Genomic DNA, 241,833 nt, shown 5'->3' with positions numbered 1-241,833 from the left:
GTGTTGAATCTAAACATGTATTTAGATTTTTGATTATGGGCCCATTTTTCAAGTTGGTCCAAATTGGGGTCCACAAAATTTATCTTTGTTTAATTGCAACAATCATTTAATGTATGGGGTTCTTTGGTATGCTACATCTAACCATGTATTTAGATTTTTGATTTTTGGGCCCTGTTATCACATTGGTCCACATCGAGGTCATAAGGGTCCAAAATTGAATTTTGTTCGATTTCATCAAAAATTGAATCCTTGTGAATTTCTGATATGCTGACTCAATCCATGGCCATGTATTTAGATTTTGGATATTGGCCCTTAATAGGTAAATTAAAAACTTTTAAGTCCATAAGACCACATTCATTATGCATCAGAAACCTATGCTGTGTCAACTATTTAATCACAATCCAAATTCAGAGCTGTATCATGCTTGAATGGTGTGTCCATACTTGCCCCAAATGTTCAGGGCTGGACATCTGCGGTCGTATAAAGCTGCGCCCTGGCTGGCTTATATCCCGTAAACCAAAGGATTGCGAGCAAATCTAAACTGTGGTAAACAATGTTGATAATGTTGAAATCTATTTGCACTGAAATATTCAGATAAATCAGATAACCTGTTGTTGGGTTGCTGCCCCTGCGTTTCCCATAATTGCTTACATCCACTTCATTTGAACTTTAGTTGATAGTTTTCTCATTGGAAATCTCCTTAGTGTTATACAGAGTGCCATCCGCTATTGATTGCATTTGTTATCTTGTTTAAATTGTGATATAAATGCTCCGCAAATGATATCGATTGCAATTTTCCCTTTCTGATGCCAATTTATTGTCTATACATCTATCTAGCGATTTAGGAAGCTTTTGCAAAGAAAAAAAAACAACACTGGACGATGTTTATAGCTAGCAAAGATTTTACACAGATGACCACAACTATTTCGTGTCTTCAGTTTCCATTTAATTTTACCATATTTACTATATAAAATAATAACCAGGAAGCACTGCAAGACAAGGAAGGACATGACACTTTAATTGATTATTCATTGTTTTTTCCCATACAATACAGACTCAATAATCATTTGACTTTGATTTGGCAATAAGGAAATTGTGATACATTTTCAATAATTCATATTACTTGACACAAAAACAAGCATACAAATGTATGTTATGCACAGATAATTTTAAATTGGTTAATGATGCAGTGGTAAATTTTGGACAGTGGAAATGAGGAGTGGTTTGCTGGCTTTTGCTAATTTTTTGTTTTTCTTCAAAGGTAAGATACATTAAACATTCTAATGCAAGATCACAGAAATGTACAAAATGTATTGTGTCAGAAAAATGTTCAAACAATTTTTGTTAGTAACTATTAGCGATTCGGGTAAAAAAAAAACACGTAAATAAGTCAAATAATGGGAACAGACCAAAGAATATAGTATTATCAATACTTTTTTTCAAAGTTTACAATGTTATGCTTAGAAAAGAGTTTAAACAGGAAGGATGTTCATAAATGTATAACAAAACAGGAAATGTAAAGGTTAATATTTGAAGAACAGAAGATAGGCCCCATGTTTTGAAAAGAAAGACGGCATAAGCCTGCAAATTCATGTTCACCTATCAAATTAACTCAAATTCTCATATTTCATTGTGTGACAAAATGAAGCATATATTTGAATTACAAAAATGCCAAAAGGAACTTATATTTAACGAAACTTGCCGATTGGCATACAAAAGTAACATCACAAAAATACTGAACTCTGGGGAAAATTTTAATACGGAAAGTTCTGTTGAGAATACCATACGTTTTACTGATTTATCTAGATTTGACGTCAATGCGATACGTAGCCTTCGCAGCTCTAAATATACATGAAGAAAACGTTAAACTGTATGGTTGCGCTATTTCTGTAAAATGATAGTATAATTAACCCTGAGTCTCTCATCAAATGATAAATCAAAAGAGCAAACATATCAGACGAATGGATAGCTACTGTCAAACTTCTGACTTGATACGGGCATTTTCAAATGTAGAAATTGTGACTTTAACCTGGTTTTCACGCTAGATTTACCTCACTTGTCTGATAGTCGTATAAAATTCCATCAAGTGACACCTTTATGAATATAGATATAAATATAATAACATTATATGTATGGTTCATTGTAATACGTTATTTTGATTGACGAACAGCAATCTTGCGTCATTCTGAAATAAACATTTGTTTCAATCATGATGACACGAACTTCCACAAGAAAGTGTACAATTTTACCACTTCAATATTAACCAATTTGAAATTATCTGTGCATAACATACATTTAAATGCTTGTTTTTGTGTCAAGTGATATGAATTATTGAAAATATATCAAAATTTCCTTATTGCCAAATTAAAGTCAAATGATAATTAGTCTGTATTGTATTGGAAAAGCAACGAATAATCAATTCAAGTTTCATGTCCTAAGATGTTAGGTGTTGTGACGTCCATTAGCTCACAACATTCGTCGTTTTTCATGAATGAGAAAAGTGCCAAATTTGTGCTGTTTCCCACCACTATTGTAATTGTAGAAACATTGTGAGCAGCCAAAAAACAACAAAATTATTTATGAGAAGCTTTACTATAAATACTGACAGAATCCTACAAAATATAAAGATGGTTTATATATAGATGCGAACATACTCATTTATGATAATGGAATATAAAAAAAATTAGTTTTCTAAATAATGTTTTGTGTATTTGGTTGTGTTTTGTTGTTTTTCGTTTTTTTTTTATGGCGTTGCCAGCGTTTTTTCTCGGTAATGAGAAATATAACTTAAGGTTTATGTTCCCTTCTGTAGCCATTTTTGAACAATTTTTTCAAACCTCAGTTGTATCAACACTACAGATATAATGTATAATAGAGATAGGCCATTTAGTACATATTCCACGGGGAAACTTGATACAAAGCATTATTTTTTACTGTTTCATGGCATTTGATAGAAAAAGAGGACTTTGAGGCAAATGAATCAAGATTTTTATAGAAAATCCACAGCCTTTAATACAGAGATTTTTGTCATAAAATTTGAAACGTAAGTTACTCACTTGATTTTCTATGAAGTGCTAGCGTTTACAAAAAGTTCTAAGCAACCTGTAAATTCCAAAACACCTCGTGCTGAGTCACGAGAGTCAAGAGCACCCTTAAAAGAGGGACGAAAGACACCAAAGGGACAGTCAAACCCGTAAATCTAAAACAAACTGACAACGCCATGGCTAAAAATGAAAAATTACAAACAGAAAAACAATAGTACACATGACACAACATAGAAAACTAAAGAATAAACAACACGAACCCCACCAAAAACTAGGGGTGATCTCAGGTGCTCCGGAAGGGTAAGCAGATCCTGCTCCACATGCGGCACCCGTCGTGTTGCTTATGTGATTACAAATCCGGTAAATAGTCTAATTCGGTAGGTCAAATTCATGAAAGGGAAGGGGATTGTAGTTACGACGTAAGGAACATATCCGATATCATTTGAGAAACGGTTATTCCATAACGGTCAACCAACTCGTGATGGCGTCCGTAAAATTTACGAAGGGATGATTTCAACTTTACCATTTGGAACTCTTGGTTTAATAGCTTCCTTGTGAGCAGTAACCCTCTATCAAGAAAATCATGATAGGAAATGCAAGCACGGGAATAGCGTATCAATTGGGAGATATATACCCCGTATGCAGGTGCTGCTGGAATGTTGCTACTTAGAAATGGAAAGTTCACAATTGGAAAGCTGAAATCATCTCTTTTGTCGTAAAGTTTTGTCTTCAACCGACCCTCATTGTCAATTTCTAGATGTAAGTCAAGATATGAAGCCGACTTAACTGTATCTGTAGTATCCTGTATCTCCAATTCGATGGGATAGATGCGATCCACATAGTCACCAAATTTTAAATTGTTTAGTGAAAGAACGTCATCTATATAGCGGAAAGTAGAGTTAAAGGATATTGCTAACTTCTTATCTTTCTTCCTAAGAAGTTCCTGCATGAAGTCAGCCTCATAATAATAAAGAAACAAGTCAGCAAGTAGAGGGGCACAGTTTGTTCCCATTGGGATGCCGACAGTTTGTTGAAAAACTCGTCCTCCGAACGTAACACATATGTTGTCAATCAAGAAATCCAGCATCTTGATAATATCGGTTTCAGAGAATTTTTTGTTTGAATCAGAATGGTTCTTTACAAAGTATGATTTATCCCTCCCTAAGACAAGATACTTGTATCTACGTTGGCCGTACTTGATTTTGGCCATATTTATATTTGTTTTAACCAATAACTACATTTATAAACTTGTTTTAAGGAAATCAATGTTAGCACTGCATGCAACAATCCTATATGTACTAGTCTTTAAATTGTCAAATATGAGAGTACAAGGATAAAGGCTGAGGTATTCTATAAAAATCATGATTTATTTGCAACAAAGTCCTCTTTTTATATCAAATGCAATGGAACAGTAAAAAATAATGCTTTGCTTCAGATTTCCCCTTAGAATATGTACAAAATAGCCTATCTCTATTAATTATTATATATGAAGTTTTGATACAATTGAAGTTTGAAAAGTTCGGACAAAAATGGCTACAGAAGAGTACATAAACCTTAACAAATGTGGAACATTGGCGAATTGGTGAAAGGTAAATTTAATCGTTTTACAAAAATTGTAAGTTTTCCTTTAATCTTCTATTCAGCTACCTTCAATAGTTGTTTTCTAAGTTATTGCACTCTCCAATCCAACCGTTGATGGCTTCTTGCTGGAATAGCAAAGGATGAGAGGAGCTTAATCCAGTGCATTAACATCCATCTCTAAAGCTGTTAATGCACAGTCTGGTTCCGCTTCCTTGGAGTAGTAATTAATGAAAGATTAAATCAAAATGAAGTACAAATTAGTATATATTTCCCTACAAGTATTTTCTTTGAATACCTGTTATATCGCGTCGAAATTAATTATAGTCTAAATCATATATACTTGGCACATAATGTTAAGTAATTTAGTTAATTTATAAAGGACTATGTCCGTGTTTTGATCATGCTTCAAACAGTTGTCTTCTAGACCTAACAAGAGTTCAACACATCAATATTAACCGATCTTCTCCCAGTTCTCGGGAATGAAAGTGGATTATTAATAACCTTCATAATTGGTTTAAGAAAATGTTTCCTTTTTATTACAACTTCCTTTGAAACTACATTTTTTCTTCGGATTTTGAGTTCAAACAAACATGTATTTTAACATCACCACCTCGTTCTCTTCAAACTACACCTTCTTTTTCAAGAATTTTCGGGAAGAAAAAGTATTCAATAACACATAATTGACTATCGATTATAAATCCCGATGTTCAATTCTTTTAGTATTAAACATACCACTATCGAACATACAAATCCAACATGTATGTGTCCAGTAAGACCCCTTTTTGGCCCCAAAACATAGCGGTTTAACAAAATTGTTAAAATGTAAACTTTTAGTTATCTATTGGATAGTAAATTGCTTCTGCTACATAAATATGGACTGTTTTTGACAATACAATGCACATATATCGGGTACTAGCACCATTAAGTCATGCCAAATTACTGCAATCTTCATAATTATAGCATTTAAGTTAAATTATAGACATTTTCCGTGTTTGACGAAAGTGGCCGCATTCATGTTTATCCTTAATATTGAAATGCAAGTTGTATTTGATGGTAATATATAACATAAATAAAGGTTGAGGATGAACACGGATGCGGCCACTTTCATTTTTGACAAAAACGATCTGAAAAGTGACATTTTTCAGCATATTTGGTATATTTGTCATATTTGAGCTTAACTCGGATCGTTTTTAATGACTGAAGTAGTTAAAATCTTCCACATTAACTAATTGAATCAAATGAAATAGACGCTTAAGTGTTTAAAAAGTGGTCAAAATCTTTCTTCAGATGAACCTGAAATGTGAGGCCAAAATCGATCCTTACCGGACCTACTCCTTTTTTGAAATTGGATATAGTATCACGCCACTTTTTGATTAACTTATTGAAAAGCTCAGAAAAGTTTTATTGGTCCGGACTTTGGCATTTGTCATAGCCAATTAATGTTTCACTTCATATATAGCCACGTCGCACTCATTAAAATATATATATAACGTATGTAACAATTTTTCATAAATTTATGTAATATCGTTTATCGATTCCATACGATGTTATTTATACTTTTGGTGTAAAACTGAATTTTCCACTGGAAGATTTAAATCAAAAGTAATATACCGGCTTAAAAAAGAGGGGAAAGATATCAGAGTGAAAATCAAACTCACAGATTAATAATAAACTGACAGCGCCATGAATACAAAATAAGAATACAAACAGACAAACAATTGCACTGAAGCTACAACATAGAAAACCAAAGACTAAGCAACATGAATTCCAACAAAAACTGGGGTGATCCCAGGTGCTCCGGAAGGGTTAGCAGATCGTGCTCCACGTGTTGAACTCGTCGTGTTGCTTATTTTATTACAAATCCTGTAAACAGTCTAATTCGGTAGGTCACATTTGGGAAAGGTATTGGTGTTACGACATAAGGAACATACCCAATTTCATCTGTGAAACAGTTAGTTCATAACGGTCAACCAACTCGTGATGGCGTCCGTAAAAGTAATAGGTCCGGTAAGGGCCGATTTTGGCCTCAAATTTCAGGGTCATCTAACGTAAGATTTTAAACACTTTTTAAACACTTAAGTGTCTATTTCAATTCATTCGATTAGTTTATGTGACATATTTCAACTGATTTAGTCATTAAACACGCTCCGATTCAAGTTAAAATATGAAAAATCTATCAAATATGCAAAAACACGTCACTTTTCAGATGTTTTTGTCAAAAATGAATGTGGCCGCATACGTGTTCATCCTCAACCTTTATATTTGTTATGTATTATCATCGAATACAACTGATATTTCAATATTATGAATGAACACGAACGCGGCCACTTTCATTTCAGACGGAAACCATCTAAAATCTAACTAAAATGCTAAAAGTAAAAGTTGTGAAGATGTCAGTATTTTAACATGACTTCATGATGCTAGTACCCGATATATGTGCATTGTATTGTCAAAAACAGTCCATATTTACGTAGCAAACGCATTCTGCTTTCCAATAAATAACTAAATGATTACATTTTCACAATTTTGTAAAACTGCTATATTTTGGGGCCAAAAAGAGGTCTTACTGAACCTACTCTTTTACGACGGGATGACTTTAACTTCACCATTTGGAACTCTTGGTTAAATAGTTTCCTTGTGTGCAGCAATACTCTGTCAAGGAAATCACGATAGGAAACACAAGCTCTGGTATATCGTATCAATTGGGAGATATATACTCCGTATGTAGGCGTCGCCGGAATGTTGCTACATAGAAATGAAAAGTTCACAATTGGGAAGCTGATATCATCTCTTTTGTCGTAAAGTGTATTTCAACCGTCCCTGATTGTTAATGTTTAGGTGCAAGTCAAGATATGAGACAGACTTAACTGTATCTTTAGTATGAGTATTTTTCAAACGTGATCACATGATGTTTCTATAATTGAGGTACGCTTATCAGGTGAAAATTATAAGTTGGTTGTTTATTTTCTAAGAAATCACGCATCAATACATTTTTAAATTCTAAAATGAAGCTTCCTTTAGTTACAGACAGTTAGATGATATTTTACGCTGCTTAGCAATCAATAAATGTCATCGATTTAAAATATATGTATTATAATTCTCAACTTGAATCTACCAGCTGCTTAGGGTAAAAGTCTGTAAGTATGACACCAAACCTGAACAATAAAGACGGATTGCCATTTAATTAGGGACAATCCTTTTCGCTTTCAAACAGAAAGCCTTTGCTAGAACAAGAAACGTATTTCAAAGCTGAATTTTATTTCATTATAATACAATAAATCCCATAAGTAGTCGTTCTTTTTGTATACATGCTTGTATTTTCGATGTTGCGGCTGTGCTCTAGTGCATTAAATGTCTGAAGTTCTTTCAATTCCCCTGTCCGTTTTATTATTAATGATTTGTTTTAATAAAAACACTTAAATCTATATAACAATGCAATAGCAATGAGGAAATATCAATTTAATATTTCCGTTATTATTACTATGACAATTGGGACAGGTCAAGGAGCACTGACTACATGAAAATATTTAGACAGATTATAATAGGTGACACATTGATATTTTTTATGGGATTATGAGTGTTTTTTTAACCCGTGATATTCTGACATTATAACATTTGATACATATGCGCTTGGTTAGTTTTATGTGTAAGAGAGGCCGAATATACCAAAAGTATATACAAATTCATAGTCCAATTATGTGTCGTCATCCTTCGGTTAAAAAAAAGAAAAACATAATGATAAATGAATCAATTTTGAACAAAGCTATTCCAAAAATGTGTATCGGACGCGATCCAACAGTAATAAAGCCCATCTGGTCTGATGGACCATAACAGTTACCTTATCAATTCGGATACTCCGTAAGAATAAAGTTAATAGTTTCCGATCTAAACACGTTGGGAACAAAATATCCGCCCATTACATGTCATATAATTTGTTTGAGTTTAAATAAATATGTATGTAACTCTGATGTACCATGGAGGCTTAGTCCCCGCAGATGACATCAAATTTACAACCCAAAACTTCAGTAAACACAAACGTCAACTAACTTTTCCTGATGAAATTGATCAACAACATATATGACAAATTTGTTGACACAGTCGTCATTGAACAGTTTTCCGTCATTGATTTCAGTGGTTCAACAGAAGACCTCCCACCACCCTATACACAGAGTAGACCAAAACAAATACAATTGAGAAGTGCCCTTTAAAAATGTGTATTGCCCATCACTCATCCGGTAAATCTTTCAATTTCCGACTGAACCACTGTTGAAATCAAATCATGAATTAAGAAGTTACATTTTTAAAGGTCATTGCAACATTTGTGATATATCCAAAAATATCAGCTTGGCCATTTTTACCTTCTCTAGTAAAAGCTTCATTTCTTTTTGTTAAGTTTAAACTGAACATCAACCCGAAAAGTGGAAAGGGATTAATACAAGTTGCCAAACTTGTTTTCAAATCCACTGTAAATAAATATGTTTAAACTAATCTCATCAGGAATGCCAGGTCATAAAGGGGTTGCTGATTATTTACCTAACGGAGAAACTCTTTAATTTCATTTAAGTTCCATTATATGTTATGAATACAACTTCGCGAAAGATATTTTTTTTATGTTGAATTGCAGAAATTATATAAATAGTGTAATATTCATTTTTTTAAATATATAAATATGTCACACTTTCCGGCTAAACACAATTAATCGTAACCTTTATCTACAATAACTAGTTAAAAATGGCAAACCAATTAGCTTGGTACCATTCCAATCATGATTACAAAACCAAAACAGGAATCAACTTACGGTGGATATGATATGTGTCTACGATAACAAATTTATATAAAAAAATAAATATGTAATATCAATATCACTCTTTTCATTACAGAATCACATTCTATATACTCAAAAATACTTTATATAAAAAGTGGTGGAATCATACTCCTTAACTGTTCAGAAAACAGTGGCCAATCTGTGACATGGCGTCATAATAACGATATCTACTCTGTTGGATCAAAAGTGAACAAGAACTTTGTCCAAAATGGAAAGATATCTCTAACAGGGAATCACGACGATGGCGAGTATAATCTTAAAGTTTTAAATTTAAGCAAAACTGACGAGGGATCATATTGGTGTATTTCTAGCAACGAAGATCTGTTAATTGATGTGCAAATAATGAGTAAGTATACGAGCTGTTTTAACAAAATCTTTTAAAAATATTACTGAACAGAAACAAAAAATCATGTAAACAGGATAACATTACCTGATACGATTTTGGAGTGAACATCTTTTTTTCTTTTGGTCACGTTTTGTACTCATTATTGCCTAAAATGAACAAGTAAAATAAATTTTACACAACAAAACTTGCAGGACTAGCATACTGTAGAAGTTGTAGCCCGACATATTAGAGAATTGCCACTGACAATTTGAGATGCAATAAATAAAACCATTGCTTGAATTCATTTTAAGGTTTTGCAAGTTGAAAAATTAAAGTTAACTGTCAAAACATTTCCGGTCAAAAGTTCGTTATATTTTCACAATTCAGCAGAGCGAAACCAACTGTAAACTCAACCTATAACTCGTCATAGTGGACTCACGTACTACAAATGAGCTCAATATGTGGAGGCGTTTAGAAAGAAGTTCTTTAAACTGATATTTTCACGAAGTCATGACCCTGAAAAGAATTAGCGAAACGGTTCCAAACGTAAACTCGAACTGAAACTTATTATAGCTCACATAATAAAAATCAGCTCAATATGTGTTTAAAAGAATTATAACTGTTCTTGCGGAACATGCGGAATGACTGATACGAGTACATTTTAAACACTATATCTCCTTACCACATTGTACCATTAAATCGGCTATGTCTTGCAATAGATAATGTCTATCAGATTATGTATCTTTCGTGGTTATAATAGCGATTTTGATATTTCCAAACAATAGCATACATATATACATATAGGTACGACGTGTCAGTATTATTTTGTATGCTGTTATTTTCTGAAATATGAAATTGTGTGAATCTTGTAATCACTTTCAATTTACCTACTAAATTCAATGAAATCGATAAATAAACATCTGCTTCCCCAGAACACTTAGTGGGCAATTGAAATAAATCTCGATTGGGTCTACGATTTTGTTGGTAGATAACACGACACAGTCGTAAATAGCCAGTTGTGTATTATTAACTTCTGTAGCTATCACATTAATCAATGAACGCAATGTTATATTGTTTATCCAGTCCGTATATTTATGTTTCTTTTACACTTACATCGGTGTTCCGTACACAAGTAGCTTGAAAGCCATGGCTAAAAAAAAGACAAACAGACAAATAGTACTCAAAACACAGAAAGAAAAAAACCGAGGGTGAACAGCACGAAACATCACATGTGTCATGTGCTTCGGAAGTGTTAAATTCGTGGTAACCCTGTGACCACAACATACACGAAAATTGGTATGCAACGAATAATAATGACTCCAAAGTAAAAAGAACTGTAGTATATTTTGCTCAATTTTTATTTTTTCATCATAACTTTGAATTGCGAAGTGATAAATACTATCCATCAATATTTTTGTCCGCATTTTTTAAAATTTAGATTTGATTTACTTTGTAACATAATGTGTCTTACCTGAGAGTCGTAAATACTGTCCGATACAGTTTTGATATATTTTGTAATATTATCAATTAATCTTAGTTTCAATAAAATATGTTCAATTATCTGATACATAATATTTTAGCACCACCATCAGACATACTGATTGTAAATCACACACACAACATAATTCATACTGAGGAAGGAAGACTAACCACACTCACATGTACAGTGAAAACAGGAATTCCCCCAGAATCACTTTCTTTTTATAGAGACGGGGAAATAGTTACGAATGGATCAGGAAAAGTTACTTTCAGTTTTATACCAGAATCATCAGATCATCTGAACATATATGTATGCAGAGCCAAACATGAGGCACTTGATAATCCATTAGAAGTATCTATTCAACTTATTTTGGCACGTTAGTATTCACAATACTAACTAAGTATTATAGTAAAGCGTCCTTCGAGCGAGATAATAGTATTGGAACATGTTTTTTTTAATTTTTATTCGCGCGTCACTTATAACTCATTTGTAGATGAAACACTCGTACATAATTTTAATACTGGTATAAATGATTAGTGTATGTATATTATGGTTTTAGCCCTGTATAACCATAGGTTATCCGATCGAAAATATGTCACAAAGGTGTCAGTCAAATAGAAATTTATAATTATATGATAGTGATGTAACTAAATGGTTATAGTATTCCAATCTTTTACGGCTGGTATGCAAGATATCTTATAAGTGACACACGAATAAAACAGTAAAACAAAAAGAAAAAAAGGTACGAAGCAAGTCATACTAGTATGTACATGTACATTAGTTGTCGTTCATTTATGTAATGTATACGTGTTTCTCGTTTCTCCCCCTGTTTTAAATTTAGATTAGTCCGTTGGTTTTTACGTTTTCACGTTTGAATGGTTTTACACTAGTAAGTTTGGGGTCCTTGATAGCTTGTTGTCCGGTGTGAGCCCAGGCTCCGTGTTGAAAGCCGTACATTGACCCATAATGGTTTACTTTTATAACTTGTTATTTGGATGGAGAGTTGTCTCATTGGCACTCACACCACATCTACCTATATCTACATACCAGTCCTGATAATATTAGGAGAGCAAAATAAAAAGAAATATATAAAAATACGAGGAGAAAAAAATAGAAATATTTCGCTTTATTGAAAATGATTTTCGAAATTCATCTAACAGGTTGCGCTCTTCGTGGTAAATACCTATAGTGTAATATAGCATTACACATTGGAGTTACTCGTTGCTGACACATGCTGTCATTTTAATGTCATTTCGATATAGAAAGGGATCAAACAGAAAATTCTACTTCAAAACTCTCACCATTGTTCATTAATTGTTGTTCATTTTGTTTTCTTGTAGGTAAACCAGTTGTCAATGTCGTTGCTATACCTACATCTAGTTTAGCTATTGGAGATAATGTTTCATTGCTGTGTCAAATAGATAATCCCATTGATCTGACGAATATTATATGGACTAAAAACAACAAAACATTGCACAACAGATTGACTGAAGTTTTCTTTTTTAATGCTGCGCCAGAATTAACAGGAACATATGGTTGCACAGTTGAAAATAAATATGGAAGAGGATCAAGCTATCTTTTTATCCAAGTAAAAGGTACAAAATATATAAGAAATATATGCCAGTCTATCAAGATAAAAATTCTTGATATACGAATCCAATAATGATAAGCATTGACTACATGCGAAAATAGATTTCAAGGTTAAGGACATAATTCACAGTATCTTAAATCAACCGAGGGTGCAATTTGATAGTAAGTATAGTTTATGTTAAATACAACATTATGCTCTAGGACTTAGGATAATCATTGGTCTTATGTCGATTTTGTTCCTTTCACTATTCTAAATTTCTGAAATTCTACCCACCACACCCACGATTGATTGTTGCGTTGTTAGTTATAATGTTTTAAAAACTTTTGTGATAGAAAAAATCTAGGGCACCACAGTGCTTTGTTCGTAATGTAGGATGGTTACTGTTGAGACTTTAACCGAAGGCTATTACTTTGCATCATTTTGGACTGAAATCAGTGTAACACCCTTATTATGACAGGTTTCGTTGGTTGATATAGTCAAGCATTTGATTTTGACATTGTTTAAAATTGAGAATGGAAACTGGGAATATACCGAAGAGCAACAACAAGTGTTTTAACACTCTTTTTATAGTACAAAGAGTTTTTGTTCAAATTATCTGGTTAGTGCTCCTGCTATATAAGGTTTCTTACCTTGTCATGATATGTTTATTTTATACTTATCGAATAATTCAGAAATCACCATTGAAATGCAATGGTTAAACATTTTAGCAAATCAAATAGACAGGAACTATTGAAACTGCTCTTATTTATCCATTGTATTTCAAATGAGTATGGTGTTAGCGAATATAGATTAGACATTCGTTTAATGTTAGTTATTTGGTATCAAATGCAAACTCAGCATCACACACTTAATTCATAATGTTTTCGTTTACTAGAGATTTCCAATAAAATGACATACATACGCAACTCGACGAACGGACCTAATATAACGGGTCATTGCAAATCGTCGAATTTTATTAAAGACGTCGCTTAAGTTTAAACAAAATATCTAAAGTATTCAAATACAATGATATTTCCAGGTAATATATTGGATATCACTTGAAGTGAATTAAAGTAAATTAACTGAGAGTATATTATCCATTTCATAATTTTTTATTGATCAACAACTAAAAGGGGGTTATCGAGTTAATTTTAGTGTGTAAATCATTAACGAAAGTGTGTGAGGTACGTAACATTGAACAACATAATATATTAAAATTACTGATCCAAACAAGTGGTCATCACTGTTAAACTAATATCATGCTTGGTCTTTTTTTTTGGAAAACGAAGCTTTTAACAGACACTTGCATTCCAATATTTTATGGAGTGGTCTTCTAATTTGTTTAATATAAGCATGACTAAATAGTTTCCAATTTATTATCATCCATACATGTTGAATAAAGATAAACAGATAAAGATAAGAGACATAGTGGATCTTATATTTTACAAATCTGTACAAAAACATCTTAGAGGAGGTCATACATTTTATTCTGTAATTTCTTTTTTTCAGGACCTATCTGAATTCTAATATACCTAATTGAATAATGAGAGTTAAGCCTTTAAACCAGAAGTTTAATTGAAAAATATTGATTGAATGCGCACTGGAAATATCATTTCATTATAGAATTCCACAAATCTCTGGATTTTTTTACATGATATTTTCATATAGACCATGTATTTTTTCCATTGTGTGACCCGTCAGAAGTAAAATCACCAACACCCATTTTGGGATTGCTATTTTCAATTAATATGAAAGTAATGAAAAATCAGGAAGATTAAATTATCATGTTTGATCTATAAGTTATACGATTTAATATGAAGTTTCAAACATGCCGGAATGTTAAAGGTGTACACGTCTTACTTTTAGCAGCATAATTCAAGATACTTTTACACAGCTACTTTTGAATAGGTACAATTTTTGGACAACTTCAGAGATGACAAAGTCAGCGTTTGTTCCAATTTTTTGTATACAAGGATTTTCTATTTATCATAAAACGTATAGAGAAAATGTTGTATTTTAAATAGTGTACTCGAAGATTGTACTGTGTCGAATAACGAAAAAAATAAATAAGTGTGTAAAATATAAAGTAATATGGAAAATATGTTTTAGATACCGTTTGTTTTATTTTCAATTTTAAGATGAGACGAACTGGACGGTTCGGACAGTTATAGTCACAACGGCATTATCCCTAGATGAAAAACACAACATGATATTATCAAGAGGTAAGTAAAACATGTTCTGGAAATAGTTAAAAGCACCAATTAGTATTTTCGGCACATGCATCACTGAGTAGACATTATTTATTGACACGTGCAGCTTGTACAGTAATATTAGCACCAACAACATAGTCTGTTTTTTTTCTGTACTTGCATGAGCATACAGATATAGTAAGATTGTAATTTGCAGCTATTAAGTTGAGTAAATAATTTTAAATTAAGGAAGATATCTCACTCAGGCTATACGTTTTGGTCTGATCAGTTCTTTAACATTTTTATATTTTTATTTGAGATAAAAATTTAGAAATAATTATTGATTTTAGAATATGACTTTCTCGTACAAACCTCGGATAATTTGGTTAAATTAGTACTTGTCATTTAAAATTGGGTTTGTATTTACAAATAGAATTTTGGAAATAATTTAAAAAAAGAAAGAATATAACATCCCCATGTAAAGCTTTACTTACTTTACCCTAATCGGCTATACCATATGAACTTTTTGGTTTGATAAGTTCTCCATTTTGTTTTGGTTTTGGAAATAAATAAAAAATGGCTTCCACATGAAAAGCTCTGATACCTTTTTCAGATTTGGCTATAAAATAGTCTGATTGGCACTTCATCATTCTATTTGGTTTCGGGTTTTTAAATATGTTTGCATCGGTATCACTGAAGAGGCATTGCATGTTAGTATGCGCATCTGGTGTAGTAAAATTGGTACTGTCGATATTATCCTTAACTCAATAACAAATTTTGGAGTCGCCTGCCATGCATGCTTTAACCGTAATGCGAATCCACACTCAGTTAAAATATCACAGTCGGGAATGGGATACAATCGGTCAACCAATAACTGTATGACCATTCTGGTGTTAAAAAATTCTATGACTTTGACTACTTGCGAATAATGAGTTGAAACACAAACATACAGTCACACTATCTTTTCGGGACTATAAAACTAATGCAGTGTATATATCATTCGCTGTTCTTGTTGATGATGATGATGATGATGATGATGATGATGATGATGATGATGATGATGATGATGATGATGATGATGATGATGATGATGATGATGATGATGATGATGATGATGATGATGATGATGATGATGATGATGATGATGATGATGTTGATGACGCTAAGGTTATTAATTGCTAATGGAACCAATTAATCCTCTTCTTCCGATATCGTCGATACTATGGATTATATGTAAGACGCAAATTATAGTGTTCGCAAAATGTCTTGTGCTTCTTTTCGACCGATTAACGAATTTCATTCTTATTTACAAGTTATTTACAAGTAAATCATGCTGCAGTTAAATGTATCATCTTATATATAAATACTCGTCGTTTTGTTTATCTGAACTATGTTAATTAATTGTTTTCAGGCTTTGAAAAGAATGTATTCCTATTAGGACTGTTGGTTCCAATTTCATTTGTTTTACTGACAGTTGTAACATCAGTGGCAGTTGTTTTTAAAATACAAGAAGCAAAACGAAGTTTACCTATAGCTTTAAACTCTGATACGCCTGGTATGGAACCAAGCAATGATGTGGAAGATGATTACGAAGAAATAGACGAAGAAGGACTCAGTTTCAATGACAATACATTATCAAGAAACGTTGAAGATGTCAATACCACTGGAATGTCATCCAGCAGTGAAAATTCATCAAATACCACAGCACCAACAATGGACATAGATGGTTATCTTAATCCCTACCATTCAGTAGGGGACATTTGTGTTGAGAAAGAACATTCTTATTTGTCATATGACTCCGAGACAACTAAAGATGAAACAAAACTTAAGAACACACCGTTGTAGATCATTTCTTGGATAAAAATATTAAAGAAAATTCACAAATAATGATTTCGTTCTTAAAAGAGCAATGTGTTAAAATAAAATAGAAATAGTGTCATTATCTCAATTTTTTTAGATGCAGTTTCACTTTAAAGATGTTTCGTAGTTATTGATTTGGAATGAATTCTTAATGCGTCGATCTTTCTGTCATCATATTGATACCTTATCGCTACTGGTCTATGACAGTATGACTCCATGTACTATCTTGTCCTTTTTCTGGCTTAATTGCCTGATCTAAACGTTTTGTCATTAAATGATAACGCTTCTTTGTACATATTAAATCAGTCAATAATTATAAAGTCATGTACTTTTGGGAATAAACTTGTTAATAGACACAGGGTTATTCAATCAATGGAATTTACCACAGGTACATTGTCATTCTGTCCATTATTCTCCTATCTTTAAACACCCCATCCCTACCTAAAGTATAGTGAAAAAGATAAATATGACCTAAATTTATACGAGCGGACAAACGTATAGGAAAAAATGATTGGTTTTCCTGTTATTGAATCGAATGTGTAACAATTGTCAAAAATCTCCTTTTCATAATATACGGCTCTCCTACAAGTTAGAGGTTTAGCTAGCTATACAACTAGATTAAATCCACCATGTTCAAACATATCTGTACCAAGTCCGGAATATGACAGTTGTTATCAATTCGTTTGATGCACTTGAGCTTTTGATTTTGCCAATTGATAATAGACTTTCCTTTTTGAATTTTCCTCGGAGTTCACTTTTTTGGTGATTTTACTTTTTTCTATTGATATTAGGTATTATTTCAACAGATAAAAAAAATTAAGAGCTTTTTTTGCTTACGGTGCCAGTAAAGAAAAGTAAAATTTCCGCAGCTGCTATGTATATCTATTCAATATTTGACACTGGACGTTACACTCCAATTTATTATATGCATTAGCATTACCATCTATTGTTGAATCTTTTCTTTAACATACTATATAGTAAAATATCATTTCTGTAGATCACCGAAAGGGGAAGTGGTCTAGAACACAGTATTATTTTATTTAGGGGGTTCACTATACACGTTATTAGTCTTCACTTCAAGGTTAATCGAGCAAATTTTATTAAAAAAGGCTTTTTACATTTTTTTTTAATTTACTATGGGCTCATAAGGATCTTAAATCTGATTTTATTGCTGTGTCCACAATAGACACAGCAATATTATTCTACGTATTTCACCTGTATCGGTTTGGAGAATTCCATGGACTATTCCAGTACACACACCATTAGGTCCGAGACCACAATTGTCGTCCCTTGAGTCCCTAGTGTTAACAGTGGGTTACTTGCCAATAATTTGTATACCCCTTCCAAATTTATTTCTCCATGTTCAATGCCTCAAATTGCAAGTAGGGGGATGAAATTACACTGTAAAAAAATTTGGGTCCAGAATTTTAAAGGAAAGTAGTGATTCGGTCCAGCTGAAAAAGGTTAAAAATTAGCACTTCGGAAGCTGTCAAAAGATTTCAAGACACCCTAAACACAAAATTGTCCATATTTTGAGTTTGAGGCGATGAAGTTTTCTATAATTTTGATATAATTTGTCCCAAAAGTAGTACAACACACTGTAAGAATTTCATTGAGAAAGCGCAGGTGGGATTTTTTTAATTTTCATTAATGTTCTAAAAGAAATGCACTACGAATTAATTGTGTTCTCGGACCATTATGCTTAAGGGGTTTTCATATGTCATGTCAAGATGATATAGGCTATTTACCGTTGTTTGCCACAAAAAAAATCTGGTAAAGTAATTTTTCTGATAAACCAATATAAATATAGTTAACATATTTATATATTTAATCTAACTGTGTTCATTGACCCGAATGTTTTAATGACAACACACACCTAAAATTCGTTTTGGTCTATCCCATGACATTTGCGCGGGAAATATTCATCAGATACTTAATTTTAATGGACGTTCAATTGGAAAATTTTACTATCTATTTTATGTGAACAGTTGTCATATGTGTTTCTGTTTCGTAAATTTAAAGGATCAACGTTATTTAAATTCCGTATATCTTTATTTGACATCAGGTTTGTACGCATGTAGTCTCTTCTCTAGTCTATAATCTAAACTGAAGGTCGCGAAGGGACACATGTCATGATGACACGTGCTGCACAATCCCACACATTTCAACGAACAAAAAAGTTACTATTGAATAGACTTTATCAGCTGTTTATAGACATCTATATGCATTTCATCCCCTAATGTCAGTCATGATAACACTGGCATTAACAGCGGAAATCGTGTATTCGCGAATTCTGTCTTTCGCCTGCTATGAACGATTCCATACAACATTGTAAATTAGGGGTTTACATTATGGACGATTCCAAATAACATTGTAGTTCAGGGGTTGTTTACATGTTTAGTCGTATCTGGTATCTTAATGAAAACGATGTACATTATTTCTACATATTTGTATATGTTGAAGGAAACAGCTCAATTTCATGATAATTTGGTATACAGAACATGACATAAGTTGTTTGTACAATTTTGGTGTGTATAAATGACCTACATTACAGCCCTGAAATTCTTGGTGCATTTAATGAGGGGGATAGGAGGGTTTTACTCTTTAACGGATTTACTGTGCGCATGTAAATACTGGTGGAGGATATTCAGTGTATTTTTATACACCGTACTCAGCTGGGTAACTAATTGCCTTAGTCCAAATAATTATGACGTCTTGAAAGGCTATTATATTTTTTTTTACATCGTCGATGTAAGGCGTCAAAGGCTAGCTATTATAATTTTTTTTTACATCGTCGATGTAAGGCGTCAAAGAAAAAAATTATAATAGCCTTCCAAGACGTCATAATTATTTGGACTAGGTTTGCCTTGACTGGAAGAATATATTTACAGATAGCTATAGTATAGATGAAGCAGCTGTATTTAGACATGGCATTTACCTGGGAATTCCCAAAATACAATGCTGACATGGAATTTACCATCAATTTGGAATAAGCATGATAGTCATACTGTCATACACATCAATATTTCTTTTTTTAAACCAATATTTATTTATATTAAATGCATAGAGTATGAAATGTATATAGTTTAGCAATGATTGTGTATATATCCCTCCTGTAAATGTGCTTTAAATTTTGGTGTATCTATTTGGTATTATTCATTTATTTAAAAACATGATTTTATCATATTTTACAGAAACGTATCCTACAATTGTCATTTTTTTTGTTTATCTGTCTGTTTTGGTGTGATAAAATGGCAGCTCATAAATTGCCATGTTCAGTCATGCAGGGGACTTACTGAAATAAGTGATTTTTAAATCACTTTTTTAGTAGAAAATTCAATTTGCAAGGTTTAGTCACAAATTGGGATTTTGTAGTTTTTCAAAACTTAAAACAAATAGATTTAAATGATATCTTTTATTTAGTACATGTACATTTAAAAAAAAAAAAAAAAAAAACTTTTTGCTACTATTAAGAAGCAAGGTGTATGCCTTTGATGCTATCATTTAGCTGCATGAAAATTCTATTTTAGTTGAATCTATCGTTTCCACAGGCGCTTGGGTATATGATAAAAACAAATGTTTTGTTGATTAAAATATTTCCGTTGAATTTATTCCCCATTTTCATTTAATTTGTGACGATTAAGACTTTCACAAACTGTGTACTTTCGGTGTATGAATAAAAAAAAACATAACTGCAACTGAGTTTAAATCAGAATAATTGCTTTTGAATTTCTCAATGATATGCTTAGAGAGAAAAAGAAACGAGGAAGATATTATATTACCTAAATTTAAAATGTATAATAAACAGAAAATACGTTTCTCTTTCAAAACCTTTTACTCCCCCCAACCCCGCCCCCCCCCCCCCCCCCCAATCTCTTTTTATCTTCTGTATTGCTTTTTAAGACACGTCAGTCTAAATGAAGTCTGATTGATCTCCAGCTAATCCCCCTGTTTTAAAACAAACTGAAATATGGTCCTCGTTAAATTCGATCCAAAAATAGTTCCTTTATATTCGGATATTCAAAAAGTCGTTATAAATTCCATTGAGTCTGAAACTAATCTAAATCAGATTGATTTATTTATATTCGGATATTCTTAGATACAATTCTTTTTGGGCAGAAATTAACAAGTTTTAACTTTCTTTTTTACTTTAAAACACTGATATAGATTTACGTTGTACACAAAATATAATAAAATAGTTTATGTCCCAGCTTTAAGATAAAAAAAAATTGAAGGAATGAGAAACATTTCTTTTGCCTATTTTGAAACTACGATGTTTGCACGAAGTTTATCTTTGTCGTAATTTCAAGGCAGATGGCAGACTCGTGGGTGAGGGTAAACAGGTCGTTAACCCTTGGATTTGACAAAGTATCGTGTTTTAGCTTCAAAACGTCAATATTGTCTTTAGTCTCGCTACACTCGGGGATTTTTTTTTAATTTGATAGAATAACGCCCCTTTCAAAATCCAAGAACCGCCCCTAAAGGTAAAAATAGATTTGAACTGTGCAGTTATCTGAGGTAGTTAATGCACACCTTAGCTGTGCATTATCCAGATTATACCACAGTAAGAACAAAGAGATTTTACTCTTGCCATGTGTTAAGCCATTTTATTGCCGTCGTAAGAAATAATCCAATCATTATAATTAAGGGAACTCTCGCCCCATGGACAACTCGGACCATGCAAGACGGACCACACAATTCAAAATCATGGCGCAAAAAATAAAATGGACAAAATAATAAAAAGAATATACGACCCTACATATTTTGATGATGTAACCTTAAAAAGACATGTTAGTTTTCTCGTTTGAATTGTTTTACATTGTCTTATCAGGGCCTTTTATAGCTGACTGCCGTATGGGCTTTGCTCATTGTAACATGTACAACAATCAAACATCAACCCACACTAAACTGAATGTAATTGTAACATGTACAACAATCAAACATCAACCCACACTAAACTGAATGTAAATGAAAGACATCTAAAGGTTGATATCAGAGGTGGATTTAGGGGGGGGGGGGGGGGGGGGGGCGGGCCCCTGCTTTTTGAGAAAAAAATTGGTTGCTTATATAGGGAATCACTGAATCGTGACTGGAGCGAGCCCCCTCTTAGGTCAGTCAGTGGGCCCCCACTTTAGAAAATTTCTGGATCCGCCACTGGATATACAGTATCGAGCAGAAGATAAAAAAGGGAACAATATGGTGAATTTTAGAGATTAATATTTTATTTCATGTACATGTACATGCATTTGAAATATTTAAGATATATTGTTTCGATTTTTTTAGTTCTAGGTTCCACGGTGACCTAGCTTCCATTTTCGAAAACTGTGATTTAAATGCTTGTATAACTATAAAAAAAAAATCAAATTACGAAACGTATCACAGGATCTGTAAATTGACGACTTAAAAGTCTACGCCCCTTTTTTTGTTGTTTTACACCTGTGCTAGTTCCCGATTTATATATAATCTTGATGGCCACGTTATTACTAGTCACAGAAATATTTTCAATAAAACTTCTCTTCGAAATTAGTTATTCAAAGGCTCTAAATATCGTGAGCCTTAATCCAACAATTGGAAACACAACGTCAAACTACTGTTGGATTCAATCTCCAAAGCAATTTATTAAAAGCGAGAAAAAAGACGTGGATTAAAGCTGTAAGGTCGTTGATGCAAATCGGAATGAATGGACCTCATGCTGCACCTCTCTTTAAAGATCCAAAATATGGCAAAACATCTATCCTCAATCTACCTCCATGACACAATGTTATTGTTCCCGCAGATGAAGCCCTATTAACATTAGTTTTATGATTGCTTGGTACTAAACCCATTACGGGAGGGATTAAGCGTGATATGCATATGATGAAGACATAATCTTTCAGTCAGTTTAAACAAGTTTTGGAGCTAGTATTTCTTTCTTAATGTATGCATCATTTTCCTTTTGTTTATTTTCTTTGGATACCTTTTCTGATATCGGACTTTTTTAAAACTGAGTTTTACTGTGCGTATTGATGTGTGTGTTTTTTTTTCTATATTGGCTAGAGGTATATGGGGAGGGTTGGGATCTGGGAACATGTTTAACCCCGCTGCATTTATGCGCCTGTCCCAAGTCCATAACCTCTAGCCTTTGTTAGTTTGTATGATTTTTAATGTTAGTTTCTTTCATATATTCACCCAAACGGGAAAACTATAAACTTATGAACCACCTCAACAAAGGACAGCTACTGAACATCATATGTATGTTTGTTGTTTTGTCTATGTTTATATTTTAGTTTATGTTCCACCTAGTAGTCGTTTATGCAAATTGAATTAAAGAAAACACTCTTGTGAGTTGTAATTAATGCTGAAAGTATGACATATCTCGCTGCAATTGTTTGCACCTGTCCTAAGTCAGGAATCAGATATTCAGTGGTTGTCGTTTGTTTTTGTAATTCATAAGTGTTTCTCGTTTCTCGTTTTTTATATAGACTAGACCGGTGGTTTTCCCGTTTGAATGGGTGTACAATAGTATTTTTAGAGCCCATTATAACTTGCTGTTCGGGGTAAGTCTAGGCTCCTTGTTGAAAACCGGACCTTGACCTATATTGGTATACTTTTATAAATTGTGACTTGGATGGACAGCTGTCTCATTGGCACTCACACATCATCTTTCTATATCTATATATCGGTTTTTTCTGTGATTTTTGTTGTTTTTTTTTTTGTTTGGTTTTGCTGTTGCTTAGATTCCAAATATTTGATTTATTTTTTTGTTTTGTTACGGGGCTGGTGATACCCTGGGAGGTGGAACTGTAAAATATTGTCCTCTGAAACAAAATATTGCTTTGCAATATAAAATGTTGTCCGTAACTATGAAATAATGTCAACAGAAGGACAAATTTATAAATGCATTTTTTGTCCATATACGGACAACATTTCAAATGTTATTCTGTGTTTTTATGGAAAGGTGTACATGAAAGGACAATAAATAAATTTGGTGTAAATGTTTCAAGTTGCTTAACATTGACCACCAGCAAGTTCTTTATATATATGATCATCATTCGACCAGTCAGCGGATACTGTTTGATAAGACCTGTTCTCATCGTCTTGTGTTAGATGATCTGTCTGTATGTTTGGAGATGGTTCGTGCTGTTGGACAATCTCATACACCTCGTTGTTGATTGTACGTCTTCCTATTCGTGTGACTGACCTTGCATGTGTGTTGTCCCGAACGTGTTCGCGTGTTTCATAAATTTCAATATTGTCATTTTCAATGTTGTTTGTTTGTTCTTCTCTGTATTCTATCGACATTGTATGCCCCTGATTGGCTTTCTTCAAAATAGCATTCAATTTCTTTAAGTAGATATAAGAAAGAAATACTGTAAAAAAGACCACGATGCCACTTCCAGTCATACCGGCAACCCAATATATTCCATTACTCAGAAAATCTGAAAGATTTACAATTGAGATTTTTTTGTATTTGAAAATAATTTCAAAATATATGTTTACTGTTGTTTTAGTAGAATGAAATTTCGCCTAGGCAAGAAATTAGCGTTTTTAATCTATTTGTTTGTCAGTTCCTGTCCGTAAGTGTGTTATTACTTTCTAATCGCATACTAGTATTCCAGCACACTACATATTGATATGAATAAAAAAACTATCAAAAGACACCGTGAAGCTCTTATTTTATATTACTAGTTTTGTTGGGTTCGTTTTGGTCAATCTCATGTTTTCTATGCAGTGTTGGTAGACCATTGTTGTTTTTTCGTCGAATTCGGTTTTTGTTTCATGATTTTGTCGTCTCCTTTTAACTTAAGTGTTTTGATTGTCCCTTTTGGATATTCCGCCTCTTCTATACTCAAGTAAAGCAATCGTTTACTGTTTTAAAGGACGAAAACAGCAGCACTAATATGTATATTCAAGAATGAATTTCTTCTTAATCGAAAGTTTCCTAATAATGAATATACAATTATATATATATTGCATATGAGAAGATTGGACTACATAGGAAAAACTGAAAATGTAATTTAAAAAATGTTTAAATTTCCAACTAACAGCGTGTGGACAGAATGAATGCAAAAATGTCTCTTGACTGCTGCTGAGAGAAGTAGTTTCTCCTATCATGCTTCTGTTAAGCTTTGACTACATAGATAAAGGGAGATGTGGTATGAGTGCCAATTAGACAACTCTCCATCCTAGTCACATTTTATAGAAGTAAACCATTATAGGTCAAGGTACGGTCTTCAACACCGAACAGCAAGATATTAAGGACTTCAAAAATATGATTTGCGGATTAAGTTAAATTCATTGTATTAAAGGAGCTCCTGAAATCGATTTAAAGAGGTCCTGAAATCGAAAATATAGATATCCTGAAATATATCAATTTCTTTTGCGATGGCCAAAACCCTATTAAAAAAGGTCAACAGTATTTGGTGTCGACTTCATTTAATAAACCAAAAGTGCTTATCTGGATTTACCTTAAGTAATCAGCAACGCTCAAAGCCATATGATTGAAACGAACAATGTAGACACATCGCCGATCACAAGAAATGAACAGCTTTGAGTTCAAAAGTAATCTCAAAATTATCAAAATTAATACAAGGTCAACTTTGTTGAATGGACCCTGAAGAGGCGGTATCTCAAATAGATGGAGAAGTTATTATCCTACAATCTCATTACAGATCATGTGTCTATGCTTCGCTTTCAATGTTCTGAGTCAGGCAACACTCTGTTGTACTTTCTCTTTAAAGGACCTTTCAGGATTGTCTAGTTTTGACATAATGATACACACCTTCAACAGTTTGTAGGCAAGAATTTCATTTTCTTATCAGTAATAATTATCAGAACAGAAAGCGAAACTGTACCACCATCATATTCGAATACGGTAATACTCACCTGAGTCAGATTTGGTTTCATTCAAATGTGTGATGCTTTCGGTTGTATTCTTGTGAAAATCAATGAAAACAGTTGTTTTATCTAAAAAAAATCAGTCCAAATAATCTTTAAAATTCATACAATACAAAACAGCTGCTCGAGAGTAACTGTAAGTTAGTCAACAAGATAATTCAATTAAAAAAAAAATGTTAATAGGTCTTTGAATTAAAGAATAAGAAAAATTAATTGAGAATATACCCCCCCCCCCCCCCCCCTAAAAAAATCAAGATGATAACGACCTTTTAAAGTGAAGATAACTATTTTTCAGATTCCCTTGGTGATAGTAGTTCAGTCATTCGTACACTGAAAACACCAAGTTGTTATATTCTAAATCATTGAAATGTTGAAGAGTGTTTTGCAGATTTTAGCAAACCCCTGCCTTTTAATTCCTGTTTTCTTAGATACTAATCCTACTGCCAAACCATTTCGACAGAAAGTCTTAATTTCCATAAAATAATTCTTTTAATTCAATAAATAAGATGATTTATTGACCTTGCATGTGTCTTCTCGATAAAATTCCTTTACAACCAGATACCAGATTTTACACGGTTCTATCGAAAATCGAAATACTTGACCACCGTAAATTTTTCTTTCACAATAATTGTTCTAGATATAACGAACGAGAGCTGTGGTATTATATACCAGTTTTAAAAACCTTTTGATGTTGAACTTCTTGTCCATGTGACTACAAATGTGTGTTTTATCTGCAAGTGTATTCATCTGCTTGTCTTAAACTTTGAAAAGAACATTAAGAACGTTTAATTCACCTTTTGTTCGTTTTCTTGTAAACTTAAACCTTCTTAGTATATATTATAAACAGCTGCTCTATGATACGACCTTGAGTCATTTTTCATAGTGAAATGATTAATTAATAATTATGGAACGTTTCCACTGAATCAATCCAATCAAAATACGAGTTTTGGTACAATGCTATATTCGTACAATCAAAAATACATAGTTATGGAAAAACTGATTGAAAACAAAATTAAAAATGAGATTCCTTTAAACATTCCCTACCCGAAAGTAAAGTCTGGAGGAAATAATTCCAGGAAAACTACAGAAAGTTGGCGATTTGTGAAAATAGCAATCAATCTAAGGTCAAAGTTTCGTTACTGGAAGGATGAAGCCAAATATAATAAAAATAAAGTTAGCTTTTTTTTCGTAAATCCTTTTCTTGTGTTATGGTTATATGAGAATTGGTGAAAGAGAATTTCAGTTATCGTGCAAAATATTAACGCATGGACCGACATTTGTATACCTGTCCTTGAAGCAAGTATGAAAATTAAAGAAACATCACCACTTTTACTTACCAAAATATTGCTCTCCATTTTCGGTTCTCGGATGTTTGCTTTTTGTTTCGGTTTCGTATTGATTGGGTAAAGTGCTACCTGGTGGTATCCGCTCTTCTGCATATAAAAAAACTTTATTATTATATGATATATGACTTACATGCCAGTTAATACAATACGGTCATCAAACGGCTTTCATCAGACTCGTAGCAAACAAAATTTATTTCTTGAAAATACATGTATGCATACATATAATTTTATATGTATATGATTTTTAAAGTTTGTTCTTCTATTGTAATGTGATACCACTGTTTAAAGTTATGAGGAGAGTCCGTGCCTTTAGTCTTCTTTAGCCCCACTGCATTCTTTGTGTGCCTGTCCCAGGTCAGGAGTCTGAACTATAGGACACCGTGCGTACAATGAGCAAATCCAATCATAATTTCTACTGTTCACGACTCATGTTTATACATGTACTAGGAAAATCTGGTTAAATCAGCGTCATCTTCATAGGAAGTCCCAACCAGTTGAGCCCTCCCAGCTAATCGTTCGCCTCTTGTTTACATATAATCATCATCTACCCCATTCCCCAAAAACAATTGTATCAAATGAAGAAATATTTTAATTATATTTTTTCATGCTAAATACCTTATAATGTTGCTGAAATATGCGGTTACCAGAAGTATTCTGGAAACACATGAATAATAAAAAGGAGTTTGACATACTTCAATGAAACAGCAATCCATCAAATACCTGTCATATTGAGAAAACAAATATCATAAAGGTACTCGAAAACTGCACCTACTGGTTATTTGGTTGAAATTTACACTTTATTATACTTTTAAAAGTACCTTGAACATTAAGCTTGACATCGAATGATATCGCCATGTTTCCAGAAAATGTGATACATCGGTATTCTCCTGAATCATTATTTGTCACATTTACTATTTTTAGATCATACGTGGTGCTATTAGGAAAACTACTTATGTTCAATCTATGGTGATGTGGTATATCTAAATTTACTGCCCATCCGTCCGTGTATATTTGTTCTGTCACTTTCTTACTTGGATTCAAGCGCAGCCATTGCAGAAAAGAGTTCCCTGGTGTGTTATTGCAATAAAGTATAACGCTATCCCCAACAGTTGTATTAATATGCGCAGAGTCCATTATTATTTCTGCAAAGACATAAATAAGTTTCATATTGAAGTTTAATTTAATTCATATGTAAGGTCACAAACAATTAAAATATTTGTATATTGTTTCAGAAAGAATTAAAACATATCATTAACCTGTTTGAACAACATTTTGATTATCTTGGGGTGGGGATGGGGAGGTATCTGTAAACTTGCATGGAAAAGAGCAATATATAAGACACGATGAAAATATGAATCGCTCGTGTGCAAAAGTGCAAATAATTGTTGCGTTGAAACGAAAAATCAGCATGCATAGCAACAGTTGACGTTAGTCAATCCGTAAAAATAAATACTTCTCATCCAAGAATATCAAATGATTATCCCTTGAATACAATACATTCCCTCCTGAAGATTTTCGGTCCCCAAATCTTGAAACACCATCAATGTATAGTACCATTTGACTTGATCAATATTTCCTCAACATGTACATGCAAATGTACAAATAAGATTAAGTGGATTCCGACCGTTCGAAAGTCAACTTCTTGTACTTAAACTAACTTCTAGTTTACTGAAAATAAGTATACTTTTGAAAAAAATCAAATCACAAAAATGCTGAACTCCGAGGACAATTCAAAAAGGAAAGTCTCTAATCAATTTGTAAAATAAAAAACTCAAACTCTTCAAACGAATGGATAACAACTGTAATATTCCTGATTTGGTACAAGCATTTTCTTGTGTAGAAAACGGAAGATTAAACCTGGTTTTAAAGCTAGCTCATCCTCTCAAATGTATGACGGCTATTTTTAAAGATAGCTACATCTCTTACTTGAATGGAGCGCATTCAATTTTTTTTTGGTCAGGGAAGGGCTGCACTGAGTAACATGTTCTAGATTGATGTGGGCGAATGGGTGGTTAAAAACCTAAAACATTTATAAATCGTTGATTGTCCGATTAATGTCTGGTATAATGTGATAGTGCATAGTTCAAGTCAATCATTTATCCTGTCACAAGGAATGCATAGGTGTTTAAAGAGGTCGAATTATTCACTTACAAATGAATAATTCATTAGCGGATTTCTTCGCTTATTTTAACAAATTTGATCCAAACTGGCTGTTAAAAGCAAATTATTAGTTCACTATCATTAATAAATGAACCCAAAATATATTAATATATACTTTTTTTCATATCTCTTGGCTAATGCCCTTATAAACTCCGTCAATTCGTCACTAGCTCAATTGAAAAGTATTAAAACACATATCGAAATCATGGTACTGAACTGTACTGAAGATCGGATGTCTGCAAGTTCTTGTCAATGTGGACGGTCACAAGCACTTAATTTGTCTCAGAAAAAAATTAACTTCTCTATTCTCGAATGTGAGGTTAGTGTATAGATATAAAAAAATAATCTGAGACATGTTCGAGCGTGGATGATAAATAAATTTCAGGGAATTCAACCTCAACGTAATAACTATTATATAATTGTAGTAATACAAATGAGTATTCATTGCAGAAATTAATTTATTACAAGCGATACGGAATGTTATTTTGCACTCGATAGTGTCTGCGTATTTATAGATTATAGATCGGTTACCAGTCAAACATGAAAGTTACGAAATGGAAATATCTCTCGCAACAATACACCGGAATACCCTCACGGTTATCCACTGTAAAAAACATGTAGTATTTACAGGTAAGCGTTATAAAAAAATCACTTTTATCATGACGATATGTTTTCGTTGAATATACTTTTGATATTTAAACAAGATATTTACAGGAAATAAATCAAATAAAAACAACTGTTCCTAGAATTATAGATTTCAATTTAACATGATAATTCTGCACAAAAAAATATGAAAAAGGGACCCTTTTTCTTTCCCTGTTGTCAATTTTCCTTTTTGCTGGGATGTTCTTTTAAAAGGTGCTTTCTCACGGTGTTTATATTATTCTAACTCGTTCTCCATGTCCTTGTCTATAGTACATTTTAGAATTAAAAAAAACCCGTGTCGATCCTATAAATACACGAATTGTAAAAGGTTAAAAAATCAATGCTTTAATAAAATCTTTTTGAATATTATTTTTTATCGGCATAAACATTGATTTTGATTTCAGTTTATTCAAATAAAATTGAGAATGGAATCCAAGCTTTATTATTATACACAAAAGTACATTCAGGATGCTACAATATGTCGATTCTTATATTTTGGCATTATTTGATGTAAGTTGTCTGCTGACTGCAATTGATCAGTCTTAAGCCTCGGTCACACCTTACCGGATAGCTCGAACGGGCGCCTAACGGATAACTGTTTTTCAATCCGTTCATATCCGTAAGACGTCCGTCCATATTCGTTGCATGTCCGTTAGGCATACGTTTTATCCGTCGACGTCCGTTCTGTCCGGTGGAAAATTTTAAGCATGTATAACCGGGAGTTTTCCGTGTTTTTGTAATTCAAAGACGGAATACCAATACTTTAAACTTTATAAGCAAGGTCCGGACAGTACCAGACCTAAGACCTAAACTGACTACAAAATAACATCCAAAAGCATATATAAAAAACAGTTACTATAGAAAAGGATTAGTGTCCAACGGATTAACTTGTAATGATCAGAGTGATTTCCAGGTAGCAGTTCTTTTGCGCCAATTACTGTTTTTCGGGGGTATCATTAATTTTGTTCTCCAAATGCATCAATTGCGCCAATATTCGAAGTTCATTTGCGCAAATTTACATGTACACATCATGAACATATCTATCAAAAATATATATTTATTCTTATTTTTGGCTTAAAAAGTATCATATCTTTGGAGATATTTCACCATGTAGATGAGCAACTGGACAGAAATGACTTAAATCGCATTAGACAGTCCATGTACAGAGGGAGAAGAAAACTTATTGCTTTGCTAAATATTTAATACAAGATATGCCAAAAGAGAAGAACAACGAGGCATTTGCTGATTATGTTTTAGTCACATATGTTGATGACACCATGCGTATGGGCTGAAACTATCTACCACAAGACGTATCATTAATGGGGCAGAAGCATTCCACAAGAATTACATTGAACAATTTTATGCATTTCACTCGTCTATTTTTGTGTTTTTTTGGACAATAAAGTGAAGTTACTACTGAACATACAATAACTTGGTAAGTATACCCAAGCAGCAGCAGTAAGAAGAAGATATGTTTCAGAAAAGGAAACATTTGCCATGTAAACTGCCGGTTGAAGGTCAGAATTAAGGTGGAGGGAAGTCATTTTTCTTCTAATTGGCGCAATCGTATGTTTTATTTTTGGCGCAAATGATACATTTTGTACCATGTAATTTTAAAACAAAGGGCGCAAACGTAGCATTGGAGAAAAATAGTTGTGGCGCAAAAGGACGCAATTTTAGGCGCAAACGGATTTCTCCCGATTTCCATTACGACAAACATATATTTAACAATAGAATTAATTAAACACAAAGAAATATAAAAGGTTAGATAGATAGATTAACAAATTGTCACTTTAGCACTTAAAACATATTGTCCGATCATAATTTATTTCTAATCGCAAATAGTCCAAATCTTCCTGGTACGTCTATCTAACCTTTTATATTTCTTTGTGTTTAATTAATTTTATTCGCAAATAGTCCAAATCTTCCTGGTTATACATGTTCAAAACTTTTAACGGACGTTCAACGGATAAAATGTCCGTTTCGTTTCCGTTTTGATCCGTTACATGTCCGTTATACATCCGTTGGAGGTCTGGTAGATAAATTCACCAACTGACTTTTACCGGACGTTTAACGGAAAAAACGGATGTTGAACGAATGAGAAACGGACTTATACCGGACATATAACGGATAAAACGGAAAATGAACTGATCTGAAACGGATTAAATGCCAATTGAAAATTTCGCGTCAGAAATGCCAATTATTGGTATTTCAGATTTCTTTAGGTTCATGAATTCTTATAATTCATAATCGATCTTAGAGTAAAGGCACGTCTTCACAATCAAGCAGCTCTTATTCAGGCCAGACACTGCCCTTTGGCGGCATTTTGAAGATCACACAAAACCAGTTACACAGAAACATTTTGAATATTTGTGCGATTTACATGTACTGTTATTGTCGCCTTTAATTTTTCCGAATATCTTGTTAGTCCGTTTTATCCGGTACGCTTCCGTAAGGTTTCCGTTTTATGCGGTACTCGTCCGTTCCCGTTGGATGTACGTTCGACATCCGTTATGTCCGGTACGTATCCGTTTCTCGTACGTTGCATATCTGGTGTGTGTCCATATGCATTTGTTACACCTCCGTTTTATCCGGTCAGTACATCAACGGACTCCCAACGGATAACAATTTTGTCAACGAACAAATTTTATTTTCATCCGTAAGGCGTCCGTTCATGCTATCCGGTAAGATGTGAAAGAGGCTTAAGATACGCGCTTTCCAGTTTGTTAGTTGTTTTTGGCTTTGAACTAGCATTCAGTAACTTCAAGCACTATCAGATCTGTACTTTTTCTTATGTGATTTTGTGTGATTTTCATTTATCTGATGACTCGTGACCGTTACCAACTGCTTTTTATGGTATGTTCTCATATCGTACTGTAACACCAATTTCCCATGTTAAGGGAAGGTTTAGCGCCAGCAAACGTATTTATCCCCGCCACATTCTGTATCTGCCTGTATCCATTCAGGAGTCTATAACTTAGTAGTTTTCATTTGTACATGTTGTACCTGTAAATCAGATTTGTTTTTCGTTTATTATTGAACATTCTTCAGGCTGTTAATTTTCTCTTTTGTTTAAAATTTATCATTTCTGGATCCTTTACATATAAACATGTACTATTGGTGTTTGCTCATTGTTGATGACCTATAAACATGTATAGTTGTTAACTGTAAAGTAATTTATTTCTCTGGTGAATAGTTGTCTCATTGGTAAATTAATCATTCCACAACTTCTCATTCTTACATATAAATTGTTTTAAGATTAGTGATATTTCCAATTGTTTAATATAGCACAATAAAATGCATATATCACACTTGTTTTTACATATCCAATATTATCAGATTATTACATGGCCTTGTTTTTTTATATCGCATGTATTCTCAGCCTTAGGTTCAATATCAGCCCAAGAGCCGCATGGCTCGAGGGCTGATACTACATGCGATATGAAAAATGACATGCTATGATCTTTTTATCATATGCTTCAATGATGGAGAAAATAACAGATTCATATATTAATCCTTTTACGTGGTTCCCTACTAGAAGTTCAAAGAGTGAAAAGTTCACGGACGTCGTACCCCAAATTTATTACATTCGATATGAAATCTTTTTATCATATGCCTCAACAGAGAAGAAAAATATTTTGATATGGAAGAATTGACAAAAATATACATAATGAACACTGTTTGGAAAAGTTAACTTTTTTAAAGTAACTTTCTAAATTATGTTTAAACTTTGAAAAATGCTTTTATTCAATAATTTGTTTCTTTTTTTTTTTATTATTATTATTTTACACAATGTACTTGACAGTATTCAAATTGTAGTTTTGTACACTACTTTGTAATATTTTTCACTGAAAAAGTAGCATTGAGGTGTATTTTCCGGAATTTGCCGAGTATCACCGGAACGCCATGCGATAACGTTACGGAAAGGCATGCGATAACAATCGAAGGCATTCGTCTCAACTCGGTCGATTCCGTACCCTCATCTAACGATAGAAGGAGAGTAGCGGATTCTACCGAGGATTGCCGATAGCAATCGAAGGATGTGATACTTTTCATATCAGCCCGCTAAGCACCAATTCGAAAAATATGGAATTTACGTTAATTTAATGCCATTATCGTACAGTAAAAATAAAATGTTATTTAGTCTAAGTATATGATAAACATGTATATATATCATATATAATATTCATTTTGACGGGAATTTGAATTCGAGTTGAGACCCACTTCAATCCCCCTCCATTGCAGACATTTCATTTATATATATGACTTTCCTGTAATTACATGTAACAACCACTCTCCCTTGTTTTCTCAAACTCTTCTCGTTCCTTGTTCCATCCATGCCACTCAAAGAAGAAAATATTAACTATACCTGTAATACTAAAAACAACTATAAACAGTTTAAAGATGTGTGACAAAAACATTCCCGATGTTACACATTAAATGTCGTATAAAATTAGCTAATTCATAAGCATCAAATCATAAGGAAATGTATGATAATGTTAAATGAATGATTTACTTTTATTTATTTCCGTGTCGTCGTCATTAAAAAAAATATTTCCTTTCTGTATTCACTAAAATAGATGATACGAAAGTGTGATATACCATTAATGTGGTCGAATTATTGGAAGGGTGTTAATACACATATTTTCAAACCGAATTTCAGTCTTCCATCGAGGTTTAGTACCGAACAAAATTATATTGCATATTGTGGTATAACTGTCATTCTACCGTACAAAAACGATTTTTTTTGTAGAAAAACACTTAAGAATTGAATGCTTCTTTTTGTAAATTTATTGGGGTGTAAAAGCGTTGACCGAAGTACATTTTGTATGAAGCGCAAAATTACACCCATGAGGGTCAAGCAATACAATCAAACAATAATTTTATACTATACAATGCAATACAATGAAATACAATGTAATACAATGAAATACAAAATAATACAATACAATATATGGAATAATAGAACATTATAGTTCAATTATAAATGTATGTAAAAAACTACTTCAGCGCGGTGTAAAAAAACACCATCATAACCTTGCCTGACACGGGTTTGACTCCCTCAGTTCTAAAGACTGTTTAATGAAGACTCCAATATGACAAACAAGTTCAGGGATGGGGTTTAGAATGTGTTTAAGTTTATTGAATGCATCAAGATGTTGAAATAATGGTACATAGTCTTTAAGATAAGCAAAAAGATTAGAACGCAAAGATATGTTAATGTCACAATACAAAAAGAAATGAAATTCATCATCTAGGACTTCACATTTTTTACATAATCTTTGTCCTCTTGGAATGTTTCTGTACCTTCCTAATTCAATGCCTAGGGAATGATCACTTAGTCTAAATTTTGAGAGTAACTGCCTATGTATAAAATTATTGCAATTTAAATATTCCTCAGACTGACAATTATCTTTTAATTTTTCATAAAGACAAAGTTTGGATGAGGAATCCATTTTTGAAAGTTTACTTAAAGTATTTTTCTCATATTCCTCTGAAACACACTTTTTTATATTACATTTTAACATGTTTCTTGATTGTTTAAAAGGTACATTATTATTAGAGTAATTTTCTGGGTTTATTTTCAATTCTTTAAAAATTTTATCTGCAAAGGAGTACCAAAAATAAATTCCTTCTGAATGTAAATTTATGTTTGTTTGTAGAGATTCTTTTTAACAAGGGGATTAATATCATTACAATTTATTCTATAAATATACATAAGTGTTTGAGTTTTTATATAGGAGTCCAAAGTAAATCTACCTAATTCTGATCTAGCACCTATGTTAGTGGCTGTCTTTTTCAGTCCTAATACTGCTTTACAAAATTTAGAATGAACCTTCTCAAAGGGATATTTTTCTGCTAATGCAAGAGTATCACAAAATGTATTATTTACTGCAGCTCTATTAGATGCCCTATAAGCTGACTGAAAATTATCCATAAACCAAATTTCAGAGTTGTATGTCAAAATAGGTCTTATAAGAGTATCAAATAATTTACATGACAAATTAGTGGGAACAAAATAATGAAAACACGATTTTTATCAATGTTTTATTTAATTCACCTGTGCACTTTATTGTGGGACCTTGTGTTATCATGAGTGATAAGTTTTATTGTGTAATGCAATTGCTTAGTACGGTATAACACGTGCTGTGCAGTTAGCCAATCAGAATAACGTATTACAATGAAAAAAAACATCTAATGTAATTATAAGACAATATAAAAAAATGAAAGCTTCATAGATGTTGTCATTCAGAAATTTTATAGCTTTCTGACCATACTTTTAATAATGATTTTGTTACCTTCATTTCCATAATCTCACTGTAAAATTCTGATTATTGAAGGGAAAACAGTACTATTTATTCTGCCATAGGCGACACTGAATACGCAAAAGGCCAACCTAATGCTAGGAAAATGAAATACTACCGTTTTCCCTGAACATGTGACAACTCTACGGCATATCCGTTGGATCACCAGTAAATGTGATACACGGATGACAACACATTTGGTATTCATAACCAATCTATATATATCAACACAACTTTGTCACAGTAAATCTGCAAATTTGCGAAAATACATTTTTGTTCTTCCTTTAATGATTCCAACTCATGCAATTGCGATTATTGGGATATCGAGAAAACACTTCCTGTACACCGCCTTTAATGTGTCTATCGCTCTAGTACACTCAAACACCGATACTGAATAACTAAGTCAGCTTTTAGTATCCTAGCGTAACCTCTCCTGGTCAGTAGAATATAAGAGTTGTAGCACAGTACATGATCGGTATACAACGTATTTGGCATGAGATGGAATTGATCATGTGCAGATTAGCTAAATAAATCTATCGTAAAGGATCATATGATACAAAATAGATAAAACATTTTTGTGCAAATCTCTTGCCACACTCATTAAATTTGTTGAGTAAAATGGAAATTGCCAGAAGAAGAAGTGATCGTGCCAAAGGAAGGAAAGTAATGTTTACTCCCTGTAAAACTGTATCTAATACTGCAACAAAATACAAGAAGTCTAGTAGTAATAGTAGAATCTGTTGATTATGAATTGAATAAAAGAAAGGCTGTTAGTAAGAAGCTTGATGCTGCCGAACGGTTATATACAGTAAAAACTGAATCAAGTGCAGGTAATCTGGTCCTTATTTTCTCTGCTGCGGCATACGATGAATTTAAAGTAATAACACAGTCAGTTATTAATAACACTGGTCTGCTGATAAATAAAACTGAGACTAAGGATAAATTGGGAGCTGTTGTATCTAAACTATTGGCTATTCGTAAGGGAAGCACGAATGAATTGCCTTGAACTTCTTTAAAACCACAACTTACAAAAGTACTGTTGAATGGTAATCAAGCGTATATAAAGGAATTAATCACCTCTGCTCTTGGGGTCATACTGTATATTCTTGACCGTAACTCCAAATTTAGTCGTATTAACAATCAAATCAGAAAATATTGTAAAATGTTTCTAGCTAGATGACAGGCAAAGTAATCTGGACATAGCAAGTAAAGATGAGCAAGGGTTACAAAGTTTAAGTAAGAGTTCAGCGGTTAGCCCTTAACAACAGTGTTCAGTGGGATCTTTTCGAATGTTAAGCAAAAATCTATTCAAAGCGACATCTCATGTTCAACATGTAAGAAGCTTTGCGGGAATGACTCTTAGGAGGTAGATTGCGACATATGTAATTCATGGCTACATTATAGTTGTGAAAACTGGCTTTTAGTGATATTCATGTTATTGAAAATAATTTAACAGCAGATTATGTATGTAGAAGTTGCAAACATTTGAGAGTTTTGCAGTCTGATCGATTGTGTAGTAGGAGGGTTAAACTCTGAAATAAGTAAGGTCTCAAGTAAGGATGAGGAAACCTCTTTTAAAGCGCCAAGGTCGTTCAAGTGTTCCTGAAATGACAACAGATGAGATAATATAACAAATAATATTGTTACAAATGCGTAAATTAACCCCATGGCTTCAGGGGTTGGTTGTTTTTGGGTGTTCCGTTAAAACATATAATACCAAGAATAATGAGGATATAATTAGGGATAATTCAAGAAGTGATAGTCCAAATAGTTCGGTACAAATGGGTTCAAACATTTTAAAAGAAGAAATAATCTACTAGTACCTAAAATTACAAATTGCTCATAAAGATAAAGGAATTAAGCAAAAGGACAGTCAAATTTATAAGTTACAAACAGAAGTGTCCACACATAAAAAAAGCTTGAAGCAAGTAGAGCTAATGCTATAAAACTGGGAAATGAAATTAAGGGCTTAACGCACTTTGTTAATTCAAAACAAAGACAAAGTTCGAGCGTGAATTAAGACCTCAACAGGCAACGCCCTAGGTCTCAGTGATAAAAGTAATAAATCAGAATCAGAAAACTTACAAAGTTGGTTTCTTGAACAGAGGATAAGGCAAATGGATATTAGATTTTTTTAAGTTAATAAGTCCAATAGAAATGAAAGGGCTCATTTGACATATTGAAATGGGGGCATGTTGTCGGTGATTTAGAGACAGTTTAACTTACGCGTCAAACGTTAACACTTCTTTTAACGCCGTTTCCATTCACATTGTTAACGTCATCATCATCTTCTGTTAACGTTGTGCTATTGTTATGTATCATGTTGCTATATTGAGTTGAGATTATACGATCAAACGAACCAGACGTTGTTTTACTGCCTGTCTAGACTTTTAGTTAACCCATCCGTCACATTGGTGCCGTGACCAGGATATAATGACGAAAAAGAAAGCCATTCGAGTGGGCCATCGAGGAGCCGCGAGGAGATTAATTTCAAAGATTGAAGAGGAATTAGAGAAAGAAACAACACAACGCGACGAAATAGAAAGCCTATGTGAAACTTTGAAGAAGAAGAGGGATATTCTTTCGGAACTTGATAATGAAATATTAGAGGAGATTGCAGAGGAAAACATGGAAGCAGAGATAGAAGACTCAGATCGGTATGTTTTAGATATAGAACGAATTTTGACAAAAGTACGCAATTCATCAAGTTCAAAACAGAAAAATAAATCAAATGAAACTAGCTCTAATCAGAACTTAAATCCAAATGCAGCAGATTTTGTATTTATCAACTCCACATCTACATGTAATACTCCACATCCCATGCAGAATAATGATATGCAATACAGATCGTCAATGAGCGCAACAAATTCTAGCATTTACCACAAGCTACCAAAATTGAATCTACCATATTTTAATGGCAATTTGTTAAACTGGAAACCTTTCTGAATATATGCGTTCGTGATTTTGTGGTTCTGACCAAACCTCTCTCTCAGTATTGATACGGCTTGATAGTAATTTGCACTTGTGAGTGGTAAACCGGCGATACATTGCGCGGCTATTCCCTGAATCTGATTTTGCAAATACGTAAATTTCTGCACGTCTGTTAATGTTTGGTTATCGTGTATTGTTGATTGATACGCATCCCAGTCTAGTGTATGTACAACAATATCGAGAACGATGACAAAATTGAAACTATGGAGAATAATCAAAATTTACGTATTGGTATAGGAGAAATCATAGATATCGAACGGTACAATTCTTATAGAAAACTAACCCGCATTACCGCATATGTAATGAGATTCGCAACAAACTAAAGAGCAACAGAAACTGAACGAAAGAAAGATTTGTTACGTAGTGATGAAATTGAAAATGCAAAATTCCTATGGATAAGATATACACAAGGTAAAATATTTAGTGACGAAATAAATTGTATAGATAATTCTACAAAACGTAAAACACTTGTGCGACAATTAAAACTCTTTCTAGACGAAAAGCAATTATTACGATGTGGTGGCCGCCGAATAGACAATGCGACAGTAGGAGAAACAGTCAAGTTTCCATATCTGTTACCGGCAAAGGACCGTCTTACACATTTGATAGTGTTAGAAGCACATGAGAACACACTACATTCAGGAATAAATATCACTCTAGCATACATACAACAAACATTTTGGATTCCGAAATTAAGACAGTGCGTGAAATCTATATTGTCGAAATGTGTAACGTGCCGAAAAGTAATCGGAAAGTCTTATCCCGCACCAGAAATTCCACCATTACCAAAAGAGAGAGTTCAAGATGCCACACCCTTTAGCATCACCGGTGTAGACTTCACAGGTGCGTTAACGACAAGAAACAGACACAACGAAGAATCGAAGGTTTACATTTGCCTATTTACATCATCTTCGCAAGCCAAGGGTTACGATCCACTCCCGCTCTCTTCACCCTTGGCGGATTGACTTAAAATTTCGGAGACACAAGGTAAGGATTTTTATTGGTTGCAGTCAAAACTCGCTGCATCCAATCAAAAAGCGCCTATAACATGATCACGTGTAAATGTATAAAGTGTTTGTAAACAATTACCACGTGTTTATTGTGCCACAAGACTTTACATCCCTAAACATACGACTATATTTAGTGAGGTTTTTAATCAACCAACAGAAGTTCCTGTGTATGTTTCATGCACAAATGCATGAATGTTGACGTATATTTTCATTTCCAGCTTTACCAAGTGTGTAGAATCTAGACGCTACCGTGTTTTTACCTCCAAATTGAAGACTTCAAGTGCTACCATTGGTCAAGAATAATGTATTCGAAATGGGCGTGATTTTTATCTTCCGATAGATGGCGCATCAATGTTATCACAAATGTTGGCTCAATCCGCCAAGGGTGAAGAGAGCGGGAGTGGATCGTAACCCTTGGCTAGCGAAGATGATTTACATGTGCTATCACTCGAGCAGTACATTTGGAATTAGTTTACGATCTCAGCGAAGAATCTTTTTTATTGTTTTTCCGGAGATTTGTAAGTCGACGATCAGTGCCGAAAATGATGATGTCAGATAATGCGTTAACATTTAAAGCTGCTTCAATCGAAATTTCACGACTTTGCAATTCTAAAAAAGTTAAAGAAAATATTCAGAATTATGGCATTGAATGGAAATTCATCCCAAATAGAGCTCCATGGTTCGGGGGCATGTGGGAAAGAATGATTGGCTTAACAAAAACATCACTTAAGAAAGTATTAGGACGTGCACATGTTAACGACGAGACTCTAAGGACCGTATTAACAGAGATCGAAGCCACACTCAACGATCGACCAGTGACGTATATTTCAACAGATATCAGAGATCCGGAGCCGCTTACACCATCCCATCTTATACATGGACGAAGAATAACAACTTTACCGTATGTATCGTCAAATAGTGCTATTGACAATCTAAATGTTTGTGAATTAACACACACAAACTTGAACAATCAAACGATACGACAGAGACAATTGATTGAGAATTTCTGGACAAGATGGAAAGGAGAATACCTTACTTCATTGCGAGAATATCACCAAAGAGCTGGAGTCGACGTTCGAAAGATTAAAGAAGCCGATGTCGTTCAGATACACGACGAATCAAAGCGTGTGCATTGGAGACTTGGAGTTGTGCAGGACACTATTAAAGGCAAGGACGGCTTAGTACGCGTCGCTATGGTGCGTACCAAATCAGGAATTACAAATCGACCCGTGACGAAACTCTACCCATTAGAAGTCAACAGCATGGACTGTTATCTGAGACGAAGTGAACGAAGAAACTAACGTGTGCGAACAGACTTGTTAATTTTTCTTATTTGTGAAAAGACTGTAAATTCAAAGAGTTTTTTACGTAAATAATAATTTAATCCTTTTTTCATTATTTGTGAGTTCAATCTATTTTTGTGCTTTCCGCATGCCACTATATATCACAGCTAATGGACATTGCATCTGGTGGCCCCGAGTATGTCCGTGATTTAGAGACAGTTTAACTTACGCGTCAAACGTTAACACTTCTTTTAACGCCGTTTCCATTCACATTGTTAACGTCATCATTATCTTCTGTTAACGTTGTGCTACTGATTGTTATGTATCATGTTGCTATATTGAGTTGAGATTATACGATCAAACGAACCAGACGTTGTTTTACTGTCTGTCTAGACTTTTAGTTAACCCATCCGTCACACATGTCATTTCGGCATGACGAATCTCACCCCGATAGTTTTCAAATTGATACTAGTGGCAGTGAAAAAGAGGCTAATTCAGTGGTTAATGTATAGTGATATTTTTTTTAGGGAATAAAATTCTAAGGGGGAAACAAAATGTCAAACACAAGCAAGAAAAAGATTTCTCGAGAAATCGGATCAAATGTATAAACCTCCAAGAAAGCAAATGAAACAAGTACCGCCGCGATTCTAACGTCAGGAAAAGCTAGGGTACACACAGAGAGAAAATCTAATAATGCCCACAAAAGGTCAAACTACAAAAATGTACGAAAGGTTATACAAGAATCTCATGAAGATAAGAATAATGAAAACTGTATAGATATTGTGCTGAACATTTTATCTTTTAACATTGAAGTTTTTTCGTCTAATAATATGTATCTATCTATGTTAGAGAAAAGAGCTGATACAATTATTCTGCAGGAGCATTGGTTACACAATAGGGGAAACACATTTTTGAGGAATTGTTAACTGACTTTTTATGTCTAGTAAAATGTTTTGATGACGATAAGACAAATGACCCAATCGAAAGGAGGAGGAGGCACGCTGGTAAAAAATTACAAAACTTTGTTGAACTTTTACCGGATAGGTGTAGTAGAGTAATAGCTATCCGTTTTAACATAAAATAGCCGCTGGTGCTACTATGTGTCATGCCCACTAAAGGTGGAAATATCACTATTGGAGACTTTAAAACTGTACTAGATGAGCTAAGTGAGAGAAAAAATTTCGTCGTATATTGCTATCACGCTCGTCGTCCGAATACTTTTAGTTTACACACTCTAACTTTAGTAAAAGTGGATAGAAATCTATGAAATTTTAACACAGGGTTTGTGACCACAAAAGGAAGATTGGGATTGATTTTGGGAGTTTTGATCTAGAAATTAGGGGCCAAAAAGGGCCCAAATAAGCATTTTCTTGGTTTTTGCACAATTACTTTAGTTTAAGTTAATAGAAATGAATGAAATTTAAACACAAGGTTTATGACCACAAAAGAAAGGTTGGTATTGATTTTGGGAGTTTTGGTCCCAACAGTTCATGAATAAGGGGCCCAAAGGGTCCAAAATTAAACTTTGTTTGATTTCATCAAAAATTGAATAATTGGGATTCTTTGATATGCCGAATCTAACTGTGCATGTAGATTCTTAATTTTTGGTCCCGTTTTCTAATTGGTCTACATTAAAGTCCAAAGGGTCCAAATTGAACTTAGTTTGATTTTAACAAAAATTGAATTCTTTCGGTTCTTTGATATGCTGAATCCAAACATGTACTTAGAATTTTGATTAGGACCCAGTTTTCAAGTTGGTCCAAATCAGGATCCAAAATTATTATATTAAGTATTGTGCAATAGCAAGAAATTTTCAATAGCACAGTACTCAGCAGTAACAAGAAATCTTCAATTGCACAGTATTGTGCAATAGCAAGAAATTTTCATGCGCACAGTATTGCGCAATAGCAAGAAATCTTAAAATTGCACAGTATTGTGCAATAGCAAGTATTTTCAATTGCACGGTATTGCGCATTAGCAAAAAATATCTAATTGTACAATATTGTGCAATAGCAAGAAATATCAATTGGAGTTATCTTTCTTTGTCCAAAACAGTAGTTGAATCAATTTAAATCATTCTTTTATACAATATACAATGTATATTCACTTTTACTACCAACTGACCAACACTGATAAATTAAAACAATCTTTACCATTCAGTGATAACAAGCCCTTTTTTTACATTTTAATATTTTATGATGTATTTAAATGAGTAATTATTGTTGCAAACTCCATTTGAAATTTGAATTGAGATCGGTTTTGGAATAAAGGAAATGTGGATGTGAAAAACAAATAGGGGGGTGATAATTTTTACTCATTTGAAATTTATAAATAAAAAGAAAATTTCTTCAAACATTTTTTTGAGAGGATTAATATTCAACAGCATAGTGAATTGCTCAAAGGCGAAACAAAAATTTTAAGTTCATTAGACCACATTCATTCTGTGTCAGAAACCTATGCTGTGTCAACTATTGAATCACAATCCAAATTTAGAGCTGAATCCAGCTTAAATGTTTAGTCCATACTTGCCCAAACCATTCAGGGTTCAACCTCTGCGGTCGTATAAAGCTGCACCCTGCGGAGCATCTGGTTAGATATGTAGACATATAAAGACTAATAAGTAGATGTTGATAATAATATTGTCTTAACATGTTTGAAATTCTATCAGATTACTTTTGGAACAGTTATGAGTTTTTGAAGCATGCACACAAAGGTTCTTTTGGTGAAATCATTTTCATATTGGTCAAAATTTTCTTTGCTTTGACCAGCTTTGGAGAAGATATAATCTAAGAATTGATATAAATCAGCACATAAGTTTATTTTATAGATCATCTATCCCCAAGCATCATGTCAGGCATTGTCATTTCTAAAAACCAATAAATGTATTCTAATCTGAGAAACAATTTGACATTTTAACAATAAATTTAATTTTAACTAATGATACTGACGATCCACCACAAAGTAATATAAATAGAACCATACCAATAGTAAGCAAATACATATAAAAAAGAGGTGGTATGATTGCCTATGAGACAATTCTCCACAAGAGACCAAATCGACACAGACATTAACAATTACAGGTCACTGTACGGCCATAAACAATGAGCAAAGACAATACCGCATAATCATCTATAAAAGGCCCTGAAATGACAATGTAAAACAATTCCAGCGATAAAACTAATGGCATTATTTTTATGAAAAAAAAAAAAAACACAATATGAAACACATAACCAAACGACAACCACTGAATTACAGGTTCCTTATATCATGATGTTCTCAAAACTATATAGATATCATCTCCCATTTAGAAAAAAAAAACACATGAAAAAAGAACCTATTATGTGTTGCTCTCCTAGCTACAAAATGTATCCAAAATCAAAGATGTAGAACATATTCTATCATAATCGTTTGGTAACTAATGTAATTACTGTCTCCTCCATGCCCGTCTCTTGACATAAAAAAAAAAAACCAAGAATGTGTCCAAAGTACACAGATGCCCCACTCAATCATTTTCCATGTTCCATCTACCGTGAAATAGGGTAAAAATATAATATGGCATTAAAATAAGAAAGATTATACTTTAGGGAAAATGTGTACTATTAGTCTAAGTTTCAAGTTGATCTGACTTCAATTTCATCAAAAACTACCTTGACCAAAAACTTTAACCCGAAACTCCCACATTCATTTTCTATGTTCAATGGACCGTGAAATTGGGGTCAAAAGTCTAATTTGGCTTTGAAATTAGAAAGATCATATCACAAGCAACACGTGTACTAAGTTTCAAGTTGATTGGACTTCAGCTTCATCAAAAACTACCTTGACCAAAAACTTTAACCCAAGCGGGACAAACGAACGAACGGACCCACAGACCAGAAAACATAATGTTTCATGAGATAACAATAAAAGTATAAAACTTGTTACCTAGGAAAATAAGTCTGGGGACCATATATATCGGACTAAATATACTAGTAAATTCTGTAGCCATAGACTTTTTATACTAGTAATATTTGTTCGCCCAGACATATTTTACCAGGACAAATTTATCACTCCCCCCGATTTTGTTTTTTGTTTTTTGTCCATGGATTTATGAGTTTTGAACAGCAGTATACTACTGTTGCCTTTATTTACATATATAGCAACACACACGTTACACCGTATGGTGGTGCGCCTGACAGTGGCGGACGGAAAGTACAGATTAGGTAACAGGTAACAGGTAACAGGTAATTATTTCTGTGAGGTCAAAAATGTTGTTTTTTGTCCACTCTTTGTCATGTTTATGTATCTCAATGATACCCTTATGAAGTTTATACAAAATCACACACCAGTGGCGGATCAAGAACTTTTTCTAAAATGGACACACTAACCAGCCTAAAAAGCATCTACTAAAAAGGGGGAGACTCCAGTCATGCTTCAGTGATTCCCTAAATCTAATCAACCAACAATTGTCCTACCCCCTGGATCCGCTATGCACACATATGCATGTATATATAAATATTAAAAAAAATAAAGATAATATGAAATAATGTCGCCGAATCAACTGGGTCGAACTGGAAATATGGCCGAAACACCTTTGGCTGAATTTTGGTCCCGGGATGGTAATTAGCCATTACCCGGAAGCAAATGGATTACGAGGATTAGAAGCGATTTATTATCGTTTGCATTATCAGTGTTGTTCTGACCTAACCTGCAGATATCGAATAAAGTTTAAAGGCAAGTGTGCAGTTATTCAATAGCCAACATGTGTGTTTTTTTTTGCGGTGAGGCAGTATCTAAAAGTTGACAAACATGACCGCAATATAAATATATGATTTAATAGCAGCACGGAGACCACAAACATCAAACATGACCACATTGACCACAAATTGAAATTTCAATTGTGGATCCAGAACATTACTTTTAGGTGGTGGGGCAGTCATGCTTCAGAAATTCAATATAATTAATCAAGTTTTCCACACAGGCACACCAGCATCCCCAACCCCATCCCACCCCTTTGGACCAGCCTATGAATTTACCTTAACTGTGTATACGAAAAAGTTTAAGACAATTGAAGGTTAATTTGTTTTATGTTTCAGATCATTATCAGTGGCACAAACTGACAAAGGGCACTTGCCTCCCCCCCTAATTTCTGGTCACAAAAAAAAGTTCTAACACAATTTGATTGCTACATGTTCTGAATCTGCTTGTCTAGCAAGTCTAGAGCTGAAATTAATCATAGCTTGATTTGATTTCTTAAACAGTACGCTTATAACATGTATTACAATGTACCAGCATCCACAAAATCAAATCAAATATATTTTATTGCTAATTAAAGCGCCCACAATAGTACATGTAGTACTGCAACTGACATAAAAAAAGATGCCTAGTTAACCAGTTTAATGGTCAGGAATAACACACGGCTGCAAATTGTTTTAAATGATAGAATAATATCTATATTTTAATTTCCGTCTGGTCTTAAAAAGATTCTATGGTCAGGTCACATTTTTGTATTTTATCCCTTAAATGGTGGCCATGGTACCCCTCAATTTACGTTTTGGGTAGTCACCTTAAAATTTTTGGTAATTATTTCCCGATATTTTCTTTAATTTTTTTTATGCACATCATCGGACTAATAAAGACATAAATATAATACTATCTCCAAGTAAAACTTTCAATCTTAAAGTTGGCTGTTTTTTAGATAGAAATTTAACGTTTTTTTTCTTTGAAAACGAGAAAACATATGATACAAAAACAGTATTTGACATTTGAGAGGACAAAACATATAACTGCATGCAAATTTTGTCCCAAGTTTCAAACAATTCAAAAATAAAAATGTCATTTGTACCTTTTTTAATTAAGGAAATTTACTATCCGTCAATCAGCTTTACTATCTATTTTTTCCTGCACAATCAATTTAATAGTTTCGATGTGATTATGTAGATTTTTATGAGAAGTTAATTTATTTTTGAGTGATTTGAATATATGTCATTGATTCATGTCATGTATGTCAATGTATGTAGTAGTTCTTTCGTGTATTATACTTTAAATAAGTTATATTTTTGTTAATAAAATTTTTACTTTTCTTAAAAGTTAACCAAATCCTTCCGATAAGAGTTTTTTTCAGGATAATGACTTTAATTGATATTGTGTGAAAATACATTGTATGTCAATGTTCATACCCGTAGCAAGGGGGGTTCAGGGGGTTAGGAGGAACCCCCACTTGAAAACAAATAAGCACTAGTACTGTTAAAGTCAATGTTCTGTTTGAATTCTGACTGCACCAGTAGGCAAAATTGGTGCGTCTTTAAATTAGATTGATTGATTGATTGTTGGTTGCTTAACGTCCAGTGGCAAATGTTTAATGCATCTTCAGGACAAGAAAAAGTTTACAATAAAAACAATTGGTAGAAACTTTGTCATAATACTTAATAGAGGTCATTCGTGATGATGGTTGGGAAAATTTAGACTGCCACTGGAAAATGATGGTACATGGACATGTATATTGGATTGGGACAGAATTTGCCATTGCAACAGGCCACTTCTTCTTTTGCTATGTCTTAAATGGAAAAAAATCAGAAGGTTCCAAATCAACGCCATTTTGTAATGGCAGCTCTTCATTTCAGTAGTCAAATTTGTTGTTTTAACATGGCTTATAGCATATATGCTTATGATCAAATTGTTTTTGTAGCATTCTATTGAATCCTTTTTGTCCTTGTGGTTAAAATACTGATATTTTTAGGTCTGACCTTTGACCTCAATTTCACAAAAAATGTGACCACTCTGGATTTTTACCACCCAACTTTTCTTATTGTACACGTTTTCCTCTTTCCATCAACATATAATTTAGGTGTGTGTTCTTCCAGACCATTAATTATAAAGTTTAAAAAAATGACCTCTGGTTGCAGTACTTCAAGGAGCAGAACAATTAACATTAATTACATACAAATGATTACAAGTGATTCAATATGATAAAGACACAATGTTATAAAAAAATATTAGTTAAGACCAGCAGAAGTACATGTATACAAGCACAGTGTTTATTAATATAGATAGATTAAGAAAAAGGGGGTTCACTGGGCATTACTACATCTACACATGATCTATATATCATTTAAGGGAACTTTCAGTGGCGAATCCAAGACGAGGGTTCTGGGGGTTGGAACTCCCCTTTTTAGCTCACCTGGCCCGAAGGGCCAAGTGAGCTTATGCCATCACTTGGCGTCCGTCGTCGTCCGTCGTTCGTCGTCGTCTGTCGTCGTAAACTATTTCAAGAATCTTCTCCTCTGAAACTACTGGGCCAAATACTTCCAAACTTTAAATGAATGTTCCTTAGGGTATCTAGTTTATAAATTATATCCAAAGTAATGATCTATCAACAAACATGGTCGCCATTGCTAAAAATAGAACATAGGGGTCAAATGCAGTTTTTGGCTTATAACTCAAAACCCAAAGCATTTAGAGCAAAAATGACACGGGGTAATATTGTTTATCAGGTCAAGATCTATCTGCCCTGAAATTTTCAGATGAATCAGACAACCCGTTGTTGGGTTGCTGCCCCTGAATTGGTAATTTTAAGGAAATTTTGCTGTTTTTGGTTATTATCTTGAATATTATTATAGATAGAGATAAACTGTAAACAGCAATAAAGTTCAGCAAAGTAAGATTTACAAATAAGTCAACATGACCGAAATGGTCAGTTGACCCTTTTAGGAGTTATTGCCCTTTATAGTCAATTTTTAACCATTTTTCGTAAATCTTAGTTATCTTTTACAAAAATCTTCTCCTCTGAAACTACTTGGCCAAATACTTCCAAACTTTAACTGAATGTTGCTTAGGGTATCTAGTTTATAAATTGTATCCAAAGTTTTGATCTATCAACAAACATGGTCGCCATTACTAAAAATAGAACATAGGGGTCAAATGCAGTTTTTGGCTTATAACTCAAAAACAAAAGCATTTAGAGCAAATCTGACATGTGGTAATATTGTTTAACAGGTCAAGATCTATCTGCCCTGAAATTTTCAGATGAATCAGACAACCTGTTGTTGGGTTGCTGCCCCTGAATTGATAATTTTAAGGAAATTTTGCTGTTTTTGGTTATTATCTTGAATATTATTATAGATAGAGATAGTGTTGTTCCGATGATTGGAATAAGTCGGAAATCAGTTGGTTGGGCCTTGCGATGTCGATAATCGATTGGGATTTTGTTCTATCGAGTGTCGTTTAAGTTTCCGGACCTTTAGCTTGTCAACTTTCGGTCTGTTTAACGGTTTGCATTTTATATGGGCAGTCAAACAATTTTACCAGTTGATGGCAGTAACAATGTCAAACATCCAATAATTAAAGAATAAACCAATTTCCTTCTTTATAAACGTGACAAAAGCATTTGCAGACTGATGGAAGGTTATTTAACATTAATAACTTTGTATGAAATACTTTCTTTCATTACCGGTACTTGTTACTTGAGAGCGGTACAAATCTTTCTGATTTTAGACAAAATAATTTCGTTGCTTCATTAGAACATGTTGCAAATTGCCTTTAAGAAATGTTTATCCATGTGTTGCATCAAAAACGTCATATTCCTTTCCTAATTGTTTGCCAAACATCGTTTATTGTTGTAAATTTTCCGAAATTTGTCCGCCATTTATAAAAATATAAGAATCACGAATCGGATACGGTTCAACTATGTTATAATTCCGCATTCTTACAATTATAAGTTCAGACATACGAATGACACAATTGACAGAAATTAATGATCACAAAAGTGAAAAAAAACGTTCTTCACGAATTAACAGACAATGGCTTAATACCCTTTGCATACTGTATATCTTATAATGCAAATGCATTATTTTATTTTTTTGTGTTAATTTTAAATTTCTAAAAATTAAAAACTTTATATATCTTTTCCTAATTAGAAGCATTCAAATGTTCATACAGCTATGTTATTGAAATTGTTTTGTGAGTTACACCATTGAAATTTAGAAATGTTAGTGTCACTGTTGGTAATAAATGTTGTAATTATGAGATAAAATATGTTCAATATGAATCTTGATTCTTATCAAGACAATTCATTGTTTTAACTGCTGAATAGATAATTATCAAAGGTACCAGGATTATAATTTAGTACACAAGAATATGAAAAGGAAACAAAAGATCAAATATGAATATATATAAACTCTGCAATGATATGGAATGTACACATAAGACATGTACAATGAGACTAAATACATGATTTCCTTTTAAAAAAAAGGGCAACGTATTATAATCCGATTATAACCGATAGTCGGTTGGTTGCTGTCAACCGATTGTAATAGATAATCGGTTGGTAATTTCAACCGATTATCCAACACTAGATAGAGATAAACTTTAAAGTGAGCAATAATGTTCAGCAAAGTAAGTTCTACAAATAAGTCTATCTGACCAAAATTGTCAATTGACCCCTTAAGGAGTTATTGCCCTTTATAGACTTTTTTCACAATTTGTTCATCATGTTGACTTACTTTAAAAAATCTTCTCCTTTGAAACTGCAGTATCAATTTCAGCCAAACTTAGGCTAAATGAGTTTCATAGTATCTAGTATAAATTTTATATTTTATTTCCTTGTATGTCAAGAAACATAGCTTCTATGGCTAAAATAGAACATTGAAGAAAATAGGACGATTCAGAGAACATTTAAATAAATTGAAAAGCCAAAATAATCATTGATGAGAGATTCATACATGTCAACTCATCCGTTTTTTGCGGGTGACACCCGTTATTTTCACCTCTCACCCGGGAGTTTTTCTTTACCCGGCGGGTCCCGGGAATTTCTAACATTACCCGTTTCACCCGGATTTCTGACCGGAATTGTTTCCGGTATTTAGAAGTAATACGACCTTCGGTTTTATCGGTCTTTTTCAATATAACCAAAAGTCAAAATGTAGGACTGTTTACCTGAGCTATGTAACGATATGTTCAACAAGCTACAAGATGAGTTCAGTGACTATCAGTTGACCCCATTAGATGAACTTCCACTTTGCACTTCCCCTGTAACTGACATTGGTACATTTTGGAGAGAAATGTCCAAGTTGCATGACATTTTTCTTAACAAGCCAAGATTTTTTGTTTTGTCAAAACTAGTTAAAACATTACTGGTTTTGCCAAACAGCAATGCAGACAGTGAGAGGGCATTTTCTTTAGTAAAGAAAATAGCTACAGAGTTTAGGGCTGATCTTAATAAGGATACACTGTGTGCTCTTCTTTCTTGTAAAATGAATACACATTTGCATTGCTATGAACTGAAACCAAGTGCAGTTCTTTTAAAGAATGCCAAGTCTGCTACTATGGAATATAACAATAGTCTGAAATAAACTTGTATACATGTTCTAACTGTTTCATATATATATATTGACTATATAAATTATATGTAAACATATTTTTGTTCTTCAATTGAGCCCGCAAAATGTCGTACGCGTTATGACCTGAGATTTTTTTTCTCAATGCAGGTCATGACCTGACTTTTCATTTTCAGAGGTTGACAGGTATGGAGATTTAACCAAAAAAAATAAGGTGAGCGATTCAGGCTCTTGAGAGCCTCTTGTTTAGCTCACCTGGCCCAAATAGACAAGTGAGCTTTTCTCATCACTTGGCGTCTGTGGTTGGTCGTCCATTAACTTTTAGAAAAATCTTCTCCTCTGAAACTTAACTGGGCCAAAATTAATCAAACTTAGTTACAATCATCACTGGGGTATCTAGTTTAAAAATTGTGTCGGGTGACCTGGCATAACAACCAAGATGGCCTTCACAGCTAAAAATAGAACAAAGGGGTAAATTGTAGCTTTTGGCTTATGACTCAAGAACCAAAGCATTTAGAGCAAATCTGACATGGGCATGATGGGGTAAAATTGTTTATCAGGTCAAGATCTATCTGCCCTGAAATTTTGAGAAGAATTGGACAACTCTTTGATGGGTTGCTACCCTTAAATTATTAATTTTAAGGAAAATTTACTGTTTTTGGTTATTAACCATGTTAACTTGAATATTATTAGCTTTTCTCATCACTTACATGTAGCATCAGTCGTCGGATGTCTAATTTTTACAAAAATCTTCTCCTCTGAAACTACTGGGCCAGATCTAACCAAACCTGGCCACAATCATCATAGGGGTATCTTGTTTAAAAAATGTGTGGCGTGACCGGGCAAACCAACCAAGATGGCAACCATTGCTAAAAATAGAACATAAGGGTAAAATGCAGTTTTTGGCTTATAATTTTAAAACCAAAGCATTAAGAGCAAATCTGACAAGAGGTAAAATTGTTTATCTGTTGAAGATCTATCTGCCCTGAAAAATTCAGATGAATCCGACAACCTGTTGTTTGGTTGCTGCCTCTGAATTGGTTATTTTAGGGAAATTTTGCTGTTTTTGGTTATTATCTTGAATACTATTATAGATAGAGGTAACATGTAAACAGCAATAATGTTCAGCAAAGTAACATTTACTAATAAGTCAAATGACCATAACAGTCATTTGACCCCTTTAGGAGTTATTGCCCTTTATAGTAAATTTTTAACATTTTTTCGTAAATCTTAGTAAACTTTTACAAAAATCTTCTCTGAAACTACTTTGCCAAATTAAGCCAAACTTGGCAACAATCATCTTTGGGGTATTAAGTTTAAAATATTTGTGGCATGAACGGACCAACCAATCAAATTGGCTGCCACACCTAAAAATAGAACATAGGGGTAAAATGTAGTTTTGTTATCTTGAATATTATTATAGATAGAGATAAACTGTAAACAGCCATTATCTACAGCAAAGTAAGACCTAAAAATAAGTGAACATGACCAAAATGGTCAATTGAACCCCCAACGAGTTATTGTCCTATATAGTCAATTTTGTTAAATATTTCTTAAAATTTGTATATTTTTACTAACATTTTCCACTGAAAATACTGGGCCAAGTTCATTATAGATAGAAATAATTGTATAAAGCAGCAAGAATGTTCAGCAAAGTAAGCTGTACAAACACATCACCATCACCAAAACACAATTTTGTCATGAATCCATCTGTGTTCTTTGTTTAATATTCACATAGACCAAGGTGAGTGACACAGGCTCTTTAGAGCCTCTAATTGTAGATAGAGATAAACTGTAAACAGCAATAATGTTCAGTAAAGTAAGATTTACAAATAAGTCAACATGACGGAAATGGTCAGCTGACCCCTTTAGGATTTATTGCCCTTCATAGTCAATTTTTAACCATTTTTAGCTCACCTGGCCCAAAGGGCCAAGTGAGCTTTTCTCATCACTTTGCGTCTGTTGTCTGTCATCAACCTGTGTCTGTCGTCATTAACTTTTACTTAAATCTTCTCCTCTGAAACTACTGGGCCAAATTAAACAAAACTGGGGTATCTTGTTTAAAAAATGTGTCCAGTGACCCAGCCAACCAACCAAGATGGCCACCATTGCTAAAAATAGAACATAGGGGTAAAATGCAGTTTTTGGCTTATAACTCAAACCAAAGCATTTAGAGCAAATCTGACAAGTGGTCAATTTGTTAATCAGGTCAATATCTATTTGTCCTCAAATTTTCTAGAGAATCAGACAAACCATTGTTGGGTTGCTGCTGCTGAATTGGTAATTTTAAGGAAATTTGGCTGTTTTTATATCCCAGGAACGGGACGTATTATGGTATACTGTTGTCAGTCCGTCCATCTGTCTGTCTGTCCGTTGTCCACACTTCGGACAATAACTGAAAAAGGCTTTCACCAATGTCCATGAAACTTTGGTGAATTGTTTATATCTATTGAAGCAAGCTCCCTTTCGTTTTTTTTTAATTTCAGATTTTAAGTTTTGGATTTATGGAGCTGTATTCATAAAAAGGGGGGATTTTCAACACTTTGGACAATAACTCATAAAGGCTTTCACCAATGTCCATGAAACTTTGGTGAATTGTTTATATCAATTGATGTAAGCTCCCTTTCGCTTTTTTTTAATTTCAGATTTTAAGTTTTGGAATTATTGGGCTTTATTCATAAAAAAAGGGGGATTTTCAACACTTCGGACAATAACTCAAAAAGGCTTTCACCAATGTCCATGAAACTTTGGTGAAATGTTTATCATGTTTATATCTATTGATGTAAGCTCCCTTTCAATTTTTATAAATTTCAGATTTTAAGTTTTGGATTTATGGGGCTTTATTAATAAAAAAAGGGGGATTTTTAACACTTCGGACAATAACTCAAAAAGGCTTTCACCATTGTCCATGAAACTTTGGTGAATTGTTTATCATGTTTATATCTATTGATGTAAGCTCCCTTTCAATTTTTATAAATTTCAGATTTTAAGTTTTGGATTTATGGGGCTTTATTCATAAAAAAAGGGGGATTTTTAACACTTCGGACAATAACTCAAAAAGGCTTTCACCATTGTCCATGAAACTTTGATGAATTGTTTATATCTATTGATCTTAATAGTGCCATTTTTTTGTGCATTTTTATTTATTATTTGGGGGGGGGGTATTTGACAGATCTGATACTATTTTTAGTTGATCATATAAATTCATTTAAAGCACAAAAGACAAGTTAATAGAGCAACTGGCATATCATGCCCTAAAGCGCAGCCCTTTATTGGTTATTATCTTGAATATTATTATAGATAGAGATAAACTGTAAACAGATATAATATTCAGCAAATTAAGATTTACAAATAAGTCAACATGACTGAAATGGTCAGTTGACCCCTTTATAAGGAGTTATTGCCCTTCATAGTCAATTTTTAATCATTTTTCGCAAATCTTAGTAATATTTTACAAAAATCTTCTCCTCTGAAACTACTGTGCCAAATCAATCCAAACTTGGCCACATTCATATTTAGAAATTAGTGTATCTACATGTAGCTTAAAAAATGTGTCTAGTGACCTGACCATCCAACCAAGATGGCCGCCACTGCTTAAAATAGAACATAGGGGTAAAATGCAGTTTTTGGCTTATAACTCATAGAGATAAACTGTAAACAGAATGTACAACAAAGTAAGACCTATAAATAGGTCAACATGACCAAAATAGTTAATTGACCCCCTTAAGGACTAATTATCCTTTATAGTCAATTTTAAACAATTTTAATAAAATTTGTAAATTTTTACTAACATTTTCCACTGAAACTGGGCCAAGTTCATTATAGATACAGATAATTGTAAGCAGCAAGAATGTTCAGCAAAGTAAGATATACAAACACATCAACATCACCAAAACACAATTTTGTCATGAATCCATCTGCGTCCTTTGTTTAATATTCACATAGACCAAGGTGAGCAACACAGGCTCTTTAGAGCCTCTAGTTCTTAAATCTTAGTAATCTTTTACAAAAATCTTCTCCTCTGAAACTACTGTGCCAAAATGATCCAAACTTGGCCACAATCATCTTTGGGGTATCTAGTTTATCAAATGTGTCCGGTGAACCAGCCAACCAACCAAGATGGATGCCATGGCTAAAATAGAACATAGAGGTAAAATGCAGTTTTTTGCTCATAACTTAACACAAAAAAACCAAAGCATTTAGAGCAAAACTGACTGAGTTATTGAGTATTTTAAATTTGTAAAAAGGGGGAGGGGGGTTTTACATGTACATGTCGCGCCATATTTCAAAAACAATTCTTGATCATGGCTTAAAACTTTAAACAGTTCTTAGTCATATTAATCTTAATATCTGTATACTTTTTGGTGATGATTCAAAATTTCATTTTTGAGTTATTGAGTATTTTGTAAAAAAGGGGGAGTTTTTTTTTACATGTCATGCCATATCTCAAAAACTGTTTATGATTATTGTTTAACACTTTACAAACTTCTTTGTTATATTAATCTAAAGATCTGTATACTTTTTAGTTTTTTTAATTTTAGTGATATCGATATTTTTTTTTTTTTTTTTTTAAAACGGTTGGGGGTTCACATGTCCTGCCGTGTCTCAAAAACAATATATGGTTATTGCTTAAAACTTTCTCAGAAACTATTTATGAAAAATGCATAAAACTTCCACACAAGACGTCGGGCATATCATGCGCCATGGGCGCATCTGTTTTTTAAAGGCAGTGCTTTAAGGCCTGACTTTTAAGTCATGAGGTTCATCTTTTCATACGCAATCCATGCTGGGGGTCTTTTGGCCAGAAATAGATCCGGAAATGTTCGAATTTCTCCTCTTCTTTTTATGGTATGATATGGTTTTTGTTTCTTTCATTTACATTGGGGACTAAAGAAACGATCAGTGTGTATTGTTCGTTTTATAGAACTTGTTATAAGTGTGTATTTTGCATTATAAGCAGTCAACCTGACTACAAACTATCATTATTTGTATATTCCGTGTGGAAAGAGGTCGGGTCAATTTCAAGTGTTATCTGACATCTAAAGATTCTTTAATTAGTTCAGACGTTGATATAACAATGAAAAGTCGACTGAACATGATTAATATTGCATCTTCTATAATTCAAAGCGGAATTCGGTTTATGAACGAGAAACCGTAAAGCGTTTTCAATTTCGGTATTAGTTATGTATGTTATCTACGTATTATCCTGGTTCCCGGTACTACGTTCCGGGTATTAGCTATTTGATATATTTGATGTGTAACATTACAATCGGGTACCAGCCAATCTACGTGTGTATGTGTACATGATTTACCGCCAAAATGACCGACTTAAAAAATAGTCCATAAACGTTCCGTATAATGATATGCAAATTCATAATTAATCGTAACTTTTTTAGCTCACCTGGCCCGAAGGGCCAAGTGAGCTTTTCTCATCACTTGGCGTCCGGCGTCCGTCGTCGTCCGTCGTCCGTCGTCGTCGTCGTCCGTCGTCGTTAACTTTTACAAAAATCTTCTTCTCTGAAACTACTGGGCCAAATCAAACCAAACTTGGCCACAATCATCATTGGGGTATCTAGTTTAAAAAATGTGTGGCGTGACCCGGTCAACCAACCAAGATGGCCGCCACGGCTAAAAATAGAACATAGGGGTAAAATGCAGTTTTTGGCTTATAACTCAAAAACCAAAGCATTTAGAGCAAATCTGACATGGGGTAAAAATGTTTATCAGGTCAAGATATATCTGCCCTGAAATTTTCAGATGAATCGGTCAATCGGTTGTTGGGTTGCTGCCCCTGAATTTGTAATTTTGAAGAAATTTTGCTGTTTTTGGTTATTATCTTGAATATTATTATAGTTAGAGATAAACTGTAAACAGCAATAATGTTCAGCAAAGTAAGATCTACAAATAAGTCAACATGACCAAAATGGTCAGTTGACCCGTTTAGGAGTTATTGCCCTTTATAGTAAATTTTTAACCATTTTTCGTTAATTAAAGTAATCTTTTACAAAAATCTTCTCCTCTGAAACTACTGGGCCAAATTAATCCAAACTTTGCCACAATCATCTTTGGGGTATCTAGTTTAAAAAATGTGTGGCGTGACCTGGTCAACCAACCAAGATGGCCGCCACGGCTAAAAATAGATCAAAGGGGTAAAATGCAGTTTTTGGCTTATAACTCAAAAACCAAAGCATTTTGAGGAAATCTGACATGGGATAAAAATGTTTATCAGGTCAAGAACTATCTGCCCTAAAATTTTCAGATGAATCGGTCAATCGGTTGTTGGGTTGCTGCCCCTGAATTGGTAATTTTGAGGAAATTTTGCTGTTTTTGGTTATTATCTTGAATATTATTATAGATAGAGATAAATTGTAAACAGCAATAATGTTCAGCAAAGTAAGATCTACAAATAAGTTGACCCCTTTAGGAGTTATTGCCCTTTATAGTCAATCTTTAACCATTTTTTATAAATCTAAGTAATCTTTTACAAAATCTCCACTGAAACTACTAGTTCACAATCATCTTTGGGGTATCTAGTTTGAAAAATGTGTCCGATGACCTGGCCATTCAAACAAGATGGCCGCCACGGCTAAAAATAGAACATAGGGGTAAAATGCAGTTTTTTGCTTATAACTATGAAACCAAAGCATCTAGAGCAAATCTGACAAGAAGTTAAATTGTTAATCAAGTCAATATCTATCTGCCCTGAATTTTTCAGATGAATTGGACAACTGGTTGTTGGGTTGCTGCCCTCCAATTGGTAATTTTTAAAGAAATTTTGCCATTTTTGGTTATCTTGAATACTATTATAGATAGCAATAAACTGTAAACAGCAATAATGTTCAGCAAAGTAAGATCTACAAATAAGTCAACATGACCTAAATGGTCAATTGACCCCTTAAGGAGTTATTGCCCTTTATAGTCAATTTTTAACAATTTTCATTAATTTGGTAAATTTATGTAAATTTTTACCAAATATAGTTCTCTGTTACTAATGGGCAAAGTTCATGATAGATATAATTGTAAGAAGCAAAATCGTTCAGTAAAGTAAGAACTTCAAACACATCACCATCACCAAAATACAATTTTGTCATGAATCCATTTGTGTCCTTTGTTTAATATGCACATAGACCAAGGTGAGCGACACAGGCTCTTTAGAGCCTCTAGTTTTATCTTTGTATAATTAATATAACAAAATGGATTCCACAAAATTGAAAATAGCATTATTTTACGAGGATTTCTCATATTTTTTTCACTTCTGGGCACAGTAATACGTATGTTTTGAAGAAGCTTGAAGAATATGACTAAGTGAATTGAGAAGGAAACGGATAGATATACGTTCTTGCTATCAGGTAAAACAATTTAAATGTACAGAACAAACACATTTACTTCACACAAATAGTACAGGCTTAAGCTTTTTATTGTCTAGCTTATACACGACTGTAGTCAAGTGTTTAAACGACGGCGGTGACCTACAAGGTACGGGTCATACTGGGTCAAGTCTAAATATGTAAACATATCCACGTGCTATTAGGTAGAACGCATCGTAATGCAATATCTACAATTTTTCCTCCTTTATACATCGTTTAACCAGATATATTTCTCCTTTTTACATCGTTTAACCAGATTTATTTCTCTTTCAAATACACTTAAACACGGGTTGTATGTACGTATCTTTTCTAGTGTTTTCTTGTTGTTATTAAAGTTCATTTGTTGATGTTTAGAAATTTTTGAACGACTGAACACAGGAGTGAATGAATGCAACAATTATATATACTGAAGACTTGGGCTGTACAATGATAGTGTACGTTTATCATACTGATAATCATTCTAGCAGTAATTATGTTAATTTAGGATGTAATGTCTAATGACAGGAATTCATGAGCTATGCCTCAGGCTTTCTGAAAAAATATCAATGACAATGTAAACAGGAACAAAACATTGACACAAATGATGCTCTCTTCTATGTTATATAGTTATTTAGGTATATGTGTTGCACAAGTTTCAATTAAACTTAAGTTATAAAACTTTTTTTCAGGGCACAAACCCACTTTAAAGAGACTTGTCTACTGCCATACCCATCCTATTTTCATGCACCATTTGCAAGCAAGAGACTGAATGGTTTGCAAAATAAAAAATCAGGACGGTGTCCAATTAAAACAAAAGAACTAAACTGGATGAATATTGTAGGAGAAATCTAGACATGCTAGAGGAAAGTTTTGATTTGTGAAATTGGTTTTCCTGAAAAGTCATTCATCCTAGCCTGCAGAAAGGAACTATAACTGTCCACCACCAACTGACGAGCTAATGTTGAGCTTCACATATGGAATTACTCAAATACCATCAATGTCTATGTTTTCAGCACAAATTTCACAATTTATGACACAGCTGTGCTTTTTTTTATACGTTAAAGAGTTGAATACTAAATTTTATTTTTTTATCAATAAATATATATTATATTAATTGTGTCATCTAAGAACAAAGTCTTGTATTTTGCCAAAAGATGCATACTAGTGAATGAAAGTGGTGCAGTTCATTTTGCTTTGGTACATGTATATAGAATTGAATTACAATTGTTCATGTTATTGGAATGCATATAAAAATAAGGAGATGTGGTACAATGTATATGATATTTAGTGAGTTTATCAAGCAAAAGTGAATAAGAAATAGGTAAAAGCAGTTACAGGTACTACTGTACAATCTCAAACAAGGAGAAAAACTCATACCGTAAAGAGAATTTCATATTTACAAGTAAGTTTTGTTTTTGCGTTGAATAATTTTCTTCTATTGTTTTAATTGCAAATATGGGAAGTGGTTAAAATGCTAATGAGCAATGATGAGACAGCTGTTATGGCCACAGAGCCTTAATTGAAAACTTCTTTTTCATTCATACCGGTAGATTTTGCCTGGAGTAAGAAACATATCTGCCAACTTTTCAAAATGCACATGGGGGTTTTACGTGAAAGATGGTTCATATAGTCATACAAAACCTTCAAGGGGGCCTTCAAATGGAAGCAGGACAAGTCGCCCCACTGGCTAATCTGCCCACTTTTAAAAAAAACACTACAAACTGATTTATCAAATCACCCCACATGTGAAATTTGTTAAATCATGTTTAATATTACTCCTGCCAACTTGCCCCACATGTGAAATTGGTTAAATCATTTTAAATCAGGGTTCTCACTAAGGATTTTTGAAGGCGAGTCCAGGGACTTGTCATTTTTGGCCACGGTGAGTCATGGTAACTGTGTTCAGTTTATACAAAATATTTCAATATTGATGTATTTGTGGACTCACCAGTTTTGAAAATGGTGAGTCCAGACAGATTTTGTTGAGTCCAGGACTCATGGACTCGCCTTAGCGAGAACCCTGTTTACTATTACTCCTGCCAACTCGCCCTACTTATAAAAAAACGGTAATTTTTAGATTAATATATATATATATATAATTAAAAATAAAAACACGCACCACTTTAATGAAAACTAATCTACACAGAATACAAACAAACCGAAAATTAATTTAATTACTATTATTGATATATACTGAAGAATAAATGTAAGTTTTGAAGCTTAGTTATTTGCATAACAATTGAAAAGAAACCTGTGAATTGTATCATAATGCAATATAAGGAATTGAACTTATATTCAATGGGATAACATCTTTTTCCATACGTGGGGCGAGTTGGCATTACTAAATTCATCCTGGTTAATAATATATTTATCTAGATTTCACCGATTTCCATTAGGTGGGACCAGTTGGCAAGAGTTATATTAACAGAATTTAACTTATATACAATGGGATAACATCTTTTTACATAAGTGGGGCGAGTTGGCATTACTAAATTCTTCCTGGTTAAAAATATATTTATCTAGATATTATCGTTTTCTATTAGGTGGGGCGAGTTGGCAGGAGTTATATTAACGGGATTTAACACAGTTCACAAGTGGGGCGATTTGGTAATCCAGGTTGGGGCAGTTTTTTTTTTAAAGTGGGGCGAGTTAGTGAAAAAGTGGGGCTATTTGCTAATGGGGCGATTGTCATGGATTCCCTTCAAATATATTCTAATGTGGTTTTTGGCTTCTTCTTGCATTAACAAGCTTATAGCCATTGTTGAATTAATTGTTTTCTTTAAATAGTCGACAAAATTGCTCTTACAAAATTTCCATTTGGGAGCCTCGAGCTCGATGGGGGAAATAATCTGCAAATACTGACAGTTGGCAGGTATGGTCATCAAAAAAGTTGACATGTTACTATGTACATTTACCATTATGTTACTTGATGTTCTTGCTATACACACAGTACAGAGACTAGTCAATCTTTGTGAACTATTTTTTTATGGGAGTCATAGAATATGCGCATACAATCAATAATTAAAAATATTCTATTTATATTGAAAAGGAAAAGTTCTTATATGTCTAAAGAAGAGGGACGAAAGACACCAAAGGGACAGTCAAACTCATAAATTTAAAGCAAACTGACAAGGCCATGGCTAAAAATGCATTTCATGGCGAGGCACAGAAAATATACTGTAAACAGTAGACTATAGATACATGTATAGGTGAACTAAGGTACAAAAGAACTCTAAATCTTAAATTCTACAAACCACTTCTGTTCTATGGAAGATAATGATATAACTGGACTAGAAATACACACAACCTGTAATTAACTGCCTTTACAGCGCTTTCACGCTTTGATTGGTTATTGTCTTGGAATATTATTATCAGGGTCCAAAATTAAACTTTGTCAAGTTTTGTTTAATTTGATCAAAAATTGAATGATTGGGGTTCTTTGATATGCCAAATCTAATTGTGTTTGTAGATTCTTTATTTTTGGTCCCGTTTTCAAATTGCATGGTCTACATTAAAGTCCGAAGGGTCCAAAATTAAAATAAGTTTGATTTTAACAAAAATTAAATTCTTGGGCTTCTTTGATATGCTTAATCTAAACATGTACTTAGATTTTTGATTATGGGCCCAGTTTTCAAGTTGGTCGAAATCAGCCATCAGGATCCAAAATTATTACATTAAGTTTTGTGCAATAGCAAGAAATTTTCAATTGCTCATTATTCAGCGATAGCAAGAAATCTTCAATTGCTCATTATTCAGCGATAGCAAGAAATCTTCAATTGCACAGTTTGTGCAATAGTAAGAAATTTTCAATTGCACAGTATTGTGCAATAGCAACTATTTTCAATTGCACAGTATTGCGCAAAAGCAAGAAATAACTTATTGCACAATATTGTGCAATAGCAAGAAATATCTAATTGCACAATATTGTGCAATAGCAAGAGATTTTCAATTGGAGTTATCCTTCTTTGTCCAGAATAGTAGTTGAATCAACTAAAATCATTGTTTTATACGATATCCCATGTATATTCACCTTTACTACCAACTGATAAATTAAAACAATCTTTACCATTCAGTGATAACAAGCAATTTTTTTTACATTTTAATATTTTATGATGTATTTAAATGAGTAGTTATTGTTGCAAACTTCATTCGAAATTTGAATTGAGATCAATTTTTAAAAATGGGAAAGGGGGATGTGAAAGAAAAAAAATTGGGGGGGGGGGGGGGTCAATTTTTCTCATGTCAGATTTTATAAATTGAAAGAAAATTACTTCAAACATTTTTTTGGAAGGATTTATATTCAACAGCATAGTGAATTGAACAATGGCAAAACAAATTTTTTAAGTTCATTAGACAACATTCATTCTGTGTCAGAAACCTCATGAACCTATGCTTTGTCAACTATTTAATCACAATTCAAATTTAGAGCTGAATCTAGCTTGAATGTTGTGTCCATACTTGCCCCAACCGTTCAGGATTCAACCTCTGCAGTCGTATAAAACTGTGCCCTGCAGAGCATCTGGTTTATTGTTGTTTTCAAATAAGCTGTACATAAACTAAATAATTGTAGAGTTTAAGCGATTTCTGTAATTTAGTTCTTTTTCTATTTCTATATTAACGCTTTTTCTCCTATTAGTTCAACAGAAAAAAAGGACATTTTCAAAAATGTATGCTTCTTTCAAAAGCAGTTTGTGAGCGTATATGAACGGTGACCCCATTTTTTTATTTCATTTTTATACGACTGCAAATTTTGCAAATTTTGAAAAAATTTTGGTCGTATATTGCTATCACGTTGTCGTCGTCGTCCGAATACTTTTAGTTTTCGCACTCTAACTTTAGTAAAAGTGAATAGAAATCTATGAAATTTTAACACAAGGTTTATGACCATAAAAGGAAGGTTGGTGTTGGTTTTGGGAGTTTTGGTCCCAACATTTTAGGAATTAGGGGCCAAAAAGGGCCCAAATAAGCATTTTCTTGGTTTTCGCACTATAACTTTAGTTTAAGTTAATAGAAATCTATGAAATTTTGACACAAGGTTGATGACCACAAAAAAAAGGTTGGGATTGATTTTGGGAGTTTTGGTTTTAACAGTTTAGGAATTAGGGGCCAAAAAAGGGCCCAAATAAGCATTATTCTGGGTTTTCGCACAATAACTTTAGTTTAAGTAAATAGAAATCAATGAAACTTAAACATAATGTTTATGACCACAAAAGGAAGATTGGTATTGATTTTGGGAGTTTAGGTCCCAACAGTTTAGGAATTAGGGGCCAAAAAGGGAGCCAAATAAGCATTTTTCTTGGTTTTTGCACCATAACGTTAGTATAAGTAAATAGAAATCTATGAAATTTAAACACAAGGTTAATGACCATAAAAGGAAAGTTGGTATTGATTTTGGGAGTTTTGGTCCCAACAGTTTAGGAAAAAGGGGCCCAAAGGGTCCAAAATTAAACTTTGTTTGATTTCATCAAAATTGAATAATTGGGGTTCTTTGATATGCCGAAACTTACTGTGTATGTAGAATCTTAACTTTTGGTCCCGTTTTCAAATTGGTCTACATTAAGGTCCAAAGGGTCCAAAATTAAACTTAGTTTGATTTTAACAAAAATTGAATCCTTGGGGTTCTTTGATATGCTGAATCTAAAAATGAACTTAGATTTTTTATTATTGGCCCAGTTTTCAAGTTGGCCCAAATCGGGGTCCAAAATTAAACTTTTTTGATTTCATCAAAAATTGAATAAATGGGGTTCTTTGATATGCCAAATCTAACTGTGTATGTAGATTCTTCATTTTTGGTCCCGTTTTCAAATTGGCCTACATTAAGGTCCAAAGAGTCCAAAATTAAACTAAGTTTGATTTTAACAAAAATTAAATTCTTGGGCCTCTTTGATATGCTGAATCTAAACATGTACTTAGATTTTTGATTATGGGCCCAGTTTTCAAGTTGGTCCAAATCAGGATCTAAAATTATTATATTAAGTATTGTGGAATAGCAAGTCTTTTCAATTGCACAGTATTGTGCAATGGCAAGAAATATCTAATTTCACAATATTGTGAACTAGCAAATTTTTTTTTAATTAGAGTTATCTTTCTTTGTCCAAAATAGTAAGCAAGAAATATCTTATTGCAAGAAATTTTTTTTAATTGGAGTTATCTTTCTTTGTCCAGAATCAACTTAAATCTTTGTTATATACAATATACAATGTATATTCACTTTTTACTACCAACTGATAAATTTAAATAATCCTTACCATTCAGTGATAACAAGCAGTTTTTTTACATTTTATTCACATTTTATTTTATGATGTATTTAAATGAGTAGTTATTGTTGCAAACTATATTAGAATATTTTAATTGAGATTAGTTTTGGAATAATTAAGGGAAAGGGGGATGTGATTAAAAAATTGGGTTCAATTTTTCTCATTTGAAATTTCATAAATAAAAAGAAAATTTCTTCAAACATTATTTTGAGAGGATTAATATTGAACAGCATAGTGAATTGCTCTAAGAGAAAACAAAAATTTTAAGTTCATTAGAACACATTCATTCTGTGTCAGAAACCTATGCTGTGTCAACTATTTAATCACAATCCAAATTTAGAGCTGAATCCAGCTTGAATGTTGTGTCCATACTTGCCCCAACCGTTCAGGGTTCAACCTCTGCGGTCGTATAAAGCTACGCCCTGCGAAGCATCTGGTTCTAAATAGTTTAAGATAATGTTGATTTATAGAAAAATATAGAGAAATCCTATATTAAATAAAAAAAAATTATTTAGACCTGCTCCCCTAACAATTGTATAATTATAAACATGATATATATATATACAAAACAGCATGCAGCAAATATTCTTTGAAATATTTATTATAAGTATTTTTTTTTTTAGATTTATGTTAAAATGAATGGAGCAGTACAATTAGGACATGCTTGCATAGTGAATGATGTTGATTTAGGTAAAAATAAGACAAAACCTGTGTATGAAGAGACATATATGTCTATTTGTAATAGCAAGGATAGTTTTTCATCATGTCATCCAGAAGAAGAGATTATTCACTATTTAAAAGAAAAAGAAAATGACCAACAGTTAACTGATGATTTAGTTTTAAACATAAAAAACTCAACAATACCTCAGGTCAAAGGGTCATCCCTAATAAGTTTATTACTGGACAGGTTTAGAAAAAGTCCTGGCACAGTTATGAATCCTGTTGACATGGTTGATGAATGTTCTACAACTGATTTGAACAAAGTTGAGAATCAAGACATTATAGAACACCAAACAGTTACCAAGAACACATTGAATGATGCTGATATTACAATGGATAATACCAGTACCAGCATTCAACATGGCAAAGAATTAACCACTAATCATGTGGATTGTAGAAAAAAGTTTATTTTAGAACTGTCTGTCATTAAACATGTTAAAAGGAAATCGAGCAAAGATATGGACATTAGGAACCTGTCAGAGAGGACCAACATGGGATACCGGTATATTTCAAAAAAAGAGAAATAATGTTGATTTATAGAAAAATATAGAGAAATCCTATATTAAATAAAAAAAAATTATTTAGACCTGCTCCCCTAACAATTGTATAATTATAAACATGATATATATATATACAAAACATGCATGTATCAACAGCTACCAAAGAAATTTCTGCAAAAGAAAAGAAATCCTGCAAACAAACAAGAACCAGAAAAAAGTCTCCTTTGTCATATTTGTATACTGGCCCTTTGTCACAGATGGAATTCTTACAGAAGAACACTATAACTGGTAGCTGTAAAGAAACATCACTATCAAAGACAAGTTTTACAGATAGTGGTAGTCAAGCATTAATTGCATACAGACACTCTGGTAAAGAAGTCACAGAAGAAAACTACAGTACAAGTAAACCATGTAGAACTAGCAACAAAAAGTGTTGCAAATTAAGGTAATGATAATTTGAATAAGATACAAATAAAAAGAAAAATTAATCCTATTAAACTCAACAGCACAAGTTAACATGGTTAAATGGTTAAATTGGTCTGAAAGAAATCTAGCATGCAGCATACAGTTTTCTATTACATGTATTATTGACAATTATCTATAACAAATTTCAAAGTGTAAACTTTAAAAGTTGTCACTCAAGAAGGATGCATGCTTATACATGTACATATTGCCCTATTAGGCCACACCAATTAAATTTCTTGTTCTACTGATTTTTTTTACCGCAAACGACCGAATCTAAACATGTACTTAGATTTTTAACCGGATTTTTGTGACGACAATGTCAGTTATTGATTTTGGAATGTACAGCAGGCGGATGGTTAACTGGATTTTTGTGACAAAAATGTCGGTTATTGATTTTGGGATGTACGGCAGGCGGGGGGGCATGTGGCAATCAAATGTTGTTCGTGCATTAACTCATGAACCGTTCAACCAAAGCTTTTAAAATTTTAATATGTTGTTACTGACAACTAAATGAAGGTCAAGTTTAATAATGGGGATTTTGACTTTTACCGTTCAGGAGTTACGGTTCTTGAAAGATTGAAAAATGGAGTTTCCAGTCGTGTCCGTGCATTTACACATGAAGTGTTCTACCAAAGCTTCCCAAATTTTGATATATTGTTACTGATGACAAAATGGAGGTCAAGATCAATAATGACGATTTTGACTTTTACTGTTCAGGAGTTATGGTTCTTGAAAGATTGAAAAATGGAGTTTCCAGTCATGTCCGTGCATTTTCTCATGAACCATTTAACCAAGGCTTTTGAGATTTTTATATGTTGTTACTGATAACAAAATAGAGGTCAAGTTCAATGATGACGATTTTGACTTTTACGGTTCAGGAGTTATGGTTCTTGAAAGATCTTAAAATGGTGTTTCCATTCATGTTGTTGCATTTACTCATGAACCATTCAACCTAAGCTTTTCAAATTTTAAAATGTTGATACTCTGACTACAAAATGGAGGTCAAATTTGATATTGATAATTTTCACTTTTAATATTCATCAGTAATGGTTCTTGTGATATTGCCAAGACACAAATAAATGTTAATAAATCCGGTTTGCTGTCGTTGTGACAGCCTCTTGTTAACTTGATTATGGGCCCAGTTTATAAGTTGGTCCAAATCGAGGTCCAAATCATGCAAATAAAACTTTGCTTGATTTCAACAAAAAATAAATTCTTGGGGTTCTTTGATATGCTGAATCTAAACATGTACTTAGATTTTTGATTATGGGCCCAGTTTTCAAGTTGGTCCAAATCAAGATCCCAAATTATTAAGTATTCTGTAATAGCAAGAAATTTTCAATTGCACAGTATTGTGCAATAACAAGAAATATCTAATTGCACAATATTGTGCAATAGCAAGAAATTTTCAATTGCACAGTATTGTGCAATAACAAGAAATATCTAATTGCACAATATTGTGCAATAGCAAGAAATGTTCAATTGCACAGTTTTGCAAAATAGCAAGAAATATTCAATTGCACAGTATTGTCCCGTTTTCAAATAGGTCTACATTAATGTCCAAAGTGTCAAAAATTAAACTTTGTTTGATTTAAAAAAAAATTGAATATATGGCCATTGGGGTTACTATGCTGATTTTCAAATTGGTCTACATAAAGGTCCAAAGGGTAAAAAATTCAACTTTGTTTGATTTTAACAACAATTGAATATATGGGGTTCTTCAATCATGTCAATATGCTGAATCTCACGGTGTATATAGATTTTTAATATTTGGGCCCTGTTATCAAATTGGTCCACATTGAGGTCTAAATTTAAAGGGTCTTAAATTTAACATTATTTGATTTCATCAAAAAATCAATTCTTGGGGTTCTATGATATGCTGAATATAACCATGAATTTAAATTTTGAACAGTGGACCATAATAGGTAAATGTCCAATTTAAAATTTTTAAGTTTTTAAGATTAAGTTCTTAAGACCACATTCATTCTGTGTCAGAAACCTATGTTGTGTCAACTATTTAATCACAATCCAAATTCAGAGCTGTATCAAGCTTAAATTTGTGGACATACATGACCCAACTGTTCAGGGTTCAACCTCTGCGTTGTATAAAGCTGTGCCCTGCGGAGCATCTGGTTATAAATATGCGTGGGTCTTGAAGTTAACCAACTTATCGACTTGTATGAGTCGATATTTGCAACTTTTTGATTCTGGTCAAATATTTCTTGCTTAACAATATAGACTTATTAAACATGTTAAAGTTGTATTTTGTCTTGCATTAAAGGGAGACAAATCCTAAAACTTACAAGTTTAGACCTCTACATGTATGAGTCAAAAGCAGATTCAGACTTATATGTCTGAGCTCTGACTGATAGTAATTAGGATTAGTAGTCATATGCTTGCTGGTTTGCACTACTTTCATGACTTTGGCCTCTGCACTTCCTGTGCAAGGCATTGAAGGGAAACCAACCCCTCCAGAAAACCCACTTTCTTTCATTTAGTTTTCATCTGATTTGAATTTTCAAAATTTCGTAATCGAGCTCAATAAGCAATTTATACATGAGAAACATGAAAATAGATAGTCTCAGGTTGAGGGAATATTCATAAATTTCGAAACATGTACATGTATCAAGCAGGTGGCTATAAAAGTATGGAAAGCCATTGGAGCTAAATAACAGTGGTTTGGTTTATCCTGTCATATGACTGTCACAATATGGTAAGGGTTATAGATCAAGTTAGCATTTTGGTCCAGTACAATTAATTTTTAGCCCGTAAGGAACTAAGTCTTGCCATGCAATACTCAACTTCAAGATGCTTGTTTTTATATGTGATATTGACTCAGGTTTTTTGAAGGAAGAAGACTTCAAGTCTTCTGAAGGCCTATGGTGCCAACTTTAAAATCATTAAACCTCCATATGCTGCATTTGTTTCTGTGTATTACAATTTCATAACAACTTCTGACACCTACTTTTACACATAATTAAGCATCTGAATCATTTAATTTGTGAATTAAGAAAAACAATCACTATCGTAAATATGTACCCTTTTATTTATGTACATTATTAGATTTCATCTCATCTACATGAACGTTATTTGTTTATTTGTAACCAGATGTTTTTACTGTAGATATTTGTAGTAGGCATGCATGAATTTGGTATCGGGACAACTCACCCTGTTTACATGTTTGCCCTTGGTCTGTTCATTCTGAGTTCTTTCACCCTTATAGAAGGGTCACCCTGTGTTCATTGTTTTTACTCTTATCAAGGACCTTTTATGATACGTCCTGCATTTATCATGTTTATTAGAAAACATTAATACTAAGGGTATCGTAAAAACACTCTAAAACACGATTTTGTGAAAATCATCTGTTCCTTATTTTGTTCCCACAGTAAGACAATTGTGTTCAGCCAATCAAATTCTGTGTTTCTGTTGATCAATTAATAAGCCAATCAAAAAATTTTCTCCAAAGATATTCCAATGTATTCTAACATGCTAGATTTTGAACTTGTGTTAAGGATAAATCCTTAAGGATAACATCTTTAAAAGGATAAAAGCATGGCTGGTTAACAAAATTTAATCATGCAGTACTACCATAAAGATGATAAATAGTATTTTTTTCACTAATTTTTTGACATAATACTTGTTGTAACATATTAATTTTATTTTTATATTCAATTAAATCATTTAAAGGACAATTGTACTATTCTTTTTTCACAAAAACCAACAAACAGGTTGGGACCCACCCATTAAGACTGGTGTCCCTTAAATGAGGGACTGTCCCTAAAACAAGGGGTCATTAATACTGTTGAAAAAAAACCATTTTGAATTTTTTAACTCAAAAGTGGGAAAATTCTTTGGGCCATAATAAATAATAGGTATGTTTGCCCAAACGCTACCTACCCAGAAAAAATGAAGACTTATAAGCATCTGATACTTCAATTTCTTTTTTTGAAAGAAAAAAAAGAAAATGCCTACCTACCTACCCACTGTCTCAACCTTTGGGTAGGGTTTGAGCAAACCAAAATATTTTTAAGTGTGGCCTTATATTAATAATTTGGAACAACTTTTCTAAATGAGGGGTCAAATTAATAAAGAAGATATAAGTTTAGTAACATCACAAAATTCTTTTGACATGTTTTGACCATTTCATCATTGTGTTAATACATGATAGATGCATAGTTCTTGGGGGAAAATTTCATCAAATAATATGAATATAAAGGTGCTCATTTTTTACAGTGGGTTGTAATGTTCTTCCATTGAGGGTTACCCCTCATTTGGAGTGTTGTTCCCAACCTGTTAAAGGTCTGTCTTTGTGTAAAATTCAAAATTGGAAATTTCAACAAGCATCTAATATTCTTCATTGTTCTTACACATGAAAATAAACCATGGTCTGCTAGTTACATGTTTATCTTTTCTACTGATTTTATAACTAGAATCATGCAAACAGACTTAAGAAAAAGGCATGTAAGTTCATCATACAAATATGACACTTTTTCTAGACAATCCAGATCGTGCAAATACTTTTCTTAAAATTGTTACCTTTAAAATTGTTGTGGCGCACTAAAAAAACCCTTGGGAACTTTCAAAAGTTGGCAGGTATGTAACAAGTCTTATTATTTTTATGCCCCATTTATGGGTATTATGTTTTCTGGTCTGTCCGTCCCTCCTGCTTCAGGTTAAAGTTTATGGCAGAGGTAGTTTTTGATGTAGTTGAAATCCAATCAACTTGAAACTTAGTACACATGTGTTCCTTATGATATTATATGATCTTTCTTATTTTACTGCCAAATTAAAGATTTTAACCAATTTTCACTGTCCACTTAACATAGGAAATGATTGTACTGATGGGAAAATCCATGTACTTATGACATGTATGACACATTCATGTTTGAAGAAAAAAAACCCATGTCATAACGATAATGGAACAAAGCAAGCTGGGTTAGTGGGGCTGCTTTTATGGTAATTCAAGTTACCTTTTATTCACCTTCTTCCACCCCAGAGCTATCAGCTCTTTGACTATAAGATGGTGCAAAATTTGAGTTTAACATGTTTAAGACATACATGTATCATTGTGTATCAGTGTATATTATGACTCTCAGAGAATTGAGACATCATTTTTACCAATTTTTGACATGTTATTTGGGTTAAGATATTCACTTGCAAACATAGTTCCTTTGTAAATAAAAAAACATATAATACATATAAACTGTTCATGAATTACAGTGAAAAGGTAATCAAATTAAAGTAGTTGATAAGAATTATTAAAGTACATCAACAGTAGCTAATGCTTGTGTAAGTAATTGAAAAAAGAACAGAGTTCAAATTCAATAAGTCTTGAACTGAATTAGTCAATGCATGGATTCCCTTCAGATGTTACTGTCAATGGGAAGATTATTTTCATTACATTTTCAAGTTTATATGCCCTGCGGTCACCGTTAGTTTGCCTTCACAAAACATTTTGAAACATATATCATGCTTATAACCACCATACACAGATCAACGAAGTTTGCAGTTGGTTGGTATTGCTTTTTTTTAGTTTTGTCATTTTGTAAATGGAATAATATATTGCAGTTTCTGCAATCTAACTTTATTTTGCCTGAACTCAATGTTATGAAAAAAGGTATTATACCTTTCTTGTGTTCTTCTTTTACCTCATTTGTTGAAGCTAGTAACAACTTCAATTTTTGTTTAAGGAAAGAGATTTCTTCAACAGGCTGCTTTGTTTTTTGCTTGGGTATGTATAAAATAAAATCATGTAAAATACAAATGTTAGAGCATTTTAATATTTATTTTGCTTTCAATTAACTGTTATCATGGTTATCAAAATCAGTATTATTACCAATAAAACTTATATTCAAAGATCTGATTACAGTCATCATGGTCATGACAATGTTGTATTGGTAACCTTTTAAAATTAATATTGTTTAGTTTAACAAGATAGTTTCTAAGTTTCAGGGCACAGCATACAACATATCAGTAAAAATGAGGATTGCTATCCTGCTTTAAATAAGCTTTCTACGGTTTAAAATGGAGTTTAGAATTAAATTATAAGAAATTACTGTAATATTTTTTCTGTCTATTTGAAATAACATAAAAAATGTGGTGCACACTGTTAAATAACCCGCTACACGCTTTATTCAGTGTGCACCATATTTTTTTATGTTATTTCTTCATAGACAGAAAAAATATTACAGACTGTCATTCCTTAAATGAAAAATCATCCCTTTTGTGGTAAAATTTAGTGTGGAGTTTCCTGGCCTCTTCTAAACTGACACTCCATGAAAAACATAGCTAGCACCCCTCATGTGCCACAGTTGGGTGATATACAGTGTTTAATATTATGTGTTTATTTTACAATTGTAGATACCATCTTTATACAAGTTTTGATACTGTTCATCATGTTAGTACAATTAGTAAACTCTGCAAGTACTGGTGATACTGGTTGTAAAGGTATATATAATTAAACTGCTAATTTTTCTTGAATTGATACTGTATTAATTAAGGTGCTTTCCCTATTTTTCTACCACTTAATTACTTAGAAATTTAGTTCTATCCTTGTCTGGAATTCAATGCTTCACCATGTATATAAATAATCCAGTCAATCTAGCTAAAAAATAGCCCAACCTCAGACTAATTGCAACAAAAGGTTTCTTGGTAAAAATGAATATTGATATATATGTTTCAGACCATATCAGTATTTGGACCATACGCGTATGGTCGGACCATATGAGTAAAACACTCGTTTGGTTATTAACAGGCCGAACCATATGAGTATTTGAACCATATAGGTATTTTTTTTAAAATATTACATTACAAAAGTTTCAATAATGTAAAAACTTTATCTAAACAAACAATGATGGTGACATGACAATGTACTATTTTTATAATCAAATACTACACAAAAATTAAATATTGCTGCCATAGTTAGTTTTTATTGCATGCTTATTACATTCTTGCATGTATGCTTGGGGTGGCATTTACTTTAACATGGTATCATAGGTTTTTTAGCTCACCTGGCCAGGTGAGCTTTTCCCATCAATTTGTGTTGTTGCCCCTCATCATTAACTTTTACAAAATTCTTCTCCTCTGAAACTAGTGGCCAAAATTTAACCAAACTTGGCCACAATCATCATTGGAGCATTATTTAAAAAATGTGTCCGGCGACCCGGCCAACAAATTAAACCAAGATGGCCGCCATGGTTAAAAATAGAACATAGGGGTAAAATTCAGTTTTTGGCTTATAACTCAAAAACCAAACCATTTAGAGCAAATCTGACAGAGTTAAATTATTTAACAGGTCAAGATCTATCTGCCCTGAAATTGTCAGATGAATTGAACAACCTGTTGTTGGGTTGCTGCCCCTGAATTGGTAATTTTAAGGAAGTTTTGCTTTATTTGGTTATTATCTTGAATACTATTATAGATAGAGATAAACTCTAACCAGCAATAATGTTCAGCAAAGTAAGATTTACAAATAAGTCAACATGACAGAAATGGTCAATTGACCCCACACGAGTTATTGTCTTTTATAGGCAATTTTTAACAATTTTCATAAAATTTTCAAATTTTTACAAACATTTCGCACTGAAACTACTGGCCCAAGTTCATTATAGAAAGAGATAATTGTAAGCAGCAAGAAAGTTCAGTGAAGTAAGATCTAGAAACACATCACCATCACCAAAACACAATTTTGTCATTAATCCATCAGTGTCTTTTGTTTAATATGCACATGGACCAAGGTGAGCGACACAGTTTCTTTAGAGCCTCTTGTTCATGTTTGTACAGCAGTTTATATTCTTTTTCAATTTATTATATAAAAAACTAGATATTTTTTCTTTTTTTTATCATGTAGTGCAAATTACTTTCTGTTTTGTTTTTCTTCAGTAAAAAGAGTCTGACATTACAGCTGGCAAGGTGTTTGAATGTATCATATTTAGGAGCAAAATCAGTTTGAAATAAAGGAAAAGAAATTGATTTAATTCCTCCTCTATTTTAGGTAGCTTCACTCTTCAAATAAAAGCACCAGACATCTTATTGTCCTTGGATTTGTCTGAGCAATGTGAAATTAATGGTATGACAAGATGGGAAGGAGGACCTAAAGAAGTTTGGCTAACTGTAAACAACAGCACTATTAATGATGACCCTAAATATCAACCCATACCAAGGAATGGCATATTTGACCTCCTTATAAGAAATGCAACAGCAGAGGACTATAATGCCACATATGTTTTCCTCAACAGATTTATTAAAAGGAAAGCGTATCTTCCAGACTTGGAAGGTATGATTTATAATTGCTTTTTATATGCAAATTAATATACAGTGGAGTCCCCGGTGTCCGTGCGGGCGGTGAAACTGTGCATTAGCTGATTTCGTCATTTCAACACAGTAACACAAATTAAATTGTTCTTGTTATTGTTTAAGGATTCCAAAGGGATAAAAAGAGAATAAGATTGATAAATTCAAGAGTTAGATAAAAACTGCAATCTCGTGACTCACAATATTTGGCCAATTTCCATGAAAAAATAACATCATTAGATAAAAATTGATTTATTTAGGTTAAATTTTATATCAGATTGAAGTAATTTTTGCTCTGCATCCTTGGCAGTGTCCTTGGTTCAACCTCAGCTATATTATGTAGCAGAAAATCTTTCCTTCATTTAAAATTAGCTATATTCAGAAGGCATGCGCGAAACTCTCAGAATAGGGGTTTCCCTTATTTTGGACACACATTACACAAAGTCTTGAGAGTGAAACCCTACAAACTGATAATTTTATGAAATAAAAGTATGTTATGAATGTATTCACACAATATTATCCAATTACTCGTTTTATCAGTTAAATGAAGTGAAGTCATAATTCTTAGGTGCACAGATTCACCACACTGCATCGTTACATTATATTTACAAATATTATTACTCCACTAGATAATCTCATAAAATCTTATATTTTTATTCTGAATTATTGTGTAGTTTGTAAGCAAAATTATGTAATACACCCAAGATTATTGTTACCACGAGAAACATCACAGTTGCAACTAGTTTAGTTAGATTTCCATACCCTTCCAATATGTACCAAAGATGACACCAAGTTTTAATGGTGGAGCTAAGTGTTAAGTCATGAAGTTGGATTATTTGTCTTGCCATCTTTTCTTTTTTGCCATGATTCTGTCCAAGTTATTCTTGACTTCTGAGTTTTGAATGTAACCTTGGCATCTACCATGCAACTCCTATTTCATTTTATAATTTTGATAAAGAGTCATGATACTGCCACTGTATCAAAATTGCACCTATTTAGCAAGAATATGAGCAGAAATCTTGCAAATTTTCTTTGAGTGGAATTCTAAATACCTTTAATAATTCAGATAAGATAGAATTTGTAATTATAAGACTGCTAGTAGTCTGTTGTTATTTATGTCTTATTGTCATTTTGTTTATTTTCTTTGGTTACATCTTCTGACATCAGACTCAGACTTCTCTTGAATTGAATTTTAAATGTGTGTATATATTGTTATGCATTTACTTTTCTACATTGTCTAGAGGTATAGGGGGAGGGTTGAGATCTCTTAAACATGTTTAACCCTGCCACATTTTTGCGCCTGTCCCAAGTCAGGAGCGTCTGGCCTTTGTAAGTCTTGTATTTTTTTAATTTTAGTTTCTTGTGTACAATTTGGAAATAAGTATGGCGTTCATTATCACTGAACTAGTATATATTTGTTTAGGGGCCAGCTGAAGGACGCCTCCGGGTGCAGGAATTTCTCGCTACATTGAAGACCTGTTAGTGACCTTCTGCTGTTGTTTTTTCTATGGTCGGGTTGTAGTCTCTTTGACACATTCCCCATTTCCATTCTCAATTTTATCACTACCAAATCAGGCCCGGTCAAAAGGAACATTCTGGAATGTAATACATATGTAAGTACAGAATAGTTCCTACACATAGGCGAAAATATTTAAACTATGTAGAATATATTTTAGTAATTTTGGTATGAAATGACTCATGATCCTTATTGAAAACTTTTTGACTGATAATTTTGATTAAAGGAAAACTTCGCAAAAAATGTTGTTCATTCACCAAATATAATAAAATTATTCCACGGCGATCTATTTTTAGCTCACCTGGCCCGAAGGGCCAAGTGAGCTTTTCCCATCACTTGGCGTCCGGCGTCCGTTGTCGTCTGTCGTCCGCTGTTAACTTTTACAAAAATCTTCTCCTCTGAAACTGCTGAACCAATTCAAACCAAAATTCATCTGATTGATTCCTAGGGTATCTAGAATAAAGTTTGTGTTTAATTTCCCATTTCATTAAAAAACATGGCTGCCATGGCTAAAAATAGAACATAGGGGTAAAATGCAGTTTTTGGCTTTTAACTCAAAAACCAAAGCATTTAGAGCAAATCTGACATGGGGGGGGGGAATTGATTATCAGGTCAAGATCTGTCTGCCCTGAAATTTTCAGATGAATCAGACAACCCATTTTTGGGTTGCTGCCCCTAAATTGGTAATTTTAAGGAAATTTTACTGTTTTTGGTTATTATCTTGAATATTATTATAGATTGAGATAAACTGTAAACAGCAATAATGTTTAGCAAAGTAAGATTTACAAATAAGTCAAATGACCAAAATGGTCAATTGACCCCTTTAGGAGTTATTGCCCTTTATAGTCAATTTTTAACCATTTTTCGTAAATCTCCATGATCTTTTACAAAAATCTTCTTCTTTGAAACTACCAGGCCAAATTAATCCAAACTTGGCCACAATCATCATTGATGTATCTAGTTTAAAATTTGTGTTTTTTTACCCTGCCAACCAACCAAGATGGCTGCCACGGCTAAAAATAGAACATAGTGGTAAAATGCAGTTTTTGGCTTATAACTCAAAAACCAAAGCATATGGAGCAAATCTGACATGGGGTGAAATTGTTCATCTAGTCAAGATCTATCTGTCCTGACATTTTTAGATGAATCGAACAACTCGTTGTTAGGTTGCTGCCCCTAAATTGGTAATTTTAAGGAAATTTTGCTGTTTTGGGTTATTATCTTGAATATTATTATAGATAGAGATAAACTGTATACAGCAATAATGTACAGCAATTTAAGACTCAAAAATAAGTTAAAATGACCAAAATGGTCAATTGACCCCCTAAGAAGTTATTGTCCTTTATAATAAATTTTTAACAATTTTCATAAAATTTGTAAATTTTTACTTACATTTTCCGCTGAAACTACACGGACAAGTTCATTATAGATAGAGATAATTGTAAGCAGCAAGAATGTTCAGTAAAGTAAGATATACAAACACATCACAATCACCTAAAGACAATTTTGTCATGAACTGTCTGCTTCCTTTGTTTAATTCACATAATTATACCAAGGTGAGCGACACAGGCTCTTTAGAGCCTCTAGTTATTTGTCACCAACTTGAATATGTATTTGAAATGTGTGTATTTAATTCTACCTCTGGTTTTATAATCTACTGATCCAAATAGACAGTCACATTTGGCAAGGTGTGCCCTAGAGGCCTGGTTAGAATACTGAAGTGCAAATAACATTTTACCTTTTTAATAAGCCTTCCATGAGTATTGCCATAGAACCATGAATATGCACACAACGTATAAACCTATTCATAGCAGAGATGGTTAAAGGTCAATTAGAGTACACCAAAATATTGTCTTTACAGATTAATGTACTTTAATTTGTTCACCTAGCTACAATCTGAAAAAGCATTAATTCAATAATATAAATATTTGTGTTGTCTACAAAAATAAATCAAATATATATGTTTAACATAGAAAATTTATCTCATGAATGTGTACAACTGCATGTCTGTGTGTTTTAATTTTCTTATTATTGGATGGTTATTAGATATAGCATTAGTCATCAGTGCTCTTATGATTATGTTAAAACTTGATTAAAAACCAAGACTTGCAATGATTGTATTTCAAATCCTGGCATGCAAAAATCAGGAGAAAATGACAGGAAGTAGTTAATATTTTTTACATTAATTATTGAATTTCTTCTTTATTACAATACTGCACATATAGCGATAAAACTTTGAGAATATATATATACAGTCAGGGGTACTACTTGTACAAGTGTATTTTATTTACTTGAAGAAGTAAAAAAAAATATACACATATAAGTAAATTTGTAGGATACTTATACAAGTGAATTTTATTTACTTGTATAGGTAAAAAAAAATGGCTAAGTTATGTCCCGTAGGCATTCAGAATTTTCTTACTTGTATAAGTAAAAAAATCATCCTTTCTTCTTTTCTTGAATTCTTAAGATTTCTTTGCTCTAATAGAATTTTAAATTGTGTACCCTTTACAGATGTCTTTACTATTCATTTAAGTGTAATTTCATGGACAATGAAAGTCCCATTTGTTTGTTATCTTCTTAACACTGCTCATTTACAAGCCCCAAAGGAGCAATTTTTGAAGGCCTTGCGCAAATATACAAGATCTTTGCTCAATCAGTTTCTTTGATGAATTAATGAGATGAAACATTGAACTTTAATGAAAAAATTTGAGCAAACCTGGGAAAATTTTTTAAAGGCATGATTTTACATCTCAAAACTTGAGGATTTTTGTTGGATGGTAAGAAAAATTTACTATACAAGTAAATTTTCAAAAAATTAAGGGGAGGTTATTCAAACATTATTTATTTACTTATATGTGTATATTTTTTTTCACTTCTTTAAGTAAATAAAATACACTTGTACAAGTAGTACCCCTGACTGATATATATATATATATTATGTCATAATGAACATGTTTTAACCATAATATATATTATGTCATAATGAACATGTTTTAACCATAAGTAAAAATGAGGGTAGATATAACCTTTTCCTTAAATATGAATTACCTGGTAAGGTGTATCCATTTATTATTACATCTATGGTGTATCCAAAGTTCTGGTAACCATGTAGTCTGATTGAATGTGTAGATAACAGTATATCTATTCAGCTCCCCTAAATTATTGGAAAATTAACCTTGAAAGAAATTGAGGCCAAGAATAAGTGGTTTCTGAACACAACCTGGCCTTAAAGTTGAGAGAATAATGGGACGCACCTAACATGGTTAAGAGAAGTTATCTCAAGAATAAATACACCATAATTTGGAAAATGCAGAAGAGTATACATCTCTTTTAGAATAGCTATATATATATGTATTTAGATTTACACAAAACCTTCCTAGTATATAACATGTACAAGAGATGAAGTATTCACTGGAACAGCATAATCTACAGTAAAAAATGAACTATTAGAAATAAGCATTCAAAATATGTTTCATGCACTTATTTCTTTATAAATGAATAGTATGCATGGATTGTTGTCAAATTGTTTACTGATGTGAATTAAAGGATGTGTGTATTTTGGGTACTCCTGGTAAGAGAATCATGGATTGTTTGAGATCACTTCCAAGCCATTTTTTGTATTTTTCATATGGATTCAAAATTTAAATTTGTTAAACTATTTAGTACATGAGAATACATCAGCAAAAAAGACATCTGTTCAGTCTTGTTAGCCCTCTCACAGGTACAAATCTTGCCAGAATTTAAAAAACCTATTATACTATAGGTTAATATCAGCAATATCTCTGAAAAGTTATATAGTGGAATTTGGAAAGAGTTATGCCTCTTCGAAAAATGAATATGTACAACTTATGTGACATTTGAACTCTTTCCTTTTATTTGAAATTAGAAATAATTCTTTCATGCCATGTTCGTTTTCAGTTTGAGTAGATAATATATTTGTTAAAATCTTTGTGCCCAGCGTGTCCATAATCAGAAAAATTTTAGAAAGTGTAATTTTTTATGCCCCATCTACAATAGTAAATGGGCATTATGTTTTCTGGTCTGGTTCTTTCGTTAGTCTGTCCGTCCATTCTTTCGACTGTCACCCTTCAGGTTAAAGTTTTTTGGTCAAGAAAGTTTTTGATGAAGTTGAAGTCCAATCAACTTGAAACTTAATACACATGTTCCCTATGGTATGATCTTTCTTATTTTAATTTAGATATTTGACCCCAATTTTACTGTCTACTGAACATAGAAAATGATAGTGTTAGTTTCAGGCTTAAGTTTTTGGTCAAGGTAGTTTTTGGAGAAGTTAAATTCCAATAAACTTGAAACTTTATACAAATGTTTCCTATGATACGTTATAACTAATTTTAATGCCAAATTAGATTTTTTACCCCAATTTCATGGTTCACTAAACATAAAAAATGATAGTGTGAATGGGGCACCCGTTTACCTTGGACACATTCTTGTTTTAGTACGTATGTGGGTTGTATGGTGAGTTTGTTCACTTATGGATCTCCAATTGCTTAAAAAAGTTTTCAATCTTATAAAGGAATGTTTTTTTGTAATGGTTAAGAAGTAAGATTATTTCTTTTTTCTTTAGCTACACCTGGTAACCAGTCCTTCATACCTTCATACCATGTAATGGGGAAGAAGCTTGAGCTGCATTTGCTTGTGCAAATATTTCCTGAACCAAGTTTTCAAATTTTTTTTATGGTAAGTTTTATATCCTTTTTAAAAATTCCAATACTGCAATAGGGAACATCCATAATACTAAAATAACGAGGTCCAATTTGTCAGACTTCATCAGGTAAAAACCACATATCAAAGACTTCAATATATAGCTAATATAGGACAATGGTGTAGATTAAAAATTACACCACTCCAGACCCTTTTGTTTTCCACATAATTAATATTGCCAATAATTAACAAGTTCCTGGTCGAATCCGATACCGATACCAATAGTATAAGTACTGTAAATTTAGAAATTATTGCGTGCATTTATTATTGCAATTTTGTCATTTTACACTTGAATGCGATTTTAATTTTTACGATTTTGAGAAAAGTCATGCTTAATTCAGTTAAAATATTACAAAATGCGAGTTTAATTATTGCGTTTACAACTCAGTCGCATTATTCACAATAATAAAAACTTCGCAATAATTTCTGAATTTACAGTATTCACCTGTTAACTTTTACCTTATCTGTATGTTCTGCATCTGACAGGCGCACCACCAAACTGTATTTAGAATTTTGCCTATATACAAGGGTCATAATCAGAGGGTTGACAAAAATTGTTCCTTATTGTAGTATTTTAAGATAACAATACAATTACCAAAAATCTGGACTTAAAATAAGTCGTATAGGTACAGTTTTCAATTTGTTAGTTGATATGACATAAAACAGCGAATCAAAGAATTCAACTTTATTTACAACCAATGCTGTTGATTACTATTACTCCATTCCAGGACCTTTTGTTTTCTAAATAATTAATATAACAAAAAGTTGGATAAGATCAAGGTCGATGGATTCAAGCATAAAGGTTTGAAAGCAGAGAAAACTGTGTGTCTTATAATCGGCATGACTTCATCAGATGACAATACCAATACTAAAAGAAGGCTTAGGCATATATATATACATTTATTCAGGCACGGACACCAGATATCACTGGTGTGTTCTAGTAATTTATATAATTGTATCAATAAACTATTTTTTCTAGACGTTTTGGCCATTTGCACACACTGGCTTTCTTCAGTTCATTTTTTTTCCTCACATCTACATGGCTGACACTAAATTTGTATTTCCTTTTTATACGACCGCAAAATTTGAAAAAAATTTCGTGGTATATTGCTATCACGTTGGCGTCGTCGGCATCCTCTTTGTCGTCCGAATACTTTTAGTTTTCGCACTCTAACTTTAGAAAAAATGAATAGAAATCTATGACATTTTAACACAAGGTTTATGACCACAAAAGGAAGGTTGGGATTGATTTTGTGAGATTTAGATCCCAACATTTTAGGAATAAGGGGCCAAAAAGGGTCCAAATAAGCATTTTTTTGGTTTTCGCACAATAACTTTAGTTTAAGTAAATAGAAATCTATGAAATTTTGACATACAGTTTATGACCACAAAAGTAAGGTTGGGATTGATTTTGGGAGTTTGGGTTCCAACAGTTTATGAATTAGGGGCCAAAAAGGGCCCAAATAAGCATTATTCTTGGTTTTTGCACAATAACTTTAGTTTAAGTAAATAGAAATCAATGAAATTTAAACACATAGTTTATGACCACAAAAGGAAGGTTGGTATTGATTTTAGGAGTTGAGGTCCCAACAGTTTATGGATTAGGGGCCAAAAAGGGGCCCAAATAAGCATTTTTCTTTGTTTTTGCACCATAACTTTAGTATAGGCTTATAACTCAAAAACCAAAGCATTTAGAGCAAATCTGACAGTGATAAACTTGTTTATCAGGTCAAGATCTATCTGTCCTGAAATTTTCAGATGGATCAGACAACCTGTTGTTGGGTTGCTGCCCCTAAATTGGTAATTTCAAGGAAATTTTACTGTTTTTGGTTATTATCTCGAATATTATTAGCTCACCTGGCCCGAAGTTTTATGTAACAAATTGTTTTATGTAACAATTTTCATAAAATTTGTAAATTTTTACTAACAGTTTCCACTGAAACTACTGGGCCAAGTTCATTATAAATAGAGATAATTGTAAGCAACAAGAATGTTCAGTAAAGTAAGATGTACAAACACATCACCATCACCAAAACACAATTTTGTCATCAATCTATCTGCTTCTTTTGTTTAATATTCACATATACCAAGGTGAGCCACACAGGCTCTTTAGAGCCTCTAGTTGTAGTTTTCAAACAATAACTTTTGTGTTAGTTTTTGAATCTTTCTGAAATAAAACCACAAGTTTCCATACCATGAAGGGATAGTTTTTAATGATGATGGCTCAAAATGTTTTGGAATTAGGGTCAAAAAAGGGGAAAAACTAGGTATTTCTGGTCAATGGACAAAATTTAAGACAATTTAAAAGCAGTGTAAGGGAGGTAATTCTAAGACATTTAAAATACAATGTTGGGAATTCCGGTTTTAACTCCGTTATACTTCTTGTATATTGTGTATAAAGAAATGTATATAAAAAAGATCCATTGCAAAAAAATAGGGGTGGGGGAAGTTTTTTTTTTTTTTTTTTTCATATTTCCATAGATGCCAACCATTACGATTTTTCCATGCGTCAGTGGCATTGTTCCAATACCATTGACCAGAACCACAGATTGGAAATGTACAACTCAAATCGACACCTGGTTAAATCGGAATCTAGTCAAATCGGCACCTATTTGAAGTCAATTCGCCATCCAATAATATTTGTTATAATATTTTCTATTTATAACTTTTACCAAGTACATAGTTAATATGTTGTTGTGTTTAAAGAGGGTGGTAAAGGATGGGTGCTTGCACGAAAAAACGTGAAATAAGACAAAATTTCACATTGAACGTGAAATGATTTCTGTAATGAACGTTGCACGAAAAAAAGACTTTTATGTGAACCTTTTGTGACTGAGTCACTGTCTTCTTGTAAATATTATCTCTTTGTTTTACTTGATATCCCCGATTTAGTATACACATTTATGATATAATTGGTTTACGGCTTTTAAAAAAGTATTTCTTGACGATCCCTGCCAAGTGTTTAAATTTTATTTGAAAAATACCGAGCACAAAAAATAAGGCTTTGAAAATCATGATGCACGTAAAATTAAATAAGCAGAACAAGCTGAACGAGGCACCCGTCTTGCACGTCTGAAAGTCAAATAAAAAAGTAAAAACATGTTGAACGCGAAATAAAAAATGGCGTTCACGTTGCACGAAAATAACCCTTTACTACCCTCTATAAAGGCAAACAACGAAGCCCTTACCCAAGCTGTTGTTTTAACAATGAGACAATTAGAAAAATAAAATGGAAAACTACAAGTCCCTTTCAATATTCAAACTTTTATGCCAAATAATAGCAAATTTAAGGTGTTCTTTTTCAGGAAAGTTTAAACAGCATTAAACTAACAATCCTGTAAAATGCTCAACTAGTTAAGGTTCATGTGGACCCTATGGCTAAAATGGCAAAATTTTCACCTCAAAATTTTCTTTGAGTATTGGCAAACCTGTACATCTTGAAAAGTTTTAAGGCATAGCATGCCCTAGATAAATAGAATTCAAATGAATATTGTATGATTTAGAAAATTCACAAATTAACTGGATTTTGCCCTACACTTTTTTTCGTCCCTGCAGAAGAGGATAAAATTAGCAAACAGTTGAGTTTACCTTGATATTGTCCACTCAGGTACACAGTTTAATTAACCAATTATTGTCAGGTATCTATTGTCCATATAATGTCCATGTCAATTAAAATGCTCACTTTAACTTTTACCAGTGGGGAAGTTCTCAAACCTGTTTCCCAACTTAGTTTATTTTGGCATCTTCAAAAAAGTGCACAGCAAAATCCTGGTAAGTTTTTATTTTTCTAAAACATAAAACATACTTAAAATTCATTTATCTAGGGCATGCTAGGCCTGAATTTATTTACAGATGCGCAGGTTTGTCTGTACTCAGAGAAAATTTTGAGGTGAAAATACGGTCATTTTAGCCATAGGGTCCACATGAACCTTAAAAAATGCATAAAAAAATATCCAATACATTTTTGTACCTTTAATTCCTAAATATACCTCATATATATAATTAAAAATACATGTTCCAGACCATATAAGTATTTGGACGGTTTACGCATACTCGTACGGTCCCACCATACGCATACTGAAAACTTTTAAAAAATACAGCAAATTTGATAGTTTGTTACTGATTGTGTCAAAAGGGGTTGGCATCTATGTATTTCTAAAATTTTATAAATTTTTGAAAAGTTAAAAAAAGAAATCTTTAATTTCACAATATTGTGCAATAGATTTGTAAGATCTTGACATTTGTTTTGTGTCAGAAACTCATATTATGTCAAATATTTGATTGCAATCTAAATTCAGAGCTGTATCAAGCTTGAATGGTGTGTCTATACTTGCCCCAACTGTTTAGGGTTTGACTTCTGCAGTTATATAAAGTTGTGCCTTGCAGAGCACCTGGTTTTCAGTAAATTGTATGTATGATTATTTTCTAGTAATTTGATTGAATGATTATTTTTCAGTAAGGATGTTTTCAGTAAAAAAAACATTATAATTTCAGGGAAAAAACTTAACAGAATTCATGAAGATAGATCTGCAAAAAGATGGTTTATTCTATAAAGGGAATGCTGAACTGACATATGATCTCACAGAGATGACATGTAATGGACAACTTCTATTAAAATATTATCTTGCGAGTTCAAGTGGACTTATTTTCCAAACAACTGTAGCAGGAAACATGTGTTCTGATTCAGGTAATTAGTAAAATAAGATGATTTAAAAAAAAATCGTCTATATTACATATATGTATAAGAATTTTGTGTTCAACTTTCACTAGAAATAGAAAGAAATACAAAGAGCACTTAAATGACTTGAAGTGATGTCAAATAAAAAAATAAAGTTATAACATATTACAGATGCCAGCAGTGTCCATGCAATGAACATCAGTGGACACTCTCCATTATGGTAGACTTTAATATACCACATAGTTCATGACTAAAATTTATTTTTGCTGATATTGTATTGCTGATAATAATTCATTTACAATTTCTTTTCATCTTATCTTATAAAGTGTTCATTGTTGAAGATAAAATTGATAAAATTGAGAATGGAATTGAAGATGCATGTTTAGGTGTGTGCAGACAAACCATGTAAATGACAAAGAAAAGTTAGGCAGCATATACTCTTCTTCTTCTTCTTCTTCTTCTTCTTCTTCTTCTTCTTCTTCTTCTTCTTCTTCTTCTTCTTCTTCTTCTTCTTCTTCTTCTTCTTCGTAATTGACTCGGGCGCATCTCAAACAGACAGGAGGCCAAAAGTAAAAGTCCAGGAAATAATCTGGAAAGTTTTTACAATAAAATATGATATTAATTACATCTATGTACACTGGTTATCATGCTGTCTATTTCAGATGTGGCTGGGTCCAGGGGATGGTATTCACTTTGGCCCTGAAGTCCTCTAAGAGATTCAGACTCCACTACAGATTCGGGGAGTTAATTCCATTCTCTAGTTGTTCGTGGGAAGAATGAGTGGTAGTATACGTCCCTCTTCACTCTAGTTTGTCTAAGTTTGTGGTTGCCCCTAGTCCTACTGTCTCCTGTTGTGTAGTATTTGGCTGGATCAATGGCAATCAGCTGGTGTTGAGGTTTGTAATGTCAACACAGCAACAGACTCTTGTGCACTTTGTGTTAACACCACTTTTACTCTGCAGTAAACTTAAAAATCTTAAATGGCACAAAACACACATTTGCTTTCAAGTAAACCATTGCCTTAACCTGAAAACGGTGTGTATTCTAAATTTTGTTGAGTCTGTGACTTCTGTTGCAGAAAGCCAAACATAGGGATAGAGATCGGGCATTAGCTGACTTCTTAAAAAGGTAGAAGACCTGGATGTTTTATACTTTCTATATAAATGCCTTATGTTAACAAGTTACAATCTGTCATATGTCTATTGTGTTTGATTTCAATTTTATTTTCATGGTTCAGTGACTTTTTGAAAAAAAAGTGATAAGACTTTTTGTAATGTTGATTTCTCTTTTATGATTAGTAATTGGATTATATTTGGTATGTGCAAAACCTTGCAAGGTCATCATGTCTCTCCAGCAGTTTTAGCTTGACTTTAACCTCATTTCATGGATCAGTGAACAACAATTGGTTAAGTTTATGGTGGTCAAGTCATTATCTCAAATACCATTAGCAATAGGTCTACTCTATTAGTTTAAGCATATTTATTTATAGTGGATTGGGAAACAAGTTTTGCAACTTATATTAATCCTTTTCCACTCTGCGGGTGCGAGTGCTGCCTTGTAGCGGCATTAGCCTACTCTTTTTTGAAATCTACAAGGGTGTCTTTAACGTGCAAGAGATATGACTCTTTTTTAACACGGGTCAGCCATTTATCCTCCCCGTCCGACAGAGAATCATAATTTCCTCAAGACCATACTCGCAAATGGTGTCAAGGGAGAGCCGAAAATCAAGTTCCTAAAATTTTCATCCCGAACAGGAATCAAACCAGGAACCTTTGTGTTAGTAGTCTGATGCACTAATCACTACACAATGGCTCTCTATTTGGGGGTATGGAATGTTTTTAGGTGCAGATTTCCAACTGGCAGGTGTCATTTTCCTCCACCTTGACCTCATTTTCATGGTTCAGTGGTAAAAGTAAAGTTTTTATATTTGAAATTTTTTTGGTCGTATATTGGTATCACATTGGCATCGTCGTCGTTTATGAAGACATTTGGTTTTCCCACTATAATTTTAGTTTAAGTATTAAATAGAAATCTATGAAATTTTGACACAAGGTTTATGACCACAAAAGGAAGGTTGGGATTGGTTTGGGAGTTGAGGTCCGAACAGTTTAGGAATTAGGGGAAAAAAGGAGCCCAAATAAGTATTTTTCTTGGTTTTCGCTCCATAATCTTAGTATAAGTAAATCTATGAAATTTAAACACAAGGTTTATGACCACAAAAGGAAGGTTGGGATTGATTTTGGGAGTTTTTGTCCCAACAGTTCAGGAATAAGGGGTCCAAAATCAAACTTTGTTTGATTTCATCAAAAATTGAATAATTGGGGTTCTTTGATATGCCAAATTGAACTGAATATATAGATTCTTAATTTTTGGTCCCGTTCTCAAATTGGTCTACATTAAGGTCCAAAGGGTCCAAAATTAAACTAAGTTTGATTTTAATAAATTTAAATTCTTGGACTTTTTTGATATGCTGAATCTAAACATGAACTTAGATTTTTTATTATTGACCAGTTTCAAGTTGGTCAAAAATCGGGATCCAAAATTATTAAAAGTATTGTGCAATAGCAAGAAATTTTCAATTGCACAGTATTCATTAATAGCAAGAAATCTTCAATTACACAGTATTCAGCAATAGCGAGAAATTTTCAATTGCACAGTATTCAGCAATAGCAAGAAATTTTCAATTGCACAGTATTGTGCAATAGCAAGTATTTTCAATTGCACAGTATTGCGCAAATAGCAAGAAATATCAAATTGCACAATCAATAGCAAGAAATTTTCAATTTGAGTTATCTTTCTTTGTTCAGAATAGTAGTTGAATCAACTTAAATTATTGCTTTATACAATATACAATGTATATTCACTTTTACTACCAACTGATAAATAATAAAACAATCTTTACCATTCAGTAATAAAAAGCACTTTTTTTACATTTTAATATTTTATGATGTATTTAAATGAGTAGATACTGTTAGAAGTTAGAAGTTTGAATTGAGATCAGTTCTGGAATAAGGAAAAGTGGGATGTGAAAAAAATGGGAGGTGTGGGGGGATTAATTTTTCTCATTTCAGATTTCATAAATAAAAAGAAAATTTCTTCAAAATTTTTTTTGAGAGGATTAAAATTCAACAGCATAGTGTATTGCTCAAAGGCAAAACATTTTTTTAAAGTTCATTAGATAAAATTGAGAAAGGAAATGGTGAATATGTCAAAGCGACAACCACCCGACCATAGAGCAGACAACAGCCGAAGGCAACCAATGGGTCTTCAATGTAGCGAGAAATCCCACACCCGTAGGCGTCCTTCAGCTGGCCCCTAAAAATATGCATAATAGTACAGTGATAATAGACTTCATACTAAACTCCGAATTATACACAAGAAACTAAAATTTAAAATCATACAAGACTAACAAAGGCCAGAGGCTCCTGACTTGGGACAGGCGCAAAATTGCGGTGGGGTTAAACATCTTTATGAGATCTCAACCCTACCCTTATACCTATAGCCAATGTAGAAAAGTAAACGCATAACAATACGCACATTAAAATTGAGTTCAAGAGAAGTCCGAGTCGGATGTCAAAAGATGTAACAAAAGAAAATAAATAAAATGACAATAATACATAAATAACAACAGACTACTAGCAGTTAACTGACATGCCAGCTCCAGACCTCAATTAAACTGATAGAAAGATTATGTCTTCATCATATGAATATCAGGCACAAGACCACGTTCATTCTGTGTCAGAAACCTATGCAGTGTCAACTTTTTAATCACAATCCAAATTTAGAGCTAAATCCAGCTTTAATGTTGTGACCATACTTGCCCATCCATTCAGGGTTCAACCTCTGCAGTCATATAAAGCTGTGCCCTGTGGAGCATCTGGTTTTGGTTTGGTTTGTTTTTTAAATACTGTATACAATAGGTTAACTTTATTTGATGTATTGAATTACTGTGAGGTTTATATGTTTGCCTGGCAGGTAGCATCTGACTTGACCCTCATTTTCATGTCTTTTGCTCAATGTTAGGTTTTCCTGATTCAGTTTGTTTCCTAGAAGCTATATGCAATAGGTCAATTTATTATACCCCTGCTTTGAAAAAGTGGGTATACTGTTTTACCACTGTCAGTCTGTCTGTTCATCAGTCCATCAGTCCCTCAGTCTGTCTTGTCTGTCCAACTGTCCCATGAATATTTTTCTTCAAATTTCTCTCAGGAACAACAATACAAGGATTTTTAAAATTGGGTTTCAGGGTTTATACAAGTCTGCTATACCGTGTGATGCGTTTCTCTGATTTACCACTCAACAGCATCTTGTTTACTTTTCAGTATTAAAATTATCCACTTGCGGCAGGGGTATCATCAGTGAGCAGTAGCTCCCTGTTTCACTTGTTAATTTTATCGACACATTGTATTTGCTCTTTTGGGAGACTTTTGAACTTTGTCAATTTTTGGAGTATTTACTTGCATAAGAGGAGTGTTTCCAGATAACTTCTCCTACAGTTAAAATGCTAGGAAGTTTTGACTTTGCTGTCTGTTAGAAAATATATTGAAGGTGTACATGTGGTCAGGGTTTTTATTTTTTATTAATTTTTGCTCTTTTCGAAGACAATTTAACTTTGTCATTCTTGGGGTTAAATGTTATACTTTTTAAAAAAACTCTTTGAATCTGCAGGGGCATCAATTGTGTCTCTGAGAAACAATGATATCTCAAGGCCATAAGCTCCCTTCTTTTTTTTTTTTTTATAAATTTTATAGTTTAAATTTCCTAGTTTTGAGGATATTCATTAAAAAAAGGTTTTTTTCCAAATTTCTAATAATAACTCAAGAATGCTTTCAACAAATTGCAAGAATTTTTTTTTTATTGTTTATATTTTTATATTTACATGAGCTTCCTTTAGATTTATAAAATTTTAGATTTTATGTTTCTGAGTCACAAGGTTAAATTCATAAAAAGAGGGTATTTCCCATTTTTAAGACAATAACTCAAATATATGCTTTCAGCAGTTCTCATGAAACTTAGGTGAATTTTTTATATCTATCAATATTACAGCTCCCATATGAAATTTATTAATTTTACGTTTTACATTTCTTAGATATAGGTTTTTATTCATTAAAAAAGGAGGGATTTTCCAGTTTCCGGATGATAACTCAAAAATGCTTTTAGCAATTCTCATAAAACTTTGTAATATTGTTCATATCTATTGATGTAATTGTAAGCTCCCTCTTGATTTTCACAAATTTCTGATATATGACATTTATAAGTAATTGTAGTTTATTCTTTGAAAATGCTAATGACATCAACAAATTATTGATTAATCTATTAGAAGTTTCCTACCAATTACAGCTTAAACTGAATTAAAATACTAAGCTTATATCATGTATATTGTCCATTAATACATAAATAAATCAACTTCTAGTTGTACTTGGATATGCTGAACCTAACCAAGTATTTAGATATTGGATATTGAACCATAGCAGTATTTTTTAAGTTCTTTGACCACTTTCATTCTGTGTCAGAAACCTATGCTGTGTCAAATATTTATAATCACAATCCAAATTCAGAGCTCTATCAAATTTGAATGTAGTGTCCATACTTGGCTGCCCCAACTGTTCAGGGTTTGATCTTTGCAGTCTAATCATTAGCTGGCATGAGCCTTGCAGATCATTTTTTGCAATGCTATAAGAGTTCTGATACAATACTTGTATGATTGACAATTAACTGTCATGATTTACACTCAAATTGAAATTATATTTTGTCCATTGTACCTCTACTTTAATGCCAATCTTAATTGACCACAGTAAATAGTTTTGGTAATACTCAATATTGTAATGTGTCCATGATATCCTTGTAAATAAGGTACAACTTCTATACCCCTTATTGCTATTTGTCTGCCATTACTTAACATCACAAAAGTTCCTGTTATATAATACAAAATATCTGATGCCATAATGGGAAAGAGATTGTTGTACGACATCAATACATTTAGTTCAAGCGTGACAGATTCTCACGTCATCCAGGACAGATTTGCAAGTAGCAAGAAAGTGTGCTGTCCATTCATTTTATATGTTTTATCTTTTGCCATTTGATAAGGGACTTTCTGTTTTGAATTTTCATCGTAGTTCAATATTTTTGTGAGTGTACTTTTTGGTACAAAATTATATTGTTTCATATATATCAGATTTTAATGTCAATTGCAGGAAATCCAACAGTAATCATAGTTTCTGTGGTGGGGATTTTTGTTCTCCTAGTTTTGCTACTGCTAGCATGGAAGAAAAGGAAGAAATGGATAAGTAAGTTAAGCACCATAGTTAAGTTATATATGCACACTACAAAGCCTTAAAAGCCTTGTAAATTCTGAAACTTTTGTATTAATTATTGTGTTTATTGGATAACTTACAATTGTGATTAAAAATTGTGATTGCAGCAAATAGTGCTTAGGAAAGATGCTATCAAAATTTACAATGTGAGTTTTTTGTTGTTGTGAAACCTATCCTGTAAAAATTATAGCAATATCCATGATATCTAAAACATCTAAAAAATTCGACATTTAAACAATTAATAAGACATCTGTATTTAATGTTAAAAATAGGGGGAGCATTAAATGGGCTTTGCTATTCTTTTTTTTATTCCAAATGTTTCAGGTGCAATGTCATAAAATCAAAGTAAATCATACCCTATTGCATACCAAAAAGGTTTAATAAAAAAATTCCCTTGAATTTGACAGTTGTATGAAATAAATCCTACATTTCATTGAAAATTTCTGAATCATAAACATACTATCTTTGGTGTTTCAAAGCTCCATTCTTTCTATACCCTCACTACAAAAAAAGTGGGGGTACACTGTTTAACCTCTGTCATGTCTATCTGTCCGTCAGTCCATTCATCTGTCTCAGCAGTGATATTGTTGACTTTTAATGGCCCAGCAATGAAGTTGTCGGTGCCATATAATTTTACCCTTGTCCAAAATCCTTATTTCCAATATTCCATGTTTCCGAAATTCTGTTATTCCATAATTCCTAAATTCTGTCATTCGGCAACAAACCATTGTACAGAGTGTTTTTCTAAATGCCTTCAGATATTGGGCTGATTTTTGGTATGTGAGTTAACCATGATGAGTTAATCAAGTTTAAGTTTCATTCCACTTCACTAACTTTTGCTGAAATAACAGGCTTTGGACTTTGATAAATTATTATTATTAAAAGCCAAGTGAGCTTTTCCCATCACTTTGCTTCCTGTGTCTGGCCTCAGTCCTCGTCCTGCGTCTGTCCTCGTCCTGTGTCCGTCCTTGTCACTGGAATTTTCAGATGAATCGGATGATCGGTTGTTAGGTTGCTGCCCCTTGATTTGTAATTTTGAGGAAATTTTGCTGTTTTTTTGTTATTATCTTGAATATTATTATATATAGAGATAAACTGTAAACAGCAATATATTGTACAGCAAAGTAAGAACTAAAATAAGTCATCATGACCAAAATAGTCAATTGACCCCCTAAGGAGTTATTGCCCTTCAGTCAATTTTAAACAATTTTTATAAAATTTGTAGATTTTCACTAACTTTTTTCACAGAAACTACTGTAACAGTTATAGAAATAGATAATTGTAATCAGCAAGAATGTTCAGTAAAGTAAGATCTACAAACACATCACCATCACCAAAACACAATTTTGTCATGAATCCATCTGTGTCCATTGTTTAATATGCACATAGACCAAGGCGAGCGACACAGGCTCTTTAGAGTCTCTAGTTACTAAAAAACATAAACAATAAAAAATTAGAAACATGTAACATTGAAAAAAAACGTACATGTATGACTTGTAAATAAGGACTTAAATCCTTACATGTTCAAAAAGGGAGGAAATAAATAAATATAGTAGATAAAAGGGAACATTTTAATTATGAGAGTTTCATTTTATATGTCCATTTATGGGATGTTTTATAAATGATATACTGTTGTCTGTCTTTCCATCTGTCAGTCCTTCTGTTGTCAGATAATAACTGAAAATGTTAAAAGCAATTTTCATAAATCTTTGGTGAATTGTTCATATCTATTGACATATCTAAGCTCCCTTCAACTTTGATAATTTTAGATTTAATGTTTCCAAGGTAAGGGATTTTATTAAAAAAAAAAAGGGGGGATTTTCCAGTTTTCAAACGATAACTCACAAATGCTTTGAACAGTTTTCATGATACTTTGGTGACTGGGTTATATCTATTAAATTAATCTGCTTTTATTTTATTTTTTTATAAATTTCTGACAATTAGGAGTAAGGAACTTTATTTGTTGAAAAGGTGATAGCTGTATAATGTGCTCATGGTGCAGCTCTTTACTTGTTTACCTTTGTCCTTAGATAGGTGGGAATGTCTGTCTGTATATAAAAAATGAATTTGCTTAGTCCTCTCAATTTAGCTTGCCTCAACCAAATGATATGAAACTTATGCAAAATGCTTATTACCACACAACACAGATCAAGTTTGAATTTTGGTGGCTTCACTTTAAACTGTTCTAGATTTATGCTGAATTTTTCATTTCTGTTCTTTTACTCTAGTTTTTGTAACTAAATATTGTGAAACTTGTACACAATGCCTTTTACCATACAGCACAGATCAACTTTTAATTTTGGTTGTTTCACTTTAACCATTCACTATTTACTAATGGAACAATTGCGTTTTTTTTTGGTTTCTGTTCTCTAACTTAAGTTGGCCTCTACCAAATATTATGAAATGTTTACACAATGCTTATTTCCAAAAATAACTAGGATCAAGTTTAAATTTGGGTAGAGCCACTTTACCTTTCTTCAGTTATGCCCATTAATAACTTTCTATGATATGCAAGTTGGGGCATCATATGTATCCCATGGGCCCATTCATCTTTTTTTTTAGATAGCAATAATTAAACTTGCATTTTTGTCCTCTTATGAAAAACCACAATAAAAATTGCACACAACAATTTCTAAATTTACAGTATTCAAATTCAATTGTCAATAGACTTTTCTAAAGTTGATTGATATGACCAGTCTGTCCTCAGGTGTTAGTCATTTACATAAGAATGATACCTACATATGTCACGAAAACATTGAATTATTGGGTCAGCAATCTACTGTAGAACACTTCTGCACTTTGATTTATATTTTTGACTCACAGGAATCTTGAAGGAAATTTTCCCAGAAACATGTAGGGGTCATTTAAATTTTTGTATTAACAAATTGAATTATTTTCCTTGTAGGGTGCGATAAAAATACTGATACAGTAGTAGCTCATACTAAGACAGACGAATCGCAAATGTAAAGTATTAATGCTGAATCACAATGTGAATAATTTTTTCAATTAAGTATGATAGTAAGATAAAGGTTGATCAAGTGAAAAAGAATATAAAAAAATCAAAATATTATAAATATGTGTTAGGCAAACATAAGGATTTGTATAGTAAGAACTATACAAATCCTTTGTCAATATGAGTTTGTCTCATTATCTGTTGTTGAACATTTTTTTTTTAAATATTGAACTTATTGAATTGAAATTTTGTCAAAAAATTGTCATAAAAAAGAAATGAATTAATCTGTTAATTAAAAGTTCCTGGTGTTTTATGAGGTATAAATATATTTCTTATAAAGCAAGAATTTTGCAATCTGATTGGTTAGTTACCTTCAAATTGGTGTAAATAACACCACACTTCCAGTTCACAAGGGAATATTTTTTTTTCTCCAAAATTCAGCAAAAAGCAAAAAGTAATTGAATCATAATGATTGCATTTATAACAAAAATATTGCATTCATTTAAAAAAAGATTTATTTTTTATCTATCTATATATACTTCTTTTATTGTCAAAAAGCAAGACATACTGACATAGGTATGCTGTTTCCGGCGGCGGCAATGGCAGTGTCAACAATGAATGAGTTTTTGATTAGGTCTAGTTTACAGTGAACTACTAGTGGTAAGTCAATGATATTTGGTATGCATTTGTATAAGTACTGGCACATCTCATTGCCATGGAGATTATTTGACCCCATCCCCTCAGTTATGGTCTATTGACTTTGAAACTTTTGCTTAGTTTTCATGTATTAGTTTGTGGTTAGGTCAGTTTATGGGGAACCAGTAGTGGTAGGTCAATGATACTTGGTATGCAGTTGTATTATATATATTATATATATAACTCTTCTAAACATCAACCCAACAATGTTAGATCTGTAAATTTGCTTTTGCAAATATTTTGTATATATATATAACATTTGCACATCTCATTACCATGGATTTTTTTTTACCCTCCCCTCAGTTATGGTTTATTGACTTGGTTTAGTTTACATGATTAGTTTGTTTTTAGGTTTGTTTAAAGAGAACTATTTATGATAAGTCAATGGTATTTGGTATGCAGTTGAATTAGCATTGGCACATCTCATTTCCATGGAGATTGTTTAGCTATGTACCTTTAGTCATAGTTGATTGACTTTGAATATTTGCTAAACTTGCATTTTAAAGTGTTGCTATTTTTATTTTAACATTTGCATTATAGAAATTACAAAAAAGCGAGACATATCTCTGTGATAACAGTTTATTTATTTATATGCAGTCTTAAGAAAGTAACAGCATTTTAAAGGTTGGAGATTGGAAGTAAAAAAAAGTCTTGGTATTTTGCTACCTTAAATGATTTTTTTCCCCAAAATTCACCACCCCAAATTTTAAGTATTAAAAGTAATATTTTACATTTTTTTGAAAAATTGTTAAGATGAAGTTTTCAATTAAAAAATATTTTATTCCTTGGTATAAGAAATAGATTTGATATCTTGGTGTTAACAGTGACTTTTGTCGAGCCTGCAACTTTTGTTGCAAAAAGCTTGACATAGGAATAGTGATCATGCGGAGGCAGGGGCAGCGTTAGCTAACATCTTAAAAGCTTTATATTTTAGTAGGTAGAAGACCTGGATGCTTCATACTTTGTATACAGATGCCTCATGTTACAAACTTTCCATCAGTAACATGTCCAATGTCCTTTACCTCATTTTCATGGTTCAGTGACAACTTGAAAAAAAGTTAAGATTTTTTGTAATGTTTAATTCTCTCTTATTATAAATAATTGGATAACTAAACTTGGTATGTGCATACCTTGCAAGGTCCTCATGTCTTTCAGACAGTTTTCAATTGACCTCGACCTCATTTCATCAATCAGTGAACAAGGTTAAGTTTTGGTGGTCAAGTCCATATCTCAGATACTATAAGCAATAGGTCTAGTATATTCTGTGTAGGAAGGATTGTAAGGTGTACATGTCCAACTGGCAGGTGTCATCTGACCTTGACCTCATTTTCATGGTTCAGTGGTTATAGTTAAGTTTTTGTGTTTTGGTCTGTTTCTCTTATACTATATCCAATAGGTCTACTATATTTGGTTTATGGAATGATTGTAAGGTGTACATGTGTAGCTGACAGGTGTCATATGACCTTGACCTCATTTTCATGGTTCAGTGGTCAAAGTTAAGTTTTTGAGTTTTGGTCTATTTTTCTAATACTTTATGCATTTGATCAACTATATTTGGTGTATGGAAATATTTTATGATCTATATGTCTGTTAAGCAGATTTTATTTGACCTTGACTTCATTTTCACGGTTCATTGCTAAGTGTTAAGTGTTTGTGCTTTGGTCTGTTTTCTTTTTTATTTTATAAGCAATAAGTCAACTATATTTATTGTATTGAAGAATTGTTAGCTGTACATGTCTGCCTGGCATGGTTCATCTGATTTTGACCTTATTTTCATGGTTCTTTGATCAATGTTTTGTTTTCTTGGTTAATGTTAAGTTTATGTGACAGTTGTAATAAAGCTTTATATTTAGGTCTATCAACATTATATCAATGATTAGTAAAGAAGTCGAGACATTTCAGTGTGTGCATTCTTGTTAATACACAGGTATTGAAAGTTTATATACTTAAGGCACCTCTGATTACACAAAGAAAACTAATAATTCTTTTAGAATCTGAAAATCCATGAAAGGTCACTTATTCATATTTTTTTGCCAAAAATTGACATCCGTTTAGAATGATGACCCTAGCTTTAATGTTTGAGAACCAGTAAACGTCACCTTGCATTGTATGCAGTAACAGGAAAATTCTGTATATATGACTCGCTACTGTTTCTCCAAACAATAACATTCAGCTAGCTAATCTTGTTGTATTGCTTTAAATTGATGAGTGTTTATCAAATGAATGACACATTATGCACATTTAACACATTTTTTTTTATGTATACTTTGTAAATGTAAAACTTTCATACAATGTATTCATGCAGGATGTTTTAATAGGGGAAATACATAATATAATATAAAAGGATTACCACTAAAGAGGTTTATGACCTGATTTACTTCATTCAATGTTACAAACAGGAAGATTACTAAGGTTAAACATGTTAAACAGACAAAAATAAAGAGTTCATTTATAACATTATGATTTTCACTGTAATATATATCTACAATTATTAAAAGTACTTGAAGGTACCTTAACTTAATAGCTTGGAAATCTGGCGACTATCATATATTAAAAAAATTGTTGTCATAAAAGTAACAACTGTTTTTTTTTTTTTTAACTGTCCCTCATTTAATTGAGCACACAGATCTTAGCTGTTACTGACTATTTGTAATGTAGAAAAGACATAAACACACACAGCCTTAAGTCATATGAGTAAAATAACAATTTGAAGTCTGACTATGATTTGTTAAAATTAAGGTGATAACTATTAGTTTCTGTAAAACTATCATAACTTAGAATTTATTTGCCATTTTTGCAAAATTTTATATTATATTATTAGTAATTTTCAATAGTTGGTCACAAGCTGACAATAATAACAGAAATGCATGATGTAATTTTTTTTTTAAATTGAATTATATAACAAAAAAATATATTTTAGTCTCCAGAATGAAATAAAAAAATAGATATATTAATTATTGATATACTTTGAAATCTCTTGTAATTTTTTAATACAATTCAAGTGAATAAAGTTTTAGCAGTTTAAAAATGGAATGTATATTGTAAATAGTGTGATTTTTTTTTTACTGCTTACCAAACTGGATGAGATTCGGATCAGTTCATGCTCCACTCGCCCAACAGTTTGTGATTCATGTTTTTTTTATGGCCCCTCAACAAAGTTGTCGTTGCCATATAGTTTACCCTTGTCCATAATTCAGTCATTCCATTATTCTGCTGCAAACCATTACATTTGCATTATACAGAGTTTTTTTTATAAATGCCTCCACATATTGGGCTGATTTTTGGTATGTTAGGTAACCATGATGAGACGCAGGTCAAGTGTAAGTTTTATTCCACTTCACCAATTTTTGCTGAAATTACAGGCTTTGGACTTTGATAAATTGTTGAAAATAACAGTTATACAGACTTTTTTCTAAGCGCTTTCAGTTATTGGGCTGATTTTTGGTATGTGAGTTATTTATGATGAGTTACAGATCAAGTTTAAGTTTTGTTCCTCTCCATTAATTTTTGCCAAAATTGAGGGTTTACAACTATGAAAATTGTTGAAAATCACAGTTATACAGACATTTTTCTATTGGCCTCCACATTTTGATCTAAATTTTATTAACAGTTATACAAACTTTTTTTCTATAGGCCTCCACATTTTGATCTGAGTTTTGTTAACAGTTAATTTATAATTATGAACATATCAATGAGACACTATGATCATGTTTGTGTCCACATGTGTTTATATTGAAATTGCAGATTTTTCTACTTTTTGGGACGAGGCCATTTGTGTCACTTTCACATATATAGTTTTACTACTATGAAGTATAAGTCCTTGTTTTTTAACTAACTAAAAAAAAAATAATTTAAAACAAATAAGTTCCACTTGTAAAAGTATGCTTTTATCTTAAAATCCAAAATTCACACCCCTCTCATACATAATGTAAGCACATCAAACACTCACTGGCTCACTGTTCATTATATTCATTATCTGAACCATATTGTTAAAAAAATGTTAATTCATTATCCATTCAGATGTGGCACTAATTTTGTGATTGTTTTGTTTTGCCTTTAAATGTTGTGAAATAGAGTCTGATAGGTTAATTTTATTTAATATTCAAACAAGTCACTGTCAGGAACAATGTTGTTTGTAGGAAACTGTTCTTTTCTGAAAGCACTATAGCACAAAAACAATTTTAGGTAGCTGGGGTGTCTTTAGGTGTTTTGAAATTTGGAAAAGGCTTCTTCTTTGTTACTATTCTTTCAAATTTAAAGAAAAACAACACTTGGTGTCACTTCCTTGTTTTTAGTTGTTGTCAAAATGCATTGAAATTAATGAAATCAAGCTCATTTTATATTGGTTATAATGGGGAAACTTAATTTTTATGCCCCACCTACGATAGTTGAGGGCATTATGATTTCTGGTCTGTGGCTCCCTTAGTTCATCCGTCCGTTCATTCGTTTGTTTGTTCGTCGATCCGTCTGTTCGTCGATCCGTCTGTTCGTGCATCCGTCTGTTCGTTTGTTCGTTCGTCTGCAGGTTAAAGTTTTGGGTCAAGGTAGTTTTTGATGAAGCTGAAGTCCAATCAACTAGAAACTTAGTACACTTGTTGCTTATGATATGATCTTTCTAATTCTAAAGCCAATATAGACTTTTGTCCCCAATTTTACGGTCAACTGAACATAGAAAATGAAAATTGGAGTTTCAGGTTAAAGTTTTTGGTCAAGGTAGTTTTTGATGAAGCTGAAGTTCAATCAACTTGAAACTTAGTACACTTGCTGCTTATGATATGATCTTTTTAATTTTAAAGCCAAATTACACTTTTGACCCAATTTCATGGTCCATGGACCATGGAAAATGATAGTGCCAGTGGGGCATCCGTGTACTTTGGACACATTCTTGTTCCTTACTAAGTAGATAGAATTCAATGAGGAAATTGCTTTTTTGACATTTATGCTTCTGAAATATCTAATATGTATAGGGGCTTACAGGCCTTATTTTCTGAAAAATATCAAAGAATTTTTTTTTCTAGCAAAATCAATATATTTATCTACCCTTGCTTTTAAAGGATTTTTTCTGATAATTTTAAATTTTCTTATATTTAATCTTTAATTTCAAGTTCTAGATATTTTTTGTTGTATAATGAATGATATTTGGTAAAGTATTTTGCAACATACTCAGAAGGGATGCTCAGACAAAGACACCCAATCTACCTTAATAATGTGTAGATATTCTTGTCAGTTTGAATCAAATAAATGACTGCAATATGAAAAGAATATGAGAATCACCAACATATGCAAATACATTTTGTTTATCACTAGCCCAATATCACTTAAATAAGGGAGCAGTTGAGTGCCTTATTTGTATTTTGTGAAAATCTTTTGTTTTAAACTTATTGATAGTTACATGTACATGTATATTATTATTGTTTTTTTTTGTTTATTGATCTGTTTGTTAGGTTTATAGTTTTTTTTGGGGGGAATTGTATAAGTAGTTTTGGTAGTATTATACTTGTTTTGTGCAAAAAGAACCTTAAATAACACATTTACATATATGGTATAAGTAAGAAAATGATAAAGATAATGTTCAAATCACACATTTTTACCTTCATGATATGTAAATAATTTTATACCAGGTTTTATATTATGCAGACTAACAAATTTTACATAGTTTCTATTGGTTTAGCAATTTGAGTAGACTCAAGTAAATGTAATAAATTGAAGTCAAGTAAACAAATGATGATGATGATGTTGAATTCATACAATTGTACCTACATGACATGAAAATAAACATTTTGATATAGTAAAGGTAAAAAAAAAGCTAGTAAAATGATACTCTAGCCGATTGCAGAGTACATAAATTGGTAAGAGAAACTCCCAAAATAATTTTACTGCAGTGTGTTGAAAGATTTAGTCCATTTCATCATGTTCATGGTAATAAAAAAATAATTTGATAATGTATTGAAATAGAAGGTCCAACATTATATTGTATCCTTGGTTGTTCCATTCCTGGTTCCAAACATTATACAATCAATGGTATTGTTGTAATTATATATTATTATCATTCCACTACATAATCATTAGTGCAGATAAACTATCCTTTTATAATGAGCTTTTCATTAAGCTTTACCTGGGCAGATCTAGAAGAAAATTTGAATGTTTTCAATTTTTTGTGAATTGGCACCCAGGATGAAATGTACTCTGAAATGAAAAAAGAGTGAACTCTTAACCAATAAAACTGTGTGGCATTGTTTTCAGGATTTTGAGGTATACAATTTTTTATGAGTTTTTAATATATTAGGATTGCCAATATTTCATGGCACACAGTTTTCATGTTTAGTTTATATAAAAATTTACCCAAATAAATTTTACCTGCCCCTTTTACTTGCTTTTACAAATTAAGCTCACTGTTTAAGACATATATATGCATATATATGTAATCAGTATTTTTCATTGATTTGATTTCTACTAGTTAAAAAAGCTAAATATAACTTTTGTGATGTATTCATGGCAAAAATATTAATTTATTTGTTATAAAAATTGCAAAAAGAGGTGCAAAGATGTCACATACTTCCCAAAAATTGGGCCAAAAAGTCAAATTTCAATTCCTCGTATAGTAATACCTGTTTTTGGAACTATCCACATGAATCTTTCAAGAGATCAAATAGAATCATGTCTTTCATTTTATGTTTTTAAAAAATTGTGTCAAAAAGTAAGCATTAATATTAATTCTGGGCCTATTGCTAGTCCTTATACGAAAATACAGACTTTGAGACAGAAGGCCTATAAATCATGTAAGAAATAAACTTAATATTCATATAAATTCACTTTTAAATCTTAATTTGTCATCAGCAGTCTAAAATTTTATTTTATTGTCCAATAACCCTAGGGCTTCCAAAGTGTGAAACTACTCTCTATTAACTGTGTATACTACTAACTACCACTCTCTCTCTTAACTGTGTATACTGCTACCTAATTGCACATACAGATTCCAGAGATTTGGTGCACAAAAAAACTGGTACATCAGATCTTAGCAACAGGGCAAAGTTACCCTCCTATTTTTATTTCCTTTTTTGGGGGTTTCCCTCAGCAAATCATAAACTCAAAAAAAGGTAAAAAAAGGTAAAATTTCATGAAGTTTTATAAAGCTAACATTTCATTTAGTTTAATTTTATTCTGGAATCAAATAAATTTATTTATTTGCATGAAATGAACATCATCAGTGTCCTACCTAATCTCATTTCATTACATTCACCAGAATCTGCTCTAACTGCTATATAATCTTTATCTGCTTGTTTGATTTGTATGTTATGTTTTATGTATTTTTGTGTCTTATATTTTTAAATGTAAAGCTCTCAAAGAAATTGTCCTAAGAAATGGTTTTATCCAGAGATAATCTTAACTTGATAATTTTTCGTCCTACCGCGACACTTTGATACTACCAAATGTACAGTGGCAATGATACAAAGTGTTTTAGAATTAAATGCATGTAAAGTAAAGAAATTGGTGTTACACACTGTAGCTCCCTTCACAGATAAGATGAATTTCAAATGAGGAATTTAAGAATGTACACTTTTGCAAGATTTTTGGAATCCTCTTGTTTTATCCATGTTAATTTTGTCTACTTACCCCTACTTTTCTTTGCATAATTTTATTTCATTTTGTTTAAAAAGCCATATTTAAAAAAATCTTTTAAAATGCATTTTATTTTATCATAGATTTTAAAAAAGAAAAGCGAACAATGTTAAAAGATTAAAAATCTAGAAAGAATCATTTCCCACCAAATTTTTAATGGCTTATATCTCAAAAATAAGCACACTAACCCTTCATTTTTTCTGCTTTTTTGGTTCCTTTATTTATATAAACTATTAATTTATAACAGCCTGTTAAAAAGCTTGTTATTTTGAAACAGAGTAGCAAAAAATCATTAAAACCAGAGCTTATGGTCATAAGGGATAATGAATTATCATTGTATTTATGAATTTTAATGTATTTTAATAAAAAAAAAAAAAACGATCCAATTTCATGTGTGTTTTAATGTTAACATATATGTTTAAATAAAATGAATAATAATTTTAGAAATGATTTTTTGTAAAATTAGTGTTTTTCTTGCCGACAAAGAAAGTGGCAGAATGAGAGACATAGTGATTACAATCCACTGGCTGACACGGCAACAATGTAATCAATTTATGTTCAGGGTTAGACTATATTTGGGTTTGTATAAAGATGTGCCTCGTGTAGATTTATATTCTCTGAAAGTAGAATCACAAAAATACTGAACTCCGAGGAAAGATCAAAACCGAAAGTCACTAATCAAATGGCAAAATCAAATGATAGAACACTTCAAACCAAAGGAATATGACCTAGTACAGGCATTTTAAAATGTAGAAAATGGTGGATTGAACCCGGTTTTATAGCGCGTAACCTCTCACTTATATGACAGTCGCATCAAGGTCCATTATATTTACATGCGTGAACAAAACAAGACATAATAGGTAAATTTGTCAAAATAGGATTAAGCAGTCATCACTGTGTCACAACCTTAATTAGAACAAAAACAAACAAATATTTAACTAAGAACCACAAAAAGCATCTATCAAATGGAACAACCACATTCTTAGCTTACTTATATATGTATTTTAAATCAATCCATAAAGGATTGAAATATTTGAAGTCATGTGACTGCATTCACATAGAGTTGTGTGTTTGACATCAAAATGTAAACGTCATACAGGACAAATATTCACTTATGAGTTGTTGGATAATAAAATTGAGAATGAAAATCGAGAATATGTCAAAGAGACAATAACCCCACCATAGAAAATACAACAGCAGAAGGTCACTAACAGGTCTTCAATGTAGCGAGAAATTCCCACCCTTGGAAGGGTCCTAACTATTTTTGGTATATGATAACTTTATTTGATATATGGTTTCCTTATAATGGTCAGATGTGTCTCCGAAAGGGATCACCTGACTGTGTCCTCATTTTATGGATCAGTTATCAAAGGTATGTACCTTTATGTGGTCAAGTCTGCATCTCAGATACTTTTACGTTGAGTATATTCGGTACAAATGGTTGTAAAGGGAGCATGTTAAAATCGGGTTTCATCTAACCTTGTTTTCTTTTCATGGTCAGCGGAAATTGTTTTAGTTCTTGTGATTTGGTCTTTCTCAGATACTATAAGCAATAAGGGCACTATATGTTGTGTACAGAATGATTGTAAGTTGTCTGTCTGGCTGTTTTTATATCATCAAGATCACATTCTTTGGTCAATGTTAATTTTTGTCAAATTATCTAATACAATAAGCGAAATGTCAACTATTTCTAGGTTCCAGATGTAGCTACAGCGGGGGCTTAATTTTTACCCTTTTCCGTCTGTAGGTACATAAAGGTAAAGAACTGAAACCAATTTCGGTACGTTCGTCTTGAAATTGGTTTATAACATAATTTATTTGAAATTGGTTTCCGTTCTCTTACTTTAGTTTGCCTCGACCAATGTTATGAAACTTGTACACAATGCGTAACGCAACAAAACATGATGCGTTGGATAAGGAAGTGGAAGCTATTATAAGCTAACCACTGAATATGTTCTCCTTGTCCTGGCGAAGTATGTTATACTATCAAACCATGTTATTTCTTGTAAATAGATTGAGACATGTTGCAAGTATACTTACTTACATAATTTTTCATTTGGAAATTCTAGCAACTCACCAAAACAAAACTTTCACTACCTGAATAGTCAAAATATAAATACAATGTAATATTAAGCTGGTTGATTGATTGTTGATGTTGAACGAAATTTTCAGCATTTTTGCTTCTCAAGTATTTTGCGGTTATAATGTTTTAATGATTGAGGCCCATGAAGTGCCAAGGAACCACCGATCTTTAGCAGGAAAGATTACAATCCCCGTCAACAATTTTTTTTGTTATATTTATTAGTATCAAGGACGGAATTACTACAACAAGTAGAACACACCCGCAATTTATTTTAGCTCCCTCTTTTTTTCAAATCGTTTTTTTTCTATTAATTTTCCACTTACTGTGAACACACATAAAAAAATATATTATAATCTCTACATAATAGAAGAAAAAGAAGAAGAAGACGAAGAAGATATTTTATTTTCCAATTATTGGCCCCAAAGAACATAAACAATTTATATTACAACATCAATAATTTTTATTACAATACAAACAATGAGATAAAAAAGAAGTATTAATGAGAACTATTTAAGTTCTTAAAGAATCTATAATATATTTTTTTTATAAATATTTAATGCATTTTAATGCAAGTGTGGTTGTTAAGTACACAATAAGTTGGATCACATACACATGTATACTGGCTAAGTAGCCAAAAAGAAAGTAAAAGTTAATGTATGACCGCCGTTGACGTTTAATTTGGAATTGATAGTAAATAACAAATACAATGTACACTTTATGTATAGTCTTTGTATGTTCATAGTATACAGATAAAGCGGGGAATAAATATGTTCGGTCTCCCAAGATTATGAAAACTATGTATATTACTTAAAAGTCTAACCGATGATGGAAACAATTTCCGGACGCCTCAACTATCATTTTTCTCCCAAAATAACACAAACAGAATAATCATAAACGATGAAAATACTCGACTGTAGTCTGAACCCTAATTAACAGTCTGAACCTGTACTTGACCTTTCCTCGACCAGTACTTAACTATTTTATATGAGTCTGAACCATGCTCGACCTAGTCTGAACCATGCTCGACCTAGTCTGAACCATACTCGACCTAGTCTAAACCATACTCAACAAATATTTTAACCAATCTAGACCTAGACCTATATTTTGTATTGTCTACTGTATTTCGTCAACAGCTATTTCCCCTGGTTATAGAATCGATCAAGAATTTGAAATTAAAAATGTATTCCATATAGCATTAAAAACAGAATTTCACATTCAGCACACTATAAATTCAATACCATATGCATCAACACTTACATGTACATGTATATGTCAACTTTAAAAATAAAATAAGCTTAAACTGAATTGTGACTAATATTTTAAACTGATTAATTGTCTTTTTAATGTTTCAAATATATTTTACTTGACAATTTTCTTACACTTATATAATAAGTATAAATTTATAATGTTAGTTGAGATAAGTAAATAATGCAGTGATTAACTTTTTTTTTTATTAAAATATATATATAAAAATATAGTATACTTAAAGTAACTTAATAAATTTCAAAAATGACACCTTTGTTTCGTTAAACCATTTATTTATTACTACCATGATAATAAAACTTCCATTGCAATCCTTGATAACCTTTTAGAAAAGGAAATTTGTTCCAAAGGAACGGAAAGAATATATTTAATTTAAAATGAATATTTTTTGTTAGACATGGCATACAAGAAGCACTTTAATAAGGTGTAATTACCTCAGTACAAGTGTGTTCTACAGGTAAAAAGAAACTCCAGTATGTGCTATAACAAATATCTAGTGAATTCAAAAGGCCTTACGATTTAGATTAAACAGGATGTTGCAATTTTATATATTTTTAAATGATATTTAGAATTTAATACTTTCTGACCAGGTGTAATCTGCCTTATAAGTTGGCCTCAACCAGGGGGTATTATTTTAAACTTAACCACTTACCAGAAGAACAAATTTATTATGTTTTGTAATTGTTTAATCCCTTTTTGAGACATATTGTATATAATATATCCCAAATTTCAATATTTGATATATTTTTAATATAAGGTTAAACAATTTCAGTGATTTTGTTGGCTGTTGATACCTCATTTGTAAGATAATTATATAACTATTGTATGTAACCATGAAACCTATGTAGTTTTTATTAAGGAATTTAGGAAATTTAAGTTTTGAAGAAAAACAAATACTTGCCAAACAAGTACCGTAATAAAGTTTTATTACTCCCAGTAAAACTCTAAAACTTTAAAGGAGCACAAAGCTACGAGATATATAAAAATTCTGATAAATATTTTTTTTGTTCAATCATTAATCAAAGTGAAATAGTAAAATAAGGTCAACGCGATAATTAAATAAATGGCGTCTGGACTAAGATACACACGAAACGAAGCTACGTATTTTTAGTTCTGATAAATGTTTAACATTGTTATAAATTAAATATGAGTATTTAGTCAAATCGGTGAACATGAATATGACAGATAGTGCCCGATTAATACTAAATAAAAAATTCATATAAAATGAGTTGCTGCTGTTGTCTTGTCAGTTTAAAGTCATAAGAAACGAGTGACCGGTGAACAAATTATGTTCTTCCAATTCTTGAACCAATGCATACACACATCATAAACTTAGTCTTCTGTGCACGAATTTATCATTTTTTACGTGTAAATTTGGTATAATCGTCAATTTTTGTCGAGCCTTCGACTTTAGTCGAAAAAGCGAGACTAAGCGATCCTACTTTCCGTCGGCGTCGGCGTCGTCGTCGGCGGCGTCCACAAATATTCACTCTGTGGTTAAAGTTTTTGAAATTTTAATAACTTTCTTAAACTATACTGGATTTCTACCAAACTTGGTCAGAAGCTTGTTTATGATCATAAGATAGTATCCAGAAGTAAATTTTGTAAAAATAAAATTCTATTTTTTCTTTATTTTACTTATAAATGGACTTAGTTTTTTCTGCGGGGAAACATGACATTCACTCTGAGGTTAAAGTTTTTAGAATTTTAATAACTTTCTTAAACTATCCTTGGTTTGTTCCAAACTTGGACAGAAACTTGTTTATGATCATAAGATAGTATCCAGAAGTAAATTTTGTAAACAAATAAATCCATTTTTTCTGTATTTTACTTTTATATGGACTTAGTTTTTCTGCGGGAAACATAAAATTCACTCTGTGGTAAAAGTTTTTAAAATTTTAATAACTTTCTTAAACTATCCTGGGTTTGTACTAAACTTGGACAAAAGCTTATTTATGATCATTAGATAGTATCCAGAAGTAAATTTTGTAAAAAGACAACTCCATTTTTTCTGTATTTTACTTTTAAATGGACTTAGATTTTCTTCCAGTGAACATTACATACAGTCTGCAGTTAAAGTTTTCAAAACATTTATTAGATTCATTAATTATTCTAGATTTTTACCAAACTTGGACAGAAGCTTTTTACAATCATAAGATAGTATCAAGAGGAATATTTTTATTGATTTTTTTCCTCATTTTTGTTTAGCCTATGATTTACAGCAAAAGTAGGCGAGACACTAGGTTCCGCGGAACCCTTACAAATTTTTTTTTCAATCGGTCAGTGTTGTTGTGTAAATATGGCAGATAATTAAAGTTCGTGTTTTGAAGCCGAAGTTTAACGATGGTCACCTGTTTGTCAACAATCGACAAAAAATAAACAAAAAAGCATGGAAAGAGAGCACGTGTTTAACATGTGAATTCCGATAATAGTTTATTTTAAGGACATCCATGCGTATTGTGATCACCGGATTTTGACGAGATGGGTCACACTGAGGTCACTTTGCATACGGAAAATATGTCGGGGGAATTGGTTGCTGGAAGCAAGCAATTAAAATAAAGTAAACTTCTTCTAAATATGAATAAATTAAAGAATTTTCTTCAGAAAAAAGTATATGTACATAAGTTTTATAATGAAAACTATCCATTGAGTTATAAAAAACATATGCATTATTTTTTTTGATTTGAGGTTTCTTATGACTTTAAAAGAAAATTATTTTAACAGTTAAAATTTTAAAAAGGTGGAGATTATTTGGTCAGACTGGTGTATAATTGTTCAGATCTTTTGTCGAGTATGGTCTAGACTGAAAAAGAATAGGTAGAGTACAGGTCGAGAATATGTAAATGTTTCAGACAGGTCGATCAATAATTCTGACTATTTTCAATGACAAAGATAAGGGTCAAAAGTAAAAATCAGTACAGTCAAATATGATTAAGACTTGAGTCGAGTAATGTCGGGTAAAATTCAGACAAATTTAGACTAGTCGAGTAAAAAATCAGTACAGTCGAGTACAGATATAGTCCGTTTCAGAATTTTACTGGTTTGTAGTGATAGTCAAAGAAAAAAGATGACATCATGACTAAGGTGCGAAAAAAGAACAGAAAAACAACACTCCTCAAACCAATGCACCGAAATGTGGGAACACTTTCGGTGATCGCAGCTGCTCATGAAGGATATTCATTTTTGTCGAGCCTGCGACTTTTGTCGCAGAAAGCTCGACATAGGGATAGTGATCCGGCGGCGGCGGCTACGACGGCGGCGGCGGTGTTAGCTCACTTCTTAAAAGTTTTATATTTTAGAAGGTGGGAGACCTGGATGCTTCATACTTTGTATACGGATGCCTCATGTTACGAAGTTTCCGTCAGTCACATGTCCAATGTCCTTGACCTCATTTTCATGGTTCAGTGACTACTTGAAAAAAAAGTTGAGATTTTTTGTAATGTTAAATTCTCTCTTATTATAAGTAATAGGATAACTATATTTGGTATGTGCGTATCTTGCAAGGTCCTCTTACCTGTCAGACAGTTTTCACTTGACCTCGACCTCATTTCATGGATCAGTGAACAAGGTTAGGTTTTGGTGGTCAAGTCCATATCTGACATACTATAAGCAATAGGTCTAGTATATTCAGTGTATGGAAGCACTGTTAGGTGTATATGTCCAACTGGCAGGTGTCATCTGACCTTGACCTCATTTTCATGGTTCAGTGGTTATAGTTAAGTTTTTGTGTTTTGGTCTGTTTTTCTTATACTGTATGTAATAGGTCTTCTATATTTTGTGTATGGAATGGTTGTAAGGTGTACAGGTCTACCTGGTATGTGTCATATGACCTTGACCTCATTTTCATGGTTCAGTGGCCAAAGTTAAGTTTTTTCTAATACTATATGCAATAGGTCAACTGTATTTGGTGTATGGAAATATTTCATCATCTACATGTCAGTCGAGCAGGTTTCATTTGACCTTGACCTCATTTTTTACGGTTCATTGCTCAGTGTTGAGCTTTTGGGTTTTGGTCTGTTTTTCATACACTATAAGCAATAAGTCAATTTTATTTGTTGTATGGAAGAATTGTTAGCTGTACATGCCTACCTGGCATGGTTCATCTGACCTTGACCTCATTTTGATGGTTCAAAGGTCAATGTTTAGTTTTTATTGGTTTATGTTAAGTTTATGTGACAGTTTTAATAAAGCTTTATCATGTTTATTATTAGGACTATCAACATAATATCAATGATTAGTAAAGAAGGCGAGACATTTCATTGTGTGCACTCTTGTTCCATAATATTAATATTCAGTGATATTTGATAAAGCAGCTAATAAAGTATATTATATTGGGCTAACATTAAAAGGAATTCGCCAGATTTGTTATTATTCAAGTAGTATTCCTTCGAATTTTGAAAACAAAACAACTTCGTAACATGCCTTTGGACATCGTACAAGTTAATCTTACTAGATATACCTTGTTTAATTGTTCCTTAAGATAGTTCCATCATTCGTTTTCAAATATGGATAATAAGTTTTGCCAATTTTGCCAATATTATCTAGCCAAAAAAAATGCAGATGATGTTTTTAGGGCAAAAGCTTTATTAGAAGACTCCATCCTGACCTATTTTTTATGAGTTGGTGTTCGAATTGAGTTAAGAATTACCTTGGCCTATAAACGATAAATATATACTTTTTTTTTAGATAAAATCTTTCAAACCTCAGGAAACATTTAGCTTTTATTGCAGCTTTAGCATTTTTGAAATGTTTTTTTTTCAAGAAACGCAATTTTCTGTAACTATTGAGCAATCATCATTTTAAATTGCATTTGATTTAGTATTATAATATGTTGTTTTATAAGGTTCAGATGATATAAGAAAAAAAAACCAATATCTGATAAGTACCAGAAAAGAGTACTTGATTAATTCTAGTAGAATTTAGAATGATCAGTTTCGACCTTTATCTTGATTTAACGATAATTGCCGGGTAAAATAGAAAGTACGTTTAATAAGCTTTCAAATGATATATATTATAGCCGCATGTTAGGTGGCTGCATCGAAGTCGTTATTAGCGTCTTTTTGAAAACTGTCACTCGTCTATATGTATAAATTTATTTTCTGAATGCTATACGTATTTGTTTGGCTCGGCTACATAAACACAATACGAAAAACACAGATCAAGTTTCAATTTTGGTGGCATCAATTTACCGTTTTAGAGTTACGCCCCTAACAGATAAACAAACATCAGCCTTCCAACCTCTACCTTTAGTTTGCCTCAACTAAATATTATGAACTTTTCAAACAATGCTTACTACTCCAAAACACAGATCAAGTTGGATTCAATTTTACCGTTCTATAGTAATACCCCTTTCCAATTGATTTTTTTTTTATCGAGCCTGCGACTTTTGTCGCAGAAAGCTCGACATAAGGATAGTGATCCGGCAGCAGCAGCTACGACGGCTTTAGGTATCTTCTTAAAGCTTTATATTTTAGAAGATGGAAGACCTGGATGCTTCATTCTTTGTATAAAGATGCCTCATATAACGAAGTTTGCGTCAGTCACAAGTCGAATGTCCCTGACCTCATGTTTATCGTTCAGTGACTATTTTAAAGAGATAGTTAAGATTTTTTGTATTGTGAAATTCTCTCTTATTATAAGTAATAGGATAACTATATTTGGAATGTGCGTACCTTCACTGTGTATCATCGCCACCGGAAATTGGGTACTAACGAAGCGGAGAGAAATACAAAAAAAAAGTAAACAAGTTAAGAATTCAATCAATTTAAAGCATTTCCATTCATTTGATGAGGGTGCCGCTTAAGAAATGATTTTCTGATATATAATTCATTAAATTATTAGGCCGATAAGTACAAAATTAATACAAGATTTTGTGTTATACTCCAAAACTTGCCACTTAGTACCGGAAAATTTCGAGGTCTATCGTCCTCCGTCGCCCCATTCTCAAGATATTGAACTGTTTTTCATTATTTTTCCAGACACATTTTTAGATTATTATAGTGTGGCATCATATTTACTGAAACTTGTTGTCAAAAAGATGTATTTTAAAGAAAATAGACCATAAAAAATTAAGTCTAGGGTACGGCAACTTGCTCGTGTTGACAAATTTGCTGTATGGCAACTTGTTTTCAACTGTATGGCATCTTGCTAATTTTAGAATAGTTATTTACCGTACTTTCAAAGAAAATAAAGTATTAAGTTCAAATATTTAAGGGGGTACCTTTTTATGTTAAACTGTTTTTGTCCTTTTTATGGAAAGAGAACCGTCCATAGATTTGTTTTTCCAATAGTAATAATGGTGAAATATAATCTCTTTTTTTGTGTAACCATGGCAACAATCAGCATTCATTTGATACCAAATATTACTAAACAGGGGGTTGAACATGTCACAAAATCTCAAAAACTTGGTCCAAAGGAAAATTTCAATCAATAAGAGTGATACCTTTCCTGAAACCGAAACCATAGACATATATCTATCAAGAGGTAACAAAATCATATGCATTTCTGCTGGTTTTTTTTCCATAAAATTGAATTGAACAGATCGAGCGTCAAATCTTTGTTGAAAAACAATACAAAATGACATATAAAACATGTTAAAACAATCTAAATGTTCATATAAACCCATTAGGAAGGCTATTATATTATCATTCAACTATCTAAAAATCAGTTTAATTGTACAAAAACTTTCATATTTTGAAAATTTACCCTGGCTATAATGCGAAACTAAACTTGTAACTGTGTATTGGTATACCTGAAGCTGTCTCCTAAGTGAGCAATCATTTAACTACAAAAAGGGGTTAGAAGTTCAATGTTTGTTTCTTGAAACATATAAATGAACTAAAATTTAAAAAATGAAATAAATTCAAAGACTATATAGCAAAGGTTACGGACTCTAGTTGGGTCACGCAGGTGCAACAAATGCGGCAGTGTCAAGCACGTAGGGATATCTCATGCCCCTCTTTATATGTCTAACCAATGTAGTTATTTCTGACTTATATTTGTAATGTATCCAAAACGTTAAAAGGAAAAGCCACTTCTTATCCAGCTTAAACCTTGGTCAGTCCTATGATAAAAATAATTTAGATGTATATGGAATATTTGATAAGTTATATTGACCCAGAGTACCTGGACGGAATTGTGAAAAATAAAGTACCTTTTCAATATGCAATTCGTAAAACAACTGAACAGTCTGGCCTGGTAGAAGAGGCCGAAAAATGAGGACTTGGTTCTCATATTGATGTCAAATTTGCTAGTCTAAGACTTCAGAAATGTAAAGATGGGCCTAGGCTATTTATATATCAACTCATGGTTGTTAAGTAGGACTTGGAGATGAAAGAGTGCTTCAACTTGTGGCACCTTACATGTTACTCTCTGATTTATACACGGGTTTTGATGAGTTAAAATAAAAATCAGTAAACCTTCGTGATTCCTTTTAATAAAATTATGTAAGCAATGAGTCGTATGAATACCCTGACTGAGATGTAACCATGATCTATAAGAGCCCCCGCCATAAAAAAAAAATAATGTTCGCGCCCTATAGTATTCACTCATTCTATCTATTTGTTACACTTTCCTATGTCTTGGCGATAACCCAATTTCGCTACAAATGATTGACATAAAACATTTACTCAACAATATACATAACCAGAAGAAGCCTCCCTTTTGCTGTTTTGAGCATTTTCGATTATTCATAAAATACATGTAGTGTCCTTTTTCTTTGAGTCACTCACTCCGTCTGCTTTTCCATCCGTTCAATTGTCTGTCAATGTATCAATTAAAAAAAAATATGGTACTTGCGTGTGTATTCTGAAAATTAGTCAGCTTTATAAAAGATTCCTTATGGAGCTTGGCATTTCTGCGACTTTGTACAGTGGTTTTCAAACTTTTGAATACATTGAAGATATGCACTTCCCCTTTTCATTGCTTTTGTGTTCGTTTGGAAAAAGGGTAAATTAGTTGCTGTTAACTCTTATCATTTTTTAAATTTGTTTTTAACTGTTTTTGTCAAAATCAAGGTGTTGTTAACATATTAACGAACCCTCTTCCCCCTCCCCATCCTTTACCACCACCACCACCACCACCATTTAATTGTGCATTAGATAGAACTATCATTTGCTTGACAGCATTTAAGATTTTACAAATTATATATTTTCAAAAAGAAACTGACAAGAAAATTCTCGATCCTGTGGTTCAGTGGTTGTCGTTGCTTCATCTCTATCTTATTTGTTGTTTTCATAAATTGTTTTGTTATGAGTTAGGCCCTTAGTTTTTTTGTTGAATCCTTCCACATTTTTCGGTCGGTTCTTTTTATAGCCAACTATAACATGTATTAGGTACGAGTTTTCGTTGTTGAAAATCGAAAAGCGGTACGCAACGAGGACTTCTGAACTAAATTAACGACATATATTTAATAATTATATTTGATAAGTACGACATTTTGTATATTTGTAAGCCTGTAAAGCTTTGATATCAACAAAATATCGTCACTTGATATTATTTTAACAGTGATTAATTTCCTCTCAACATTATAATAAATTGCAAGACGCCGTACAGACAAAAGTTGTTATTTTGCAATTCGCCGTACAACAAACAATTTTTTTGTCCATATTCTTTAAAAAACATGTTTTTGAAAACAAATTTTAGTAAATATGATGCCACACTATTATTGTATAAAAACGTGTCTGAAAAATATATTATTATATATCAGAAAATCATTTCTTAAGCGGCACCTTCGTCAAATGAATGGAAATGCTTTTAATTGAATGAATTCTGAACTTGTTTACTTTTTTTCTACTTTTTGTCCGCTTCGTTAGTACCCAATTTCCGGTGGCGATGATACACAGTGACCTTGCAAGGTCTTCATGCCCGTCAGACAGTTTGCACATGACCTCGATCTCATTTTGTGGATCAGTGAACAAGGTTAAATTTTGGTTTTCAAGTCAATATCTCAGATGCTATATGCAATAGGTCTAGTATATTCGGTGTATGGAAGGATTGTAAGGTGTACACGTCCAACTAGCAGATGTCATTTGACCTTGAACTCATTTCAATGGTTTAGTGGTCAAAGTTAAGTTTTTGAGTTTTGGTCTTTTTTCTAATACTGCATGCAATTAATCAGCTATGTTTTATGAATTGAAATATTTAATGATCTATATGTCAGTCGCGCAGGTTTTATTTGACCTTCACCTCATTTTCACGGTTCATTGCTCAGTGTTTTTGTCGAGCCTGCAACTTTTGTTGCAGAAAGCTCGACATAGGGATAGTGATCCGGCGGCGGCGGCGTTAACTTTTTAAAAGCTTTATATTTTAGAAGGTGGAAGACCTAGATGCTTCATACTTTGTATATAGATGCCTCATGTTACGAAGTTTCCGTCAGTCACATGTCAAATGTCCTTGACCTCATTTTCATGGTTCAGTGAGCACTTGAAAAAAAAGTTCAGATTTTTTGTAATGTTGAATTCTTTTGTGTTATAAGTTATAAGATAATTATATTAGGTATTAGATATCTGCTTGTCAGACAGTTTTCACTTGACCTCGACCTCATTTCATGGATCAGTGAACAAGGTTGAGTTTTGGTGGTCAAGTCCATATCTGAGATACTATAAGCAATAGGTCTAGTATATTCGGTGTATGGAAGGACTGTAAGGTGTTCGTGTCCAACATGCAGATGTCATCTGACCTTGACCTCATTCTCATGGTTCAGTGATTATAGTTAAGTTTTTGTGTTTTGGTCTGTTTTTCTCACACTTTATGCAGAAGATCCACTATATTTGTTGTATGGAATGATTGTAAGGTGTACATGTCTAGTTGGTAGATGTCATCTGACCTTGACCTCATTTTCATGGTTGAATGGTCAAAGTTAAGTTGTTTTTTTTTAATCTTATACTATATGCTATAGGTCAACTATATTTGGTGTATGGAAATATTTTATTATCTATATGTCAGTTGCGCAGGTTTTATTTGACCTCTAACTCATGTTCACGATTCATTGCTCAGTGTTAAGTTTTTGTGTTTTGGTCTATTTTTCTTAAAGTATAAGTAATAGGTCAACTTTATTTGTTTTGTTTAAAGCATTATTAGCTGTACATGTGTGCTTGGCATGTTTTTATTTACATTGACCTCATTTTCATGGTTCATAGGTCTTTGTTTAGTTATCTTGGTTAATGTTAAGTTTATGTGACATTTTTTACTAAAGCTTTATACATGTTCTTATGACTATCAACATAATATCAATGAAAAGTAAAGAAGGCAAGACATTCCAGTGTGTGCACTCTTGTTGTGTTTTGGTCTGTTTTTCTTAAACCATTTATATGCAATAGGTCATCTACATGTATATTTGTTGTATGGAAGAACTGCTAGCTGTACATGCCTGACTGGCATGGTTTATCTGACCTTGACCTCATTTTCATGGTTCTTTGGTCAATATTTAGTTTTCTTGGTTAATGTTAAGTTTATGTGACCGTTTTGATAAAGCATAATAAATACATGATTTAGGAACTAACAAAATATCAATGATTAGAAAAGAAAGCAGGGTTCTCGATTTTTGAAGACGAGTCCATGGACTCGTCATTTTTAGCCATGATGAGTCCAACAGCAAAAAGAAAATATCTTATTGCAATGTAAAGCAATATTATAGTATCAATTTCCTAAAAAAGTAATGACATGACATTAAATTCAGATTACTTTTAAACTTTTGCCATAAAATGAAGATATTTGTGTTTAACTGTGTTCAGTTTATTCACAATATTTTAATCTTGATGCGTTTTGAAAATGGTGAGTCCAGACAAATTTTGATGGGTTCAGGACTCATGGTCTCGTCTTAGTGAGAACCCTGGAAGGCGAGACATTTCAACGTGTACACTCATGTTTCGTTTACTTTCTCTAACGAGTCTGCCTCAACTGAACGTTATGAAACTTATACACAATGCAAATTACCACAAAACTCAAATTAAGTAAGTATTTGGTAAGCGTCACGTTTACCGTACTTGAATGAGAGCCCTTCATAATATAATATGCAAGCGGGGCATCATCAATAACATATTGTTGCAATAGCTGTATTAATTTTTTTTAAAATAACACTATATAAATGTCATGACTCCAATACTGTGTATCTGAACAGTCAAAGCCGAATACCCCTGGTGTTTGAATTCCAAGGACGTATAAGAACAAGAGGATAACGAAACGTGTTTTAAAAGTCGAGGTTGATACACAACATCATCGTAATAATAAGGATATGATAACTTGTTTCAAGAAGAAAACATTGTACAGGAACAGCCAAACTTTGATTGGATGAAAGAATTTGGTGAACGCGTTGGATAATTTGACTTGAAATTTACCAGTTTTACGTCAAATAAGTTCATTGACATCTGAAACGCGAAAAATTGTGAAATGCCTACACCGTATGAAGAGGCCAAAGGCACATTATCATTCAAAAGGGGAAACTAACAATAGGGAACGAAAAATTGTCTGTTTTGTTGTTTTAAAATTATTGTAGATAGTTTCTTATGAAACTGAAAGATCTAATCTAGAAAAAAGGACTATTATTGATGTCTTTGTTAGATTTCCAATTAAAGTAAGTTCCTATCGGTAATTTCCGCAATGAAATTAGAAACCTCTTGATTGAACAAGGCTTCAGTCTTAAAATTTGATTTTGTTTGGTGCATATTTTGTGCTTAAATGAATATTTCAAGCGTGGAGAATGTACTAGTATACAGGACAGGTTGAATGATGTATATAAGTTTAGTCGTTGTCAAGCTATGAAGATGTTTTTTTTTCAATAGAAATGTTTAAATACAAGGTAATATAATCGATTTTATATTATGAAAATGCTTTTCTAAATCTATAACACCAGCTATAATAAATATTAAAAAATTAATTCACCTGTTGACTGCACTACCCAACTTGCCAGAATCAAAACTAAATAAATTGAAGACTTTATTCTTTCATTTCATATGGAATGGAAAACCTGATCGAATTAGACGAAGTCCTTAAATCGTAGATTCCCCACAAGGAGTTTTAAATAGGATTAATATACATTATTTTAATATATACCTTAAGATTGGCTGGATAAAGAGGTTTTCATCCAATTTATATGGTAGTTGGCAATCATTGTAATTAAAAAGCCTTAAACAGTATGATGGAGAAAGAGTATTGCATTTTCAAAAGGAGAATTTCAGAGAAATCTTTGATTGTTTTTGGCAATCTTTTCTGGAAGGATGTATTTTTAGCTTTCATGTAGCAAGTCCTGCTACCAATATTTCTGTTCAAGATATTTTGTCATTAGATATTATAAATTTTGCACCTCTAGTAGATTTTCCGTACTTTAATCAGTGGCATAGAAGGGGAGTGCAGAATTTGTTTTACCTGATTAACTTAGAGACTAAGGACTTTTGTAATTTTGATCAGATGGACCAAGACTTCAAACAAATAATCTTTTAAAGTACTATGGTTTCATTGCAAACATTCCAAAATATATGAGAGAACATATTAAAGAAAAAATTGCTCATGGAAATTTTAAAACTGTTAACTGTATTGATATTTTTTTTTTGGAAATATTATTGTGTAACAAAAAGGCAAAGTTTGTATACAAAGATATTGTTGACAGAAATGTGCAACTGCCAACAGAAAAGTTATAACACTGGGAGGAATCACTAGGTATTGAATTTGCAGATTGGTCAGAATACGGACAACCCTCGTATTATATTATTTGAAGAAAATCATGTAAAGACACTTAATTAAGAATTTTTCAATACAAATTTTTACATAGAATAATTCCAACTAATACTTGTATAAAATTAAATTATTATTTATTTTTAAAACTTTGTACTTTTTATAAGGTGTCTGATGAAACCATGGAACATTTGTTCTATGTATGTCCTATGACACATTTTATATGGCAATCTTTTTCACAAAAATTGAAAAGATATTTTGTGAACTTTACATTATCTAAGAAGCACATTTTTCTTGGTCTTCAAAATGAGAGTTTACTGTTGAATTTGATCATTATTATTGCAAAGAAATATATAAACAAATGTAAATTGTATTAAAAGAAAACCAAGCATTAAAGGGATAATAGCAAAAATAAAAAAATATCAGGAAAGTGAACATTCTATAGCAAAGAAAAATGGTACCACACCTTATTTTCAAAAATTCGGGGCCCCAGTAGATTACATTTTTACTGATTAGTCACCACTACTTTTGATTCAAATCATAGAAAATATCAAAACGAAAATAACAGTTCATAAAGAGCAGATCTTTACTGAGATAACATTTTTCTTTGCAATACACAAGTTGATATATGTTATGTCAATGCAAGTGCGAGAGTGTGTGTATGTGTGTGTGATTGTTTCTTTTCCACTTTTTATTATAATGTTGATATTTAAATAATATATATACATATTAGAAGAAAAAAAATGTAGTCATCTTTTGTTGTATATATATATACATATCAAACCCCTTTAACACCATAGTCAGGTGGTGAAGTATTGGGATTGTAAAAGCCTGACTACTGCATGAAAAAATAATAAAGAAAAATAATGAATATGTTCCCTTTGCCAATTGGCAATGGCGCAGATAATTGAAGTTAATAAAACAAATTTATGTAGGTTATTGTCACAACGGGTGTCATATGTGTAGTAGGATCTGCTTACCCTTCCGGAGCACCTGAGATCATCCCTACTTTTTGGTGGGGTTCGTGTTGTTTATTGTTTATTTTTCTATGTTGTGTCATCATGGTCATTGATACTATTGTTTGTCTGTTTGTCCTTTTCATTTTTAGCCATGGCGTTGTCAATTTATTCTAGATTTACGAGTTTGACTGTCCCTCTGGTATCTTTCATCTCTCTTTTACTAGTATTCATCGGTGACATCATTATACTTTGTAGCTTTGCATTTTGGATTGACTTTGCTTAGACTATTTGAAGAAATTATTTATTCTTCTTGGTTATAATATATAATCAGAAAAGCTTAGTGCATAATATTAAAAAAATTTGAACAATTTTGTTATTTTAACAAGACTGCAAACTTGACAGTCTTGTGACTCTTTAAATAATCGAAGTTGTTATTAAAAGAACGACGTTATAAACCAAGGCACTGGTCATGTTTGCACATAACTTACTTTTATCATTAAAACAAATCATTTTGCAATGCACATGACAATCAATTGACGAAATCTTGTTATAGCTTCAATGGAAAAAAACCCAACACATCAAGTAATATGCTCAAAGATAAAGCCCATCTGTTTTTATGCTTCTTCTTACAATTGTTTAAAATTTGTAATACTTTTTTTGTCTTGCTGAACTTTTCAATCGTGCTGCAAATAGATTTACCAAAATGTCACTGATATTCCACAAATGAACAATTACAATTCTATTTCAGTGTAGTGGTCGGTATTTGCGTCCTAAAATGGAAATTACGACGAACTCATTAAAATTGACATTTGTCTAATTTTGTTTTATAATTTTAACTGTAGATATAATTACACAAAACAACAATAGTATAAATAACACATTTTATTTTACATAAATACCTTGTTTTGATAAAATCTAAAATTGTCCGTTAATAAATTTTGAAATTTTAAGAACTAAGTACTGTTTCAATTTTTCCATAAGGTTGTATTTTCAAATACATTTTAAAGAAATGTAAATTTCAAGTTATGTAATGTGATTTAACAATTTCTTTTGTTGAAAATATAGGTACCACTCTTGTATTACAACTCCAGTTTCCGGTGCATGTCAAAACATGGAGGGAAACAAAATAGTGCACTTTTTCTGAATTTTTTTCTGAACTCAATTTTTTCTGTTTGATTATATGTTAATGCAGCATTGAAAAATATATATAGACTATTAGAAAATCTTATGGGGGATATCAATCCAGGAAAGTAGAAGGATAGCATGTTTACTGGAAGTGGTACGGCCTAGGAAAAACAGCAAACAAAAATTAGGAAAAAAATGTTTTGAGGATTACGTAACTTTTTATTCTTCTTGGCATGACCTCCTTTTTTTCTCGATTAAATAACAATTTCCCAATTAAGTTTATACATGATATGAACATGATTTGTTTTTCTATGTAGCATTTTTTATTTTTTTATTTTCAAAGATCAGCTGTTTTGCATGTAAGCATATGGAGCAGTCAATTACAAGACTGCAACCTATACGTTTATTCTACAAGCTGGAAGGGGGGGGGGGGGGGGCTAACAAATAAGTAGAATAAAAACAGAACTATTGAAAAAAATAGGATGAGACTGTATTATTTATTTTTCATGAATTTTGCATCTTTAATTTCTAAAGAATTAAAAGAAATGCATATTGGCTTTGTTTGAAGTATGAATGCACGTATAAAAGAATAAAGAATTACATCAATTGTAAATAAAATCAGCTGTGCTAAAATAACAATTAAAGAAGATCATTAATCGTTTTTAACATTATTATTAAATATTCGAAAGAAAAATTGTCATAATGAATTAACAATGTGAATTAACCGTGAGGAATTCTTACATTAAGAAACAAAACAGACAAAAATAACCTTAAAAGTTCTTTAAAGTAAAGTTTACGTGGATAACAATCAGATGTATTCATTTTAAACAAACTTTGAATGCATACTATCGTTGAAATTAAATTACTTGTAAAGTGTTCTGTTGGTTCAGATGCAAAGTATTCAAATTTTGCCTTCTTTTTTTAATACATCGTAGTTTCCCTGAAAAGATTAGCAAATAATATGTCGTTAGCCTCTACTAAATTCTGTCAAAAGTTTAATTTGAGTATCATAATGGTCGACGACTCTGTTAGTAATCTCTTTCACAGATGACCCCGAATATGTTTTATTTGTCAAAAACATTTGTTTTCTATATTGTGTCATCACCTTATGCAACTTTTCAGCATTTTTTGTAATACTTGCAATGTTCAACACAATGAGTACCACAAGTTGAATAGAAACTTTTTGTCCTTTTCAGTTTTGTTGGTGTACTTTGTGTTGCTTAATCTAGTTCATGCTGAAATTTTATTGTTTGCTATTTTTCTGTTCGTATTTTATTTCCTAAAACATTAATACTGTTTCTGTATTTGAAGTCTTTTGTTTTCACGCTTGCCATATTCTCTTTCTTTTTATTCTAAATTCTAGTAAATCACGATGATTCATATTGTACATTTTGTAACAGCTCTATTATAACTTTACCGCTTCTATTCATCAGAATGTATTGATTTTTGATTTTTTAGCGGTCTTTAGACCATAACTAACAACTCTAAAGGTGTTTTCATTTTTTTTTATCAAGCTATAATCTAGATTTCGTGATTCATTAGATGACCATTTATTGAAGTGTTCAACATGTCAAGGTAAAGAATCTCAAATTTGATAAAAATAATTAAGCATGTATTCTTCTTTTTGTCGTTTAAAGTTTCTTTAGATAAGTAAGTGGCTGAAAAAATATAATAGACAGATATTAACAATACCAAATTTTCACATTATTTTTTCAAAATGGTTACAAAGCTTCAAATTTGCAATTTCTTTAATGAAAATTGCACGAAAAAAATAAAACTACCCATAACACTTCGGTTTTGTGCATTTCATCAGCAGTAAATTATATTATTTTGTCAAATGCAAACTTATAACCCCATTAAAGTATCATCCTTTACATAACAACCAAAAACTGACCAAAAAAGACTTATTTTTGCAAGAGTTATCTCCCCTTCAAATGTTAATTTCCATAGGAAATTAAAAATGCTGATTTTGATTTTTCCTCAAGTTAGATTTTATTGGACTTTTTTCTGTGCATATAAAGGGCATATTGCTATAGATTAGAACTAAAACATTTTCTACAATTAGTTTGAGGTTAAATCTTAGTTTGACTGGACTAAAATACAAAGTAATGAAACAAGAAAACAAGTTATATTCATGCAATTCCCTTTTTCTTAGGATTTTTCGATACCTTTATATTTCAAGAAAGCAACAATATTCAACATATTGTCCAAATGTTTTGTGACTTTCCTCAACAAACAACCGTTTAAAGAAGCTAGACAGCGTTGCACGAGAAATCAGTTGCACGAATAACGGCCAACAAAGTTTGTTGCTCTGCTATTAGTTCAAAATAAATGAGTTAACATTTGAAAACGTTTAGACAAATAGATAATTTGTAATACTTTAAGTAGAAAAGCACCTGTTGTATTTAAAACAATATGATCTTGAAAAATTCTTGTTAAAGTATATAACACTTTCTAAAGGTGACATGCAAAACGTTGCAGTTTAACCAGGTAGTGCAGTACCTGTATTTACGCTTGGAAGTAGTAACGGACGGTTTACCGAGTCGACCTTGACAAGACTTTAACGGAGTTTGTTTGGATGTCTGCAATCTAACGTTCAATAGATTTTAAAGACATCAATATATTATATGCCGATAATTTGCTATCTTTGAGGCTCCGATATTTGTCCTAATTTGTACCATGTGCAGAGGGAATAAACAATGTATATCTCAAAACGCAGAACTCATTACTGCGGACATTAATTAAGATAACTAGTCTTACCTAATTTCAAACAAGTGTATAGTTTAGCCGTAGTGGTTATAATGACTACTGCAAAACAACATACAATCAGGTAAATAAGTATGGAAGGTAGATTGCTGATCTCAACGTTCACAAGTGTTTTTAGTGTGGTTGGAAATGAACCATATTCTAAAAAGGAGTTCAAAATAAGTGTAATAAACATATCAGTGATTCATAAAGCTTTTGCAACAGTCTTGTGATCACTAGCTTCTATGATAAAATCTTATTCTGAAAATTATCATGTGTATTAAAATGAGAATGTAGGTTCATATTAAACATCAATTATTTTAAAACCTAGCCTGGCAAACATAACGACAAAAATCCAACAATACCACTCCTCGTTTGAAACCAAAACCCAACAAACGACAATTCAGAGAAACATCACCATATTGACCAAATCGTTAGCAAATATTATTACACCACTGGAATTTATAAAGGGTTACGATTTTCATATCCACTAGTAAAACCCATTGGGTTGCTCATGATAATGTAAATTACCGTAATTTTATACATATTGTCTGATGTTATATACGAGGAAAATATGTTTGGGCTTTTGTAGAGAGTTGTCTTGTTGATAACGAACCACAGCTTCTTTTTTATGAGGATTGTGTCTATAGTAAAAAGTACATATAGTATGTCGTTTTCTTGTTGTCTTGTTTCTGCTTTTACATTGAGGTTATCGATTAAATTACGTATTTGATGGATTTATTTCCCATTATAGTCCGTAATATTTTCCATCATGCCTTTGAAATGGAGAAAAAACGTCAATAAACGCATTGTTTCATAGCTTTACGCTACACGAGAATACAAATTCGAACTATACAAGTAGTACAAACATTGGAAATAGGAAACATGAGTAATGCTCCTATAAATAAATATTTATGATAAATAACGACTGTTATTGAAACGACACCATCAACCAAACGAAAATGTTGACGTTTTAATGTTGGTGCATCAACTCACCCACAATTCATGTGAATTGGCATGGAGGTTGATATATGCATAGCCGAGACGCTTACCCTGTACACGCACCTTCCATCTGTATATTTTTGTAACCTTGATTTGAAATGCTTAGTAACAGTGTTAATAAATTAAGACGAGAGCAGTTTAACGTTTTTTATTTCTCTAAAATCTAAAATAAGTAAGAGACAATAAAATCTTTGTAAATGAACATGCAGGTGAACTGTTATTTCACGAGGAGATCAGCAAAAACGAAGGACAAGAATACGAGAATATCACAAACAATAATGACAGGACGAACAAGCATCACAAGCATCTTAATCACAACAAAAAACAAACAATTTTAACAAAGAAGCACGAAAATATATGTTGATCTGGATGTTGAGAACATACTTCTTTACTTGTAGAAACTGTTTGATTATTTAGGCTTTATTAGTATCAGGTTGGTGTGATTAAAAGCGTAAAATCGTTTTGGTCAGTTATCCAATAAAAGTGGTCAAAATATTGTATTGACCACTTTTATTTCGAAATTGTAAATTTCTTTCACCTTAACAGCAATTTACTTACTTCACTTGCATATGGGATAAACATTTCCAAAAAAAGAGTTGATGAACCAGCTTTATGTCAAAGAACGACTTTTTTCCGAAAAAAAAAGTCATCGGAAGATACCAGGACCTTGTTGATAAATATTCCGTATCAATTTTATAAACGATACAGCAGCGCCTCCATACGAAGCACATATCTCCCAATTGATACGATATTCCCGGGCTTGTATAACCTATCATGATTTTTCTTGATAGAGGATCATAAGGATTGCACTACAAAAGTCAAAAAGTCTGAAAGTTTTTTTTCTAAATTTGCTTGAATTTTTACTTGACATTCTTAATTGATCTGAATACTTTTTTTAAATTCTTGACATAGCACGAGTTTGTCTAATAAGGTTCTTGATTTTTTAACAAGTTTCTTGACAATATGAACATTGTCTTAAAAGTTCTCGATACTTCCTGTATCATCTGATAAGAGTCTTGATTAGTCTCTATCAATTCTTGACTGTCTTAAATTTGTCCGGATCTGTCTTGACAAATTCTTGACATTCTTAATAATGTCTGAATATGTCTTGACATATTCTTGACATTTCACTTATGTCTGAATATGTCTGGACACATTCTTGACAGTCTTAAATATATTGACACATGTCTTGACATTATCTCATCGGTGTAAATTTTGCCTGAAATATATACAGACTTATTCTGCACTGTTTACGACATTCTAATGCTGTTATATACTCCTTTTTAGCTCACCTGGCCTAATAGGCCAAGTGAGCTTTTCTCATCACTTGGCGTCCGTCGTCGTCCGTCGTCGTTAACTTTTACAAAAATCTTCTCCTCTGAAACTACTGGGCCAAATTAAACCAAACTTGGCAACAATCATCATTGATGTATCTAGTTTAAAAATTGTGTTTTTTGACCCGGCCAACCAATCAAGATGGCCGCCACGGCTAAAAATAGAACATGGAGGTTAAATGCAGTTTTTGGTTATTACTCAAAAACCAAAGCATTTAGAGCAAATCTGACAATGGGTAAAAATGTTTATCGGGTCAAGATCTATCTGCCCTGTAATTTTAAGATGAACTAGAACACACCCGTGATATCGCGGGTCCGTGACTGAATTAGAGTATATAACTATGCGCAAGCCTTATTTTAGTATTACATGTAGTATTGTCATCTGATAAAGTCATGCCGATTATAAGATACACAGTTTTCTCTGCTTTCAAATCTTTCTGTTTTAACCCGTCGAATCAATTATTGGTAATATTAATTATTTGGAAAACAAAAGGTCCTGGAATGGAGTATTTTTTAATCAACAACATTGTCCTAGCTAGTATTAGTTATAAATAAATTTGAAATCTTTGATTCGTTGTTTTACGTCATGCCCACTAACAAATTGAAAACTGTACCTATACGCCTTATTTTAGTCCAGAGTTTTAGTATTCGCATTGTTATCTTAGAGAGTCTTACTGATTAAAAAACTACAATAGGTTACAATTTGACAATTTAGTAGTGTCAACCCCGTGATTATGACTCGTGTATATATGATATTAATAATGAATACACCGTTTGGTGGTGTGCCTGTCATTTGCAGAACGTACAGATAAGGTAATATGTAACAGGTGAATATACTATTGATATCGATATCGGACTCGACCCGTAACTTCTTAATTATTGGCAATATTAATTACGTGGAAAACAAAAGGGCCTGGAGTGGTGTAATTTTTAATCTACACCTTTGTACAATATTAGTTATATATAAAGTTGAATTCGTTGATTCGTCGTTTTTTCGTGATGACGGCTGACAAATTGGACCTAGAACACACCCGTGATATCGCGGGTCCGTGACTGAATTGAAGTAAATAACTATGCGCAAGACTTATTTTTGTATTAGTATTGTCATCTGATAAAGTCATGCCGATAATAAGATAGTTATCACAGTTTTCTCTGCTTTCAAATCTTTCTGTTTGAACCCGTCTAACTGGAACTTATCAATTATTGGTAATATTAATTATTTGAAAAACAAAAGGGCCTGGGATGGAGTATTTTTTTAATCAACAGCATTGTCCTATATTAGTTATAAATAAAGTTGAATTCTTTGATTCGCTGTTTTACGCCATGCCCGCTAACAAATTGAAAACTGTACCTATACGCCTTATTTTTAGTATTCGTATTGTTATCTTATAAAGCCTTACTGATTAAAATACTACAATAGGTAAAAATTTGACAATTTAGTAGTGTCAACCCTGTGATTATGACCCGTGCATATAGCATATCCTGAATACACCGTTTGGTGGTGCGCCTGTCATTTGCAGAACATACAGATAAGGTAATAGGTTACCAGATGAATATACTATTGGTATCGGTATCGGACTCGACCCGGATTTTCTTAATTATTGGCAATATTAATTACGTGGAAAACAAAAGGGCCTGGAGTGGTGTAATTTTTAATCTACACTTTTGTACTATATGAGTAATATATAAAGTTGAATTCTTTGATTCGTCGTTTTTACGTGACGACGGCTGACAAATTGGACCTCGTAATTTTAGTATTATAGATAGGACAACCTGTTGTTGGGTTGCTGCCCCTGAATTGGTAATTTTAAGAAAATTTTGCTGTTTTTGGATATTATCTTACAAAAATCTTCTCCTCTGAAACTACTGGGCCAAATACTTCCAAACTTTACCTGAATATTCCTTAGGGTATCTAGTTTGTAAATTGTATCCGAAGTTGTGATCTATCAACAAAAATGGTCGCCATTGCTAAAAAAAGAACATAGGGGTCAAATGCAGTTTTTGGCTTATAACTCAAAAACCAAAGCATTTAGAGCAAATCTGACATGGGGTAATATTGTTTATCAGGTGAAGATCTATCTGCCCTGAAATTTTCAGATGAACCAGACAACCCGTTGTTGGGTATCTGCCCCTGAATTGGTAATTTTAAGGAAATTTTGCTGTTTTTGGATATTATCTTGAATATTATTATGGATAGAGATAAACTGTAAACAGCAAAAATGTTCAGCAAAGTAAGATTTACAAATAAGACAACAGGATCAAAATGGTCAGTTGACCCCTTTAGGAGTTATTGCCCTTTATAGTCAATTTTTAACAATTTTTCTTAAATCTTAATTAACTTTTACAAAAACTTCTCCTCGGAAACTACAGGGCCAAATTTTACCAAACATAGCCAGAATCGTTAATAGGGTATCTAGTTTAAAAATTGTGTTTTGTGACCGGGCAAACCAACCAAGATGGCCGCTACGGCTAAAGACAGAACACAGGGGGAAAATGCAGTTTTTGGCTTATAACTCAAAAACTTAAGCATTTAGATCAAATCTGACAAGGGGTAAAATTGTTTATCTGGTCAACATCTATCTGCCCTAATTTTTAGATTTTAGATTTTTAGATGAATCGGACAACTCGTTGTTAGGTTGCTGTCCCTAAATTGTTAATTCTAAGGAAATTTTGCTGTTTTGGGTTATTATCTTGAATATTATTATAGATAGAGATAAACTGTAAACAGCAATAATGTACATCAATTTAAGACTAAAAAATAAGTCAAAATGACCAAAATGGTCAATTGACGCCCTAAGAAGTTATTGTCCTTTATAATAAATCATTAACAATTTTCATAAAATTTGTAAATTTTAACTAACATTTTCCACTGAAACTACAAGGACAAGTTCATTATAGATAGAGTTAATTATAAGCAGCAAGAATGCTCAGTAAAGTAAGATGTACAAACACACCACAATCACCTAAACACAATTTTGTCATGAACTATCTGCTTCCTTTGTTTAATTCACATATACCAAAGTGAGCAACACAGGCTCTTTAGAGCCTCTAGTTACATGTATAATGGCTAGACCAAACCTTAGAGAATCAAGGATTAATTTGGTATAGTAAGATACCCTTGGTGCAACTAAGTTGGAATACCCTGAATAATCCCACATGTAGTTTACTTTTGATTTATTTTGATTTAACATTTAATTAATTGTTTTCACTTGGAATATACATTTTTTTTTATTCAAATTTGAGTGTTGAACTTTGTAATTTTTTTTTTATAATTTTTAATATTTTAGATAGCTCCTTCCTGAAAAAAAAAATGTTTAGATTTATATTATGCATGTCTGTTTTAGATCCATTTCATAAAACCAACCAATGATATCTATAGAAATCATTAATGGGACCCATTATTAATATATTTTTTATTATTATTCCCGGAGTAGGTAATAACTATATTTCAATTTTTGGGAATTATTCAATTTGTTTTTCATTAACTTCATTGATTTTCATAATTTTCATCTATCAACAAACTTTTTAAATTGTATTGGCATGGTCGGTCAACCGATAAGTTGTATGGCTGATTACAGGTAAATCAGTAATTTTATTTGACAGTTGCGTGTACTATGGGGTGTGGAATACCTTAATTTTATGGGGAACCTCCTGTCCATGTGTAATACTTATATATTCCAACAGATGACATTACACAAATGTTTCTTCTGTTAAATGAATGATTTATATATCATCAAAATTTGGTATTTAGATAAACCACATTTTTTTACAATAAATATTTACCTTCTTAAAATTGAATGAAATGAATGAAATATGTCTACAGTATGATTGGTTTTAATCTGACATTTAATGTATATGATTAAGGAATAAAACTTGTATTTTTTTAAAAACCCACATTTTTTTTTTTTATATCAACACACCCACATTTATATTATTTTATACATTAAATCTAAAAGCCATATTTGCATTTGTAAACATATTAAGATACCGAAATTTTCAATTATTTCCCATGCACAACTTTAATTTTTTGTTGTGAGAAGTGTAATATATTATATAAAGAGAAATAAAGATTGAAGTTATATCATGAATATTGGTCATGATTTGTAAAATCTAAGAACCGTCAGGTAAATTTAAGACACAATTCAAAATGTTGAGAATATGTCAAGCCATACTGAGAAAAAATAAGAATGTCCATAAAACCATATTCAGAATGTCGAGTAAATTTCATACAAATCTAATATAAATGAGAATTTGTTAAGAAAAATTAAGACACACGTCATGCTTTTTGAGAATGTCGAGTAAAAGTTCATGCAAATCAAGACAAAAACTGGTCTTTTCAGAGTTTTAGACTTTTGTAGTGTTGCTTCGCACAAGGAAGCTATTAAACCAAGAGTTCCAATAATTGAGAAAAAGTTGAAATAATCCCTTCGTAAATCTTACGGACGCCATCACGAGTTGGTTGAGTGTAATTGAATAACCGTTTCACAGATGATATCGGATATGTTCCTTATGCTGTATTGTTATGCCTTAGGGTAGGAGTTGAGGAGCATAGGTTTATATGTATCATGTTTCATTCTTTTCTTGTGTTGCTCAGATACTTTCACTTTCATTTTCGTATTCCGCTACTCTGAGCTGCACTGTTATATTATGAACGGAAGGACTATGCATATGAACACTTTATATTTCGGGTATCTCGGCCGTATTGTGTTGTATTGTATGTATTATATTATTGTTTATGGGTAATACTGATAGGACAAATTTCGTTCTCACTGTTTGGCCAGGGGGTACTTTGACGTACATGATCTCAGCTTTAGTTTGACCTGTAATGGTTATTTATCGCTTGTTCCTTTTCCTCACCTTTTTTTATTCGATCACGTTAAGGGTATATCTTAAAACCAGGGTACGTTCCCACTAAGGGTTATTCTTGATAAGCCCATATCTTCCCTTTGCCCTCGACAGTTGTGTATTCATATTTGTTTTTGCGCCATCTTCTATATTATTGCCGTGGGAACTTCCGGTTTCACAAGGAAGCTATTGAACCAAGAGTTCCAATAATTGAGAAAAAGTTGAAATAATCCCTTCGTAAATCTTACGGACGCTATCACGAGTTGGTTGAGTGTAATTGTATAACCGTTTCACAGATGATATCGGATATGTTCCTTATGTCGTATTGTTATACCTAAGGGTAGGAGTTAAGGAGCATAGGTTTATATGTATCATATTATTGCCGTGGGAACTTCCGGTTTTAAGGACCAATCGGAATGGACTTTCCATTAAAGTATATATTAAACTTTCCATTTAACTCATAATTAATCATGTGGTTAAGGTGTGATTGAGCTCCTGTATATAGCAACACCCAAGTTACACCGTATGGTGGTGCGCCTGACAGAGGCGGAAATTACAGATTAGGTAACAGGTAACAAAGGTAACAGGTAACGGACAGAGATAACATAGTTTCCAGAACCCGGTTTTATGTATATTTAGAATTACAACCAATCGCTACGTTAATTTTACGGACACACTTTTCGTTATAGTAACGGAAACACTTTCTGTGTCCGTAGACTTCCGGACTATATAAACTGTTGTAGCAGACGATTCTGACAGCTCACAAGCTCTGACCATTTTGATAGATATACCATTATTACCAGAACCTATACCACTTGTGAACCATTACCAGGTTAATGATAACCCCGATTTTATGATATTTACGACCTGACAAGTGACCTATATTATTTACTATAATACTATAAATAGTAAAACCAACTTCCCAATGATTACGCACGGCGATTAACGTCCAAGGGGTCCTTTGAACCTTTTTTGTTTTGGAATATTTATTTATAATAATATATATTAATTTATGACTTATTAAATAGTCATTGTTAAACTTATAACTGTTTTTGTTATATTTTTCCTTGGAATGAATAAAAAACAGTGTCTTAGGCTACTCAGTCCAGCTACCAAGGTTTGCAAGTTACCATTGCATGTATCACGATTACCAGTGAAAGGCATTACAAGGCCTGCTACCAAAGTTGATTTGTATCTAGTGTTATAAACAAGTAAATACACACACATTTATAAACATGAGCTTCATAATTTGTTCTCATATGAATGTCTTAAATTTTCTTGTAATTATATGTTGTAATGATTTTAATTATTACTTTTTTATCTTTGTTTTTTGAAAAAAAATAAGTGGTGCTCTATATAACACAATAAAAAAAAAGAGACGAACAACAATAATAAAAAAAATTTGAAATCATTTAGAAAAATAACAATTAATACCAAGATAATACTAAATGGTCTGTGTATTAAGTATTGAAAAGTGTATATATATATAATCAAATATTTTTACCCAACGCAATCATAGGTTTGAACGTAGTTTTCAATTTAGACTCGTTTATATTTTTCGTTTGGGCTTGTATCATATTTTCCCTCCGGTTTATATGAACCGTTCATCCTATATTCACTCTTAAAATTCAAGAGTCTATCTAAAAATGAGGGTACATTTTACATGGCCTTCCAAATCCCGTTTCGACCCCTAACATAACTGAAGAGACATTTATTGTCGAAATCCGGAGCCGTTGTACAAAAAAAAAGATTGACACCTTATGTTTGTGGCATAACATCGTAGCCACAAGTTAATTGTTTTCTGTTTAGTATTAAATTGATATTAAGATCCATTTTGTTCCATCTTGTGATCAATTTTATTTGGCAATCACCAATGGCAGTCAGCAGGGTTAAAGAACATCAGTTGTTCCACCTGTTAGTCAAATACGTTTTGCTTAAATACAATCTAATTAAAAGCCGATCTCTCATCTGCAGGAAAATTACCAGGTATACGCTAACGTGAGACAAAACAAAATGATTAAGAAGGATAACACATGATAGGAAACTACCATAAAAAAAGCAAATACCTGTAATATCGATTGAAATGTTTCCTATTGCTGTCCCGATGTCGTTCGTTACCTCACAAACAAAAAGTCCAGAATCATTTATTGACGCATTATAAATAGTATGATTGCTGTTCTTTGTTAGAAAACCATCATCTCGTTTCCATGTTATATTTGTTGTTATTGGGTTACTGTTGCTTACACAGTAAAGGGTAACAGTTTCATCCAGAAAAACTACCCCTTTTGGCCGTCTTGTAACCGTAATAACGGGTTTATCTAAAACAAAATATTACGTGTATAGATGTGAAAAGATATGTTTGACAGTCAAATTGTTTTATATTGCAAGCTTAAAACAATTCAGCCAACTACTACACAAAACATTTCTGTATTTGACAAATTTGAAAAAAAAAACATATTTAGTATGGATGCGATTGACTTTATTGTTAACAAACTCAAACGTAGCATGTAATTTCTGATTTCCTTAACTTTTTAAAATAAAATATTATGGGAGTGACTTTCTTTAAACATTGTTAAATGCTTCCTTTTCAACTATAGTGTTTTGTATACGTTTTAAATACTTCGTTTACACCCTTACTGATCTACATTCGTTTCATATTTAAGAGATGTTCACGAAATTTATCATTTCAATAAGCTAAAATAACAAAATGGAAAACAAAATGTTTAGAATTGTTTTAAAATACTTACAGAGAACATTTAAAATAACTGTTTCGTTTAGTGATATAGGTACCATATCATATACAGCTTTACAAATGAAAACTTGCTCATTGTAGTGACGGGTAGGTGTAAATGTGATGTTGCTCCAACCAATATCATTGCTTTCCGTTACGAAAATATCAGGATGGTAAATCCAGGAGACATTAGGCCTAGGTACACCATCAACAGAAGAACATGAGATTGTTATCTCTAGATTTTCCACCAAATCAATAGTATTATTCAATACTGGATCCGCAAGTAATAATTGTGACGGTCTCTCTGTGTGAAAGGAAGTTTATTTGGAAATATATGTTTATATATTTGCAGTTAAAATGGCGATATCAAACTCAAGAGAAAAATGCAACGTTTCTATACTATTCATGACAACTATACTTTAATGGTCACATATGTGAAACTGGTTTTGTAAAAAAAAACAGTATACAAAAAGGAGAGTTCAAAATAGGTCGATGTTAGCAATTATAAGAAATTATAATGAATTTGATAGTGTTAGGACATTTATCTTACATTTGATTGCAATCTGAGTACTAGAAATAAATCTTGGGTGTTTCAAAACACCATTATTATTTTATTTTGTGTTTCTATAGAATAGTTTGAAAACTTGAGAGTTGTTAAGCTTAAACACAGGAAGAAAAAGGGTGAACATTTATTGTTTCACTTCAAGTGATGGTTATTTTCTTATATGCAATGACAAATAATGTGAAAATTTTCTATAGTACTGGACAGAATACACTTTAATAATGTCAAGTAATTATTTATTTTAAACAAAGATAAATTCTGCTCTTTTTGGCGAAGTGCAAATCTAACAAAGACTAAGAGGAGAAATCAATGGTGGTATCATACCTATAGAAGGCCCCGATATGATATGTTTGTGAGCGGTCAATCCTCCCTTGTTCATATTACAGTAGTGTAACATAACCAAGTCGATGCTAATCAGAAAAAAAGTCTTACAAAAACACAGACGGGACGTGACTGGGTAGGTATCAATACAACTCATACAACTTAAAAGACATTAATGCAGAATTGACTATAACTGATAGCTCGTAGCCGAAAAATATAATTTAAAAAATCATGTATCTAAATATCAATGAGAACACATCCACCATCCAATGCATTTTATTTGAAGATGGGATTTACTAGTCAGAGAAATACATGACCTTGAGATATGTCAAAATATATAAATCGAAACATTGTAATACCGAAAATAGCATATATGTATATCCAGTAATATATTGTATGGATTGAATTTATTAATAACAAAATCATTTTTTTATACAAAGAAAAAACAATATTAAACAAGATGCTCTAAAGAGCCTTTGTCGCTCACCTTGGTCTATGTGAATATTAAACAAAGGAAGCAGATGGATTCATGAAAAAATTGTGTTTTGGTGATGGTGATGTGTTTGTACATCTTACTTTACTGAACATTCTTGCTGCTTACAATTATCTCTATCTATAATGAACTTGGCCCAGTAGTTTCAGTGGAAAATGTTAGTAAACATTTACTAATTTTATGAAAATTGTTAAAAATTGACTATAAAGGACAATAACTCCTTAGGGGGTCAATTGACCAACTGGGTCATGTTGACTTATTTTAAGGTCTTACTTTGTTGTACATTATTGCTGTTTAAAGTTTATCTCTATCTATAATAATATTCAAAATAATAACAAAAAACGGCAAAATATCCTTAAAATTACCAATTCAGGGGCAGCAACCAAACAACGGGTTGTCCGTTCCGTCTGAACATTTTAGAGCAGATAGACCTGATAACAATTTTTACCCCTGTCAGATTTGCTCTCAATGCTTTGGTTTTTGAGTTATAAGCCAAAATCTGCATTTTACCTCAATGTTCTATTTTTAGCCGTGGCGGCCATCTTGGTTGGATGGCCGGGTCATCGGACACATTTTTCAAACTAGATTCCCTCACAGATGATTGTGGCCAAGTTTGGTTTTATTTGGCCCAGTTGTTCCAGAGGAGAAGATTTTTGTAAAAGATTACTCAGATTTACGATAAATGGTTAAAAAATTACTTTAAAGGGCAATAACTCCTAAAGGGGTCATGGTCAGTTGTTTTATTTGTAAATCTTTCTTTGCTGAACATTATTGCTGTTTACAGTTTATCTCTATCTATAAAAATATTCAAGATAATAACCAAAAACCAAAATTCCTTAAAATTACCAATTCAGGGGCAGCAACCCAACAACGGGTTGTCTGATTCATCTGAAAATTTCAGGGCAGATAGATCTTTACCTGATTTACAATTTTACCAATGTCAGATTTGCTCTAATTGCTTTGGTTTCGGAGTTATAAGCCAAAATCTACATTTTACCCCTATGTTCCATTTTTAGCCATGGCGGCCATCTTTGTTGATAGACCGGGTCAAGCAACACATTTTTAAAACTAGATACCCCAAGGATGATTGTGTCCAAGTTTGGTTAAATTTGGCCCAATAGTTTCAGAGGAGAAGATTTTTGTAAAAGCTAACGCCGGACGACGACGGACTCCAAGTGATGAGAAAAGCTCACTTGGCCCATTGGGCCAGGTGAGCTTAAAATCCTATTATAGCGCTGAATCGATTACCTTTTTTATAAGATTATTTGAAGGGTTAAGAAGTTTATCAGGGTCGTACAGCCAAACTTGCAAACCAATATATTGTATATTCGGAAGAATATAGTAAAAGTTTTTACGTAAAATGTGGTATGTTAATCCATGACATAATAATTTACCAGAAGTACATAGATAACGTTTATTGAAAATCAAAACGACATAACAAAGATGGAAAGTTTTACCGGTATATGTAACCCTGATTTTGAAACTCTAGCTTTGCAGTTTTAGTCTGCCAGCATAAATGTCAACACATATACTTACATTTTATTCTGATGGCATTTAGCGCAATTACGCTTTAGTACGTCAAATTTCTTATTACAAAAATTCGTTTCACATAGTCTTATCGAGTTGTGGGGTTTGATAATCTTGTGGTAGGTTGAGCAGCTGAAACAACCAATGCCACATCCTCTTTTCATAACAACAAAGTTAATTAATCTATTGTACATTTCTGTTACAAAAAATACATCTGTAGCTTTCGTGCTTACGCAATTTATGTATAAAAAAAATCTTATTTGACCTATATCTGATATTCTTTTCAATTGCTACTGTGAACATATTGATATCTGGTAAGGTTAAGATACTTATGATTTAACAAACAACCTTGTAAAATGGTGCATCTTAATTTTCGACCATAACATTCATCATGCAAGTGAAATTAGTGACATTTAAACGGACCCACCCCTATCACTTATTACAAAGCAAGTCCAATTTCTACGATTAACCGCCACATCCTACTACCTCTAAACGAATAAAATGTTTTTTTTTAAGTAACAGAAGTATTGATTCGATTGAAATCTTCTCTTATTTAATTTTCTGTAGTTCTAAATTTACACTTAATAAGGAATTTGCAACCTTTGTCTTTTTATGTTTTTCGGATTTCAGCTGAAAACTTACAAAATGTACGTAAAGCACAAATACTAAACTACTGTAAAGAGGTAACGTTATTTTAGTCATGTTATGATATCTTATACACACCAGGAAATACACAAAACTAAATACATTTGAGAATGGAAATGGGGAATGTGTCAAAGAGTAACCAACCCCACCAAAGAGAATACACCAGTCGAAGGCCATCAAAGGGTTTCCCATAGCGCAAAAATCCCGCATTAGACGGGCTTCAGCTGGCTTCTAAACAAAAATATGTACTAGTTTAGCGTTACAATTGGACGTCATACTAAATTTCCAAAATAATTTCATATTAAAAATCATAAGACTAACAAATGCCGGATTCTCCTGGCTTGGGACAGGCGCAAAATGCGGCGGGGTTTAACATGTTTAGTGAGATAACATCCCTCCTTTTATACCTTTAGCTTATATAAAAACACAAACACACAGCAATATATGTAAGCACAATAAATCAGTTTAAAAATGTCCTAGTCCGGTGTCAGAATAGGTAACAATAGAAACTAAGCTAAAAGGAAGGAAGTTGTTAGATACAACTTCTCTTCTAAAACATACATACGTTTCAAATACAGTGTGAATTTAATCTTTTCTACACTACTATTTGCAGTTGTACTAGTTGTGTTGACTATACTTTGAGTCCAGCAAATGTATGTTTTTTCATCAGATTTTGATACATTCGTTATTGACAATTCATACACTTCATCCAATATATTTTCAACTACCATAAATTTGCTCTTTTCTTCCAATTCAGGGTTAGTTTCATTATTATCTGATATAACTACTTTACCACTCTTATTAATGTATGACCATTGCATTTTATTTACATTCTTAGTGATCGGACATTTCAATACTGTCACCGCTCCAGATTCTGCATAAATGCATGTATCTGTTCCGCCTGAAAAAACACAACAACATGAAAAGTTTTAATTATGGGTTATATATCCATCATAAGTCATTTTGATTTTATATATATTAAGATCTTATAGCGAATGCTATGTGAGGGTCATGTTTTATGCTGTGTCATTCCAATACAGGTTATACAAGGATCACTTTGAATAGTACTTTTGTCGAAATGATATACTTCATATATCTATACTGAAAGGCCATAAAAGGAATGATTTGTTTTTGTATCTCTTTAATTCTTCTTTTAAAACCATGAGATCTCGAAAGATCTATATCCACGTTAACCTACAAGTGGAGCAGGACCTGCTTACTCTTCCGATTACCCTGGACGTTGGGGTGGGGTAGTGGTGGATCATGCTCAGTCTTTAATTTGTATGGTTTGCTTTGTATACTGTTGTCTGTTTTTAGGACCTGTTTCGTTTTCTGCAATATCATAACCAGATCAATTGTTTTCGATTGATGACTTTGATGATAACTTTTTAATTTTTCGTCTTTCATTTGTTACTCTCTGAATTTTTTTTCATTATTTTCCCTTAAAATGTGTTCTAAACAATACAACATTATAGTCATTCTTTAATTAATGAAATAGTAGATTTGAATAAGAATGGCAATTTCTCTCAAATGGGCGATACAATTATCGTCCGTTCGTCCATTATGTTACGTGATTTAACCAAAAGTTTTAGGTTTTATATATCTGGACCATTTCCCATTTCTAGATAGTATTTACAATTAAGTTATTGACAATTAACTCAATTCAATAGATGCATAGAAATATTTCCATAGCCAAATATTTTAACAAAAGATATTGGGGTCCAGTATAATTGAATAGGGATTAAGTCAAGGTAGACAGAACGTTAGGATGATATTTCAATCTATATGCAAATTCTTTAAGGTGGCACGGTAGAGCTTACATTCCTGAATACTGGTTTCTATTTTGTGCATCCATAATAGGTCAACATGGTCAATTTGTCTAAACACTGAGATTTGAAAAAAAGGACAGCATCTACTGAATATACTTTCCCAAGCTGGTAGATGATTCAGGCGTAGAAAATAAGATCTTGACAGTATCACGTCACCATCATGCTTCAGATGTATGAGAATACCGTTCAAATATAATCATTGAAACATGATATTAAAAAATGTGTCACCGACCAGAAGGACTGGGACCGATGGATTGAATGTCATGCAAATCTACTCCGCCCCAAACCACTAAATATTTGCTGTTAAGGGTGATATTTGTAGAAGGAATGCAAATGCAATAAGCTGATTTTAGCGGAGAAACTAAGTGAGCATAGCGGTGAACTCATTAGTGAACATTATCATGTTATGAAACTTCGAGAGTATTGATAAACAGTTCACAAAATGGCAAGAGAAAAGTTGGTGTAGAACAAAATGCGTCAGAGCAGTACAAATATTCCGTGAATGGCTTATATCGAAGGTGATAAAGTAAGAGGATACAATCCTAAAACCGCAAATTGTATGATCAAATATTGTAAACATTCTGGACAGGCCCTTTTCTAATTTAAAATTAAAATAAACGTTCGCAAAATTCGACACCATTTTTATTACATGCTGACATTTTAAAACTGTGCAAAAGTGAAGTAGTAGTACCTAAATGGTTCCAAACAAAGACAATAGTGTTTGAAACAGAATTTCAAATTGAAGTCTAAATGATGTAAATATCTAAACGATACTGCCCAGGATAATTTTGCAGAAACTTCAAATTCAAAGGAAGCAATGCAATGAGTTCCGCCTGGTACTTTGCCGCATTTATTTTCCTAATCGCTACCGTTGTATCACAGCATGAATACTAGCAAAAAAAACTGTGGATTTTGTGCGTTGACATTCACAAAAAAGGTAGAATAATTAAAAGTGACATAAAAAAGACATCACGGTCATTGGAAGATGAATACTCATTGTAAATTGTGGAATTAATTCGGAGAGGAGGATTGGCCATCAAAATATAAGAATAAATTTTGCAGTAAAGAGGATTATAGTTGACTAGAAAAATCCAGCACTAGCACCGCTTGAAGAGTACTGTTTATGTTTTTCTCCCTGTAGTGTAATGAGTTACAATTAATGACTAAAATCAGCAAAGAGCTGTCGAAAAAGCATCTGATACAACAATTTAATAGCACTTGTAGATATTTAGATGATATATTTGATCTCAATAATGAGGACTTCAGTATGTACATGAGATAATAAAGCTAATACCAACAACGAAGACACTTCCCTTTCCTGAACCTATCTTTAACGGGACACTTTTTACCAAAATGTATAATAAAAGAGATGATATTTCATTTCATATCGTTAATTATCTGTTTCTAGATTTTAATTTCCATGTCACCTTCTAATTGTGTTTATATATCTCTTTTGTTTGATTCTTTCGTGTATAAAACAACATATCTATTTTATAATTTCAATGTAATAAATTATTCTATTTAAATTTTACATTTGTTACAGAGACATAAATAAAGTACCAATAACTTATAACGGGCTTGTTAACATAAGTATATAGCATATTGGCCAGTCCATGCGAAAAGGTACAAAAACGATAAAATTACTAAATTCTAAAAAGTGTGCATAATTATTGGTAGTAGACTTGTGATTAATAAAAGACATTAACTTTTCCTCATATCATCAAGCTGTGAGCTACAAACACTTGCAAGTTTTGAGACCCCCTCCTATAGTTTTATCAAGATTTTAAGTGAATTATTTCATATATTTCAATCATTTTCAAAGTACAGTTTATATGGCTTGATTTGCCAATTGATAATGTTAACCCCGGTAGCAATAGGGATAAGGCTTTCGCTTACGATGCTGATTTCAATGCAATTAAACCGAGCAACGGTTCGAATCCCGTGCACATAAGGTCGATTTAAATAATATTAAATAACTTAAATAATATTAAATAACTTAAATAATATTAAATAACTTAAATAATATTAAATAACTTAAATAATATTAAATAACTTAACTTAACTTTAATTTCTATTTCTAAATCACAAAATTTCATATTTTTTGTATTTTCCCTCATGTTTTAATGTTGTCTTACTTTCACTAAACCTGTAGAACTGACGGAAATTATTGACTTTTGTCTCTGTAGTGTCGTAAATATTTAAGTTTCTAGTCGGTATATCATTAGTCAGGGGAACAAATGATTTTACACGTGCTCAAATACCAAAAATTCAGATAGTTCTACGTTTTTTTTCTGTTTTAATTGAAAAATTCGGGATAGAATTGACAATCTTATGAATGTTTACCATGTTTACATTAATGTAATTTTTTTTCGGATAAAATCGTTTTTCAAAAATACTATAAAAACTTTGATAACGTGTTCTGTAACGTGTACCAACAGGACTTTTTGTACCTTTTCGCATGGACTGGCTCATAAATATCTTTAAATTAAATTCGGAGTCAGTAGCAACTTTTGATTTAATTGATTCTTCATTAGTTAGCTCTTGTAACTACAGTTTTGGTATTGCTTTCATCAATTTAGACTATTCTGAAAACCAATAAAAATGACAGGATGGTTTATCTAAAATCATATTTTGATTAAAAGTTCCTCCATTACCAATTATTCAATTTTAAACAAATAAAATTTTACTATTCATCAAGATTTTGAAAATGATATACTTACCATTTAATTTGATACTTTTATTGCCCCGTATTAGTTGCTTTCTAATCTGTTTATATAAATATGATAGATGGTCTGATTTTTTGTTTTACAGATTTTGAATTGATCCATGATATAATTATTAAAATTGTGGAATTATTTCTTCCAGTTATTAATCAAATGAAAATTGTTGAAGTTCATTTTGAATATAAGGAATTCTTGTTCAAATTGATCAAAATAAAATTTGGTAAGACTTTCCACTTGGGTGATAAGTCTTCGTTATCAATGAGTTGTTTTTACCTAATTAATATATCTATCGCTTCTAGATATTATATATGTCTACATTTTCAGTCCGCCAGCATGGTAATTTTTACTTATCATAACTCTTTTTACTTTTCCTGGTTTATTATTTTAAAGTTTTGTTTTTTTATGGCACTTCAGTGGTTCTGTTGTTGTTTTCCTCTTATATAGTTGATGTGTTTACTTCAGTTTTCGTTTTTAAAACAGACATGTTTTCTCTCAATCGATTTATGACTTTCGAATAGCGGTATAATACTGTTGCCTTTATTAATTGTTCTATACATTTGTATAAAACTATGGTTTTCTTTGTTAATTTCGGTTACTGATTCAACATATTAAGTTATATTCGGTAAGATTAATGATTTAACAAGAGTTATCTTCCCTAGCATAGTTGAATTTCTTTTATTCCAGTCTTTAAATGATTTGTTTTCAGCTTTGCCGTATTGTCGTTGCAAGTTTAATCTTTTACACTAATTTTTATTAAGTCCAAAGTAAAATTCCATCAACTTTCATCGGTACTTAGCGTAAACAATATATAATTATGAAAAATTCAAGTATAAATTATAAACACATTCACAATAAGGATCCAGAAACAAGCAACAATTGTCGGTAAATGTGAAAACTTAATGTTTTCAACATTCTCTTAGCACTTTAAATTGACGAGAATTTTCCCACTGTTTTATTTCGATTACGTTGTATGCCTACAAGTGACCCATTATGCCATATGCTGAAGGGTATTGAAATCCAGCCATTATTTTGTATGCAACCTTTTATATCAAATATAAAGTATTTATACGCCTCAATAGAGATTTCCGAAAGTCAAATTTCTTTCAAAAACAATGCAAATTCCCTCTCTAGCGAGTGAATCTAAAAAAATGATTGCTCCATCTACATTTATTTTTTCTGAATAATCTATAATATCTACATGTATGATTTGTCTAATATTAGATCCAATATATCTGTTATTACATACCCGTTTTGTACGATATAAGTAATTTAATGCAATATTGGTTTTATTCTTTGTGTAAGACAATTTGCAATATTCTATAACTTTAATAAAGTAATTGGTCTATAATTATCTAAATTTTATGTGTCCTTTTTTCTTGTAATTACGCGTAATTAATCCTAGTTGCTGTGAACTTGTCAATTCTTTTTTTCTCATAGCAATGATTAAAGTCTTGTTTGTTTATTGTTAAATATCAATTCGGAAACCATCTTTACCGGTGTTTTATTAAGTTTTATTTTACAGACAGATTCTCTACATTCCTTTGTTTCCTCAGGTTTCTGTCAATTTAATTGCTTTCATGTGTAGTGAGTTTGTTATAAATTTTTGATTTTTTAATATTATTTTCAATTTCTCTTAATTCAGGCTAGAGTAGGTGACTTATATAAATTTAAATGCTAATTTTTCACATTTTCTAATAATTTGCCTTGATCTTCGGTTATTTCCCTTTAACTGTCCCTGATAGAAGTAATGTGTTTCTTTGTTTATCTAGATTTTTCTGATACAAAGAAATATATTGTATTTTTTTCGCCCTCTTCTATCCATTTATCTCGCGATCTTATGTATGTTCCTTTAATTTTATCTGAATAAAGAGTTTGTACGGCCGTTTCTTCGGTTTTCTTTAATGAATCTATCATGTTTGGCAAACTATCATTTTTTCATAAAGCTTTTTATCATGAATTTCATTCAAAAGTATTAGTTCTTGTTCAATTTTTTCAATTTCATCTCCTTTATGTTTAGCTTTTAAATTTACAATGTAAAAAAGTGAATAATGAATGATGAATGGTATAATGCACTTTTTAATGACCGTGGACACCAAAACGTTATTAAACAAACAATTATAGACAATTTAAACAGGAAATAAAATTAACCTGTATGTTGCAATGTTAATATCTAGACAACATAAAATTGTTTTGGCTCTATTCTGCGCCGGATCGGTACCGCTAGCCATCGAAGCCGGAAGATATGCCAGACCGCAAATTCCAGTTGATATCAGATAGCTTTGTGTGCTTTGTACGAACAATTGTGTTTAATATGAAAAACGCATTCGTTTACAATGTTCTCTTTATGATAACTTGATATTCTGGATGTTCAAATTATATTGAAAATTTTGCTTTTTTTGACGATGATCTGAATTTAGTTCAAAGGATGAATTGTCATGAATTTCAAGCATTTTTAAGAAAGAGTATTTTTTAACTTACTTATGAGACGATTAAAAGTTATTTTAAGTTTGAGATACTATTTTTTACATCACGATGACCTTGAGGTCATTTCGATGTATTGCTATAGACTAAATTTTCAAGGCTTATTATGTATTTTTCAATACCAAGAGACTTTATTAATTTTATTACTATTTTTAGAAAGTCATTATTATATGAGCAATTGACAAAAAATGTTTTATAATCTTCCTTTTTTTACAATGCTTACATTAATTGTCCTCAGTAATTTCAGTAAAGTTCAGAAGTGAATAAATTTCCATCTAAATATTTTCCATTTAGTATCAGTGAGATATTGAAAAAAAATCAATATATAATTTAAATGTTTCTCAAATATTATTTCCGCACATAAGAAAACCATTTGGTTTATCACAACTACCTTTCAGTGTAAATATTTTTTTTATTTTTTTATTTTATTCTTTTTTTTTTTTACAATTGCTATAATATTTTATTTGAATTTTAACTTAGTTAGAGATACATGAAGTACCGGTACCTTATCCCGGCCTCGTTAACGTTAGTATATAGCATTTTATTGATAAGTTAGCACTTGTTAGTGCACAATTTGTATATAAAGTAATAATGACATGTATGTAACTGAATAGAAATATGATAACATGATGTATAATTAATTAAATTTTTGCTGCAACCAGATTATGGAATTTTTCATATTCTTAATTTATCAATATTTCATGATATTGAAGAAATTCTTTTTTGAAAATTTCAAAAATATTAATTTCTTTTGTTTTTTGTTCGGATATATAGTATCCTTTGTATACAGTAAAAAGAATAATTGTTATTAGATCATTAATACTGTAGTAACTTGTATCGTTTATTTTGTATCCGTACAAAAGTGATTTAATTGATATGATATGATGTCTTATTTTAAGTTTATCAAGTAATAGTTTTATTTGATCCCAAAATGATTTCAGAAATTTGCATGTTAAAAAGTAGTGCTCATGATCTTCGATGAGAGCACAAATATTACATAGCGGAGTTTTAGTTATTTTCCAAGAGAAAAGTAATTGTTTGGTTGGTAAAATATAGTGCAGAAATTTCCATCTTAACATTTTGAATTTATCATCTTGTATATAATAAAAGATATAATTTAGCATTTGTTGTCTTTTGTTTGTGTTGTTTTCCAAGATAAATATGTTGTCCCATTTTTGAAATCCTATTGGTTTTTCCTAATATCTATTTAAAAGGGAGATGTAAATGTCTTTGGAGGAAATGTTTTTAAGTGATACCATTTTTCCATTTTTATCTTTAAATTTATATTCGGAGTCAATGGCAACTTTTGTTTTTATTGATTCTTCTTTTGTTAGGTCTTGTAACCACTGTTTTGGTATTGCTTTCATTAAATTATAATATTCTGAAAACCAGTTAGCATGACAGGAAAGTTTATCTAAGATCATGTTTTGATTAAATTTTCCTTTATTATCAATAATGGCGTTTAAAAAAAGAATTTTACTGTTTATCCAGTTTTTGAAAATGAGACATTTACCGTTTAATTTGATATTTCTATTGCCCCATAAAAGCTGCTGTCTAATTTGTTTATATGATAGATCATCTGATTCTTTTTCAGATTTTGAATTTATTCATCATTTGATTATTCTTAAGTAAAATTGTGGAATTAGTTCTTTCAGTTTATCATGTTTGTAGACCAAATTAATATTGTTGAAATTCATTTTAAATATAAGGAATTCTTGTACAAATTTATCAAAATAAATAATTTGGTGAGACTTTCCAATTGGGTGACAGATCTTCGTTGTCGATGAGTTTTTTTACCCAACTAATATTTATCGCTTCTAGATATTTATCTATGTTTATCATTTTAAGCCCACCAGCATGGTAATTTTTACTTATTATATCCCTTTTAACATTTTCTGATTTATTATTCCATATAAAACTGTATATTAATTTTTTTAAATTTTGCTAGGTATTCGTTATCAATTTCGGTTACAGATGCAACATAAGTTATATTCGGTAAGATTAATGATTTAACAAGAGTTTTCTTACCTAAAATAGTTAAATTTCTTTTACTCCAATCTTTAATTATTTTTTCAGATTTTTCGTATTGTCGTTGCAAGTTTAATTTTTCACACTCATTTTTATTAAGTCCAAAGTTTATTCCCAAAACTTTTATAGGTTTTTGTGTAAAATTAATGTTCTCAACGTTATCTTTGCAGGACTTTAAATTACCGAGCCATATTCCTTTTGTTTTATTTCGGTTAAGTTTTATGCTTGAAAGTGATCCAAAAATTTCTATAATATTCAGAGTTAATTACACTTCTTGTTTTGAATTTAAAAATAAAGTGGTGTCGTCTGCAAGCTGGCTTAATTTTAAGGTATGGGTTTTATTATCTAGTTTAATTTGAAAACCTTTAAAAATTTTATTTTTATTTTGCCGAGCCATACTCCTTTTGTTTTATTTCGGTTAAGTTTTAGGCTTGAAAGTGATCCAAAAATTTCTATAATATTCAGAGTTAATTACACTTCTTGTTTTGAATTTAAAAATAAAGTGGTGTCGTCTGCAAGCTGGCTTAATTTTAAGGTATGGGTTTTATTATCTAGTTTAATTTGAAAACCTTTAAATTTTTTATTTTGTCTTAATCTACTAGCTAAAATTTCAACAGCAATTACGAAAATTATAGAACTCGCGGGACACCCTTGACGGATTCCGCGCTCAATGTTGAAGGGTCTTGAAATACAGCCATTATTTAATATGCAACCCTTTATATCTGTGTATAAAGTATTTATTCACCTCAAAAGAGATTCCTGGAAGCCAAATTTCTTTAAAGAACAATACATAAATTCCCATTCTAGCGAGTCGAATGCCTTTGTGAAGTCTAAAAATAGGATAGCTCCATCTATATTGAATTTTTCCGAATAATCTATAATATCTTGGATTTGTCTAATATTAAATCCAATATATCTGTTTTTTACATAACCGTTTTGATCACTATGAATGATTTTATGCAATATTGGTTTCAGTCTTTGTGCAAGAGAGTATGCTATAATTTTGGTATCTACATTTAGTAAGGTAATTGGTCTATAATTATCTAAATTTAATGGGTCGTTTTTCTTGTATATAAGGGTAATCAATCCAAGTTTCTGAGACTTTGTCAATTCTTTTTTTCATAGCAATTATTAAAAACATCTACAGCAAAGTTTTGTAAGTTGGACCAGAAAGCTCTATAAAATTCAATTGAGAGACCATCGATACCTTGTGTTTTATTAAGTTTCATTTTAAAAACAGATTGTGTACATTCCTCTATTGTCAGGTTGCCGTCAATTTCATTACCTTCTTGTGTATTTAATTTGTAATTTATTTTAGTTTTTTTCAATATAATTTTCAATTTCTGTTAAATCAGGGTTAGTTGACTTATATAAATTGACATAATAATTTCTCCCCGTTTCTAATATTTTGCCTTGATCTTCTGTTATGTCTCCTTTACTGTCCCTTATAGCAGTAATGTTTTTCCTTGTTTGTCTTGATTTTTATAATCCCAAGAAATATTTTGTATTTACGCCCTCTTCTATCCATTTAACTCGTGATCTTATTTGTGCCCCTTTTATTTTATCTGAATATAGAGTTTGTAGCGTTTCTTCTGTTTTATTTATTGAATCTATTATATTTGGCAAATTATTATTTTTTCCATCCAGGTTGTTATCATGAATTTCATTCAAAAGTTTAAGTTTTTGTTCTAGTTTTGTAAGTTCATCTCTTTTATGTTTAGCTTTTAATTTACAATGTTCTATAGTTTTCTCTCTTACTTCTATTTTAAGGAGATCCCACACGATTGCTAGACTTTTTTATTTCTTAATTTTTCATTTTTATCTATTAAAGTATTTATTTTTATTTTGTATGATTCGTCATTAAGAATATTGTTGTTTAATTTGAAGTATCCCTTTCCTCTGTACCCTTGACAATGAATAATTTTAAGTGAAATCGCTAAGTGATCTGTATATTGAATTGTTGCAGGTCGTATATCAGTGCTGAGTTCTCTTGGTCTCACATCTTCACTTACTAGAAAATAATCAATTCTACTAGTTACTTCATTATTTTTCCTTTTCCAGGTATATTGCGTTTTATTTGGATTTATAGCTCTCCATATATCTATAACTTTTAGTTTTTTTTATCAGAGTCTTTAGCCCATTTGTCTTTTTTTTATTTTTTGTTGATCTTTTCTATTACTTTTTCTATCTTTTATATTAAGCGTTTCATTTATATCACCGCCTATGATAATTATACCAAGACTATATTTTTCAATGACACTTAACGCTTTTTTAAAGAATATATTTCTATCTTTACATGTGTTTGGGGCATAAAGGTTTACAAAGGTAAATATATTTTTATCCATTTCTGTTTTGATTAAAACAATTCTTCCGTCTTGATCTACATATTTATCTGTGATTTCATACTTAAGTTTTTGGTTGATATAAATCGAAACCCCTCTTGATTGTGTGCTTCAAAACTATGATATAAATCGCCCGTAAATTCTTTATCCATCGAAAAATGTGTTTTTTGTAAAAATATTATGTTGCTTTTTTGTTGTTTTATCCAATCTTTTTTCATATTTTCTTAACCCCTGACATATATGCAATGGATTAAGTGACATCTTGATTTTGTTTTAAAAAAAAGTATTTAATACATGTATTTCAAATATAAAAAGCAGAATATACATACAAATATATACAGAATTTAGAGATAAAAATACAATCATATGTGCATCTCGATTGACAGTTTTAGCTTTGACTGTGTGAGTTGCTAGACTTAATATAATTACATGTACACACATACATTTAATTTCATATTGACCGACTTTAATAGGTTTCCACCTATTTCTATATTTAGAATTGTTAGCTGGTAAAATATATTGACCTTCACATGTAAAACGATTAATTCGCACGAGGATTAACTTTAATAAACTAATATACCGTACATAGAAATATATAAATGTGATGGATGTAATATATATCTTTCTAAATTGGTGAGTAATGAATATATTTTTCGTTAATTGTATATATTTAAAACGCTTTTTAGAAATAAAAACATTAATAAACAACTAGCAAAAATAACGGGAGATTACTATCAAATACTTTCGTATGCTTATGATAATGGATAACAGTTCAGATATTACAACTATTTTGCTTACGGGGCTTGACTTTACTTATACAGATGTTTAACAGAACATGGAGATACTGATGCAAATAATTATAAAAATGAAGACAATACATGAATGGAAACTTTTGAGGCTACAACTAAAAAAGGATAATTATCTGTTTATAAAACAGGTATAAATAGGTCAAACTGATTTGTTTACATTTGTATACAGGTGTGTGGAAAGGGCTATGTAATTTTTTTGCATAATTATATAAATATAGTAGAGTGCTAATGCTTTTCTGTTTACATGATTATATGACATAGCGCACATATTGATATTGTGGTACATTGAAACACAAATTATTACATATGTATATATAACTATACTAGTTATTTCATATGAAAAAAGGAGTAGTTTCATTGATCTATACATATTATACAATGACAACAATCTATATAGAGTTTATTGTTCTATTTTGTTTTGTGCAGAGTATATACAAACTAATGTTATTATATCATACACTGCCACATATTTTTTTAATATTTTTTTTTATAAATATATATAAAATAGGAGTATATACAGATATTTGTACAAGTACAAATTATTGTGTCCATTGACTTAGGCATTGTTGTATGGATAATATATTTTGAAAGGAAATGGTATATGGTGACTGTTATTGTATCTATGTCTTTAAAGATTTACTTGAATCAGTTTGTCTGTTGTGGTATTCATCTGTAGGGGTTGTTGTTGGTCTTTTCACCTGTTTTTGTGCTGGTGTTGTTGATTCAGGGTTTACAGTGTGATTATTTTTTAGAGTTCTTTTGTGCTCATTAAGGGAGTAGTTGTCCTGTGATTAATGTTTAAGTCATTTATTACTTAAACTTTAGTTTTGAATGAATCGTCAGTGCAAATTATTGTTTTCCAATCAGTTGGTACTGCTTTTTCTAACATATATATTTGCCTTATCCAATTTTGTTTATTTAAGTTTAGGTAAGATGATAGTTTCAGAGATATTGCCCTGTCTATAAGTTACATCATTTATACTAATGATGTCATTTTTTATCCAATCTTCAAAGATTAAACATTATCCAGCAAACCGGATATGATCGCTTCCCCACAAAATTCGTTTTATAATTTCAAGAAAAATTTTGGGATATTTTGTGTTACCTTTACACTTTTCCAATTCTTGATTAATTGTTTATATAAGTCAAGTAAATATTGTAACTTACTTTTATCAATGTCATTTATATTCTTCAAATTCATTTTAAATACAAGAAGATTTTTTCCTAATTTGTTGAAGTTAAATTTGGGAATAATTGTCCAGTTATCATCTTTATTTTCCCTTTATTGAAGAATCCAGTTGATATGCAGTGATTTTATATAAGCATCAATATCTGTCATCTTAAGTCCACCTTCCAAACAATCATTTGATAGTGTTGATCTTGTGATTTTAGCTCTTTTGCCTTTCCAAATAAAATTGTATATTAAAGTTTTTAAGTCTTGCAACATTTCATTAGGAATAATAGTGTTTGATGCAACATATGTTAGGTTTGGCCGAACCAAGGATTTGTATAGTAAGATTACTATAAAAATCCTTGGCAGAACTAATTATTTGATGACTACTATTTTTCCTATGATAGTAATGTTTCTTTTACTCCAATCAGATATTATTTTTTTACTTTTTAATAGTTGTATTTCAAAGTTAAGTTTTTGATAAATTGTTGAAAATCACAGTTATACAAACTTTTTTTTCTAAACGCTTTCACATATTGGGCAGCATCAAACCATTATTCAGAGTTTATTTCTAAACGCCTTCAAATATTGGGCTGAATTTGGGTATGTAAGTTAACCATGATAAGTTACAGATCAAGTTTAAGTTTCGGTCAGCTCGACAAAATTTTACCGAAATTACATGTACGGGCTTTGGATTTTGATAAATTGTTGAAAAGCACAGTTATACGATTTTTTTCTCTTAACGCTTTCAGATATTGTGATGATTTTTGTCATGTGCGTTAACCAAAATGAGTTACAGATCAAGTTTAAGTTTTGTTCTGCTTGGCTAATTTTTGCCGATTAAAAAACGGGCTATGGACTTTGATGTATTGTTGAAAATCACAGTTATACGGACTTTTTTTCTAAACCCTATCACATATTGGGCTGATTTTTGGTATATGATTTAGCCATGATGAGTTACTTGATAAAGTTTAAGGTTTGTTCAGCTGAGCTAATTTTGAATGACAGTTCTAATTTAATTATTTCATTTTTATTTTCAGCTTGTTTTTGCCTACAGTATGTAATGGTTATGTCTCTTACTTCAGCTTTAAAAACATCCCACTTAACTCGAGGATCTACAGCCGTATTAGGTATTTTTTGTTTGTAAGTTTGAATTAAATCATTAATGATATTTTGATAGTGTATGTCATTCAATATACTGTTATTAATTTTAAAGAAACCTCGGCCTCTGCTTTGAGCTTTGTGTATATGCTTTAACAAAATTTCCTGATGATCAATGTAAGAAATAGCAGCGGGTCTAATATCTGCTGATGTAATATGTGGTCTTATATCGGAGCTAATAAGACATTAACATATTCTGCTTGCTATGTTAAAGTTATATTTCCTTCTCCGGGTAAATTGTCTTTTGTTTGAGTTAATTTCTCTCCATATATCAACTAACTTGTGTTTCTTTATTAATTGTTTCAAACTATTTACAGGTTTATTAAATTTTTGCGTACTCGTACTCTGTCTGTCGTTTTCAGGCAGACTTTCATTTATATCCCCTCCAAGTATTAAAGTGCCAAATCTATTTTTTTTAATTAAATTGTTTATATTTTTGAAGAAGGAATTTCTATTTCTTTGTATATTTGAAGCATATACATTTACTAAAGTGTAGATGTTATCCTTGAGTTCTACATTAATTAGAATAAACCTACCCTCCTCATCTTTAATTTCATTTATTATTTTGTGATTTATGTTTTCTTTAATTAAAATTGAAACACTATTGGATAGGGAATTGCCAAGCTATGGTATATCTTACATTTAATAATGAACTATACATGTATTAGCAAAGATTACTACAGAGATATACATCATAATTAACTGTTCTAAGTTGTTGTATACAATACAACTAAGGCTAAAAGTATAATAGTAGTCATGCATGAGTATATATAATATATATGTATCATTATGATATTTGTTTTTACAATAATACAGTTTTGCAGCTCTCTTTGACTTTACTTTGTGCTGTAAAATTAATAGATTTAAGTATGTTTCAAACAATTTTTAAAGTCTCAAACATAAAGTCCCATTCTAATGAGTCGAATGCCTTTGTAAAATTAAGAAATAAAACTGCCCCATCAATTTTGAAAGTTTTAGAATAGTCTAAGACAACTTGTATTTGTCGAATGTTGAAACCAATATACCTATTTTTGACATATACTTTTTGGTCAGCATGTAGAAGTGTTGGTAGCAGGTGTTTCAATCTTTGTGCTAAGGCAAAAGCAAGTAATTTAGCATGATCGTTTAAAAGAGTAATAGTTCTATAATTGTCTAGTGAAAAGGGATCATTTTTTTTTTATGAATTAGAGATATCAAACCAACTTTCTGAGTGTAAGATAGCTTCCTTTTTTCAAAGCAGTAATTAAAGTGGAGACTTTAAAAGATTTAAGTTCATCTCAACATGTTCTGTAAAATTCCATATTAAGTCCGTCAAGCCCGGGCGCTTTATCAATTTTCATTTTAAAAATTGTATCAGTACATTCATCAAAAAATATTTCGCCTTCACAAGATTTACTTTCAGAGTCATTTAATTTCTTATATTCCTTGGGAGAATCTAAATACTTTTTAGTTACTTCTATTTCAGATTTTTTTGTAGAATATAACTTTTTATTATAATTTGCTTCTAATTTTTAAAATTTTGTCTTGATCTCTTGTAACTTGACCTTTATCATCATACAATTGGTTTATTGTTTTTCTACTCTGTCTAGATTTTTCCAACCCTAGAATATATGTTGATTTTTGTCTCCTTCTTCAACATGTTCAACCCATTTAATCCATGCTCTTATTTGATTCCCTTTTATTTATTGTTATATAGTTTTCCTATTTCATTTTCTATATTATCTATTTCTTTTAATATGTTTATTTTTGATTTTATTATTGCATGTGTCTATAATATTATTTAATTCTGTTAAATGTTTCTCCAACTTGCTGATTAGATCTTTTTTATGCTTAACTTTTGTTTTGCAATAGCTTATTGTCTGGTCCCTAACTTCTATTTTGAAATTGTCCCACAGTATGTCAAGATCTGTTCTAGTTTTTGCTTTGTTTTTAAATTTTTAAATTATTTTCCTAATTATTTCAGCATAGTCTTCATTTTGAAGTACACTGCTGTTTAATTTCCAGTATCCTCTTCCTTTTTGGCCTATGTTTAGATTTATTGTTTTAAGAAACACAGTTGTAGTCTGTGTATTGTAATACTATAGGTCTAATGTCACATGACACACAGTTTTTGAATACTTCTGGAGCTTGAATTTTATTTGGATGTTTGATTCTTCACACATCATTGAGTTTTACGGACTTGATAAGTTTATTCAAGTTGTGAACTTTTTTCCTATTTTTTTATGCTTAGTTTTAGTCTTTGAATCAATTTGAGATAAAATTTCCTTATGATCTCCTGCTATAATAAGACCCAAACTTTTTTCTTCTATTATTATGTGGACAGTTTTGAAAAAAGTATTTCTGCTTTTTGGATTGTTTAGTTCCTAAATATTATCTATTGTTATTATTATAGTATCATTTAATTCAATATTAACAAGTGAAAGTCTTCCTTCCTTATCTTTATAGTCATCAATTATTTTATAATTTAGATTTTTTTCAGCCATATGTCAATACCTCTTGAATTGCTAAAACCAGTACTCAGTAAAAGTTTACCTTCAAATTCAGTATTTACATTGTTTATTAAATTATCTGTAAAGTGTGTTTCTGGCATAAGAAGAATGTCACTTTTTTGGGATTTTGACCATTCAATCAATATTTTTCTTTTATAAGGTTGTTGTAGACCTTTACAATTAACTTTACAGATATGAAGTTGTGTGTTAAATGTCATGGTTGCTTATAATTATAAATATGATCCTTTTTATTTTCTGACGAGGTGAAAAGCAAGATAAAACTTTCTTGAAAGTTTACTTTCTATTCAAACCAAATTAAAATCGAAAAAAATGTGCATTTGTGTTTAATCCATCAGGTATTGAAAGAAACTTTAGGAAAAGTATGACCAAATAAACAATAAAAGTTCAGATATTTCTACATCTTATTGTCTCTTTTTTATATATAAAAATTGCTCGTTACGTTACTGGGTAATATTTTTTGGAAACACATCGATTTGATATGAAGTAAAAGGACATTTCTTTTGGTGGAACTCATTTTTCCTTTGCCAAGAAATACTGCAACTGGACGTTATATGTGAAACGTTGAAGTCATTCGAATAATGACGTCACGTTAGTTAAAGTGAGAGGGTTAGCGCTATAGAACCAGGTTTAATCCACCATTTTCTACATTTGAAAATGCCTGTACCAAGTCAGGAATATGACAGTTCTTGTCCATTCGTTTTTGATGCGTTTTGTTTTTTGATTTTGCCATGTGATTATGGACTTTCCAAATTGATTTTCCTCTGAGTTCAGTATTTTTGTGATTTTACTTTTTAGGTATGCGAAACAGGTTTTGCTATACGATACGGGGTATGCGATAAGTGATATGCGATACAGGGTAGGTGATACAGGCTGGAAAAAAGAACCCTTGTTATATTTACAAAAGTGCTGTATTTTGTACTAAATATATCATAAACAGAAATATATAACTGTGTTGAATGTAATATAGATATTTTCAAATTGGGTAAGTATTAATATTCCATGATTTTTATCTTTTTAAAACACTTGTCAGTGATAAAGACCGGAAGAAACAAAGGGAGATTATCCCATCTAATGACCTTTGACAAAAGGTTGGTAGACATATGACCTTGAAAAATTACAACCGGAAAAGACCTCGAGAAAACCGAAAGTGGCCGTTTTTGCACCTTCTTTTATCACGGAAAAGTACTCAGAATCAATATAATTTGCAATTTAAATATATTGACTAATGACTAAAGACTAAAAGTGACTTTCCATAAACCGGAAGTGGCCAATTCTATCTTGTTACAGGCAAAGGTAAATAGAAAATATATATTTTTTGGGAATCATTCTAAAAGAAGCTATCATATGAGACCGAAAATGACATTTACTTCACTATAAATAGCAAATTATCTCTTATTTCAGACAACAGTCTATAAAATTACTTATTTATCGCATTAGTATAAAGAACTTATGATATGATGCCAATTCTAACTTTCATTAAACAGGATCTACACTGGCGGATCTAGAAATGTTCATAAGTGGGGGCCCACTGACTGCCTAAGAATGGGTCCGCTTCAGTGTTTCCCTATTTAAGCAACTATTTTTTTTCCCAAAAAGGGGAACGTTTCACATATAATCCGCCTCTGATCTAGCTTCTTTTCAATCATTTTGAAAATTGATGATAAAAGAGTTTCAATTGTTGGTTTTAAATACTATTTTGTGATTATTCCATCAATATTATGTATCGTATGCCTAACCTAACCTCACATCGATTAATATAAATTATGTAAAACATCAAGTTCCAGCTGCTACCAACATCGATTTTCTGAAGAGCTGCAGCATAATGGCTGGATCCAGGTAGGATATTATCTTGTTTTAGATTAAATGAAAACTAAAATTTATAATCACAATCTTTGATCATAATAGTGATAAAAACTGACACTATTATTTTTTGAAATATTGTTTGCTTTAGAGGGAATCTCACCCAATAATACTTTGTCATTGATAAATAAAGCTGACAGTAGTGTAGCTCTGTTCAATAGTCACAAATCGATAAAGAAAATACACAACCGGGGACAGACCCAGTGGAGTGAATCTATAAGAGGAAAACAACGGAACAATTTGATAATAGCTTTAAGAAGCAACGTAAATAATGAACTGTACATTACCTTCGAATATTATCATACAAAATAAGCAACAAAAGATCAGCATTTTTCCGTTACTGAAAATAAAAAGAAAGAAAATAGAAAAACTGTTTACTGAGTGTCTGATATTTTCAAGAATTTACTTTTTTGAAAATTTGCCTTCCGTTAATCAATGCAAAAACTTGCATATATTTTCAATATTTTGGAAAATTATTGAACGATAATATTTAATTGATTCAAATATGTGTATGTGTTGTTAAATTAATTAAGCAAGTAATAAGTGTATATAACATAATTTTGTTGAATGCAATTAGTATAGGCGATAACTAATAAAAACGTACTTTTTATATGCATTGAAAATATTTGTTGTAAATATATAGCCTCTGGTCTTTGTTAGTCTTGTATTATTTTTTTTTTAGTTTCTTGTGTATAATTCGGAGTTTAGTATGAAAACCATTATCACTGAACTGGTATACATATTTTTAAAGGGCCCAGCTGAAGGACGCCTCCGGGTGCGGGAGTTTCACGCTACATTGAAAACCCGTTGGTGGCCTTCGGCTGTTCTGCTCTATGGTCGGGTTGTTGTCGCTTTGACACAATCCCAATTTTATTGAAAATCTATTGGATGTTTTAATTTTTTTGGACCCTAATGTAATCATTGAACAGTGTTGTAAACTAAATATGCAGAAGATTTATTTAGTACGTTAACAATAATTAGGAAATTATTGTTTGTGAATCATGTTATGGGATCATGAACTTAACAAACTTTACAATCTATTATAAACTAAATTATGACTACAATCAGCGAAGACCTATCGATAGGACGGGAAGGTCTCGATGAGTTTTCTTAAAGCGTCAATATATTTTGAATAATTAATATATATAATTTACATGTATGCAAGGTGATAGATATTATACAATTACAGACTTTTGATGATTTGTCAACTCCAGACAAATGCAAATGTTGCTACTAGACATTTGCGGAAACTATGTCTATACCTAGGATTACACTCTAGACTTACGATTACAGGGTGACAAAAACAAGGGGTCATCTCAAAAAACATAAACAAGCCCACATTACAGATAAAAAATAACAAATGGTGTTTTCTATATAAAAAAAGAAAATGTAAGCAATACGTTATAGTTTCATGTGTTCGAAGCGCTTTTCTGGATTAACCATCAGGACCGCAAAAACCCGAATATTTGAATACAAGGATTTATGGTGTAGATAGATGTATGATATATATATCATCAACAGGAGCAAAAGACTTTCCCCGCGAGACAGAGTCCTTTTAAGGCAATGATTAGTTTACGAAAGTGAAAATTTTACCATTAGAGATTCATTTTTTGCGAACCCGTCTTCAGCGTATAATGTGGGATTTTGATATTACTACGCGGGCCGCCCTCATAGGATTACAAATCGAAAATAAATGCTAAATATGTTAGTTTGTGTGTCTTTCAAAACATAAACATTATACAGAACAAATTGCAGGATAAAAACAATAACTGCTTAGTGTCTTTAAATATCAGCTGTATTTGTACTCGGCTCGAAACAGGTGAAGTAGCTAGCTAAAAGCTCGCATACACCTTGTTTCCTGACCTCGTACAAATACAGCTGATATTTAAAGACACTAAACAGTTATTGTCTATTTCAACCTAGATAACACCGTATACAACAATTAATGTTAACACATTGCTACAAATATATTAGAAAAAAATCGTTGTTCAACTACAGAAAGACATCACTATCGTTACATAGTTTTGGATCGTCTGTTTATTTTTACACTTTATGAAAGCCCTAGATTTAGATGCTACCTGTAGTGTACAAATGTAATTGTAATCCTAATCGTGGGTGTGTGACAGCTTCCGCAAATGTCTAGTTTCATGTCAAAACACTGTTATATTATACTTCATTACTCCTAAATATCTGTATAAGAACACGGAATCTCTCGGACGTTATTCCACATGCATTATAGAATTCAAAGACATAAGGTCATCCAAAAGAAAATGTATGCATAAGGTTGAAATAAACTTTTCTCTATTTAATTATTTTAGATATTCATTTTTCATGAAGGCAATAATTGTATAATGACGTGTGCACATCATTTAATAAAGTTGTCATATCATATTAATAAAGTATTCATACCTTGTAAAAGTGTTTTGATCTGATGCGAGCATCATTTTCTTTTTTTTAAGGCATTGATGGCGTTCCCTAATATTATATATTTGTATGTATTATCATAACACTATGGAAAAATCTAATCGGGTTGTTAGTTGTTTTTTGTCAACTTGTATATTGCAACACGATGTATTCTATGTCGACAGCTCAACTTCATTTTGTATACTTGTTAAATTAAAACTACATCTTTCTGACATAATTTTTTTTTTACCTGATGTGTAATTAAGAAATTACATACCCATGATACCGAAGTAGCGTTATAATTGTTTTCTCACTTTCTTCTTACTTTTTTATATCTCTTGTTCTGTTCTGAAAAAGGATGATACCTCCAACTAAGTATATGCAAGTTAATTAAGCAAAATAAGGATGCGACAGAGGTGTTGAATGCATTCTAAAATTATTAAAACAGTTATACAACAAATACAACTTGTAACGTGAAGGATCTAAGACTTTAAGGAGGCCGGGAAAATATTGTTTCTTCTCTTTACACTCTTCGATTGGCAAGATGTCATGCATCTGACAATTCATATGTGTATTTCAAGCATTTAAAAAAGGAATCATTGTCCCTAAACGTTTGCATCAAATACACAGATTTGTTACTAACTCGAGGTCCACAGTTTTGAACCCACCCGGTGCCACACCTCATTACAACCCGGCAACCTTACCAAATCTAATATTGTGTCGATCGGATCGTTAATTAACCGAAATAATTCACGATGTTAATCAATAAAGCTGTTTTTTTTTAAATTTGCATGTCATATAAAATAAACAGTATAATCACAATATCCAATTCACAAACTATGTTGTATTCCGCCTGTCTCTTCTGTCGAGCAGTCAGTCAGGATCCCAGGCTACCATTTTACTCTAAAAAGGACCCAATACATACCCCTTGGCCAAACCAAAAATTATGTGCAAATATTTTCATGGAAAAAATAAAATTAATGTAAGCATATTGCCTCTGTCATATAAATGGCGAGATGGCGAATTTTTTTCTCTGACAAGTCAAAGGGATAGAGCGTCACTTTGGTTAGAAGTAGTTGTATTAGAAGGGTTGAGATCTAAAAATTGTTTTTTGTAACCCCGCCGCTTTTTTGTGCCTGTCCCAAGTCAGGAACCTCTGGCTTGTCTTGTATGATTTTTATTCTAGTGTATTGTGCATAATTCGGAGTTTAGTATGACGTTCATTTTCACTGAACTTGTAAATACATATTTTTTTAGCGGCCTGTTGAGGGACTCCTACGGGTGCGGGAGTTTATCGCTGCATTGACGGGGGCCTTCGGCTGTTGTCTGCTCTATGGTCGGGTTGTTGTCTCATTCCCCATTTCCATTCTCAATTGTATGTAGATGACGCGTGTAGTAAAAACTAAACAGTTTCATAGTTTTACGATCATGGTCATTAACAAAATATCCAGAGTGGAGACCTCCTTGTATATTTCGACCATTATCATTCTAGATCTGTATCTGTGTCTGTATGAAAACGTTGTAGATACAAGTACTGTCTTTAATACAACGATAAAGAAAGCGCCGTCTATGTATTGACGATGCACGACAGCAGTTTCTGAACGGCTGTCAACGCTCGGTGTTTGCACTACAGTTTCTTCCAGGTGGTTCCATTCAAATACTGTTTTTACGAAAAATTAGTGAGAAAATTGTGTTTTTTTTTTTGCTCGTTGAGATCTCAAAACACTTGGTGTAGTTTTTGATCTGCATGTTTCATCACAACATGTCTTGACTGAAAATTGTTTAACCGTCCCTTGGCAGCATTTCAATGTTTTTTTTGGACGAACTTTTAAAAAGTTCTATAGCACTGAGAAACCATCCCCTCGGCCACCAACTACAGAAATATTAGCCTTTGGCTTGAGCGTTTTAATTGTCTGTATGTCTTGTAGTTTCAGTTTGGTGAGCGTATTTGAGACGCAACCAACTTCTTGGTTGTCGCTGTATTCATTCAAGCGTATATAGATGTTTGTAGATGTGTACTGGTCTCATACTATTGACCATATGATATTTCATTATTGACCTGACCATTGAAATATACATGCTATATGCGGTTTTCTTGCATTCCGATGGACTATATCTCAAATTTCTTATCAGAAATCCTAGTGTTATTTTGTCTTCTTGGCTACGTTGGAAATTGTGATAGTCTAGTTTAAGTCCTCGTTTAGTTTTCATACTCCTTTAGATTTTATTACAAAATACTGCATATTCAATACTGTTTTAATATACAGTATACATCAACCAACTAAGTGACTTATTTAAAATATTTTTTATTCAGATTGTTTTGCAAAGTACAAATATGATATAATAAAACATTTTTATCTTCATTACTCAGGAACCAAATAAATAAAGATTGTTCTTCCATTTGCTTCTTGTATTAAACATCATTAGATAATTACAATATGTTCTGAAATATTCATATTGAGGTTATTATATTAAGGAATAATGGGTGTCAAACCATTTCTCACATTATACATTTAGTCCAAAATTTGTGACCCAGGACGGTATTAGTATAAGTTTTCAAGCACCGTCTTATATTTCATGTATTTAGTCTTATTTTGATTCGGTTAACCAGTAAGTAGAAATTTCCTGCCAAGTGACAGTAATATAGCGGCGAAATTGATAAGGAAGCCCTGCGACACATCTATATATACCTTAATACAGGAAGTGACACACCCCATCCCAGGTTTTAGTGACCAGTTCAGTAAACAAACATGTTTATTTGAGGTCACCTCTTTATAAAACCGAGTCCCTGGTAAACATGCCATATAAAACAAACAAATGTATTTATCTATTTGTTTTCTTTTATATGTATGTAGTGTACATAACTGTTTTAAATTACTTTGGTATATATTCCATATGGCGGTGCACATACTTACAGGAGGCTTATACACCGGAGAAGAAACCGAGCGTCATAATGATCGTTAGCATAATACCACGATGTCATTTCTCGCATTCACATTTAACACATTGACATTTAAAGAAATCGACAAGTTACAAAACATCAATATACATATTGACAATTTACGCATCGACATGTTACAAAACATCAGTATACAAATACACAATTTACAAATCGACATTTAACGAATCGACATTTAAAGAATCGCGAATCATGGCGACAAGTTACAAAACATCAATATACAAATTGACAAATCACACAGTTATGAATTACAAATTGACAAGTTACGAATTAAGAATGTTGACCCCGTTGGCTTTCCATAAAAACATGTGCGCGCTTAGCCGTTTGCATCGTTTGTGTTACAAAGAAATGCACTCCTTGTCAATTTGTTTAAACATCACGTGACAAGTAAACTCTTCCTTACAAAACAAATCAACTTTTTACTAAAACATCTTCCGCATTTGGATTATGATTAAGGTGGAAATATAGCTATATTAAGGTTTGTGAAAGATATCATACAAAGTCTTATGATGATATGTCATATATCTGTAATTTTATAATGAATTCAGATTACTTCTTATAAAATTGATAAAGAAAATGGGGAATGTGTCAAAGCGACAACAGCCCGATCTTAGAGCAAACAACAGCCGAAGGCCACCAATGGGTCTTCAATGTAGCGAGAATTCCTGCACCCGTAGGTGTCCTGCAGCTGGCCCCTAAAAAATATGTATACTAGTACAGTGATAATGGACGTCATACTAAACTCCGAATTATACACAAGAAACTAAAATTAAAAATCATACAAGACTAACGAAGACCAGAGGCTCCTGACTTAGGACAGGCGCAAAATTGCGGCGGGGTTAAACATGTTGATGAGATCTAAACCCTCCCCTTATACCTCTCGCAAATGTAGAAAAGTAAACGCATAACAACACGCACATTAAATTTCAGTTCAAGAGATTTCCGAGTCCGATGTTAAAAGATGTAACAAAAGAAAATAAATAAAATGACAATAATACATAAATAATAACAGACTACTAGCAGTTAACAGACAGGCCAGCTCCAGACCTCAATTAAACTGATTGAAAGATTATGTCTTATTCATATGAATATCAGGCACACTTTCTCCTGTTAGGGGTTTAGTATCATACTATCATAGAATATACGAGAAGAACACAACCTGTGTCATGCCAACCACTGCTATGTTTTTAATAAATGTGTTTAGTTCCGATGCAAAGACCCTATAAGTGAATCAATATTAAAGCAAAATATGCAATCTTTAATGACCTGACAACAGTACACTATCGTAACTATATCCCTTCTTAATCAGTCTGTTTAAAGGTTTTGTAAGCTTTTTAGGTGAATACTGACATTTTTGTGCTTTGTGCTTTGAAAAGAATATTACCATAAAAAATTGGATGCGAAATACCTGAACGTATACGATGTCTGCATGTTGAGTTATATTTACGAATTATTTCCTTATACCGGTGATATATTAATTTAGTAAATATTTTGACCAGTCTGTTGTATCGAAAACCCTGGTGTAATAATTTTTCAGTAATACATAAACTTCTTTCGCTAAAATCTAATACGTTGTTACATAAACGAGCGGATCGTACAAGTTGAGGTATATAAACACCATAAGATGGTGAAAAGGGAACGTCACCATCTAAAAATGGATAATTAACGATAGGAAACGAAAAATCATCTCTTTTATCATAAATTTTTGCATTAAGGTTCCCGTTAACGATATTGATATCAAGATCGAGGAAAGGGCAGTGGTCATTGTTAGTATTAGCTTTATTTCAAGTAAGTTCAACAGGATAATTTTTTTAGTCTACATACTGAAATTGTCATTTTTGAGAGCCAATATATCATCCAAATATCTAAAAGTATTGTTTTTTTTTGTATCAAATATTGTTTCGATGGGTCTTTGCTAATTTTAGTCATAAATTTTAACTCATAACAATACAAAAACAGGTCCGCAATAAGTGGTGCACAGTTAGTCCCCATTGGTATTCCAATAACTTGACGATATACGGAATCTCCAAAGCGAACACAAATGTTATCAAGTAAAAATTCAAGCGCATATATCGTATCAAAGCATGTCCAATTGACATAGTTCTTCTGTTTATTGCTTCTAAAAAATGATATAAAAGAGTTTGAACATATGTTCTCGCATCCTGACTTTTTCAATGCCCAGTTAATTAGGGATGTGATTTTTTTCTTAATAAAAATATGAGGCAAAGTGGTATATAGGGTAGACAAATCAAAACTTTGAATAGATTCAAAATCACCAATATATGCATGCAATTTATCAAGTACTTCGAACGGGTTTTTGACAATCCAAAAGTAATTAATTCCATTATTTTCAATGGCCTTATTTGAACAATTTATTATCAGGTTTTTTATTGTACCAAGTGTACTAGTCAGTAAAACAGACACTTTAGTAGTGGAACAATGGCTTGAAGATGAAATAAATCTATAGTTGTAAGGTTTTTGTGTAGCATCGGAAGCCAGTACGTAGTTGGGACTTTCATAGTATTTGGTTCTGCTTGTAAAGAAGTAGCTAAAAGTTTGTGTTTGTTCATTTGTTACAGATGTCGTTTTTCTGAAAATGAAGTCAGTTGGCATGTTGGTGAATTTGTGATTTCCTTTTGCAGAACCTCTATATAAAATTTACGTCGAACAATAATGATATTATTAGCAGCTCTATCAGCCGGGACAAAAACAAATTCCTTGGCTAGTTCTTTTAGTTTATGTTTTGTCCATTCTTTAAATGGCTTTAACATTATGTATGATGTTTCGAAATTTGACGATTTTACATTACCTATAATATGTTTTAGTATTTGATTTGGTCTGTCATTCTTTGAAGTGGTTATCTCATTACTGGCATTACTTGAGGTAAAAAGAACACGTGACCATTATGTCGGAGAAAATATGTTCTATTTTTAGACCGATTTTCATATGTCGTTTGTGTTATGCCCTTTGGATGAGTATCGCTTTTCATTAAGTAAAAGTTCAAAGTAAAGTTCAAGTTGTTGTCAAGAGTAATTTGGTATGAAAAAGAAAAACAACAGACAAAAATCAGAAAAAAGTAACGGTCTAATTCAGAACAAAACAATCTATGAAAAACAAATACCACACATAAAATAACGACAACCATTGGACTACAGGCCCCTGACTCGGGGCAGGATTATAAAGAAAGTGCACGCGGCGGAGTCTGATATGTATTTAAGCGCTTTACCCCAACATAACCTCGGACTGTAGTGTAACCGCACAACATAAGACGAAAACATAAAGACAATTTTGATTGGGTTCACTCAACATGCTCAATAGATCAGCATGACTGGGTAATATAATATGAATAAATAAGATGTGGTATGATTGACAATAAAACAATTCTCCACAAGAGACCAACTGACACAGATATTAAAAATTATAGGTCACCATATGGCCTTCAACAGTGATCAAAGCCCATACCACATAGTGAGCTATGAAAGTCACAGAAATAATAAATCTAAAACTATTTTAACGAGAAAACTAAAGGCCTAATTTATGTACAAAAAGTGAACGAAAAACAAATACGTAACACATCAACAAACGACAGCCACAGAATTATTTTGGACATACACATACATACATACTGCGATGGGTATAAACATGGTAGCGGAATCCCCCACCCCACCCTAACTGGGGACAGTGGTATAACAGTACAGCATATGAACAAACTATGAAAATCACTTGAAAAGGGCTTAGATATAGGAAGATGTGGTGTGAGTGCCAATGAGACAACTCTCCATCCAAATAACAATTTAAAAAGTAAACCATTATAGGTTAAAGTACGGCCTTCAACACGGAGCCTTGGCTCACACCGAACAACAAGCTATACAGGGCCCCAAAATTACTAGACTATTGTAAAACCATTCAAACGGGAAAACCAACGGTCTAATCTATACAAACATCTTAACTCATTAGATGGATACAAATAGAAATATATCTATCAAACATAAAGAGTGAACATGGCCACGTACTTGTATATCCCATCAACTTAAAGACACTAAGTAATGATCTGAAAGTACTCGAAGTAGTTACCGATAGCTAGTTCAAAGCCACCAACAACTAATAAAAAAAATCAATCGGGGTAAAATTGTGTGCTTCGGATGGGTACGCAGATTCTGCTCAACGTGTGGCATCCGTCGTTTTATTCGTGAAAGTAAACACCCTGTGATTTTGGTGTTATTTAATAAATCACATTCGAAGATGACGAGATGGTGGTTACAAAATCTGGAACATATCATTAGTCACCCGTGAAAGTGATATTAAAAAAAACATTTTTTTTATGCACAAATGATCATTCATGCTAAAAGCATTCGGAGATTTTCTGATTTTATCCAAATAACTTTAAATATCTTAGTATTTTTTTCTTAATTTTGTCTGTCTTTCCCCTATTTCATACCAAATGATTCTGAACTAAAACTTAATTGAACTTTAATTTGAACTTCAAATTAATGGATAGCGGTACTCATCCAAAGTGCATTATACAAATGCACAAATGACATATGAAAATTGGTCTTAAAATAGAACATATTTTCTGAAATGGTCAAGTTGGTTTAACCTCACCAAGTAATTGGATAAACACTTCAAAGAATGACAGAACCTCATCGTATACTGACAGAACACATCATTTGGTGTAAAATCGTTAAATTCTGAAACATCATTACGTACAAAACATGTTAAGTTAAAGCGATGTTAAGAATTGGCAAATCATCATTTCGAAATAACAAAACCACATCATGTAATGAAACAACAACATTACGTCAAGTCACAAACACATCAAGTAATGGTAAAACCACATTACCTAATGACACAACCAAATTAAATAGTGGTGAAACCACATCGAATAATGACAAAACCACATTAATTCATGACAAAGCTATATTAAGTCAATACGAAACCATATCATGTAACATCAAATATCTCAATAAGTAATGACTATTCCATATTGAGTTATTATATCAAAACATCTTTACGTAATGTCAAAACCAAAATCAAAAACTCAAACACATCAAACGAATGGATAACAACGTTTATATTCCTGACTTGGTACAGACATTTTATTTTGTGGAAAATGGTCATTGAACCTAAGCAGATAGCAGTGAAGAATAAATAGCATTAACTTATGTTCGAGGCTAAAACAAAGTTCATTGCAACCACATGGATACAGTATATATTCATTAAAACCAAGGCGAAGAAATATAAACTCCGGTGGTCCTCATTTGCCTCCCATCAGTAGTAAACAATTTTGTTTCCTTCAACAAATTAATGTATGACCTGCATGCACGTTTCGCTTAGAACACGGCTATGATATTAATCCTCCATGTTATTTGCTCTTTAGGATGTTTTCCAATTTCAACGGAAGTAATTTGGCATGTTACCAATAGGTGTATTCACGCTTCATTATAATAATCATACCTGAACGTCATCATTGAACAGGGAACAACTTCTCAGCTTATAATCAGCTTGACTTGACCAAATGGCAATACAAATTATAATAATCCAGACTAAAAATAAGGCGTGTGTTCTATAATTTAGGTACGGACCCGCTATGTCGCGGGTATCGTCTAGTCTCGACGACGACCTGCATAACATTTATATTTTTAGCTTATATTTTTTCCTAACTTATCCTCTATCGACTAACGGTATCAACTTTAAATAGTTAATAAGTACATCCTCAAATAATTAGTTTGGATGTAACGTGTCTTTTGATTTGCTGACGTCGTTTGTTTATCCTATCATAGACTCAATGTTGTCATGTGACCATGACGTCATCAACGTTTTTTCATGATTTACGCCGGTTTTAAATGGTAATTAGAATTAAATTATAAGAAATAACTGTAATATTTCGTCAGTCTATTCGAAATAACATAAAATATATGGTGCGCACCAGAAATGGGTCCGATTACTTTCAATGTAATTGATTAAATTACAATTACTTTGTCATTTGTACGATTAAATTAAATTAATGATTACATCATTTCTGAAGTGTCTGATTAAATTAATGATTACATTGGCAAAGTAATCATGATTACATCTGATTACAATGAATTAAAAAAAAAAACATTTTGCATGATGTGAATGAGTCAACGTTTAATATATAACTTTATCATTTTTTAGAAAGTATTGTGTTTGCTATATTATAAAATGATAACTTCAAACTTCATCTATTTAATAAACCTCAAAAGTTCACTTCATACATACATGAACATTGTGTAACTGGTAACGACCCATTGCACTTTATCATTAATCTCTGAATTATTTTGACTTCAATTGAATATATCTTTATAAAAAGCATTTGCTGTTTGTCTTCTGACATATTCTAGACTTAAATTAACATTTGTTTCAAGGTGCAGTTTATTGGAGTTAAAATATGGATGAAATTGTACCAGTTTAATCAAATTGTAAACAAAATACAAGGGCTCAAAATCATTGCGTTTAACATGTCCAGTCCAAATACATACAAAAAATTGCTTATTTTAAACAAGATATATGTCCAACTTTTAATTAATTTTGTGCTAATTGAATAAATTATCACATGTCTGATTTATCTTTTACCATATATATTGTTTTACAGCTATACTCAGTTGGTAATTGCAATAAAAACAAACCTTAATTGGTTTTCTACATGTCAATTCAAAGATGACAAAAATCACAACATTAACAAAAGATTATAATTAAGGGTTAAAGAAAAGTATTACTTGAATATAACAGTTATTATCAAATATATATGTATGTACATCTTTAAATTGTGAATATACATACAATATCTTTTACTAAGGCCAGAAACATATAATTGCATTATATGTCTCACTTAGGCTATTGATGTCTTTTCAATATATACTGTAACAGTTTATTTTTACTGAAGTATACAAACCAATTGTCATGTTTTATAAAAAAAAAAAGTAAACCAGACTATCTTATTAAACATGTTCAATATAAATTAAATAAGAATAATGAAAAGTTTCCTTTATTGACCATAAACACAGTTTCAGATTTTTTCATTGTAATCAGAATGTAATCATAAAGTAATCAGGATTACAGGGTATTTTGAAAAGTAATTGATTAAATTAAATTACATGTAATCAGATTTTTGGCTGATTAATGATTACAATGATTACTTGAAAAATTGTTATCAATTACAGCTGATTAACGATTACAATTACAATTACCCCAACTCTGGTGCGCACTGTTCAATGACCCGCTACGAGCGTAATTCAGTGTGCACCTCAATTTCTTCATATACAAAAAAATATTACAGTCATTCCTTTAATAGTTTTAAAAAAGTTCTTTTTTCTATAGATGCAAATTAAAAAAAAAGTTATATATGTAAAAAACATTTTTTTAAAATCATTTATTTTGTAGTTAAAATGGTTTGATACATTTCGTGCTTTTGTATTCCATGGACCACGCGCGACATATAAACAACGAGGAGCAAATACGGAGATTTATTTTAATAAGATTGATATTAACGCACTGACGATTAGTATGTATAAGCAGTTTGGCTCAAATAAACTTTTTTACTGCACGACAAGCGGAAAAGAAAAACTGACCGCAAGAGTTGCCTCTCATTTTCTGATAACCGTAATGTTACGACTATCTGCTTTCCACCAGTGATGTGTGTGGCAATTTGGATTTTCGTCAAATTTTTCATAATCTTTACTTGAGGAAAGAAAATAAATTTTACGAATCGATGTATTTAGTAAGGACTTACCTATCAATCATACACTGTAAGATGTGCTTAATCGTCATTAAATATGGAAATAATCAATCTGAAAATGAAAATGTATACATGGATTTATAGGTGAAACGTCATACATCCTTTAAACAGGGAAGAGTTTTGTTGGAAATATCAATAGCGGTTTACAAAATTTAAGCGTACAGCGGAAATGAAAATACTAAATGGATTTCAATTGTACTCGTTCTAGCTATGAATAATAAATATTAGTTGTGTAAATATCGCAATGCTGAACTTATAAGTAGAAATACTGAATACACTTCAAGTCACCGCTATGACTTAGAATATATGTGCTGTCAAAATCAATTTGATATGCGAAATTTTTTTTCACATTTGAATTGAAAGCGATATACATCATATTGACGTTTTAGGTTTTAGCTATCGTTTATTCGAAAACCTTAAGTTATCCATCTGGAAAATTGTAAGAAAGTTCCTGATATTAATGACTCGTCTTTAAATGTCATGGATTACAAGACGAACTATTTCAATGAAGTTTCTGGAGGTATACCAGCTGAATAATCAATATTTTTTACACATAGATGCTCAATGGTTAGAAATATCCCTTTGGTATGTTTTCGTTGTACTTTATCTCCTTTTCATTGATCAGTAACAATTATGTTAAACATTAGATCTGTTTCCTTCCCCATTAGCTCAAGTCAATGTAGAAAAAAACAAACGCACAGCAATACGCACATTAAAACTCAGTTTAAAATAAGTCCGAGTTTTTATCATGATTCTTCCTGTAGATTGTTATATTGGGGCTACATATTTTATCATGTCGGTACTTCCTATGATTAAATCATTTTATTGAAATGCATATGCTAGATATACATGATATATTTCTCGCTGGACATTTACCACCTTTCACTAATCTTTAGTTATCTTCATCCTTTGAGAAGATGAAATCACATTTTAAATATCGTCAAATCACCATAATTCTAAGGGACAAATGTATTTATACAAAAAACTTTTACTTATTGTGGTAATTTAAAATTTTGTCTTTTGCGTCTTATTACTTCAGAATGATGTCGAAATCCGTTCAAACAAAAGTGTGTTTTCCTGTTTTCCATTTTGTCATTGTAGAGGGAGGACGGTTGCATTTCAATTAAGATTGTAATTTGACAAACCAGGACCGAAAGGTGCAAGTTCGAAGTTGACACTAACTCTTATACAAATATCGTTACCACAGACCGATAAATTTTGTATTAATAATGATAAGATTTGAGTAGAATATAGGAACCCAAAAAAATATATAGATGTATTATTCGCTCAGGATTTGAATATTATGGAAAACGTTTATATGATAGGTCGAGAGGACTTCCGGTATATTAGTGACTCTTGACATTTAATAACTCCTCTGAAAAGTGAGTTTTTTTGGTTTTTTTTTCAATTCTAGATGTTGTACATATGGGCAGATCATTTCATGTTAATAATTATCAAAGGTACAAGGATTATAATTTAGTACGCCAGATGGGCGTTTCGTCTGCATAAGACTCATCAGTGACGCTCATATCAAAACATTTATTAAGCCAAACATGTACAAATTTGAAGAGCATTGAGGATCAAAAATCCGAAAAAGTTGTGCCATACAGATTTAAGGTAATCTATGCCTGGGATAAGAAAATCCTTACTTTTTCGAAAAATTCAAAGTTTTGTAAACAGGAAATTTATAGAAATGACCATATTATTGATATTCACTACTGGGCTGGTGATACCCTCGGGGACGAAACGTCCATCCGCAGTGGCATCAACCGAGTAGTGTTAATAGTTATCAAAGGTACTAGGATTATAATTTAGTTAACAGATTTATGCAAAACGACTTAGTGTTCCATATAGAAGCAACCAAAAAATATTATTTATAGACGATCGTCATGTAAAGATAAAAAGAAAGACATGGCATGTTTGCCTATGAGATAACTGTCCACTCCACTAAGAATTGATTTAAATAATTAGTTGCATTTTGGAAAAGTTTACGTTATTGTTTCTATGTCTGCTGATTTTTTTCAACACAATTTACCTATATGAACCTTTATTATGAATCTAAACAAATAAGTGATGGCTGCCAATCTGCCTACCTATCAATGAACGTACAAGAGTTAATATATTTACAAGATTTCAATCTAGTGACGATAGCCGTCATGCTGTCCTTTTAGATACTTCTACTTCTACCAATAATTGACCACCGTCATACAGTTGACTATCCTGCCACTGTTTGGTGTGCGCTTGCAAACTAGACAAGTCCAAAAATAATTTAAACAAAAATGAAAAACATTGTGCTGTACATTTGATTTACAGTCAGGATTCTACTTCGTCAAAATTATCTCCCAATTACGCCAGTTAACTTTCACAATCGTAGAAATGGAAGCTGCCAATTTTGCCCTTGAAAACCGATAAATTTATCCGCATAGCACAATAAAGATCCTTATATGTCATTTGTATTTTAAAAGACAAATACATGTATATCTATAAGCTAATAAGCATCAGTTAATGATGATGTCTGCGTTGTTTCAACTTAAAACTATTGTCTTTTCGATTGTCAGGTAGAATTTTTGAAAATTCATAAACATTTAAAAAGATTCTAATTAAATATTTCGTGGGAGGGCAGACTAGATTTTTGTTAGTGGTTGAAGACTATAAACCTTAGTTATCACACACAACAAAATATTTTTTCGAAGGTATGCATTTTCATCATCTAACTTGAAAGACTGTCGTCAAGTTCTTTTAGTAAAAACAATAGCTATTCGAACACACCTACTCTGTTTTAATGATTCATTAACTAGGTATTTCACTTGACCCATATATTTTATCTTTTAGTACTGTGATTTTTTTATGTTATAAAGTCAACCTGTAGCTTTAATATATAACTAGAGGCTCTAAAGAGCATGTGTCGCTCACCTTGGTATATGTGAATATTAAACAAAAGAAGCAGATAGATTCATGACGAAATTGTGTTTTGGTGGTGGTGATGTGTTTGTACATCTTACTTTACTGAACATTCTTGCTGCTTACAATTATCTCTATCTAAAATAAACTAGGTCCAGTAGTTTTGGTGGAAAATGTTAGTAAAAATTTATGAAAATTGTAAAAAATTGACTATAAAGGACAATAACTCCTTAGGGGTCAATTGACCATTTCAGTCATGTTATCTTATTTGTAAATCTTACTTTTCTGAACATTATTGCTGTTTACAGGTTATCTCTAACTATAATAGTATTCAAGATAATAACCAAAAACAGCAAAATTTCCTGAAAATTACCAATTTAGGGGCAGCAACCCAACAACGGGTTGTCCGATTCATTTGAAAATTTAACAGCAGATAGAAATTGACCTGATGAACAATTTTATTATGTTAGATTTTCATAATTTTTTTATTACTTTCACTACCTGGAGTGATTATGTCTTTAAGGGCATACCATACAGTTTCGATCCAATATTGAAAATTTGCATGTAGGCTATTTTTGGCCTGAATAAATCAAATATGTAGTACAAAAATACATACCTTCATTATACCTTTTTGAGTAAAATGAGGTCTAAATTTTAAATAATTGCTCAAAAATCGGATTTGTGGACGTAATTTTCCTTCCGACAGAAATACTTTTTTTTTTGTTTTAAAAGATAAACACAAGCTGTTTAAATTATTTGTAAGCTCTGTTATATATAAATGTCATTAAAATTTGTGCATTCGTTTTATCAAATAACTAATTGTTATAAAATGTTCACGAATGAAGAAAAAAACTTCATTTTTTTGCTGTACATTAATCAAATTTAAAAAAAAAATTCCACTATTTACGTATTCATAAAAATTGGCACACGTAATCTTCCCACGAAATCAAACCAATAGGCATTCTAAAATAGAGGGGTCCATGAACTCATTTTCACGAAAAGAAGTTTGAATGATAAAGAAGTTATAGTTTGAAGTCGCAAAAAAAAACCAATTTACGTTAGCAACGTCATTATCTCCCCTGTTACTGTTTATCGTATGTCCTTAATATATCCCCAGTTTGACTTGCGTATTTGTGTCTGTATCTCACGTTTCAGTTCTTTGTAATTAGAGAGTTGGTATTTGTGTTATTTGATTTATTTTCCTTTTATATGTTCTGTCTTTCTTCCTTATAAGTCTATGGATATTTGTTGTTATCCATGCACAAATTTTTTTAGCTGTTTTGTGTGGAATATTTCTTTTTAAGCTATCGTCAGTTGTTTTACAGAGCATTTCTAATAAGACCTCAGCGTTGACATTTTTAAGAATTAATGAAGTAATATTTGCTTGTTAACTTTTAAGGTCATTTTTTTCATTTTCCCATTTTGCCTTCTTGAAGGGTGGGATCTCTCTTTTTTTTTAGTTGATTTTTGCTGGTATCTTATTGACCTATGTTTAGGCGATGTCATGATCAGATATCCCTGGCGAAAACTTAGTTCTCCAACAACTTTCAGGGTAGTTTGTAAGTATGAGGTCTAAGATGTTTGATCCTCTTGTTGGTTCTTCAACTTGTTGTGCTTGGCCATAATCGTCTAGTATATCGGTGATTTTATGATGTATATTGACATGTTGGGTGTAAGGCTTCAGCTGTTTTGTTTTCCAGTACCAGCGAGGTTAGTTGAAATCTCCTGCTGCTATAATAAATAAGTTATTTTATACTGGTAGCTTTGTCTTTTCTACGATCGAATTGCATATATCCTCCTCGCTAGATGTTTTAGGATTGTAATAAGTATGATGTCAGGTAGATAGCTTTGTGATCAACAAGTTCTTGTTTACACCATACTATTTCGCAATCAGTGTTTAATTCTGGAACAGGTGAGTTGATGAGATTGTCCCTAAATGCTATAAGGACCCCTCCACCATTTAAGTTTCGGTCATTTCTATAGATATTGTAACCAGGAGGAAAGATTTGGTTGCATAGCCAAGTTTCTGTTCCAAAGAAGATATCAGGTTTTGTACCGCCTAGCAAGTTGTGCAATAGGCCTTGTTTGGTTTTAATGGACTGAAAGTTTACATTTAGCATCCGTAAGGTGTTTTGCTCTTTTGATTTATGCTTTTTGGAATTATCTGGCGTTGATGAATGTACTGGTTTTAAATTTCTAGGTGGAACGGGGCTTTCAAATGTTACACTGGAATGTTGATTAATTTATATTCGTTGTAAACAACTTTCGTGAAATGAAGAAACACTTATATTTTGGTTGATAATTGTTTTCGTGGTTATGAGAAAGACTACACATAAAAGGCTGTTGAAAATTTATAATAAGTTTGATAATGTTTTTATGAATCATCTGCAACAACAAAATACACGAACATTGGTATTCCTTGAATATTCATAAATTCACAGTAATATTAGACATACAAAACTAACTAGTTTTTCCATGTGTTTTGTCGTATAAATATCTTAATTTTTATACCGGAAGTTTAAACTCCAATATCCTACGCGAGCTGTATATTGTGAAAATGTGTCCTCATTCTATAATACACAGGGAAAACAATTGTGTCCGTGTGTTTACAATATTTTCTCGCATGTTCGTGTAAGATATATACGGACGAATGTAATTAAAATAATCTCATTTGAACTTTTGTCTGTTTTATATACTAATTATAAAAGGCGGAGGCATGAAGCAAACACTTTTTTGTTATTTATATGATGACTTTGAATAATTATTTTAGGAATTATATTATCTCATTGATGTAGATGTTTACCTGTTCAAATATTTTTTATGTTTACTTTTGATGTAAACATCTATCATAGTGTTTTACTTTAACATGATTATTTTGATTTAAAGATATAGCAATGATTTCCAGCTAGTAAATAACATTAACATTATTATTTCGTGAAAAACAAAACCATCATCTATTCAAAATATTCATGATAAATGCCTTAGTACGTAAATTATAACTATTTATGTATTGACATATTTCTGTGTCAATTAGTGATCTATTAAACAAAATTTCGTCACAAGATGTCCTGCATTTCAAGACTAGCCACCTACACGAAAAACAAATGCTTTTACCTTAACCGTATTTGGCACAAATTTTTCGGAATTTTGGATCCTCAATGCTCTTCAACTTTGTACTTGTTTGGTTTTATAAATATTTTGATATGAGCGTCACTGATGAGTCTTAAGTAGACGAAACGCGCGTCTGGCGTACTAAATCATAATCCTGGTACCTTTGATAACTATTTACACTGCAAACTTGGCGAATAATTGTTTGTTGATTTAACTCTGTTTTTACATACAACATGAGTGTACCAAGTCAGGATTGCAATTGATGTTATACATTCATTCGATCTGTTGAGCTTTTGCTTTTGCAATTTGATTGCCTTTTTAATTTTCTCTGCGTTCAGTATTTTTATTATTTCACTTTTTACATCTTATTGTAATAAAAAGGATCATGTCCCCTCCGTCGATTTTCTTTAAATTATTTCAGAAGTCTATCTTTACTGGACAAAATATTAGAGTAAACTTATTGATATGACATAGGATTTTAATCACTTGCTGTTTCTAGAAGATTTGCCCATTTGAGTAGAACCATAACAAAACTTGAGGAGGTTTTATTAGATCATTGAAAATATGAAATAAAACATATCAATCAGGTTTACTGCACATGAGCCAATACCAATTATTTAATATACATGATTAGGGGCAGGGTTTTAAGCTAGCAGATAACTTGGTAGCTGTAACACCTTAATAATGGCCTGATACTCTTGACATTTAGAATGGTTGTATGTTGGTATTATGTGCATTAAAACCGTGATGGAATTATGTACAATAAATTGATTGCAACTCATTTGATTTAAAAATAGTTATCAAAGGTACTATGATTATAATTTAGTACGTCAGACGCGCATTTCGTCTACATAAGACTCATCAGTGACGCTCATATCAAAATATTTATAAAGCCAAACAAGTAAAAAGTTGAAAAGCATTGATGATCCAAAATTCCGAAACGTTGTGCCAAATACGTACTGAGATGACCGCTGAAGTCAAATTTGAGGTATAAGTCTAAAAATGAGGCAAAGGAAGTCGTGCCGGTTAATCATGTATTTCCAAGTTCTGGATGAGATCACCACCAGTTTTTGGTGGGGTTCGTGCTGCTCAGTTTTTGGTTTTCTATGTTGTGTCTTTTATACTATTATTTGTCTGTTTGCCTTTTTAATTTTTTGCCATGGTGTTGTCAGTTTATTTTAGATCTATGAGTTCGACTGTCCTTCTGGTATATTTTGACCTTCTGGTTGTTCTTATGTTTTAAGAGACCAAAAGAATAACCATAGAAGAAGGAAAGCATAGACTATCTTTTAAATCAGTGCTCATATTTTAGAGAGATTTGCACTCTTCCGTTATTTGGTAAGTTTGCTAGGATATAAATAGTAACTAATATATAAGTGTTCAATACCGTGAAAGTACATGTGTGTGTAAAATTAAGTATGTTTTAATTAACTGGTAACAAAATCAATATTTAAACCAATTTATACCAATAAAATCAATGTTCATAGATTTAATTAGATTACTGAATAGGTAAACTTTTATAGCAAGTTTACATGTATTTCAAGGATTTAAAGTCTATCCGTGCGTTTTTCAATTTCCAGTCATCTTATTTATTCCCAGATTCCATCAACGTACGTATTTCATAGAACTAAGATTTTTTTCGGTCCTGTAACTTAAAAGACAAGGAGGTAATAAACACATATAATTTTTAATTTCAAAATGACACCATAAAAACAAATGGAGGAGCTATGATCAGTGCCATTAACCGCAGTCACACTTGACCTCGAACGCAGAACGATTTGTGAAAGTTGCAAATTTTGACGATCGTAGACCGACCGTGTAGATCTAAATAAATTGGTAAAACATTCGTAATGACGCATTCAAGATAGTGACGAGCGTGGCAAACTTTGAACATGTTCAAAACAATCGTGGTACAGTCTTGTCGAAATCAGGTCGTAATAGAAGCGTAGTGATTGCACAGTAAGGCCGTGATAAGGTTGCAAAGGTCGCTGAACCATCGTAGCGAGAGCGTAGTGAAAGCACGATTCTAGTATGCAGCGACGTTACAACACAGCGACGTTACTACAGCCTCACTACGACCATCGCGTTCTCATCGCGACCAAAGCGACCAAGTTCGTGGCTTTGCCAAAGTCTACATACAAGCCTAAATACATTTTGTACAATTTGTCATTCGTTGAACATTTAATTTAGTATGAATAATGAATAATAGAAGGAATGACACAGTATTTACATGCTACACGATGTTGACGTTATTGCTGAGAGCGTACTAATGTCGCGGTATGAACGTAGTATAATTGTGTTAAGAACGTGCTAAAATATCAATAATAGCGTGGTAAAATCGTGTTGCAATCGGATAATTTGTGGTATGGTCGTAGTGAGAACGTGATGAACTTAGTAAGATCATGATAATCGTAGTGAGGTCGCAGAAAAGCGTAATGAGAACGTGGTAAACTCGTAGTGGGATCGTTTTAGAAGCGTCATGAGGACGTTGTATCATCGTGAAAAAGTTACATTTTCATGCCGTTGATATCGCGACCTCACCACGATCTGAATTTATTTATGATCGCGATGGGCGCGGTGCAATCGTGGTCTAGTATGACTGTGGCTTTTTCTGGCAACTCAAGAGCTTTAACTATAGAAATTCTTCGATCTATTGAAAATAATGTTACTTTTATCGATAAATGAAGCCATTATGATATGGACATTAAGCCATTAAGGAACAAACAGAATTATCTATAATGCCACTGTTGGGCCATAAACATGTTGAACTTGATATATTTGATCTAAGCATGGCAATTTTACATTTAATTTTGCTGGGAAGAGTATAGCCAGCACATTTTGTCACAGGCTGTTGACAAAATTATACGAGGAGCGACTAACCAAAAAGATGTATGACTAAATAAATATCACTGGATCAGTCATTGTGTAGCATTTTTATCTTTATGGGCTAAGCCTCGGTCCATTGAAAAGATTTTAATAAAGCTATTTAACAAATTTAATACATTTCGACAAAATAAAAAGGTATATTGATATATATTAGACTAATGTCTAAAATCCATGTTAAGTATTCATATATTAGAAATACTTTTTCATATTTGAATTTAAGACGTCCTCTTCTATCAAACTTGGAAATATAATTCCGTTCACACTCTAGTGGCTCAATAAAATCGAAATATCACTAGAGGTAAAACTCTTTGTGCAATTTTTAAACTTTCTTCTTTTTAGATAAAAAGTCAGAGTGGAATACACTATTTGAAGAGTGTCAAAGATTATAATAAGTAAAATGGTAAACTTTCAACAATAGTAAACATGGTATTGCAGAACTCGTACATCATTATAATGTATTTTTCAATAGGTATATTTTTTTAATCTATTCACGCCTTTCTTTTCAATAGTAAAGTTTAAGTATCATTACATTAAAAAAAAGATTACGCATACAACGGAACTATAGAAATTTTGTAATTGGATATTTTTGTAATTAAAGTTAGTTTTCCTGTTTATGTTAGAAAAAAAATACAACATTCAATAATGAGCAAAACAAATACCACATAGTCAGTTATAAAATGTCCCGAAATGTCAAAGTTTAAATATTTCAATCGAGAAATGTTACTGTATCGGCTACTTTCATATCCAAAAATCTAAGATCGTGAAAACTATTCGCTTTTTATTGTTTCGGTCAACAAATGCAAGTCTTTATGTTGACTGTATAACTAACACTTGTTTAGTGCCGATATGATAAATTCTTTCATAACAGTTCTTTTGTTAGGAACACACACCCTGTTAATGAAGTTCTTGCAGTGAAAACATGCTAATGCATGACGATTTTCTAAATTTTACGGACGCCATCACGAGTTGGTTGACCGTTATGGAATAACCGTTTCACAAATGATATCGGATATGTTCCTTACGTTGTAACTAAAATCCCCTCCATTTCATGAATGTGACCTACCGAATGAGACTATTTACCGGATTTATCATCACATAAGCAATACGACGGGTGGCACATGTGGAACAGGATCCAATTAACCTTCCGGAGCACCTGAGGTCACCCTTTGTTTTTGGTGGGATTTGGGTTTCTTATTCTGTAGTTTTCTATGTTGTGTCATGTATACTATTGTTTGTCTGTTTGTCTTTTTCATTTTTAGCCATAGCGTTGTCAGTTTATTTTCGATTTATGAGTTCGACTGTCACTCTGGTATCTTTCCGCACTCTTTTAATTGAGATATGTAAATGCCATACGATGGAAAAGAGAAATGAGAAGATAACAACTTGAAAAGTTTGAATAATTTTTTTTGTCATAGATTCTAGTTTTAGACCGTCCATCTGCGTTAATATCGAGGGAAAATTCAAAATATGTAGCAGACCTTTTATCTATAGTCTGTCTTTCTAAGTTGTTATGTTACACTATTGTTTCAGATAAGGGTGAAGGTTTGTATAAATGAAAATATTTAAACCCGCTGTATTGAAGCCACGAATTGATTTTCAATAGTTGTCGTTTGTTGATGGGGTTCATACGTGTTTCTCGTGACCAGTTTTTAAAAGATGATTAGACCGTTGGTTTTCCCGTTTGAATTTTTTTGCACTAGATATTTTGAGTCACTTATAACTTGCTGTTCGATGTAAGCCAATACCGTATTTTGACCTATAATGGTTTACTTTTACAAATTGTGACTTGGATGGAGAGTTGTCTCATTGGCAGTTACATCACATCTTCTTATATCTACCACCTTCTAATTTGGTAATATTCTATTTGCTATACACACCGGTTTTGTTGGAGCTAATGCGATTCTCATTGTTTAAACCATTACCGTGATTTCATGCCTATTCATTTACAGTCGATTCTTTTTTTTAGAATCAACGCTTCCTACATCTATCGTTGAAATGAACTCATCAAATTATATTCAAGTGTTTCCTTTGTATGCCTAATTTTATTAAGTTTCAATTGGCTAATTAAATGATTTCTGTTTACTCAAGGAATTAAATCAAACACTTATCTTCAACTTTTGGAATGTGTATTTGCCTTCACTTAGAATCAAAGTCCTCCTAGAAATCTTGAAACACAACGACGAAGCCTCTCGGCTACCAATGGTTTGCACTTTACATGTCTATTTTTAAATTTGTTATGTACAAGTTATCATTTTGTACAAATTATAATTTATACAAATAAAATTTTACAAATTATAATTTATATTTTGTCTATGTACGAATTGTAATTTGTACTAAATGTACAAAAATGCACTTACAACTTGTACAACAATTTATAGTATGGGTTTTGTTATAAAAAATTATACACATTATATAAAAAAAAATTATATACCCAACTTAAATATGATTTTCGACATATACCTTGTTAAAATTACTACAGCTGTTCCATCCAATGCAATACCAAAGTTCTCCAGATTGAATTATTTCACATAAGGTATGTCACTGTGGCCAATTTCTATCATACTATCAAAATTGCCATTGGGGCCAATTTTTATTATAATATCAAAATTGTCACTAGAGCCAATTTTTATTAACCTATCAGAATGTCATTTGAGGCAATTTCTATTTTATTATCAAAATTAACTGGCATGCATGTATTATTAACATTTCCTGTCTCCATCTGGGTGTTTAAGATTTTTGTAAATTAGGTTAACATGTATTGAGGATATTGAATATACATGCTATAATGTGCATCAATGCTTTTTTATAGCAAAATCAGTAATTTTAATTATTATACAAGTTATAAGTTAATTTTGGTCAAACTTTGTATAAATCATAATTTGTACAAGCCCTTTTTGTATAAAGTCAAAATACAAATTATAATGTGTACAATTTCTTTATACAAATTATAATTTGCACAAAATGATAACGTATACACCGCATATATATAAACGAACATATGATACACATCGGTACAACAGACACACATGGTTTATACCTTAGTATATACATAAAAGACAATTGTATAAGTTAGTAGCCGTGAGGCTCATAATAGAGTCAAGTTAGAAATAGAGACTTGTCGGTTAAGGTTTGAATGTCTATATTCTCTATCTTGTCCATATTCTTTAGTTATCATTTTTCTTATTTTGTATTTTATTTTAGATATTATTGTCATAAATGTTGGTTTTTCCTATTATTTCATTTTTGAGGAAAAAACATAAATTTTACCATTTATGTTTAATCGATTTATAATGATTTCGTTGTTTTACTACATGTCTTTATAAATGTTTATTCGCAAATAACCATTCGAGTGAATTGTGATGTGTCTAGAAATGTGTTTCTTGCTAGTAATTACATTAACATACTTATATACTTTAAAATAAGTTCAAATATGTCTCATTTAGTAAATTACGAATAATAATCAGATCCATAACTATTTAAAGACAGACGTCTTATGTTATATTTGTATTTTTAACGAATTAGTTGCGAACTTTTATTTATCAATGTATCGTTGAACATGATCACAGGATAAGTTTTACTCAATCACAATATCTGTTCATTCAGAAAAGGCTTCAATTATGAAAAGACATAAACACAAAATTGTAAGCAATAGATTCAATGAATAAGCGTTGATTCATGAAAAATAAACAATTGTCCTTATGGTTTCTTTTTCAAGAATCAACGCTTATTCATTGTATCTATAATACCTCTGTTTGTCACACTCATTTGATCTTTTCCTTGTAATTTTACGAGATTTGAACATTGATAAACTACTGTTGTCTTCATGTTTTCATTAAATATGTCCAGAGCTTGAACATGTTGTGTTATTCCATTGACGAAAAGAGCCTTTTTTGTATTGGTCAAGACCGAAAAGCTGTATTTAATTCTATATTTAAATGCGATCAGTATTACACATGTTGATTTTCATTATAAGGGCTGATTAATGATTTCATTTAAAAATTTTGTAAAAGATAGATCGTACGTTAATATTTAATGTTATATTTAAAACAAATTCGTTGACACTGAATATAACTAAGCTTTTCTTATATCATTGTGTTGTTGTGGATATGCCTGATAACGAGTGCATCTTTTGGTCTTTATAAAGTCCGGTTTACGATAAAAGAATGATAATTTTACTACAAATAGATCACAAGTTCTTGAGGGCAACATCCATCTGCAAAAGCATTCTTTCGATCTAACTATTAAATCAAATGCTAAATCAACCTCCATTTGATGTTCATAATAGGTAATTGAATAATTTCATACCTATAGGTTGTTTGACGACATTGCAAAAGCTAACAAGAACATCGTTTGTCGTGTTTACTGTTTTCATAGTTTCAAATTTAAATGCAGAAAAAGATTCATGTTCAGGTTAGTATAAGTCTATGTATTACATTAAACATTTATATTTATCCGAGTTTTCAATATGTTAACACAAGTGTTATAGATAATCTGTTTAAATTTTGTAGAACAACATGAACTACAAAGAATCTATAATCAGTTGTTTAAAACATAATTTGAAGTATGATTATATCCCTTTACTAAAAACATTGTTTATAAGATAGCATGACCAGACAAGTTTATCTAAGCGAGAAAAAAAAATCCGACGATCTGAGCTGAACAATCATAGTATAGAACTAGTCGTAACTTTTAGTAAAAAGAAGATAAAAAAAAAGAAATTCCTTTGCTTTGGATTTTGTCAAATGCTTGTGAGATTTTGTGCCATAAACAACTTTTAATATATATATTACATATATATATGACTTTTTCAACCTTTTTAATCTCAAAATGATTTTGTTTCTTAAGTATTTTGGCAGATTTTATCACCTCTAATTTTGGGGAATGACATCCAGCTGGTTTGCACAGCGACTGGCAAAAAGTGCACTGGAACTTTTCAGTGGGACGGTGGACCACAAAAAGAAACCGGTTTTATAACATTTGATAGTACTGTTAGTGACCTTTCAAAATATTCACTAGACCGTAAACAGAAAGGACACTATACTCTAACTATAAAGAATTTGACAGAAAGAGATTTAAATATTTCATACACATGTCATTGTGGATTTTATCACTTCGAGAATGTTCTACGCAATGGTGAGTATTGACTTACTTCTGAATTTAATGTGAACAATAACAGATATGAACGTTTGTTGTATTTTATTTTTCACAATAGAAGTGTATTTAAAAAAGATAACTTGTAATGAATAACTGCGAGTAATCATTAAATGACAACACAAAAATCACATTAGTTATGACGGTGTTCGATCTTATCAACTGTACTTATTTCCTCAAAAAAAGGTGTGACCAACTTCACAAATTACCCTCAGTTTTAGGTTGGGTTCGAGTCGCGTAGTCTTTAGTTTTCTATGTTGTGTCCTATTATTTGTCTGTTTGTCTTTTCTTTGTTAGCCATGGCGTTATCAGTTTGATTTTTTCGATCTATGAGTTTTACTTCCCTATGGTATCTTTTGCCCTTCTTTTATTATAACACCAAAAGATGTCATGACGCTGCATACAATTAATGCGTCTGTGTTTTCATATATGAATGTCATGTCAAAAACTGCTTAAAATGCTGCTACAATGGAGTAAGTTTAAGAAGAAGATAAAAAGAACCATTTTTAAGATTATAGCGCCATTAATATTTGCATTTGTCATGATAGTTTATAAAAAAATCCAAATAACAATGGAAATTAAAGACAGTTTACTGTTTAATACCAAATGTCTCATTCGTCTAGTGATTTTTCTTACCATGGAAACTGAGAATCCACATAAAGGTAGAAAATTATCAGTATACTGTTGCCTTATATGATGTTGAACGTAACGACTAGATCATAATTTTTAATTTCTTTTTCGTAATAAGAAATGAAAAGACAAGTTGAATAAATAAGTTTGTTTATTTATAAAACGTGCAAATGGTGTGTTTATTTAATATTTTAATTACAGAAGCATACAGTTTAATGATTGAGGGCCCATTGATATTGCACGAAGGTGCCAATTTGTTTGCTAATACATCCGTTTTATCTGGAGGTAGGCCTATCAATGGTACCTGGATTTTCAAACGTTTCAGCTCGACCAAAGACGAACAAATTAACATCGATGATAGGTTTTCGGAAACAAGAGACGATAATGGACACAGACTTCACATTAAGTCGTTGGAAAGAGAAGACTTGAACAAGACTTATAAATTTATATATCAGTCTCTTGTTTTTAGAAAAGATTTATCAGAAAGTATTGTTTTGGACGAACAACATAAACAAACGGGTAGGGAAAAAATTAAGACATAGCTGATTTTTATACATATATATATATATATGTATATAATCTAAAGGAAGCATTACCTTACTATTTGAAAATACGTTTATGCAGCAGAATACACGTAAACCCTTATTTGACTATTTTCCCTTTTTTTTAGCACCATTTGTATATAGATGCATAAGTTGTTGTTCCAGAGAAATTTGACAGTATGATTTTTTCTTGAAATAAACTGTTTTAATTCAACTATTATCATAGGAACCAAAAACGTCTTCACCAACAATTTTTCCCTAATAAAAAGCACAATCGTGCGTTGCAAAAAAGTATAAGTTAGACATAATGTAGAACAGTTACTACGCATAGTTGTACAGCAATACTATTTAGTAACAGTTTAAATTTATTAATAGGAAAATCAGGTTCAATACTGAAAAATAATATTTTCAAAGATTTGATAACAGTGATTAATAGATAACTTTTAACTATAAGAGTATTTAAAGATCTAGAATGGTATGCGAATTGTATCTAGATTGACAACATCACATCTGAACTTCAAAACCAATATGTTGTATTAAAGAAATGGTGAAGTAAAACACTTAATATTTTTGGCCACGAAATTCATGAGTGAATAGTTTACAAGTAAATAATATAATAAGAGGAATAAGACAATTCTGCACAAGAGACAAAAATAACACAGAAATGAACAACTACAAGTCATCGTACGGCCTTCAACAATTAGCAAAGCCCATACCGCATAGTCAGCTATAAAAGGCCCCGAAATTACAATGTAAAACAATTTTAAACGAAAAAACTAACGGCATAATTTTTATAGAATACTTTCATTGAAATATAAAAAAAAGTTACTACAATCACGGGCAAAACAAATGAATTGATATGTATAAAAACGTAAAATAAAACCAAAGAAACAATAACGTCTACAAAATTTGCCATAGGGAACAACCAATCGTCCCTTTGTTGTTATGTTTTGAACATAGTTTTTCGGCGTGAAACTAATATATAAAGAGAATAACTGTTGATATTTGATTTACCAAACTTTATCAACCGTGTAGTTTTGAAACTGTCATCACAGTAAAAGGGTTAACACTATAAAACCAGGTTTAATCCCCAATTTTCTACATTTGAAAATATCTGTACCAAGTCAGGAATATGACAGTTCTTGTCAATTTGTTTTAAATGCGTTTTGTTATTTGATTTTGCTATTTGATAATGGACTTTCCGAATTGATTTTCCTCTAAGTTCAGTATTTTTGTGATTTTACTTTTTATCCATCTTTAGCCATTCATACATTGGTGATATGTTAAGAACTATGCGGGAAATGTTAACTTGAAAAGACGTTAGCGTTAAAACACACAATTTTAGTACATAGAAATACTTTTCCAAATGGCCCTGGTGTGAAACAAATTTATTCCAAACTTGCCATACTTGTTCTTAATCGTAGACGGTATGCCTTTTACGAATCTTAAGTCGGGAGTACGGCGAAACTCTAATGACACAGTAACTGAACGACTGAAAAAAATACATTTATTAGTAATTGGTGAGGTCAAAGTTTAAAAGTGATAGACTGCTAACGAAACACCTATCAATGATAATATGAAGTAATTATACTATTTTCCTTGTAAAAGGGAGCACACGGCAAATTTTTATCCATTTCGAGACTCAAGAGTACAGGAGAAAAGTGATGAGCGGAAAGTTTCATATCAATATTAAAGATCTGTTTAACAAATTATATCGTTTAAAAACGATTATTTCTTATCTAAAAAGAAAATTGTATATGCTGTTCTGGGATGTACTGTCAAATAAATGCCTTTTTTATGTCTTGTCAAATATGTACATCTACAACGATATAGCCCTTTTCGAAAATAATGCTGATAATCATGGTTGACCAAAAGATTGGACGCTTGCGTTGCATATATAAATATAGATGTTTAGCACACATATATTGAATTGTTATTTTCCAGGTAAATTTTACACTCCAGTTATTGTTGGAATATCCATAGGCATAATGATTCTCCCCGTCGTTATGTTTATATTTTTAAGACGAAAGACAGAAAGAAAAAGACGCGCAGGTATACAACAAGAAACTTTTAGTATTAGTACACCGTCTGGACAGTAATAATTGCATGAATATAATTAACATCCTACAAACCATAAATTCTATAAGAATATCAATTGAAAAAAATGGGTCTTAACGTTGCAGCGCTCGGGATTAAAAAACAAAATGACTTAAAACGTCTAGAGTCCACTTTGACCCGATAAGATTTAAACTTTTGTTTTAGCACTTTCGTATACATGATTATGAACTGAAAACATTCAGAATATTGGTATGTACACTTTTTGACATAGCTCTGAATCTTTTACGTATTTTGTTATGTTTTATAGGCCTATATGACTAAAACACGCTTGAATGTATCACTCTTCATAACTGTTTCGCGATTAGATTATTAACATTTTTAGTTATGTCACAAAACTGAATATATATATTCACTGTATAAATAGATTTTGTTATTATCACTATGTAAAGAATGAAAACAATCCCATTTTTATGGATACACATATTATCGTATATATCTTTTTAAATTACTATTCAAAGGTGATTTGAGAATTCATTCTAGGTATATAAAAAAAACACAAAGAAAATGCCTGAAAAATGATTTTTTTCAAAATTGTTAATTAACGAAGGCCGCCAACACATATGTGCATGCTTAATTCGCCGTTTGCTTTCGATATATGCGCTTCAGTCTATCAACAGATAACAAATTGCAAATTTAAATAATGTGTTTCAGTCTTACAAAATGTTTTGTACAAGTTCTAAGAAATATTATTCTCCCTTGTAAACAATATTTGCACTCACTATATCATACAAAGTGGTATAATGCTCGGTACAATATTTTAAGATATTAATGCAACAACCATATAATATGAACATTTTTTTTTTAAATGCAACTTTTGACATGTCATAAATAAGGATAATTGTTTTAATTGTATTCATTTATTTGTTAATATTTGTTATAGGTACCTCTAAAGATGGCAGTGGCAACGACAACGCGAGGCGTAATCAGTACACACATGTCAAACCTGTCGCCTAAGAAACGATATGCAAAATGGACAGGAAAATATGACAATTTAAATATATTTCTTTGATATTTAAAATGCTTTCTTACAAGAACACTCATTTGTGTGTTCAAATAATAATTGCTTTGCTCTTAAATTTATTTATTTATTTGAAATAATTAATGAAAACAAAACTTTAAAAAATTGCTCTTCAATCACCAAAGGTGTTAATTATGAAACATGTAAGAACAAACAGTCCACAGATATTATATACGAGATGTTATATGAACCTTCAGCTAGTTGTCAATCATATATTCAAACAGAAATCGAAAGCAAATATTAAATCAATATTAATTACAAAGCAATAATATAGTGACTTTTTATTTTTGTTTTGTATCTTTGTATTTTGTTTCATTGTGATAAGTTGCATGTAGCAACTATGTGTTACCTGTGTTGATGTTGTCATTGTTGAGTATGTATGTTGATTCCTTATAATTTGATTGCATCTTTCTAAATATTAATAAATGGTTTTAATGTCTAATACTTCACCCACTATTTTTAGAAAACTATGTGTGTTTTAGTTTGATTTATTAAACTTCATCAATCACAGTTGCAATTGAAATATCCAAAATTCTTAACAAAATAATTCAATTCTACAAACACAACTAAGCTGGAAACAAATATCCTGTCTCATCGACGTATAGACAAATCTTATTTTATTCATAATGATAACGCCATTTATATAATAGATATTGGTCAACAATGGTGGACTAATACAGAAAATCACCTTTTTGAAATTTTGGATATATGAACGCTACAATAGCCAATCAAACAGATAAAAATCAACACCGCATGACATACCGTCACTTTTTGTAAGTGACGTCATGCACTTAAATATTATCATTTAAAGTTAAAGACGTAGTAAAATAACCAAGTCCACAAAACACAGCATATAAAAATAAAGATGGAGCAACAAGAAGTTCATGAAAACTAGGTGTGTTCTTTGGAACGGAAAGAAAATCATGTGCCGCAGGTAATCCCCACTCTGTTACTCCTATACCAAGTATATGATATATTGATAAGTGAAAACAGTGTTTACACTGACTTGTGTTGTCTATTATGCGATTTTATAATGACTAGTGCATGGGTTGATTCTGGAATGTCTGCAGCTTCAGATGACATTTAAAAATCTAAAATTATACTGTGTAGTCTGTAGTTGGCGATTGTAGATATTTTGTTACATTGACATAGTAAAACATTAAAATAAAAGCCTTTGTGTCGGAGTTCGATATTTTTGTGATTTTACTTTTTAACCATAAGGGACAAATCTCAATAGAATCATCAAAAAAACTACAATGAGTTTAAATGGTTTAAATAAAAGTAAAATTTAATGAAATCTTTGAAATTTGAACTAAATACAAGAAAGAAAAAAAAAAACAATACTTAAATTCTTCAGAAAATGAAAGAACTATTTTTGGTACCGTATATTTTGCCTTGTGAGTTTCGTCTGGTTAACCCTAGTTAGAAACGTGATCTTTAAAAACCAAAGAAATAAAAATGAAGTGGAAAGATAGCTTTACAAGATAAAAATAAATAGAAGTAACATATGTACAGTTTGCAAAGAAAGACCAGAGACCACAAAACATTTATTTTGGAGCTGTCTGATGATCGCCAGTCTCTGGCATGTACTAAACATCTGGATTTTTGAAATGGCAAATATTGAACTGCCTTTGAATAGTATGATTATTCTATTTGATATCTACAAAAATGTTAAATAGAATTTGTTAAAAATACGATTATTCTGCTTTCATTTTACTATATTTAACGAACAAAATTACAAGAAGTTTTGCCAAACTCAAATGCTTAAAAAAAACAATTTAAAGGAACGCTTGAACTAACTTAGAAACATACATTTCATTTAAAACCCTCTCTGAAGAGCAATGTAACAAATTCTGGAGTCCCTGGGCCCCTATCAAGAATAAATAATAAATGTCATTTTTTTATTGAAACACCACTAATTGATATTGCAAGCCCAAATATGATTCAAATGTTATAAGATAATGATTTATTTTCAACCTATTGTTGCACCATCATATATCAATTGTTGTTTTATTGTTTAATACTTCCTTTTTTATGAATATGCCATTCTGTATACCTTTGTTCATACATGTTGTGAAAGTCTATTTGTTACAATAAAGAAAATTCATTATGAAAAAAAGTTGTTAATGTCTGTGTGTTTAATCCCTTGTGGAGAGTTGTCTCATTGGCAATCATACCACATCTTCTTTTTAACATTATATTATATTCAAATAACACGTTTGGATTGTAGATTTCTTACTTTAATTTTTATTGATTGCAACAGTTAAATGTAACTGTCAGTTGAAAACCTCACATTGGCAGGATCGTTAGACTTTAGTCTTATGATTGCAAGTTTTTATGACAAAGATTGATGGTTCTTTTCTAGTTCGCAAGCTTTAGACATACACATGCCAACCTAGATAAAGCCAGGGGTTGAATGTGATGTCAATTATTGTTCATCTTCTAACAACATGTATTAATGTACATACGTCAGTGTTAATGCCATGGAATCAGGGAAATGAATTTTTCATGAACTGCAACCAACAGCAGAATGAACTGAATCAAAGAATGTAAATTCAAAATTTACATTTATCATTTTATTCTAGCAAAGACTCACAACTAGTGCTTAAGTTATAAATGCAACAGTAAAGTGTAGAAGGTCTTATTGGAATATTGTATTACTCCGAGATATTATGTTTGTTAAGTAGGTACGTAACATTTAACCAATGATGTACACGTGTCATAAATAAGCTAAGGAATACAATGTTAAGCTTACTCCCTTATAATTGACTGTATTCATATGTGACCCGCAATGACATGTATGGTGTATGGCAGTAGACGCCATAATAGACGTAATAAGAAAACGTTGATGTAAACTCATGTAACTTAATCGGGGCACCTGTTATTGGATTTCCAATTATATCATGCTATAAAATATCAATTAATTTTTTTCTTGACTTGAGGAAATTTTAATATGATATTAGGATATATTTAATACCAATACATTTGTTTTGGGCAAAATCAATAATTAAAGTAAAAAAATCCTGTTTACAATGAACTTTATAGGCATTTCATAAGAGAAAGAAACATATTTAAGATATTATCATTAAATCAATATTATTTTGTTTGCAGAATCCGGTACATCTTTAAAATGAAAATTCAATGTTTTCGATGTTGTTTTGTCAACACAAAAAGAAAACACAGAATAGAAACAATACGACAAATTTTACATAAAATATAATAGATGAAAAGACAAATGGACATAGAAAAAAATGAAGTATTTTAATAAAATCTAAAGAAACAAAAATTACCATAATTCTAGTATTTTGCAGACTCTAGCAAAATATATGTATAATACATAAAAATGCAAACAAAAGTCAATTTGATTTAGGTACCTCCATAAACCTTCTATTATTTAGACTGGTCGAAATGCGCGTCTGGCGTAAATACAAATTTAATCCTGGTATATATGATGAGTCTATTTGAGAGAGAAAAATTATTCTAAAACAAGTTTAAATCCGAAGAAACTTAATAGAACACACACGTGTTAATCCTGTTAGTGGTTGTCATTGGTTGATACCAGTTGTTTTTTTTTATTTCAAGATGTTAGTTTTGGGGGCTTTTCCTGTGCAACTGGCAGCTATACCACATCATTTTACTTTTACAATCCCGGCTTGTATTTCCTATTATCATATCCTTGATAGAGAATTGTTGATCACATGGAAGCTTCTTAACCAAGAGTTCCAAATGGTGAAGTTTAATTCATCCCTTTGTAAATTAACTCGCCATCAGAAGTTGGTTGACCGTTATTGGTTTCACAGATGATATGGGATATGTGCTGTAACTACAATATCCTCCCTTTTCCCGAATGTATCCTTCCAAATTAGACTATTTATCGGATTTGTAATAACATTAGCAATACAACGGGTGCCACATATGACACATGATCTGCTTACCCTTCCGGGCACCTGCGATCATCCTCCAAGCTTTTGGTGGGGTTCGTATTGTTTAGTCAATTGTTTCTATGTTGTGGCTTCTGTACCATTATTTGTCTGTTTGTCTTTTTTATTTTTATCCTTAACGTTGTCAGTTTATTTTCAACCTATGAGTTTGACTGTCCCTCTGGTATCTTTTGACCCTCTTTTATATTGATTCTTTTTAATGTTGACATTAAAACCTTATAGAGTCACTGATTAGTCGTTTGTAAACGGAAAGCGCATATGGTGTATCAATCATAAGCCTGGTATCTTTTGTATGTATTTTGTATATAATGCATTACAAGGAAACAAGGTTTTCTTATCTTTGGGTTATTCTGATTCCCTTAGAAGAAAAAAAATCATCAGAGGGAAAGAAAACAAAGTTTGTTTGAGAGTATTTGCATCATGTTACAAAATAAGTTTATTATTAAGTTATTAAAAAACTTCCATTTCGCGTGAAAATTAATTTGGTAGTGTGTGTGTGTGTGGATGTGTATGTGTTTTTGTTTTTTAGCTTTTGGTTGTCGGTAGAGTGTGTTCACTTGATACTTGATATGTGCGTTACATATATTGTTTTGTCTTTAAAAAGAGAGACCCATACAAACAGACATGAAAGTGAAATTATAGCTTTGTTGGCATGTATACATGTCTGCATCAAATCCCTTGTATAATAATTAATAAAAAGCTATTCTATTGTTCAAAATGGATACGGATTTCCTGTCTCTAGTTTTTATTCTGTACTTCCCATATGTTTATTTCCTTTTTGTATTATGTTTTTTTTTTTTGGAGAATTTAAAAATATTAAAAAATATATATGTCATTGAATGACGATAGAAAACTGTACTTTTTTCACCTCACTTTTCTAATGATGTAGACTAAAGTATATATCTCACAACTGGACTGAATTAAGTATTGCTATTTCTCAGAAGTAACATACCCTCCGTCGTATGGTGTAAACATATCAATTGATATGTTCTGGTCATGTATGTTCAACTATATTGACTTTATATACAAGAGTGTGATTAACGTAAAAGCATTTTGTAAAATGATTGTTTAAAAATTTATTTTTTTAATGTTTTTTCCTTTGTTATACTCATCATTGTTTTGTATTGTTTGTGTATATGTTAATATTGTATTCCCCTTGTTACACGTATTTATTGTGTCTGAGTGATCAAATAAAAGTTGAAAACTTAGGCAGAATCTGAATTTTGGTAATCTTTATGAACATCATCACGAATTGATTGATCTTTACGACGTGTCTGTGTCTAAACTAACTTATGACATTTATACCACGTCTAAAATTGTGGTTTATCATCGATGTCGTCTGTCTGCTAAGTACAGAACGTGACCTATTTAAGGAATAACAGTACTGTAGTTGAAGAGTTGCCACCGTCAATTGTAGATTTGACGGTCGCAAATGCAGTTTTACTGGCGACGCGTAGCGGAGACAGTAAAACGGAGATTTGCGACCGTCAAATCAAAATTGACGGTGTCAACTCTTCAACTACAGTACTGTTATTCCGATTCTAATGCATTACTAAAAGAAAAAATACGATAAAACTTGAAAAAATGTCTAAATTTGTCAAATAAAAAAAAAATCCGCAAAACTTCATGAATGATTTTGGCACAAAGACTTCGTGGCTAAACGTGACGTCATACAAATGAAAATTTACAAACTGGAGGTTATTACGTTACCTCTACGCTTCAAATTCGAATAAAATCACATTAAAACGGCAAATTCGAGGTAGGTGTTGTTTTATTTTTGATTATATAGTAGTAATCGAACATTTGTTGATTCATCAATTCAAAATGGCGGGTCTCTCCTTAGTTACGCCTGGTCAACTGTGGATTTGACGGCAACTTTTAGCCAATGAAAAAAATTGTTACATCCAAATTGCATTAGAATCCCCAATATACTGAGTGTGCATTTACATTGATGTACGACGTGTATCAGTATTTTGTACATCCAACATTCATATATTTATTTCATATGTTTCTGTTATAGTTTCGATTGTATACTGTTTTATGTCTTATCGTTTGTAGTCCAAATTGTTATAAAATTGCCTTTCAATACAATCATTGTCAAGAACATTGTTTTGGACGGGTATTTTAAATACTTGTCTAAAATTTAAGATTGAATGCTTGTTACATAAGTGCGTCATCGTTTGTTATGTCATGTGGTGTATGTTGTTGATGGAGTATGTTCGTTGTTGTTCTGCGGTTTGCATGTTGTGTCGGCTATTATTTTGTTTACATATTCATTTCTCTGTGATGAGTGTTCTTTGGTGTGTAATATCATTTCCATAAAAGCTGGACATATTTTGACAATTTTCAACTAACACTTCCTCTGAACTTGTCTTATATCATCATATTTGTCAGTAACTGGTTTGTAAAAATATAAATATGAAAAATATAAAAGTTTCTCCATTTAAAGATGTACTGGTAAAGCAAAATCCGTATACAGTATGCAAGATATAAAACTTCTTATTCGTTACATTCAACTGGATTTGCATTAATTAATGGTGCATTGGGCACATTTACGTAAACTCTATTTTCGTTTTTCAAAACTTCAGTTATTTCGTCATATTCCGTATGTTCCTTCTGATCGACGGTAGCGTATTCATGCACATCCATACTATTATGTACAAAACCATGATACGGATGTAAATAATCTTCTTCGTTTCGAGATCTGTTAGACAGCAAAGAATACGACTGACTAGTATTTGTTTTGATCAAATCACTTTGGCTGTTACCGAAAGTTGTATTCTGTAAGTCTTGTAGAATTTCGAGCAATAAAGGTAGATTTCTTGATTCTTCGTGTAACTCTTCTTCGGTATTAGATACTTCTTGCATTTCGATTTCTGATGGCGGGTTTCATTTACAACCACTGTGTCGATGACACTGCTGGTGGAGATTTATTTCCTCGAGAGTATCACCAGCCCAGTAGTGAGCACTTTTTTGTGCTGATATGAATTATCATTGATATGGTTATATTTATAAATAAACTGTTCACAAAATTTAGAATTTTTGAAATAGTAAGTCTTTTTTTTTTTTACCTCAGGCATAGATTACCTTAGCTGGAATTGGCTAAACTTTTAGCAATTTTGGTCCTCAATGCTCTTCAACTTCGTACTTTATTTGGCCTTTTTAACTTTTTGGGATTCGAGCGTAACTGATGAGTCTTTTGAAGACGAAACGCGCGTCTGGCGTATATACAAAATTTAGTCCTGTGTATCTATGATAAGGTTATTTACAACCACTGGGTCGATGACACTGCTGGTGGAGATTTATTTCCGAGGGTATCACCAGCCCAGTAGTCAGCACTTTTTTTGTGCTGATATGAATTATCATTGATATGGTTATATTTATAAATTAACTGTTCACAAAATTTAGAATTTTTGATATACTAAGGCTTTTCTACTTCAGGCATAGATAACCTAAGCTGGATTTGGCAAAACTTTTAGGAATTTTGGTCCTCAATGCTCTTCAACTTCGTACTTTATTTGGCCTTTTTAACTTTTTGGATTCGAGCGTCACTTATGAGTCTTTTGTAGACGAAACGTGCGTCTGGCGTATATACAAAATTTAGTCCTGGGTATCTATGAAGAGTTCATTTCTAACAACCTTTCTATTGGGAACTAAATAATTAGTTTGTTTGCATCTATTCGAGATATAAACATGGCCAATAAGAGAAACTATAATCAAAACTAGTGCAAGTAGCAAAACGAATAAACCATAGAATATTTGTTCTTTCGCTAAAAATCCTATAAAAGAATGATTGATCAGTTAATTTTCTTGCAACCATTAGTTAACGATTTGAATATAAAATATCCTTAAGATAAAGTATCTTCGTAATACTGCTAAATATTGTGTATTCGAGTATCGTCTGCAATACATTTATATGTGAATGTTTGAACTGTTGCAACATATATTTAAATAAAATACATCGTGCATCGTTATGATTTCATCATAAAAGCATAGTGTTTGAAAACAAATCGTACTAATGTAATAGCTGACTTTTCGGCCTCAAGGATATCTAAAATCAGTTTGCTAGAATTGAGGATATTAATTAATCAGGAACGTATAACACCCTGTAATAACAATATAATTTTTTTATCTTGTATATATTTATTCAACTTCATCTCATCATCTCATTTTTACAATATTTACATATGTAATAGAAAACATCAAGTCCTTATACTCTTTGGCTTCCTCATTCTTACTCTATCTTTCATTTTTTTTCTCTTTTTTTTATTTTTTTTCCTCCTTTTTCCCTTTTTTTTATATAAAATCTTACACACGGTTAAAATATGATCTCAAAGAATTGTCAGACAAATATATAGTTATTAAACATATTAAATCTAATATCTAAAGCAAATATTTTCCATAATTGTAAAAATGTCTCTTTTAAAAGTCAAAGATTCACATTACGCATATACGGCTGGCAATATCCATTCCAGTAACGCAAAATTATGAATGCTATGTATTTTTTATAAATATGACACGTTCCTTGGAAATATATTGCATTGTCTATATCTTATTTTTAAATCAATTAAAAGCACAACAATAAAAAAAAAAAAAAAACAACTCTGTCATACTAGGTTCACTCATCCCTATCTCACATTAGACAAAAAATGAAATAATACATTATAAATTATGTTTTTTTACATAGTTAATCATTTTCTCAATTCCATAATTGGCCGTATCATTCCAAAAAATGGTTTCGGTCACATCCTCGAATTCTTTTAAAACCAACTGTTCATAATGTTCATAGTTGTAATCGTCGTCATTCATTGTTTTTATCTGCATTCTGTCCGTTTCATATACTACCAACAATTCCCTGTTTTGAACCTTTCCTATTAATAAATCTCGGCCAGCTCGACTTTTTTTAAATACAATTTTGCCAAAACGTTCGTGTAATATTTGTGGCGGAGTAACACTATCTTTATCACTCTTTTCTTTATTAATAATCGTTCAGATATCTTTACACTATAACTGTTCTATTGTGTTTTATTTTTGGAACTATTGTCTTCTCTTCATGTGTATCTATTATTGGATCTACCTGGTTTATAGGTAAGTCAATAAACCGGTTAGGCAAGTCACTATTTATATCTTTAGTCGATCGTTCTATATTGTCACCACACTGTTTTAAAATATATTCAGAGGCACAAACGGGTTCATTTTCAAAATCCATGCTGGGTTCATCATTACTAATACTAGTTATTTCATTTTCGTTTTCTGCAGTTATATTGTCTAATGTATCTAAATGTGTAACTTGTATTTTACTATTGTTTTCGCTATATTCCCGTAAACGCTTATTGTCTCTTCTCAATGCTGCGCCCGATTTGCGTTTAATCTGTTTATTATGGTCAGATTTTGCAAACATGATGGATATTCTTGCTTTTTCATTGTCACCATGTACACTGTATGTTATTGTACTAAATTCATCACACGCAATTGCTATAGCACTCAATAAAAACTTCGGTAACTTATCCATATTCATCTACTTATTGTCAGAATTTAATTAATGATAAAAGTAACCTTATGGTGCCTCCAGCTTTGAAAGGTACACGATACATTTCAATTATAACTCGACTTTACAAATGTTTTGCTAAATAGTTCAAAATCACTTACTGTCAACAAAGTTCGAAAATTTATTCCACTTTCCCTGCTGGGATATCCAAGCTAAACCTTAATAACAGAAGTTTTTTCGCTACATAGAAAATACGTGTAACCACTTCAAAAACACTAACCGGAGTCCGAATAACAATATAATTATTTATTTTATCATTACGAATAACAATATAATTTTTTTTTTTTATCATTAACGAATAACAATATAATAAAGGTAATCTTCTAAACGTTAGTAGTAATACACATGATAAGTATAATATTCTTTCATTACATATAATGGTATTATACAAAACATTGCACTTCAAAAATACATTTAAGCTAAGAATATAATGAGATCAAATATTATGTTTAATCATCAAATCATAGTATTCATGTCTTTACATGTAATGTTCAGTCGTTCAGATTAACAACATTGATAAATTAAACAAATATTAAAAGCATCTAAAATCAAGGGAAATAACTCTTTATCAAAACTGTGTGCTTAACATACTCCATAGTTAATTCAACCTTTTAAACGAAATACATTATAATTCTAATAACATATTACTAATCCTTACCAACTTGTGGAGCAAGGTAGTTACTGTCGTGGCACAAACCAATTCAAACGTACATACTGTTATATCACACAGTGATATCTATATGACAGCTTACAAGTTCTGTAAACCAAAATTACAATGTTAAATAACGGATTTTAATGATACCGTATTTAAACATAGACCTAATTATAAAACATACGATATAAATAATGTTCTTGTATATAAAATAAAACATAACTCGGACAATACTTTAAACATGTGCAGAAACTTAGTTCGCTATCTAATAAAACTTTGTTTATGTTTATGTGATTTCCGAGTATTATCTCTTAATACTGATATTGGCAATACAATGCAATGCTCCTAATTGTACTAACTCACCGAATATTTTCTACTATAGCTCTGCTGAAATCGTAGTACATGCACTATATTCCCGCCAATACGCCAACTCTCGTTACCTGGTAACTATCCGAGATCTTATCCTGAGTTAGGTAGTTATCAATGGATCATCCCGGGAACCGGACTACGCGGTATATCTAACTTCCGTACTGTCTACATAGTAATGTCACGTCCATTATACTATATTACACACCACTCCCCCCAACTTTGAAAAGAGTGAGTACACTTCCTATTTGAATATTCACTATATTCCTTTAGTCCACCCCGTATGGTTGCACCACGGGGATAAAAAAAAATAATCTCCAAATATCATGAATAATGCATATTCCAATGTTGATCGACATATTAACAACACACCTGTATATATATATATATTTTCAAAATTCATAATTTCTCCGTTGTCGCCTTGCGGATTCACTTTATAACTAGCATATCATTCCTTGATATATGTAAACAATCTGCACTGATGATCAAATTTATTAAATTAAAATTTACAACTGATTTTCTATGTCCACACGAATCTGATCTATATACATCTTGTCTCATCTTTTAAATTATCTTGCGGTTCCAACATCCTGGCACCATGGACATCTAAACTTCACCATAGTGTCGACCAGCTGCGGTGTCAAATCTACACAAGCTCCATGGTACCATTCATGACAAAAATCACACTGTATCATAAACAGTCCATCATCTGGTTTTCTGCACAAACAGTACAAGTCTGGGTTAGTCGCCTTAGTCACATCTTCATCGTCCTGTAACCGGTGCTGACACTGTTTTAACCAGGGTGGTACTTCTCTGTCTTTACATGGCTTTAAACGGTCATGATTTATTGTCAGTACAGTTTTTTGTAATTTTATCTTGTAAACATACGAAGATAATTTTGCACATACAAGTCCGGGACCTTTCCACGGTGGGTCCAATTTCTTCGCTCTACCTTTAATGTTAGCTGTGTCTAAAACTAAATCTCCTATCTTGTATTCTCTCTCCAGAATGCGTACATCATAATCACGTTTCATTGTGTTCTGGGTAGTTTTTAGCGTGTTGCGCGCTATGTCGTGTGCAGATGTTATGGCATCTCGGAGTCTTCTCACATACTCATCTTGTGACTAGTCTGTTTTAGCATTAGGTACACTGTACAATAAATCAACAGGCTGGTTAACCTCTCTCCCAAGCATCAGCATGTTTGGTGTAAAACCAGTACTTCTGTTAACTGACGATCGAACAGCTCCTGCCAACTGTGCCAAATGTTCATCCTAATTGTCTTGTTGTTTAGACACGAAGCAACGGACTGCGTCCATTAAGGTTCTGTTGCAACGTTCTGCTTGTCCGTTTGGTGATGGTCTGTACGGAGTAGTTCTCGCTTTGTGCATTTGCAAGATTTCAGATGGATTTGAAAAGCTTGCTTTCAAAATTGCGTCCTTGGTCTGTAAAAACCTGAAATGGAAATCCAAAACGAGAGAAAAACTCGTTCACTGCAGCTCTTGCCGTATGTTCTGCGGTTTGTGCTGGCAACGGAATACATTCCATCCATTTGGAAAACTGGTCAACCATAACTAGTACATGGGCATTCCCAAATTTCGTCTCTGGCAGTGGTCCTAGAAAATCTAAGTGGACTCGCTCCATTGGTGCACCTGCATGAAACTGGGTAAGCGGACATTTAGCCTTTCTGTTTGGCTTCTTGTGTAAATTGCATGTACTGCATGTTTTGACAAAGTCTCTAATTTTTGGTGTCGTACCATACCATTGATATTTTGCCTAAATTATCAATGTGGTCCTATTCATACCTTGGTGACCTGCTGCCGGAATATCATGACATAATGGTATCACTTGTTCAACAAGATCTCTTGGTACAACAAGTCTTGGTGTTCTGTCTTTCTTGTCCAAATTTCTCAATATTCCATTTTCATCTAAATAGAACATATCTTTGTTTATCCAATATTTCTTTGCTATTGGACTGCATCTGAATATTGTAGCTTCTGATGATTCTGTTTTGTCCCTGAGCCATACCAGTAATAACTCCAAGTTTGGGTCTTCAGACTGATAATCCTGTAATTTTTCTGGTGAATAAGTACTAGCTTCTATACCTGTCTCAGTAATGGCATTTACATTTTGGAAGTCCAAATATGTCGCGTAAACTGACATACCAAGTGGTGTAGGGACTATTTCAACTGAACTGTGACAAAGATTTTGGTTCTGGCTTACTGTGTCTTGATTTGTTCTGTCAAATACTTGTTGCTGGAACTGAGATGTCCCCGAATTTTCAGTCACGTGACAAGTCACGTTCTGGTCCTCATCTTGTGGTATTGAACTGTCTGGTCTAACATTGTCCTCTATAACTACATGTATATGTTGGGTATTGTCCTGTTTCAGTAAATTGTCATCTGGAATCAAAGATCTCGGTAGTACTGTGTGTGGTCCTATAGTTTCAAAACTTTTTAAGGCTCGATGTGAAGCTAAAGGAATAACATTGTCTACGTTTTCTTGAAATCCAAGCCAACTTTGGTGAGCACGAGTACAGTAATCGCATGCTCCACAGGGTAGATTGTGTTTTAGCACGTTTCCAGCGGCTAATCTATTCTATAATATGGACAGGCTAAATCTGGCAGACGTGATGATGCGTCCTCATTTTGGTGTCTTTTACCTGGCCTGTGTTTTACCGTCATGTGATACTGGCTTAGCTCCTCTAGCCATCGAGCTAGTTGTCCTTGTGGCTCTTTAAAGTGCAATAACCATGTTAAACTGCTATGGTCTGTTCGGACTATAAACTCTCGTCCTAAAAGGTAATGTCTGTAATGTCTGGTGAATTTCACTACTGCAAGCAATTCTTTTCTCGTCGCCAATACCGCTTTTGCTCATGGGTCAACGAAAAACTTCCGTAGGCAACTGGACGTTCTACACCATCTTGAACTTGTATCAACTCTGCTCCAATTGCGAAATTGGAAGCATCTGTGTCCAAAATAAACGGGTCTTTATTGTTGGGTAATGCCAATAAAGGAGTTGTTGTCAATGCCTCTACAAGTGTGTCAAAAGCATCTTGCTCTGAGTTTTCCCATTTGTACGTTTTTTTACCGGTCAATTGATACAAAGGGTAGGACAGATCCGCAAAATTTTTAATAATAGTTCTGTGATAATTGGAAAAGCCTAGAAATTGGTCAACCTCTCTGGTTGTCGTAGGTACTTTCCATTTCTTCACCACTTCAACATATTCACTGCCAATGGACATACCATCTCTGTTGATTGTTCTGCCTAAAAAGTCTATTTCTTTTTGAAAGAAATCACATTTTTTGGGTTTCAATTTCAGCCCATACTCTCTGAAACGTTCAAAAACTGATCTTAAATTCTGTAAATGTCTTCAAAGGTCTTTCCCATAACTAGAATATCGTCTAGGAAGGCAAGTACAACATTCCATTTTAATCCTCGGAGAACGAGATTCATTACTCTTAAATATGTCCCTGGGGCATTGCAAAGTCCAAAACTCATTCGGACAAAGTGGAATAATCCGTATTTAGTGATGAAGGCGGTCTTTTCTTTGTCCGAGCCCTTTACTTTTACTTGGTAATACGCACTATTTGCGTCAAATTTTGAAAACCATTCATTTTCCGCCAAAGTGTCCAAACATTCGTCTATGAGAGGAAGCGGGTAGGCATCTTTTTTCGTCACGGAATTTAATTTCCGGTAATCTATACACCAGCGCACGGCGCAATCACGCTTGCGCACAAGTACTGGCGCAGATGCCCATTCTGATATAGATGGTTCTATTATACCTGCATCTAACATTTTCTTTAAATGGCTTTCTTCTTCGTGTGCGAAGCACATGGGTGTTCGTTTATTCGTTGTTTGATAGGGCGCGCATCACCTGTATCAATCTCATGTTCAATGTGGCCAAATGTTCCCAAGTCAAAATCGTCTAGTGCGAAAACATCAAAAAAATCATGAAGTAATTTCGCAACTTTTGACTGTTGGTCTTTAGTGATTTCACTGGATTTATCCAATATGTTCTGTAACTGTTCCGGTAGTGTATTGTTATCTCTGGCTATTCCAGCTGTTGCTACTGACGGGGCTGGCCCCGTTTCAACTACATCTGCTTCAATTGCTTCGCCTAGAAGAGTTCCCTTTTGTAAAACTATCTTGTTATTTGTTACATTCAGTAAACTGATACATGGTAAAACACTGGCGTTGTAATAACCACGTGGGATTAACAAATCTATCTCTTTTTTAGGTTCAATTATAAAGTCTGTTAACTCTGTTGACAAATCTGACTCTAATTGTACAACTGAATTAGGAGGTATGACTGTTCTATGTGGAACGGTAATTTTAGCAACTCTTGCTATTTTGTTCACAGGCGGTACCAGTCCAACATCTCCATGGATCATAGGCAATGCTTCTCCATTGATGAAAAATACCAATTTTCTGCAATCTAGAATCACTTTTGCTCTAACTAGAAAGTCAAGTCCTAATAGGATGTCATTATCAATTAGCGCAACATAAATATCTGTCCTATATGTTCTTTCACCAATTTTCATTTCGACTGGTCCCACTACAAATGCATCCATGTGCATACCACGTCCTGCTGCCTGCATTGTTGTTTTTCTTTTGATGGGTGGTTTCTTAATGAAAGATTCGAAAACTTTGTCAGAAATAATTGTCACTTCTGCTGCGGTATCTACTACCTGTACCTTTAAAGTGAATCAAAGCATTGATGCTGAACCTAAATGGCAAATAGTTCCTCCTAAATTTACAGGATCTGGCATCTGAAGGTCAATTACTTGCTGTAAATCGTTATCAGGCTGCATTTTGTGCAATGGTGAATTTGACAAAGTATCTGTAGATGTTGAATTGTCACATGTTTTTAACGGGGTATTCCCCGAAACAGGTGTCTTCTTTATATCATTTGATATAGTGTTCAATGTTAGGCGGTTAGGTTTGGACTGAGTCAGGGTTCCACCCTTTAGCCCGACTCTTTCTGGTTTAAAAGATCTGTGTAATTATTTCCTGTCGGCGACTGTAATTCAGGACAGTCCCGTTGTATGTGTCTAAACCGATGACAGAAATAGCAAGCCATATTTGCTAATTTCTCAGGTGGTATGGGCCCCAGCGCTTTCTAAACGGTGATTGACGCTGATTATCTTGTCTATTATCTCTGTTACGCCATTGTTGGCGATTACCTTGCTGGTTGGTTTGCTGGCTAAATGGTTGGGCTGCTGGTTGGACTTCATTTTGAGCAGGAGACTGTTTTGCCTGCTGTTGTTTTTGAACCTGCTGTTCAAGGTCTCCTATTTCCTGTTTATGAAATGCTTCCATAGCAGTCATTTTCTCTAGCAATGTTTCCATTTGTTTAGACAATTCGGACTTTGTGTCCGTCTTACCAATAGCATGAACAGCTAAGTCGCTATCATAATCATAACTAGGTTCATCCTGATTTGGTGTTGGGTCTCGTCTACCTGTTGGTTTACCAAATATTGCTGTGTGGTTATGTTGAAACCACTTTATCTGGTCAATTGCTGCTTCAACATATGTTGGTCTGGCTGTGGCTCCATGTTGACCAGCTTCTTTGTCTGAGCATCCCTGGTATATTTTCCAGATAGCTTGTGTGTACATATAATTGTCGGGAAGATTTCTAAACGCTTTGCAGGCTAACGAGAGAACTCGATCTGCCCAATCTTCCACTTTCCCATTTGCATTTTGACGTGCACTCATGAACTGCACTTGCAACGTCTCAGGCAAGTCTTGAAAGTTAAATCTTTTCTCAAGTTTGTGAATTACATCAAAATAATCCACGCCCTGGTCTCTATCGATTAAATTTGCATAGTAATCACCTGCTTTGCCATGTAAACACCAACACAATTGGTATTTTCGTTCCGTAGTAGTCCACGATAAACGATCAGCATACCTCTGAAACTTGGTGTAAAAGGTTTTCCAACTTGATGAACCATCATACTTCAGTCCTTTTGGTATTTTTAGGTTCTTTGATTTTGGTTTTGCTGGAGGCATTAATTGCGGTGACTCATGATAACTTACAAATGGTCTAGGTGTATACATATTTCTGTTCATTGTTGAAGTATATGCTGGGTTGGGTGTTCTCAGGGAATATTCTGGTTCCCTGAATATCTGTGGTGAAGGTATCCTGCGTCTGATTTCTGGTGAAGGTATCCTGCGTCTGATTTCTGGTGAAGGTATTCTGCGTTGAATTTCAGGTGAAGGTATTCTACGTCTGATTATAGTTGAAGGTGTATGTGATTCTAACCTTTGATGGCGTCTTGGGACTGGCACAGGCCTTTCTGTTCTAGGTTTGTGTTCATTGGGTCCTTGCTGCCATCCCACTTGTGATGTCTGCTGATGTGGATTATGGTTTCGTGAATAATCACGTTTTTCAATGTTTTCATTGGGACCTTGCTGCCATCCCATCTGCGATGTCTGCTTGTTTGAATCATGGTTACGTGAATAATCACGTTTTTCAATGTCTTCATTGGGACCTTGCTGCCATACCAATTGTGGTGTCTGATGCTGGGTAGTTTGGTGACGTGAATAATCACGATTGTCAATATTTTCCTCAACATTTAATCTCATACTTGGTTTCGTGTACCCTAATTCATCTGTTCTATGAATGTTTTCTGGCTTACATTGTCGATCACTTGCAAAATCTTGAACTTTATCTCGATTGTCACACTCAGATTGAAGCAACGACCTCTTTTCATCAGGTCTGGAGGTTTTAGATGAGTACCGATGGTCTCCATGCTGCATGGTATAATCTAAAATTTTGCTCATTGCTGAACTGGGACGTGATAAATCACGCTTGACTTCCTCACGCTCAGGTTTAAGCAAATATTCATCAGAAGGTGTGTCTGAATCTGAAAAGTCCTGCATTTCTGCATCTTGTTTAGCATGTCCTGAATGAAATGCAGTTGTTTTCCCCTCACCCATGTCCACATAATCCTGTAATGCATAACTGAATTCTGGCTGCGTATGGTATTACTGTTGATAGGTGACCGTTGAAAAATCTATCAAATCCATCAACGCCTCAGTTATTTTTAGTCTTGGTATTTCCATAAGATGATCAGGCTGAATGTTACCAAGTGTCTCTCTCATAGACATAATCTTGTCAGCTATGACATTTCCCACACCAGGCAATAATATTAATTCTTTATATGAACAGCTGTTGATTTTAATACATTGCTGCTGAAAAGCTAATGTTGTCATGATGTTATATTAACACAATAACGTTTGATTAAATCACTGGTTGCTGAACCAGAAGAAAAAAATCAATGTGTATGTGCTATGTGGCTAACCACACAAAAAAACGGCTATTTTTCGGAAACTTGCTTATTTGCCCATTATTAACCGTCGCCGGTCAATTTCGCCACTTTCCGGGCAACGTTGCCAATTTAATTCAAACGTGTAACAATTATTCAATAAAAATTTGTAAACACTGTAATTAACGCAAGTTTTTATGCTTATTGTATATCCGTGTTCAAACACTTCATAATATACCAAATATAGCAATACGAACTCCGCAATTACACGTGACGTACTCACTTCTGTTTCTCGCTCTAAATTCTCCTTTTTTCGCAGGAAACCCTGCTCGCCAAGCGCCAGTGATGTGATTTCCGAGTATTATCTCTTAATACTGATATTGGCAATACAATGCAATGCTCCTAATTGTACTAACTCACCGAATATCTTCTACTATAGCTCTGCTGAAATCGTAGTACATGCACTATATTCCCGCCAATACGCCAACTCTCGTTACCTGGTAACCATCCGAGATCTTATCCTGAGTTAGGTAGTTATCAATGGATCATCCCGGGAACCGGACTACGCGGTATATCTAACTACCGTACTGTCTACATAGTAATGTCACGTCCATTATACTATATTACACAACACTATTTATAATCAATCAACAATGTTATTGTGTACGGACTAGTTCACACAAGTAATACACGGTGGTATTTAAATCTACTCATAACAAAGTCTTATCGAATACACCTCAAAGTATCGATCGGAATGTGTGTACTTTCTAAAGTGATTTACATATAGCTCTAACGAATGACTACCAGTACTTTATATAATAAAATAAGTGTATAATATATGCATTTTATGTAGCGATAATACTTTTCGGGATCATAGAGAAAAATAACCTTTCATAACAAAAATCATTCAATCTAGGAAAATATATTAGAAATATTAATAAAGAAATAGATAAAGAAAACTCACGTCAAAATGTCAAGTCTGTCAATACAAATAGAATCATGACTATTCTTCTATAAATTCTCAAACACTTCAATGGCTACTGGACATATACATCTGACCATTTCGACTCCATTAGTCCTTCTAACTCTAAACAAAGAACCTCGGAACTGAGCGGTAAACTTCAAACTAACCAATCAAATCCAAGTAATCATGAATAATGTCTGGAAACGTTTCAATGTAATAAAAGTTTATATGATACAATATGTTTTGAGGTTTTATTTAATATTAACATAATTATACATCTTTATTTTATAATTACAATATATACAAAATAAAGAGGCTACCACACTAAGAAGGAAAACTAAATTACAATGAAAAAAAATATATATGCACTATATAGAGGTAAACGTCTAATCATCTGTAAATCGAGAAGAACACTTTTTAGTTTGAGGAATGTTTAAATACTATATGCATCCTTAAAGCTCAAACTATACCTTATATATGGAAGTGTTTAACGACCTTGACTGGCTTTTCAGCCCTCGCACGGTCGGCTCGGTGCCAGAAGACGATTGGTGAGCATTTGAATATGTTGTGCCGTGGGTCAGGAACGGGTAGCAAAGGACGCCCAAATGGAGGCCGTCATCTTGGTTTTGGTGAGTTGATTTTTCTTTTGTTGACTATTTTGTTGTTTTGTTACTTCACAACGGCTGCTTTCAGGGCCAGTTTGGTCAGCTTGGCAGCCCGCTAACCTCGATGATGGAGTACTGGTAGATGATCTCGGACGTAGTATTATAGATGACAGGAAGCGTTATCAGGACCAAAGCCGTTAGGCAGTGAAATGAAGGTCGTATCACCCAACACCTAGGATACAGCCCTCGGACGTTAATCGGCATAACACTCCCCATGATACAATGGTTTTGGAGTGCACGTTAACGCGGGTACGCCACTACTGCGTCTCTCTGTACGGCATGGATTGGTTTCTGTCATCTAAAGTAGTAAGTCGTTGAACATCTAACTGTAAACCCTCATCGAAGATAGCGGGTAAAGGAGAGCTGGCCCAGCACGTCCGTTCAGCTGTAATGACTGAGACGTGACTGAATATGATCTAACTATACCTTTAACAGAAGTTCCTGAATACGGTGGTATGGATTGTGAAATGGTCTCACTGCCGCTATCTGTAAATGTATATTATATGTTCAAAGTAACATGAAGATATCAGGGCAGTACAATTACACATCTACTTTATCATTAATCAAAATTCAAAATATATAATATTATAATTATTTTATCAATCTATATCTTCATTTGGCGCTGAATTATCGTAATCATATAACCAAAAATTCAATGTATCTTTATATTTTTTTAAATATTGTCTAAAAAAAACCCATCGTATAAAATACAATTCCCGTATATTTGTGTCTCATAAATTAGCAATTAGTAGAAATTTACTGTTAACGATTATGAAATCTTGTAGGTCACATCTTGAACAGTTATTGTTGCTTACCTGATCGATTCAGAGCACCTATATACATCTTGATTGAACTTTAGAACTGAACAAAAGTGAATAAAGATACAATAATATAAGTCGAAGAAAGGTGCTTTAGTCGTGAGTAAGAGGCCACTGGACCGACTTTTGTCCGTATAAACTTTATTTATTCGCCAATCTAAACTGATAGTATTTGTTCAAATTTAAAAGATACAACAGAGTTCAACAGAAACTGATGGACACATGACATTTTATTGCAATGAAGATGTTAATAATAAGGTCAGTTTTAAATCGCCGTTAAATGTCATGTTGACTAGCCTTTAGGTTTTTTCTCACCTGTTGGTAAGTTACAATCTAAATTACATAAATGGAAATCAATTACAAGCAATAAACATATTTTAGATACTTCTTAAGACAGAACTAAAACATGCAAAATCAGAATTAATGAAGAATAACAAATCTTCACTTGATAATCCAAAATTTGTAAAATGTGAAATAAAATAATAAATAGAGAAAAAAAATGTGTTTCAGAAGTAAAAGAAAGGCCTTTTTGTTGTAAACTTTCTCACAGTTGCTTACAATAAAAACACAGATACTAGTAGATTGGTTTAATATTGTCGACATTTGAACCCACATCTTTTCAAATTTAGATTTAAGTAGAAAGATACTGAAAACCGCACGAGACCTTAATTTTTAAAAAGGGTGATTTTCTATTTAGTTTTGATTTGAAATCAGCATATCACCATATTGAGATCACAGAAATACACAGAAATACACAGATCTTTTCTTTTTAAAAACACTCGACAGGACTTTTAATAGCTCATGAGAAACGTCATTGGTTACCTAGCCAGAGTTGGGATTGGTTAGATTACTTATGGGATACCAACATAGAGTTTTTATAAAGAAAAAAAGAATTGAGCAAGCCGAAAATAGCATTCGCAAATTATGCAAAGAAATTACAAACGTTAGATTATTATTTAGTGCTAGATTTTAACGAGTATTTTGGGTCAAATAATGTCCACTATGGTTGTTATCGATGACAAGGTGACACCGATACTTGTATGTTTGTATCATTGGACAAGCAAATTGTGATGCTCCTGTTACGATGAACCTTAATTGCTCTAACATAAATTTTATTCTAGGATAGCTCGCTCAGAAAATTAAAAGAGCACGGTGTTGACATTTGCAGATTTAATCATGATATTGTGTCAGATTTTGACATTTTTTGTGACGCCTCATATGTAGGCTTCGGTGGTTATTTATCCACCCATTGTAGCGTTGTTACTTGTGTCAGCAACAGGGAAATTTCAGGTAATTGGACAAGTGATGAAAAGTAAGAAAGTTCAACGTGGCACGAATTAAAATGCGCAAGACGAGTATTATGCACTTATGAAAGTAAATTTAGCTTACACAGTACTAAATATTAAAAGTCAATTTCCAGTACTGCATTTTTTTAGTACAGAAAAAGTACCTAAGCAAAATTAGCTGTTTGATAATAAGTCGTTTTACATCAACTCTGACAATAAAAACGTTCCACAAATACTAAAGGTCAGCAGTAAGAAAAGCATCCTACAAAACATAGTAGTAGATATCCAAAATATTTGTTCAGATACGAACATAACTTTAAATTCTAAATGGCTACCAATTAAGGGCAGGCAATCAATAAGCAGACAAATTGAGCTCAAACACTGATAACAATAATTGGATTATTCATGGCGAATTGTTTAATTATTTCAATGGTACATAGGGACCATATAGCTTTGACAGGTTAATAATACACAATGCACACGTTTCAACTCAAAACATTTGTATCCAGGTTTAGAAGGTATAGACGCATTCTCTCACAATTGGTGTAACGTCACCAACTGGTTATTCCCACCATTCTCTTGTTCTTATGGTTTTTTTTAATAAAATTCAGCAGGACAAGGCTACATATATCTTAGCTATTCCTACACTGCAGCTAAAGAAAACATTGTGAAGAGACGTAAAGTGGTAGCCCTAAGAATAAAGTGTGTACTTCATTCCTTACGATCGAATGGTGCTAATGTTAATGAAAGATGCATTAAGCGACACGGGAGGTAAAAGAAGTCTCCAGCCAAAACACCTATAATTGATCAGTGAACTATTAATAAGCATTTCATCATTTTTATCATGACGTTAAGTGATTATGTCAGCCCAGGATTTTATGTTTTTGTTAAATTTCACTGAAGTAACTGAATTGTTATAAGCAATTAATTTATCTACCAAACTTCAAATCAGCAGTGGGATAGGATTAAGATTAATTGCAATAGAAACTTTGCCAAAAACAAATATCTACCAAAGTTTTTTTTGCTGAAATTACAAAGAGGATGTGTACACAAGCGCATACCTCATTTTTAAGGATAATCGATGCAGACAAAAAGAAGATGCAAACATGCATTACATACATTTTATTTAAAAATGCATAGGATATGTAAAGGGATTTTTTGCCACTTGTGTGTTAAATATTTGTTTGTTGAGTGACTTTCCGTTTTGATTTTGTTGTGATTTTACTTTTTGCAGTACTTAAGTATTATTTCGTTGTAGTCAGTATTTAATGGTAGAGGAAGCCGAGGTGCCATGAGAGTACTAACGACCTTCATAAAACAAAACTGACGTTCCTAGTCGATTAAATTTAAAGTGGAGCGCAACAGGTACGTGCAAGATTCGAACTCGCATCACCAGCGTTTGGATAAACAAAAAATCAAAATTCGATTTCAAATTATAAAAAAAATTTATTTAAAAAAGTTTCTAACCAATTTAAGGAAAAAGAACAGTAACAAAAAAATAAAAAAAAATAAAATAGAACAGTTATATATTTGAAGAGGTGAAAATAGAAACAAACACAATTAAAAATTTATACCACATCTTCTTTTGTTATAAGACAAACAACGATATTTTTAAAAATTAGCATTTAACTCCATAAGTAAAAATCATTCAAATATTTTTCGGCGTTTAAAATACGAGCCTGTTTCAAAAAGCAAATTAATTTCAAGTTTTGATGCAATTTGCAACTACAGAATAATAAGTACTTCATGTACTTACCTTATTACCTATTAATTGTATGTAGGGTTTGCAACAAGTTTAACAGCAAAATCACCATAATGATGGCATTTCATCAGGCTCAGCAAATACTATAAATGTTCACAAACAATTTAAGTTGTGCCAAATACGGCTAAGGTAATAATTAAATACTCAATAAATACTCTGAATAATACTTAGTATTTCATAACTTATCAGAAAACTTACACGCATGATAAAGTTGTGAACAACTTTATTATATTCCGCATTCTGCAATTGGGTATTTTTTTCATTTTTCGAGGAAGACCAACGCATGGTTCACCTCTTTTGTTTTTATTTTATATTTAAAATACTCATTACAATACATTATGTAAAACTTGAACATTAGACACTTTGTTAAACCCTTGTTTTTGTTTGGAAATACATGTATACATCTTCCCCAGTTATGCACCGAGTACAACAAAGCTTATATTTTGATGACAATATTTTGTTTTTATACTGTAACTTAAATCAATGCATTGATAGCTATTTAAATCGTAACATAAATGTCAAACTTGTTTTAATCCCTCAATGGACCCCTGATTGTGGAGAAAGTGTTCCATGATGAAATTGGCATTATACCTTATTATATTTAGGAAATAAACACAACTAGTTGCAGTGTAAAAAAAAAAGTATGTGTGAAGATACATGTTATAAGGTAGTTGATTTCAATTATGACCCGAGTAAACCAGTTGATATAAAAAAAGAAGATGTGGTATGACTGCCAATGAGACAACTGTCCACAATAGACCAAAATGACACAAACATTAAGCAACTATAGGTCACCGTACGGTCTTCAACAATGAGCAAAGCCCATACCGCATAGTCAGCTATAAAAGGCCCCGATACGACGATGTTAAACAATTCAAACGAGAAAACTAACGAGCTTATTTAAATAAAAAAAATGACCGAAAAACAGATATGTAACACATAAACAAACGACAACCATTGAATTACAGGCTCCTGACTTGGGACAGGCACATACATAAATAATGGGGGGGGGGGGGGGGGGGTTAAACATGTTAGCGGGATCCCAACCCTCCCTTAACCTGGACAGTGGTATAATAGTACAACATAAGAACGAACTATAAAAATCAGTTGAAAAAGGCTTAACTCATCAGATGGACAAAAATACAAGTGGACATGGCCGGGAGTTGATCAACAATTGGTGCAATGGCTTACCTGGTTAAATAAATCCTGTCATTATTTCTTCGTTTATAAATTAATTCCCAAAATAATAAGAAACTAGGGTCGCTACTTGCTCTTGAAAATATCACCTTCACGAAAATAATTATTGGTGTGTTTTCCTTTTAGTTATATACGACTCCTGTTGTATTCAGGAATGAATACACATTTTTAAACTTGGGTCGACGCGTTCTTGCTGAAGGTAAATTCAGAAAAACGCTTCAAATAAGACACATATATCAAGTGATAGTCAAGTCTTATATTTAGCTACCACAGGATATATACCACTTGTTCTGAAATGAAAACGTCATGGCATTCAATTTCATAAGACATTATAAAAGAAATAAGACATACAAACGCCCCTCAAGCTATTTTAAGAGAGTTAGAAGCTCATTCATCGTGTGTCTCCTATGAATAAATGACATAGTAGTACACCACTGAAAAAAATATTTAACAAAACATTGATAATCTATAAAAAATGATATATGGTCAAACTATAACGGATAGGTAATGTACTCTTATCTTACCCAATAACATCACCAGATTTTCAACCCAAAAATATTGTAACCTTGACTGAATGTTATGTTTTAAAAACCACAGAAATTTGAAAAGGTAAAATGGGAAAAAATATAAGATTTACGGAAGCATTTTATACAAAAATATAGAATTATATAAGTCACTCCTCCTGGGAAAACTGATCCTGCCATATACGGTTTTGTTTGAGGTGATATTGTTTATGCCCGCGTCACACTGTCCCGATTTTTACGCAGATGACAACACGATTATGGAAATTTTCAAAATCGGGACTGATCGTATCCAGATCGGGCTATTCGAAGTGCCATCTTCAACAGTCGTAGAACCATTGGCCACTTTTCTAGCCTTCGGGGACAACTTCGGGAAGGGTTTTAAATTTTTAAACATGTTAAAAAATTCCCCGAAGGTGCGTCTGATGTTGAGGGTTCGTATTGAGTTCGTATAACCATCCTCACCATGGTAATGTCACCGGGAATGCATCTTTGAACATCGTATTGCATTCGTGTTTCCATCGTTTCCATAGAGCAGTTTTGACATTACGATGTCTACACGAATGAATAACGAAGCTATCCGAAGGTCTTATGATGGCAACACGACTTCGTGAAGACCTCGTTATTCCGTCGTATTTCCATCGAATAAAAGTACGAAGGCGACAAGATGGAACTACGACGGCAATAAATCCAGCTAAATGTAAGTTAATTTTTGCGCTAAAATACATTCAAAATGCCATGCGCGATATGCACTGGTCAGTATAGTACGACAATTAAAAAGACGTTCACAAAACATGGAGCTCATATCAAATGATTCTATGAGAACAAGAAAGGCGACAGCGTTGTTTCTGTTAATTCAAATGGAACAAGAAGAGCAGCTATTACAGGCTCAGGATTTACTTTTGCAAGTAAAATATTATTTTTTGTAAATTTTTCATATCGAGTAACATAATGAAAATCATAAACGCGCCTTGGACACCAACACTGCAAGTACACGTATATAGGGAAACCAACATTGTCTTATCGGGGCCTTTTATAGCTGACTATGATGTATGGGCTTTGCTCATTAATGACGACCGTACGGTGACCTATAGTTGTTAATGTTTGTGTCATTTTTGGTCTTTTTGGGATAGTTGTCTCATTGGCAAATGACAATCATACCACATCTTTTTTTATATTTTTCTTCATTTTTCTGATTTTTTATATCTCGTCTGAGTTGTTGTCACCCGAATGTTTACTCCATAATCTATGTCAAATTTTGCCACATTTGTCGTTTCCCCATATCCTTGCTTTTGTCTACTAAGTATATTATTATGATATTCTCCTGAAAAGAGCTCTTTTTGAATAAAAGGGATCAACGAACCCATTACCTTACCTTTAAGATAGATCAGTAAACATGGGCATACTTATGTGTGATTATTCAGACTAGTGCACACATTTTACAGTTCAAACAAGGCAATTCCGAGCGTGGCATCCCCCCGTATGTAACATATTGGGGATAAATATGGACACTATATTTTTATATGACACATGCAGAAAACGGTAAATTGAATATGCATATTTGATACATAAACTATTGTTTTAGAAATCAGCCAAAACATTCAGTAACTGGAAATACTTTTAATATTGTCTTTAGAACCAGCAGGTTAAAATATGAGCAACCAATTTCCTGTGTAGTATGATATTTCAAGGAGAAAAAACAAGTCCATCTGCATGACCTTTACCTTTGGCCTTGAACGTAAAAAATGTCAGATCATTACAAGAAGGAACATAATACCAAATGTGGATAAAATCTTTTGGAGTATATTGGTTTTAGAGTGTCCACAAGGGTGATATTTCCTTGTATTACAACTGCTATTGTGACCTAGACCCTTGAACTTTAAAGTCAATAGTGCTTAAGATATTCTTAACGAGTAACACCATACCAACTTTTGAGCATTTTGGTTCTAGAGTGTCCATAACAATTTTATCTACACGCAACTTACATGTAGTAGGCGAGGGGATAATAAACTAAGTTTTACATGTATAAGAAGTAGACAAAAAGATCGATTTCTTGCAATGTATTCCCTTTTCCTCTGCCTCTCCCTGATTTTGGTGGCATTATATGCAGAGACTCAGAGTCAAGTTTTACCCTTCAAGCCCACGGTCTTCCGTCTTATGATTAAACCAGAAATAAAATGTAAAATATATATAATACATATTCACTATTGATCAAGCAATGTCAAACGAACCCTCAACACCTGACGCACCTTCGGGGATTTTTTAACATGTTAAAAAATTTAGAACCCTTCCCGAAGTTGTCCCCGAAGTTGGGCATAAGGGATTCAGAAAGTAACTGCATTCTTATCTTTTTTTCTAATAATTTTGTCGAATGATTAGAATATATATCTGATTCCCAAAACCTATATAATATATAGTTTTAAAACAAATATATGTTGTTATCATAAGTCATAGTTTGTTCAATTAAGCTAAATGTCATGATGTATCAGTAGTCCGAAAAAAAAACCATGTATATTCTACATACACTCCGCTATTACACAAATGACTACGGCGTTAATAATAATACTCACAACATATCCTTTATATATATATATATATATATACATATTTATTTTAACAACGGCAAAATTAGATAAACAAGACATAGATGTTATAAGCACATCGTTTAAGCATCTAAGATAATTTATTTGTGTTGAATAAATAAAAACTGCACGAAAAACTTTGTAATAAAATCGAGCGTAATATTGCATAATCATTAAAGTTTCTTTTGAGTGGTTTCAGATTCATTCGACTTTTCAATACTTTTATGGTTATACAATCGTAATCATTATCTAGTCTAAATATCAAAAGACTATTTAGTACGAATGAAATGAGACAACTCTCCACAAGAGACCAACTGGCACAGAAGTTAACAAATAGAGGTCACCGTACTATCTTCAACATATATGTACAAAAAAAAAACAAGTTTAACATACTCAAACAGGTGATGTATTTATTGTTAAATGTGTTACCAGATTTTCTGTAAAAGATTCCCATTGCAAGACTTGCTGGATGGTTTTAAGAAGCAATAAAAATCCTTATATAGAAAAAAAAAACACTACCATTCAGATATTGTGAGTTACTCAATCTACGAAGTCCAGCAATTTGCAACTTTCTTAACTTTTTGCTAATTTACCACTGATTTTGATAGTTTTGAGTGAGAACCATGTTAAAGACAGCTACATACTGAAAGTCAGATATTGTTATTTAGTGGTTTCATTTTATTCAAGTATAGTGCGGTGACAGAGGTGTAAAAAGTCGTCTAGATTGCGAGTTTAATCTCCCCAAATAACACACGGCTAAAAATGGTCTTAACTTAAAGACAAATATGTATTCTTTAGTTTTTGCCCTGTCGTCAGAATTTCGTACGGTCACATTTTTCTAAAAAGTCGTTTTAATGACTAGTAGTATATTGGAGTGTTTCAACCCCCCTTTTTCAAAATGAAAAATTGTGTATGTTTGCTTACATTTGACTGAAATAGTTTTTCCTGAAGTTATTTTCATATATCGAAATATTCTATTTAGTATTTCATTTTCTTATAATCTATATAATTTGCGAAGTTTAGACTGTTAAAAATTGAGGTAATTTTAATTGCAAATTCAGACACAAACTTTAGTTTCTTCTTCATAGTAGTAATAAAAATTATTTAATAATATTTTTAGCATATAGTATTTCATAAAACTAATCAGTGATAAAATTTTCGGAAGCAAAATATGAAAAAACCTTAAGAAATCAATGGAAAAAGAATGGAATAAAAACTTCAATTTCAACACGGAACTTAATCACTTGCCTTCCGTCACATTTTGTGTATTAGTCAATAATTTGCTCTCAACTGATATATGATATTACTACCTTTTCGCTATAATATACACATATTTGCGCTGATATATGCTACATTCTTTGTTTGTATGTGTTTTATTCTATGTTTTTTATGTTATAAAACATTAAATATACTTTGTCAGAAAAGTCTAATTGTAAAATCAAAATAATTGACGGATAGTTTCAGTAAATATTCCGTGATATGTCAAGTCCGTTGCAACTTGCTCCATTAAGTCCAAAGAAAAGACAAAAGTTGTTAAATTTTATACCGTGCTTAATATGCAAAGAAAAGAAAAATCGACTGAAATTTTGAGTCAATTTACCAGTACAGGAAAGTAGATTTTTGTATCTGCATTGAATAAAAGATTAGATGAGGGGAACATCAATTTACAGAAGTCCGTGCAGGCTGTTTATCATTGTTCATGCTACAAAAGTTACACAAGTAAACATATTTGTTCCCCCTCTTAGAGCGGGGAAGCTTCTAATCTGATATTTAATGACGACATACAATTATCGGACTGTTGTCCCTCAGTTTCGGGTATGTGTACGCGTTCTAGAATGCAGTCGTTCAACTGGAGCGCTTGTATATTTTGTTGCAACAAAACATTTTAGAAAGATCAAAAATTACTCAAGTTTGAATCAGATGAGCGTATTAAGAATGTTTTAACCATGTCAGATAAAGTTAAAGTTGAAATAGTTTCCCGTCCATCTTTGAAACTTCAAGCACTCTGTCATTTTGGTTGCATTACAAATTATTTGCTAAAACCGAAAAAAAAAGCAAATACATGTATCTAAGATCACGTTACTGCTTTTACTAATTTTATTTTGGCTATTGACAACGATGTAATCAATGGTCATTCCTCATGACGCTGTTACTAGATAAATATACTTCTTAGTAGTAGATCTTTTCTTCAAGCTGATTCTAATTTAAAATATTCTACTTGTAAAATGCAGTCTAAACTCATTGATTTCTATAGAAATTCAGTTGTCAAACAACTTCAACAAGTTCAAGGCAAATATAACAATATTTTGTAGCAAAATAACTATTTGAGATGCCATATCAGTTGCTAGTTGAAAACTGAACTCAAAATTTTAATGTCAAATGTAATAGACACAAATAACGGACAGATATGTCATTCCACTGCAAGTATACAATAGAAAAGACATTTCTACAAACTCTACAGAAGTATACCCAACTTCGGAAGAATTGTCTCTTTCTCCTTCAATTCAGTCAATGCCTTCGTCTTTATTGCAATTCATTTTATGGTAACTCGATGAAACTGCATAGCCAAGACTATTCTCAGGAAATGGCATCACAGAAGTTGCGTAATTGCTACGCAATTGTTGCGTCAACCATTTGTGTGGCCATTTTTTTTAACTCCTTTTCATTTAGGATTGAATTTACAAATGTACCATGAGTTTGGTTCGAAACACCTTGTTGAAATATTGAATGCCAATGGATTTTATGCTTCTTAAAGTAGAGTGCGACGCTATCTAATGTGTTGCCAACCATGAAATTGAGCGAAATCAAGATAGTGTTCGTCTCATGCATAATGTTTTCCTATCATCTTTGCAGACAAGCATATGGATGTTATCTTAACCCCATTTTAGATCTCTGTTAAATCTTGGATGAATTGAAAGGGATGGTTTGAAGCTGGTATTTCTTTGGGAACAAATGTATTCGGACTTCTTACAATACCTTGTCTGTACTTGTAAAGAAAAACTCAAAATAACGTGTTTGCTTTGAGCAGAACCTTTCATGTTCATACCTGTGGCCATGAGTGAAATGTATAGAAAAATTAAAAACATGTCTTCTGACGGTTGGTGAAAATGAAGATGATGGAGATAACGGTTGATTATGTATAGAGCTTGTTGAACTGATACACACGGTCCCAGCCGCCGGGTTTGGGGAGTGTTGGCGTGCCCTTAAAAAAGTCAAACCCCGCCACATTTTGTTTGTGTCTGTTTCAAGTCACGAGACGGTAATGCAGTGTTTGTCGTATGTTTATACATACTATATTTTGTTGTTTCTTGTTCATTTTGTACATTAATCAGGTTTAGAGATTTTTCGTTTGTTTACAATATTCTTTTCGTGAATTGAAAACTATGCAGTTTAAATTTTACTCATTGTTGAAGCCAGTACGGGACGTATTGGTATTTTTTTTCTCATTTGGAGGATTGTCTCATTTGCAATCATATCTTCTTTTTTTATATGGAATACTTTTGAACTTTTGTGGTACGTTGCAAGGAAAAAAAGGGGGGGGTATAGGTACAAAACTTATGATGTAATAGATATCAACCAGAGTAAAATACGCAACAACAGATAATACTTTATGGAAGCAGTAATAATTGTGAAAAAAACCCAAAAGCAACGAATAGTCTATAATAAAACCTGAAGTATTCGCAAATCAATTTGAGGTCATATTTGACTGTAGTGTTCTATTGCTTTGATTTGATACCTCACCCAATATGATAGTTTAAAAAATGATTTTAAAGTATTGTCCTGCATGACACTTAATGTTTACCTGAAATTCAAATTTTTCAAAAGGTTAAGGTGCTCTTAACATTTTATAGGTTGAAAACTTAATTTTTGAAGTTTTGTTTATAAAATGTCGTTTTAGGATTTTTTTGATAAAATAAATCTTACTGATTAAGGTTTATATATAATAACAAACATTAATAAAGCCAAAACAGTATCGTTTGTATTTATGTGAGTTTAGAAATAGAAAAAAATGTCAAAATTGAAACCCTCCCAAATTTTCACAGATTTTCACATATGACCTTTGACCTCAATTAAAAAAAATTGTGACCATACCAAGTCCTGACGACAGGCATATTATTATAGTACACGATTTTCTCTTTCCAATGATATATTATATACATTGTAGGTGTGTGTTCGGTGGGGAGATTAAATTCAAAAAAATCTACCTTCAGTCACCGCACTTTATGTTATATTTGTTTGATGCATTGTAATCAAAATGCCGATAGTGATCTCGTTTCTCGTTTGAACTGCTTACTATGTTTTCTACTCAACACATATAATTTAATTTATTTTCAATTGTTAGATTCCACTTTTGGTCCCGAAGACGAGAGACTTACCATTATATGTATTTTGATAGTCGGCGTTTTGGCAATGTTATAGTCCGTATACTTTATCTTAAACAAACTTTTTATCCCATCATAACCAAATAAGAGCCATAATTGGGTGTAAATAACAAAAGGGAGGCTATATCAGATAGATTAACTCTCTAAACAATCAAATTAATCAGTAAATTAAGATGTACAAATAATTCATAAGGATGAAATCGTCAGTTTACTTCTCATTGGTTATTCTTTCTATTTAATGACAACATACCTTTTTGTAAACGTGTTCGCCTACAGGTATTATCTTGATATTATAAAAGATAGATATACCTTTTTAAAAATAGAAATATTTAGCAACACAAGATCGACAATTATGTCAAGTTTTGGCCGAAATAGTTAGTACAGACCATGTAGGAGTGGTTGTTCAATCTTTTCTTTTTACTTTTGTATGTTTTGGAAAAAACTAAAGCATGTTAAGGTGGTGGTGAAATACTGCAAACAGGAATAATTTTCAAAAAAAAGGAATCATTTATTATATTCTAGTATACATTTTCGAGATTGTCCTTTGTTAAAGATGCAAATATATCTAGATGAGATACGTAAGCTCTTAATAGCTGATAGTTATAGTTGATATTGAATATAATGATGTTTGTTTTCACTTGATTGATAGAGACTTATAGGCTGAATAATCGAATCTATAAACTGTAGTACTTTATTTGGTTCCACATGGTTCAAACAAACAAAAATGATACGGTTTATGTTCATCCTTTAGTTCTATTTTCTGGTTTCTGTTTTAACATTCAAAAAATATTGTTGAATAGTCTTTAAGGCAGATTTTCAACTTAAACCACTATGACTTCCTGCAAATATAAATTGACATTCATCTTCTATTCATTGACTTAAACATTTTCAACATCATTTTCATAATTTTGCACATTTACTAATGGCTTATAATAGGTAAACAACTTATGATCATCATTAGCTGATAGATATGATTTAAACCATTCGGCAGTACAATTTAAATATTTCATATCATTGTATGCATTTTGAAACACAGGAACGTTTGCTTGCAATCACTTTTCCATTTCACGTGAATAGTAGATAGGTACAATCTATGACTCACGTTAAATGGAAAAAGTTACTGCAAGAAAATTTTCCTGTACTCAAATAACCAGCGACAATTCGAGTTTAACAATAAGATTGGCAATGAGACTGAACACACACAAAGACAAAAGAATCAAAAACACATGTAGGTGCAACAAACAGTATTGAGCATAGACTTATGGCTATATCATATTTAGTTCCTAATTTGTATTTTGTAATTTGTAATTTGACTTTCCCTTTGGTATCTTTCGTCCCTCTCTTGTATAAACGAAAAAAAGTAAAATCACAAAAATACTGAACTTAGAGGAAAATCTATTCAGAAAGTTCATAATCACATGGCAAAATCAAATAACAAAACGAGTAATGAATATTTAAAACAAAAACTTATAAAAGATCAAACATCGACTACCAAAATAACAATAAAATTATAATGTAAATATGATATAAGATATTCACTAGGAAACTTTCAATCTTTTCATAAACATTCGAATATGTAGCTGTTTTAAAATAGTCATTTGACGTTTGAGCTCTCACATCTTCCCTTTTTAATATATTTTTAAACTGATAAAAGAAAAGAAAGTACGAAGTGGACAGTTAACCTATACATTTGATTAAAAATAACTCTTAAATTTAATGTTTGTAATTGACATAAAAACATTTAAGTGTTTTCGACTAATTTAACATTTAATAGCAAATAATTTACAGAAAATAACTGCACTTAGGATATTTCATATTCAAACAAGAGTGTTGTCTTTTGGGCTGATGATAACAACTGGGACAAAATGCAGTGGCATTAATTGGATAGTTGGTAAACTCATTACAGATATCTGGCTAAAATTAAGTTCGACTGATGCGCGTTTAGTCGAGCCATAACTCAATTAAAACTTTCCAATTAGAAAAGTTAGATATTCAATAACAAACATGGAGTACTTTAACCGAATATTAAAAAAAAATAACTTGGCATTTACTTTCACCCGTGATTTTATTCAATATTTTTATCTGAGAGCACGTGCTTATTTGATGAAATTAGACACAAATAATTGTATCAGGTATTAATTTTAAATGTGTTTTGAGAGAATGACATTCAAAAGTAAAATTATAAGTAACAAGTATTCATACTTCACCGGGAAAATATATTCGATTAGACTCGAATACATATATCAATATTATATAATATCTACCTTTCTTGATGTACTGCCCCCGCTCAGCCCTGAAAGATTATGGAACAACCCATGAGCAAGAATGAGAATGCTAGTTTGACGTGTATATTACGATTTGTAGGTGAACAAGAAGTAACGAAAGACCATGTTACAGGACAATTTTTACCTTAATATTCTGATAATTTGTCGTTATAAATGTTTTTATAATTGTCTCAGAATATTATTCTTTAATTATCAATGGATTTTAAAATATCCTTACATAAATGATAATTAATGTTATCACATGAAATAAAAGGTAAGAACATAAAAGTCGTATTTCAAATATATCTTTCAGGGTTTTTTTTATAATATGAGATATCTAAATAACGCAACACAGTCAAAGAAGTATGCAGTAAAATTGGTACTGTTCATATAAATACCCTTTTTGCAATATTGGATAAACGCCGAAACATCAGCAACTTTTAAATGCAAAGTCAACACAAAAGCAGCATTTTCATGAAATGAGCAGTGGTAAGACTTATTGCATTATAAGTACGTAAACTTACATAATACTAATTATTGAATGTGTGCGTAAAACATAATTATAAAAAATATATAAGGAATTAGTAAAACAATTTAAAGGACATAAACGTATTAATGCGTTTATTACCTTTATGAAATGTCGGATTGTTGTAAGATAATATTGCTATTGCAGCTGCTATTAATCCACAGCACATTACATACCACCACATCAAGTTCAGCACTTCATCTGTCAAAAAAAGAATTGTATGTTCATTGTAAGACAATTTTGTTGAATAGGATAAATCAACATTATTGGCATTGTAACACTTTAATTTGTTTGGTCCTTGGACGAAAAGTTAAATCTACTACTCGTTAAGTAAGATGGAAACCAGCACACAGCCGTTTTTTTTTTAAACTAATCAGATCTAGTCAAATTTAAATATATTTTGAGATCGTCGGCATACACAATAAGGTTGCAATTCCAAAACTATGTCCTATTCTACAAATATTCGTTAAATTATTTCAAGTATGTCCCTTTTCCTCGTTTTAGATAACAACTTACCATCATCAGCCTATTCTGAGATAGCAGATTGATCACAACAAAGAGTATCTTGAGGGAATTGAATTTTTTTTTGCATTAGGTACAATGCATATGCTCTATTTGACCATACATGTATATACTTTCATTTAAACAAACACAAATTTAACAAAGTGCATGTGTTCCTGAGTTTTATTGCGTGTTAAGCCTTTACACTCTTTATCCTGTTATCATTTTATAAAGGTCTAAGCTTAGGTTAACAGTAATTAAAATAAATTGACTCACCATCATTTTCCTGTATATTCGTATCAATGAGGGACATTGGTCAATAATTCCCCTTTAATGATAACCCAGGTGGCAGTGCTGTAGTTCAGGTCCAACACACACAGCATCTCTTATCTATATCCTATATAAACTTACAGTGTTGATATTTCTTTACATATAAATAATTATAAGTTTTGTTAATTGAAATGCCATTTACTTGTTGTTGTGTACCTGGATGTTCTAACAGAGGTGGACATCTTTTCCCCAAAAATGGGGAATTAAAAAAGAAATGGTTAAATGCAATCAAAAGAAACTCTTATGAAGAAAAACACAAAGAATGGACACCAAGCTAAAGCAGTGTTGTTTGTCATGATCATTTTTTGCAAAATGATTACACATCAATTACAAGTTATTGAAATTAAATTCCAAAGATTTAATACTAAAAAAAAAAAATTAAAAAAAAGTCTAAAACACGCTTATATTTTTCTTTAATTCTTATTTAACCTCATAAAGGGAAGAATAAAATGAGAGCATTTGTTGCAATAGAAATGCAAATAGAATATTTTCTTTATTTTATTTTGTTAACTCATGATAGAAAGATTTATTTGTAATGTGTCATTATTACATGTAGCATAATTTGTTAATTATCAATGTTTATACAGATAATGTACTTTCACATGTCATACCCTGCTGTGATGATTTCTAATGTGGTTGTTTAATCTGTTAAAAGTAAGCTGGATTAATGAAAACAGTGTATGATAAACAGATAAAAAAAATATCAGGTCATCTTTTTAATATTAATAATTAATTATGTGTTTATTCTTGTAGGCACAGATGTTAGCAGAAAACAGTTGAAAAAAGGATCAGTTCCATCTGTATTTTGTTGGAAAAGAAAATTATCCTCAAACACCCCATACAGAAGTGATCGACTTTTTAAAGAAAACAACAAAACAAAATCTGAACTATCATTCACAGAAGAAAATATTGAAATAAATGATCCATGTACTTCTGATATAGGACGGGAAGAATGTGTCGAGTCTACAACAGCACCCATAGTACCTGATGCAGAGTCGCACATATTATATACTGCTGTTCCACTGAATAGTGAATTTAGCTGTCAAACGCCATCCTGGGTTTCCCTTTCTATAGAAAATTTTAGGCATGATGATGCTGGTATATTGTTTTATACAGGGTTGGCAAATTTCAATGACTTTATATTTGTCTTGGCTTCTTTTGGAGAGGGAATAAACCACATGAACTACTTGTATAACAGAGTGGACCAACTTAATATTGAAAATCTATTTTTTTTTAACCCTTATCAAGCTAAGAAGACACAAAACCAATTTTGAACTTAGTAGACTGTTTGGCATTTCTGAACATTCAGTGACAAACATATGGATCACATGGCTGAACTTTATGTCTAGACAATGGAATGAGTTAGATTTGTGGCCTAGTCGAGATTTAATCCGCTTTTTTAGTCCATCTGATTTCAAGCTGAAATTTCCATCAACTAGACTGCTTGTAGATGGGACAGAAATGCCTGTTAAGAAACCGAAGTCTCCAATTGCTCAACAGTCTACTTATTCTACATGCAAGAACAGAAACACAGTTAAAGTCTTGGTAGGATGCTCACCCAGTGGTCTGGTGTCTTATGTTTCTGATTCATACGGCGGATCAGTAAGTGACCATCAAATAGTGGAAAGGAGAAATCTTATTAACTTATGTGATCCTGGGGATTCCATTATGGCAGATAAAGGCTTCAACGTTCAGGACTTATTTGCACCAAGCGACGTAACTATTAATATTCCAACATTTTTTAAGAAACGTAACAGAATGACTGGGAAAACAGTTTTAAGAGATAGAAAAATATCCAGTAACCGAAGCGTGTCCACATTGAACGAATCATAGGATTAGCAAAGACATTTAAAATCCTTACTGTTGCAATGAATAGAACAGAAACAAAACTTTCAAGTGATATAATTTTCGTAGTTTTCATGCTTTGCAACTTTAGGCAATGTATCATACCAAGACATGCGTAAACCTAAAAATGACAAAATCAAAGTGTAATTGAACTTGTATTTTAAAACATAATGAATGCATAAACAATATTTAAAGCCTTAGTATATGCATATAATTCAATATACATTTGTAAACAAAGTAAATATTCTTCTATTGATACATTGAAATCACCCATGTTACCAGGAATACTTATCATAACTGTTGTACATAAATTTGTCAAGAACAACCTGCTTAAAATATTTTTTATAAAATGAAGTTAAAGAACCTTTCATTTCAACAATAAAAGATCTGTCATTTCTTTGAATTGTTATTAATTTGTGATCTTCATGTGTGTAAACAAAAAAGTCACATGTTTGTTTCCCAGTGCAAAACAGTTGTCCCTGTATTTGATAGTAATAGTCATGTTTTGGGTCTAAAATCAACTCCCCATTTACCTCAGACAAGTAAGGAACAGATTTAGGTGTGATCAGTTCATTTCGTGCAGTATACGGACATTTGATTTCTAACAATGTATTGTTTTCTGTTAATCCATCTGGAGAAGCAGCTAGAAAAGGATGCATTTTTGACACAAATAATCCACATTTAACAGTTTCTAGCTTCGTAATCGACTCATATTTCTCTATTGCTGATACACGTGCACCTCTTGTTTTTAATTCTTTTTTAAGCTCAGGCAGTGTCCAGCTTCCATAATTTGACATATTGGTAGTGAAATTGACTATAAAACAGTTTATAATAAATAATAATGAACCAAAGGAATTTATAATATCTAAATTATCAGTATAAAAATGTTTATATATAGTATCAATGAATGCATGCTGGCTTTCTTATCATACAACAGATGTGGTTGGACCTGATCTACCACAGCGCCATCTGTAATTAAGTGGGGATAATCTTCACCAATGTCCCTCATTATAAATACACCTTCACCTACAATTGCAAACGAAGCGTTTAATAAATTATAATTTATAAAAAAAAGATATCATTCACATCGAGGTTTCCTTTTAAAACTTGCAATACGCATATATGCTATGGAAAATAAAACCAAAAAGGAAAGGGTGGATATAAATAAATCAAACCAAAAGCAACAAATGGTATGAAAACGAAAGGGCAATCAGAGGTCTATGTTCAGATTTCTAGACGAGACAAGTGTTCATATAGTATGACGCAATAATAAAAACACAAGGATATGACACAAAACTACTAGATTCAAAATAATGTGCATAAGCAGTAATGGAAAACAAACGTCTATTGTCAACATGTGGTATGCGAGTTTCAAAATCATGTAATCAAAGGAGTAGGGGCATTAAGGCCTAGTTTTGGCCTAAGAAAATGAAATGTTTGATAACTATTTCAAATTGGCACATAATGTTTAGGAATGCACAGGTTCAAGAAGTACAAATGAAAAACATTAAGATTTTTATCTGATGACGTCACAATTACGTCATAATATTTACTATTTTCACAAAAGCCATGAAAAATACAGAATTTATGCAGTTTTCTGACTTTATGTCCATTGTGGAAACATCCTGCGCAGCCGAGAACCAACAAAATAATTTAACAAAAGCTTTATTATAACTATTGGCATTATCTCATCAAATATAAAGTTGTTTCTTGGATGCGCACATACTTTCTCAGTCTAAAATATACTTAAAATTTGATGAAAAAACAAGGAAAATCACGAAATTTAACAAAATATGCAAATTAGGTTATGATTTGTTGCCATGGTAACTTGTTTGATGTCAATTTTTTTGTGTTTTTGTTTGTACCTTATACCTTAGACAAGTTTTCAGTAATTTAAGAATATGTATGATAACTTTAAAATTTGCATAAATTTTTGGGCCAAATAAGGGCCTTATTGCCCCTACTCCTTTCCAGATGATAAATACTGTAGATTTAACTCGTTACGAGTTAGTTAAGTTCCTCATTAAGCCTGTCTAGGCTATAAATTCATCTATGACCATAATTTCTTTTACTCTAAACAAGTTTGAACATATTTCGAGTGTCCACAAATTTATAGCGTACAAATAAGATAAATAATATATAAACTTATACCTGTTTTGTATTCAGAAACATTACTTGTACAAGAAATATTGTTTCCTTCGCTTTGACTGCCAGAGTTGTTGTATTCATAATCTGGATCTATAAGCCAAAAAAATGGATATATAATTTATATTGATATTGATAAGATACAGCATACAATACATGATAAACCCAAATCTGGCACAGTCAAATATGAAAATTCACTTCTATCACTTATGTGCTTTGTCGATATGCCTTTTTATGTTTCTTTGATAAATATATGACGTAGCTCAGTACTTAAACATCACGTCATTGTGGTATTTACAATGGTAAATTGGTTTATGATTGTCTTTAACTTTTGCTAATATGCTTGGTTAATATGCCAATGTGTGCTTCTTTGTTTTTATAGTGATTAAGATTATAACACAATGTTGACTGCTGTACCCCTATTTATGACATTTTGCCTATTATGTCTGTTTGTTTTGTTCACACATCGTTGTCAATATTATGAAATTTGATGCGACTGTCATACAAGTGAGAGGTTCAGCTAGCTTTAAAAGCAGGAGGTTTAATCAATCATTTTCTATATACGAAAATGCCTGTAACAAATTATCAATATGACAATTGTTAGTTTAAACATATTTATCATCCTTCCCTACGGCTATATCTGTTTCCTCAACGTATCCGTAAAACTCGTATCACGATAGCGCGTGCTCTGAGGAGACATTATCAACTTGAGGTGGAAATATCAACAAATTCTCCCAACATTTATTCCATCATTATGTAACTTACAAAAGTGATTTGCACTAATAAATTATACTTGCATAACAGTTTTTGCATTGTGCAATTTTTATGTTGCCAAATTTACCTTTTATTATTGAATAAGCAATAGTAAAAACTTGTCCCACCGGATTCTAAATAACGTCGGCCGGGACTACTTTTTTTTTAAATTGAACTCTGTGTACTTACATGAACTCCTTGTATGACCTACATTGAGATCAGTCTACCGAAACAAATGTCAACAATGCGGGGGTGGAAAATTTAACAATTAAAACTTTATTTACAGTATAAACCAATTATTCACAGTAAAACCAATAACAAATTTAATTTTAATTGTTTAAATGCACTTGTGTTTAATCACAGCAAAGATAAAACATTTAACATTAAATTATGCAAAGTTCTATCAGAGCTCAAACCCCCTTTTCCTGCCAAGTCTAAAGCACTTATTCCGTCTGCTGAAACAAAACAAAACAAAACAAACACACAAAATGGCCACTGATACAGAGAGTGATAGTGAATCATGGGAATCGGGAGACAATTCAGACACAAATACATTATTAAGTGAAATGGACAGCCCTTCATGCAGTTACTGGGACTTTTCAAAACCAAGTTCAAGCACTAGATATAAATACCTCCCTGTAAATGTTGACAAATTTCAAAAACAAAGTGCCACAAATGAAAAACAACAGGAAAATGCACCAGTAACAGTGACTACCATGCATTTGATTCGTATCACTATTATTACACTCTTTTTTCCTGGTAATAGAAGCTGATCAATTTAACTTCGAAAAAAGGTCTCAATTATTTCCGAACTTTTAATAAAAAGAACACCGACGCATTTTGCAATATGAAAAAGCATGGCTACAATTATTTTAGTCGATGTTTGGTTCCAAAATTATTTGTTCTACTCTTTTCAGCACCTTCTTGCTATTTACCCCTGTCTTTATCTAAATTGATTATAGACATAAAATACATAAAAATACTCCAACATAAAAATAGATATAAAAGGATGTGGTATAAGTGCCAATGAGACAACTCTTCATCCAAATTACAATTTATAAAAATAAACCATTATAAGTCTAAGTTCAGTATTCAACATTGAGCCTTGTCTCACACCGAACAGCAAGCTATATATGGACCCAAAGTGAAAAACCATTAAAACGATAAAAAACACAAACGGTTTAATCTATTTAAAAACGAGAAACGAGAAACACTTATGAACAACATCAACAAACGACAACTACTGAACTTCAGATTCCTGTACATTTAAGTCGAATAAACTTGTTTCTATTTTAAAGCCAATTAATATAACTTTACCTTCTATCGTAAGATGAAACAGCCACGAAGTAAAATTCATGTCATGCAAGCATTGATAGGTTCCATTATCAGCTTTAGTTAAATTCATTATCGTCAAATTAAATTCTCCTTTTTCAATATTAACATTGACCTCAGTATTTGGTTGCAAATTGGCGCCTTTTCCTTTAGTTCCTCCATACAACGTTGTTATAGGATTCTTGGACACATTTTTCCTGAACCAACTAACAGTTTTATTCACACCAGCTGGTGGACATGATAATGTAACGTTTTCTCCAACACAAGCGTAAATTGTTGTATTATTTTTGGAAGACACACATGCTGAAATGGTTTATCAATTTGTATACTTAATTATTAGTACAATAACTTAAGAATTGGTCAAAGTAGAAAGAATAAGCTGTAAGTTTTTGTCCCGTTTCTATATACCGAATAGCCACTCTTATTCTTCTTTTTTTTTGAAAAAAATATATACAAAGAAACCATTGCACAGACAAGCATTATTCTACCACAAAGTTATATACATTGATTTGCATTGTTGTACTACATTTTTAAAAAGATTTACTATAATTCATTACCAGCACAGTTCTGAAATAAAATTCCTGTGAATATCATAGCCATTTTATACGTTTTATAAGTTAATTACAAAAACTCCAAAGTAAGATAAAATTTGAATTGTTCTACTCAGTAGAAAAGTTTTATTCAGGATCAAAGAAAGATAACAACAATCGTTAGTTTCTGTTTATCGGTTAAGAAGCAATCTTTAGTAATGTCATTTGAAGCAGTAATTCAATGTATATCATAGTAATAATGTTCAAGTATTTTGCGATTTCAACTCTCTCTAAAATTCTTACTTTTTATGGTTCATTATTCAAATTTGTCCAAAAGAGGTAACTCTATTTTAATCCTAAATGAAAATAAAATTCTTTCGTATTTGCCTATTCATTGTAGAATAAGAATAGAATCATCATACCAAAATTTATGACAATTTCTATCAGACTTTTTTTCTCAGTTATATTTATGACTGTCCTTCTATTATCTTTCGTCCCTCTTTTATACCTGTTTGATAGCCCTCTTCAAAATTTTACGTTAATAAAAGTGTGGCACAAACATTTTCAAACCAATAACATGATAAATCAACGCTCACCTTCAATCGAGAAAAGAATGATGACCGTTTTCAAAATTTGCTCCATGATATAAGTATCTAATAAGTGTCAATTTAAATAATTTCCGTCAATTAATGAAATAAAGCAATAAGGAAAAAAAATCATTTACAAAAAATATGGAATAATTAAGCATAAAAATGATCACGTCATCTATTACTCATCGTTTCCCATTAAGGTATTCTTTTTTATTTAACTACTTCCTTTATACATGTACACTTAAAATTTGGTATGTCAATAATGTAGCAATGAAAATAAGTATCTTTCATATACACTCAAATAAATGCATTATATTAATATTGCCTTATTAAAAAACAATAAGAGCATAGTGTCCTCATTTTATCATGAAAAAATTAAATAGTAAAATGGAAGCTGCTGATCACAAGTTCGTTTACATTGTCATACATATGTTATAAGGGATTAATGTTATCCTATCCTTTATGTTCTATACGTCCGTTTTTTGGTATTTTTGCATTCTACAGTAAAGATAAGGGGCTTTGATATGATTGCCTATGTGACAAATATCCACCAAACTTCAAATGAAGGGGATGCAAACAGAAATAGGCAACTGGACACCTTTCAACAATGAGATTACCCAAAATCGTAAAAGTAGGCTTTAAAAGGCTTGGAAAATATGAAACAATTAAATGAATAAAATCAACGTCCTAATTTAAAATAAAAAATGTACGAAAATTAAATATGGCAGACCAACAATAACCACTGCTCAGCATGATCCTGAGGAACAGGCAAACACATTGTGTTTCATGTTTAAAACATTTTCAGAGGAATCAGCCAAACCATTAACCTAGAAAAGTAATATACTAAATAATAAAACGAAAAACAAGTATAAGAGACAACAATAAACGATCACCTTTAAATTATTTCTGATTTGGAACAGGAAAATATAAAATTAACCGGGTTAAACATGTTTGAAGGCCCCAATCGTCCACTTACCGCCGCCAGTTATGTAACAGCGCAATATAAGACAAAAAATGGAAGTTTTTAACACCTTGACACCTTGACTGGCTATACAGCCCTTGCATAGTCAGACAACAAAATAAGAACAAAATTTTACAATCAGTTGAAAAGGCTTGACTCATTCAATCAATGGAAGAAAGAAAACCCTTTAACAAAAGCAAATAAGAACGGACGTGCCATGACATTTTTTCGTCCCTCACACCAACTTAAAACAACAATAAACACATCTAATAGTAATCGTAGTTACTGGTAGCTATTTCAAATATAATAATAGCTTATAATAAAATGTAACTTATACTAAAGTATCAATCAAAACACATCCAATACTAATCGAATTTCCTATCATGATTTTCTTGATAGCGGGTTGCTACTTGCAAGGAAGCTATTAAACAAAGAGTTCCAAATGGTGAAGTTAAAATCATCCTTTCGTAAATTTTACGAACGCCATCACGAGTTGGTTGACCGTTATGGAATAACCGTTTCACAAATTATATCAGATATGTTCCTTACGTCGTGACTACAATCACCTTCCCGTTCATGAATGTGACCGAATTAGACTATTTACCGGATTTGTTATCACATAAGCCACATGTGGAGCAGGATCTGCTTACCCTTCCGGAGCACCTGAGATCACCCCTAGGTTTTTGTTGTTTATTCTTTAGTTTTCTATGTTGTGTTATGTGTACTTTTGTTTGTCATTTTTTCTTTTTCATTTTTAGCCATGGCGTTGTCAGTTTGTTTTGGATTTGTGAGTTTGACTGTCCCTCTGGTATCTTTCGTCCCTCTTTTAGTATGAAGACGTCATTAACAATCTGTGCAAACCATGAAATTGTGCAATACATAAACACTGAATTCGTATCGACGTATTGCATTAACGTGAATGTGAATATATGTAAAACAGTAATGATGATAAGTATGGTTTTTATCTACTGATATCAAAAGCAATTTGTACACCAACACCAACAAAAAAATATATTAAAGGATTCATGGACAGCTTAGAATTGGTTCCATTCAGAATCGGTAAAAAACGTCACCAGAAATTAAAGGTTGTGATATTTCGTTTTAGTTTTTCTATACAAACAACCAAAATTCCAAACCAAATTTTGTATCTATGAAAGAATTTAGTAACAGTGTTTTGTGCGAATAAAATTATGTACTTAATAATCACAAGTACTACAAAGTAAATTAAAAATTTCATGACTATGTCGAACGCATCTCCCATTGAACCTGAATAAGAATATGATATATACGGTTCAGTCTGTTTCATATCTTACGAACTTAAAATTTAGGAAAGAACAGTTATTGATTATTTAAAAGTAAGTTCATATTGGGTTAATTTGGGAAGTATATTTGAAAAATTCTTGGTCATTAAACGACAAATATAACTATGATAACGGTAACTATTCCATGTTGGTCAAACATGTGTGATTTTACTTTTTTGAGTGCTTGTTTTTGTACGTCTTCTTGATAAGCTATCGCCTTTGACTTCATATGCAGATATTTTATTGTTAGTGTGTTTGTGTGTTGTTGATGCATACATATTACCTTCTGTTACCATTTTATACGGTTTTTTCTAAACTTTCAGCTTTGGATAAAACCAAATGCTTAAACTCGATATCATTAAGTTCTAAATTATACAGCAACTTTGCTACAATGGTATAGGTCGGATTCGTGTTATGTTAGTATGTCAGCTGTGTTTTAATTGTTCCGTTGGCATTTGGTTTGGTCGGTTTTCTAGACTTCTTCTTTAAGATTTTGCTTTGGAATTCGGTCTTTTTGTAATTAACTTTCATCAGTCTTTAACAATTACAATTCATTTTCTGGGAAAAGGTTTATTGTATATTTAAAATTCGGATCATTGAATAATGGCTTTCAATAGTTTTTAAGAACAGGACAGTCTCATAAAAATGCTTCTCGTCATCTACTGAATCGTTACATAATTTATATTTTGCGTCAGTATTTTTATTAATTTCGGTATTTAAAATTGAGAATGGAAATGGGGAATGTGTCAAAGAGACAACAACCCGACCAAAATAAAAAAATACAACAGCAGAAGGTCACCAACAGGTCTTCAATGTAGCGAGAAATTCCCGCACCCGGAGGCGTCCTTCAGCTGGCCCCTAAACAAATATATACTAGTTCAGTGATAATGAACGCCATACTAATTTCCAAATTGTACACAAGAAACTAAAATTTAAATAATACAAGACTAACAAAGGCCAGAGGCTCCTGACTTGGGACAGGCGCAAAAATGCGGCGGGGTTAAACATGTTTGTGAGATCTCAACCCTCCCCCTATACCTCTAACCAGTGTAGAAAAGTAAAAGCATAACAATACGCACATTAAAATTCAGTTCAAGAGAAGTCCGAGTCTGATGTCAGAAGATTTAACCAAAGAAAATAAACAAAATGACAATAATACATAAATAACAACAGACTACTAGCAGTTAACTGACATGCCAGCTCCAGACTTCAATTAAACTGACTGAAAGATTATGATTTCATCATATGAACATCAGGCACAATCCTTCCCGTAAGGGGTTTAGTATCATACCATCATAACATATATGAGAAGAACATAACCCGTGTCATGCCAACAACTGTTTTTAGAATAAATGTGTTTAGTTCCGACGCAAAGACCTTATCAGTGACTCAATATTAACTCCAAAATATGCAATCTTTAATGACTTGACAACAGTATCGTAATTATATCCCTTCTTAATAAGTCTATTCAAAGGTTTTGTAAGTTTATGAGGTGAATACTGACACCTTTGTGCTTTATAAAGAATATTTCCATAAAAAATTGGATGTGAAATACCTGAACGTATAAAAAGTCTGCATGTTGAGCTATATTTTCGAATGATGTCTTTATACCGATGATAAAATTTAGTAAATGTTTTGACTAGTTTGTGATATCGAAAACCCTGGTGTAATAATTTTTCAGTAATACATAAATTTCTCTCGTTAAAATCTAAAACATTGTTACATACACGAGCGAATCGTACAAGTTGAGATATATAAACACCGTAAGATGGTGACAAGGGAACGTCACCATCTAAAAACGGATAATTAACGATAGGAAATGAAAAATCATCCCTTTTATCATAAATTTTAGTATTCAGCTTTCCGTTAGTGATATAGATATCAAGATCGAGGAAAGGGCAGTGGTCATTGTTAGTATTAGCTTTATTTAAAGTGAGTTCACCAGGATAAATTTCATTAATATACATACTGAAGTCGTCATTATTGAGAGCCAAAATATCATCCAAATATCTAAAAGTATTATTAAATTTGTTTATCAGATGTTGTTTTGATGGGTCTTTGCTTATTTTTGTCATAAATTGTAACTCGTAACAATACAAAAAGAGGTCCGCAATAAGTGGTGCACAGTTAGTCCCCATTGGAATTCCGATAATCTGACGATATACGGAATCCCCAAAGCGAACAAAAATGTTATCTAGTAAAAATTCAAGGGCATATATAGTATCAAAGCATGTCCAATTAACATAGTTTTTTTTGTTTATTGCTACTAAAAAATGACCTAAAAGAGTTTGAACATATATATTCACATTCTGATTTTTTGAATGCCCATTTAATTAGGTGTGTGAATTTTTTCTTAATGAGAATGTGAGGCAATGTGGTATACAGGGTAGAAAAATCAAAACTTTGAACAGATTCAAAATCACCAATATAAGCATGCAATTTATCAAGTACTTCCAACGAGTTCTTGACACTCCAAAAGTAATTTATTCCACTATTTTCGAAGGCCTTATTTGAACAATTTATTATAAGGTTTTTAATTGTACCAAGTGTGCTGGTAAGAATAATAGACAATTTAGTAGTTGAACAATGGCTTGAAGACGAAATAAATCTATATTTGTAAGGGGTTTTGTGTAGCTTCGGAAGCCAATACATAGTTGGAACTTTCATTGTATTTGGCTCTGCTTGTAAAGCGGTGGCTAAAAGTTTATGTTTGTTACAGATTTCGTTTTCTGAAAATGGAGTCAGTTGGAATGTTGGTGAATTGGTGATTTCCTTTTGTATATTAAAGTTATGATCATTTGATATTGGCAAAACATTTTTTTCTCTAATTTTCGGTAAGTTTTAATCTTATTTACAGTAATATTACAAATTATTAGGAACTATCAAACTGGTCTTCGTTATTGGTAAATTTGGCACTAATTCTAATTTGAAGATTTCAGATTCTCATAAATCACGATTTGTTTTTTAGAAAGATGCCAGGTATTTCCTCATATTCCGTGCTTTCCTGTACATCCACGGTATCGTATTCATGTACATCTAGTCCACTATGAACAAAACTATGATACGGATGTAAATAATCTTCTTCGTTGATGTTTTGAGATCTGTTAGAAAGGGAAGACGACTGACTAGTATTGGTTTTGCTCAAATCACTTTTTTTGTCATCGGAAGATGCATTCTGTAAGTCTTGTAGAATTTCAGACAACAAATGTAGATTTCTTGATTCTTCGTGCACATCTTCTTCATCATTAAATACTTTTTGCATTTCGATTTGAAACGGTGAGTGTCTAACAACGTCTGTCTGTGTCACGGGGGCATTCGTTTGTTGAAATTGTAATCTGATAAAAGCATGACAAATGAGTGAAACTATAATCAAAACCAAAACTACAAGTACAACGATCACAGCAAAAATGATATTGTCCTTTGTCAAGATTCCTGAAAAATAATTGTTCATTTGATTCATTTATGTGCAGTCACACTTATAGTTCTTCTTTTCAGGTGAAAGGATAACAGTATTTCGATAAAAAATGGTTCAATATTATTATTTGGTGTTTGTTGTGGCGATCACAATAATTTATTTGTAAAAAAAGAAATATGTTAATATTATACCTTTTTGATGTTATTATCATAACTTTTTACCATAAAATTGAAAGTAAAATCATGAAATCACCCTAAATGTATTTAGATATTATTCCAAGGTTCAGTTTGGTCACATATCTATAACGGTGACCTATTGTTGTTCAAGTCTGTCTAATTTTGGTCTCTTGTTGACAGTTGTCTCATTGGCAATCATACCGCAACTTTTTTTCTTTTGGCTTTCAAGGACATGTATTTAACTTTGAGCGTTCCTGGTCGAAGTTAAAACTAGAAAAGCGCTTCAAACGCACAATTGTTTAAAAGTTGTATTAACTTTTTTTCACAAAGTAACATTTGTAAAAAGACCTTTCACCCTACACGTGTACATAATTTTGTTCCAAGCCGACCGAGCATGCTCGTACTCGTTAGTGCTGTGTGCTTAACGCATATCATCATATACCAATGTTAAGTGTTTGGTTTAACACAGACGAAACTCGAAACCAACGCCTTCCATGTCTATTCAACGTGTACATGCTACCACAAGACCATATATTTAGAAATATTAATTGAAAATTAAAAAAAGGTCGAAATTAAAAGAAGTATGAATGTGTAAAATGAATATACAACAATTTCAATTTGGTATTCTTCAAAATATCTTTAATTTAGAGTGTTCACAGTACTGTGCCTTAACGTTAAAGTATATATTTTACCCTTAACAGCATTTTCTGAGCACTTTGGGATTACAGTTGTTATTGGTTCTTTGTTTATATTTGCGATGGTACTGTCTATTCAATTAAAGAATCCAAATGAAGAAAACAAAGAATTTTAAGGTATACTTCAATATTTTCACTGATACTAACATATTAAACATTGGGACATATATAAAATGTTAAGACATTAAAGGTGTCAATTTTGTAGCACCAAATGTATCCAAATACTTCTAAATTTGAACCATACGGTTGTAAACATTTATGAATAGTAGTTTATCAAAATATCAAAATAAAGGGAAAATTCAAAACAAATGTTCCTTATCATATGGAAAAATCAAAAATCTGAAACACATCAAACAGATAAAAAAACAATCACTTTATTCCTGACTTCAAACAGGCGTTTTCTTATGTAGAAAATGGGGGATAAAACTTGGTTTTATAGCTAGCTACAACTGCTTGAAAATCGCGTAAAATTTGGGATATTGTGTAGAAGTACTTAACTAAACATATGAAATATGTGGCTTGTTTATTGTTGTGTCACATCGCAAACATTTCCTGGAATTAGTGCATACTGGGTGCTCATTTATTATAAAAAAAAATTAATACAAAAAAAAGATTATAGTCCTTTTTCAATGAACAATAATTTATAGCTATGTATCAATTACATTTATTAAAGTAGGTATTGCCGTTGATTCTGTGCATATTCATATGTTTGTTATAGAACTATATTGCGAAGCGCTCAATATTTTATTGGGTAGGTAAACTAATATTGATTCTACTGGTTACAAAAACAAAAACTAACCGTCGAGGAATTGATTTAAAAAATATAGCCCATTACTCAACAGTTCACTGTACAATGAAAAGGTGAAATTTAGACAACGATTACAATATGGTATACTCGTTATAATTGAATAAAAGGTTTAAAATATTGTGCCGTAATTTTACCTTCAACGACACTTCCTGAGCAGTGTGGAATATCGGTTCTAATTGGTTCACTGTCGTTAATTTTGATGATACAATCTATTAAATTACAGAATCATAATGTAGAAAACAAAGCAGTAACGTTTAAAATTAAACATTAATTGTTTATCTTGTCAACATATTTTAAACATTTAAACAAAGATAGAATAATGAAATGTATTTCAGTTTTCTGTATTGCACATTTCTGAAGTAAATATTTATGATATAGTGTTTAAGAATGAGATGAGAAAAGTATCATATGATATAAAAGAGTCGTTTATTCTTACGTCATAACACAAAAATTTCGCTCTCTCTCTCTCTCTCTCTCTCTCTCTCTCACTAGTGCCAGTTGTATTCATATCTTACCTTTCATTAGAACATGAAACAGCCATGAAGTAAAATTCTTGTCATGCAAGCATTGGTAGGTTCCATTATCAGCTTTAGTTAAATTCATTATCGTCAAATTAAATTCTCCTTTATCCTTATCAACATTGACCATAGTACGTGGTTCCAGATTGTTGCCTTTTCCTTTAGTTCCTCCATACAACGTTTTTATAGGATTCTTGGACACATTTCTCCTGAACCAACTTACAGTTTTATTCACACCAGCTGTTGGACATGATAATGTAACGTTTTCTCCAACACATATGTAAATTGTTGTATTATTTTTATAAGACACACATGCTGAAATTAAATTTTGATTACATTAAGTACTATTCTTAAATTATTGAAAGAAGAGATTAGTGAATGTTCAGCGTATAAACACACTCTGATAGTTGAAGAGCATATGCAAATAAGGAAATACGGTAAATTGCTGATAGACAATCCTCCACCTGAGACTAATGAGTTATCAAAGGTACCAGGATTATAATTTAGTACGCCAGACGCGCGTTTCGTCTAAATAAGACTAATCAGTGACGCTCAAATCAACTTTCTATTTATAAAGCCAAACAAGTAGAAAGTTGAAGAGCATTGAGGATCCAAAATTCAAAAAAACTTGTGCCAAATACGGCTAAGGTATATGACATACACAATAGAAGTTAGCAATATGTTCAATTTCTTTCATTTGAAATCGTTAATCATATTTTATTTAACAAAAGTTGTCAAACATGTAGCTTAGTTTTCTTTAGGAACTAAGTATATATATCAAATTATATATAAACTATTATCCAACTGATAGTTAAATAAATATTTGATTGTTTGAGACTATCCCACGAATCATAGAACAAATGTTTCCCCTCTGATTATCATATACCCCTCTGAAATGTTCGGACTTCATCGTGCGACTTAAAAAAATAATTATCGTGTTTAAATTTATCAATGTCATTGTGCATGTCATGTAAAGTTATAAAACGAGCGGATAAGAACAAAAATGTATGCAAACTAATAGTTTATATTAAGGTAGTAAACAAAGCATAGGCAGTAGAATAAAACATTCATTTCCCTTAGCTTCGGGAGATATGAAACTTTGCTCACCCTCGAAAAATCATATTTCCCTTGGGCACACCCCCTGTAAAATATATGGAAATTATTGGATGAACAAATCTCCCTCAGGCACGCTAAATAAGTGAAAATTAGTTTGATATGAAATGCACTATTTTATTTGAGTAAGATAAGAGTTTGAATTTTGAACATACCTTCGAATACACTCATAAGTACAGTTATGTGTAGACATCTGAACTCCATTTCATTCCACTTCTGCAAGCAAAAAGTTGTTTTTTATGTAAAAGTTATTGTTTAGAAAACAACTCTATCAGAACAATGCAGTTTACTAAACTATTAGTTATGTTCGAGAGCAATGATTTCTTTTCAATCTAAATATCACGGTATGAGCATTGATGTATAGGACAATCGTTTCAGAACTAGTCCCATCAAATACAGAACTCAGTTTTCAAAATCCAGATCCTGATAAAACTATTCTTAATGAATTAATACATTATATAGAGGTATCGGATGAAAATAAATTCCGTGTGACCCTATGACACATACGTATTTCATAAACAGTTGAGGTGACATCTTCATATTTTCACATCTGCATATGAATTTCGGCATGGGAAATATTCTACCTCAAAACGGAAATCGTATCTGAATTCTTATAAGTAGAATATAAGCACACCTGATATCATCTTCGTTTTGTGGTAAGGTTTGTGTTGTTCAGTCTTTAGTTTTTAAGGAATGTTTTATAGACCGTTTTGTCTTTTTGTCATTTTACGTTTTTTGCTCAGATTTTGTTGATCTTATTTGACCAATGAGTTGTGATTAAAATTTGCACTAATTTCAATAATGGAAAAAACAACATTTCAATGTTTAAAAAGTTTCCCTAACTGTGTTAATAGAACATTTATATTGACTAAATAAAAGCAAACATGTACAAAAACTGATCATGAATATCTTACCTCGCTTGAGAACTTGACAACTGTAAAGCTGCAATGATCATATATTAAAATTAAATGTTTGTATATTTCTAAATATACTCATGACCTGATATTATAATTAACAGAATAATTAAGGAAATTGAGTTATATTCAAATTAATTCCTCTTCACAAAACTGTCGAACTAGAATAGTTTAGAATAGTAGATAAGTTTATTACTTATATTAACCTTGAAACTCAATACTTCTTGAACTATTTAGAAGCCGTCATCTTTAGCTTGTTTCTTATCTTAAGAAATATCTTTTGTTATATCTAAAGTATTTTTTAATATTTTTTATTTTAATGCATATAGAAAGTATGGTTCCTAGTCAGATTAAAAATATGTACCATAGTCACTTGTTTTGCTGTTTTCCTCTTATAATTGATGTGTTTCCCTCGGTTTTGATTTGTAGCCCAGATTTGTTTTCTCTCAATAGATTTATGAATTCCGAACAGCAGTATACTACTGCTGCCTTTTACAATTCACGAAAATGTCAACCGCCATTTTTTCCATTACATACGAATAGTCAATCTTCTCATGGATAGAAACAAATACCTGCGGTATGTATTAT

The 241,833-nt window shown here is 32.1% G+C and overlaps 4 protein-coding genes across 4 annotated transcripts; 2 read left to right on the top strand and 2 right to left on the bottom strand.

Moving 5' to 3' along the window:
- Positions 1–23,861: 23,861 nt before the first annotated feature.
- Positions 23,862–34,365, bottom strand: LOC134683993 (uncharacterized). Its single transcript, XM_063543295.1, has 5 exons — positions 34,272–34,365; positions 27,916–28,239; positions 27,089–27,184; positions 25,740–25,820; positions 23,862–24,292 (listed from the first exon to the last, which is right to left on the bottom strand). The coding sequence occupies exons 1-5, from the start codon at positions 34,321–34,323 to the stop codon at positions 23,862–23,864; spliced, it is 984 nt and encodes a 327-aa protein (XP_063399365.1). The 5' UTR covers positions 34,324–34,365.
- Positions 34,366–40,750: 6,385 nt separating this feature from the next.
- On the top strand, positions 40,751–41,509 carry LOC134684745 (uncharacterized). Its single transcript, XM_063544052.1, has one exon. It carries the CDS (start codon positions 40,751–40,753, stop codon positions 41,507–41,509), a length of 759 nt encoding a protein of 252 aa, XP_063400122.1.
- A 25,255-nt stretch (positions 41,510–66,764) lies between these two features.
- LOC134684744 (uncharacterized) lies at positions 66,765–185,440 on the top strand. Its single transcript, XM_063544051.1, has 9 exons — positions 66,765–67,069; positions 72,780–72,820; positions 73,450–73,536; positions 75,083–75,364; positions 81,486–81,598; positions 86,117–86,309; positions 92,495–92,587; positions 183,963–184,250; positions 185,100–185,440. The coding sequence occupies exons 1-9, from the start codon at positions 66,765–66,767 to the stop codon at positions 185,438–185,440; spliced, it is 1,743 nt and encodes a 580-aa protein (XP_063400121.1).
- Positions 185,441–221,254: 35,814 nt separating this feature from the next.
- On the bottom strand, positions 221,255–230,824 carry LOC134684743 (uncharacterized). The gene is made up of 8 exons (XM_063544050.1): positions 230,782–230,824; positions 230,210–230,527; positions 228,146–228,226; positions 227,004–227,020; positions 224,096–224,123; positions 223,421–223,519; positions 222,793–222,821; positions 221,255–221,367 (listed from the first exon to the last, which is right to left on the bottom strand). The coding sequence occupies exons 1-8, from the start codon at positions 230,822–230,824 to the stop codon at positions 221,350–221,352; spliced, it is 633 nt and encodes a 210-aa protein (XP_063400120.1). The 3' UTR covers positions 221,255–221,349.
- Positions 230,825–241,833: the final 11,009 nt, after the last annotated feature.

The sequence above is a fragment of the Mytilus trossulus genome, chromosome 9 (assembly GCF_036588685.1).
Source record: "Mytilus trossulus isolate FHL-02 chromosome 9, PNRI_Mtr1.1.1.hap1, whole genome shotgun sequence".
In the NCBI taxonomy this organism is placed as follows: Eukaryota; Metazoa; Mollusca; class Bivalvia; order Mytilida; family Mytilidae; genus Mytilus; species Mytilus trossulus.
This window is presented reverse-complemented; position numbering and strand designations above follow the sequence as displayed.

Bases quoted from the DNA above. Each gene is read 5' to 3' on its own strand.
- LOC134683993 (XM_063543295.1), bottom strand. From the start codon at position 34,323: ATGTTTTTGTCACACATCTTTAAACTGTTTATAGTTGTTTTTAGTATT. The intron at 28,240-34,271 runs GTATAGTTAATA...ATGTCTTTGCAG, and splicing joins AGTTGTTTTTAGTATTACAG to AAATAATAATGGACTCTGCG. The intron at 25,821-27,088 runs GTAAGTAAAAGT...GATTTTTTTTAG, and splicing joins AAATGGAGAGCAATATTTTG to ATAAAACAACTGTTTTCATT.
- LOC134684745 (XM_063544052.1), top strand. From the start codon at position 40,751: ATGATGATGTCAGATAATGCGTTAACATTTAAAGCTGCTTCAATCGAA.
- LOC134684744 (XM_063544051.1), top strand. From the start codon at position 66,765: ATGCATGTATCAACAGCTACCAAAGAAATTTCTGCAAAAGAAAAGAAA. The intron at 73,537-75,082 runs GTATATATAATT...CCTCTATTTTAG, and splicing joins TGGTGATACTGGTTGTAAAG to GTAGCTTCACTCTTCAAATA. The intron at 86,310-92,494 runs GTAATTAGTAAA...TGTCAATTGCAG, and splicing joins AAACATGTGTTCTGATTCAG to GAAATCCAACAGTAATCATA.
- LOC134684743 (XM_063544050.1), bottom strand. From the start codon at position 230,824: ATGGCTATGATATTCACAGGAATTTTATTTCAGAACTGTGCTG. The intron at 223,520-224,095 runs GTGAGTCAATTT...TTTTTTTGACAG, and splicing joins GAATATACAGGAAAATGATG to ATGAAGTGCTGAACTTGATG. The intron at 222,822-223,420 runs GTAATAAACGCA...ATAATCTTTCAG, and splicing joins CAATCCGACATTTCATAAAG to GGCTGAGCGGGGGCAGTACA.